Genomic DNA, 219,867 nt, shown 5'->3' with positions numbered 1-219,867 from the left:
TAGGATAGATCTTCCTGTGTCTCTCTCTCTTCTTTCTTTTTATTTTAGTGGACTACTTAGATATCACAAAATAAGCGTATATTGCATAGGCGATGTTTCCAGAATCACTAGTAGTAGTGGTTTAATTACAGTATATATCCTTCGATGGTCTATATTATTCTGTCATGTTTATGGTTGGGACATTAGGGTAGGCAGCTAAACAGGTGTCCACATATGTCGATATATGTGGGCTGTAGCATGTGTATTTATATATGCACACATATGTGCTATATACATGCATTTTTTATATACATTTTTTTATATATAGGTATATTATGTTTATTATTCATGTTTATTATTAAAAGATTCCATTAACTGATTTATATAAATTTTTTATATTTTTATATTCTTATTGAATGTATTGTGTTTAAGATTTTTCTTTTTATATTACAAGAAATAATAAGATCACATTGGTAAATGATACGGATACATTCCTGTTTGAATTGACTGCTAAGGGTTAAAGAGAGTTGGATAATGAGTGAAATAATTAAATAATTATTTAATTACCTAATGGTTTGCATCCTAACATACTATATATATCATCCAACTATGAAGGGGAGCATTACACCTTGAAAAAGGCTACAGTAGTAGCCGAAACGCGTTGCTGCTCTTCACACAAGCCACTGAAGCTATTCCCCATTTGGAACCAGATGCTGCTACATTGATAATCAGCCTGAAAGATATCCTGTGAGTTTTGGATCTATTGTCAAACCACCGCCCAATAGGTGGGTCCCCCAGGCGCAGTCTCCTCTGGCGTCCCATGCTGGATAGTGGTTGAGACTAAGACGGATTGTCCTGCCCGCAGCACCCTTCGGTGTTCACTCCAGACGCGGATTTGAGTCACGTGACTGCTGACGGAGGTCCCGGCGGCTGTCAGCACCAAGACGGGCACTGACTCCGACCACGAGAGGACAAGCGGGCTACAAACGTGTTGGACACCTGTGCTCAGCATCTCCTGCTGAACTATATCGAGCTAACTCCAGCTTCAATCCCCTTTGTGTAAAGGGACGGCATGATTTCTATCTACAGGTATTCATCGGCAGCTATAATTATCTAAGTACCCAGCAGAACTCTGCGTAACTGGTTAATGCACAATAGGGTACCTTTCTACCTGTTATATACAGACGTGTTTTTGGATCACACGGTCAGCCTAACTTTCCATATCTGAGAACGGCCATACCATCTGTGACTTTGATACTAAATAACTTTTTTTCAATGGGTTCCTATTTATACCATTATTGATACATTGTTGGGGATAGCTAGTCAGTGGCTATAGGCTGTGTCATTGCCTTTATCAATCCAATTCATTACAGCACATATAGTTCATATATACAGGTATATGGCTTAGCCATTATTATAGGAGAGTGTGTTTTTAGATTTTGGAGCCTGATCAACTCCCCAATCTGCATGCTTACTAATCACCTGCCTGATACATTTCCTATGAGCTAATTTAGCAGTGCTGATTACCTATTTATAATCACCATATTGTGTTTGTATTTGTGTCCTTTTGTTTTTTTTGTTGTTAATCTCATTTTTAAGTATTAAACTTTTTCACATATATTGATGCGTCATTCCCATGTCTCAACCTAAATATCAGAGCGCATTTTTTTTCTTCTCTTGTTTATGCTTGTGAGGTCTGCAATCACCTCTTTATTACTGCTGCACTGATATTTGAATTACTAGCTCATTAGCGCTGAGGTGTTTTCTGTGATTTGTTTAGTCAACAGTACAATTACCACTAGTACTACTACTAAGTAGTGTCAGTGTTACTTATTCTGGCTCGCATACAATGCAATTGCTTTCTACACTCGCTGCACCATTAGGCTTGCCTCCTACTTCTCGCCCGTGATGATGATGTCATGGCAAGTCTGCCCCTGCCAGCCTGATCCCCTGAGCCACGTTATTGTGTCATGAATTGTTTGTTACTGCACACCAGAATTGACGGACTCTGTACACACAGATAATTGAGTAAGCTCAGAGTCTGTCATCACTCAGTCACAAGTTGTAGATTAGGCATGCCTAAACCAACTTCCCTCTCACGTGTTTTAAAAGGACCTTAATTTTTTACATGGAGCCTGTTTCCATATGGATATTTCATGGTCATTTTATGTAGTCCCTGGTAGTCTAAACAGGGTCATAGATTTCCGGGGTTTTTTTAGAAACAAAAAGGAATCCAGCTCCAGCAGGAGACACTGATGGTTGAATGAAGCCTTTCTGACGATTTCCTTTTAATATATTATTTTGCAGAAATGTTTCTGCAGTAAAAAAAAGAACACAATCTTCCTTTGGGAAGTCATTAAGAAGCAATCAATTCAATTGCACAGTCATATGGTCTGGGGTGATGTAGAATTTCAGGGTACTGGTTACAAAAACATCTGAGTACTGTTAAAAATGAATAGGCAGTACAGAAAAACAGGTCATGGCAAGATGTACATGCTGAGAAAATCCAGTACGTCAAACATTTATTACTCCATATTAATATTTCCTCAGAGGTCCAATCAATAAGCTGGTTATGAATGCATAACCATGGATGGCCCAAGATTAATAAGATGGAAGGTGACTGAAAAAAAGTACATTTATTAATTAAAAATGTAGGGTACCAATCTGTAATGTTAAAGGAGGAGTTTAGAAACGTATCGGTTTCCAGGAACTGATGTACTGTATATTCAAAACTGTAGAGAATGGTCAGGATCATCAAAAGAATGATAGGCATCCGCAAGACTTGAGCTAATTCCAAATCAAAAACGTTTCCTGCGGCACCACTGTCTGAAAATACTAGTAGGTATATTGATGGGTTGGGTATGAGATGTCGGCGTTCAAGATCCCGGCGGTCAGAATCCCGACAGGGTTAGAATACCAACACTTTGCTGATCGGTATTCTAACCCTCCCCCTCTCCCTACCCTAACCTCCCCCCTCCCGCACCCTAAACCTAACCCTCCCCTTAGTGCCTAACACTAACCCTCTCCCCAACCCCGCTACTTACCTTTGGGATTCCGGGGGTTGAGATGCCGGTGCCAGGATTCTGACAGGATTCGGCATTCTGACCGCCAGAATCCCAGCAGTCAGGATATTGACCGCATCCCATATTGACTAAGCATTGGTTCTGGTCTTTCCATCATGTCACGACCCAGGTTTCGTGGTGTAGAGGTTTGCGGTCCTTACCTGTGCTGGCGCTGTGGCGTGGTCCTTCTGGCGGGGGAGCTGGTATGTGGAGATTGGCATTGCGTGTGCGCAGAGGTCTGCCAGCGTTGGGCCATCCTGACAGTTGTAAGACTAGTGGCGTCTCCAGGTCATGGCTGTCTGGTCGCCACTATGTTGTCTTTGGCCATATGACATAGCAGGCCAATCATCTGTGGGTCACCTGCTCTCTCTGGCCTATCACGTTCTGTTGCTGGGTACTTTAGGGTGTTTGGAGCGCCCTGCAGTTGCCACTGCAATGTGTTTCACAGCATCAGCTGTGAGAGAGTTCCTGCTCCCCTGAACCTGAGCCCTAGCTCCTTGTCTGCCTTCAGCTCCCTGCAGCCAGCACCGCTCAGCCTTGCCTTGCACTCTGGTGGAGATCGCCCTGCACCTTCCACCAGACCCACTCCTGCCTGAACCTGTCTCCGCAGTTAACTTATTCATGTACAGCCATCATCACAGCATTACCTTATTCTTTCAGCCATCATCAAAACAATACAGGATTTTCCCTTCAGCCACCATCACAGCATTGCCGGATTCTCCTTTCAACTATCATCACAGCATTTCCGGATATAACTCTCAGCCATTACTCTGCATACCCAGCTATCCATTTCACCTTTACAGTCTATCTGGATTCACCTTATTTATCTCTGTCACCGTGCTGGACATTTGTTTATTCCCACTCACTACAGTTTCTTCCTGCTACATTTATTAGTTTGTTATTACTGGACTTTAGTTTACCTTATTGTTCATGTCTACCAACATTCATATTAAACAACCTACTTTTCAGTTTAAAGCTGTTCTGGTGTTACTCCTGTTACCACCCCGACCCCAAAACAAACACAGACTCTAACACATCAGTTTTGCAGTCCGCTGATTTACTACAGCCCAAATTGACGTGAAATAGATGGTGTCACAAACGGAATGGGATTGAAGGAAATCCAAACAGCGGAGGTAAGTAATCTAACCCTCCCCTCTTCTCCCCCCCCTAACCTTAACCCTCCTTTAGGGGTGCTTAACACTAACCTCCCCCCGTTAGTACCTAAACCTAACCCCCCCTCCCCGCACCCTAAACCTAACCCTCCTGGGGGGATCCCTGACCTCCCCCCCTAGTGCCTAAACATAACTCCCCCTTTCCCTAGCCTAACCCTGCCTAGCCTAACCCACCCCGGCGTCCTATCGGGGTTCAGGCGTCGGAATTAACATAGGCGTCAGTATTTTGACACATATGTTAAATCCCCTGCCGGGAATGTAGTGTCGGGATTGAGACCGGCGGTCATGCGCCCGCCAGTCTCATAACTACATCCCTCACAAACAGCTGGACCTGTGATACCTCAATCTCAAACCGCTGGTCGTGGTTAATTGTCACATCAGCATTTACAGTGAATAACACCATTCATATTGCCACCATCCAGGGATTAGAAGATGTACTGTAGCCCTTAGATTATACTTTACACAATGATTACTTTTCAAACAATAAGGTCACACATGTATGTAGCATAGCCCTTAGCAGGTGTATTGGTACTTGGAAAGAGCAACAGAAAACACTTTAAGATTAAGAGTTTTATTCCGAGTTGGAAATTACTCCAATGCATCAAATACAAAAAAATATTACAGAAAGGACACAGATTAATATGCAAAATAATTTCAAGAAATGAAAGGGAATAACAAATTACTTATAAGAAATTAAAGATGAGCGGGTTCGGATTTCAGAGATCCGAACCCACCTGAAATTAGGGGAACCGAGAGGACTCAAATATTCCCGACTGACTCGGATCTGAAAACGAGGCAAAACGTCATCCCGCTGTCGGATTCTCACGGGTTTTGGATTCTATAAAGGTCCCGCGATCGCCACCATTTTTCATTCCGGCTGTGGAGAGTGAAGAGGGAAGGAGCTGGGAGATGTGCTGTGCATAGGGCTGGCTACAGTTGTGTTGCTTTTTTTTTTTTCAAAATCTCTTCATTGAGTATTTTCAAAAAAAGTAGTATACACTAGTTGTTACAAATACGTAAAGCATCTCTTCTTATTAAATAACTCTTGACAGAAATAACGAGAAGAGTAAGTTGGTTGCAAGAGTTTTGGCACCATGTGAATAATGAAACCTATATATAACTTAATATCCATATATATATATGAAAAATAGAGATAGTAACAATATGAATTGGTACATGTAATGTAAAAGAAAGATCTTATGGAAAAAGATCATTCTGTAATTATCCAAGAAAACAAGAAAAGAAAAGGAAAACGAAACACTAATAGGGGTTATTTAACAACAGACATTAGACAATTGACATTAGACATAGGGGAAACACATTAGGGGAGGAAGGGGAAGGAGGGATCAGAACACGTATATAGATATTCTGGAATGGAGGATGCATTTAGTGGACATCAACCAGCTTATTGATCTTATGAAAGTGAAGGCTCACAAAGTAAACTACCCATTTAGCAACATTTCAGGAAGTACAAAAATAAGATGAGACTGATAAAAGTACATACTTATTCAACTACGTACAAAACACAAATTATCATGATTAAACTCTGTTTCCTTTATGAAATCTTCTTAAGGAGAAACCAATCAGTTTGTTTAAATATTTGTGTTTGAGTATCAGCATCTAGAGACTCCACAAATCTCCCCCATTTACGGTAAAATTTTATCCCTCCCGATTCTATGTTTGGAAGAGTAGAATACCTGTCAAAATACATTAGTTTTAACAATAGATCTCTTACTTCTTGAATCGTGGGTTTAGAGTGAGTAGTCCAGTGATTTAAGATTACCTTCTTAGCCGCAGTAATGGTTACAGAGAGGAAAGGAATTAGTGATTGAATGTCAGGAGTGGTTTCCCAACCAGTAAAGTTAGCAAATAATAGGGCTAAGGGATCTAGAGTGAGATTGAGATGTAGTTTGTTGTTTAGCTCCGGTATTAGTTTATTCCAGAATTTCTTAATCACACCACAATCCCACATGCAGTGAACAAAGGTAGCATTTGAGTGTTTACATTTACCGCAAGCCCCTGTTTCAGCGACTACCATGTGTTTACGTTGGGAAGGAGCAATATAAGCTCTGTTTAAGGTTTTAAGATGTGCTTCTTATAATAGGGAGGAACTTAAGGTGCGCATAGTGGGTTCAAAATTATAGAGTAGGTCTTTCTCAGTAATTAGAGAGGAGAAGTCTGTTTGCCAGGATTTTAGGGTTTTTGACCAAAGTGATCTATCTGTTGGTGAGATTAATTCCTTGTACAGGAATTTTGTTTTATAGGAGAATTTTGAGACCCGGGACACTAGTAGCATCAGCGGATCCTGTGATTGATTCACCATCATAGGAGGCGGCAATGATTGTATGTAATGTCTTATTTGTAGATATAAATAAAAATAGGACTGGGGAAAATCGGATCTCTCCCTGAGCTCTGAAAAGGACATAAGGTTACCGCCCGGGTCAAATACATCTGCTGTAGACCGGATACCCTTGAATTGCAGTCTCTTAAAAATGGGATTTTCCATACCAGGGAGAAACTGAGGGTTACCCCAAAGTGGGATAAATTTGGAATGTTTAGGATTTCTCTTAAGGAGTTTGTTGATGGCCCACCATGCCAAATATGTGTCGCGAAATATTAAGTTATGTAGATGTTCTGGAGGAATTAGTGCTTTCGGAGTGTGAAGAAGAGCCCCTGGGGAGTAGGGCGCCAATAGTTCACAGTCCAACGGACATAAAGTATAATTGTTGCGTGATAGAAGCCAATCTAGTATGTATTGGAAATGTACTGTATATGTAAAGCTTAAAAGGTCTGGGAAGTTGACTCCTGCATTTTCTTTCGTAAGTTTCAATTTGGCTTGAGCTATTCTAGGTTTTTTGTTAGACCAAATGAACTTCACAAACAGTCTAGAAATACGGGCAATATCTGCGCGAGTTAAGGAGATGGGCAGCATTTGGATCATGTATGATAGTTTAGGAAAAAGAATGGTTTTAATTACTGCCAGTCTTCCAAGCAGTGATAGGGGTAGTAACATCCAACGATCTATCATCTTATATAACGTCTGATGCAAAGGTGAGAAGTTCAAAGAATATAGTTTAGATAATTGAGCAGGGATTTGTACGCCTAAGTATTTAATATGGGAGTCTAGAATCTTAAATTTATTCATGGAGGGGATTGTGAGATTGAGGCTACCAGAAACAACCAAGATTTCAGATTTCTCGATGTTAATTTTATAGCCCGAGAATTTCCCAAATTCTTCAATGATCTCCATGACCTGTGGGACAGTCCGAAGGGGACGACAAAAATAGCAACATATCGTCAGCGAAGAGTGCAACTCGTAAATCTACATTGCCAACTTTGATGCCTTGGTATATTGGGGATTGTCTTAATGCGATTGCCAGGGGTTCAAGCGCTATGGCAAATAATAAGGGGGATAGTGGGCATCCTTGGCGTGTGCCTCTTTGAATTAAAAACGGCGCAGAGATATATCTGTCACAGACTACTTGTGTAGAGGGATTTGTGTAAAGGGTTTTAAGAAAAAGTATAAATTATTTTTGGAAGCCAAACCTCTCTAAGGCAGAGTAAAGGTGTGGCCAGAGAACAATGTCAAATGCTTTTTCAGCATCAAGTGACATTATAATTTTATCATTGGGGTCAATATGCTTATTAGTAGCTATAATAGCTGATAAGACTCGTCTAATATTAACCACAGAGTGCCTACCAGTGATAACACCAGTTTGGTCCTCATGAATTATTGAAGGTAGGAGATGTTTCAGTCTTTCCGCCATTATTTTGGTTAATATTTTATAGTCTAGGTTGAGAAGTGATATGGGGCGATAGGAACTGGGGTTACTAAGATCTCGGCCTGGTTTGGGTAAGATTTTGAGGGTAGCCGAGTTGAAGTGCATTGGCATAGTGTTATATTGGATAATATGATTTAGTATGTTTGTAAGAATGGAACATATCTTTTTAGAAAGTGTGTGATAATATTCTGCGGATAGGCCATCAGGGCCTGGTGCTTTATAGTTTTTCATATTCTTTATTGCTTTGCTCACCTCGTCCTCAGATATCGGGGAAACCAAAGTATCATTAAATGGAGCGGGTACCTATGGCAATGGTAAAAATTCCCAAAACTTTTCTGATATACATTGAGAGGTAGAATTTTTTCCTTCTGAATATAATGTTTCGTAAAATGATCTCATTACCTCCATAACCTGAATTCCTGAGGTAGTAGTGGAACCATCGGGCATACGTAGGGGATGGACTACCGAGCGGGGATTACTACCACAAAGCAAATTAGTGAGTAACTTCCCAGATTTATTTCCGAATTTATGGAATCTATGGTCTTTTTTAAAGGTAAATTGACTTTCCATTTTGATGAAGAGACCATCAAAACAGGACTTGGCTTTTAAATAGGCGAGTCTGTTCCCATTACTATTACATGCGGAATAAGCTTGAAAGGCTAATGTAATGGATTGCTGGGCAGCCAAGTAATCTTTCGCTAGCTTTTTCCTATGTGCTGACAGGTAAGAAATAATCTCGCCCTTGATAACCGCCTTGGACGTTTGCCAAAATAATATCGGGTCAGTTTCTAAGTGGTCAAGGTTATTTTGCATATACTCTTCCCAAGCTTTCTCTAACTTACACCTGAATTTTAAGGATTGTACTAGGTATGAAGGAAACCGCCACATTCTATAATTGCCTTTGTCACAATTCACATGAAGCCCCAGTCTCAAAAGAGCGTGGTCCGAGAGGCCAATTGGTTCCATCTCAGCTTCTGTGATAAGCGGAAATAATGCAGTGGAAAAGAGCATATAATCGATTCTGGAGAGCGTGCCATGTGCCGCAGACAGGCACAAATATGACCTCTCCAAGGGGTGGAGTGTTCTCCAAACATCTAAAAGGTTTAAGCTGGCTGCAAAGGCTGGGACTCCCAATTTGGGAGGCTTCCGACACTGACTAGGAGTCTTTTGTCTATCTAGGTGTATTAAAGAAATCAGATTAATGTCTCCACAGATACATAAGGATTCAGCAGGGTATTGATTTAGAATGGCAATCAGTTGTTGGAAAAAAGGTTTTGAGTAGACATTCGGTGCATAAATGTTACATAATGTAAATTTTTTCCCCGCCAATAACACCTCACATATCAAATATCGGCCTTCGGGGTCTGCTTTCGTGGATATCAGCTCCACCTGTAAGTGATGTTTGATCAATATCACTACTCCTCTGGCTTTAGATGTGTATGGGGCAGATGCTAAGACTTTCCATTTAAGAGTATTCAATTTGGCAATCTCAGAGGGAATTAAATGAGTCTCTTGTAAGAGAGCAATGTCGATTTTAAGCTTATTTAGATAGAGAAGGACCTTTTTCCTCTTTTGAGGGGAATTAAATCCCCCCACATTCCATGAACCTATCGTAAATTCTGCCATTTAGCCTGAGTATCCAGGAAAGCATGAGGTTTAAACATATCTATAAAGGTCGGAGGGAGGGAGGACACAAGAGGGAAGTACAAAACAAAGACAGGGACATAATCATTTAAGCAAACATCTAAGAATTCAGATGTGGTTACTAGAGTCAGTGAAAACATATCGTCTCCACAGAGCTTCAGCAACAATTATACAATTAGTAATTGAACTATCCAGTGAACAAATATAATATACTTATTCCAAACAAGTGCAAAGAAAATAGCTCCTAACCAAACCGGCAGCATTTAGTAAATATATATAAAGCCACTATAATTAAGACTTCTGTAATATCGCTTTAGTCGATAAATGCCTAATATATAGACCATAATATAGAAATAGCAACTAAAACAATAAGGAACCTCACTAACACATGAGTAACATGTTAGATTACCTCTGATTGTATCCTGTTTTTTTTTTCTTTCCTTTTCCCCCCCTCTCTTCCCTCTCTCCTCTCAGTGAGACTAGCTAAACACATAACAGTTCAGTATAGGTCTCTTCCAATTCAAAGGAATCATACAACCTGAGGGTGGTTTCCAGTATCTCATGGTTTCCAGTATGAACTTTGAAAATACTCGGCAGAGGCGGTGATTGTGATGCTATTCGGTTGCATCCGGGTTGAGTCCCCTGGTTTCTTCATCTTGTTCTCGGAGAAATGCTTCTGCATCTGCGACGGATGTGAAGTCGACAAAGGAAGAACCATCATATAAGCGAAGCCGTGCAGGGTAAAGTAAGGCAAATTTTTACTGATCTCTAACCAGTCGGGAGCATATAGGGGAAAAGTCCTTTCGTGCTTTTGAGAGTTCTGCTGAGTAGTCTTGGAATATTAGTAGTTTACTTGATTCCCAGGTGATATCTCTTCGCTTTCTTGAGGCACTCCAGATAGCCTCCTTGTGAAGGTAGTTTAAACATTTAAAGAGAACAACACGGGGGCGTACGCCCTTATCAGATTTCTGCTGCCCTATTCTGTGAGCTCTCTCTACAACTAAGTCATGGCAAATGTCTTGTATGTGTAGCATAGTGGGGAGAGTGGTACGTATGAAGTCATAAAGCCCCGGGTCTCTGACTTCTTCGGGAAGTCCCACAATACGCAGGTTATTGCGGCGTGACCTGTTTTCTAGGTCGTCTAATTTGCACCAAATTTGGAATCTTGCTTTCTCCGTTTCCCCCACTGATTTTTTGAGATTGGCCACATCATGGAACATTTCCCCTAGTCTGTGTTCCGTAGTGAGAACTCTTTGAGATAATTGGGACAGTTAGGCTTTGATGTCTGCTGTCTGAGCTTGTAGCAGAGGGCCCATGGCTTCCCTAACAGCTTGCACCAATGAGCCATAAGTGACAGGTGTCTCATCCGTGTTGGCTGGAGAGGGAGAGGAGTCCAGTGAGTCCTCAGACTTATTACAATCATCTTGGGGTAAGCCTCTTGAGGATTGAGGGGAGTTTAGGTCCGGTAATGTTTGGCCCATAGTGTGTGACGCCATATTGGGATCTAGGGTGCGGCGCTCTGCACGCTGGCGTTGCTGTTTCCCAGGTGCTGGCGGCATAAGGACGGACTCACTGCATTGCCTGAGGGTTTCGGGGGTAGTGAGCGGTGAAGGTGGCTGTCGGGAGGCTGGATGTCAGCCGTGAAATAGCTGTGCTGCCGGGTGAGTAACGGAGCTCCTCCGTCTAGCAGCCGCTCATATCAGCGCCGGAACCAGAAGCCCAGTTGTGTTGCTTAATGTCAATAGGGGCTGGCTGTCGTCCATATGGGGACTGGCTAGCTGTTGTTGTGACTGAGGTTGTCCTGTCCATCCATAGGGGCTGACTGTCTGTTGTCCATATACTATATATATAGGGGCTGGCTGTTGTCCTGTCCATAGGGGTTGGCTGGCTGTAGTCCATAGGGGATGGCTGTTCTGCTGTGTTATCCAAGGGGTGCTCTGTCCATAAGGATGCTTCTGAGGAATTACACAAGGAGGATGAGGACGATATTTATGTAGTTGGCGATAACAGCAAGGATGATGAGGATGTTTGTGTAAAAACTAAATCAGGCAACAGTTGTTGCCCATGGTGGGAAAAATCCCATTGTTGCCATGCCTGGGCAAAGGACCAAAAAATCCATATCTCATGTGTGGAATCATTTCCTCCTAAATCTGGACAACTTTTGCCAAGCCATTTGTAGCCATTGCCATGTAACAGTGAGTAGAGGTAAGGACCTTAAGCATCTTGGAACCTCCTCCCTGTTACTTCACTTCCAGCGCATTCATCAAATTGGAAAGGGTATTCGCAGCCTTTGCTCAATACTTTGTTGATTCACCTTTGGCAGCAATTACAGCCTCAAGTTTTTTTGAATATGATGCCACAAGCTTGGCACACCTATCTTTGGGCAGTTTTGCCCATTGCTCTTTGCAGCACCTCTCAAGCTCCATCAGGGTGGATGGGAAGCGTTGGTGCCAAGCCATTTTCAGATCTCTCCAGAGATGTTCAATTGGATTCAAGTCTGGGCTCTGGCTGGGCCACTAAAGGACATTCACAGAGTTGTCCTGAAGCCACTCCTTTGATATCTTGGCTGTGTGCTTAGGGTCGTTGTCCTGCTGAAAGATGAACCGTCGCCCTAGTCTGAGGTCAAGAGCACTCTGGAGCAGGTTTTCATCCAGGATGTCTCTGTACGTTGCTGCATTCATCTCTCCCTCTACCCTGACTAGTCTCCCAGTTCCTGCCACTGAAAAATATCCCCACAGCATGATGCTGCCACCACCATGCTTCACTGTAGGGATGGTATTGGATGGTGTTGGGCGGTGCCTGGTTTCCTCCAAACATAACACCTGGCATTCATGCCAAAGAGTTCAATCTTTGTCTCATCAGCCCAGATAATTTTGTTTCTCATGGTCTGAGAGACCTTCAGGTGCATTTTGGCAAACTCAAGGTAGGCTGCCATATGCTTTTTACTAGAGTGGCTTCTGTCTGGCCACTCTACCATACAGGCCTGATTGGTGAATTGCTGCAGAGATGGTTGTCCTTCTAGAACGTTCTCTCTCTACAGAGGAATGCTGTACCTCTGACAGAGTGACCATCGGGTTCTTGGTCACCTCCCTGACTAGGGCCCTTCTCCCACGATAGCTCAGTTTAGACGGCCGGCCAACTCTAGGAAGAGTCCTGGTGGTTCCGAACTTCTTCCATTTATGGATGATGGAGGCCACCATGCTCATTAGGACCTTCAAAGCAGCAGATATTTTTCTGTACAATTCCCCAGATTTGTGCCTCAAGACAATCCTGTCTCAGAGGTCTACAGACAATTCCTTGGACTTCATGCTTGGTTTGTGCTCTGACATGCACTGTCAAGTGTGGGACCTTATATAGACAGGTGTATGCCTTTCAAAATCATATCCAAACAACTGAATTTACCACTGGTGGACTCCAATTAAGTTGTAGGAACATTTCAAGGATGATCAGTGGAAACAGGATGCACCTGAGCTCAATTTTGAGCTTCATGGCAAAGGCTGTGAATACTTATGTACATGTGATTTCTTAGTTTTTGGGGGGGTTTTTATTAAATTTGCAAAAATCTAAAAAAAAGCTTTTTACACGTGGTCATTATGGGGTATTGTGTGTAGAATGTTGAGGACAAAAATGAATTAATTCCATTTTGGAATAAGGCTGTAACATAACAAAATGTGGAAAAAGTAAAGCGCTGTGAATACTTTCCGGTTATACTGTATATCTTTCACCACTGAGTAATTTATCTCTGGAGGTTGCCAAGTAGGAGATACAGACCAAAAATTACCAGTGAGGGTTTATCAGACTGGCAAGAAAGTAGTTACAGGTCCAGACCTGTCAGCAGGCCATATCCTCATTTGTCAGCGAAGGAGTGCAGCCACAGAAGAACTAATTGTGCCTGTACTGTGCTAGGGCAGAGCACTTTCTCCTGCAATGCCCATTATGCAGGACAAAGCAATTTATAGAACTTGCCAGTCCCATTGGGGGACTTCTGCCTGCTAATCCTATTGGGGGACTCCTGTCTGACAGTCCAGAGACTGCTGCCCAGTTTCAAAGTCCAGAGACTGCTGCCTATCTTCAAATCCCAGTGACTGCTGCCCAGCTTCAAAGTCCATTGACTGCTGCACAGCTCAATGTCCAGTGACTTCTGTCCAGCAGCTGAGGTCCAAGAGGTGTCTGGCACCTTGCCAGAGGTCCGAGAGTTGCCTGCTGCCTTGCCAGGGATCAGAGAGGTGCCTGTTGCCTTGCCAGAGGTCTGAGAGCAGGAAATCTCCTGTGGTGAGATTCTGTCTGCCCATGCCTCATAACGTGAAATTCTGTCTTCCTACACGTCTGAGCACAAGGTTCTTTCTGCCCACACCTCCGGTCATGAAGTTCTGTCCGCCCATGCCATAGGGCATTAAGTCCTGTATACCTATGTCTCAGGGTGCAAGGTTGTGTCTGCCCACACTACAAGGTTCTATGCCCACGCCACTGGGAACAAGGTTCTTTCTGCCAATGCCTCCGAGCACGAGGTCCCACTGGCCAGTCCTGCTGAGTCTTCAGTGTTCACTGTGCTGACTGCTGAGTCTCCAGTGCCCACTGTGGCAACTGTCGAGTCTTCAGTGACAACTGCTAAGTCTCCAGTGCCTGATATTCTCACTTCCAAGTCTCCAGTGGCCGGTGCCATATGACAAGTTTTCAGTGCTTGCTGTGTGTCGACTGCTGAGTATCCAGTGCCCAATGTACCAACTGTCAGGTCTCCAGTGCCAACTGCTTTGTCTCCAGTGTCTGCTGTGGCAACTGCGGAGTATCTGAAGCCAACAACTGTCAACCTGTTTATTTAGACAGGGATATCACTTTCAATATACCTACTTATACTACCCACAGGACATAATAGCCATTGTGTTGACAGGGTTCAGAGGAGAAGCTCGGGAGTAGGCATGTGCTCTGACTAAAGCTGGCCACACTTCTAAAGATTATCTGTCCAATCAGCCAACTAGTTGATTGGTTGGAATGAAAATCTGGTAAGGTATACAATCAGCAATTTGCTCCCAGATGCTGGAAAATGGACCAAAACTGTTTGTTAAATGTTTGATCTAAACTATTTGTTCAAACTTGTCTGAACGACCATTTTCATCTGTTTTCTGGCATTTAGGAGCAAATTGCTGATCACCAGTTACTCCCATACGTTACCAGATTTTCATTCCAACCAATCAACAAGTTGGCTGGTTGGATGTAAGTTGGTCTAGTGCAAACACACACAACGATTTTGTTACCAACGATTTTATGAATGATTTTCTGTCAGATTTTTTAAAGTGTAATGAACAATTTTTTGAACTACAAACGATTTTTGTAACTTCCCTTAATGAAAATCGTTCAGTTGGTCAGTCAGAATGAACTACAAACTACAAATGGGAATGTGCATGAACGATAATCTTTCATCATTATAACTCAGAAACTGAACAATATTTTCAACGATTGAACGATAACGACGTTGTTATAATTAAATCGTTCAAAAATTCGTTACGTGTATGCACCTTTACTGCTTTCCAAAGGGCAGTAAACAGGTAGTTATTCCTACCCTCAAGTCTTGCAGCACCAGTTAAAATAAATTCAAAGAAATAACAAGAGAAGAGGAGAAGATCCATAAAAATATCTGGAATCTGCCTTCTGAAAAGATGCATTATGTTAGGACTTTATCTTGTACACCATGTATTGTGCAGTTCTGTGGTTCACCAACTGGGGCTGCTGTCCAAACATCACTGCCTGGAAATATTGGATTTACCTGTAAGGAGTTAATTCTGCCTGATTAACTGCACCTGTCATGTTAACTCCTTTCTCTGACTGTCAGGTTTTAAATTTGTCTTGGGCTTTGCCACGGGGCAGGTCTGCTAGAACTGGAGTAAGTAAAATTGGTGAAAGAGTGATGTTTTTCCACAATCAGTATCAACTTCTGCAGAGGTTCTCAAACTAGGTCCTCAGGACCACACACAGGTCACGTTTTCCAGGTCACCCAGCAGCTGCACAGGTGTTCTCATTACTCACTGACACATTTTAAAACATCCACAGGTGGAGCTAATTATTTCACTTGTGATTCTGTGAGGATATCTGCAAAACATGCACTGTTTGGGAACCCGTGACCTACTGGATATAGAACAGGAAGAGGAGCTTGTACGGTACCTGACTGGTAGCAATACTACTGAAGCCTAGGATACAGGGAGTACAAGAACAGGTGACATGTCAGCGACACAGTAGGATAGGATACAGTCAATGTATTACACACTAGATGTATGTGCAATCTGCAGTGATTGAGGACTACTGCTAGAGATAGGTACTGAACACAGGTAAATGTAGATGGTAGCAAGAATAGCACCCTGAAGTATGAGAGCAGTAATAGATATACAGGGTACTATGCAAACTGTGGAGCTAGCAGCACACAATGCATTACAGTTACCCGTAATGCAAGTGGTAAAGAGTAATGGACTGATAGCAGTGGTGACTGGGGATGAAGCACAATGCTTGTAAATGGAGTATCACTGAGTACAGGACTGATAGCAATGAGTGACTGGAGATAGAGCACACCACTAGTAACTGGAGTAATACTGAGCACAGGATAAATAGTGCATAATGGAAGGCAGACTAGTAGTGTTACATGTACTGCAGGCTGATAACGATGTCCACTAGGAAGACTGTAGATGAGACTGCAGACTGGTCATGATGTGCACCTGGTGGGCTGTAGAGGAAACTGCTTGCTAGTGATGACATGAACCTGGTAGTCTATAGCTGAGTGCAGAGAAATAGTAGATGCCCTATTGGTGTAGCATGGAAGCTCTGAGCTCAGTGAGAAATGCTGGAAGCCAGATGTGTCAGATACACTGATGTGCACAATGGAGTGTGCATAGGACAGACAGCCGTTAGTGGCTGGAGACTATGGCCTGAGCTGCTGAGACAAATCAGGAACAGGTTGAAACAACCCTCTGACTCAGGAACTTCATGAAGACAAGTTGAACTTACACTGAGCAAGGCAAGTAATAGGTTTATTAAGGGCACTCTGAATGTTCATAGGTTGACCAGCTTGTGTGCGCCCTACAGTTGCAGTCTTATTGGATGATGCTGGATCTCCTGATGAATCCAATATAGCCACGCCCATGTTACTGGACAACCTGTAGGAACAGAGACTCTGCAGGCGAGCAGGATAGGATCAAGCGAACGCAATATGTTAGTGGTGGTGGGGTATGTGAGGCTAAGAACCTCGATTTGTGACACTGACTCAGTTAGTTGCTGGTCATTAATGTTTCTGCGTCTGTTCCTGCTAGTCTTGAACCCTATGCATTTGGACTTGTACCAGTTGAGGATTGGTAATAGAAGGGGTCCCCACACTGCATGTCCCTCTGCCATAGTGTGAGCTGCCCTGGCTGGTTCAGCTTAGTGTTATTAAGTTATTTTTAACTTGTTATTAAGTTAAGTTACTTTTTCCTCTATTTTGCAATAGCAGCTGAGGCTCAGAGGCCCAGGACTGGTTATCAGTTGGGGAGGAGCAGTTGGGGAGGAGGGGGACCACACAACAAAAGAAAAAAAATTACAGTATTAAACACTTTTTACAAAAACAAAGCCTGAAGAAAAACCATATTCTCCTGTGCAGCAGGAAAATAAAGAAGAACTCTTTCTTGGGGTCACGCTTATTAAAGTTATAACAGATGAAATTATGAAATTAGTTTAAAACATAACTTTTACTAAATATACACTTAAAAGATACAGCTTCTAAACACTCAAAAACTCTCTATTCCACAAAGAAAAAATTGTACTGGTGGTTCAGAGAGACATGGGGCCATATTCAATTTGAAGCGAAATGTCGGAATCTGTGTTAATTTTTGGCCGATGACATCATTTTTGCCTGTTTTAATTAACCCTGTATTCAATTTCAAAGACTTTTCGCCGGTTCAAAAAGTCTTTGAAAAAAAAACGGGGATAAGTTTTCACCATGTTTTACATGGCAAAAAAAAGTGCAGAATTGGGGTTGAGGGGTGCAGGCTTAAAAAAAATAGCCTGCACTCCTGGGAATAGCCCCTAAAATTAACTGTGTCAAAAAAAGTAAAAAAAAAAAAATAGGGACACCCCAAAAAAATTATTTTAATTTTGGGGTTAAAAAAAAAAAATAGGGGGAACAAGTTTTTAAATAACGAAATTAATTCAGGGGGGGTTCCCAATTATGCGGCAGGTGTTTAAAAGAATGCGGGTGGTAGCGGCAGGTGCATTTTTGATGAATTTACAAAATGCACTTTAGGGGCTTAAAAAATGAGATACAAACGATTATTATTATTATTATTCGCTCCCATATTGAATATGGCCCATAGTAATAACCACAAAACAATAAACATATAATAAATATCTATAATAGAATAACTAGATACACATGATTGTGTTTCACAAACCCCCTTGAGTACTTCTTAGGGAGAGAAAAAGACAAATTTGTTTGATATGCTTATTACTGTTATAAGAAATAATAATCGTATGTATCTCATATAGATCATATAGTTAATGTCTAAATTGCTGTTATATAGTAACGCTTGCATTTTCAAAAACATTGACGCAATCAATATACTACGTTACAATTTCGAAATATTAGGTTAGATAGTCATATTAGAAAGATATATTGTATTGATTGACGAGCATCAAATAAGCATAATCACCTGATAGGGTGATATATGTCTCATATTCTGTATCTATAAGAGAGTACGAATACACGATCTGTTGAATACCCATTTCATAAATTTACATAGATACAATATTATGAGTAACCATATATTGATTTGACATGTCATATTATGGGAAAATCTAATCTAGGAAAAAGAGGAGATACTCGCTAAAGCTGGCCACACACATAGCGATATTTTACAGGATCTGGCCGATTCCGACACATTGGAACGACAGATCGTGTAAAATATGGCCAAATCCTCAGTAAATCGTGAGTTCCCACTCACGATCATGATGCGATGTGCGTCCCCGCTGGTCACACATCACATCTTTAGATCTGCCGTGCTGTAGGGCAGATCTGACAATCTAGGAAAGCAATGCACTGTGAAAGTTTGACTGCAGGAGAGATCGTTTGAAGAATGGACACCAAATTGTGTGGAGATCATGTGCAGAGCTGCCGTGGAGAGTTTCAAGGGAAATCGTACACATCGGCTGATCGTGTGCAGATCGCCATGTGTGTGGCCAGCTTAAAGGGTGTTACCTAGGCGACTGTGAGTGTGCAGAAATTAACAAATAGCTATGGATCTGAGAGAAATCTTATATTAATTCATCATATCATAATATAGGAAGGTATGATATCTTCTTGAAAGGACAGGTGGTCGATAATTTGTCGTTGCCTAGGAGACTGTAAATGTATCATAGGAAGCAAATCTCTGTGTGGGTGTGGGTGCAGAAGTATACTTCTCAAGCACCCCTTCTCAGATAGCTATGGATCTAAAAGTATTCTTATGTTAAATCAGGGCCATAACTAGGGTAGTGCTACCAGTGCCATGGCACAGGGCACCGCAGGGGACGCTGTTTGGGCCTGTCAATTTTCCTGTTTATTTTCATTTATTACTTGTAGCTTCCTCTTCTTTTATCCCCAGCATCTCCTGGCTGCCCCAGGAGAACCCATATCTCTTCCCTGGCCCTTCCCCATGAAGCCATAGCCCTTTTTCAGGTGCACTATCTAATGTCCCTATTTAAAAAATGGAGGGAGGGGGCGCCAATACTCTCTCTGGCACAGGGCACCAAAAAGTCAAGTTACGGTTCTGTGTTAAATCATCATATCATAGTATAATATTATATAGGAAGATATCATCTTGAGAGCCAGGTGACCGATTATATGTCGTTACCTAGGAGACTGTAAATGTACACATATTGGATTGGATTCTATCAGTTATGTACAGTGAGTTTTATAACTCATTAAAAGGTGATAGGATTATAGCGAATGTCAAAAACTAACCACTTGCAGGATTACATACACTTGTAATCCTAATTAGTCCCCTACTTCAATGACTCTTGTAATGGTGCCCTGCTATCTCCGTTCAGAGATTGAGACATGCGTGTTAATAGGTTAATTCTTTATATCCTGTGCAGAGTTTTCTTCTTTGTTCTTGTATAAAAACAAAGCCTGCACAGATCAGTATGACCTGTGCAGTGCTTTACATCAACTATTATTTGGGTGGGTTTATTTTTGGCTTTGCAGTGGGTTCTAATCCTGACACATAGTAAATCCAGGGTTTATATTCTTCTATTTAAAATTACATTGATGGTGAAACAATGTTCTATTGCTGTTTAAAGTCAGTGTTCCCCATCAGATTTGGCTTTAGTAAACCCGCCGGGAACCCACCCAAAAATTTTAATCCATAGTAAATATACCGCCATCAGTTTCATGATTTACAATGACAAGATTAAGTACATGAAAAATCACTACCAGAGATGCAATTCCTACCAACAATCTTCTTGAATTCTCTTTTTGAAAGGATAATCTAGAACACAGGTTCTCAAACTCTGTCCTCAGGACCCCAAGCAGTGCATGTTTTACAAGTCTCCTCAAAGAATCACAAGTTACATTATTCTCTCCACCTGGAGCTTTTAAAATGTCAGTAATGATTACACCTGTGCATCTTTGGGTGACTTGGAAAACTTGTCCTGTGTGGGTCCTGAGGACAGAGGTTGAAAACCACTGATACAGAAGATAAATCTTGAACAACTCGTGAGAGGCTCTTAATCTGTCTAGTCAGAAACTTGTCTTACCAGGACTACTAGGTTTAGTCTTCATGAAAGGCAGTAACCTTACGATATTTATTTTGGGCCAGTAATATTAGAACCACCTTTAACCACTGGCTATTTTATATAAATGTTTTTTTTTGTTTTTTTTTAAATGTCTGGGGTTGTTTTGCAACCCCTATGTTCATAGGTCCCCATTGTAACTGTACCTCTCACCACCAAGTGTCAATAGATTGCCCAGCAGCAATAGATCCCTAGTGGCATTATCCTACCACCCACCATCTCCATAGAGGTAATAGATCCCCAATGGCAAATCCCACCCACCACTGTCCATAGGTCCCCAATATGTTAAATACACCACTCCATATATGTCACGATCCGATGCAAGTGTTCCTCTGGAAGACAGTGAGCCAGGGGGTTAGGGTGACTAGGGAACAACTAGGTGAGTGACAGCTAGGTCTCCCTAGGCTTGGCTAGACCTGCCCAGAGGCGCGGAGTCTAACCCATTTGGTGGTCGTCACCAGTGACCCCTCCAGTCGGGATTTGGGTTTCGCTGCACCAAGTGGGCAGGTCGTGGCCCTCTGGACAGGTACCTGGGAGTGGCAGAAAGTCCAGAACTATATTAAATGAATTTGTATATAAACTAATACTTGACCACTGGAGATGAACTGAAAATTTGAATATTGGAGATGAACTAAATACTTAAACCCTGGAGATGGACTTGAGAATGTAAAAATCCTAGTCGCAGGCTTGCTTGGAAACACAGGGAAATGTACTGAGAACTGCAACAGATTCAGGAGCTGATTAGCACAGTGAGACATAGAGAGAAGTGGACACAGGCACATGTAGAAATCCTAATCACAGGCTTGCATGGGAATACTGAAAAATGTACTGAGGATCGCTGAAAAATCCAGGTGCTGATTGCACAGAGCAGAGTGGACATAGGCATATACTGGGAATACTAGAAATGCAGGTACTGATTTGCACAGACAAGACATAGAGCAGAGTGGACACAAGCATATACTGGGAGTACTAGATGTCCAGCTGGGAGCTAATTAGTGATCAGCAGGAAACCTGATACTTCAGTAACAGAGAAGCTGCAATAGAACTAGCAGCACATTACAAGACACACAGGAATAGAAACAAAAGACAGGAGTACTGGGAGAACTAAGGGCCTGATACAGAGCTGAACGCTCTGACCAGAGCACTCGCTCTGAATCAGGGCCCTCCTCCATGAAAATGGAGCGTCCTCCTGGACGCTCGCATTGCTGTGGGTGACCACCCACAGCATATGCAAGCATCCATTGATGACCATTGGGCTTGAGACGGAGACCCTGCGGTAGGGTCTCGCTTCCGCAAGCCCTGGAGTGATTTTGGCTCTATCAGAGCCAAAATCACTCCCACTGACATCACTAGTGATGTCAGCGGGGCCGGCATCAGACGGTAGGCGTTCCCATGGGAACGACTCCGTCTGGCAGGCACGCCCCCGGCACGCCCACCAAAGGGGGCGTGCTGTCAATCAACATCAACAGCATGCCCCCTTTGGTGCGAGACCCGGAGCGATGGAGAGCCCGTCGCGCGCTGGGTCTCGCGCATGCGCACGATGGAGCTCCCTCCATCGTGCGCCTGCGCAGTGGGGGAACATCGACCCGCTTGCGAGCGGGTCTGAATGACCCCCTAAGGTTCTTGTTCAGACCCGGTCGCAAGCGGGTCGATGTTTGCCCACTGGGCATGTGCACGTCGGAGCCGGCTCCGACGTGCGGATGCTTGAGACCGGGCTAGCAACGGTCGCTCCGGGTCTCGCACCAAAGGGGGTGAGCTGTTGATGTTGATTGACAGCTCGCCCCATTTGGAAGGCGGGCCGGAGGGGTGGCCAGCCAAATAGAGGCGTTCCCGATGGAACGCTTGCCGTTTGGGGTGGCCCCACTGACATCAGCAATGCGTCAGTGGAGAGCTTCCTGCTCGATCAGAGCAGGAAGCTCCCTGGGTCTTGCTAGTGCCAAGACCCAACCTTAGGGTCTCATCCCAAGCCCCGATGGTTGCGATGGTCCTGACCTTCGCGACCATCACCCTGGTCGGTCGCTAAGCTGTGGGTGGTAACCCACAGCTTAGCTAGCGACCAGGAGGCTACACTTCAAGATGCAAGCGGCCGCCCTCAATCAGAGCGACCGCTTGCATCTAACGACCAGGTCTGAATGAGACCCTAAGTCTCAGACTGAATATAGCATGGAAGCTAATTGCAGGAATTCTAGAGAATTGTAAGTGGGCTGAAGCAACACTCTGAAGGAAAAACTCAGAGCAACACTTGGGAGAATCACAAGTCACTGGAGCAGCAAAGTTGAACAGCAGTTTCCTGTTCCTGGAGTCAGACAAATACCCACAGGCAGCTGGGCACTGGATCCTGAGATCAACTGGGACACTAGCAGGATTGCCATTGGAGGAAACTGGTCAGGTGATATGAACCAACATGGCTGCGCCCATGCCTGCCAACACAGGAGCCAGGACGCACGCATGAAAGTCCTGCCAGGACCCGGGAAGAATCCTCAGCCATAACCCACCACTGCCACTGATGTCTGAACACCTCGGAGCCTAAAGACACCAGTCCAGCGGTGAGTAAAGGCTGATCCCAGGCCGGATCCTGACATATATATATAGATATATATATATATATAGATATATATATATATATATATAGATATATATATAAAATATATATCTGTGTATGGATGGATGTATGTATATATATATATATATATATATATATATATATACATACATACACCCAAAACCACCTGCCTAATATTGTGTAGGTCCCCCTCGTGCTGCTAAAAAAAAACAACTCTGACCTGTCGAGGCATAGAGTCAACAAGACCTTTGAAGGTTTCCTGTGCTATCTGGCACAAAAATGTTATCGGCAGTTCCTTTAAATCTTGTATATTGTGAGGTGGGGCCTCCATACCTTGGACTTGTTTTTCCAGCACATCCCACAGATGCTCAATCGGATTGAGATCTGGGGAATTTGGAGGCCAAGTCAACACTTTGATGTTCCTCATACCATTCCTGAACAATTTTTGCAGTGTGGCGGGATGCATTATCTTGCTGAAAGAGACAGACACCATCAGGGAATAGTGTTGCCATGAAGAGGTCTGCTTGGCCTGCAATAATGTTGAGGTAGCTGGTACATGTCAAAGTAACATCCACATGTATGCTAGCAGAACATTGCCCAGAGCATCACACTGCCTCTGCTGGCTTGCCTTCTTCACATAGTGAATCCTAGTGCCATCTCTTCACTAGGTAAATGATGCACACATGCCTGGCCATCCACATGATTTAAAAGAAAATGTGATTAACAGGCCAGGCCACCTTCTTCCATTGCTCCATGGTCCAGTTCTCATGCACACATTCCCACCGTAGGCACTTTGGGTGATGGACAAGGGTCAGCGTGGGCACTGACCAGTCTGCGGCTAAGCAGCCCTATACACAGCAAGCTGACTATTTGTTCTGACATCTGTCATAGCCAGCATTAACTTTTTCAGCATTTTTTGTTACAGTAGCTCTTCTGTGGGATCGAAATAGATGGACAAATCTGTCGCTGGTTCACCAGTTGCCCTTCCTTGGACAATTTTTGGTAGGTACTAACCGCTGCATACTTGGAACACACCACAAGACCTGCTGTTTTGCAGATGCTCTGACCCAGTCATGGAGTCATCACAATTTGGCCCTTGCATAGTCCCTCAGATCCTTACACTTGCCCATTTTCCTACTTCCAACACTTCAAAAACTGACTGTTCATTTGAATTTGATATATCCTACCCTTTGATAGATGTCATTGTAACAAGATAATCAATGTTATTCACTTCACCTGGTTTTAATGTTATGGCTGATAGTATACTGAATATTATTTCTGTCAGGGAATATTTTTGCCAACTTGTGTCTTAATATCTTGACTTTTACCTCCAGCTACTGGTTCAAATGACTAAAAGCTACATTTCTGAAACTACAGATTTTTTGTCATGTATTTCTAGCATAAAGGACATCCAAGCAGATACTTAGCTAGTAACCCTAGACATTTCTAACAAAGTACAAAGAAAAGGCAGTTAGCGCTCACAGTAGAAGGATAGATGTTACCACTAGCTGCTTTCTCGGAGATGTCCTAAACTCTCCCAATACCAAGAAATACAAAAAAAGGAGAAAAGCGCTCCGTGGTAAATGGGTATATAAGTGTCAAACTATGTGTGAGGATTTAAGGTCTAAATTTTCTGATCTTTTTAACTATGGTGTTTTGAATATATGACATCAGGTGGGCAATAACTTGAGGCTGGAGGTTGAACTTAAAATAAATGAGGAATTCGTCCAATGATGTATATCAGTGATTTCTTTAAAATTGAAATAGTCAGTCTCTCTGATTCTGACAGGTGGGCAACAACTGTAGGCTGGGTGTTGTAAATCAAATATGGTGTGCTCAGGGCTTTATATGGTGCCCAAAAAATTGGGACAATCCCTCCTTATGCAATTGATGTATAGTGCTATCAGTCTATCTGGCTGAACAGGTAGACAAAAACTGTAGGCTGGATGTTGCAGTGAAACACTTTTGTTATGACGAAAGCTGTATGCTTTGGGTGCCACCTCCTCTGTAATCAACGCCACCTCGGAAATAGGAAACGCAGTATCAGGATGCCTTATGACACTATAGTGCAGTATAAGGTAAGTGAGATCTACTTACCCAGGATGAATATCTGCTGGTCTGACTCCTCCTTGCGTCCAGGTGGGCTAAGTGCATGCAACTGAGGGACCCATAATTATGCAGCATGGAGATAAGCCAGTATTGAATAAAAATACTATTTTATTGGCAAATAAAATGACCATACAGTGTAGGTAGTATAGTCATATACAGTAACTATATATATATATATATATATATATATATAATGTTCCAACGCGTTTCATCCCTATTGTGGGACTTCTTCAAGGGCAAAAGTTCCTTAGTGTGACTCTGACGTCTATTTATAGATAGTTAATACTGAGAATTGCGCCAGAATGCGGTGGTAACTCGCACTTCCGGGTTCCGTATTGTGCGCATGCGCACATCGCGTGCCTGGACATGTAGATAGGAGTGAAGCTTCAATGGTAGGATTGTGTCTCCTCCTATGTGGGTATAGACATTTCTAGCCTGTACACCAATCTACCACATGATCTTGGAAAAGCAGCCTGTCATCAAGCCATTACTTCAAATCCCATCTACATGGACCCTCCCGAGTTCTTGATGCTATTAATACATGTAATTCTGCATAAGAATTATTACATAACAAAAAAGGGACTGCAATGTGCACAAATATGACAACAGCATATGCCAAATATTCATGGCTGAATATGAAAAAAATATATACATTTTTGACAATGCATGTTTTTCGTCAGACATCAGTTTATATAGATGTTTTTTTCTGTGGCATGGAGGTAAGAACAAGCTTTTGGGATTTATCAATTACTTGAATAAATTTACTTGAATAAATTACCCAGCACTATTTGATTCAGCCTGAACTATAGCAGTACCACCCTCAACTTTCTGGATGTCGCTGTGAACCTTAATGATACTAAACTCTCAACAGTTTGGTGATGAACAATGCCTTTTCCAGCATGATGGAGCACCTTGCCATAAGGCAAAAGTGATAACTAAGTGGCTCGGGGAACAAAACATCAAAATTTTGGGTCCATGGCCAGGAAACTCCCCAGACTTTAATCCCATTGAGAACTTGTGGTCAAGAGACGGGTGGACAAACAAAAACCCACAAATTCTGACAAACTCCAAGCATTGATTAGGCAAGAATGGGCGGCCATCAGTCAGTATGTGGCCCAGAATTTGATTGACAGCATGCCAGGGCGAATTGCAGAGGTCTTGAAATAGAAGGGTCAACACTGCAAATATTGACTCTTTGTATAAACTTAATGTTATTGTCAATAAAAGCCTTTGACACTTATGAAATGCTCAGTATACCATAGTAACATCTGATAAAAAGGTCTAAAAACACTGAAGCAGAAAACCAATACTTGTGTCATTCTCAAAACTTTTGGCCATGACTGTACAACAAAAGTGAAGTAAAGGATGCTTTGTTGAGAGCCAGACAATTCAGACAAAAGACTCCATTACAGTGGCATAAATTCAACCCAGACGCCCAGAGGCAAGTTATAATTTGGTGCTCCCCCCCCCTAAAACAGAGAGATGTGGGTGAGGTGGGCGCTGGACATGTCACACTGACAAAAGAAGCTGCTGAGGAGCAGCAATACCAATGAGTATGGACAGGGCTATAGATAGATGGAGGCAGCAGCTGATGGTCTGACACAGAGCTCTCCACTAGTGTATAGTGGCTTCTCAGGTGCCAGGAAGAGGTGCCATGTATTGGGCAGCTGTGATGGTATACTCTGGATACATAGTTACAGCTCTAAGTGGGGTGAATATATTGTGGGCAATGGATGAGGTGCCCCCTCAGTATTGGAGCCCGGCGGCAGGCGCCTCCATTGTCTCCCATAGTTCTGCCGGAATCGCATGACCGGCAGCTCGATTCCCGGCAGCGGCAGCCTGACAGATCAGCAGAGCCCGGCAGCGGAAGCCCGACAGCGCTGGAAATCCCGATCGTCCCTAAGGTAAGTATAAACTAACCTAACCCTCCTTAGGGGTGCCTAACCCTAACCTCCCCCCAAGTGCCTAACCCTAATCCCCCTTCTAAGTGCCTAACCCTAACCCCCCCTTCCCCGCTGCCTAAACCTAAGTCCCCCGGGGGGGTGCCTAACCCTCCCTTCCCCTAGCCTAACCCTAACCCTCCCAGGGGGTGCCTAACCGTAAGTCCCACCTGGGTGCCCTAAACCTAACCCTCCCCCTCGCGACGCCCGGCATCCCTTCGATCGGGATGCCGGTCTCCTGGCGCCGGGTAAATGACAGGTGTCTAGATATAGACGCCGGTCCTTTATCTCACGCCCGGATAAAGCAGCCGGGAGGCCGGCAGCCGGTATTAAGGCAGCCGGTTTCCCGACTGCATACCAGTTCTGCCCCTGCTCCGTTACATAAGAAATCTACTGAAACAGCCTCAACTTTTGAGAAGTTTAATTTCTGCAGTACTTTTACCACTGCATCTACCTTTATTAGAGACATTATTATTGAGAATTGGCATCTATTATCCACAGAACTATCCCTTTCTAAGGAAATTAGTAGCAAACCAGGATGATATGATACTGGTGTTATTACCTAGAGTCCAATGTGCCAGAGTAAAAATTCAAGTGGGTAGTGAGATGTAGCAGGGTTGTAACACAATGTCAGTTGTTCAGAAGTACAAGGTGATAGTAGCTGAGCAGGCAGCATACTCAAGCAAAGGTTCAAACAAGATGCCGCCTTTTGTAGGTAACATCGGTGATACACTCCATAAGAGATTAATATTTGTGTATCCTATTTTTTGCTACACAGAGTATAATATGGTGTACACATAAATGGGAACTTTTTTTCTGTCCCAGACATAGTTCATTCTATCTGAGCACAGATTAAGGAATCCTTTCCCAGTCAACTAAACGGGAGACAGTTTATTTTAACAAAGATACAATTGTTTCAAATATAACCAATTGTTACAACTACTGATATACTGTTTAAACCACCCCTGTAAGCAATGAAGGAACTCTCTAATCCTATATCACAATGTAATGATGTGTAAAAAAAATAAGGCAATAAGGCTGCTCATACATTATTTGTGTCACTACAATCCAAATTTGTAAATTTGGGAGACTGCATTGTACCAATGATCCATTAAATAGATTTGTGCAACTAAAGCTGAATACGCATAACATTTGGGGAATCACATTGTATGAATTATCCATCAGTTTTTTCTACAGCTAAGGCCAATGTAAAACTGAATATCTCAATAGATGTGGTATAATTAAAAAAGATGTATGAAAATATATTCAAACAATAGGGGAGAAATAGCCTACTGATGGGTCTTATCTCCATTACTTACCATTAATAAAGATTATCCACATATATCCACAGCTTGACTCTAGATCTGGTGAACAGATTGTAATAAATAAGGAAAATTATATCCAGCAAACAGCTACATATTGACAAACCAACCTATGAATAAGACACAGTAGACAGGCACTTATTTTATACACTATCTTTATTCTTCAAGCACAATTTATATGTTTATATCTTTGTTTTTTCTTCGATTTTAACCTTAATATTTCACTGTTGACTTTACCCTACCCAGCGGAAATGGGACAACAATTTTAAACATTCAATTAAAAGTGAAGTTTTACTCAATGTGGCTCTTGTGAGCCTAATATATACAACCACTCTCTTTTCTTCTACATTTAAAGTTGTTCAGAAATACAAGGTAACAGGAACAAGTAGTAGTAGCTGAGCAGGCAGAATTCTCAAGAAAAGGTTCAAACTAGAAGATGCCTTTTGTAGGCCCCAACAGGAAACAGGATCCAAGATGGATTTTTTTTTTAATGTAATACTGTCCATCTTGGAAGAGGGGGTGACAGAGACAATCTTTTATTGCACCAGCTGACTCAAAGGACACAGGAGCAAGAAACAGAACAGAGGAACCAGCAGGTATGGGTGCCTACGTAGGCCTAGGTTCTTCCGTGAGTGGTTGTACCTCAATGCAGTGTCTGATGACAATGTCATACAGATGCTCTGCCTCAACCGCAACAACTTAATGCATCTGTATGACCTTGTCAAAGCTCAGCTTGAGCCAGACACTGCATGGTCACAAGCCTCATCAGGTCTACGCAAACTGCTGGCTGTTCTGCACTTCTTTGTTACTGGGAGCTTTCAGTCAGTGACAGGGAGGGCGGTAAGCATATTGCTAGCTACCTTCTCCCGCTATCTGAGCCAAGTCCTTGCCGCACTCAAGACTCTCTCCAACACTTATATCTACTTCCCTAGCCTGGAGTCACAGTGGCATGATGTCAGGTTAGCTTTTTATAGGATCGCATACCCAATTTACTAGGTGCCATAGACTTCACACCCATTGAGCTGAGACCATCTAGGGTGCATGCCCATGTTTATTTAAACAAGCACCACAGCCATTCCACCAATGTCCAGGTGGTTTGTTATGCAAACCTAAGGATCCTGCGTGTTGTGGTCAGCTATCCTGGCTCATGACATGATTCCTTTATCCTCAGTCAGTCATCCTGTGTGCTAAGTTTGAGGTGGGCCAAATGCCGAAGAGATGGTTGATTGGTAAGTATACATTCCTCGGTTACTTACTCACGACACACCTATAAATGTTGGTATGTTAACCTTCAAATACCTTTATTTGCTTCACATGGGATTCTGGGTATGAATATTTCTCCTGGCTTCTGACTCCATTGTCTCGTCCTGATAGTCCTGCTGAGTGTAAGTATAATGAAGCACATACGTGCACTAGGATCAGCTCCTGCAGTGTGTCCTGTTGCCTGTTCTTAAAGAGTGTTTCACTTCTGTATTTGTAACCTTAGTAAAGTAAAAGTCAATAGAAATTCAGGTCAATTTCCCTTCATTAATAAAACATTACTAGTATCTGTCACTTTAAACTTCAATGAAACATCAGCATACAATGTATTTGATATAAAACATCTCTGAAAACCACACTGTGATATTGCCTCTGTTTCTGCAGCATATAATTGCCATGCTAATTAGTGACATTGTTTAAAATTACACTTTGCGGTGAAGTATGTGACTATATTTGGCACAACACTTTTTCAAGAAGATGTTAGTTTGTTTACACATTTTTTACATTATAATAGGTATTTATAGTCTCATAGAAAGCTGAAAAATAAAAATGAGCCAAAAAAGAGAATAATAAAAAGTGCTGCTGATTGGAGACCCTTTAGTTTAATAATAATAAATACAATTTAATGTCACATCAAATGGCCATATATAAGCACACAAAAATACAAGACAATTTACATAAATGACAGTACAGGTTGAGTCTCCCATATCCAAATATTCCGAAATACAGAATTTTTTTGGCATGATTGAGATAATGAAACCTTGGATTTTTGATGGTTCAATGTACACAAACTTTGTCTAAGGCACAAATTATTAAAAATATTGTATAAAATTACCTTCAGGCTGTGTGTATATGAAACTAACTAATATAATATATATATATATATATATATATATATAAATAATACACATAAAACAGCTCCACAGACCACCGTGATTAAAACATTGAAACGTTGACCTACAGAAGCGCTATCCAGTGATGGATTTATTGTTTGGAGTGCCACACCTGTGACTATTTTATATATATATATATCACACGCACATATTACATAGGGACATACATACACACCCACAACTCTTAGATAAGGGCATACGTACACACCTACACTTACATAGGAACATACATACACACCCACACTTACACAGGGACATACGTACACACCCACACTTACATAGGGACATACCTGCACACCCACACTTACATAGGGACATACCTGCACACCCATACTTACATGGGGACATACCTACACACCCACACTTACATAGGGACATACCTGCACACCCACACTTACATAGGGACATACCTGCACACCCACACTTACATAGGGACATATGTACACACCCACACTTACATAGGGACATACCTGCACACCCACACTTACATAGGGACATACTTACACACCCACACTTACATGGGGACATACCTGCACACCCACACTTACATGGGGACATACCTACACACCCACACTTACATGGGGACATACCTACACACCCATACTTACATGGGGACTTACCTGCACACCCACACTTACATGGGGACTTACCTGCACACCCACACTTACATAGGGACATATGTACACACCCACACTTACATAGGGACATACCTGCACACCCCACTTACATAGGGACATACATACATAGGGACATACATACACACCCACACATACATAGGGACATACATACATACACACTCACACATACATAGGGACATACATACATACATACACACACACCCACACTTAAATAGGGACATACATATAAACACACCCACACATACATAGGGACATACATACATACACACCCACACTTATATAAATTTAATCATAAGACACGCTTACTTTTGTATCCTATCCTGACATGCTGCAGCAGGTTGTTGATGGGGATGGAGCCGAGCAGTATCCATCATTAGGCTCTGCCCCCCGCGGCATAATCCCGCGATTCGCGGGTCTCTGCCAGCAGCAGCACTGAGGCCCCGGACACAGGAGCAGCAGAGTGGGAGGCTGGCCCATCAGCCAGCAGCAGCAGCACCTGACCCCGGACACAGAAGCAGGAGGGGAAGGTGCAGAGCGGGAGGCGGCCCATCAGCCAGCAACAGCACTAGTCCGCCGGAGCAGGAGGGGGAGCAGCAGCACTCAGGCCCTGGAAAGAGGAGCAGCAGAGTGGGAGGCGGGCCCATCAGCTGTAGCAGCAGCACTTATTAGTCCCTGTACACAGGAGGAGGGGGAGGAGCAGAGCGGGAGGCGGGCCCATCAGCCAGCAGCAGAGCAAGTCCCGGGAGCAGCGGAGCAGGAGGCGGGCCCATCACCAACCAGGCTGAAGATGCTGCTCAGTGTTACTGACTTCCGAGTCCCAGAGCAGAGAGGCAAAGACGCTAGGGGGGCGATCGAATCGCCCCCCTCTGGATCCGCCACTGAGTGGGATAGGGAGCCCTCCTGATAACCCTGATGGAGGGGAAAAGCACTTGATGTGGTGGCTTTGAGGACTGAGTTTAAATCAAAATACTTACAGAAATAGCAGCGCTAGAATCTGTAACCATCAAAAATATACATAGTGTGTAAATATGTCAAACAATTTATTTGAAAACATGATTGATCAATTGTACATAAAATATAAATATGATTAATAATAAAACAATAAAATGAGCATCAAATTGAATATATAGCCTCATCCAACAATGGTATAGGTAGATATGGCCTGTTCCTATATAAGCTTCCGGATTTGAAAATAGGTGATGTTAACAGTTTCAATGTAAGAACATATTGTGTCCAGTATATAATTACCAGATCCTAACACCAGGTAGAGGGATGGTCCTATTTGCATACAGTCCCGTACGCTGCACTCGGAGCCCTCAGATGTCCAAAGTGTACATAAGTTTTGTAATCCAGGTTATGGGCACAAGATAGTGCCAAACGACCCTGCCCAAAGGTGACTGGAAAGCTGGTCCAGGCTTGGTGTGATCTCCACTCAGAAGGCACACTTGTTGGGTAGAGGCAGGCACCTGACTCATTTCGCTGTGTATATAGTACAGCTTTTTCAAAGGTAAATTTGTAGTGTCCAAAAGGGTCTTTTTATACCCCACTAATTAATTGCTCATTTACACATGATTATAATTAATCGTCTAATAAGCTCATATATTTATAAAAACATTAATGTCATGATTCGGAGGCAGATCTATACAAATAATATATTCAATTTATGACAAAAACTTTTGTTTTGATAGTGCTCCACTGAGCTACTCTTACCTTTTTATTTTCTCTCTATGGAGCTGGCTCCGGGTCACGTGATGTAAATATAACATAGATAGATATATATATATATATATATATATATCTATCTATCTAAGGATTTGCTTTGAAATAGCACCATAGAGATTCTTCCCTCTTATTATCCTATTAGATAATAAGGACCCGTGTCCAATGACACGTACAATCACGTGACATGTGATGTTCGGTCAGTGTCTACATAATTCTCAGATGTCGTTATTCTGATCATGTGGTCACAGTCATGTGATCGTATTAAGCACTGGTCAGTAGATTTTGGAATCATGGGTAAAGTAGTTCAGGCCTTCAATCATTATTAAAATCAAATGTTTGATAAAGGCCCATTTTACTTTATATATTAGAGAAATAGTTGCATCATCCTTACCTTGGCATAGCCACACGTGAAACATCATTTCATCGGCTTTTGAATGCCGCTATTCTGATCGTGTGGTATTAGCCACACGATTACACTGGTGACTAATCAGTATAGCCAAGAATCATGGGAGTTGTATTTCAGAGCCGCCAGCTATTGTTGGGAAAAGTAAGTACATTGTGTAGATAAAAAAATATATAAAAAAAAATAAAAAGATAAGTAATGAGCAACTGATAAAAATTAATAAAAATTAGGAAAAAATTAAATATATACGGATTACCCAATGGCATAAAGCAGGGGATGGTAAAAAAACAAAGACACAGGACTTAACTAGACCTTCCTTCTAGTAACTTGGACATAAGATTTACATATAGTATATGGAGATTCACTCCTAATTATGAATTTAAAATTCCTAATATGATGTCATGTCAATCAAGGACAAGGTCAAACACAAACAAGGTGTTAAATTCATCCTAGCCATATATCAATAATAAATGTTCTCTGTCATCTGTTGCAGTCTTCTGTTTCTCATTTAAGAGTAAAAAATAATAAATATAAAAAATAAATGAATAATAAAAATCATAGGTCCAGACGAGTAGGATACTGAAAAATCTTGAGAATAATAGAAGTATTTTCTAAGGCTTAAGGAGTCAATAACTAGTGAGATAGTTTTATTCAGATTTAAAGAGTTAAATGTAGAAAAAAAATGACATGAGGTACCCCCCCAAAACAGAACCAGCCCCAGACTTTGCAAAGCCAGTCCTGGTTGACTAAGTACAGGGGAAAAAAATTGCATAGGGTTCCCCTGTACTTAGTACAACCAGCACTGGGCTCTGGGAACCAGTCCTGGTTCTGTAATTACATGGAAAAAATTGCGTAGGGTCTCCCTGTAATTCCCAGAACCTGCACTGGACCCTTTCTAGCGGGGGACTGATGCCACAGCCAGGGGAGTGTGTGTCTTGTGTTTTTTTCAACATTTCTTTACAGGTGAACTACAGATACCAGTGGGCCCTTAATGCCCCACATGCTGGTACTTGTGGTTCTCCAAGTACCAGCATGCAGGGGAGGCTTGCTGTGGCCTGCAGTTCTTATTTTTTATTCTCCTACTTTTACACTACATTTACACAATCAACCTGCCACCCACCGCCCAGGGGTGGCAGGGATAGCCCCGGCTAATAGCCTAGGCTAGGGTGCCCTGGAGAGGGGGACCCCTTTATTGGGGGGTCCCCAACTCCCCTGGGATCCCTGGCCCGGGCTGACTAGCGGTCAGGGCTGATGCTGCGGCTGGGGGGCCCGGTGATAGGGCTCCCGTGGCTGTGGCATCAGTATCCCGCTAGAATGGTCCAGTGCTGGTTCTGGGAATTACAGGGAGACCCTACGCAATTTTTTCCCTGTAATTCCAGAACCAGGACTGGTTTCCAGAGCCCAGTGCTAGTTGTACTAAGTACAGGGGAGCCCTACACTATTTTTTTCCCTGTACTTAGTCAACCAAGACTGGCTATGAAAAGTCCTGGGTGGTTCTGTTCACACGTCATTTTTTTATAACTTTAACTATTTCTAAGCTGTTTACAGTCAGATACATGCAGGCATCTCACTGATGTCTGCATGTATTTGTGCGAGAACAAACTGCTCATGCTGAAAGTGAAAGCATGTAGCCGTTCATGTTCAGACGGGGATTTGCAGTTCGGTTTGAAGTGTGATTTGCTGCACGATTTGTACATGAACATGTCAAATTGAACTGCAAATCACTGTTCCAAACCGAACCAAATCGAATTCGATTTGTGAAGTGCTTCTCAAATCGAATCTTCGTAAATGAGGGGATTTCAGAGGGATTTGAAATTACGATTTGAGGTGAGCTAAATCGAACTTCAAAATGAAAGTCAAATCGACCTTTGATAAATTTACCCCTCAGTGTCCAGAGCGCACAACCCAACGTCCTGTGTACACAATCCTGTGTACTGCCGCTAGTGTCTTCCCGGCGGCACTAAGCATACCTCAGCGTCCTGTGTACGCAATCCTGTGTACTGCCGCTAGTGTCATCCAGGCGGCACTTAGCGCACCTCAGCGTCCTGTGTACGCAATTTTGGGTACTACCGCTAGTGTCATCCCGAACGCACCAAGCGCATCTCAGCATAATTTTGCCAAGTCTTTCATCCCTCAAGGCTGCTACACAGCACAGAGGCTGCCACTCTGCCCAGAGACTGATATTCCGTCTCAAAGGCCACATCAAGCCCAGGTTATCCAGCCCTCAAGGCTGCTACTCAGCCCAAAGGCCACATCTCATCTTACTGGCCCACAGGCCACAGCCAGTCAGAGCTGCTACCGGCCCAAAGGTTGCATCTCATCTTACTGGCCCTCAGGCCACAGCCAGCCAAGGCTGCTACCGGTCCAAAGGCCGCATCTCATCTTACTGACCCACAGTACACAGCCAGCCAAGTCACTTCCAGCCCTCAAGGCTGCAGCACGGCCGCATCTATCCAAGGTATAACAGCCCTCAAGGCTGTTGCAGGACTAATTTCTTATTGTCATGCCCAAGCCTTAACAATATATCCATCACTGGTCCATACCTGCCGATCCATCCCGACTCTCTTCCCCTCATTCGGTAGTGTGTCCAGTGTCAATTATATACACATATATATATACAGTCAGGTGCATAAATATTGGGACATTGACAGAATTTTCATATTTTGGCCTCTATTCACCACCACAATGGCTTTGAAATGAAACAATCAAGATGTGCTTTAACTACAGACTTTCAGATTTAATTTGAGGGTAATTACATCCAAATCAGGTGAACGGTGTAGGAATTACAACGGTTTCTATATGTGCCTCCCAGAAGAGGTATAATGCCTCTGATAAATGTATGCATACAGTAATCATGTACAAACAGAAGCAATAATAGAATCATAGCTTATGTTAATTTAAAGCATATTAGGGATCTGTGATGCAACATATTAATTACAATGAAGCACGATGACTAAATGTCTAAACCCCTCTGCTAAACCTGCTGATGGCCAAAAGCAGTACTAGGGAACTAAGAAATCCACATTAGAAATTATCACAAAATGTAGAAAAAATATAAATTCAAAACCCAGTGCCATGTCTATTCCCGGGCAGACACCCGTGGGAGACTAATGACACCTGTTGAAAATATGACTTGTCACCTAAATGTCAGTTTACTATATGTACACCCAATATTACAGTAGACAAATATAAAATCCATAGGTGATCGCCACCCACAATATAGGGTCACTCTATCAAAATAGTAGCCGCAGCAATTTTATATGTAACATTGTATGATAGGCTTATAAAAAACAGTGTAAACCCAAATTGTCATTTAATCCCCTTGAATGTAGGGTACCCAGGTGAAATATCCAATGTGACTCGCATTGTAGTAACCTGCATGAGCGATCACCTCCTCTGCTAAGGGGTCGGAACATGGTCTATTAAAATATAACGAAGGGTGGAAATATTGTGGCCAGCCTGTGAGAAGTGCCTAGCCACAGGCTGGTCACTAGTCCCAGAACTAATAGCCGCCCGAATAGCAGAGCGGTGCAACGCCATGCAGTCCCTCAAAGTCCTATCTGTCTTCCCTACATAACCAAGGCCGCAGGGACAGATAATTAGATAGACCACATATTTTGTGGTGCAGCTCAATCTGTATCTTATACTGTAGCGTTTGCCACTTAGAGGGTTCACAAAAGAGTCACCCGTTATCAAATTCCTACAGGTTAAACAATTGAGGCATTTGAAACACCCGTTTTTTTGCCTTAAAAAATGTCTATCCTCATTTTTGTTTTTACCACTAACAATGTCGGTTTTCACAACCCAATCAAATATTCTTGCCACATGTATAGCATGACATAATCATCGTGTCTACAAGGTTCAAATCAGAATCATTTTGTAAAATGGGCCAGTATTTTTCGATATTGTACCAATCATTAGTATATATATGTGTGTGTGTGTGTGTCTTTTCAATATATTTATTTATTCAAAACATGCCTACTTCTGTGACATCACAAGTTGGGGAGAAGTTGGCTAGTCTGATGAAAAAGTTGGTTTGGTGTGTGGGGAAGCATTTTAGTTGGACAGTTGGTCAGTTGGATGGTTGAAGGAAAGTTGGTCTGATGTATGGTCAGTTTTAATTTATTTAGCTGGGTCAGTGATAATCCCTCCTGCTTCCACAGACAGAAAGCCCTCAAACCATGGCCTGTTGGAAAAACTTGAGGGCTGAGGTTGAGAACCACTGCACTAATGCATCATCTTTTATTATTCTTTAGGTGTTGGTGCAGGATAAGAAGGGTAAAGCCAACCTCATATATATCCCCACAACAGCACTTATTCTTTGTGGATAAGATTAAGGCCCTCATTCAGAGCCGTACGCTCTGAGCAGAGCGCACGCTCTGAATGAGGGCCGCCCTCCATAAAAATGGAGCGTCCTCCTGGACGCTCGTATAGCTGTGGGTCACCACCCACAGCCTATACGAGCGTGCAGGTTGATGGCCGCGATGGTCGTGACCATCGAAACTGCGAGCCGGAGCATGCGGTTGAGGTTTTCAACCGCAAGCTCCGGAGTGATTTTGGCTCTATCAGAGCCAAAATCACTCCCACTGACATCACTAGTGATGTCAGTGGGCCGGCTTCTGACGGGAGGCGTTCCCGTGGGAACGCCCCCGTCAGGGAGGCACGCCCCCGGCACGCCCACCAAAGGGGGCGTGCTGTCAATCAACATCGACAGCACGCCCCCTTTGATCAGACACAACGAGCGAAGGACTTTCCTTCGCTCGTCGCGTCTGGCGCATGCGCACGACGGAGCTCCCTCCGTCGTGCGCATGCTCAGTGCAGAACATCGACCCACTTGCGAGCGGACAGCCGCTCGCGAGTGGGTCTGAATCAGGGCCTAAGTTGTGGTCTCCTCCTAGCATTATGGTTTTAGAGAATTTCCACATTTTTGGAACACTTACCTTGCCAGCAAGTCTACTCAACATCCTGTATCAAAAGGTAGCGGTCAGTACTTAGAGTTAGAGTAGTTCCAGTTTTAGGGATAACTGGATCCAGGTATCTACAGTTCTCTTAAGGAAATATATAACAATAATAACAGTTTTACATATACAGTACATACTGGTGTCAGTTGCACTTGCATTCTTCATGACAAGAGATGTCCCCAGGCACCGTAACATTTATTAATATTACCTGGTTCCCTCCTGAGCATTCAACTGTCCAGAACTTCTAAACCTTCAATAAATTACTATAGTAAGCAAATTGCATACAAATGCTTATTTTGTTGGTACTAGGGGCCTGATTCAGAGCCGGACGCTATTTGCGCTCGCTCGTTCAGAAAAAAGGGCCGGCTATTTAAGTTGAGCGCTCGCTCTTTGCGGTCTGTTGACGCCTCTATGTCTGAGCGAGCGAACGAAACATGCGCTTGCTATTTTTTAAAGACGCCCCCTGGCCGCTCACATCCTTCGTCATCTCCGCTATTTATTTGATTAATCGAGTACATCGAAAGGCGTCTGAACTGCTCGCAGTGCTTGTGGTTGGATTTTCCTACCGCAATCATGCGAACAGTTCAGGCTAAGAAACAACCAAGTGACGTGGTCGATAACGCTGCTTTGTTAATTATGTACACCCTTAAAACGCCTGTTTTGACCGTTTGGCACGCCTGCGTTCGGATCTCCACTCCCCGTTTTCAAGCACCTTCCCCTGTTACCACCCACAAACACCTCATCCTGTCACTCAAATTAGCAGGCACTCGCTATTTTGCGAGCGCTCGATTTCCGACCGCAATGACTGGTTGGCGCATGCGCAGTTGTGCAAACATCGCTCGGAGCGAACGAGCGGCTCTGAATCAGGCCCTATATGCCAGTGAGATTGTACAACTTGTTCCCTGATGTCTCTGATTTCTGCTGGCAGGATTGTAAATATAAAGGTTCCTTCCACCAAATTTCGTGAAACTGACCAAAAATGCAAAAAGATTTTGATAGAAACGTTAGAAATTGAATTAAAAATTTAATTGCTGTTAATGTTTAATTTAGACCAAATTATATCGTATTCCCTCTCCCTAGTCAGGAGATTAAACTTAGCGAAATGTCATTAGATCTATGGGCCTGATTCAGACCCGCTCGCGAGCGCTGAGCACTCGCAAGTGGGTCGATGTTGGCCAAGTGCGCATGCGCATGACGGAGGCGGCTCCTCCATGCGCATGCGCGAGACCCGAATAACGACGGCCAAGACTTCGCTATGGGTCTCGCATCAAAGGGGGCGTGCTGTCGATGGTGATTGACAGCACGCCCCCTTTGGAGGCCGTGCCGGGGGCGTGGCTGCCAGACGGAGGCGTTCCCATGGGAACGCCTACCGTCTGGGGCCGGCCCCACTGACATCACTAGTGATGTCAGTGGGAGTGCTTTTGGCTCTGATAGAGCCAAAAGCACTCTTGGGCTTGCGGCAGATGAGACCCTACCACAAGGGTCTCGTCGCAAGCCTGATGGTCACGATGGTCTTGTCCATCATTTTGGCCGCTCGCTATAGCTGTGGGTGGTAACCCACAGCTATGCGAGCGGCCAGGAGGCCGCTCTTAAAAAAGATAAGGACGGCCCTGATTCAGAGTGAGCGCTCTGTCAGAGCGTCCGGCTCTGAATCAGGGCCTCTATTCAGTGCCGCATCCTTTTTTTGTGGCCATGAGCAGTACGTTTTATGTATTTTATGCTACATAAATGACTGTACATTACTCCTCATCAAACCCATTATTGTTGGTTAACTAGAAAATAGCAAAAATGCTAAAATGTGTCTGATCACAACGCTATGTAGGACTCTGGACTCTAAGGTGTTAAACAAATTATGTCCTTTTCATTGCATGAAAGAAATATTTCTATATTTAGACAACCTGATAAATAGATATCACAAAACAGCATCAGGCATGTGCTATTTATCTCAGCAGAGATAAATTAGGATCTGATTAACAAATCCCTAGGTGAAACCTAGCACAACAGCTGTAGGTAGCTGAAGAAAAGTAATCCTTCCTTTTGATGCTCATTTCAGTTTTTGATAGTCCCGTGTTCAAACTATTTGAAGTCAAATGTGTTTGACACTTACACCGGAGCAATGTCGGCACGATATGTAGTTTCTGGCCGAATCGGAACGACATGTCGGCCGCATCACTCAGGGTGCACGGCCAAGATGCTCGCTCACGCGGATGCTTGTGACAACGTGCTGCACGTCCAACCGGATGATATCGCAAGCGACCCCATTGCAGGTAATCAAGGACGGAACGAGGTACCGTTCAGTCGTTCATTACCTCGTTCTAATGTGTAACCATGATCCAATATGCCGGCCCATCGTGTTGACATATTGGCTGGGTACACATAGCTCAGTGTGTAGCCAGCTTAATACCCCTTTCCCACTACAAGCAATAACCCAGGTTATTGCACGTGAACGCCCAACAACCTGGGTTACTATGCAGTGCGAAAGGGCCAGGTTCAAATAAGCCGGGTCGAGTGATCCGGCATTTCAACCCTGGGCATGAGAAGGGTTGGACATGTGTTCAATCCGGTTCGTGGTGCAGTGTGAACGGGTAATTCAGGTCGTTCACTACATAGGAAGAGCTGGCGCTTGGAGATGATCTAATCTCCAAGCGCCTACTCAGTACGCGGTGCTGTAGACATCAACCCGGCATTAGTGCTGGGTCGGGCCGCCAGTGTGAAAGGGGTCACAGCCGGGTCGCACCCAGGATGAACCTGTGAACAAAATCCCGTGTGTAACCTGGCTCTCTGATGTTTTAGCATATAATGGGGCAGATACAGAGTTGGAAGTAAAATTAATGCAACTTGTGTTTGGAAAAAAACTAACGCGAATGTGGTGTATGCTTGCACATTTATAGAGTGGATCACATTTCTCGGTCAGTAAGTGCGACACATTTATGCCAACTGCAACAAATGTGTAAATACACTAAGACCAACGCACATACATGGAAAGCTGTATTGACTGCAGGTAAACCACTTATATAATTTGCCTCCATACCTGTAATTAGGTTTATTATACAGTAAATATCACTGTTTCATACAAATTAAATAATCTAAGATTTCTACATCATATTATTTTTTGTGTACTAACACATACCTAATAAGATATAAATATTAAAATACATTTAATGTTTTAAAACCAACATATATTAAATTATCCCTCATTAAACACTTATAATGGAGCCATCATTGTGGGTAAGCACCATTATGAAGCGGCCCCTAAAACCCTCCTCTACACCATTACCTACCTCCATTTGATACACCTGCCAGTCATTCCATCTGAACATATCTCACCAAGTCCCCTTGTCTCCCTCTGCGCCCTCCCTCTAGATGAGCCAGGCCCTCGAACACTTATATTTCACTTCTGTCCCCCCAAGTATACCCATTAGCACAATGTCCATCAGGGCCGTAACTAGGGTGGTGTGGTCAGTGTCATTGTGCAGAGCGCAGAATGCTCTGGGAGCAGAATGGGATTCCGCTGCAATTTCTATTTGCAGGGCGTTGCTGCGATGTATGTTGCTAGCAGTGTGCCTGGCTTACAGGCCATGTGGAGATGTTCCCTAGTGTGTATGAGGCGGCAGATCCCAGCGCTGGAAGTGCAGTGGTGTGAAGCAGAGATGTGTCCCCAGTGGCACACATCAGTGGCCGGCGCTTGGACAGTGTGTCTGCTCCCAGCGTCGATCAAGCAGCAGCGGTGGGCAGCTCCAGTTTGAATTTGGCACCGGCCGTGAGCCAATCATGCCTGCTTGCCAGATGCCTCAGAGTTGAGCTTTCAGTTCGGCAGTGGCGGTCAGGAAAAGAAGATATTGGTTGAAGTGCTCCAGTGGCCAGGAAAGAGGCCAGAAGATGGCATAGCCAAGAAAAAATATAGATGGTGTTGGCTGGATAAAGAAAAGAACAAGCAGCACCGCTGGCCAGGATGGGCCAGCGGCAGAAGAAAGAAGAGGAGAATCGGAAAGTGCTGCATGTGGTAGGAAGCAAAGAGCTAAACAAAGCTCCCCACTGCAGCCCATCCCAGCTTACCGGTAGGTGGCCTTGGTCACTGGTAATTTACCCTCCCCTTTCCAGATCACCAGGTGTCAGGCACAGGGGCGTAGGGAGGGCGGCTCCAGTGAGCGCAAGCTCCAGGTGCCGCAGCTGTCCGGAGGCGGTGCACGCTGCTGTGTACCCGGCAGCTGTCTTAGCTGACAGCCTGCCGGGTGCCAGCATTGAACTGTGAGCGCTGGGCTCTGAAGCGATTGGAGGCTAAGGAAGCCACCGATCGCTTCAGAGGCCAGCGTTCCCAGTGATGCACTGCGCGGGTGACGTCATGACATGACCCACGCGCTGAGGCGCCAGCGGCAATGACAGCACAGACGACAGCCGCGATGGATCAGGTAAGTGCTGTGGGGGGGGGAGGGACAGAACTACAGGGGGACTGCATATGGGCACCACAATAGGAGGCATTGCATATGGGCACCACTACAGGGAGGAACTGTATATGGGCACTACTACAGGGGGCACAGTATGGGGGGCAGAACTACAGGGGCACTACTTTAAGGGGCACAACATATGGGCACCTATACAGGGGGCACCACTACAGGGGGCAATGCATAGGGCACCACTACAGGGGGGAACTGCATATGGGCATTACTACAGGGGGCAGAACTACAGGGGCACAACTACTGGGGGCACTGCATATGGGCACCACAACAGGGGGGAACTGCATATGAGCACTACTACAGGGGGCACAGTATGGGGGGCAGAACTACAGGGGCACTACTTTAAGGGGCACCACTACAGGGGGAAACTGCATATGGACACTACTACAGGGGGCACTACTTTAATGGGCACAACTACAGGGGGCACTGCATATGGGCACCACAACAGGAGGCATTGCATATGGGCACTACTATATATGGGCACCACTACAGGGGGCTGCCCCTAATCTTTATTTTTATTTCTCTTTACTTTAATGATAATCCCATATGGACCCGCCTCCTCCCTGGAACACTTGAGGGATGCACCATAGCATGTACATGCTTCGGGCACCCTGGCTACACGCTACTCCTCTGGTCAGGCATGAAGTCCGTGGGTTCAATCAGGCCTGTGAGGCATTTTATGTGGGCCCTAATGTATGCAGGCAATAGCCTGAGCCCCTGGTGAGGTAAACTCCCTACTGAAGTGTTGAAGAAACAGAACATAGTAGTAACAGCATAATAGTAAAAGCAGGCATGATTATGTAGCAATAACACATCATTCGCACTACATACTGTATATCACTTGCCTCAATAAGGCTTCGCTGCTATTTTTTAGGCATTTTATGAGTCACTTACATTCTAAAAACAAAGACTTACTTCGGTAGAAACATAATATGATTCCGTGCAATCATTGGAAATGTAGTATGTGTGGGCCAACCACACTGAAAACTTTTGTTCATTTTACTTTTTCAATATAGAGAGAACGCTACAATAGTCTCGGTTTCATGTTGTCACAGAGCGCCGGACGCCGGCACACACTTACCGGGTCCGGCGGCACTGGTCTGTGAGGGGACAGCGGGCGGGGTGTTCCCGGCATCTGCCACTGGTCCCCGTCACTCATCTCTCCCCCTGATGCAGGCGGGCACGGCACCCTACGGGCGGGCGCCGACCTGTTAAAGATTTAAAGGGCCATACACGCCCCTTTAGTGATGTCACAGGAAGTGACTAGGATAGCTCTGAATATACAGTATAAGGGAGACTCTGTGAATACTCCAGTGCCAGAGTATAGGCTCCATTAAAATACTCCAGCGTTCCAGTGCATTTCCTGTTATCGTGATTCCGATCTCGTCTAACCCCTTGGGTCTGCATCTGATATCTGGTTCTGACCCCGGCTATTCCGTGTGACCTGTTTACGTCTACTCCCTGGTACCGTCTCGCCTGTTGGTATTGACCTGGCCTGTAGACTACATTTATTCTTCTGTTCTTCGTCCAGTGTTCACCAGCATCTGTATAGGGAAACCTAACCCGAGGGCAGCGACCTGTGTGTGTCGGACACAGCTAAGTCCATACCTACTTACGAGGGTCCCTGGTGAATACCACAAGCACATTAGACTCCGCGCCTCAGGAATAGGTCTAGCCAATTCCCTAAATACGTGTGACATCCATAATCCGTCCGAGAGTTTGTGACACATGGTAATAGCCAGAATTACCATAACAGAGCAAGTGGGTGCTACCATTCACATCTAAATTAGCCAGAAATGCAATCATAGAGGAAAGTGTTGTCTTATGGTGGGGGTACACATTAGAATGAGAGTATTCTGGTAATCACTCTTTAGGAGTGCTATTTGTATTACTACATCCAGTGGCCTAACTACCATAGGTGCAGGTGGTGTGGCTGTTGTAGGGCTCGGACAGAGCCGGGGCCCAGCCCACCCCCTTCACCTACAGTGCCAGGCCTCAGTCTGCAGCCCCTCCGCACACCCTTCTCCTTGACTTACCTGCTCCGTGGTCACGTCCTCCACGTCGGTTCCGCCTCCTGCTCTCCTTATTGACCGATACTGAATTGTACTGTCTTTAATAATGACACTCAGTGGAGTCAGTGTCATTATTAAAGTTCTTTAAGACTTACTTTAATAATGACACTTCACTGATATACTCTGTGCTGCAGTGAATATATAATAAAAATGTGCTTGCCTAGTTGGTTGAACTGTACACTTTGTTACTGTGGTGTTAAGCTTTAGCTCCAATAATGCGCTGGACTTTTTAAAGTTGTGCGGCCTATATATTTTATAGCTGAAGTAAGTTTAACAGTTGCATGCATAATTATTTATAGATGTATTATTTGGAATTTAAAACATTTGGTAGAATAAGCATTAATTGTAAAGCGCAACAGAATGTGCTAGCGCGATATACATAACTGTTAATAATAATGACTGGGAGTCCGTTGGCATCTGTCAGAGCAAGCAGAGCGAACCGCTGAGGAGCTATTAACATCACTGCAGCCCTGGTCTCACAAGACAGAGCTCCTCTTCAGTCCCCACCTACACAGTTGTTTTGGTGCCACCCATGTGAGGAGAGTGGGGATTTGGCATACACTGATACAAAGACTGACTGACTGTGGGGGGGATTTGGCATACACTGACTGTGTTTGCCATACATCGACTTACTGAGAGAGGATTGTTTGAGGAAGGATGATCCCAAATTAGTGTCTTACTCAGGGCCCCATGAGGTCTAAATCTGCCTCCGGGGAGGAGGTTTGAATCTAGGCCTTTACATTTTAAACAGAGTGACGTGTGCGTAGCTATGAGAGCCACAGCCGCCATGCTGAGAGCAGGGCCGCAGTAGCAACAGCAGAAGGAGGAAGGATATGCAGATTCCCCACAGCAGCCAGGGAGAGAGAATGCCAGCAGCGAGGAGGCACATCGTCAGGCTCCAGCGTGCTGTGAAAATATCTTAATACATGACCACTGTGTTAGAGGGGGGTTAGTGTGCAAAATAAGGAACATAAGGGAAAGGGGGTTAGGAACACAATAATGAACATACTTTAGCACAATGCAAAACATAGTGCTGACCACACCCCATTATTAATTTCAAACTTATTTAAGCCCTAACACCTTCCAAAACAATGATAGGTTAAATGTCTGCTGAATTTAGGCCCTCATTCAGAGCCGCACGCTCTGAATGAGGGCCGTCCTCCATAATTATGGAGCGTCCTCCTGGACGCTCGTATAGCTGTGGGTCACCACCCACAGCCTATACGAGCGTGCAGGTTGATGGTCGCGATGGTCTTGACCATCGACACTGCGAGCCGGAGCCTGCGGTTGAGTTTCTCAACTGCAAGGCCCGGAGTGATTTTGGCTCTATCAGAGCCAAAATCACTCCCACTGACATCACTAGTGATGTCAGTGGGACGGCTTCTGACGGTAGGCGTTCCCTTGGGAACGCCCCCGTCAGGGAGGCACGCCCCCGGCACGCCCACCAAAGGGGGCGTGCTGTCAATCAACATCGACAGCACGCCCCCTTTGATCAGACACAACGAGCGAAGGAAAGTCCTTCGCTCGTCGCGTCTGGCGCATGCGCACGACGGAGCTCCCACCGTCGTGCGCATGCGCAGTGCACACCATCGACCCACTTGCGAGCGGACAGCCGCTCGCGAGTGGGTCTGAATCAGGCCCTTAGTTTGTGTGTATTTGTCAGGGTCTGGTGCAAATAATTCAATATATTCTGTACAGCCATACGGTATGTAATATGGTGGCACTATATGAGCAAAGAACAATAATAATGCTGAGAATTGCTTTTTTACACATCTTTAAACTTGTAATTTTGTTATGAAGCCACTAGATGGCAACAGCTACTCTTAGCAAAACCATTACATTAAATTTCACCAGTGGAATGATGTATATAACTGTATAACGAAGGACTAATACTCATCAACAATTAAAACAAGGTTGTGAGATCACATTAGTCCTGCGGAACAAGTATAGAATAATATGGACAATACTTCAGGTCCTGGCTGGTAAACCCTAGCGTTGTTTAAGTTGTTAAGTGTTGAAATTCAGGGAGATCCCACTCTTTGTCCCCCCAATATTTACACATCTTATTAGTAGTTTCTATACTTTTAATAGGGGGGAGGGGAAAGAATTGAGATGCGATGGATGTTCTATATAGTTGTATATCTCTGCAATGTTTGTGGCAGTTTTGAGCTTAGTAAATTGGCGGGATACAAGAGTACAGCACGCAGGGAGGTGGGATCTTTGTCCACAGATTATTAGCTATGATCCAGCAGTCCAAAATGTGGAAAAAGGACTCTAGTGAGGTTATTGCTAAAATCACATCTATGGAAAGGGGTTTTGTTGTGTTCTTATTTCCCAATGGAGGCACATTAGGAGACCCAAGTACAAGTGCTCTGTGAATATAAGCCTGCTTTGATCTGAATTTTGGCCACAATCCCCCCTTTTCTCTCTTTATAACACAGGGTGGGACACACACACGATTCAAGTTACCTTGGATATGATTATGGAAAAGCAGTTGAGCAGACCTCCCCTTCTTGAAACCCCACCACATGATACTGTTTCACTACTGCACTTGTGCAATCGTCATCATAAATTTAAGACGGGCTAGAGATATAGAGGGGATGATGCAGAGTGAGTACTACATCAGTTAGTATAGCATGTCTTGTGTTCTAGCACTCTGAGCATGCTCAGAAATGGAACACACACATTGCAGACCTGCACACATCTGACACGACTGCTAAAACTGGAGTGGCGAATTAAGGTAGAGAAGTGGCTGTCTCATGTAGGCAGAATACAAAGGCATGTTTACGCAAATACAGCTCATGCAGACCTGCAGAAATGTCTAAATATGCCTGTTAGGAGGTATATCTCTTGCACCTTCTACAGGGTTGGGACACACTGATGATTATTCTATGCACAAAATGTTTGTAGCTCTGCAGATATCTTATTGGAGTACTTTAAGGCCATTTATGTACCTACTCTAATCAGTTGAGAACCTTTACAATACACAAGATGTATGTAGAATATACAACAGAAAAACTATTTTGTGATGTGTACTATCATCATTACTATTTTTATAATAAATTCAAATAAACAATGTCACTTTAAAAAAACAAAATGAGACACTTATTGGCTAAGAAGTTTAAAGCCTGTCTTAATGTCTTAGGCTGCATACACACGCAGCGATCAGACAACAATATCGTTGTCTGATCATCCTGCGCCCTCCCTGGGGTGCTGAATGATCATTATCGATCATCCAGCACACCACCAACAAGCCAACGACTATAACGATCCCTATAGTAAACTGGTTGATATCAACCAAGTTTACCCTGCATGCACGGGCGATGGACGATATCGCTATCGTCCATGCGTTCCCACACATCGCAGGTCGTTGGAAGGGGCCAAAAAATAAAGGATATGAACGATATCGTTATCGTTCAAATCGGCCAGTTTTATCATACCATTAAACTTGAACATTTTTATTCACTGGCAATGTTCACTCACTCTATATTGTATTCACTGTATATTGTATTTGTTATCAATATAACAGAGGTTGCTATATAAAACTATATATTGCTAAAACTTTTGTGTTTCTGCTACTACCAGGATCATTGCAGTATATGCTAACTCGGTCCAAAATGCAACATCCTAGCACTAGGATGTTTAGGTAAGCTGTAACAGGTTAGTGGACTCAGGCCCTGATTCAGAGGCGCTCGCTATTTGCGAGCGCTTGCTCTGAATCAGTGCGGGACGTTTTTTTTTTCACCGGCCTCCAGGCCGCTCGCTAAGCTGTGGGTGATTATCTCGACCATCGGGCTTGCGACAAGACCCTTGTGGTAGGGTCTCGTCCACCGCAAGCCCCAGTGAACTTCCTGCTCTCATAGAGCAGAAAGTTCACTTCTGACATCACTGGTGATGTCAGTATGGTCGCCCACAAACAGCAGGCATTCCTTCAGGAACGCCTCCGTTTGTCCAGCCAACCCCCCTGCACGCCTACAAAATGGGGCGAGCTGTCAATCACAAATCGACAGCCGCCCAGTCTTGTAGTGACTCCCACAGCGAGTGAAAATTCACTCGTTTTGGGGCTCGCGCATGCGCACTGCCCGGCCATCGACCCACTTACGAGCGCTCTGCGCTCGCGAGCAGGTCTGAATCAGGCCCTCAATTTCATGCAACTCGATTGTGAAAAAAGATTAATCAGATTTGAGAAAAAATTACACTTGAATGTTACAGAGGAAGGAAGGGATGGCAGGCCAGCTGTAAGGAGGTAGTTTATACTTATTGTGGCAAAAGGGCAGTGTGCTCTGTACTCTGTAAGGAGCCAGGTGTGTTTAGTTGTAAGTCCAGGAAAGTTATGCATTGGAAAGATAAAATGGGTGTTTTATCTGCATGTTGTAAATGCTGTCTCTCTCTCTGCAGGATGGAAGCCTCTCATTTAAAGACAAGGAGGGGTGTGGTTTGCCTGTCAATCTAGAAGGGGAGGCGGAATCTGGGGTCTTTAAGGCCTCTGCAGGCCATGTATCAGTATGACCGACGCCATTTAGTGGCCGGTGACAAGGTCTTTGTTAGTAATACCCCTTTCAGACTTCAGCCTAAAACCTGGGTTTTTGAACGTGAATGCGCATCAACCCAGGTCGGGCGTAATGCTGGCCATACACTAGTACGACCAGCATAAGATAAGATTCATCCCTGACAGGCCCTGCCATATGTTTTGGTGCTTATTTCACACGATTTACATATGATCTGTCATACGATCACTCTTCCCTATACGGCGGATCGTGATACGTTTGATCATATGCCTCACGTAAAAACATGCAATAGATTGGGCTTAAATTTAAATAGAGGGCTGGGCTTCACTGGGGGATATAAAAACCGCCTGTCATTTTAGCTCTGCGCACTTCTGTTTGTTCTGTGACTGGTGAGGATTAGTTTTTACCCTGCTCCACATTGCTAGCTACTGTGTATTGCCTGGCTTTACAAAGTGCTCTATCCTGCTTTTTGTGGTGATGGATCACTAACGTTATAGAGCTCTGCGGTCCCTTGCTGTGGTCAAGCTGAGTGAGGAGAGGGCCCAGCATAGGAGGAGGTCCTGCTGGACCAAGGATTGGCTGCTGGAGAGGGAGAGTCGATCCTACATGCCCCTGTTGACGGAGATGAGGGAGAACAATCCAGACTACCGCAACTTCCTGCGGATGGATGACACCACCTTCCAGGAATTGCTGCGTCTGGTGACCCCCTATATCCAGAAGCAGGACACCAAGTTTCGGATGGTCATCACGGCCGAGAGGCTCGTGGCTACGCTGAGGTACCTGGCTACGGGATGCTCCTTTGAGGATCTAAAGTTTGGGACCCGTATCTCGGCTCAAGCATTGGGACGCATTATCTCTGAGACGTGCATAGCTAACGGGAAGGTGCTGCAGTTCCGTATTGTAAGGTAAGATAAAACACACACCACACTTTTTGTATAGTCAAACCAGAGAAATGTTTTATTTAAACTTTCTATAGTGTATTAAATAGTAAACACTTAATTAAACTGTTTTTTGGGGGTGTTTTTGCACCCAACTTGTCCTATAAAATGTCTAAAACATACATACTTATTTTAAATATAATGACAGTATATATAGATTTTTAAAGTGCAAAAAGTTCAAGTTACCTAATCCCTGATAAGCGTGATGCAGTATGAGCTATGGTGTTTGCGGCCCAGATTTCAGGGGTGCAAATACATGCTGAAAGTGTAACTCAGTGGGCCCGGCCCCATTGATATGTACTTCCAGCATGTGTTCATTAGCCGCCTGAGAGTCTGTGTCACAAACACCATGCTGCATACAGGACCATACTTATCAGGGTGTGTGAAACTTCCTTATTACTGGTCCATAGTATGCCAACATGGTGCTTTTGGGGTACCAACAAGTGTATAAAATGGGTGGGGAACCACATCACAATTATGAAATAGCATCATTGTCCTCCTGAGCTTCGCGTAATATAGTGAAAAAATTGGGTGGTGAGGGTGGAGAACTGGGTTGGTAGGAGGAGGTGGATGGTGGAATATTTTGGAAGGAGGTGGTGCGTGGGGGAGCTGGATGGTAGGAGGTGGATGGGGGAGTTGTGTGGAAGAAGGAGCAGGTGGTAGGAGGTGGGTTGTGGAGGAAGTTGGTACGAGGAGTTGGATGGTGGAGATGGGTGGGGGAGCAGGAGGGTAGGGTGGGTAGTTGGCCATTGGTGGATGGTATGGTTGGGATGATTAGTAGGTGGGTGTTGACGTGGAGAGTGTAGGGGGGCCGGAACTACTGACGGGGTAATGGTGTCTGATGACAGTAGAGACTGACGTCCGAATTAATTTTTAAAGCAAGACAGTCTTTCAAAATGGCTTCTTTGGTCTTGGACCATTCCTCACAACGCTGCACTGACTTAATACTTCAGTAAAGCCTCTCTGGCCTGGGAAAGTAGTGGGTCTTTTTGCTGTTGTGTATTTTTGGTTTTCCACCTTTGTTTTTTGGCTATTGGGGGGGGTGGGGTTTGTAGTCATCACACTATCTTCCCCACTGTGGAAACAGTCCGGGGTGCTGGGGATGTCAGAAGTCTGTAAACAGAGAAAATTAAATAAAATGTCATTTTTATGTATATATTTTAATTGGTTTTCAATTTCTTTCACAGTTCCCTACAAGTACGGAAGAGTGGATAGCCATTGGGGTTGAGTTTGAAAGCCGTTGGCAGTTCCCTACCTGTGGAGCATCTATCGACGGCAAGCATATTAGGATTAACCCACTGGCCAACAGTGGGTCCTACTACTATTAGGGATACTTCAGCGTTGTTCTGATGGCCGTGGTGAACACAAACTACGAGTTCCTGTTTGTAGATATGGGGAAGAACGGCTGTTCTTCTGACAGTGGTTCTTTCAGAAGACTGAATTCTACCACCGGCTCACCACAAACAACATAGTCTTCCTGCAGGCTGCACTCTCAGCCATCACCTGCACAGAAGGTCTAACCAGATCCTGCTGCACCAGGAACATGAGGAGGTCATAATACCAGAGCGTGGGTTTAAAAATGCTGTCGGTCCCATGGGAACGCCTCCGTCTGGGCAGCCACGCCCACCCAAGGGGGTGTGCTGTCAATCACCATCGACAGCACGCCCCCTTTGGTGCGAGACCCATAACGACGGCTTGGCCGTCGTTATTCGGGTCTCGCGCATGCACACGACGGAGCCGCCTCAGTCATGCGCATACACACTTGGGCAACATCGACCCGCTTGCGAGTGGGTCTGAATTAGGCCCTTTGTTCCGGTTAACACAACATTAATAAATTATAGAATTTAATCAAGAAAGTTGAACAAAACCTTGTCCTTCTTGGGGATCAATAAAAGGAGAAGATACCCATGGACTGCTTCAGAAGACTGCAGCACTGACTCCAGCATCTCTCTTTTATACCACTTTCAGACATAAGCAAAAAAAACCAGGAATTTGCCAGGGCATGGAGAGTCAACCCAGGTCCTGCTTATGTCTGAAAGGGTCTGACTCCGATTGACAGTCCCGGGTCCACATCCCTGCAATTAACCAGGGTTATTCCCAGGACTTGCAACCTGTGTCAGTGCCCTGGCTTATGTCTGAAAGGCACAGTAGCGCTTGGAGAGAACATCATCTCCAACCGTCCACTGTTAGATGTTAGACCCAGGTCACTGGAAGACCCGGGACTGGTGTGAATGGTAACAACCCAGAGTATTGATGACGGTTTCAATACAGGATAGCAGTTAAACAGATTAGCTGTAACAGGGATTCAGTCAGTCATTTTATAGGAATAGTGCAACAGACAGGTCTATTGTTTGGGGTGGTGTGTGTTTCCCATGATTTTTTTGGTTGGTTGTAAAATCAATCTTTAGTAAGTCTGAAGATCCTATTCTAATCTATGTTAAAAATTAATTTGGTCGGATGTTCTAAAGTCAGGTTTTTGGTTGTTTATCAGTCAGTCTTGTCTAATCGGTTTGCAAAACAAACAAAACAAACCTGTAGTAAATAAACTCCTAATAAAACTATGGTAGGGACCCAAATGAGCAGAGTTGAAAGTTGCATTTTATCAATTTTTTACATCCTAGCTGATGCAAATCATCGTAGTTGTTCTTAGGACATGTCTTATTGTGAATCTGCGTTATGTTAGCCTGCAAAGTGTTAACTGCATTTGTATTTTGTGCAGCTATAACTACATGTTCCACAGTACGCTACAGTATGCATCAGATACAGCAATATGGCTGTATCTGATGAGGCAGGATTACATTTTCTGTAGGTTCTTTGGACACAGTACATAAGCCAGGTAGTCTGTCTGCACAGCTTTCTGTTCAAGGACCACAGCACTGTTACCATGCTACAAAATGAGGCCCTCCTGTTGTCATCCATTTCCTCCCAGTAGTTCCAGGCACGGAGTCATATTTTTACAAAGGAGGATTTTTTTTCAAAACATTTTTATTATAGAACTGCACATATTACATTTATACATTTACAGTACATACATATTTAAACTTTTTCACAAAACAAACATAGAAACATAGAATAGTAAAATAGACTATAATAACATATACTCCTGAAATAAAAGGCCCACCCACCAAATTACATTAACATAGAAGTAAATAGGAGGTGTTTAAATACAATAAGACTCCCATACTGTAAACCTATGTTATAGCAGCCAGCCAATGAGAGTCAGACAGACTGTCATTGGCTGCTGCGTCCACGGAGGGAGCCGGCTCCCCCCCACAGCAGGTGATGGGAGAGATGTCATGACGTCTCTCCCATCCCATAGTGCAGAGAGCGAGCCCGAAGGAATGGAGGAATGGACAGCGGCGGTCGTCGGGAGGAGCGGGGATCAAGTTGCTTTTTTTCTCTGGCACAGCACAGTGGGGAAGAGTGGCTACTAGGGGGCACTGTTTAGGGGGTGGTTGCTACTGGGGGCACTGTATTGTGGGGGCCGCTACTGGGGGCACTGCATAGGGTGGACTACTACTGGGGGCACTGCATAGGGTGGACTACTACTGGGGAGCACTGCATAGGGTGGACTACTACTGGGGAGCACTGCATAGGGTGGACTACTACTGGGGAGCACTGCATAGGGTGGACTACTACTGGGGAGCACTGCATAGGGTGGACTACTACTGGGGAGCACTGCATAGGGTGGACTACTACTGGGGAGCACTTCCTGAAATTATGGGGGGAGGTGGCGCCAGTCCATTACCTTGCCAGGGGCACTCGGATCCCTAGATACACCCCTGGCTTTGGACTCTAAATTGAACCATGAGGTTAATTGAACCGCAGAGCGAAGGGAGGCTTTCACAGAAGGGTCGAGGAAAGGTATATAGGAAAGCCAGATAATGAAAAAAAAAATTCTACCCTATTGTCTATCAATTGACATTTCTAACCAATCCATATGGAAGAAGTTTCATTCTAGGCCACACAGATTCTCAAACTCGGTCCTCAGACAGTGCATGTTTTCCAGGTCTCCTCACAGAATCACAAGTAAAATTAGCTCCACCTGTGGATCTTTAAAAATGTGTCAGTAAGTAATGAATACACCAGTGCACCTGCTAGGTGACCTGGAAAAGGTGAACTCTGTGGGGTCCTGAGGACCGATTTTGAGAATCACTGTTCTATGCAGTAGCAGTGCCAAAGAAAGAGTATCTGTGGAGGTCCACTGAGAAGTTTTTTGTACCAGCTGCTGCAATTCTAGCTAACAGCTTTTCTCCTTTAGAGAATTTGGACCTTAGCGATAATGAATATCTGTTCCATAGGCCCCACTCAGGAGTAACACTAAAGCTGCATAATTATATATATATATATATATATATATATATATACACACACACATATATACACACACACACACACACACGATTTAGTAAATGAACGATTTTCATTAATTTTTTCAAGGGAAAAAAATTAACAAAAAGTTTACTAAAATCGTTAATTTACTACATTGAGTATATGGGAAAGATCTCTCGCTCTCTCTCGATAGAGGTGCTACCTGATGAGACTGATTGCATTCACAAAAATAGACAAATCTCAGGTGCACAACTCCAAATTATAGATAATATATAAAAGCACTAATATTTTGCAATCAATAGAGGGTTTTAGCATAATCTTGGCCACGGTTATGGGCCTACCCACCATATCCAGGTAACCTCTTTAGGGTAGGTCCCTAACATACTAGGATTCAAATCCAGAGTGCAGGACACCCCCAAACCGGCCCAGCTAAGCCGCCCCAGGGCTCCGCCATAGTAAGAAAAGTGCAGTGTAAAAACAATAGTTAAGAGCAGCCACAACTGCATATAAAGAATGAAAATTAAAAAAGTGAAGTACATGTATAACAGTGAAGGGTTAAAATGTGTTATGAAAGAAAAATGTGTTATAATGTGGTGCCCTGAAGCAGATCAACCAAAGCAATCCAGGGGGACCCACGCCCCAAAAATGAACCAAAGTTGCACTCCAGTATATAACTTGTAGGACTTACCTAGAATTGTGCCTAATACCAGTGTCCATATACATTACAAGACTCCATGCACTCTGGATTTGAATCCTAGTATGTTAGGGACCTACCCTAAAGAGGTTACCTGGATATGGTGGGTAGGCCCATAACCTTGGCCAAGATTATGCTAAAAACATGCATTATCAATAATTTGGAGTTGTGCACCTGAGATTTGTCTATTTTTATGAATTAATTTACTAAATGTAATGAACGGTTTTTTAACTACGATTTTTGCATATTCCCTTACTGAAAATCTTTGAGTTGGTCAGTCTGACTGAACTACAAACGTGAACGCGCATGAACGATAATCGTTCGTTTTTTACTCAGAAAGTGAACAATTTTTTCAACGATTGAATGATAAATATCGTAAAAAAAAAATCAGATGATTCAAATGGTTTTAAATGTACAGCCATGGTCGAAAGTTTGAACGACACTGTCAGAATGCGGCCTGGGATCGGCAGCTACTCACCTTCGCTCTGGCGTCCTTGGGGTTAGGTGTTCAGTCACTGGGAGTGGAGGTGAGTGGTGACTGAGTATTCTCCCCGGGGTCTGCTAGGGCTTCCGTGCGTGCATCCTGGTTCCTGGCATGGGCGCAGCCATGTTGGTCCATATCACCTGACTAGTCTCTCCCAATGGTAGTCCTGTGGCCACTCAGCTGATCCTCTGATCCAATGACCAGCTACCCAGGGGTATTTAAGTCTGACTCCAGAAACAGGAAACTGCTGTTCAACTTCGCTGTTCCAGTGACTGATACTCACCAGTGTTTCTCTGTGTTAAGTCCTCAGTGTGTTGCTTCAGTCTTCTCACTGTCCACCAGTGTTATTTATATCAGCTCCCATGCTTACTTTCCAGTGTGTCATTTCAGTTCTCTCACGGAACTCCAGTTCTTTACTTTAGAGCTCGTGTTATTATTGTGCTGTTTGGTTCCCCAGCTGCCTGTGTTACTGTGGTGTCAGCTTACATGCTAGTTACTAGTTAGCTCTCAGCTGGATCTGTAGCAATTCCTAGTACATGCTGTGGTACATTTTCCTGTGTTCAAGTATTCAGTCCTAGCTGATCATTTGTGTTCTAGCTATTTAGTTTTCACGCTGGACTCTAGTGTTATTTCATTCCTAGGGTTCCCAGTGCTAATTAATTCAAATATAGTTCCAGTCTTCCTGCCACTTCCAGGTACCTGTCCAGAGGGCCGCGACCTGCTCTCTTGGTGCAGCGAAACCCATATCCCAACTGTAGGGGTCACTGGTGAAGACCAGCAAGTGAGCTAGACTCCGCACCTTTGGGCAGGTCTAACCAAACCTGGGTTTGGTCGCCATAGGGAGACCTAGTACTGTCACTCACCTGGTCATTCCTTAGCCGCCCTAACCCCCTGGCTTTTGTCTTCTCCCGAGGAACTTCCCATACGGTTCCTGACAGACACGTATTGGTTTTCACAAAGTCTGCCGCTTCAGTTTTTATGATTGCAATTTGCATATACTCCAGAATGTCATGAAGAGTGATCAGATGAATTGCAAAATCCCTCTGCCATGACAATATACTTAATCCCAGAAACAAAATTTCCACTGCACTTCAACCCTGCCATAAAAGGACCACATGTCAGTGATTCTCTTGTTAACAGAGGTGAGAGTGTTGATGAGAACAAGGCTGGAGATCACTGTCATGCTGATTGAGTTAGAACAACAGACTGGAAGCTTTAAATGGAGGGTGGAGCTTGATTGTTCTTCCTGTTAACCATGGTTACCTGCATGGACACACGTGCGCAGTCATCATTGCTTTGCACAAAAAAAGGGCTTCACAGGCAATGATACTGCACCTAAAAATCAACCATTTATCGGATTATCAAGAACTTCAAGGGAAGGAGGTTCAAAAGTTATGGAGAAGGCTTCAAGGCGCCTAAGAACGTTCAACAAGCGCCAGATGATTCAGCTGTAGGATCGGGGCACCACCAGTGCAGAGCTTGCTCAGCAATGGCAGCAGGCAGGTTTGAGTGCATCCTCAAACACCAGTGAGGCAAAGACTTTTGGAGGATGGCCTAGTGTCAAGAAGGGCAGCAAAGAAGTCACTTCTCTTCAGGAAAAACATCAGGGACAAACTGATATTCTGCAAAAGGTACAGGAATTGGACTGCTGAGAACTGGGGTAAAGTTATTTTCTCCAATGAATCCCTTTTCAGATTGTTTGGGGCATCAGGAAAAACACTTGTCCGGAGAAGGAAAGGTGAGCACTACCATCAGTCCTGTGTCATGCCAACAGTAAAGCATCCTGAGAAAATACATGTGTGGGGTTACTTCTCAGCCAAGGGAGTGGGATCACTCATAATTTTGCCTAAGAACACAGCAATGAATAAAGAATGGTACCAAAACATCCTCCAAGAGCAACTTCTCCCAACCAGCCAAGAACAGTTTGGTGATGAATAATGCCTTTTCCAGCATGATGGAGCACCTTGCCATAAGGCAAAAGTGATAAAGTGGCTCGGGGAAAACATCAAAATTTTGGGTCCATGGCCAGGAAACTCCCCAGACTTTAATCCCATTGAGAACTTGCAGTCAATCTTCAAGAGGCAGGTGGACAACCAAAACAACCCACAAATTCTGAAACTCCAAGCACTGGTTAGGCAAGAATGGATGGCCATCAGTCAGTATGTGGCCCAGAAGTTAATTGACAGTATGCCTAGGCAAATTGTAGGTCTTAAAATAGAAGGGTCAACACTAGAAATATTGATTCTTTGCATAAACTTAATGTAATTGTCAATTAAAGCCTTTGACACTTATGAAATGCTTGTAATTTTACTTCAGTATACCATAGTAACATCTGACAAAAAGGTCGAAAAACAGTAAAGCAGCACACTTTATGAAAACCAATACTTGTCGTTCTCAAAACTTTTTGCCATGGATGTATAAACAATCGCGAGCAGATTTGATGCACTATCAAATCTGCTCCCAATTGTGTACAGCACCTATCAAAAAACTTAATTTAGGCGTTATATATGAGCGATGTAGCAACTGATAGTGCATTTCTGCACATGTTGTGGATATAAGTTGTTTATTTAATCTCACGAAGCAGTCAAGAATGTCTTCTAACGATATATCAAGAAACTCCCCTTTCCATTTTGATAAGCCTGTATTAAGCTTCTCCAAAGTAATCTGATGTTTAATATAGGTATAAATATATGAGGTTTGAGGAAATCGTCACAATACCACATCAATCCTACATTATTTATCAACAGTTGATAACTTAGTGAAAACCTTGTTGATAAAACAACAAGAAGTAATAAATATATTAACTCTTGCACCAAACAGCTGGACAAATAAGCAGACTGCAGAAGAATTAAATGTCACAGAATACATGGTAAAACAATCAAGAAAACTTAAAGAAACCCATGGTATACTGGCAGAACCTGAAAAATATAAAAGGGAAAGCCCTTCCTATACACATCGTTCATTAGGTACAGCAGTTTTACAAAGATGATGAACATTCTCACATATGCCCTGGAAAGAAAGTTTGTTTCTGTAAAAGTTCCAGGAGGAAAAAGGAATCACAAACAGAATAGGCTACTCCTATTAAACTTGAAAAAAACTTTATCTTGCTTTCAAAGACCATTTTCCAGACATTCAAGTTGGATTGTCAAAGTTTTGTTCCTTACGACCTACGTGGTGTGTTAGTGTTGCGGCAAGAGAAATGCATTCTGTGTTTTCGAAAGTCACCAAAACTTAAAATTATTGGTTGCTGCTCTACCACTAAGGATGGACTACAAAGACCTAACTGAAATCCTTGTTTGTTCTTCAATCTCAAAAACTTGTATGCTTCATTCAGTGACAAATGCCCAGGTCTGGAAGTACTTCAGAAAATCGTTGAAAAACTTTTTCATGATAGTGACATGGGTGATGGAGGACACAATTGTTTATTCATTCATGTGTCAAGATTCAATTCAAGGATTCCACTGGGACACTTACTTCACAAGCAACACTCCACCCATTTGTTGTATATTTTAGGCAAGATGATTGAGAAAGAACTGAGATTTGTAACAGAAAAATGTATTTATTTATTACCAGTATTTATATAGCGCACTCATGTTCCACAGCGCTTTACAGAGAATATGTGGCCATTCACATCAGTCCCTGCCCCAGTGGAGCTTACAATCTATATTCCCTACCACATGCTCACACACTTGGGTTAATTTTGTAGGGACCCAATTAACCTACCAGTATATTTTTGGAGTGTGGGAGGAAACCGGAGCACCCGAAGGAAACCCAAGCAAGCACAGGGAGAATATACAAACTCCACACAGTTATGGCCATAGCGGGAATCGAACCCATGACCTCAGTGCTGTGAGGCAGTAATGCTAACTACAGGTTGAGTCTCCCATATCCAAATATTCCGAAATGCGGAATATTTTTAGCATGACAGATAGTGAAACCTTTGAATTTTGATGGTTTAATGTACACAAACTTTGTTTAAGGCACAAAATTATTAAAAATAAAGTATAAAATGACCTATAGGCTGTGTGTATAAGGTGTATAAGACAGATAAATTAATTTCATGTATTTACACAAACTTTGTTTGAGCTACAAAATTATTGAAAATATTGTCTAAAATTACCTTCAGGCTGTGTGTATAAGGTGTACATGAATCTTAAATGCATTCTGTGTTTAGATTTAGGCCCTATTCCTAAGAAATATAAATATCTTATGCAATTATTCCAAAATACGGAATATTCCGATATTCAAAATACCCTTGGTCCCAAGCATTTTGGATATGGGAGACTCAACCTGTATCACACCATCTGTGCTGCCCTAAAAATCTCAAAGCACACCTGGTGCTCCATAAATCACTATTGTAACATTACAGAAATAGCAAAAAATAAAATTAAGGTTTGGTAATTATATATTAATTGCAGTGGCAAATTCAAAAACCATTAACACTGTCAACAGCGCTGCAAACCTAATGTCAGTAACTAATCTGACATATACATCAGACATTACAAGAAAGAATAGGTTGCAATGCTGTTGCTAGGAAATAGGTATACTTAATTGATCCACATGACAAACTTCTCTGAATCACAAAACATTACACACATAAAATTGACATATTAACATACATAATATCTATATGAAGAATAAAATTCAACAAAAGTGATGCAATTCTTGCAACAGCTCTTTGTAACTGGAGTATCTGTATCTATAATTAGATACAATTGAACTCAATTGCTCACCGCTCGATGTATCAAATATGTTTGGTATTCAATAAGTTCATCTAATGGAGCGTACACACGGTCAGATTTGTCAGACTTGTCAGATTTGTCAGATGAACGATTGAACGATTAAACGATCTGAACGATTTGAACGATTTTACCAAAGTTTTGAACGATTTGAACGATTGAACGATTTTTGACTGCATTAAAATGAATGGAATCGTCCAAGTCTGACTGCAAACCCATCAGATGTCAGATATCGTTATCTGACAAACGGGAACGCGCATCGTTGATCGTCCATCGTTCAGGCATGTCAGATATGAACGATTTTCCTTCAGATATGAACGACTGAACGATTTTTAAATCGTTATCGTTCATATCTGAAGGAAAAATCTGATCGTGTGTATGCACCATAAGCATCAGCTTTTATGCTGGTACTTGCAATACAGCAAAGCTCCTTATGTTTAGGTAGAATACTTGTTGAATTGTGCCACCATAAATCCACCTGGACAACCCTTCCCACGGTGTGTCCCTGCGGATGGTGCAATTTCCGCCGTTCTCTCCCAGATCCTAATTACCAGCTAGTTGTGCTCTGAGTAAACAGACACCTCTCTGCGCATAAATTGGCACTGGCGCACCACAGATCCCAGCCAGACACATGTATATTTATTGGATACCCAATTGAAGGGGGACTGTTACTGTATATCATCACACCGTGGGAAGGGTTGTCCAGGTGGATTTATGGTGGCACAATTCAACAAGTTTTCTACCTAAACATAAGGAGCTTTGATATATTGCAAGTACCAGCATAAAGCTGATGCTTAGATGAACTTATTGGATACCAAACATATTTGATACATCGAGCGGTAAGCAATTGAATTCAATTGGATCTAATTATAGATACATACAGTACCTTGCAAAAGTATTCACCCCCCCTGGCTTTTTACCTTTTTTTGTTACATTACAACCTGGAATTTATTTTTTTTATCTGAATTTTATGGATCTGCACAAAATAGTCTATTTTGGTGAAGTGAAATTAGAAATTATATATATATATATATATATATATATATATATATATATATATATATACACACAATAATCTATATAAATAAAATTCTGAAAATGGGCATGTGCATATGTAATCAGCCCCTTTGCTATGAAGCCCCTCAAAAGTTCTGGTGCAACCAATTACCTTCAGAAGTCACAATTAGTGAAATGAAGTCCAGCTGTGTGAAATCCAAGTGTCACATGATCTGTCAGTATAAACACACCTTTTCTGAAAGGCCCCAGAGGCTGTAACACCACTAAGCAAGAGGCATCACACCATGAAGACCAATGAGCTCTCCAAACAAGTCAGGGACAAAGTTGTTGAGAAGTACAATTCTGGGTTGGGTTATAAACAAATATATTAAAATCTTTGATGATCCCCAGGAGCATCATCAAATGGAAAGAACATGGTACCACAATAAACTTTACCAAGAGAGGGCCGCCCACCAAAACTCACAGACCGGGCAAGGAGGGCATTAATCAGAGAGGCAGCACAGAGACCAAAAGGTAACCCTGAAGGAGCTGCAGAGTACCACAGCAGAGACTGGTGTATCTGTGCATGTGACCACAATAAGTCGTACACTCCATAGAGCCACTACTAAAGCTGGCCATACACGCTACAATTGTCGGGGCGATCCGCCCGATATCCGCGGATCACCCCGATAATTGTAGTGTTTGTGCGGCTGACTGAGGGTTAAATATTGCTTGGTCGGGCATGCTGGATTGTCCAGCATGCCCAGCCTATGCGATATTTAGCAGGTAACCTGTTGGCTGCATCTGGCAGTGTATGCCCAGCCACGGTCAACAGGGAAATGTCTCCTCCCCCGGGGGCGGAGCGCAGATGTCGGCTAAATACACTGAGATATCTCACAGTGTATAGCGCGGACATCTGCGGCTGGCAGGCTGCCAAATAAAATGTCTGTCGGTCTGACAGACATTTTATCTAGCCGTGTATGCCCAGCTTTAGTGATAAAAATAAGACGACACGATTTCAGTTTGCCAAAAGGCATGTGGGCGACTCCCCAAATGTATGGAGGAAGGTGCTCTGGTCATCACCCCAAGAACACCATCCCCATAGTGAAACATGGTGGTGGCAGCATCATGCTGTGAGGATGTTTTTCAGCAGCAGGGACTGGGAAACTAATTTGAGTTGAGGAAAAGATGGATGGTGCTAAACACATGGATATTCTTGAGCAAAACCTGTTTCACTCTGCCGTGATTTGAGACTGGGACGGAGGTTCACCTTCCAGCAGGACAATGACCCGAAGCATACTGCTAAAGCAACACTTGAGTGGTTTAAGGGGAAACATTTAAATGTGTTAGAATGGCCTAGTCAAAGGCCAGATCTCAATCCAATTGAGAATCTGTGGTCAGACGTGATGATTGCTGTTCACAAGCGGAAACCATCCAACATGAAGGAGCTGGAGCAGTTTTGCCTTGAGCAATGGGCAAAAATCCCAGGGGCAAGATGTGCAAGCTCATAGAGACTTATCCAAAACGACTTGCAGCTGTAATTGCCGCAAAATGTGGCTCGACAAAGCACTGACTTTAGGGGAGTGAATAGTTATGCACGCTGACATGTTATGTTGTCCTAAATGTTGTTTGATTCACAATATAAAAGAAAACACAACTTCACAGATTACTTTTATGCAGGAAACATCAGTGATCATTGATGTGATATCACGTTAAGGGCTTGGAGCAGTAAAAAAAACGACTCCAAGCCCTTAAATTTGCATTATTTTAGTAAGCAGATCGTATTTCACATACTTATAATGGTATATGCTATCTGTTTCAGAATTACTAAAGGAAATTGTGAAAAAATACAGGGAGGGAGCCCTGCAATAATGTTATCTGGAATTAGCATTATGCAGGTTTTTCCCTAGTCTAGCTCAGCCTTCCCTGTCTGCTGACAAGGAAAGCAGAGCCCAGAGTAGGCTTCTGTGAACAGCTTGTGTGTCTAACAGGGCAGAGGCTGATTACAAACTAAAACCATAACAAAAACACTTACCTGCACCAGGGGCTGGTGGTCAATGAGCTTCTTCATGACTCCAGTCAGCTGATCGCTGGGCTCCTGCTCAGTGACCCCGGTCAGCTTCTCAGAGATGCCAGTTCAAAGCACAGCGCAACTGACCTGGGTCAGGGCGCTGGATCCCGGCGTACAGCCAATTGGGTCACGGAGGTGATCACCATGCAGGCAAGTCTTAGCTAAGGAAAGGGGCTGGCAGGGAAGAGGGATGACTGCAAGGGGGAAGTAGCTGGCAGCACAGTTTCACGGTATTTGCTGTGAAAAATACCCTGAGAATTGCAGGGAGAGGATCCACAGGGACAGAGCTTTCTCGCAAGCTCTGTCCCTGCATGCGATACTTGAGCAATATCACATTCCACCCGCATCAAAGATGGAGATTGTGATAAGTATGCCCCTTAGTGGGGAATTAATTTGTGTTTTGCGCCTCCAAAAGTAATGGGCGCCCCACAGGGCTATTCAGTCATTATTCCGGCAGGTGAGTGTGCCATGAGTGCCCATAACTTCTTGCGCCAAAGTGCAAAGTGGCAAAATCCATCGAAACTATTGGGCGCGTTGCTGAAATAGCAATTTGGGCACTTAAACAGCTGACTTATTTTGCACATTTCTGCTCGCCACCTCAGGAGAGTGCAAGAGAGTAATAATGGGCGCCTGTGGCACTCGCACCTGATTGGAGCAGCTTGGTCGGGCACCCAAATAATAGAATCTCGCTCTAAGACCCCTATGTGTATCACTCGGATGTCCCAGACTGCTCTATTACAGAAAAGTGTTTACATACCCATAATGTTAGAGCGGATATAACCTGGTCTAGAAGAAAAAGGAAGATTTTAGCAAGGAAAGTTTAAAGGTGGAGGGTGACAAATTTTGTTTTTCAAATGTAGTTTAACAAATGGGTTTTTATTAGTCTAAAGAATATCTGGAAACATACATTCCCTTTGTACTACACATTATGTGGTAATCTGGGCATTGTCTACATTTGTATAGAGCAGCTCTGTGTAGTAAGCAATGTAATTTTATCCGATACTCAAGCATTTCTGAAAAGTACCAAAATAAGCCATACAGATAACAAGTTTGCTACATGTTGAGTGCATATAAAAGCCAATAAACTGTCATTGTGAAGGTAAGAAAAAAATAATTTAAATATACTGCATATTTTACTTTGAAAAACAACCACCAGGTGGTGCATGACCTGTACATATGGTAAATTTTGCAGCTGTCAATATGAGGTCTGCTTCCCCCAAAAAATAAAAATAGTATACTTACAAGACAGAGCAAAGTCAAATGTAGGTACCATGTTAAAATGTGACCTAAACATAAACTTAATACAAAAAAAAAATATATATATATATATATTTCATTAGACAACAAATGACCAGAATGCAAAAAACTAAATGAGGTTTCAAAAGCATCAATTTCCATACAAAAAGAAATGCAGTGGTTAATCCTGCATTTCCTGGAGCGGAGTTTAGGGCTGATCCACAGAGACCAATTTATTATGTGTGATAGGATGGGTTGCACAAGTAGTGCACAGAGTAAACGTTAGTGTAGTTTTCCCCATACACATCTGTACAGAGAGGGGGAATTCAATTCAGCGAAAGTTTGTTAAGCTCCCGAGATGAGTGCCCTGAGCTATTCAATTGCCCATGCTGTGTAAACCCACCTAAGTCAGGAAATGTAGTTTACCAGGACTTGGTTGGGCAGCACAGACAGTGTAATTGTTAGCATTACTCTGGTTTTGCCCATCAAAAGATGTGTACAAATAGAAGCACAACTCTGTCTATCACCCCATAACTGAACCTTAGGATGACAGATAAACACAATTTTCTTAATTTAATAATTTTTTCTAAATTTCTCATTAAGAATTTTTTTGCCTAGGGGTGCAGTGAAAAAAATGCTGATACTCTAGGGCAGTGTTGGCTAACCTTGACACTCCAGCTGTTATGGAACTACATAACCCAGCATGCACTGCTATAGTTTTGCTATTAGGGCATGCTAAAACTGTGGCAGGGCATGCTGGGATATATAGTTCCACAACAGCTGGAGTGTCAAGGTTAGCCAACACTGCTCTAGGGCACCGTGATTCAAGAAAGTTTGGGAACCACTGCCCTAGTGTGTATGTAACAAATATTCTCTGCACAGCGCTGTGCAATGTGTGTACGCTATACAAATAACTGGTAATAAAAAATTATAAATAACTAATGACCAGGTCTTAGTCGCGGTAGGTTGCATTTTCCAAGTTAAGTGCTGACATGGGGGGTCATTCACACCTACTCGCAAGCGGCAGTACGCTCGCAAGTGGGTCGATGTTCCACACTGCGCATGCGCACAACGGAGGGAGCTCCGTCGTGCGCATGCGCGAGACCCGGACTGCGACAGCCAAGGTGATGGTGACTGACAGCACGCCCCCTTTGGTGGGCGTGCCTGCCAGACGGAGGCGTTCCCATGGGAACGCCTACCGTCTGAGGCCGGCCCCACTAACATCACTAGTGATGTCAGTGGGAGTGATTTTGGCTCTGATAGAGCCAAAATCACTCCAGGACTTGTGGCTGGGAAACCCTACCGCAGGGTTTCCGTCGCAAGTCCGATGGTCGCGATGGTACCATCTTTTTGGACGCTCGTATATGCTGTGGGTGGTCACACACAGCTATACGAGCGTCCAGTAGGACGCTCCATTTTAATGGAGGAGGGCCCTGATTCAGAGCGTCCGGCTCTGAATCAGGCCCATGATGCGGTTACCATCTAGCTCCAAGGTACTATAGTTAGCACGGATATGCGCTTGCACCTCTTGAGGGTGTGAGCAGAAAACAGCTAGTCATGGGTTTACAGCGTGGGCAAATTAATATCTACCAGCACTCATCCCAATAGCTTAATAAAATGGCATTGAATTAGATTCCCTCCAAAGCATGCTACATGGGGAATTTCCATACTGAATCATTTCGTATTTGATCTATTACCGTATATACTCGAGTATAAGTCGACCCGAATATAAGCCGAGGTACCTAATTTTACCACGAAAAACTGGGAAAACTTATTGACTCGAGTATAAGCCTAGGGTGGGAAATGCAGCAGCTACTGGTAGTAATCCCCCCCTGGTACTGTCCCCAGTAGTAATCCCCCCCCTGGTAGTGCCCCCAGTAGTAATCCCCCCCCTGGTAGTGCCCCCAGTAGCAATATCCCCCCCTGGTAGTGCCCCCAGTATTAACCCCCCCTGGTAGTGCCCCCAGTAGCAACATCCCCCCCTGGTAGTGCTCCCAGTATTAATCCCCCCCCCTGGTAGTGCCCCCAGTAGCAATATCCCCCCCTGGTAGTGCCCCCAGTATTAACTCCCCCTGGTATTGCCCCCAGTAGCAACATCCCCCCTGGTAGTGCTCCCAGTATTAATCCCCCCCCCTGGTAGTGCCCCCAGTAGCAATATCCCCCCCTGGTAGTGCCCCCAGTATTAACCCCCCCCCTGGTAGTGCCCCCAGTAGCAACATCCCCCCTGGTAGTGCCCCCAGTATTCCCCCCCTCCCTGGTAGTGCCCCAGTAGCAACATCCCCCCCTGGTAGTTCCCCCATTATTAATCCCCCCCCTCTGGTAGTGCCCCCAGTAGCAGCCCCCCCAGTAGAAAGAAATGTAAAAAAAAAAAACACTTACCTGTAACCCCGCTCCTGGTCCCGACGCTGCTACAGGCTCCTCCGCCGCTTTGCATAATGGGAGAGACGTCGTCATGTCTCTCCCATTACCCACTGCGGGAGCCGGAAGATGGCTCCCGCAGTGGGAGCAGCAGTAGCCGCTGAGAGTCTGACAGACTCTCAGCGGCTGCCGATTATACCAAACACATAGCTGCCGGCTCCGGCGGTTGTGTGTTTAGCAGTGTGTAGCGCTGACCGAACTCCGTCCGGTCAGCGCTACACACGCGGTGCAGGCTGTGTCACAGTGACACAGTCTGCACCGCGGCCCGCATGGTACGCTACTCAGTAGCGTACCATGCGGGCATGACTCGAGTATAAGCCGAGGGGGTGCTTTTTCAGCACAAAAAATGTGCTGAAAAACTCGGCTTATACTCGAGTATATACGGTATGTGACCTACTGGGCCATAAGAAAGGTTGTGCGGCCGGTGCCATCGCACAGGAAGGGATGACCAGGGGGCGATAACGGCCAGTCACCTGCCTCTGCAACCCGTGCCATGCTCCATCTTCCCAGCTACCGCACTGTGTGGGGAGAGATGTCATGACGTCTCCCACAGTGCCATGAGATCTGTATAGCCGCTCAGTGGCAAACGGCCCACCCTCCACCTAGGGCACAGAGTTATGACGTTTATGGGTCTGCCATTTACATATATGTATACATACCTGCAAGTCCTAAAGATAAAATCCATTTTAAAACAATAAATGAGCATTTTCCAAAAATGGGCTGAAGCTTACAGCAGGAACCCATAATATTCATGGGTGAAAATTGGAGAGCGCAGGGATGCAGAAGTCAGTGATTAATATGTACTTTATCACACCTTTAGATATGAGAAGCCTGTCCCTCCCCGATCAGCCACACTCCCTTTTCAGAAGCACGCTCGCCTATGGCACAAGATGCCCTCCCCGCTTTCTAGCGAGAACATTATGTAGGTAAATGGGTACGTGTAAAAAAAGATGAATCAAGAAAAAAAAAAAAACCACTGTATTCATGACAAGGTAAACTTAATTTATATCAGGGTTTAGTCATATGCACAAGGCCCTTTTCTGTGTGCTGTCTGTGCTACATTTAAGCAAAGTGCTAGCTGGGAGAAGGGGGGGACACGACTCCTGTGGTAAACATTCAATACACCACAATATATTTTCACATGAATTGCAACCCAAAAATAAAATTGCTAGATATTGATTCAGTTAGGAGAAATTAAAAAAAAAAAAAAAGGAGCCATTTGTACCTCTGCAACATCATGCAGGTGGGGGAGATTTCAGATGCACTAAAGTTATGGTTGCCTCAATTTGCGGAAGCTGCTGGAGTTGGAGGTAACCAGCATCCTACTCAAATGGAGTTGTGTACATTGGGTTACCCTAAGGCACAGGTTCTCAAACTCGGACCTCAGGACCCCACACAGTGCATGTTTTCCAGGTCTCCTCACAATCATAAGTAAAATTAGCTTCATCTGTGGATCTTTCAAAATGTGTCAGTGAGTAATGAATACACCTGTGCACCTGCTGGGTGACCTGGAAAACGTGACCTGTGTGGGATCCTGAGGACCGAGTTTGAGAACCACTGCCCTAAGGTAACCCACTCAAATTGAGGTGTGTACAGTGGGTCATCCTAGCATAGGGTAACCGATTTATAAATCTATGCACATTTTAAATCTGTAGAGAGATTTAAAATGTGCATAGATTTATAGTTGGGAAAGGGTCTGCCCTAGCCAAATTCAAAATTTTAGGGTAAATCCGAAGATGCCCAGTATTTGAATGCTACATGCAAAAGCAGCCAGTATTTTCTCTGCATGCAAATATAAAATAAATGCATTGTAATATGGTATGTTCCTTGAGTAACTCTATTTTGCTTTTTATTTTCATGAAACTATTTTCTGCAAGATTTTTATGTTTGAAACACTACCTGGAGCATGTTTGCGTGCCAATCTACAGATGATACATTTACCAAAGGATTCAACGATCCATGTGTTTTTATCAGCTAACCATGGCGTAGGTACGACCCAAACCACCTATTAAAAATATGATTTTTTTTTCCAAAAAAAAAAAAAAAGGTTATAGTGCAGTGTTGGCTCATACCATGTCACAAGTAAATTGTAAAGCTGGCCACACATCTAAAGATTCTGTCCAACCAGCCAACTAGTTGATTGGTTGGAATGAAAATCTGGTAAAGTATGGGAGTAAATTATGATCAGCAATTTGCACCTAAATGGCAGAAAACAGATGAAAATGGTCGTTCAGACAAGTTTGTTAAATGTTTGATCTAAACAATTTGTTCAAACAACAGTTTTTGTCCATTTTCCGGCGTTTGGGTGTAGATTGCTGATTGTCATTTGCTGTCATACCTTACCAGATTTTCATTCCAACCAATCTAGTTGGCTGGTTGGACAGATAACCTTTAGATGTGTGGCCAACTTAAAGCTGGCCGCATACTAGACCAACTTACATCCAACTAGTTGATTGGTTGGAATGAAAATCTGGTAAGGGATGAAAGCAAATGACAATCAGCAATCTACACCCAAACGCCGGAAAATGGACAAAAACTGTTTGAACAAATTGTTTAGATCAAACATTTAACAAACTTGTCTGAACAACCATTTTCATCTGTTTTCTGCCATTTAGGAGCAAATTGCTGATCATCAGTTACTTCCATACGTTACCAGATTTTCATTGCAATCAACTAGTTGGATGAAAGTTGGTCTAGTGTGTGGCCAGCTTTAGTGTAAAATGCAGATTACAACTCAAAGCTACATTTATGAAACCAGTAAAGGCTTTGTTTTATATTTTTATTAACATTTATATGTTGTACAATCATACTGGTGTAGTATATACAGTAACTGAAATAGTAGTTATAGCTTAAACTGCTATATAATGAAGAAAAGGGACTGCCTCTACTTCATACAGTATAGAAGCTACATCATTCTGGGAGGGTTTGTTTGGGTAATGTTGTATTTGTGTTGGTTATAGAACATATTGATATATATATTTTCTAAATATTATAAACTTGAAATACTTTTCATATACTGTATTGCAGAAAGCAACAACAAAACTAGTTCAGTTTCATGGTTCTGAACATCCAGCACACATAAAATGCCAGGCTTCTTATCACTGGTCATTTTATAGCCCTTACATGTGCACACATCGGTTTGTATTTCATGTTTTCTCTGCTCTTGTTCATTGAAGGGAAATCAGATGTCTAAAGGCCCCATACACTATGCAATTCAAAGTTGGTAAGATGTGTTGTACGATTGCCCTTGAAATTCTTCCCTTTAAATTTTTCATAAGATGTGGTCAAATGGTGTACGATTGATCATTACGATCATAGGATAAGATACATAGAAGTGTGTCACATTGTACTCAAAAGATCGTAGATCTCTCTGCAAAACCATCTGTTCTGCAATCCAACTAGAGGTCAGCGGAGACGCAAATCGGTGTCGCAGAACACACAAAAAAACACCTATTTTCATACAATTGGTCTATATAACCTGTCCATATCGGGTAAAAAAAAAATATAGTACTGTGTATGGGCACCTTAAATATTTCCCTCATGCACACTCATAAGATCAAGAATGGGTGAAAGTATAACTTTATGCAAATATCTGTTTCTCCTTCATTCCTATCAGGACAGAAAAGTGGCATGGTGATTAGCAAGGACCTATGTAAGCTTCCCCCCCCCCACCAAACATCCCAAAAAACAAAACAAAAAACAAACATACTTGTAGGTCAAAGATTCCCAAACTGGGTGGGGCACTTGCCTGGGTACCATGGGTTGGTAGTCCAGGACCAAATCAAATTATTTATGGCCAATGTAAGAGGCAAATCCAATGATTGTGGCTGCCAATCATAAAACATGTGGACAAATGGAAGCACAACCCTGTTCACCACCGCATAACAGGTAAGCACAAATGACTTCTTATAGCTGAATTGCTCAATAAATTTAGAGGGAGGTGCCATAAAAAATGCTGATACTTGTGATTAAAGAAAGTTTGGGAACCAATGTTGTAGGTTAATTGGCTTCCAAATAGTGCGTTATTTGCACAGTGCTGGGTATTTAGGGGCATTTGTATCAAAGCTTGATGTGAGATAAAATTGTGATATATCACCAACCAATCAGCTCCAAACTATCATTTCTTAAACACAACCTGCAAAATGTAAGTTAGAAGCTGATAGATATCTCACATCAAGCTTTGTGAATTAATACTTAGAATAGCAACTGAACTCGTACCCAAGATGGCTGCCTCACCTTCTGCAAGTATGTAAAACACTATTGCCTATATTGGTAGATGGATATTGTACACAACATACATTTGTCACAATACATAAGCAGAAAATGGAATTACTATACAGTTATAAGTTTACAAAGTAGAATATACGCCATTAACTTATTCCCTGAGGCTGGTGCTTTCTCATAAGAGGACTGTACATGAAGCAGCGCATTACACAGCCCCGCATATCAGGAGTTAATAACATTCTCACAGCTTATGTACGAGCAAAGCAGCAGCGCTCACTAATCTGTAAAATGGTGAACTCTGTAGTCCAAAGTGACTACCCCCACCCCCAGTAGAAATAACTTCTTCCTCCCCCACATCCGTCTCTAACCACTTGGTTCCTGGCCAAGCCCTATATCACCAGGCAACACGGACACGTGACCAGCGCAGGACGTGCGGCCCCAGCACACAGCTCCCTGAGCACCATGTTGGTGTGACGCACTCACAATTCATTGTCCTGGCACATCAAGGGGCATTGGATGGACTAGACCAGAAATGCGCGGTTATTGTTCTCCTCCCTAGAAAAGAGGGCACAGATCAGTATGGGTCAGACACTATCGCGCAGCAATGCGGTAGTGATAGGTACTCAGGCTCGCTGGTTGTTGTTGTTACATAATGGCGCCGAGCTCTCCCTCTGCACCCGCATCCCCCAGCAGCTCTCTCCTGTCTCCTCCCACCTGCTGCAGCATGATGTCACGGTTAGCCAACTACAGGCTGTCGATACAACACCGCTAAAGCGCCTATTGGCTGCTCACAGCCAGCCTCGCCCCCCAACAAAGAACAAGCTACAGTAAAATGACAGCAAGCAACACGGCGCCATTGTGTAAGGCAGCACTGCAGCCGCTATACGGACAGCGTGATAAGAATGATCATAACACAGCGCTGCCACACCGACACAGTTTAATAACCACTCAACGAATACAATACGTGGGGCGGAAATGTCCATTCACCATCCGTTTCCTTAGTCACTTGGCAGACACGGATGGCTGTATGGAGGCGGTGGTGCGGCAGCAGTACCAGTCCTAGCAGCCGTGTCCCTCTCCTCCTTTCTGCATGGAGACAGAGCAGTAGTAGTCTCTGCGAGCTTCAATCATCACAACTCGAGTTTGCGCACTAGCGTCATCTCAGCGGCCCCTGCACCCGCAGCCCGGGAGACCCCGACAGCGTCTTTACCTCAGTGGAACACCATGGTGATAAACGCAGAGTTGGGCAGGAACCGCCTCTATCTTCCCCAAATGAGCCAGCACCTGGCTACCTAGAGTCCATGTACTTAGTTACAAGCAGTGTCCTATACGCCCACCTCCTGCCATGCTCCGACCACAGGGGTGCCGCATTCATGTTTACCCTACCACATTTGCCAGATCTATGTGATATCATACACAGCAGCCTGGAAAAGCCTTACGTTTCGGCTCTTGGCTGCTGGGTCTGCGTGATGTATATAATGCATATGTATCCTCTGATCACGCAGCATGCACTATGTAGATGCGTCCGATAATACCGGGTATATGTCCTGTAACACATTATTTATGCTCAGAACGATGTGCTGCTTAGTGCAGTACATGACAAACATGGCGGCTCGCTACAAATCTGCATAACTGAAACATGCTAATACTATGGACCTGGTACAAAAGCACACCTATTGCTCCACAAAATGTCTGCATCACCCTTCTCCTAATCCTACTCTAGCTGTAATGACATTTCTTTAAGGATTCTGCAGATATCCCTTCAGCAATACAAGACTGCTTCGCCATTAAGTACGTCGCCAAAGACGCACCACCTTCCATTAAAGTGGTTGTGAAGAAGACTGTCGAGAGAGAGCGAGGCCAAGGGGTGGTGCAGCTCTCATAGGTCATATACTTTTGCCCACAAGCAAAATGGCGTATTTTGTGTTACTGAAATCGGCATTTTACTTGTGGGCAAAGGATTCCGCTGTAGGTCCCCACACCCGCAGTAGTCTCAATGTTGAGCCCCTGGCAGCTGGGTGTGGAATCCCCGTACAAGCAGCCGACGCCATTTTCCAGAGAGAGGCAGTGACATAGAGCCAGCGTAGGCTGAGGTACGGGAGGAGCGGGGTTTGTACACATTGGGGCTGCAGTCACCACAAACGCTGCAAACAGCCTTTATATCACCGACTATCATTGATTGCTTTCCCAGCAAGGTCAGTGCCGGTGTGTCATGGTGTTGTTGTGTCAGCTCTGCAGATTTGCCTAACGGTCCCGGGCTGCCCCTGACGTCGCTGCTCCTGTCACCCCACAAGCCGCTGCCAGTGATCGGCTGCAGTTTTATGCATTATTCCCTAGCAGCCTGTCACACAATCTCCTTTTAGGGGTGTGTGTCTGAGTTCTGCTGTAACGGTGTCCTGTTTCCTGGCGTTTGCACATTGTAGGTAAGTGTCTATGCCATTTATTGTAGTCTGTGAGACTGTTCTCTTCGCATGGCACGTATATACAGTCACGGGTGTGTATTGCTGGTTATTTACTTTGCATTTGTTCTTGTTCTGAAAATGTCACTGCACATGTGTTCTGTAATATGTGTACATATATGTGCACAGACCTATGTGCTCTTACGTGAGGTGCTTCATACTCTCTGCTCCCAGAGAAGGGTCTGTATATACCATAAATATGGCGGGTTTCTGGTCATCGTAGATGTATCTGGCAGTGATGGAAAGGGGTGGGCAGCCACATTGCATTATTTCCCTGTGCTCAGATGTTCCTCTTTATTTTGCTTTTGCATGTAAACAGATAACCCGACGCTGTCCTTATAACTCAGTAGTCCTACATACACCCAGACTGCTACTTTCTTGATAATGTAATGAAGCATTTCTCTTTCAGGCCTCCTCTGTTAAAGGCTTTTACAACTTCTGTTCATTTTAATATTGGTAAATCCAATGGTTGCTGTGATGGTAATGCATGCCAGGTACAGTTCTCAGCTAACTGTTTAACTTCATACTATAAATACACAGATGTATTTGACTCTCCTCCCCTCCAAAAGATGTCTACAGACTTTAATAGGAAAGGCTTTTTCTGTGCTTTCCCCCATTAGGAAGATATGTTTGGGTAATGCTGGGGCTGGTTTATGCAGTATGTGTAAGAATCAGATTCTGTCTTGATACTATTTTGCTTTATTACAATAATTTATAAATACTTTACCAGTGTAGCCTATCTGTAATGTTAATGAATGTGGCTAATATTGTATTGTATAAACGCACACAAAAAAAAACATATTTCTTCTAATAGACGTCAGACGCGTTTATGGATTGTTTCTGTTGTGTATGTAAAAGGAAAACATGATTATTATGTTTGAGAGAGAGAGTGTGTGTGTGTGTGTGTGTGTGTGTACACACATCCTCTCACACACCCTCTGCAAAGCTGTAGGTCTTTCCAGGGCTTTCTGCTCTCAGGCTGCAGACATGGATGGGGGAGGAACAAGCAATCCTGTGTGTGTGAGCAGGCCAGCTCAGACACAACACTAGCACACAAAGAAAGGGAACACCATGCTTCCGTCAGCCCCCCTATTAAGTAAATAATCAGTCACCCCCCCTTCATTCTATAAATTGCTTTGATTGTGTACCCCTCCTTTTGTGTTCGAATACATTGTTCTACCCCATACCCTTTTTGTATGTGCAAAAATAGTGCAATGTTTAGTTGTTTCTTTGGACGGGTGAAATGACAATTCTAGTTTGATATTACTAGGTTCCCCCAGGCCATTGTTTTCTCTCAATTTTGTTTTTTAAAACATAGAGGGTTTTACTTGTTAATAATCTGCAATTGTTGCTTGTATTTCCCTTTTTTGTCCTTTGAAGAGGCTAAAAATGGCGGCCCCCGGCTGATGTTGTAATCTAATCAGCTCTGGTTCTCCACACCCCATGCAGTACATATGTCTGCAGCACACACATGCAGTACAAGGCAAAAAAGGTTTTCTTTAAATAATCATTTTAATATTTGCATTGCAACGGTTTGGACTAATAATCTCATTTTATTGGAATTTTTTATAACACTAAAATGTACAAATGTTTGTATTTTAAACACATCACCTTATATAACTTATTTTTCTAAACTGGTCAAACCTTGAACAAGCTATTTCAAGTTGCAATTGAAGGCAGAAAAGCAGAGCAGGATTTCTTGAGGTGCCTTTGGCTGAGGAGGCAGTAGGCGGTGAGAAGGGAGTGTATTCTTCTCTGTATATTGTCTTCCTGCTGTAGTTTAACCCATAATTAACCTGATGAAGCTGCATCACACTGCAGCATAATTTGCTTCATACCTATTGGGATGCTGTGTCCTAAACATTCAAATGCACTTATAACTGTTGTTTATAGCTTGCAATTTCTATTTTAAATAAGATTTTGTTTAATGCCAAGGTATGTCACGAACAGTCTTATATAAAAAAAAAAATGTGCTGTTGAAATTGACACTTTCAGTTCTGCTAGTTCCATAACAAGAGTGAGGTTTCTAATTTACTATTTTTGAATCTGCTGCTTATCAACAGTAAATGTATGATAAATTATTGCCAGATTTTCTTGTACTTTTTAACGCTACTTAATGTTTGAGGTTGCTTTTGAGACTGTTATAAAGTGACTTCCGACTTGTTTTAAAGACCCCTGCAACAGCTTACTTGCATACGGTCTAAAGGTGCCCTCCACTAGATGATTTAATTGAGCAATTTACCGATAATTATATCCTACAATCGTTTATAAGTCGTTTGCAAAAATGTCTAAACCGACCAGCGATGCGCACTCCCGCTGTTCGTTTAGATATTTATCATTGGGCAAACATGCTGGACAACGTGACGATAACGTCTGGTTCAGCATGTTTGCAGATGATTGATGTGCCTACACTGAACGAGTCAATTACAATGTCGTAATCGTGCAGTAGTTTTCATGTCTGCTAGTGGATGGGCACCTTTACACTGTGGACGCGATTCAATTCAGCAGGAGTTGAATAGCACCTGGAAGTTAGTCCCGGAGCTATTCATTCAGTGGGCTGTTAGGTTGACTAAATGAATTCTTCTCGCACCCACCAGAGGGTGTGAGAAGAAATCCGACTAAAGTGCCCGTCGAGGGGCTGTTTTCCGGCTTAGCGCGGTGCTAACAGCCTACGGGCTGGCACTTTAGTCGGAGAATGCTGGTTCTCGCGACTTAACCTGGGTGTTAAGTTGCAATAACCAGCATTCTCTGACTTGACTTGTAATAGCCGGTCTAAACAGCGCGCTGAATTGAATAGGTCATTGGCTAACTTCCTGTGGAGGTAGTTGGAGTAGTGGGGTCAGGCACTGGGGGGGAGGTTAGGTTTAGGTTGTGCGGTGGTGTCGGGTAAGGACACTTACTGATGTCTGTATCCTAATCCTAACCATGTTGGGACGCCAGCGTCGAGATTCTGACTGCCGGGTTCCCGAGAGCTGGCATCCCATACACAACCCCTTCCTTGCGCTATTCAACTCCTGCTGAATTGAATCATCCCCAAAATCTATCCTTTCTCTTGTCCCTCGAGTTGAGCATCAGCATCATTGTTCAGTTTGGCCAAATCAATGGTGGACATGCACTGCACGACCCAAAAGACTGGTTTGAACCATTATTGCTCAGTGTATGGTACTGAACGATGATCGTTCACAGCCTGAAAGTGGCTGAAAAAATGGTCTGGATCGCTTGGTTTGAAAACCAAACCAATTCACTCAACCCTTGTTCAGCCAACTTCATGCTGTGATTGGAGATCATCTCCATATATCTGGTAGTGTATGGAGGCACTCCATTTACTAGACAGTTGCTCCTGTCCTCTTCTAGTGCAGTACATGGCCAGTTTAAGTCTCATTGGACGTGTGACCTAATTACTTTAATCCTTATAACTGTTTCTTTGTGCAGTTGACCGATAACTGCACACACATCCAGAGCGGTCATTCCAATTAGCCTTGAAGGCGGCGAATTTCCGTTGCAACAGCTTAGTAATGCCGTCAAGACACAGAAACTTGTCCCCCTCACGGCCTATTCTCAATCTGGACTCGCGTATTTTTGTATTCAGCTTTACGGGGCTTCGAAGAAATATTCACGAGTCCAAAGGTACATAAAGTGAGGCATACAGCTGCACTTACTCACGCTGCGAGGGAATTCGCAACTAAGTGGATTGAGCCCACAGAGTGCTAATCTGACTGCATTTTCTGCTGAACCTGATAAATATACTATTGATTTTGATAGGATCATTATCTGACATTGCAGTAGTTTTGAGGCCTCCCATGCTGCAGTGTTGGGTCAATTAAAGATTTTTTCAAGCTGGTTGCGTATACATCAGCAAATATTTATTAATGTTATGTAATATTTAGTTGGGTCATAAAGTCCAGAGTAATACATTTAGCAATTGCAGATCTCCATTCTATGTTTTCTATATTTGAGCCTGTGTATGGACATTTTCCTTCTAAAAATATAAATCCTGCTTAAGAATGTTGTCATGTGCTACATGTTATCTATCGCTGGCTCAAATAGCTGGTGATTATTAAGAAATTCCCAAATAATTTTTGCAAAATATCGCATACAGTGGGCAGAATTCAATTGTTTTCGCGGCCCGCATCTCCCATCTAAAGTGACAGGAGTTCTCGGGCCGCTATGCAATTGTTCCAGATTTTCGTGCTGATCGCGCCCAAAGTGGTCGGGTTTAGCCGCGTAAAGTAGCTAAACTCGACCAAAGTGCTGGGCACGATCGCGAAAAGTGATGTTTGGGCGCCCAAACATGTCACTTTTCGCACATTTCAGCTCTCACCCCCCTGGGGCTGCGAGCTGAAATGTAGCGCTGGCAGCTGATCGTGCCCTACAGGAGCAAGAATTGAATAGCTCCGTCGGGCGCGATGGGGGCAGGAATCAATTGAATTCCGCCCAGTGACTATATTCTCTCTCTCTGTTAGTAAATAATCTTAATGGCATTAAATATATCTTCATGGTTTATGTGCATGCTGGTAATTCAAGTCCTCTATTTAAGATTATTTTACATATGGCATATCTCTTTCAAGTTTGTTTGATTTATTTTCTTAAATATGAGTTTTAATAATTTGGGCACTGTTTTCCATCACTATATTGTATAAATGTTAAATTAAGTTTCAATTTTATGTCCTCCTTGAAGGGCCCATACTTCTACGATTGCCACAATTCTCCGTTCTGCCAGGGTCATGGAATCGGGGATATTCAACATGTTGTACAGTCTCCATTATCAATGACTGCTGATCCGCGATCCGATTGGGGGGTCAGATTGGGGAATCTGGGTCCTAGTTGTATGGCCCACAGTAGTCTATTATTTCTAAATCAATAGTAAATTGATATAGGTAAGACGCCAATTACTGTGACACCACAATTTTTCTGGTTCTCCTCTATAGGGTGTGAAGCAAACCTTGCAATGCGGACACCCCCCGCAAGGTGTCTATACGAATTGGCACCCGACGGAGCAATTCAGTTGTTGCTCCGTTCGGACTCCTAAAGCTGCGGTGGGACACATTTCTTCTTCCGACCTCCTAAGGTGCATGAAGAAATGTGTAAAGTCCACTTCTTTAGACTGGTTTAGCTGCTTTCCACCAATAAACCCGGTGCATTAAGTCGAGGTAAATGCTATTGGGCGCCCTATTGAGATGCAGAAAAAATCTATTTTTATTTTCTCCAATAAGTCTCAAGTGAGTCTCGCATGAGAACATGCAGGATAATTATTGGCTGAGTGAATTAAGTTTAAGTCAGTGGTTCCCAAACTTTCATGAATCATGAGTATCAAAAAATTTTTCTTTCAGATCATGGGAGACCTTGGGGTATAGCTGGTGCTGGAGGAGTCTGGCCCTAGAATAACAGCATTGTTTTCACAGCACGCCTAAACCAAAAGTTTGTTGAAAAGTTCAGAAAAAATGTAGTAAAGTGAAGTAAATTGTGCTTACCTGTCATTCTTAGGCTCAGTTATGTGGTGGTGAACAGGTTTGCGCTTCGGTTTGTCCACCATAAATAATTTGATTTGGTGCTGGACAACCATCCTGAGGCACCCCAGAGTGCCACGGTGCACAGTTTGGTAAACACTGGATTACAGACAACTCTGGCTCCTCTCTCCCCAAGACCTGAGCAGGCAGTTTTTCTTTGTAGTGCCCTTAGGTGCCTAGCATTCTCTCGGCCAAGGTGTCCACATCTTCTGTGGTGGCTAGATGTGCTCTCTGGCGCCGTACTGGAAAAACCTATGCTGAATCCAAAAGATCCTTGGAAACACTGCATTTCACTGGTGAGGTGCATTTTGGCCCTGAATTGGACAAGTTTATAGCTTCGTCATCTGCATCCAAGTTTCTTTCCACTAGGCTGAAAGTTCCATTCTTTCTTTCCCTGGCAAAGCCATGCTTTCAACCATCCCTTCGTGGCCAGGGTTCATCCACCAGATGTGGTAAACGGAGAAGACACTCTTTGGTGGGCTGAACACAGTCTGCCAAGTCAACTGACAAACAGCCCAGTGCGGGCCCCCACACCTGGTGGTTTCCGGAGTGGGATGCCATCTAAGCTTATTCTGCGGGGAGTGGTGAAAGACAACATCCAACTCTTGTGTCTGACGAATTATACGGCAAGGTTACTCCCTGTCTTTCAAAGTCAGTCCTCCCAGTCGCCTTTTTTTTCACTGGTATGCCTCATGAACTCGCCAAGGCGCTGTGTCTGGTCCCTCCTAAATTCAAGGGTGTTTTCCCCTGTTCCCCTGTTTCAAAGAGGTTTGGGTTTCTATTTGAACCTGTTTCTTTTAGGGAAATAGACTCAACCTCAAATCTATGAATGTGTATCTTTGGGTTTCCTGTTCAAGATGGAATCCCTTCGGTCCATTGTTTAGGCTCTGAAACCGGGAGACTTCCTTGTGTTTCTAGACATCAGTGATGCTTACCTACACATACCTATTTGGTAGGATCACCAAAAGTTCCTTCGGTTTGCAATCCTGTCGGATCACTACCAGTTCCAGGCCTTATCCTTCAGGTGGTCCTCTGCTCCACTTTTATTCACCAAGATAATGGCAGTGATGGCTTACACCTTCAGGGGATCAGAATTATCCCGTACCTGGACGACCTTCTCTGCGGTTCAGTCAGAGGACATGCTGCAGGACCACATGTCCCTGGCAGACTAGGTTCTTCAGTCCCAAAGTTGGATTATCAACTGACGCAAGTCCAACCTGATGAAGTCTGTAGTTGGTACACCTTGGGGACCTCTTGGACTCTCTAGCCCAGAGGGTGTTTCTCCCCAGCAAAAAGATTGCTACCCTACAGGGGTTGATTCACTCTCTCCTCTGTCTCCGTAGTGTCAGTGTTTCTCTCCATGTGAGTCTTGGGGAAGACGGTGTCCACATTTGATAAGCTGGAGTTTGCCCAGTTCCATTCGAGAATTTTCCAAGCGGATGTTCTGTCCAAGTGAACAGGTCCCACCTTCATCTGAGGTCTCAAATGAACATCTTGTCCCATGAGGCTCGACACTCCCTCCTTTTGCCTACACAGGCCTTTTGCCGTCCTTTTGTAGCACCTCAGTGGACTACAAAACGACGTCGGCCTCTGACTGCGGGGCAGTCATCTTTCGGGGTCCTGGATGGTCCAGGAGTCTCCTCTCAAAATAAACAGCCTAGAACTTGAGGCCATATACAAAGCCTTATACAATCGAATATTACCCTGTATAGCAGGATAACTCCTTTTGTGGGGGCACTCTTATCAATGAAGTATAAATAAATAAATATAAAACATAGCTTTTATTAAATATGCACCTAAAAAGAAAAAGGGAAAAAAAATTTCACACATAAAACTCAGACAAAACAAATACTGTGGTACTATACATGTCACCACAGAAAAATAAAATATATTCTATGTAATTCAATGTTGTGTTAATTCACCTTATTGATGGAGAAGAGAGACGAGATATTAGATATGCTTGTCTAAACAATTATCAATTTACTGTTCTTTATGCAAAATGCTCTCTACATATATTGCAAGCCATATCAAAACCAGCGTCTGGAAGATTAACCCTTAGTCATATAATTATACACACTGATAACATTTATTTAGTAGTATTTAGGGATATGAACATCCATGAGGTACACAAAATCACATATTCTTTGTATGTAAGAATCCTCCAAATCTAGTGATATATTCTCTTCTACTCCTTACATGTTAACACAACAGCCTTACATGTCAAACTAGAGAACAGGTGATAATTAATATGCCAACAATGGGGGGAATTCAATTCAGTGCGATGTTTAATAGCGACGGGATGGAGCTCCCGCAGCTATTCAATTCAACGCGCTGTTTGGGCGGCCCAAGGATCTCTTCTCGCACCCTCTGGGGATGCAAGGAGAAATCTGACCAAAGTTCCGGGCGCGCAGCTGTTTTTCTGCTTAGTGTGGTGCTAACAGCCACGCGCCCGGCACTTTGGTCAGAGAATGCCGTTTACCGCGCAGTAACACACTTGTTAAGGCACGATAACCGGCATTCTCCGACCACACAGTGCACTGAATTGAATAGCTCCCGGAGCTATTCAATTCGCTTTGAATTGAATTCCTTCCCTCCCCCCCCAATGTGCCTTTCCATATTTTAATATAATCCAACATTACATGTACATGTATCCATAGGTGTTAGAATGCCTAAAAGCATTCAAAACACCAAAACCATCTCTTAATCACTGTTGGTGTAATGTGGGAAAAGAGAAGTTACGGTTATATAATACCCGTGCCGCATCTACCAATAAATATATACAGATTGAAGAAATGAGTGTGGATTCGTGGTATGTATACTACTGAAGGAAGAAACAAGGTGCTTCTGCCTCAGCCCAGGACAGTGCCCCGCCTGCTATTCTGCCAGATATTGCAGCAATGCCTGTGTGGTGCTGTGGGAGAGCGAGAAATTGAGAAAAGGTACCTGTATTTGGATGTGGTGTGTGTGGATAATATATCTTATATTCGGAGTTTCCAGACACTGGCCGGGAGATCAGCTGTGCACCGTTGATTCTCCCTTCTCCTGGACGCGCGTTTCGCCTATATGCTTTCTCAGCAGCCTTGTCGAGCGTCGTCCGTTTCGCTCTAACAATGACATTGCTTAAAGCCGGTACACACTAGACGAAGTGTTGCTGAATCGGGCGACACATCGCTTAGTGTGTACCCGGCATTACATAAATCAGGGCAGCACAAGAAGTCGCCAGGCGAATGCTTCAAAGCAGACAATTGCTAGATTGATTCGGGAGGTCATATGCCACGCAAACTCTGGCTCACCTCCCGGCGCCTCATTTAATCACCGCACATTCTATACGTTCGATCGGGCTTTCCTGGGCAACTTGGTGCGGAGCAACTTTGCAAAGCTGCCACCTGGTCCTCGGCGCACATTCATACAGTTCTACGGTTTTGTTTCCTTCGCCTCTAGGGATGCTGGTTTTATCAGAAAGGTTCTCAGTGTAGCTCAGGAGCGGTCCCTCCCTTAGTGACAGCTTTGGGACGTCCCCAAGGTCTCCTGTGTCCCCCATGAGCTGAAAGAGAAAATAAGACTTCGGTTCTAATCTGCTAAATCTGTTTCTTTAAAGCCATGGGGAATACTTGGTGCCCTCCCTTATGCTCCTGGCTACTACCTTGTGTTGGTTTTGCCTTTTAAATTATAGCCATATTATTTTAAAGCCGCAAACTCTCCATAGTTGCGCCTGCATCTCGCAGGCTATTACATATGGCTCCTAGCGGCTGTTCCCTTTATTAACTACACATCATTCTTACTGTTCCATCACTTTAAAACAAAAGTTAATACTATGATTATGGTAAGATTGTTTTTAATAAAGAAGGTGATATATAATTATATTTAACTGTTTACCTTTTTGTTTTGCTTGGAATACACATCGTGGTAAGTGATGTTGGTGCGCTGGTGTGTTATACTTGGTTTAGTAATGCAGAGTCTGTCATTTAGCATTGAATGAATACCAATTTCTATTGTGTAATATATTCTTTTCCGTACTGTGCACAATGCTTACAATCATATCCAGATTTTGGAGCTTCATTGGGGGAGACTGATTCACGCATTCTTTTAGCTCCTGGGTTAAGTGCCCAGAGCAATACAATTACCACCCATGGTAACATTATATAGATTAGCCCCGGAAGCACTAGTTAACACAAAAATCTGTGTTAGGTGCTAGTCGCAGGCTTACAGTGGGCAGTAATTTAATAGCTCCAGGCAGCTACGCAGGCGCAGCCATGAGCTAAAACCCCATGCTATATTTCAGGGCTATTTGAATCCCCCCCCATTGAGTTGTGTCCCCTTTTGCGTGGGCAGTTGGATCATGGGTGGGCAGGGCATAGGCTGCATAAATGTTTTCTACATAATTATGACCGTTGTGCACCCATCCCCCAGATACACAACTTATCTCTTACAGGTAATGTAGGTCTTATAATGGCAATCGGCAGCATTGTCTAGCCATTTCTGATTGGCTGCTTGTGTGTGGATCCATCTAGCACAACTTCATGCTTCAGCATTGTGCCCATCTGTTTTCTTTAAATTAATGGGCTGCACAGACAGTGTAATGGTTAGCATTACTGCCTCACAGCACTGAGGTCATAGGTTTGATTCAAACCATGGCTCTACCTGTGCAGAGTTTGTATCTTCTCCCTGTGCTTGCGTGGGTTTCCTCCTACACTCTAAAAATATACTGGTAGTTTAATTGACTACCCACAAACTTGACCATAGTGTGTATGTGTGTGAGGATGTGGTAGGGAATATAGATTGTTCGCTCCACTGGTTCAGGGACAGATGTGAATGGTAAGATATTCTCTGTAAAGCGCTGTGGAATATGTGTGCGCTATATAAATAGTCAGTTTTCATTTGAGCTACTGCAGGAAAGCAAATTCCCATTTGATTTTTAATAGAGAAAGATATTCAATTCCAAGCAATAACCTTTTTGGAAGGGCACATTGCATCCGCTGGAATTGCACATTTTCCCACGTACCCCATTTCTGCACTACCATAAATGGCCTAGTTGTGCGCAGCCAGGCATTATTGTGATGCCCGCCAGCACATTACTTTGAACTGAATTCTCCCCCACCCCCCTCTATGGAGGTGTTTGTATTTCACAAATGTGTCTTTATTAATTACATTAGCTATACAATATCCTATTTTCTACCTCAGGGTCCTTAGGGATCCACAGGGATACCAGTTTTCAGTAGGTGCCCGGCAGGGAAGCTGGGTCATCGCAGAGGGGGGCTGTGTAACAGCCCCTGAAGATCTTCAAGAGCGGTAGCATAGGACTGTTACACAGCCCCCCTCTGCGATGACCCAGCTTCCCGGCCGGGCACCTACTGAAAACTGGTATCCCTGTGGACCCTAAGGACTTCGTAGAAACGGAGATAACAAAGGTAAGTTCTTACCATATATCCTGTTTTTTGTGTTTTGACACTTCATTATATTATATTGTTTACAAATAGTCGTAAATGCTAAATACACATTACTATAATACTGTCAAGACACATCTGTAAACCATAAATATACTTGCTTGTACCCTTGGCACACATACTAAAATTTTTCAGTTGTCATTATGTGTCCTACTAAACAAATACACATGTACTTTTTTTTTTTTTTTTCATTTGCACTCGTCTTTTCATACATATATTTGGTGCACAAATGCACCCACTTCTAGATTAGCCACCAACGGGCTCGATTCAATTCAACGCGAAGTGAATAGCGCCGGGAATGAGTTCCCGGAGCTATTCAGTTAAGCGTGCTGTTAACCCTTACTAAAGATTTCTTCTTGCATCCCTCCTGGGGTGCAAGCAGAAATCCGACAAAAGTACAGGCGCGATGTTGTTTTTTGCACTTAGCGTGACAGAAACAGCATCGCGCCGGGCAGTTTAGTTGGAGAATGCCCGTTCTCGCGACTAAACACCCTGTTTAAGGCGCGAGGGGCGGGAGAATGGGCATCCCCCGACCTAACAGCACGCAGAATTAAATGGCCCCGGGAGCTCCCTCACGGCACTATTTAATTTGCGTTCAATTGAATCGGGCCCATAGTGTTTAATGGTATTTAAATTGTATATAGTTCACAAGGAAAATGAATTTATCTATAGACTTTGGTAAAATCTTAATAACCAGCAAGTTCTTATGTGATCCTTTCAGTGTTTAACGTTTGTTATAAGGATCCCCACTCTCTACTTTAAATTACTATAGACATAACAAGTTGTATCAGATTTTTATTCTGGTCATTCAGTTCCTCTAACTTTCATAATTAAATGTATAGCTTTTTTGGCAATGGATAATACAAGTCATCCCTGTGTACAGAATTATTTTATCTGGATTTTTTATTCTAGTAATCTGTTAAAGGGGAGTAGAACCACTATTATCCTAGCTACCCTCACTATGAACATTTATATAGCTCCAATATGTGTTGCTCTACCGTCAACATTGAAGCATTAACATCAGTCCTTCATCAGGATAAATTTCATTAAAGCCAAATAACCTTACTAGATATTTTTTGACTGTGGAAGAAAAACACCCAAGATGCCGCAGACATGGAGAAACCAAACCATGTCCAAACAGATAGGGCCTATTGTAATAATACCGATTTGGCACAGTGTAGTGAGGTAGTAAACCATTGTGGCACAGTGCTGGTCCTATTTAAACAAATCAAAACAACTATTTTTATTCATGTTTTGTAATTAGATGATGTTTGTTTGCAAAAAAAAAGTTGTTAGTGTTCTAATAAGTACAGCCATGGCCAAAAGTTTTGAGAATGACACACATTGGTTTTCACAAGGTCTGCTGCTTGTGTTTTTAGACCTTTTCGTCAGATGTTACTATGGTATACTGAAGTAAAATTACAGGCATTTCATTTCATTTTGTCAAAGGCGTTTATTGACAATTACATTAAGTTTCTGCAAAGAGTCAATATTTGCAGTGTTGACCCTTCTTTCAAGACATCTGCAATTCGCCCTGGCATGCTGTCAATCAATTTCTGGGCCACATAATGACTGATGGCCGCCCATTCTTGCCTTTAGCAATGCTTGGAGTTTGTCTAACCCTAAGTCCCCCCCGGGGCTGCTTAACCCTAAACCTCCCTTCCCCTAGCCTAACCCTTACCCTCCCGGGGGGGTGCCGGACCCTAAGTCTACCCCCCCCCCTCCCCGGGTGCGCTAAACCTAACCCTCACACAGACCCCCAACCCCCCGCCCCCAGTCCCGCAGCTGTCCACTCGTGGTGCCCGGCATTCCTTTGATCGGGATGCCGGGCGCCGGTCTCCCGGCGTGGTTGACATGAGCGGCGTGTACATCTAAACAAGTGTCAACAGGAAAGCATCCTGAGACCATTCATGTGTGGGGTTGCTTCTCAGCCAAGGGAGTGGGATCACTCACAATTTTGCCTAAAAACACAGCCATGAATAAAGAATGGTACCAATACATCCTCCAAGAGCAACTTCTCCCAACCATCCAAGAACAGTTTGGTGACGAACAATGCCTTTTCCAGCATGATGGAGCATCTTGCCATAAAGAAAAATGATATCTAAGTGGCTCGGGAACAAAACATCGAAATTTTGAGTCCATGGACAGGAAACTCCCCAGACCTTAATCCCATTGAGAACCTGTGGTCAATCCACAAGAGGCGGGTGAACAAACAAAAACCCGCAAATTCTGACAAACTCCAAGCATTTATTAAGCAAGAATGGGTGGCCGTCAGTCAATATGTGGTCCAGAAGTTGATTGACAGCATGCCAGGGCGAATTGCAGAGGTCTTGAAAAAGAAGGGTCAATACTGCAAATATTGACTCTTAGCATAAACTTAATGTAATTGTCAATAAAAGCCTTTGACACTTATGAAATGCTTGTAATTTTACTGCAGTATACCATAGTATCATCTGACAAAAAGGTCTAAAACACTGAAGCTGCAGACTTTTTGAAAACCAATACTTGTCATTCTCAAAACTTTTGACCATGGCTGTACATAAAACATCCTACTTGCATCAATTGAAGTGATATGAAAATCTAGATTTCCTCCAGGAATGCACCTGTAATGCCCCCTTATTCTGGAACTCACTCCCTCACCTGGTCAGACTTTTTAGGGTATATGTAATATAGTATTCATTCTAGCACCTTTCACAACCCACGCGGTTACTCTTTCCTGTCTGGGGTGTCGCTCTCTGCTCTGGTGCTTCTAGCACGCTCTGGCTGTATCTCAAAAGTTTAATAGAACAGCTGAGTGTGCTAGAAGCACCAGAGCAGAGAACGACACCCCAGACAGGAAAGTTGAACTGCACAGGTTGACAGGTGCTAGAATGAAAACTAAATTAGGCTGCAGACTTCAAGCTTCGGTGAGTCCCGTGCGTGACTGCCCAATGTTTTAAAGTAGCAGTCATCTAAAAAGGCTAAATCAACCTGGTTTCGCCTTTTAGGCAGGCTAATCCTATGACTTCTCGAGCAAAATAGTGTCTGTCGTGGGAATAATTGATTAGACCACGGGCATTTACACCGGGAGCTAAATTCTCGTGTAAGAATTCAGTCACCCCCTAGTACTTCTATTTATGCATCCATATGTTTATTCTTCATGTTTGAGTCCTGTGAACGTGGTTACGGTAAAGACTGATATAATTGCTACGTAAAACAGTTAATTATGCTTGGTATGCCAGAAAATCCAGTTGGCAGATGACCCCCACTATATACTTGTGTTTTTCAACTGCATTTAAAGGCTGCCAAATGATCTTGTCTCTTGACCCAAGTGAATGTCAAGACCTGATTAATTTGGCTACATGTGTGTATGTATATCTAGATTACAAAATTATCTTGGCACAATGGACGAGCATCGGGAGGTCCCAAAAATTCTAATTATTTATGGCTGCATATGTTTAAGTTATGCTTGAGCGAGTGTATTGCCTAAAAGGATGAAGGAGAGGCACAAGGCATGAAGCTTTGCAGGGTCAGGTTTTTTGTGATTGCAGGAATAGGTATTTGAGGCTATTGTTTTTCTTAAACTGTTAATTTTCAGTTATTCTCGTGGTTAAAAAACTTTGGTTTGGAGAGGTAGTTTTCCCCATTCGCTTTGTAATTCTAGGGAAATTCTGCAGGGACAAATGGAACATAGTTGGGAGCAGCTTGTGAATTAGGCATAGTGGTATTATTTTGTCTGTGAAGATGTAGCAACCTTTTATTATTTAATCTATTAGGTTACAGATTCTACAAGCTTCACTGATAGGCTAAAGGTGCCCATCAGTCGGCAGACGGATCATGCTGGCACCGCCGGCAATCATGCAGTCCCCGCAGACCGCGCAATATGCTGGCTCCCCCCTCCTCCATTTGAATGGGATCGTACATCTCAGATCAGATGGTTCTACAGGAAGCGCAGCACAATATCAGGTACGATATCGTGCCCATACACAGCACGATATAGCACCTATATCGTGCTGTGTATGGGGGCCTTAATTTTTCAGATCCTGTCACATAAAAATAAAGGATAGAATAGTGGGAAAGCAGAAGATTTATAGCCTTACTGCATTGTTGAGAATTGGATTGAAGTATTATAGTGAACATAAAGCACAGCTCCCCACGCTGAAGCAAAGTTAAAAAAAAAAGATAATTTTTTAGGTCTACATTTTAAAAATCCATGACATACAATAGGGCTATTCAATTCAGCGCGATGCTGAATAACCCCGGGAGGGAGCTCTGTTAGTGTGTAGCTATGCTGTTTGGTTTGACTAAAGGATTTCTTCTTGCAGCCTCCGATTTAACTGCTTCCCGACAAAGTAAACATAGGAGGCCAATGTGTGTGTATTTTTTTTTATGTGGGAGCCAATGTGTATGTTTTTTCATTGGTCATACACACCGTGTCGCCAGTTAGAGTGCCTTTAGCAGTGTAGTGTGCCTGGAGTTGAGAGGTTGAAATTCACTGCTCTAGAGAAAGGTAGAATACAATATTGTGCTCTAGCTCCTTGATTTGCTCTGTCAAGCATTGCTTACTTTTATAACCAATCAGTGAGTCCCTCATGTGACTGTGAGAACAGGACAGCATGTTTGTGAGTGCAGTGTCATGATGTGGTAAGGAAAATGGATGCAAACAAGAAGCCACAGATAGATAAAGGAATGACCAGAGTCCCCCAAAAGCACAATTTTTAGTGTTGCGAGTTTCCAATTTAAACTGTTGCAAGAAGATTGTAGTGTAAAATGCACCTCTGTGCAAAACATAGTCCCTACATCCAATTGTTATTTGAACAAGATCAACTGTAGCCTTTTATAGGAGGCGATTTCAATTCAGCGCAATGCTGAATAGCCCCAGGAAGGTGTTCCCGAAGCTATTCAATTCACCGTGCTGATAAGTCCAACTGAAGCCACTTAAGTTGGAGAATACCAGTTAGCACGACTAAAGCTGGGTGTTTAGTTGCGCTAACCAGCGTTCTCTTGACTAAAGATTCATCCGCGAGGCTGTTAGCGATGCACTAAGCTGAATAAGAGCACTGCAGCCGGCACTTTATTCAGATTTCTGTTCGCCCCCTCAGGAGGGAGCGTGCAGAAATCCTTTAGTCGGGTTAACAGCGCAGTGAATTGAATAGCTACGAGAGCTCCTTCCCTGTGTTGTTAGGCATCGCGCTGAATTGAATTGCTAAATTAGAGGCCTGCTTTCATGTTTTGTTTGGGATGGCCCTTTTCATATGATGCTTTGTTAATTATGTTAATGACGGCCTTTGTGTTACCAAAAAGTAGATTAGCATTAGATCACTGGAAAAGGCCAGGAACCTATTTAAAAATAATTTTCTCTAAATGCTGCTTTCCTAAAATGTCCTTCCAGACAGTGGTTGTAGGGGTGATATGCTGCATGAATTTGTTTTTCCTGTATAATGACCTGAAACACAGAGGGTAGTTAAGTAACAACTGGGTATACTATTAGTATAGGTCATGTGATCCATTAAGGTTGTACAGATTGTTTAGGTGAAAACGCAAAGGGTTAAAAGTACACTTGGGGCTCGATTCAATTCAACGCAAATTGAATTGTGTCAGGAATGACCTCCCAGAGCTATTCAATTCAGCGCGCTGTTATGCCTGACTAAGTATTTCTTCTTGCACCCCTCCTGGGGTGCGAGCAGAAATCTAACAAAACTACAGGTGCGATGCTGTTTTCTGCCCGTATCACTGCGGAAACAGCATTGTGCCGGGCAGTTTAGTCGGATAATGTCCGTTCTCGCGACTACACACCATGTTTAAGGTGCAAGAACCGGCATTCTCCGACATAACAGCTCGCTGAAATGAATAGCTCTGGGAGCTCCTTCCCGGCGCTATTCAATTTGGGTTGAATTGAATCATGCCCTCATTGTTCTGTGACATATTGATGCCACTTAAGTATAGTTGAAATGCAGTGGCAGCATAGGTTTTTCCCATAGTTTCCATGTCAAAAATGAACTATTTTAGATCTTTGCTACAGCTGGATGAAGTCTTTCTATTATGAGCAGTGGCAGCTTTCGTTGCAATAAAGATGTGCCTAGAGTGTATCAACTGTTTGTGAATCTGGAAAGGATAGAGATACAGTAGATCAGTGGTGTCAAACTTGCGGCCGTCCAGCAGCACAGGAACTACACATCCCACCATGCACTGTTACAGTTTTGCTATTAGGGCATGCTAAAACTGTAGCAGGGCATGCTGTGATATGTAGTCCCACAGCAACTGGATGGCAGTTTGACACCCCTGCAGTAGATCGACCTTCGGCGTGGGAGTCAAAAGTTAATGGCAAAGACTTTACTTGCCAAATTGAAAACTACATGCCACAGGGGTAGTTCAAAAAAACATACATAAGGCCAAATGTAATGGGGTGAGAGTTTAGAAAACTCGGCCAATGCGAACTCGAATGGGGCATAGAGGGGGAGGAGACAACTTCACTTCTGAAGAAATTTCAAGTGCCAGGCTCCACTCACGCTCGTGATAGCATAAATGCAATGAAATAGATGACAAAATTTTACTTGACTGGGTTACAATTTATGCAGTCTGTCAGGAGTTGGATAGATTGGGTGGTGATATAATCGTTTTATTGTGCCCCATCTCCTGGGGGAGGGGATATTCAATTCATTTTTGGGCACCTATACTTTTTCATGCATGTCATGCCAAAATAAAAAAGGAAAGTCGGCTAACCAGTCTACAGTCGTTAAGGCATCCAAACCACAGACTTTTTGCACATTTCTGTGTGTGTGTGTGTGTGTGTGTGAGCAGACAGGAGTGTGTGAGCAGAAATGCCAGCAGCTATTGCGCTCGAACAGAGCAACAATTAAATTACTCCATCCGGGGCCCCTTAGGTAGAGCCACCAGCGAAAATATTTGGATTCCCCCCCATTCATTCTATTTAGTAGCTTTACCTGCATCTGCAAATATAGAAGGCAATTAGACATTTAATGGGAAGTGCCCATATATTCCATTGTTTCATCAAAAATGTTCTGTTTGTCAACTGCTCTTTAGGAACTGTGGGTATAATAATTGCTGGTATTCAGTTGTTGGCACCTGCGGCTGCAGGTGCCGGGCGCCTGACAGAGCAATTAAATTATTGTTCGTTACTGGCGCGTACAGCTGCGGGAACATACATTTCAGCTCGCAGCCCCTGGGGCTGCGAGTAGAAATGTGCGATAAGTCGGCACGGGGATTTGGGCACCCAAAGCAGGACTTTAATCTGGTTTAGCTGCTTTGCGCGGCTAAACCCTGTCTGTTTGGGTGCAACATGTTCGATATGCATGGGCGCCCAAACACAATTGAATATCGCGCCCTGATAGGGTGCTATAAAACAATTGAATCATCCCCTTAATGTCCTTTGTAAATCTAATAAAAATGCAAGATTTGGTCTGTTTGGATATAAAGGGGTCGGTTCAATTCAATGCGAATTGAATAGCATCGGGAGGGAGCTCCGGGAGCTATTCAATGCAGTGCGCTGCTAAGGATTTCTCTTCACATCCCTCCTAGGGTGCGAGCAGAAATCCGACGAAACTCCAGATGCGATGCTGTTTTCTGCCCTTCGCGTCGCGGAAACAGCATTGCGCCGGGCAGTTTAGTTGGAAAATGCTGGTTCTCGCGACTAAACACCATGTACAAGGTGTGAAGACCGACATTCTCCGACAATACAGCGCACTGAATTGAATAGCTCCAAGAGCTCCTCAATTCGCGTTTGGGTGTAAGAGATTTTTCTGCATCTCTTCAGCTATAGTAGAGTAGGCTGACTCTGCAGTGAGTACAGTGCCTCCTGACCCAACTCAACTTTGAAGCCTAATTAACTAGTCATACTTGAGTGTTTGCTTACAGGATGCAAGAAGAATAATATAATGCCAGAGGATCGAGTGACAGATCTGTTTGAATTACAAAGAAAACTTAATTTCTGTTACCTAGTCAACTTGAACTTTCTCTCATTTTAAAGGTGTGTTGTTGTTTTTTTTTGGTTTTATCTTTCTCAAGGCTCTGAAAGTTTTTTACAGACTGTAGAAAGAAACAACCCAAAACACCCTTACAAATAGTCATAAGGAGCCATTAAATATTTTTATTGCGCCTGATCTCCAGTCTAAAGAAAAGGGAGATCAAGGTGCGATATTCAATTGTTTTTGAGCGCCCATGTTTCATCGCGCTCAGATAGGCCGGTTCTATCTCTGTAAAATGGCTAAATCTATCTAAAGTGCTGGTTAGTGCGCACCACTTATCACACATTTCTGCTTACTACCTCAGGAGGGTGCAAGCAGGAATTTATGCACCCATGGCTATTCGTGCCAAAACAGAGCAACAAATTAATAGCTCCGTTGGGCGCCCATCAGTCACAGCTGCTGCTGAAAATAATTGAATTGCCTCCATAGTGCAGAGGCAAAAATAATAATTTCTCCTTCATCCACTAGGGGACACTGGAGCTGAAGACACTGTGGTATAGACTGTGGTAGAGTAGAATAATTTAGAAGTGTGACTGGCTCCTCCCCCTCTATGCCCCATCAGCCCCAGTTTAGAAATTGTGCCCGTAAGAGCCAGTGCACAGTGGGGCTGTCTACAGCCTTTTTAAAAAGAAATTTTAAAATAAATAAAATACTAATAATTTTTCCAGTGAGGACAGGCAGACTGCTTACTCCGGCAGCTTGCCTGCTATGTGGGAGCCGCTTGGAAGGGACCGTCGGCCTGTGTCCGGTGCCCTGAGTGGGGGGCCCCTGCTTTGAGACACCTGTCTCTGTGAGGCCTGCCACAGCTGGAATGTGTCCTAGTTCCTTACTAGCCACCCTGAGCCCAGCATCCCGGCCGCAGCAGCATGTAAGTATAACACTGCTCCTGAGTAGGAGGAGCAGTGGAGAAAGCCTGGACTGCTTCACGCTGCTGTCACAGTCAGGGTGACCGCTGCTCGCTCCCTTCGTCCTTCCGATACCTAGTAGGTGGAGGAGAGTCGGTTATGACAACCGTGGTTGTCACAAGCTAAGACCATCTCCTATCTGCAAGGTCAGAAAGCACTCTCCTCTTATCTATGCGACACCTCCACGTACATGTCCTACATCAGTAGTTACCAAACTTTCTTGAATCACCGCACCCTAGAGTTATCGGCATTCTTTTCACGGGTACTGCTAGGTCATGTGGATTAGGAAAAGGTAGTGCTTCTGTTTGTACACACATTTTATGGTTGCCAATCAACAGTACTGGTTTTGCTTATCACTTTGACCATAAATAACTGTTATTTGTTCCTGGATCATCAACCCGTGGCACCCCCGCAAGAGTTTGGGAACCACTACTCTACATCATTTACACATTTATGAGCTTTTTAAGGAAAATTTTATTTGCCAAGTTATACTATTTAAACCCCTTCAAGTGACTGATTGTTCATTGGGAGGAGTGTGCCAGAGGTGTCCTGACATTTTCAACTTCAAATAAGGACTTTCACCACCTTTTCCTCTTCTCTGGGTGCAAGAAAAAAAACTACAATATTGCTCTGACAATTGTCTGTCAGTTTGAAAACGCTTGTCCGGAGAAGGAAAGGTGAGCGCTACCATCAGTCCTGTGTCATGCCAACAGTAAAGCATCCTGAGACCATTGATGTGTGGGGTTGCTTCTCAGCCAACGGAGTGAGCTCACTCCCAATTTTGACTAAGAACACAGCCATGAATAAAGAATGGTACCAAAACATTCTCCAAGAGCAACTTCTCCCAACCATCCAAGAACAGTTTGGTGACGAACAATCCATAAGGCAAAAGTGATAACTAAGTGGCTCGGGGAGCAAAACATGGAAATTTTGGGTCCATGGCCAGGAAACTCCCCAGACCTTAATCCCATTGAGAACTTGTGGTCTATCCTCAAGAGGCAGGTGGACAAAAAAAAACCTACATATTCTGACAAACTCCAAGCATTGATAAGGCAAGAATGGACGGCCATCAGTCAGTATGTGGCCCAGAAGTTGAGTGACAGAATGCCAGGGTGAATTGCAGATGTCTTGAAAGAGAAGGGTCAACACTGCAAATATTAACTCTTTGCATAAACTTAATGTAATTGTCAATAAAAGCCTTTGACACTTATGAAATGCTTGTAATTTTCCTTCAGTATACCATAGTATCATCTGACAAAAAGGTCTAAAAACACTGAAGCAGCAAACTTTGTGAAAATCAATACTTGTGTCATTTGAAAAGTAATTAGACTACCACTGTTTTTCTGTGCCATAGGTAGATGTGGCAATGCTATGCTGGTTATTGTGAAGCTCATATATTGATGTGTCTGAAACTGCATTTGGATTGCCGTAGTATTGATCTTCGTACGTTTCATCGTGGCGGATGAGCAAAAAGTGTCTGTCGGATTATGTCAGATGTGTTATTGAATTTTGTGTTAAACTTGAAAAAAGCTTAAATGTAACTCGTGTTACGGCAAGCATATGGTGGAGAAACAATTAGACGTGCTGCAGTATTTTGGTGGTGAAAGCACTTCAAAGAGTGTAATACGCGAGTGACTGAGTTCTGGGAGACTATCCACCTCGGTTATAAATGTCAACATTGCCAAAGCTGCGGAGATGTTGCAAAATGACAGAAGGTTAACTACGCAAATTTTTGGCATCTCATTCGAACGGGTTCAGCATATTGTGACAAAGGAACTGAAAATGCATCGCGTGTGTCTCAGGTGGGTAAATGGACTACTGCACATCTTTGAATTGTTGTTGAAAAGCTTCAAAAAATCTATTGAATGTGAAGGACGCTACTTTGAAAAAGAAAAATGTTCAGATCCTGCGGAGTCATCTGAATAAAAAGCAGTCTCATTACTTGTCAATCAGCCCTTGTATGTGTCCGTGTTACGATCCTCATGTTGGGAAATGAAATATAACTTTTAAAAAAGCAGTGCGGTTGCATGTCAGTGACCGTGACTATCCATAAAAGGATAATCCACCTGTTAGATAGTCATCATATAAAATAATCTCGGCTAAGTTATCCTTTGTGCTTATATTATATAAGTCAATAAATGTGAAGAAAACTAAATGAGTATGAGCTGTAGTTAACAGCATTCTTGCAGTATCTCCTGTAACAAAAACAAACAAAAAAAACTTTACACAAATAGCGTTCATTTTAATATATACGTATTGAAATACTACAAAATGGCTTTGAATGGGACCCATGCTCTAACAGCTGTTGGAGAGCTGCTCTGGGTTCTTTGAATCGGCGTCTACTTCCTGCAGGTAAACATGGGTGATGTCATTACAATCATCACCATTGTTTCAGATCGCTCTGTCTTTGTCCTCGTGAAGCGATCAGGTGTCCTAGAACCTGATAGCTCTTGGTATATGAGCTGTCTTCTTCCCAACTCACTAACATTATTAATCGCTCTGTTATTGTAGAGGGACACGCATGTAAATTTTAATATATTTGGGGCTAAAATATTATTTCCAGACAGACTAAAATATGTCTGTGTGTGTATGTATATATATATATATTTATATTTATCTCTATACACACTGTGTGTGTGTGTGTGTGTGTATATGTATGTATGTGTGTGTATATATATATATATATATATATATATATATATATATATATATATATATATATATATATATATATATATGTCTATTTCTGATATGTAAGGTGACCTCTTCCAGTAAGCCCACTGATTGTCACAGATAAGGCACTATAAACCACCTTTGGCAGAAAATGGGCACGAATCTACTCAACGTGAAGTGAATAGTGCTGGGAATCAGCTCCTGGAGCTATTCAATTCATTTGCGCTGCTAAGCCTGACTAAGGATTTCTGCTCGCATTCCTCTGGGGATGCGAGCAGAAATCCGACAAAAGTCAAGGCACGATGCTGTTTTCTGGCTTTTTATCGCCGTGAAGTTTAGTTGGAGAATGCCCGTTCTAAACACCCTGTTTAAGGTGCGAGAACCAGCCTTCCCCGACCTAACTTCGCGCAGCATTGAATAGCTCCGGGAGCTCATTCCTGGCGCTATTCACTTCGCGTTTAATTGAATCGTTCCCAATGTCTGAAGTCATTTACTTGCGTCCAGCTACACAGTAACTGTAAATAAAGGGTGCGATTCAATTGTTGGGTGTCCCAACTGGGCGTCTATATGATTGGGTGCCCGACCGAGCATTTCACTTGTTGCTCTGTTCGGATGCCTAAGGACGCGGGGGGACACATTTCTTCTCACCACCTCCTGAGGTGCGAGAAGAAATGTGGGCAAAGTCCGTTGTTTGGGCACCCTAACCACTTCTTTAGACAGGTTTAACCGCTTTGTGTGGCTAAACCTGGTGCTTTAGGCACATTAAATTCAAATGTGCGCCCGAACAGAGGAACAATTGAATTGCTCTGTCTGGCACCTATTCATATAGACACCCAGCAGGGGGAGCGCAAAACAATTGAATTACCCCCAAAATGTCTACATTCTGTCACGTTATGGAGACTGTCATATATTTAGCTGCTTGTTAATGTTTTATTGTAATCAGAAAACTCACAATTTAGGTTTTGTGTTTCATTTAAAGGAGCACTTATTTAATTAGTAAACCATAACTGAGCTGCTCCTTTATGTGGTGCACCACAAAAAAAGTGGATTTGTGAAATAAGTCTACCTTGAGATTGAATCAATTCCAGTCTACAAGTAACAAATTCCCTCAGACTAATTAATGGTATTTTTTATTTTTTTTTCTGTGAATTACAATGTGAAGTGTTCTGTAATAACACAAAAAGTATGGCCACTAAAAGGGTGTGTAAGTAGTGTAAACTGTGCTTGTGATTTGTTATTGCTCCTGGGCTGTATGAGCAGAATATAGAAGCCCCTTTTTGATATAGATATATATAGATATATATATATATATATATATATATATATAAACTTTATCTTTGAAAAATAAATAGTTACTAGTCACTGACCACACTATGATTAAGAGGTTTTGTTTTTTAGTTGTGTATAATATGTTTATTGTATGTATTCCTCTTATTAATGCTCAGGCTTTGATACATTTTATTTTCTGAAAGGGATTTTACTATAAGTTTAAAGCACCATATCACTTATGTTGCATATTTTTGGGTTTATACATGACCTATAACTTAATGGGGGGGATTAATTTGTTTACTCGCTCCTGCAACTCCCATCTACAGTGATGGACTATACTGTTGTGTTGCTGGGTGCGATGGCCGCGGTCGCCCCTTGATTTATTGCACCAAAATTCATCGGGATTAGCCACTTTTCGCAGCTAAACACGTGCAAACCACTAGGCTCGTAGGAGGGTGCCAGAAGAGATAATGGGCGCCCAGCAGCACAAACAATTGAATATTGCCTGTCACTTTTAGACAAGAGCTGAAGACGCGAGTAAACCATTAAATTATTCCCCCCCCCCCCCCCCCCCCAATGTATTTTTAAACCTTACATTATTTTTTTAGAAAGTTAATTTGTGTGTTGTAGATTCTGTTGGTGTTGTACTGATTGTAGTTAAACATGTTTAACGTTATTCTGTAACTTGTGTATAATAAGAAGGGATTTGATTTACTCCATTTCTGGGGAATTCTCATTGGTTCATACAAATATGAGCACATAATTCTGTTGTAAAATATTAGGTCATCTCTTTCCTCCTCTCCTAATTTAATTTGATTTAGAGTGAAACTTTCACAAATCCTCATCAGAACTGAGATTAGTTAAGGATCCGTACAAGGGGTAAGCAGTTTTCTTAAAGCGGCCGTGTCAAATGAACATAACTGACTATTAATTGATACAATGCTTTACCATATAACTTGCAGCACTGGGGCTATAGTTTCTATTCAAACCAGGACCTATACAGAGGTTGTAATGTTCTCATCCTGTAGGTTTCTATCATTTGCTTCAGTTGATTCTTTAGTGTCTGTGTGTTTAAGAACCTAGACTGTAATCTCCATTCAATGAGGAACTTGTTTAAATGATATTAAACATATATTTGAATAGACAAGATATTAAACTTATTTGATATTATGTGTATATCTTCTAAATTGACCTCTGTACATGTCTGCTTGACGTTAAGCTGGGTACACACTAGACGACCTGTGTACCCAGCTGACGCGCCGGACCGTAAAAAGGACACCGTCGCGTGTACCAAAGGCCTGCCCCCTTATAGTCACTCTTGGGGGGGGGCGCGTGCCCAGCACTTACAAACATGGTGGGCTGCCCCCAAGCTCTCCTCTCACTGTGGGTAAATACCGTGCGTATGCGCACAACATCTATTTACCGGCGGTGGCCGCTGCTCTGCAAATTCCTCTCCCCCCCGCAGGACACTGCGGCCAGGGGGTGGGGACGACGTCCGACAGGTTGTTTCAGCAGGGCGTCGGCAGGTGGGGCAGGGCACATGTTGCGATTTTTATAAACTGGCAGGGCGCGGCGCACTGCTAAAACAGCCTGGCGGGAAGATTATTTGTCGTCCATCCGCCGCATCCAAATGCATGGGATCGTCGGTCACATCTTCAGATTGAGCAGCAGGTATGACAGATCTGAAGATGCGACGGACAACCCTGCAATTTGACGTTCTGATCTGTCGGAAAAGGACAAATCGTTCAAAAAAAAATCTAGTGTGTACCCCGCTTTAGCTTCCTCTGTGCAGGAGAATGCTTCCTGTGCTACAGAGATACTTTCTGTGAGGTCAGCAAGCTGCTTTTCAGACCAGCATAAAAGGCGTTCATGTACTAGACAAAGAGTAGGGGGAGCCATTTAATCCCTTATTTTATCTTGAATGGTGTATGCGCTAATATCTGTTCATTGCAATTTCTTTATAATTCAGACTTTTTAAATAATGGTTTAGGATATTTCTAAACTGAATGACACTGTTCTGCCAACTAGTGGTACCTATACCACCTATTTCTGTGTCTTACTATGAGACTATGAAAAGATATGGTGAAGGCGGAAAAGTAATGTATTTCCAAAATATTTATAATATTTACAAATGTTGGCAGCTTATGTTATTACTGTTTTCTAGGTAAAGGAAGTCTTTCTCATTTTCTCTTTTTGCTTGCATAGGGTTTGTGGATGCACTTAGATGTTTGCAATGATCACTGTGGCTGGCATGCCCCAGTGTTTTGGATCTCGATGCAGAGGACTCCATAGTAATCGAATTTATCAGAAGCGAACGTCATGAGCATAGTGGTCCCTTTACGGGTTGAGACAGCAGAAACTCCGTATTCAGAAATGGCCGCAGGTTCAGAGTAAGTAAAACCTTTTTGTTCTTACAAACACCAACTTTTTGCATAACTTAATGTTAACAGCAGCTTGAACTGCACTCCTGCTACATTCATACATGATTACTCTGACTCATTGGGGGAAATCAATTGTTTGCGCTGGCTGTATTAACTACTGGATGCTCTACGGAGCAATTCAATTTTTGCTCTGTTCGTGCACGAGGTGTGCCGTCATTTCTGCTTACATCCTCCTAAGGTGGCGAGCAGAAATGTGTGATAAGTCCTGATTTTTGGTGCCCAAACAGTTGTTTGGCGCACTAACCAGGACTTTAGGCTAAACCCTGTTTCTTAGGGCGCGACATGCGTAATAAGGCATAGGCGCCCAAAAACAATTGAAAATCACACCCTGATCTCACATCACTTTAGACAGGAGATTGGGTGCGATAAAATAGTTGAATTCCCACCATAAAATCATAAGCGTTTTTTGTGGAATGTGAGCTTTGTGTTATTTAACCATCTCATGGACTCTCCCTCCATGTATTTAAGGAAACTGTCATTTTATTGTCTTAGTTGTAGTGTGGAAATGTGCGTTATGTATAAGTAAAGACCTACTTCTACGTTATCTCTCTGTACTTGTCTGCTGCTACTTTATCTACTTCTTGTCATATATTGGGTCCGACACATGCTAAATATGACCAGGTCCCAATTGATGTCACATTCCACCTTACACATTCCTTACTACAAGACCGTAACCCAAAGGGTTACACCTCGGTAACTGAAAGGAGAACTTTGGCAGATGATAGAAGGGGTTATGAGGAGAAAAAAATATATTTTTTCTTCAAGAAGACTTTCTACTCCCAGCTTATTAGCAAAATAAGGCCCTGATTCAGAGCCAGACGCTCTGACCAGAGCGCTCGCTCTGAATCAGGGCCCACCTCCATTAATATGGAGCGTCCTCCTGGACGCTTGTATAGCTGTGGGTCACCACCCACAGCATATATGAGCGTGCAGGATGATGGTCGCGATGGTCTTGACCATCGCGACCATCGAAACTGCGAGCAAAAGCCTGCGGTTGAGTTTTTCACCACCCACAGCATATACGAGCGTCCAAAAAGATGGTCGCGATGGTCTCGACCATCGGACTTGCGACGGAAACCCTGCGGTCGGGTTTCCCAGCCACAAGCCCTGGAGTGATTTTGGCTCTATCAGAGCCAAAATCACTCCCACTGACATCACTAGTGATGTCAGTGGGGCCGGCTTCAGACGGTAGGCGTTCCCTTGGGAACGCCTCCATCTGGCAGGCACGCCCCCGACACGCCCACCAAAGGGGGCGTGCTGTCAATCAACATCGACAGCACGCCCCCTATGATGAGACACTCCGAGCGAAGGAAAGTCCTTCGCTCGTCGGGTCTCGCGCATGTGCACGACGGAGCTCCCACCGTCGTGCGCATGCGCAGTGCGGACCATCGACCCACTTGCGAGCTGACAGCCGCTCGCGAGTGGGTCTGAATGAGGGCCTAAGTTCCATAAGTATATTTTTCATATTTATTGTAATTTTAGTTTTGAATACCCCACTGCTAATTGTCGGCGCTGACCAATTAAATTACACTTGCACATTAGAGTTATGGAACCAATTAACCTACCAGTATATTTTTTAGATTGTGAGCGGAAACCCACCATGCATGTGGTCAACATAAAAGCTCCGTACAATTATGGCTACGATGGGAATTGAACCCAAGACCTCAGTGCTTGTAAAGCAGTAATGCTAACCATTACAACAATCATACTGCCCCATATACATAATAAGTAGTGTTACACATTGGATTTTCTCTGAAAAAAATATTCTTTGCACTCTTATATAAAAGCACTACGTTTATACCCTAAAAAGCAATTCTCCTTCTTTTGATATAGACCAGAATCCGTAGAAGCAAGCCCTGTTGTAGTTGAAAAGTCAAACAGTTACCCACACCAGTTGTATACCAGCAGTTCTCATCACTCGCACAGTTATATTGGCTTGCCTTATGCGGTAAGTATTAGGTGTGGGTATTGATATTACATTTGCATACAGTTGTACAGATTTTATTTGTGTGGTATGGTTATGTTAGCAATAACATCATCAGTGTTTTGAGGTTTTCAACAATTATTTAAAATATTAGAACGAACATTCCAATCTGAATAAGGACAGTTAATTGTAGCAATGAACCATCATACACAGGCATTGACCTTACAGCCTTAGCACTGCTGTGCAAGTGCCATCACTGGTATATATATCCGAAAAGATCATTGGGGGGGATTCAATTGTTTTAGATGCCCCCCTGCTGGGCGTCTATATGAATAGCAATTCAATTATGGCTCCGTTCGAGAAGCCTAAAGCACGGGGGCACCCATTTCTTCTCACAGCCTCCCGAGGTGCAAAGTCCGTTTTTATTGGCGGGCCGTAACCACTTCTTTAGATGAGTTTGGCCGCTTTTCGTGGCTACACCCGGTGCTTTTAGCCAGTACTAAATGGCACCCGAGCAGAGAAACAATTGAATTGCTATGTCGGGCGCCGCCTTCGTCAGATGCCTAGCAAGGGCAAGAAAAAAAAAAAAACTTCGAATCGCAGCCTGGTTTGCTGGGAATTATGCTTTTATTTATTTACACCAATCTAACTGCCATGCATAGAGTGCAATAAATATATAATACAGCTAAACCCACCGATACATAGGAAGCTAATGTTAATATGCACATTTCATTCTGACCACTCTCACTTATTTAAAAAGTTTGAAGAAATAGCTTGTCCCCCTCTACATCATAATCCACAAAAGACACAACGTAACTTTGTGACTAAAAGAAGTGGTGTATTGTTTTTATTTCTTTGTAAACTTGTACTGATTTCACTGGACAGGAGGTTTTATGTAAATTCAGGTAAAGCTGGCTACACACTATAAGATATATCTTCTATCATTACAATCCACAACATATATCGTACGGATCATGCATTGGGTACGCCTGATTGCACGTTCACGCATGTCGTTCATTGCATCGTCCCCTCTGCAGTGCTGTACCAAAGAGGGGACAATGCAATGAAGGATGCCATGTTACATATAGCCTGGAACTATACATTGCGCTCTCATACACTGGATCCTGTAGTGTGTACGGCACTTTCGATGTATTGCTGCATTGCGTTGTTCCGTTGGCTGGGTACACACAACGTATAGTGTGTACCCTGCTTTAGTCTGTGTGTGTGATACAAACTAATCTAATAAGTTACAGCCTCATTGCTTGTTGGTGTACTAGTGCACTGTGCTTCATGTGCCCCAGTTTGTTGGCTGTTATGAGAAAAATGGCTACGTAAAAGCCTTCTGGGCTGGAGACAGGTTGAGGTGACTTTTTAATTTGTTAGAAGTTGCCCATATCAACCAGCCTCTAGCTAACATTTTATCAAATACATTCTATAAAATTATAGGTAAAAGCTGACTGGTTGCAACAGGCAGCATCTCGAATCTTTAGGAGGTTTGATGCATCTATCCATCTGTCTCTGTATACAGCTGTACATTTTGTTGATATAGCGATTTTTTTTTTTTTAAGATCAGGTGACGCCTGGTTTTAAAATTAATAATATATATATCCGACTATGTATAGCTCTGCAGAAAAGTATACAAAGAATAGCTAGATTATTTTAATTATCTAATTATCAGGGACATGTATCAAGCCTGCTAAAGAGTGAAATTGCCCATAGCAACCAATCAGTTTCTAGCTAACATTTTTCAAGTACATTAAATTGGAGTTGATTGGTTGCTATGAGCACCTTTTCCACTCTTTAGAGGACTTGATACATCTCCCCCTAGGTCCTCCATGCTCTATTTCCATGCCTGAAATAGGTTAACATGTTAGGAGTGGCTGACTGCTTGGCTGCCTTACTCCTCAAATATGCTCTGTGTATGCAATTCATACATATGTGCAAAGACAGTGATATAACAGCATCTCAGATGAGTGCAGTTAGCTTTTTGTATGCGATTCCATCCGGATACTGTCTAAAAGGTATGGAAGGAACTTCCGTTTCCTGTAAAGGAATAAGGAAAGTCATATTCATACACAACAATATACTTTGGATTGAAAACGGAACATGTTAATTTATGGGGGCGATTCAAATGTGTGAGTCGGCGGTTGTCATTGGCGAGCGCCTTACGAAGCAATTAAATTGTTGCTCCGTTCAGAAACCGGCATTTCTGAAGAGGCAAGCAGAAATGTGTGAAGTCCGTGGTTTTGTCTGCTATACACGGCTAAACTTTGTTTAATTGGGCCTGATAATTAATGGGTACCAAAAAAAAGGAATTGCTACATTGGGTGCCTATTACCACGGTGCCCAAAACACCTTTTTCCAAGGCACGTTTTCCACAATGTATTTTAAATTAAGTTGTCAATTTTAAGGGTAAATTATTTTTTTGCAAAGATAAATATGCAAGTTCCTATATAAGATTTGTACAGTAATTATTTGGCATTTAATTATTTTATTTTTTTTCAATATATTTTATCTTGAAACAAAGGATCACAACTATGGTGCTCGCCCCCCACCAACACCTCCGGCATCTCCGCCTCCTGTTCTTAAGAATGAAGTGAACATATTTACCACTCCTCATTTTGATGAGACTTCTAGTGCTACAACCATCAGCACTTCAGAAGATGGAAGCTATGGAACAGATGTCACTCGATGTATCTGCGGCTTTACCCATGATGATGGGTACATGATTTGTTGTGACAAATGCAGGTATGAGAGTAAGTTGCAGTAAATGTGTAATTTCTGCTTACAGGAAAAGCATTCCTTACTGTATTTTTTGAATACATTTAATTGCATGTAACATATAAATGGTTTCTGCCACTAAGACATAAATACAAAGGTCTGTGCATGACTTATGGTTAGTAGCTGATCTCTGCACAATTATACCAATTCTGTCTAGGCAACTGTTTATGTATTTTCTCTTTTCAGTGTATGGCAACATATAGATTGCATGGGTATCGACAGACAAAATATTCCAGATATCTATTTATGTGAGCGCTGTCAGCCTCGGTAAGCTATTAATTTTGCTTTTACATTTATATGTTGGATTTTCAAGAAAATAATGTTATTTTTGCCAGCTGCGTGTGTTTGAACAATCTTACTAACTCCACTGCTTGTCTAGTGGCCCTGCTTAATTTACCACCAAATTGGAGAAATGTATGTTTACAAAATGCTGTTTTGTAAGCGCTAAAATCTGCAAACCTCCGTAATGCTGCGGTAGGGATTCTATTCTTTATGTAACCTTCTTTTTTTTTTTCTTCTTTTTTTTTTCTTCAAAGCCTTCAACCTGTTTCTTCATGACGTTTTCCATTTCAATGTTGTATGACTGAACTCTTGTTTTTTTTCTAACAGGGTTCTGGACAGAGAGCGAGCAGTATTGCTTCAACAAAGAAAAAGAGAACATTTGTCAGGTAGATGAAACCTGTTTAGACTAGATTTTTGCACTTTAATTGTCAAATGTCCTAGTATCAATCTTCTTTAGCCCCCAGTTCCCTATAGAGATGATTGGCTTCTGGTTAATGGGAAAATGTCCAATATACATGGAATATTATGAAATATTTTTTCCCCGCCCCCACACTTGGACTTTCTATAGGATCTTAACTTACTCCCTATTGTATATTTAAGTCACCGTGGGCTTGCTGTAAACACCTACAATTATAAATGTACACACCTCTCTGTTTACCTTAGGTGTAAACTAGCTATTTTTTGGATTAAACTGTAGCAGCCAACAGATGCTGTCCCTAGATAGTTTCAAAATGTTTTCAATTGTGACATCACTTCTCAGTTTGGATGAAATATTAATGTTAACATCTCTAAATCCCTTTTTAATATATACTTAGACTATTGAGGTTTTTACTTTTGATTGAAATAACAGTTAATGCAGTTATAAGGCTATGACAATATCTTTGGTTGTTGATTGGAGTAAGTAATTTATACCTAAGGGATGTGTCAAACAGATTTTCAAAATGTCCCTTTTTTGGAACATAAGACCTTTTTAGTGATTTATCACTATTGTACTTTTACTTTATAGTAAATGTAGACTCGGGTTCCTCTCAGATGAACCTTCTACAGTGTACGAGATAGCACTAGAAATCTACATAGATCGTTGTAGTCAGGAAAGGAGACATAATTTGATTAGATGTGGACACATCCATAATGTAAGCTATGATTGGGTCAAAAAAATAAAATGTTTTAGCAAGAAATTTTTACTTTTTGTTACTTAAAATGTTTCACATTAATGTTTAATTAGCTAAAGTTAGATTATTTTTTTTATTCTATAGTCATGATCTTAAAACACTTCTGAAGTAGAAGTTCTGACATGTAGTTTCTTGTCAGTTGCAGGATTAGTATAGTATGTGGTTGTAATATTGTCCATTTCACTGAAACTTTGATAGGAATGTGTGTTAAAACCGTTATGGTATTTATACTATAAACACTCTTAGGTGAAACAGTGTATTAAACCTGAAGTTATGTATTTTAATTTTTTGCCATTAAAACAAAATCAAGTGTGTACATCACCTTACAGTAAACACTGCTCATCATGGCAAATGGACCTATAATCAAAGCCCAGTCATTGAAAGTAACATTATTCACCACTAATTTGTGCTTTTTACTTTTTTTTTCCGTTTTAATTATTGAGCATTACTATTTTAGATGCCGTTACATAGATCATCTTCATAGTTGGGACAATGGTGAAGCCTATTAAGGAGGCAATACTTTCTTTGCCATTAGGTGAACAGATAAATCTGGTCATGCTCAGAGGCAAAGAGTGTTAGTGCACTGATAATGTTATTTATTGAGTGCCACATACCTTTTGGGCTATAACTTTTGTGACTCTAATGCAGATGATCTTCAAACCTGCTACAATGGTAGAGGCAACAACGGAAGCCTTTTATCTGGTAGGTACCATTTCAAGTGTGACCTAACCCCCACTCCTTAATTACTTACAATTATTTTCAACAAACTGAGTTTGCTTACCTTCTAAATTTCTCAAGATTATTTTTTAATTGATTTTCCAAGGGTATAATGGTTTGCAGTGTGTGAATTTATTCTGTATGTTCCATCTGCCTTGCATGTAGAATGTGGGATATTGGTTTGTGCTTAAGTGATATTTAAGAATGCCCCTTCTTTTTTAATGTATTGTGCCGTTATGTATCTGAAACAACTTAATATGAAGCAAAAGAGTTGATATGTTTAACCTATTCACCAGTGACTGCTTTTCTCACTGTGCTGAACCTATTTTGTAATTTTTAAGGCTGGTAACACGCCAACATCAATTTCCATAATTTTGTTTGCAGAAGATTTAGAATTTTCAATAAAAATGTATTCTATAAGCAAACCATTAGTTTGCTTACTCCTTCCCACACTCCAAAGACTATGTACTCCTAAAGGCCAAAAAGTGTGTGTCTTGATTTATTATTCAAATTGCAAGAAATAAGCTTTTCTAATTTTTCTTATGATATGCGATTTAAAAACCACTAAGAAATACTTTTTGGAACTTCAGCATCCATCTTTTCAAAACCTCAAAAAGCATATTTCTTCTTCAGGGTCCATAGGGCTCCACAGGGAGATATTGGGGTGTAGGTGGGACCTGGTGGACCGGACAGCAAAGCTTTTCAATCCCAGGATGCCCCGGCCCTTCCCCCTATACCCCCGCCCACAGCCTGAGGGCACCACCATTTTAACAGAGGGCTGCAATAAGCAGGACATGCTTTTATTTTATAATTTCATTTACTTTTTTTTTTTTACCATATGGGAGAGCAGCACCAGACTGTCCTCCGGACATCTGTGCTGTTACCCCATCACTCCTACGTGGCGCTGTGACACCAAGGGCCGGATTCAATTAGAGGCGAAAAGTGCAGTTTGGAGAAACGTTTCTGCGGATTCTGACTTTCCGTCTGTTTTCAAAGTATTTCCATATTCAATTACAAAACGAGTCCGCATAAGCGAAAAGTCAATGCATTGTAATTTGCGGAAATGTATCTCCTATGAATAGCAGGAGAAAAAAAGTGCAAAATCGTTATTTTGGGGTGCAAACGTGGGGAAACTACTCAATCCTCGGGACAGCCCCCCAAAGGAGAAATCAACAAAAAAAAAAAAAAAATTTACCTCAGCACCACAAAAAATACTTTTTGTTTTGGGGGCAAAAAAGTAAAAAGTGGGGGACCTATAAAAACTATAGAAAGAGACTTCTTGGGGTGCTCTATGGAGGGGCCAAGTGTTTTTGGGATTGCAGCTGCATGTATGAGGGGGTTTTCTTTTTTTTTTTTTTTTTTTTAAAGTTCACTTTAGAGACATAAAATTAAGCTAGCACCCATTTTCAAGTACTCCAAATTTGACTGTACTATTTATTTTTACCAAAATATACTGCTAGGGGGACTAGTTAGCAGGCTTCCCGGACCTCAGACTGCAGCCCGGAACCCAGGGGTCTTGTAAGGCGGAATCCCGTTTGCGGGGACCCGCATCTTAGTGCAGTCTTGCCTCCAGTCTTGGGAGACAGACCGGGGGCGCTGATGTGGACACTGGCTTGCCCGCTACTCCACTAGACTACCGGGGCATAACGATACTGGCACAGAGGCATATTATAAAGGCATGGGGACCCGGTGGTTAACGTCAGTAAGGGGATAAGGCGCTCTCCCTGCAGCCCCTCCCCCAGCTCAGGGCGCCTTTTCACTGTGGTCTTGGTGTTCCCTGAGCTGCTCCTCCCTCACCCTCCGCCCTCTCAGAGAGGCGCAGAAGCCATTTTAGGCAAGCAGGTCTCTAGGAAACACTGGGTCCAGTCTCCCTGTATACTTCTCCCACGGGCCAGGTTATACAGCACTATATCCTACCAGCCACTGCGGTCTGCGTAGTTGATTTTAGCATCCATTGCAGATATGTAATGTGGTTTTTTTTGCATTTATATGTGACTTGTGCTAGTGCTAATCTCTCTTTTCTATACTGTCAGTTTCTACCTGTCCCCGTTTTTTTCTACTATACCCTGACCTACTAAGGTATTGGAGGTTCATTGTACCTCACATCTTCTATATAAGTGTGAGGACTAGCACATACTTTGTAGCGCAGTTTCACACTACAATGTGCCATATTACACATACTTCAGGGTGTTCACTGCACTGTATCATACTGTGTATTCTATTATTCTTGTGACTATGTCTGGCAGAGGAAAAAAAACAACAAGAAGCCTGATGCTGCTCCTCCTAGTCTGGTATCTTGTAAGTCCTGCTCAGCGGGCTTTGCCCCAGAGGACCTCATTCAGGATGGTCTGTATACTAATTGTTACACAGCCCCAGGTCCATTAGCCCTGGTGTCTCTTCCTCAGGACCCACCCTGGGCTGCTTTTTCAAAAATGCTGGCAAAACTTGCGGACCAAGTAGCAGTCCCCGTGCTAGCTCCCCCTATGGGATGGCCACAGCAGGTACTCCCTTCATATCCTTTGCCTCCCCCATGGATAGATGGTACTGTCTACCTCAGTACAAATCAAACAATACAATCAAATTATAGGTTTCTGTGCTCAGTAAAGTCCATCTCAATCTTATCACAAGAGTATATGAACATACTTAAATGTCCAAAATGGTATTAGATATGGTTTGGTCCAGTCTGTAACATTGAGTTGTCTTTCGTGATGTCCTCTGGTTGGTGGTTACAGTTGTCTCATATTGTAGATGTGAAAAGAAAACAAAAGGCACATCATGGTATAGTACGTCTATATCTGCTCGCAATGAGACACCACCTATGAGTGTTGGATTCAACTAATATATGTGACAAAAAACCACAACGTACCCAACTCACAGGAAAACATTGAAGATTCCACATATATAAAGGTTTCTTTACATAGGGTTTGGGACTTGATGATTCATCATACAGACATGGAGCGTAACATTCTCACTCTATACAGAGCTGTAATCCTCCTATCTGGGTTTCTTTGGGGAGTAGATTTTCAGACTCCTTGATGCTTAAATCCAGATAAGTAATATGGAGTATGAATGAAGCCAATCCCAAATAACAATAATGTAAAGACAGGCTTTTATTCTACTAAAAAAATAACCTAAAAATTGTATGGTGGCAGTTAGTTAAACAGACAAGGTACAAACAGGTAATTTAGAGAAAGCAGGGCATCGGCTGAAAAATACACCCATCAATCTATATATATAACACTAATGTCTATTCACTGCTTAAAAGAACCATACCAGCACTCTTCACCAACGCGTTTCTACCCTATAGCTAGTCTTTTTCAAGGAAACTTGGTGCTGGCATTAGCCCAATATTTAAAGGAAATCCACCGGAAGTCACCCCCGTATGTTTTTTGGGTGTCCTGCACCCGACCGAGCAGTTCAACTATTGCTCCTTTCGGTCACACATACTGCGGGTGCCAAATATATCTGCTCCGCTTCCTCCTGATGTGGCAAGCAGAAATGTACGAAAAGCCCAGCTTTTCACACATTTTCCAACGGACACCCAGAGCTGGAACAAGAATTGAATATCGCCCATCTAAAGTGGCCAGCAATTGAATTGCCCCCTCTAAGTAGTTAATAAACTATGGAGAGAAGCAGTATTGGCAGCATTATGTATGTGTGTACACATATAATTGTGTGAACGATCAAAACCTGCATATATAACAGTAGATATTGTCTCAAAACGGTGAGGCATCAGTGTAGCTAATCCACCACAATACTAGAAATGAATAGAAAAGATAGTTTTTACATTGACTCACTCATGTATGTAAATGTGTTGAGTGTGTAAAACCCAATGCACCTCAGATTTTAATAATAGTAAACAAGAAAAATTTTAACCAAGATAAAAAAAACAAAACTAATTTCTATAGAAAAGGTATGATTGCACTAATTAACAGCATAATTTCTCTCTAAGTACACATAATGAAATCGGGTATGGCTATGAACCTTACAGGTAGAACACATGTTAGAATATGTTTGGGGGATTACACAAACTACTTAAATTTCTCCAATATAGAATATAATGTGTAACTGCAGATATGTATATGCATCAAATTCATTGTTTTGTTATTGCACAAATAGGTTACAGTTTTTGCAGACAGTGTAGCAAGTCTTTGTTTGACTTTTAAATAGTTTTGTGGGATTTTATTAAAACTTCAATTAGATTTCAAAATAATACTGATGTAATTATTAAAATTAACATTAAAATACATAACATGAATACATACCTTTCTGCTGTTGTGAGAAAACTTCAAATAATATTTTATCCTTTGTGTTCTCAATACACTAGCGTTTAGGTGAGGAATTCCATTTAAAGTAGAACAGTATTTGTATTTTATTATATGTCACTAAAGTGTTCAGCAATGGTTTAAACTGCATTTTGCTAGGTTTCCTTTCATGCTGAAAGTTGCATGTGTTCAGAGAGGCATCCTTTTTTTGCTATTTTGTAAGTGCTTAAAGGCATTATGTAGTATTTTTTTTATTTTATATAGATAATAAGCAGGTTGCCATTTTTTCTTGTTTAATGTGTAACAATTAGCCAATTTATTTTTAACACCGGTTTTGGCGTCCCATTTTTGCAAATAGTGGTACAGTGATGCCACTCGCACTGTAGGGGACACAATTTTTTTTCCTCTTTAGTAGTGGTTGATTTGAGTTTTGCTGTTCTGTGCGATCCTGCGGATGCTGTGACATACGCAGTGCCTTCCCCAGTTCTGAGCAAGAGGGGGGTGAGGAGGTCACCATGATATGGAGGTTGTGCGCTTGTCCAGTAGAGGAAAAGTGGACCTCAATTTTTAATGTCTCCATTGAAGTGGATAGTTTTCTGTTCTTGCTTTCTAAACCAGTCTCTTGAATGATTCTGATTTCTGTTCAAATTTTACCCTTTTTAATATGGCCAGTCTCCAGATGATTTTTGAAACTTAACTTTATTCTTAATTTCAAAAATCGTTTGACAATTATAGGTTGTAAATGGTTTACCTAATAAGTTTAATTTAAAAAGCTTTATATTTGTCTATCTGATTTTAAAGATGGTGATACCAGTGCAACGGAGAGTTGTGATGAAGTTCCCATGGAGCTGTATACCGCTTTCCAGCACACTCCTACAACGCTTACTCTTACTGCCACCAGAGTAACAAAGGTGAATGACAAGAAGAGGAAGAAGAGTGGAGAAAAGGAACAAAATACGGCAAAATCTAAAAAGGCAAGGGAATCCAATATTTGATTGTGTTTTTAATCGTAATTAGAGTTTTTAAGGATTCAATAATAAATATGTTGTGAGGACCTCCTGAGCATCTTATCCCAACCATAATACATTGGTGGGTCTCTGTACTACAGTTTTCTCCCATTGACAGTTTGCTAGTATAGTTGAAAACGCCGGCTGTGACCAATATCATCAGAGCCAGCTTGCTTATTAGTTCCTGCTTTAGGTCCTCACCTCTGCAACTGATATGGTCTCCATACACCAGCGACGGATTGTCGAGATGCTGTGTTGCAGGCTCGGTAAAATCCAACATGTAGGATTTCACTGATTTGCCGATCACTATCAAAATATGATTGTGACTTGCAAATCCATGAAATTTAACATGTATAATTTTACTGATCCTCCGACGGATCATGGAACATTTATGGCCGCCGGTCTGCACTTCTGATCGCAGAATCTCCTAATTAACACCTGCAGACTACCCATATGTCATAGTTACTAAAGGGTACCCTCTTTCTAACTTCAGCTTGATACAAGCCAAAACTTGCGATATATTTATGGAGGTATATAGAAAATGTGATGCTAATACCTTTTTTTTTTTTTCCTTCTAATACACAGTCATCAAATTACCCTAGGTTTGGCCTGAGTTTGTGCTGGGATAAGAAAGGAAAGGTTAAATTTGTATTTATATTTTGAGCTCATTGTAAACTAAACTTTAAAAATGATATAATGGACAATAAACATTGCCTAAAATACAGTACTCTAGTTGCAAAAGTGTTGAGCTATCAGACCTTAAGCTTTAGAGCAGGGATGGGGAACCTCAGGCCCGAGGGCCGTATTGGGCCCACGGAATCATTTGGTCTGGCTAGCAGGGTACCTAGAATGGCACCCTGCGGCTAGAATCTATGCAGCAGTGCCGCCTGGAGCGTCCTTAGGACTCTTCAGACGGTTACATCGCTGCCCTTACAGTTCCCCGGACCATCCTCAGGATGCTCCAGGCATTGCTGTAATCACTGACGATTGTGGCCCCGTCCCCGTGTGACTTCACACGGAGGGGGCGCCGTCTGCACCGGGCCTGCAAATAAGGTTATATATATCAAAATGGCCCTCTGCAGAAAAAAGGTTCTCCACCCCATTTAGAGCATGTGCCTTTGAGAGTTAGTAAATACTTACCTTTGGAGCTGTCGGAATCTTCACTGCTGCCGTTCTTCCGGCGTCGGGATTTGCTATGTCCGGCGGTATTTCATACCGATCCCCATGTAAATATATGGTCTGTTATCTAATTTTCGGTTATTATGTAGGAAGAGTTTAGAATATATGACATGATGCTTTTGATTTAACTTATGATTTTGCTTTATTTACTTTCTAAATAGACAAGTTTTATGTGAAGGTGATATGCTATTAAATATATTGACAACTTTTGTTTACTCAGGCCTTCAGAGAAGGATCTAGAAAATCTTCCAGAGTTAAGGTAGTCTGTTTTTACTGTTGTAGCTGTATTACATGCAATTTTGGGCTGATGCAGAGTGAGACCTACGTCTGTTTGTTAATTGTACAATACATAAATTAGCGCTGCAAGTGACCTGACAACTGGTCACATGCTATGCAGCTGTGAAGATGTCTGCATTTCTGATATGACCACTTGTGACTGGACTGGGATAGGGGCGTTCTAATCTAGGCAGGGTACAATAAAGGCATCTTCATGTCACCATGAATAGATGTAGACCAGCACACAGATGCATATGTGTCTGACCAAGCCGTATCATTATCTAATGTCTAGGGACTGGTTTAAATACATGATGATTGCTAGCAATTTCAAATGCACTGCTAATGCTGATAGGTGGTTTCTTCACTTGATCCTGACATAACGTGTCACATACATTACTTGCACACATTTTACGATACTGGTTGAGTCTCCCATATCCAAATATTCAGAAATACAGAATTTTTGGAGCATGACTGAGATAGTGACACCTTTGCTTTTTGATGGTTCAATTTACACAAACTTTGTTTAAGGCACAACATTTTTTTAATTATTGTATAAAATTACCTTCAGGCTCTGTGTATAAGCTGTATATGAAAAATAAATACATTCTGTGTGTATATTGGGGTCCCATTTCCAAGATATTTCATTATGGTGTGCAAGTATTCCAAAATACGGAATATTCCGATATCCAAAATACCCCTAGTCCCAAACATTTTGGATATGGGAGACTCAACCTGTAGTTAAAACGTTTACCTATTTGTAGCTTTTTAAGTGAATGCATTTTACAAATACAAACAAGAGTAACTCCGCATCAGCACCTTTGTGCTTAAATTTAACATTTTTCTAAGTATTAAAACAAATGTTTTTGTGTTAGAATACCATTTATTGCTGTAAAAACAAACCATTAATAGCACCTAGTCACATTTCTTTCTTGAGTCAAAGAAAAACTTCTCTAGTAAATTTATTTTGTGTTATATAGCATAGTAATAGTGTGTGAACATGTTGTGTTTACTGTAATGAACAAATGGATTATCTAGATTGTATTACTTGGTCATCTAAGATTTTTTATTTATTTATTTTTTCTGAATCTTTCCATTAATTTTAGGGTACTGCTCCAGAAATTGATCCTTCTGACAATACCACATATGGATGGGAGAATAAGATCAAAGCTTGGATGGACCACTATGAAGAAGCAAGTAACAATCAGTACAGTGAAGGAGTTCAAAGAGAGGCCCAAAGGATTGCTCTAAGGATTGGTTATGACAGTGACAAAAACGAGCAGGTTGGAAAGTCCAATTTTGGTTCCAGCAGTCTCATGTTTAAGCCACCAGTAGAGGTAAGTCTATTTTCAGTGGATTTGCTTAGTGTTGCTAAGCTCTAGGAGTATACCTACAAAAATAACAAAAACTTTTAACATGTAAAATAAAAAACTGCTCTTTGCTGTGTATGTGTTAATCTAGCACAATTAAAATGTGAGGTTTTCGTAGGATAGTTAGCACACATTGTGCTTGTTTTGCAACCCACCAGCAAGTATTTTCATTCATTTATTTCAATATATGCAATTACTAATCATAGGATTGCAGATAAGGAAGTGAAATGACACCAAAAATTGTGTTTTTTTATTTTAATTTATTTGTTATATTTTAATATTTGTGTGCTTTTTTTTATTTTAATGTGTTTTTAATATTTGTATAATTGTTAACTACATGTAGTCAATAGGTGCAAGCAAGTTTATTATAAAGCATGAGGTTCCTATAGCTCTGTGTTTCAGTAGAATCACTATATGGGCCTGATTCAGAGCCGGACGCTCTGACCAGAGCGCTCGCTCTGAATCAGGGCCCTCCTCCATTAAAATGGAGCGTCCTCCTGGACGCTCGTATAGCTGTGGGTCACCACCCACAGCATATACGAGCGTCCAAAAAGATGGTCGCGATGGTCTCGACCATCGGATTTGCGACGGAAACCCTGCGGTCGGGTTTCCCAGCCACAAGCCCTGGAGTGATTTTGGCTCTATCAGAGCCAAAATCACTCCCACTGACATCACTAGTGATGTCAGTGGGGCCGGCTTCAGACGGTAGGCGTTCCCATGGGAACGCCTCTGTCTGGCAGGCACGCCCACCAAAGGGGGCGTGCTGTCAATCAACATCGACAGCACGCCCCCTTTGGTGTGAGACCCGGAACGATGGGAAGCTCGCCGGGTCTCGCGCATGCGCACGACGGAGCTCCCTCCGTCGTGCACATGCGCAGTGGGGAACATCGACCCACTTGCGAGCGTACTGCCGCTCGCGAGTGGGTCTGAATGACCCCCTATATTCGGCTGAAAGGGACAGCATTTTACCTGTCAGGTGTTTTCCCTGTTCCCAAAAGGCAGCTGTCCTTCTATTTTGCATGTGTCTTGGTGAAACTTTATTTTGAGACTTGCAATGCAAGATTGTTTGAGATTTAAAGGATGCTGGTCATAAGTATTTATAGCTTACATTTATTTTTCATCACACTCATACGCCAGCCTATATAGCTATTAAAACAGCTTGAAGCAAATTTTTGTGCTTATCAACTGCATATTTCAGTGTGGCAGCTGCTCAGATAAAAAAAACAATGCTGTTGTCCGTAATTGTCCTGAATGGTCTATATCTGTGTCTAGCACAATATCCTTCACTAGGTCAAAACATGGAAACCACATAAAACAGAAATTTCTGCTTCAGGGTACATAGGGCTCCACAGGGAGACCTTGGGGGTGTAGGTGGTGGTTGAGGACCGGGCACCACACAATTAAAGCTTTCAGCTCCCAGTATGCACTGGTCCAACCCCCTATACCCCGAGCCAGAGGCACCTCATATTCGTCTGTCCCCGGCTGGAGTCGGGTCACCATTATGCAGTGGGCTGCTTACGCAGCCCAAAAAGCTTTTATTTTATTTTTTTTCTGCTGAACACGTAGCAACAGACTGTCCACAGGACGTCTTCGCTGCCTCTCCATCACCCCTCTGGGCACCGCAACGCAAGCTTCGGCTGGGGATTTCGGCGGACATCCCCGGGTCCTCGCCTGCCGGCCCCATGGACAGACCCAGACTGCAGCCCGGATGCATGGGAACAGGTAAGGCGCTGACCCGTGGATGGCAGTCATATTTCCGGTCTCAGAGGACAGACCGGAGGAGCTGAGAACACAGGCTTTGTCCAAAGTGATCCACTAGATCACCAGGGTACAGATGGAGTGGGAATCCAGTGTCCCGGTGGTTAAAAATCAGCATGGGCAGGTCGGCTTTCCCCATTAAAGCGGCCCCTTCCCTCAGCTCAGGGCGCCATTCCTCTGAGGTCTCGCTTCCCTGAACTCTCGTCCGACCACGTCCCCGTCAGAGGTCTCTGGCGGCCATTTTCTCCAGGCTGAGCCACAGCTCTCAGGGAAACACAGGGTCCGGTCCCCCTACGTTACCTCTCCCTGGAGTCAAGTTATGTAGCGCTATAGCCTACCAGATGTTGAGTCGCCGGACCACAGAATCTGTGTAGTTGATTGCAGTGCCATTCTGCTGTTATATTGTATTTCTACATTGTATGTGACTTATGCTAGGGCTGCCTGTCTCTTTCTCTATACTGTCAGTATATATCTTTCCCTTTTTTTCTGACTTTTCCCGAACATACAGGTGTATTCAGGGTTTTACCCAATACCTCACATCTCTACAATAAATGTATCGGTGAGGGTTATCACATACAGTTGGCTACTGCACAGTGCCATATTTGTGCTGTGTGCTCCTGCAGCTTGCCCAAGCCTAAGACAGGATCAGTATATTGCATTCCTACTTGTATCCTACATACCCAGTGGTTGCATTATGCCCAGTGCCATATTATGTAGCAAGCAAGCATCTGCACCCATACTGCTATCATGCAAATTATGTGCTGCAGGCTTATGTGAGGAGGATTTGATGCAAGATACTTTGTCAGAGGTTCCCAAACGCAGTCCTCAAGGCTCCCCAACAGTTCAGGTTTTAGAAATCTCCATGGTTAAGCACAGGTCAGTGGTTAAATCAATTTGACTGAGGTACTAATTAATTCACCTGTGCTCAACCATGGATATCTCTAAAACCTGAACTGTTGGGGAGCCTTGAGGACCGTGATTGGGAACCTCTGCTTTGTGTTAAATGTTATACTACACCAGGCCCATCAGACCACCCAGCTCCTGCACAAGAGCACCCATGGACTTCCTTGTCTGAGGTGCTGGCTTCTTTTGGGGACCGCCTAGCGGTACAGACTGTAATTTCCCCTAAGGGGTTACCACAGCAGGCCGTAAATCCCCCTCTGGGGTTGCCCAGCAGGTTCAGGCAATACAGGCAACTCATGTACCCCCTCCATGGGTAGATATATTCTCTAGCTCGGTACAGTGTCTGGTGGGTACCTCCTATGGCCTTTCAAGCTATGTTACAAGACGAGAAGCCCCCACCCAGTAAGCCTTCTAAGCATCGTGTTATCTTCACAATCCACGCAGCTCTCAGATTCTGAAGTGTCATCTGAGGAGGCAGAAGATGCTGATCTCTCTAACATTGACTCCCCTCACGGGGAGGACGAAAGCCGGTCTAAAATTAATATTCCTGCCTTGGTGCGAGCTGTTAGATTCTTCTTACTAATAGAAGATGATGAGCCAGCCCCTAAATCAAAACACCCACTGTTTAAACAACAGAAAGTGGCTTCAGCAGAATTCTCTTTTTCTACTTCAGAGTCCATAGGGGGTCCACAGGGTTGACCTTGGGGTATAGCTGGATCTGGATCCATGGGCACCACGCAGTTAAAGCTTTAGCTGCTCCCAGGATGCACTTGGGTCCGTCCTCCTCTATACCCCGCCCCCGGCCACAGCACCTCAGTTTGAGTTGGTGCCCGGCCGGAGTAGGGTCACCTGCGCAGGGGGGCTGCAGGAGCAGCCCCCAAAAGCTTTCTATTTAAAAAAAAAAAAAAAACCTGTTAGATTTTTATTTTAAAACAGAGGCTCTAGTGTGGCAGCGACGGGCTGTCTATGCTGCCGCTCTCCTTCCCCGCTGGCGCCGCGACGCCAGTACTGCACTGGGGATCGCGGCGGGAGGCCAGAGTCCGTACTAGCCGGACTCTGGGTCCCTCCCTGGACTGCTGCCGGAGTCGCCGGGGACAAGGTAAGCCGCGAGTCGCCGATTAGCGGCGGCTCGCGGGTTTTGCCTGCACATGCAGTCCTTTGCCCCCGGTCCTAGGGGACAGACGGGGGGCCGCTAGCGGTGGCGGCGGGCTCCCCCTCTGAGGAGGAATAACCCGTGGGACCACTAGACCACCAGGGATATATGGCAAGCGGGATGCCGGCAAGCCCTGGGGTTAATATGCTAGCCAGGGGAGGAAGCCTTCCCTGTCAGCGGTTCCTCCCCTCAGCTCAGCGCGCCTTTCAGCACGGAGTCTGGCGTCGCTGAGCTGCAGCTACTCGGCCACTCCTCCTCTGAGGTCTCCAGCGGCCATTTTCTCACAGTGGCAGCGCAGATCTTCAGGGAGCACGCGGACCGGTCCCCCTGTGTACCTCTCCCCTGATTAAGGACAGCGTACACAGCACTATAGCCCTCCCAGACACTGAATCTGGGCAGGTTGATTGTAGTGGAAAGGTGCAGTGAGTATATCTTCCTGCATGGTATGTGACTTTTGCTAGTGCTGCCTGTCTGTGCTTATTTTCTACTTACTGTCAGCTTATACCTATCCCTTTACTTCTCCTACAAGCCCTACAGGTGTGTGGGGGAGGGGCGTTTCTACTGACCTCACTTATATAGATCACGTATTTGTGAGGTCCGTCACATACAGTTGTGTGCTACTCAGTGCCATATTGTGGGCTGTTGTTCAGCACACCGGTGAGTGCGTTTTACTTCTACCCTGGTGCCAGATATATAATATATTCTGTCATGTCAGACGAGGAGGTTGAGCGCTCAGTGGCTCCGGTGTTGGCCTCCTGCGGACGCTGTTCTGCAGGAGTAGATAGGGAGGATTTGTCACAGGATGGCCTGTGTAGTCGATGCCAGGTGGCTCCTGGCCCATCCAGACCTTCTCTGGCGCAGGAACCACCGTGGGCGATGTTTTCTCAAGTGCTGGTGTCTATTGCGGACCGTCTGTCGGTCCCGACTGCTCTCCCTACTAGATCGTTGTCCCAGCCGACAAACCCCCATTCCCCGGGTGTCCCGCAGTTATTGCGGAGTCCTCCTGGGTCTCAGTCGGTGGGTCCCTATGCGGGGTTGCCTATGTATATGCAGGCTTCCCCTGTGCCGCAGCAGCCTGTGGTACCTTTTCAGGCCCCTATGGTGACTCCTCCACCCTGGGTGGATGTGCTCTCCAACTCCGTGCAAAATTTGGCGGCCGCTTCCTCGGCTTTTCAGTCAATGTTGCAGACTGACATGCCTTCTAGGATTTCAAAACGCCCACTCATGACACGGGCTGCTCAGGTATCGGACTCAGAGGGTTCCTCAGATGATGGGGAGGTCCCTGATGACACTGACTCGGACGCCTCGGTCCAGGAAATGGATACCAAGTCGTCCATTAATGTGCGAGCACTAGTTAGGGCGGTGCGAGCTATTCTTCTTATAGAGGATGAGGCACCGGTTCCTAAGTCGAAGTTTCCTAGTTTCAAAAAAACTAAGGTGGCTTCTGCGGTGTTTCCCCTGTCTGATCAGTTGACGGATCATATGGCGGTAGCTTGGCAGGCGCCAAGTAAGAGATTCCTTCCTCAGAAGCGGTTGGCTTCTAATTACCCCTTCCCTGAGGCACATTGTAAAAAATGGGAAACTCCACCGGCGGTGGATTCCCATGTCACCCGTTTAACTCGGGGCGCCACCTTACCATTACCGTCGATATCCTCGTTGAAGGATCCCACGGACAGGAAAGTTGAGACTTGCTTAAAGTCTATTTACTCCCTCTCCGGGGCGGTGGCCCGACCGTCCATGGCCATCTCCTGGGTGGCCAAGGCCATTGAGGGGTGGGCCAATGCATTGGAAGATACCTTCCCGGACGACGCTCCGGATGTCCAGCGGGCGTTGTTGGGACAAATGAGGGACGCTGCTTCTTACATTGGAGAAGCTTCTTTAGACGCTAGTCTGCTGACCTCGCGGGTATCGGCTGCAGCGGTGTCTGCCCGCCGATCCTTATGGTTGCGGTCCTGGAGAGCGGACTCTGATTCAAAGAAAGGTCTGGAGGCCTTACCTTTCAATGGGGAATTACTATTTGGTCCGGACTTGGACAAAATAGTGGACACCCTGGCTAAATCCAAGTCGGCCTTCCTCCCTTCGGCGGCACTGCCTGCTAAGGTTCGGAGTTCGGCTTTTCGTTCCTTTCGGGTTCAGGGTAAGGCGAAAGGTCAGTCCTTCCCGAGACAGTCTGCGAGTAAGACGGCCTCTAAACCCAAGAAGCAAGCCTGGAGTGCTCGGCGCCCTTCTTCCAAGCAGGAAGATAAACCTGCGGCCTGATGGGACGGGCCTCCCTCTGGGGGACCTCAGAGTGGGAGGCCGACTTCTTCTATTTGCCCAGTGCTGGCACAATACCACCACGGATGCCTGGGTTCGAGAAGTGGTCTCCCAGGGGTACGCCCTGTCTTTTCGGCACAGACCACCCCACCAGTTTTTCTGCACAAGTCCTTCTCAGGACAAGACCAAGGCGTTACAGGTTCAGGAGGCTATAGAGTCCTTGCTGAAAGCAGGGGTCATTGTTCCCGTTCCTCTATCACAACGAGGGACGGGGTATTATTCGTCTCTGTTTCTGGTGCAGAAACCCAATGGTTCTCATCGCCCTATCCTCAACTTGAAGTCTCTGAACAAATTCCTCAGAGTTCCCAAGTTCAGGATGGAAACTTTACGTTCCATCATTCTGGCGATGGAACCGGGGGATTACATGGTGTCCCTGGACATCCAGGACGCCTACCTCCATGTTCCGATAGCATCTTCACACCAGCGGTATCTGAGGTTCGCTATCCTTCAACACCACTATCAGTTCCGGGCGCTACCCTTTGGTCTCTCCACGGCACCGAGGGTGTTCACGAAGATTATGGCGGTCATGGCCGCACATCTTCGGAACCAGAATGTACGGCTGCTGCCGTACCTGGACGACCTCCTGTTGCTGGCGAGCTCCCCGGAGGTACTGCTTCAACATCTCCACCTGACGATCGCTTGCCTGCAAGCACACGGGTGGTTGATAAATTGGAAAAAGTCCTCCCTGATTCCATCACAGCGGATGGTTCATTTGGGAGCCCTGCTGGATTCGCGTCAGCAAAGGATCTTCCTGACTCCGGAGAAGGTCGCCTCCCTACAGCTGCGGATACGCAGTTGCCTGAGCCGTTGCCGCCTGTCGGTCCATTCGGCTATGAGAGTTCTGGGGTCCATGGTGTCGACATTCGACATGGTGGAATTTGCCCAGTTCCATTCCCGGCCCCTGCAGGGGCTGATTCTATCAGAATGGAACGGGTTACCTCACCGGATCCGCTCTCAGGTGCTGGTGTTGTCTCCGGACGTTCGGCTATCTTTGGCTTGGTGGCTTCAGACAGCTCATCTGGTCGAGGGGCGCCCATTTTGGATCCCGGACTGGGTCCTGCTCACGACGGATGCCAGTCTCCGGGGTTGGGGGGCAGTGACCGGCTCTTTGTCGCTTCAGGGTCGTTGGTCCGCGGAAGAAGCACTTCTCCCCATCAACATCCTGGAACTGCGGGCTGTGTACAGGGCCCTGCAGTCGTCCGGCCCCGCTCTTCACGGAAGGGCGGTACAGGTGCAGTCCGACAACGCCACCACGGTGGCGTATATCAATCACCAAGGCGGAACTCGCAGTCAGGCAGCGATGTCGGAGGTGTCTCGTATCCTGACTTGGGCGGAGGGTCACATTCCAGCGATCTCGGCGGTCTTCATCCCCGGAGTCCTCAATTGGGAGGCGGACTTCCTCAGCCGTCACGACGTGCATCCCGGGGAATGGTCGCTTCACCCAGAGGTGTTTCAGCTACTCGTGGACAGGTGGGGACTGCCGGAGCTGGACTTGATGGCCTCCCGTCACAATCACAAGTTGCCCGTTTACGGGTCAAGGACAAGAGACGCAGGTGCAAGTCTGGTGGACGCGCTGTCGTGAAATGGACGTTTCACCTGGCGTATCTGTTTCCTCCGATATCCCTTCTTCCTCGGGTTCTGCGGAAATTCAAGCAGGACGGCGGCATGCTCGTGCTGGTAGCTCCGGCGTGGCCCAGACGTCCTTGGTACTCCGATCTCAGGAGCCTCTCCATCGACGCTCCGTACCTTCTTCCTCAGCGTCGGGACCTGTTGTCTCAGGGGCCCTGCCTTTACCCGGATCTGGGTCGGCTGTCTTTGACGGCGTGGCTCTTGAGACAGCCGTCTTGAGGTCTCTGGGCTTCTCCAGTTCGGTTATTGGTACCATGCTCAGGGCACGCAAGCCTGCTTCAGCACGGATTTATCACAGAGTGTGGCACACTTACTTTCAGTGGTGTGAGTCCAGACATTATGATCCTCAGGTGTTCCGAGTTTCTAGGATCTTGGAATTTCTTCAGTCAGGATTGGATCTCGGCTTACGCCTTGCATCTCTGAAGGTTCATGTGTCCGCCTTGTCCGTGTGGTTTCAACGGCGGATTGCAATACTACCAGACGTTCACACCTTTTTCCATGGTGTTCTCAGGATCCAGCCTCCCTTTGTACCTCCTGTGGCTCCTTGGGACTTGGCGGTGGTGCTACGGGTCCTGCAGGGTCCTCCGTTTGAGCCTCTTGAGGCGGTGGAGCTCAAGTGGCTGACATTTAAGACGGTTTTTCTCCTGGCAATTGCTTCGGCCAGGAGGGTGTCTGATTTGGGGGCGCTTTCCTGTCGCCCTCCTTTCCTGATTTTTCACCAGGACAGAGCGGTGCTCCGCACTCGTCCTGAGTTTTTGCCCAAAGTGGTCTCGAAGTTCCATATTAATCAGGAACTTGTTGTGCCAGCTTTTCAGTCCCCTGATCTTTCAGCTGGTGAGACTTCCTTAGATGTGGTCCGGGCGCTTAGAATTTATGTAGACCGGACGGCTTCGGTTAGGAAGTCTGATTCCTTGTTTATCCTCTTTGGTTTTCACAAGAGGGGTTGGCCTGCCAACAAACAAACGTTAGCCCGTTGGCTTTGTTCCGTTATTTGTGAGGCTTATGCACAGGAGGGCTTACCTGTGCCAGCCTCTGTTAAGGCTCATTCCACTCGTTCTGTGGGTCCCTCTTGGGCTGCTAGACGTGGCGCTTCTGCTGTTCAGCTGTGTAAGGCGGCCACTTGGTCTTCAATTCAAACGTTTTTGAGGTTCTATGCGTTTGACACCTTTGCCTCTCAGGATGCATCCTTTGGGCGCCGGGTACTCCTTTCAGCACAGGAGCGTCCCCGCCCTTAGTTGTACTGCTTTGGGACATCCCCAAGGTCAACCCTGTGGACCCCCTATGGACCCTGAAGTAGAAAACAAGAGATATGGTAAGAACTTACCTTTGTTATCTCTGTTTCTACGAAGTCCATAGGGTCCACAGGGCGCCCGCCCTGACGCACCTGGCTTCAAATGGGCTGTGTGGCTGGTCACCGGTTTTCCGTCTCCCATTTCTGTGAGTATGGTTTCTTGTGTGTTCCAGTCTTCCTTCTCTCTGTTTAGTCTCCTCCTCCGGCCTTGGCTGCTTACCAACTGAGGTGCTGTGGCCGGGGGCGGGGTATAGAGGAGGACGGACCCAAGTGCATCCTGGGAGCAGCTAAAGCTTTAACTGCGTGGTGCCCATGGATCCAGATCCAGCTATACCCCAAGGTCAACCCTGTGGACCCTATGGACTTCGTAGAAACAGAGATAACAAGAGATATGGTAAGAACTTACCTTTGTTATCTGATCAATTAGCTGAACACATGGCGGCAGCCTGGCAGTCGCCTGGTAAGAGGTTTCAGCCCCAAAACGTTTGACCTCCTGTTATCCACTTTGTGCGGCTCACTGTTCAAAATGGGAGACTTCCCCTGCGGTGGATTCACATTTTACACGTTTAATTAAAAGCGCTACGTTGCCTATTCCTACAGTATCCTCATTGAAGGACCCTACGGATGGAAAGGTTGAATCTTGCCTTAAATCTATATACTCTTTCAGAGGCTGTTGCCTGTCCGACCATGGCTATTGCATGGGTGGCTAAAGCTAATAGAGAGCTGGGCTGACGCACTTGAAGACACTTTTCCCTCAGAAGCTTCTTGGGATCAGATGTCTTTTGTTGCTCACATACGAGATGCAGCTTCTTATTGGAAAAGTGAAATTGGATGCCAGTCTCCTAACCTCCAGAGTCTCTGCCACGGCAGTATCTGCCTGCCGTACCATGTGGCTACGCTCTTGGACGGCAGACGCGGACTCTCAAGAAAGGCCTAGAAGTGTTACCCTACAATGGGGAGATCTTGTTTGGCCCAGATCTTGACAAGATTGTAACCACATAGGCAGCATCAAAAAACTGCATTTCTGCCTTCAGCAACTGCTACTGCAAAGCCTCGGACTACATCTTTTAGGTCCTTTCGTTCTCAAGGAAAACTTATAGGTCAGTCCTTTCCTAGGCAGTCGGCTTCCACTCTTGGTCCAAGCCAAGGACCAAGCAGGCCTGGACCACCAAACGCCCTGTTTCAAAATCCGAGGATAAGCACTCAGCCTGACGGGACGGGCCTCCCTCTGGGGGATCCCAGAGTGAGAGGCCGACTTCTTCAACTTGCCCAGTGCTGGTGTCAAACCACCACGGATGCTTAGGTAAGAGATGTGGTCTCTCACAGGTATGCTCTCTCATTTCTTTGATGGTCATCCCACCAGTTTTTCTACACAGGCCCTCTTTCAGACCCAAGCAAGGCCTTACAAATCCAGAAAGCCATACAGTCCTTGCTGCAAGCAGGGAAAATTTGTGCCAGTCCCGCTATCTCAGCGAGGGACCGGTTACTATTCTACTCTTTCTGGTTCAAAAGCCGAATGGGTCTCATCGGCGTAACCTCAAATCCCTGAACAAATTCCTCAGGGTACCCAGGTTCAAGATAGAAACTCCATGCTCTATCATCCTAGCTATGGAGCCTGGGGACTTTATGGTATCTCCGGATATTCAGGACGCGTACCTATAGCGCCCTTACATTAGCGATTATCTCCGGTTTGCTATACTACAGCAACTCTTCCAATTTCAGGCTCTGCCCTTTGGACTATCCACAGCCCCACGGTTGTTTACCAATATTATGGCCATCATGGCGGCCCACCTGTGTGGTCAGGGTGTCTGACTATTACCATATCTGGACAACCTCCTGCTCTTAGGATCCCCAGAAGTGCTTCACCACCATCTGAGGCTAACCATGCACAGATGGTTAATCAACTGGAAAAGTCCTCCCTGAATCCCTCAGAGCGACTCATCTGGGAGCCCTGCTGGATTCTCAGGATCAGAGAATCTTTGACATCAGACAAGATCTCCACACTTCAACTACGAGTGTGCAGATGTCTCCACTGTCGCCGGGTGTCGATCCACTCATCAATGCAGGTTCTGGGATCCATGGTATCCACCTTCGACATGGTGGAATATGCTCTGTTCCATTCCAGGCCTTGGCAAAGGCTGATCATCTACAGGTGGAACTGGTTACCCCATCGGATCAAAGCTTAGACAATGGTACTCTCTCTCGGAGGTGCGTCTGTCCCTCTCTTGGTGGCTACAGACATCTCATCTAACCAAGGGTTGCCCCTTTTAGATCCAGGACTGGGTACTCCTAACAACGGACGCCAGTCTCTGGGTCAGGGGAGCAGTGACCGGTCCACACTACTTTCAGGTTCACTGGACATCGGTCGAATCAACCATGCCAATCAACATATTGGAACTTCGAGCTGTCTACAGGGCCCTCATACTGGCCCAAAACATAATTTGCGGAAAACCTGTACAGGTACAGTCCGACAAAGCCACAAAGGTGGCTTACATCAACCATCGAGGAGGCACTCTAAGTCGGGCAGCAATGACGGAAGTCACGCATTCTGACATGGGCCGAGGGTCACCTCCCTGCCATCTCTGCGGTGTTCATTCTGGGAGTTCTCAATTGGGAAGCAGACTTCCTCAGCTGTCACAGCGTGCATCCCGTGGAATGGTCTTTTCACCAAGAGGTTTTTCAACTCCTAGTGAGCAGATGGGGCCTCCCAGACACAATCCCAATCTGCCAGTGTACAGGTCCAGAAGAGGAGATGCCGAGGCAACCTTTTGTAGGTGCATTATCCGTGAACTGGACCTTCCAGTTTGCGTACCTATTCCCTTCAGTCTCCTTCTTCCTCGAGTTCTTCGGATGTTCAAACAAGACGGAGGCACTGTCTTGCTGGTGGCTCCAGCTTGGCCTAGACGTCATTGGTACTCAGATTTTTGGCGGGAGCGGGCCCATGCTGCATTCAGCCGCATGGCATCGTTCATGATATCCCCAGATTGGGCAGCATTTGCAGCCGACTGGGGATATCGTAAACGACCAGCGGGAGTGTGCATCGTTGGTTGTTTACCGCATACACACTTTCTGATATTGTGAACGATATCATTCAAAATATCGACAAGTGTGTACACGGCTTTAGGCTAGACTACTCCATTGTATTTTTAGCTGGGTAAGTGTTGGTGATTATTCCCAGTAGGATGGATTGCATATTTCACAATCGTGAGAATCTGTATCTGAGGTCCCAAACCATGTGCTGGTCACCACCTTTCTTGTGTAACTGTTTGTTTATTTAAATATTAACTCCACTCGCTCAACATTCTGTAAACTGATTTTGTTATTTGGAAACCTTTGTCATATTTTATATTTGTTTTCTTCACTAGAGCTATCTGCAGAAGAACAAAAAAATATTAAAAGCAGCGAGAGATCTTCTTCCCGAAACTTTAATTATTGAATATAGAGGAAAATTCATGCTACGTGAGCAGTTTGAGGCTAATGGATATTTCTTTAAGAGGTATGTGTGCTTGCCGAAAGTATAATTACAAGTTTTCTATAGTCTTAAAATACATTTTGCCACCGATATTCAAAAATAATTACAAAGAATAATTTAATATTTGCTTATCTCTACTAAGCAACAGTACTAAATAAAACTAGGCATGTAAATGCAAATTATCTATATATGTGTAAATAGCCTATCAATATGTAGTTAGGAAGGATCCGTAGATAACAATTTGATGACTAAAGTAAATACATTTATTAATGAAAAGTATATATCAGTGTTATAAAATTAGCTTGATTTCTATGATTCTTCAGATTTTAAAAAAAAACCCATTTTAATCTATTATTATTTTTGTTTCTTTAGGCCATACCCTTTTGTTTTATTTTATTCTAAAATTCATGGTTTAGAAATGTGTGTCGATGCAAGGACATTTGGTAATGAAGCGAGATTCATCAGACGATCTTGCACTCCTAATGCTGAGGTATGTTTATACTAAAGCTGATTATGCAATATGTTTTTTTTTCAGCATGTTATTTAGTTACAATGACTATGATTTTGCAGTCACTTCACACAACTTTTTTACTGAAATTCTAACTTGGAAAATAGGGGATGTTGGGCACAGAGGCAAACACACTTCTTTATATGTTATTTTTTTTTTTTTTTCCTGATTTTGGAATTTTCTTTGCTTCTCATATTGCAGGTACGACACATAATCGAAGAAGGAACTATTCATCTTTACATTTATTCAATTTCAAACATTCCAAAAGGAGCAGAAGTTACTATTGCTTTTGATTTTGATTATGCAAATTGGTGAGTCAAATATAGTCATATGATGACCTTTGTACCACATCTAATTATGTATATTTGTCCAAAACCCATGTGACAGTTTAATATAATATAAAGCATGGTATATCGAAGTGACCTAATTTCTACTTCAGAGTCCATAGGGGTCCACAGGGTGACCTTGGGGTAGAGCTGGATCCTGGATCCTCGGGCACCACGGAGTTAAAGCTTTTAGCTGCTCCCAGGATGCACTTGGGTCCATCCTCCTCTATACCCTGCCCCCGAGCCATAGGCACCTCAGTTTAAGATGGTGCCCGGCCGGAGTCGGGTCACCCTACGGTGGGGGGGGCTGCAGGAGCAGCCCCCTAAAGCTTTTTATTTTTTAACTTTTGTTAAATTTATTTTTTTTATACTACAGTTTTTTTCTCCAGAGCGGCAGCGATGGGCTGTCTGTACAGACGCCCACGCTGCCGCTCCTTCTCCCTGCTGGCGCCGCGACGCCAGTACTGAACTGGGGATCGCGGCGGGGGAAGTCTGTACTAGCCGGACTCTGGTTTCCCCCGGGACTGCTGCAGGAGACGCCGGGGAGATCAAGGTAAGCTGCGCACCGTTGATTAGCGGCGGTGCGCGGGTTCCTTTTAAATGCAGTCCCATGCCCCCGGTCTAGGGGACAGACCGGGGGCGCTAGCGGTGGCGGCGGGCTCCCCCTCCTTTGGAGGCATACCCCGCCAGACCACTAGACCACCAGGGTGAATAACGCGGCAAGCGGGATGCCGGCAACCCGGGGCTTAATATTGCTAGCCAGGGGAGGAAGCCTTCCCTGTCTAGCGGCTCCTCAGCTCAGCGCGCCTTTGAGCTAGTAGTCTGGCGTCGCTGAGCTGCAGATACTCGGCCACTCCTCCTCTGAGGTCTCCAGCAGCCATTTTCTCCAGTGGCAGAGCAGATACACTCAGGGAGCACGCGGACCGGTCCCCCTGTGTACCTCTCCCCTGCAAAAGGACAGTGTACACAGCACTATAGCCCTCCCAGACACTGAATCTGGGCAGGTTGATTGTAGTGGAAAGGTGCAGTGAGTATTTCTTCCTGCATGGTATGTGACTTTTTTGCTAGTGCTGCCTGTCTGTGCTAATTTCTACTTACTGTCAGCCTATACCTATCCCTTTCCTTCTCCTACGAGCCCTACAGGTGTGCGGGGGAAGGGTGTTTCTACTGACCTCACTTATATAGATCACGTATTTGTGAGGTCCGTCACATACAGTTGTGTGCTACACAGGGCCATATTGTGGGCTGTTGTCCAGCACACTGGTGAGTGCGCACGTTTTCTTCCTATGTCATATAACTATATAGTCTGTCATGTCTGAGATTGAGCACGCCGTGGCTCCGGTATTGTTCGCCTGCAGGCGCTGTTCTGCAGGAGTGGATAGGGAGGATTTGTCACAGGACGCCTGTGCGGACGGTGCCAGGCGGTCCCTGGTACGTCTAAACCTCCTATGTCGCAGGAGCCACCATGGGCGATGTTTTCCCAGGTGCTGGTGTCCATCGCGGACCGTCTGTCGGCCCCGACTGCCGTCCCTACTAGGGCGTTGCCCCAGCCTACCATCCCCCATTCCCCGGGTGTCCCACAATTATTGCAGACTCCCCCGGGGTCTCAGCCTGTTGGTCCCTATGCGGGGTTGCCAATGTATATACAGTCCACCCCTGTGGCGCAGCAGGCTGTGGTGCCGTTTCAGGCTCCTGTGGCAGCTCCTCCACCCTGGGTGGATGCGCTATCCCACTCTGTCCAAGATCTGGCGGCAGCATCTTCGGCTTTTCAGTCGATGTTGCGCAGTGACGTGCCCTCCAGGGCGTCTAAACGCACAGTTATGGCGCAGGCTGCGCATTTTTCGGACTCTGAGGGGTCCTATGATGGTGAGGTGCAGGATGACTCAGCCTCAGATGCCTCAGTCCAGGAGGTAGACACTAAGTCTTCCATCAATGTGCGGGCTCTGGTTAGGGCGGTGCGGGCCATTCTTCTGATTGAGGATGAGACACCCCCGCTCCCAAGTCCAGGTATCCTAGTTTTAAAAAAGCTAAGGTTACTTCTGCAGCGTTCCCCTTGTCTGATCAGTTGACTGATCACATGGCGGTGACCTGGCAGACGCCCAGTAAGCGATTCCTGCCACAGAAGCGGTTGGCGTCCAATTATCCGTTTCCGGAGGCGCATTGTAAGAAATGGGAAACTCCGCCTGCGGTCGATTCCCATGTAACACGCCTCATCAGGAGTGCTACTTTGCCATTGCCGTCTATATCCTCGCTGAAGGATCCTCTGGATAGGAAGGTGGAGACTTGTCTAAAGTCTATTTACTCTCTCTCAGGGGCTGTACCCCGTCCGTCCATGGCCATCTCCTGGGTGGCCAAGGTCATTGAGGGTTGGGCCAACGCCTTGGAGCAGGGGTTCCCAACCACGGTCCTCAAGGCACACTAACAGTCCAGGTTTTAAGGATAGCCATACTTGAGCACAGGTGTCTCAATTAGTACCTGTTACTTTGATTGAACCATCTGTGCTTAAACATGGATATCACTAATACCAGGACTGTTGGTGTGCCTTGAGGACCGAGTTTGGGAATCACTGCCTTGGAGGATACGTTTACGGATGAAGTTCCGGATGTCCAGAGGGTGTTGTTAGGACAGATGAGATGCCGCTTCCTACATTGGAGAAGCATCTTTGGATGCTAGCCTGCTGACCTCTAGGGGTTCGGCGGCGGCAGTGTCTGCTCGCAGATCCTTGTGGTTGAGGTCTTGGAGAGCAGACGCTGATTCAAACAAAGGCTTGGAGGCCTTACCTTTTAATGGAGAGTTACTATTTGGTCCAGACCTGGACAAAATAGTAGATACCCTGGCAAAATCCAAGTCAGCCTTCCTCCCTTGAGCTACGACACCTGCTAAGGTCTGGAGTTTGGCCTTTCGCTCCTTTCGGGTTCAGGGCAAGGCAAAGGGTCAGTACTTCCCGAGGCAGTCCGCAACCAAGACCACCTCAAAGCCAAAGAAGCAAGCCTGGAGTGCTAGGTACCCTTCTTCCAAGCAAGAAGATAAGCCTTCTGCATGATGGGACGGGCCTCCCTCTGGGGGACCCCCAGAGTGGGAGGCCAACTTCTTCAATTCGCCCAGTGCTGGCACAATACCACCACGGATGCCTGGGTGTGACAAGTGGTCTCCCAGGGGTATGCCCTGTCTTTTCGGCACAAGCCGCCTTGCCAGTTTTTTTGCACGAGTCCTTCTCAGGATAAAACCAAGGCCTTGCAGGTTCAGGAAGCCATAGAGGCCTTGCTGACGGCGGGGGTCATTATACCCGTACCACAATCTCAACGTGGGATGGGGTATTACTCTACGCTGTTTCTGGTGCAGAAACCCAATGGCTCTCATCGCCCCATCCTCAATTTGAAGTCCCTGAACAGTTTTCTCAGGGTTCCCAAATTCAGGATGGATACTTTGCGTTCCATCATTCTGGCGATGGAACGGGGGATTATATGGTCTCCCTGGATATCCAGGACGCCTACCTCCATGTGCCTATAGCAACATCGCACCAACGGTTTCTGCGGTTTGCTATTCTCCACAACCACTACCAATTCAGGGCTCTACCCTTTGGCCTCTCCACGGCACCAAGGGTATTTACCAAGGTGATGGCGGTCATGGCGGCTCACCTTCGGAGCCAGGGGATACGGTTGCTACCGTATCTAGACGACCTCCTCTTGCTGGCAAGCTCCCCGGAGGTACTGATCCAGCATCTCCACCTGACGGTCGCTTGTCTACAGGCGCACGGGTGGTTGATCAACTGGAAGAAGTCCTCCCTCATCCCATCACAGCGGATGGTTCATTTGGGGGCCCTGCTGGACTCTCGTCAGCAACAGATTTTTCTGACTCCAGAGAGAGGATCTCCTCCTTACAGCTGCGGATTCACAGTTGTCTGAGCAGTGGCAGAGTGTCGGTGCACTCAGCAATGAGAGTTTTGGGGTCCATGGTGTCGGCATTCGACATGGTGGAGTTTGCCCAGTTCCATTCCAGGCCCCTGCAGAGGCTGATTCTTTCGGAATGGAACGAATTATCACACAGGATCCGCTCTCAGATGCTGGTGTTGTCCTCGAAGATGCGTCTGTCCCTGGCCTGGTGGCTACAGACTTCTCATCTCCTCGAAGGGTGCCACTTTTGGATCCCGGAATGGGTTCTGCTCACGACAGATGCCAGTCTCCGGGGTTGGGGGGCGGTGACAGGCTCCTGGTCACTTCAGGGTCGTTGGTCGGCAGAGGAAGCGATTCTTCCCATCAACATCCTGGAACTGCGGGCAGTATACAGAGCCCTGCTGTCGTCCGGCACCGCTCTTCACGGAAGGGCCGTTCAGGTGCTGTCAGACAACGCCACCACGGTGGTGTACATCAATCACCAGGGAGGGACTCGCAGTCGAGCTGCGATGTCGGAGGTGTCCCGCGTCCTGGCTTGGGCAGAGCGCTATCTTCAAGCTCTCTCGGCAGTCTTCATCCCGGGAGTCCTCAATTGGGTGGCAGACTTCCTCAGCCGTTACAACGTGCATCCCGGGGAATGGTCGCTTCATCCAGAGGTATTCCAACTACTCGTAGACAAGTGGGGGCTGCCAGAGCTGGACCTGATGGCGTCCTGTTACAATCACAAGCTGCCCGTGTACAGGTCAAGGACAAGGGACGCAGGCGCAAGTCTGATAGACGCGCTGTCGGTGAAATGGCTGTTTCACCTGGCTTACTTGTTCCCTCCGATATCTCTGCTGCCTCGGGTCCTGCGCAAGTTCAAGCTGGACGGAGGCACACTGATCCTGGTGGCCCAGAAGGCCGTGGTACTCCGATCTGCGCAGCCTGTCCATCGACGCTCCGTACCTCCTACCTCAACGGCGGGACCTGTTGTCTCAGGGGCCCTGTCTTCACCCGGATCTGGGTCGACTATCTTTGACGGCGTGGCTCTTGAGACAGCCGTCCTGAGGTCTCGGGGCTTTTCTAGCTCCGTTATTACCACCATGCTGAGGGCGCGCAAGCCTGCTTCCGCGAGGATCTACCACAGAGTGTGGCACACTTACTTTCAGTGGTGCGAGGCCAGAAAATATGATCCCCAGGTGTTCCGGGTTTCGCGTATTCTGGCTTTCCTTCAGTCTGGTTTGGATTTAGGATTACGTCTTTCCTCACTGAAGGTGCACGTGTCTGCTCTGTCGGTGTGGTTCCAGCGCAGGATTGCTGCTATGCCGGACGTACACACCTTTTTCCAGGGTGTTTTAAGAATCCAGCCTCCCTTTGTGCCACCTGTGGCCCGTGGGATTTGGCGGTGGTTCTTCGGGCCTTACAGGGTCCTCCTTTTGAGCCCTTGGAGTCAATGGAGCTCAAGTGACTAACTTTTAAGACAGTTTTCCTCTTGGCAATTGCTTCTGCCAGGAGGGTTTCAGATTTGGGGGCGCTTTCCTGTCGTCCCCCTTTTCTGGTTTTTCATCAGGACAGAGCGTTGCTTCGCACTCGTCCTGATTTCCTGCCTAAGGTGGTTTCCAGGTTCCACATTAATCAGGAAATTGTTGTACCAGCCTTTCAGTCGCCTGATCTTTCGGCTGGGGAGGCTTCCTTAGACGTTGTCCGTGCACTCCAGGTTTATGTGGACCGGACTAGTTCTGTGAGGAAGTCGGATTCTTTGTTTATCCTCTTTGGTTTTCACAAGAGGGGTTGGCCTGCCAACAAACAGACTCTAGCCCGTTGGCTTCGTTCTGTTATTATTGAGGCTTATATGCAGGAGGGTTTACCTGTTCCAGTCTCTGTTAATGCTCATTCCACTCGGTCTGTGGGCCCTTCTTGGGCTACTAGCCGTGGCGCCTCTGCTGTTCAGCTGTGTAAGGCGGCCACCTGGTCTTCCATTCAGACCTTTTTGAGGTTCTATGCGTTTGACACCTTTGCCTCTCAGGATGCATCCTTTGGGCGCTGGGTTCTCCCATCAGCACAGGAGCGTCCCCGCCCTTAGTTGGACTGCTTTGGGACATCCCCAAGGTCACCCTATGGACCCTGAAGTAGAAAACAAGAGATATGGTAAGAACTTACCTTTGTTATCTCTGTTTCTACGAAGTCCATAGGGTCCACAGGGCACCCGCCCTGACGCACCTGGCTTCATATGGGCTCTGTGACTGGTCACCGGTTTCCGGCTTCCATTTCTGTGAGTATGGTTCTTTTGTGTTCCAGTCTTCCTTCTCTCTCTGTTTCGTCTCCTCCTCCGGCCTTGGCTGCTTACCAACTGAGGTGCCTGTGGCTCGGGGGCGGGGTATAGAGGAGGATGGACCCAAGTGCATCCTGGGAGCAGCTAAAAGCTTTAACTCTGTGGTACCCGAGGATCCAGGATCCAGCTATACCCCAAGGTCACCCTGTGGACCCTATGGAGTTCGTAGAAACAGAGATAACAAAGGTAAGTTCTTCTTACCATATCTCTTGTTTTTGCCTCATGTTGGTATATTCTGCAGCAGTTAGTTTATCATCATTCTTGTTTATTGATTAGGCCCAACAAATCTTCAAAGCCCTGCATGTATGATTTGTTATATTGACTGTTCAGAGCTGAGGTCTGAGACAATTTTTGAACATGTGATTCCACCTCAAAACAAAAACTTATCAGTGATAGCATTAACTAGTGGCATAGTGAAGTTGTGTCTGCATGATAATTAATGTTGGTAGTGGTACTGTACATGCCAGTGATTGATGAGTAGTACTACATTCATGTTGGTACATCAGGGATGAAGATTTGCAGCATTGTGCATTAGTTACTAGAGTATACATTGCAGTGAAATCGCATACGCTATAGTAAATAAGCAACTACATGTTGGCAGAAGTGGTCACTCTATATGTATTAAAGTGATTAAATGAAGTTTAATTTTAATTATGCCAAGGCTCAAATTGTAGACTAGATGGAATGCATGTAAAATATACGTTTGCTATTTATGAAGGAGTCAGAATAGGTGTCAGACAGAAGTAAAATAAAGTAGTCGATGGTTTGGCGTACCAACTCTACAGCCCTGCATGCAGTACATGGAAAGAGAACAAGTTGTCAGAGAGTGCACACACAAAATAAGAGTTTCTAGCAAGATTAACAAACACTACATGGATATTGCACCATCAACTGGATATCATTGAAGAAGAAAACAAATGTTGCCAAATAACTTGGTGGACACATTAATTTGCTTTTTGTCTTAACATAATGGGGCATTTATAAAAAGGTGTGAGGCAGTGTTGGTCTTGGCAACCAGTTAATTTTTGTTTTTAAAAATTGTTTGTTAAGAAAACACCATTTATTAGACAGGTGCTGGCAATACAATCCAATAGATTCATTATCCAAATACTGTGACGGAAAATACTGTCCTCTGGTTTTTACTTCTCAACATAGATTTTTACCTGGTTAGCTGGACCAAGTGAACATTACGTTTAATGGCAGCACTTACTTTGCAGAACTGAATGAATGGTGAGGGTTTTCATACAAGTAAAATGGTTGTCTTGTCTTTCACTATCATTCCAGCAAATACAAAGTGGATTGTGCTTGCCTCAAAGAGAATCCAGACTGCCCAGTCTTACGGTGTAGTTCTGAACCAACAGAAAATTTGAACAGTGGTTATGATACTAGAAGAAAAAAAGGAAGGAAAGAAAAGGATATTTCTAAAGATAAAGAATCTCAAAATCAGAACCTCCTAGTAGACACTGATGGAGCAATCAACAAACTGAAATCGCCAGATAAACAACTGAAGCTGTCCCCTCTTAGACTCTCCATTTCAAATAACCAGGTAATCTATTGACTTTGTGGAGGAGCATAGCCACATGTATGATAACATTTACATGGTTTTAAATGCCAATTTCCGAATATATGCATTACAATTTCTAGATGGCTTGACTTGGCTACAACACACAAGTGAAGAGCAACAAATATGTATAACAATGATCATTTATACAATGATCATTTATATAATGATGATTCCAACTCCGTTTCTTTTTCTAGACCACATATGACTGTAAGCCTGGGAACAACTAAATTATCTTACTTTTTATTTACAACAATATTGGTCTTGCCAGAGTGGGCGAGTATTCCCATTGTGATTCATAATTTGTCTTTGTTTCATATGCAAAATTGCTATATAGAGATTGCGCCTGGCGAATGTGAAACTATTGCATTATTATAATGGTTTTCCATTTGAATCCGAATCGTCCAGTTTCAGAAAGTCAGTATGCTGGAAATGTGTGATTCAGGATGTAATACTATATATTTCTTTATTTAGCAATACAAGCTTTCTTTAAATTTGGAATTTCCCCAACATTTTTCCATGTACATTTAATATGCTTTACATACTGGATGAAATTATCTTCTGTGCCTATATGGGTGCTTGTTTGAGATATATTTATTTTTTTTATTACATTCATTCCTTCTATATAATTTTGCAGGTGATGCTTTTCTGCATTTATAATTGCCTACTTTGCAATTGGGAATCTGTATGAAATACCGACAGTCGGGATCCTTGCGGTCGGAATCCCGACATCATGATCCCGACAGGGTTAACATACAGACACTTGTTGGTCGGTATGCTAACCCTCTCCCTACTCTAACCCTCCCTATTTGGTGCCTATCCCTCCCCCCTAACACTTCCCCCTCAACCCCGTTACTTACCTTCGGCATCCCGACGTTCGGAATATCGGCGCCAGGATTCTGACCGGCCTCTGTATTCTGGCGCCAGTAATGTCAGCGTCGGCATCCCGACTGCCAGGATGCCAAACGCATACCATTAATTGGGCATAATGTATTTTTGTTGAGCAGAAGTAGCTTAAACGTAGGTTCAAGAATAGGACAACTTCGGAAGTATACCTCCTTTTTTTTTTTTTCTCCTCTTTTCTCAAGTATAAACCATTTTAAGTTGTCTGTCCTAATAAATATTCAACCAGTGTGCAAAATAGTCTGCATCTGAAATGTAGCTTCATTTGTGCATAACAAGGTTTCTCTATCTAAGTGGAGTAGTACCTCCAATCCCAACCAACATTGGAAGGCTACTAGAACATTGAGGTTAGTAACAGTCTACTTAGGTGGAGAAACTAAAATTTTAATAAGAGAAAGCAGCCTTCAGTACCCTCCCTAGGTCTAAATGGAAATCACCACATCCATAAAAGCATAAACAGTAGTCAAGGTGACATAAGCGATGCAAATAGGCACTATTAACAAGAATTATACTTCATTTGTGTGTGATGCACTAAAGCGTTCTTTATATCTTCATAAATTCCTTTTAGATGTAATTCTTCTTCAGGATACACCACCGCAATGTCTCTCCATATGATATATATGCAAAGGAAGATAAATGAGGTGTCACCATAGGATATTCGCAACACATGGAATAAAGCCAAATACTGTTCCACACCCTGGAAAAGTGTTTTGATGCACTAGAGAGAATGCGTACCCAACTCACATAAAGTGCAAATGGAAGCCTCCTATAACGGTATCTTTTAGACAGTCGTTCACACCCACAATGTGTCTGGTGAAAAGGTAAGGATATAGCATACCATTCATTCACATCAGAAAGGGTTTAGGAAATACACATAAAATAGGAGTTATGGTATGACATACCTTTAACTCCTTTTCTTCGAGGTCCATGGGGTCCACAGCCATCACATTGGGGTTTATGGATTCATCAGGCACCAAACAGTTAATCCAAGCTCTCAGCTCCCAGAATGCACTAGGTCCTCCCCCATATACTCCGCCCCTGGTCACAGGGCGTCAGTTTGTTACAAAGCCCACCAAGAGAAGGCAAAAAGAGGTAAGAAGGAAGGACATATGTTCTCTAGACATTCTCTCACAACGAGGGAAACACTTAAGAGATACAACAAAACTAACCATTAACACTAGGTGCGTTAGGGTGGGTGTCCTGTGGACCCCATGGACCTCGAAGAAAAGGAGTTAACAAAGGTATGTCATACCATAACTCCTATTTTCTTCTTCGGGGTCCATGGGGTCCACAGCCATCACATTGGGGATATACACAAGCAGTACCCCTAACGCTCCTGTGTCTCGGAAGAAAGGAGGGTCATGCGCCCAAAGGAGGCATCCTTTGAGGAAAAGGTGTCAAATGCATAATATTTTATAAAGGTGTGGACAGACGACCACGTGGCTGCCTTACACAATTGTTCCGTAGACTCACCCCAGCGGGCTGCCCATGAAGGACCCACAGACCGCGTAGAGTGTGCCCTGATCGAGTCTGGCACCCTACGACCCACCTGAGTATATGCCTGTGATATGGTCATACGAAGCCATCTTGCTAAAGTCTGCTTATTGGCTGGCCATCCCCGCTTATGGCAGCCATAAAGAACAAAAAGAGAATCCGACTTCCTCAACTTGCTGGTGCTCTCCACGTAAATACGTAAAGCACGCACAACATCCAGGGAAGCCTCACCTAAGGACAGCCCTGACACATGAAAAGCTGACACCACAATTTCTTCGTTTATATGAAATAGTGATACCACCTTTGGGAGATATCCTGCTCGGGTCCGCAGCACCACTCTATCCTGGTGGAAAACTAGAAAAGGAGAGCGAACTGACAAGGCTGCCAGGTCGGACACCCTACGAGCAGAAGCAATGGCCAAAAGAAAAATTGTTTTTGAGGTTAACCATTTGAGATCTACCGACTCCAATGGCTCAAAGGGGGGAAGCATGTAAAGCTTTAAGAACTAAAGACAGGTCCCATGGTGCTACCGGAGGAACAAACAGAGGCTGCACCCTCAAAACTCCCTGAAAAAAGGTTTTTACATCAGGCAACGAAGCAACCCTACGCTGGAACCAAACTCCAAGCGCAGAAGCCTGCACTCTTAGGGAGGCCAGGCGAAGACCCCGCTCTAACCCTGACTGGAAAAAAGCGAGTACTCGGGAGATCCTAAACACACTAGGATCATATTTTCTCAGTTTACACCACTGAAAAAAAGCATGCCAAACCCTATAGTAAACCTGGGCCGAAGAAGGCTTTTGTGCCCTCATCATGGTCTTTATTACTGGCTCTGACAACCCTTTGGCTCTTAATATAGAGGCCTCAAGAGCCATGCCGTCAAAGCTAACCGAGGGAGATCCGGATACCAGCAGGGACCCTGCAGCAGCAGATCTTGCCTGAGAGGAAGTGGCCAAGGCGTGTCCACTGAGAGGTTTTGTAGATCGGTAAACCAATGGCGCCTGGGCCAAGCAGGGGCTATCAATATCACCATGGTGTCATCTTGTTTGAGTTTTCTGACCACCCTGGGAAGAAGAGCTAGAGGCGGAAAAAGATACGCCAGCCCGAACTTCCACCTTACTGATAACGCATCCGTGAAGTCTGCCAGTGGGTCCCTGGTCCTGGACCCGTACCTGGGGACCTTGTGGTTGCGATTTGAGGCCATAAGGTCTATCTCTGGAAGACCCCATCTGTCCACCAAGCCCTGGAATACCTGCGGGTGGAGAGCCCACTCACCCGCGTCTATGTCCTGCCTGTGAGGTTCTGAATTTGTTGTGGACCCGGGGTGGTGATAGAAGCAGACACGGGAGCAGACTTAAATGAAAAAGTGGGGTTTTTAATAAGGGACTGAGAAGACATGGGAGTGGCAAACAAAAGTCCAGGTATAGCACTAAAGTGCACTTGATAACTGTTGTGAGGGTTAATGAAAAAATTTCCAGGTAGTGACAGGCAGAACAGTCCAGTATAGGAATGGTGAGCTAAAACAGAATGCAGGCTTGATGAGCTGTAAGTGAATGCAGGTTTGGTGAGCTGTAGCTGATGCAGACAGAGGTAGTAAAGTCCAGCTGGGAATTAAATGAAACAAGGTGCAGGGAAACAGCAGGTTCAGGTACTCAGGCAGGTAGAAAGGTATATGGAGGAGGTAGGGGAATCCAGCAGGGTTTGGAGCAGGTTAGGAAAAGCAGGCTTGGCAATAAATCCAATAGACAGGTTTAAGCACAGGAACACTCTCTCTCAGCTCTCGCAGAGAAACACGTTGCACTGGCAATGCAAGGGAGCTCTGAACTCCCTTAAATCCCCAGTGCTCAGCCGTGAATGGTCAGAGAGGAGCATGTGACACAACAGGATAGGGCAACTAGGTCACCTGACCAGAGACAAGATGGCGACGCCCTTGCCAGAACGGAACGGAAGCACCCCCAGGCCTAACCAGACCAGAGTGACAGTATGCCCCCACAGAACCACGCACAGCCAATGCTCTTCGCCAGGCACCACCGCCAGACGCCCCTCGCCATAGCGTCCTCACAGGTATTAACCGTCGACTACCATGCCGAGAGACCATGGTCGTGACACTGCCGACTTAGAAAGTCTGCCTCCACATTTTGTGCCCCTGGTACAAAAACTGCCGTTATCGCAGGAAGATGACGTTCTGCCCATACTAGGATCCTTGACACTTCTGCCATGGCTCCCTGACTTCGGTTGCCTCCCTGCCGATTTAGGTAAGCTACCGTGGTAACATTGTCAGACTGTACTTGCACCGGCTTGCTTTGCACAAGATCCTGGGCTTGTACCAATGCCCTGAAAACTGCCCTCAGTTCCAGTACATTTATGGGTAGACAACTTTCTGCCCTTGTCCATCTTCCCTGGAAGACATGCGGGCCTAACACTGCTCCCCAACCTCGAAGACTGGCATCGGTGCTGAAGATGGATACCATTGACCCCAGCACTCGCATGGCCGCATGCACTGATACTTGACTGTTGTGTAAAAGATTGCGTATGCGCCCCTTTAGGACCGCAATCTTCTCTTCCAGTAAATACAATCTCTGCTTTACCGAGTCCAGTTGTGCTCCTAAGTGCACCAACTGTTGTGCTGGTTGAAGGAAGGATTTCTTCCAGTTCACAATCCAACCGTGCCTCTGCAAACAAGAGCTTGTCATCTCGAGATGCTTCATCAACTCCTGCGGAGACTGCCCTAGCAGAAGGAGATCGTCTAAGTAAGGCAAAACTCTGGCGCCTGAGGGCTACCATTATCACCGCCATGACTTTGTTAAAACCCGGGGGGCTGTGGACAGGCCGAATGGTAATGCCTGAAACTGAAAATGGTCCTGCCCTACTGCAAACCGCAGAAACTGTTGATGGGATACCACAATGGGCACATGTAAATAAGCGTCTTGAATATCGAGGGATTCCATGAAGTCCTCTGGTTCCAAGGCTAATACTATTGACTTCAGGGTCTCCATATGAAACATGGGTACCCATATGAACGTATTGAGGTCCCTTAAATTTAAAATTGGTCGGAAAGACCAATTTGGCTTCCGAACCAGAAACAGGTTGGAATAAAACCCCTTTTGAACCTGTTCCCGTGGCACTCGGACAATCACCCCTGTCTTCAACAGGGAGTGAACAGCTTGCTGTATAGCCAACGCTTTCACCGACCCCACAGGCAGGGGTACGGGAAAAACCTTTGGGGTGGACTTCTCCAAAACGTTAGGGCATAACCCTGGGAAACTATTTCCCGAACCCAGGCATCTGTTGTTAGACACCAGGCGCTCGAAACCCGTAGAAGTCGGCCTCCTACCCTGGGATCCCCCAGGGGGAGGCCCGTCCCATCAGGCCACGGGTTTATCCTGTGGCTTGGAACCCGGGCGTTTGGTTTGCCAGGGCTTTTTATGTGATGGCTTTCTACCAACACCTGCTCTACCAAAAGGCTGCCCTCTGACCTTCCCCTGAGGCCGAAAGGTACGAAAGGAAGAAGACCTTTGTCTAGACCCTGATGCTGAGGGTAACCCTGCAGCCTTAGAGGCTGCCACCGAGGCTACAATTTTGTCCAATTCCGAACCGAAAAGGACTCCACCTGTGAAGGGTAGAGACTCCAAGGCCCTCTTGGACCCTGAATCAGCCTTCCAATCTCTTAACCATAATGCTCTACGAGCGACTCCTGAGGTTGCTGAAGCTCTGGCGGACAATATTCCTGCATCTAGAGCTGCCTCTCCAAGGTGAGAAGAAGCCTCCTTCACATAGGAAACTATATCCTGCTGTTCTTTGGACAACTCGGGCAAGGACTCGGCCAAAGCCTTCATCCATTCTTCTATGGCTCTAGCCACCCAGGCTGTAGCCATTGCCGGCCGGGTAGCTGCCCCTGTGATTGAAAAAATCGTCTTAAGGCAACCCTCCAGCCTCTTACCAGTAGGATGTTTAAGGGAACAGGCTGAAGGTACTGGTAAAGTGGAAGACTTCATTAAATGTACCACATGCGTATCCACTGATGGTGGAACCTCCCATTTAGAACACTGCTGAGAAGAAAACTGATATAAAGCAGAATTATTTTTAGCCACATGGAACCTCTTCTCCGGAGCCTTCCAAGCTTCGCATAAATGCTCCGACCCGGAAAACTCCGCTTTGACCACCCACTGGCGCTTAAACACCGGAGCCGCCTTATGTATAGGCTCTGCCTCCTCGATATTCAAAACCGATTTGACCACCCTAATTAAGAATGGGACATCAGCCACTGGGAAAAGATCCCACTCTTCTGTGGAGAGAAATCCCTGAGAGGATACTTCATCCTCCTCAGAAGGCAGATCACAATCTGTGTCCTGACTTGCCTGCATAGCCAAACGCCTTCTAGCTTTTGGCCGTACAGGTTTGGCTATCTGAGGCGGCTGCTGAAAAGTCAAAGACGACGAAGGGCCTGCTTGCCCATGCGCATACATATCTATCCAAGATGGCAACATAGGAGGCATAAATACAGCTGGCTGCAATTGCTGCTGAACTTTCTTCCCCGGAGCAGCTGGAACTGCCAGTCTTTCAGCCACCTGGGCCATGATCTGGGAAAAAGCAGCCCAGGGCGGTTCCTGACCCGATGGCGGCAAATTTGATTGCTGTGGAGACTCTCTAAAACAGCGAACACATAAGCCATTTTGCACAAAGTCCTGAGAGGACAAACCTGCCTTACAGGCTGCACATGATATCAAAAGAGGGGCCTCAGCCACCTGCCTTTCAGAATCTTTCGACATATTTTAAAGTCTAAATTCTATATGTGTGTGTGTGTGTGTGTGTGTGTGTATGTATATGTGTATATATATATATATATATATATGTGTGTGTGTGTATGTATGTATGTATATATGTATGTATATGTATATATATATATATATATATATATATATATATTTATTATTATAATGTGTGTGTGTGTGTGTATATGTGACCCCACACACCGGCTGCAGGGAAAGAAACAGTAATGAGATGTAAGCAATACATACACACAGTTTCACAGGTCACAAACAATGCATATATACTTAGCGGAGTCTATGCAATTTGTTTAGGCTCCCATGCACTATGATTAGCAAAGCCTAGTAGCATATATGGAGCTTCTGTATAAATGATCCCAAAGGAGAAGTATACAGGGAGACTGACCCAATGCTTCCTGAGCAACAGCCATAGAGAGCACTGAGTGTGGTCTGTAGCTGACTCAAATAGGAAGCTGGGTGGAGCAACCCAAAAGCGGGACCTCAGGAGGGCCCTAGTTCGGGTTGGGGGAGGGGCCGCCGGGGAAGCGTACCTCCCCTATGCTGCATGGACCACCCGGCAACTGACATGGCCGCTGCCATACTTCCCCCCCCCACCCCCCCGGCTGCCAGACTTTACATCCCGGTGGTCCTGTGAAAGCAGACCCAGGTAGACTGGCTGCCCACACAGCAGTCCCCCGGCCAGTCTCTATGCCGGAGGACGGACAGCTCGTGACCGTGGCGTCAGCGGCCGCCCACGGTCCTACTCACCTGCGTCCCGGTCGCGGTCCATAGTCTAAGCCCCTGCCGAAAGCATTAGCCGAGACTAGCGTTGCGGCGCAGGCGGGGGTAGATGAAGCAGGGACCCGTGCGTCTATTGACGCGTGGTTCCACCAGGGAACACGTGCTGCCTGCTTTAAAGTAAATAATAATAAAAAAAAAAAACTTGGTCTTCGGGACTGCTCCAGCAGTCCCACTGTTAGTTGTTCTGTTTGGTGCGTGAAGGCACCACACTGACGCCCTGTGACCAGTGGTGGGGTATATGGGGCAGGACCTAGTGCATCCTGGGAGCTGAGAGCTTGGATTAACTGTTTGGTGCCTGGATGAATCCATAAACCCCAATGTGATGGCTGTGAACCCCGAAGAAGAAAGGTTTCTTTTCAGATTGCCCAAGTCACTGCGTACCGAACTCACAGTTCATAAGGAGTTGGGACTGCACATCAAGGTATCTTTGTACTTCTTTTATCCTCAAAGTGAAGTGATTGTGACTTATGAATTATGGTCGATTCTTGGCAATCCAAAAATGTTTAATTCATACAAAAGATCCAAGTTTTAAAAATTCCAAAATTGCATGATGTACAATATATAAAAACATGCAATAAAAAAAATGAAGACATGAAAAAAATATATAAATAAAAAGCTTAAGATATCAAAACATTTCACCCGAGGTAGTCAAAAAAAGGAACGATTAACTGGAATTGATGATAGGTCCAGCGATGGAAAAAATAGAAAGCTTTGACATAACTCTGGGTTCAAATGGTCAACGCATTTCAGTTCTCTTTGGGAGCCTTTGTCAAGACATGTCTTGACAAAGGCTCCCAAAGAGAGCTGAAACGCGTTTACCATTTGAGAAGGTGTATTACCATTTGAACCCAGAGGTATGTCATAAAGTTTTCTATTTTTTCATTCGCTGGACCTATCATCAATTCCAGTTAGTAGTTCCTTTTTTTTGACTATCTCTGGTGAAGTGTTTTGATATCTTAAGCTTTTTATTTTTATATTTTTTTTAATTCTTTTTTTATTGCATGTTTTTATATATTGTACATCATGCAATCTTGGAATTTATAAAACTTGGATCTTTTGTATGAATTAAACATTTTTGGATTGTGACTTATGGATTATGGTCGATTCTTGGCAATCACTTCACTTTGAGGATAAAAGAAGTACAAAGATACCTTGATGTGCAGTCCCAACTCCTTATGAACTGTGAGTTTGGTACGCACTGCCTTGAGCAATCTGACAAGAAACCTTTGTGTATTTCCTAAACCCTTTCTGATGTGAGTGAATGGTATGCTATATCCTTACCTTTTCACCACACACATTATGGGTGTGAACGTCTCTGTCTAAAAGATAACCTTTATAGGAGGCTTCCATATGCACTTTATGTGAGTTGGGTACGCATTCTCTCAAGTGCACCAAAACACTTTTCCAGGGTGTGGAACAGTATTTGGCTTTATTCCATGTGTTGCGAATATCCTATGGTGACACCCTATTTATCTTCCTTTGCATATATATCATATGGAGAGACATTGCGGTGGTGTATCCTGAGGAGGAATTACATCTAAAAGGAATTTATGAAGATATAAAGAACGCTTTAGTGCATCACTCACAAATGAAGTATAATTCTTGTTAATAGCGCCTTTTTGCATCGCCTATGTCATCTTGACTAAAATTTTAATAAAAACCACAATAATTGAATTGACAATGAAATAATTATGCAAGAACTGCAAGCACCCATACTTTTCACACTTTGGTAAAAGACCAAATAATTTAGTTGTAGGTAGCGGTATTACTCTTTTTCTCTTAGATAAATAATGTCTTGCAGTACTATCCAGCACGGATTATAGAAATATACACGTCATTCCAAGCCAAACTGACTATCAGGCACATGGCTTCCTGATTGATGTAACTGTGAAATGCTAGTTCATATGAATTTGGCACTAAAGCAGTTTCAAAGTATTCCAGTGATTGACTTTAACAAAACCTACATAGCTATTGTAGTCTTCATATCCCTTGAGTAATTAGTGCAGTAGAGCTTCTATAAAGCAGTCATTTCCATCTTTCAGGAGCCAGATTTTATTGATGATATAGAAGAAAAAACTCCTATTAGCAATGAAGTAGAAATGGAATCTGACGAGCAGATTGCAGAAAGAAAAAGGAAGATGGTAAGTCAGGAAGATAGTGGCTAGTTCTCGTCACTTGGCTTGAGTGACAACTGCTCTTCCCATCCAGACTGTTGCTTCCTATTTAGGCTTTAGACCAAAATCATTGAATAAGTATTTCCTTTGTGCATTATTCTCTAATAAACAGCTTGCTTGGTGCATTCATTCTACTTTGCTCTTTAATTTCATTTTGTAAAATTGTTGGATTATTTAAAATATTCTTGCATATTTGTGTTGCTTTTATGGCTCCCTTCTGCTTTTCTGTATACCAATGCTATAAAATGGTGCTGATTTAGCTTTTATTCTGCTTCAAAAATCCTGCTTCATTTGTCAATAATTGCTAGCTATTAAAAGTAGAGATGAGCCGGTTAGTTTTGGCTGAGATCTTCCTGCCAAGTTCGGATGTCAGAACGAGGCAAAACGTTATCTTTCACAGACAAAGATGATGTTTTGCCTTACTCTGAGATCTGAACTTGGGAAGATCCAAGCCAAAACTGAATCGCTCCTCTCTAATTAAAAGACCTGATACCTACACATTTAAATGGATATATGTACAACAAGTACAGATACCTAGTAACATTTATAGTTTGTCAGTTTCTTTTGATCTGCGCTTTGTGTGTATAGGAACAATCTTTTTGTCAGTTATGAAATACTGTTAGCTAATACAGGGTGTTTCACTCGCTATTGGCCCCCAAAGTTTTCCTAACATTTTTAAAGCAATTGGCGTCATTTAGTGAAATTTTTTCACTAGATACTGAATGGCGAATTTTGCCTGTGTTGTAGAGGGGAGGAGCTACTCCCTTAAAGTTATACTAGTCTAAGTGCAAGCTCCTTCAGACCCTCAAGCAACCCCATGGTCCAGTGTCCCCCAGATGGATTCAGAGAAAAGGATTCAACGCAAGTATGAAAATCCAATTTTGGCATTCCTTTATCGACTCCAGTATGTCTGGACCATGAATACGCATTGTTCAGCTGTGTACTGGTTCATATCAGCACGTAACACACAGGCACGACACCACAGTACACAACACCACTGTCGGAAGTGGGAATACCTATTGACTAGCAATGGTGGCTCCAGAGGTGGGGCATCCTCACTAGCAGTTAATGTGGCTCCCCTATTTGAATTTCTTCTTCATCCAATAGGGCACACTGGAGCATAGACAATGGGGTATAGATGGTGGTAGAGTAGAGCCTTGCATTTTAAATAATTTTGAAGTGTGACTGGCTCCTCCCCCCTCTATGCCCCCATCAGCCCCAGTTTTTAGAAATGTGCCCGAGAGAGCCGGTAGCACATTAGGCTGTCTCCAGTCTTTAAATTTTTATTTTGTAACAAGACATTGAGGACTGGCAGACTGCGGGTTCCTCGCAACCCCCTCAGCCCAACATCCCGGACGCAGAACCCTGTAAGTATAACCACTGCTCCTGATTAGCAGGGCAGTGGATGTTATAGCTGGGTTCAGTGACATGCCGTGGCTGTCACTATTAGGAGAGACCCCGACACAGCCGCCCCAACCCCAATACCGCACCACTTTCTCCCCGCTGTGAACACAGTAAGCGGTGCTTATGGGGCAGTCTATCTCAGCTGGGGTTATTCACGGTTAGAGCATCGGAGATAGCGGAGGTGAAGCTAACTAACTTCGCTAACAGACAGCCCGGCACCGCCATTTACTGGAGGTGTCTCCCCTGCCCCCAGCCAGACCGCGGCCGCGCTCTGCAGCATGTAGCGCAGCTCTCATTATTTGCACTACCACGCCGAGTGCATACAGCCGCTACTGCTGCGCCGGTGTCTTCCCCCACTGCACCGCGCGCCCTCCTGCCTTCCCCGGCGGATAGCGCGCGCTGGAACCGCACTAAAAGGCGGGGGATCGCTTAATCACTGTATTAAACGGTTAGGTTTATGCACAGCCGGTGCTCATTCCTGGCTTAACTCAGAGGGCTGGTGCAGCGCTGACATCCTCTGTGGCGGTCGGCATTGAAACTATGCAGTGCCATTTCATAGTCCATAATCCTTTAATACTACTATACATAGCTCTTTTCTATGAGAGCCAGCGTTGCTGCTGTAGGGGTGGGGCCTTGTGATGCAGTCCTCCTGGATCAACCCTACTCTGGAACGGGAGCTCCCCGAATGTGCTGGCCATCCCTGTTGCCCAGAATTAGAGGCCGGGACGCCCACATCTCTAGCGCTGTGCTAACTGGACGGTAGAGCTTGTTTTTCTTTCGTGCTAAGGACCTGGAAGTTACGTGGAGTGAGGGTGGAAATGCGGTTCCATGCCCAAAAAGGCCACCAAACAAAGGAATTTGTCCCCTCGCGGGCTCGCTTTCACAGGTATATATTCTACCTCTATGTCCATGTGGATGGTAGGGAATGACGTTGGACAGTAACCAATGACGTCGGGGTCCTCTCTGTGAGGGGCATCTAGATATTTTCTGAAGGGACTGGGGACGTTTTTCCTTAGGCGTGTGCTCAAAACACACTCCCCCGAGCTAATTCATGCCTCAAGCTTTAGACTACATAGCTTTCTTTTAGGGGTCAGTACTTCTCCCATAAGTGTGTGGATTATTTACACATTTCTGCAACGTGTGTATATATAGGCTGGCAGGCGGAGTCTGGGCACCAAGCAGTTAGATTTCTTCAGAAAAGTGCAGCCCACGCTCCTCCTCCCCTACACCCCAGCCAGATAGGCTTGTCTAAGTTTGGTGCCACAGGAGCATGCACCTATAACAGTGGGGCTGCTGCTAAAGCAGCCTCTTATTCTTTTTTTATTTTATTTATTTTATATTTTTTTATTCACTACTTTGAGCAGGCAGAGCTGGGCATCTTATAGGACTACTGCGCTGCCGCTCCACCAACCCCCTGGTGGCCGCGGGGCGGCGAGTGGGTTGGCGATCTCTACCACGTCCTCACTGCTGAGGCCCGTAGCTGGACGCCGGGGGCAGTAATAAGGTAAGACACGGCTTCCTGCTACGGGGAGCTGCATCGGCGCAGCTGTCACGGAGATCACCGGCTTGGCTGACAAGCTGGGCAGCCAGGTCACCCGCACCCCCACTAGGCCACCAGGGCACTTAGGCAGCGGGGGGTCTGCAGCGCTGGCAGCATCACTGAAGTATAGTGGGAGACTGTAGGCGGCCATTGCCCGGGGGGGTCTCTGTCAGCAGGGGGAGGTAGGCTCTCCCCGTTAGCCCCTCCCCTGGCCCTTGGTGTGTTCCCTCACGGAGGCTTCCAGCCATGTGCTTACTCCTCCCTCCTCTCTCCTCCTTCAGGCAGACACTGAGCAGCCATTTTACACAGGTGCTGGCTACAGTTAGTCTCCAGAGAGGTTTGGTTCCTGTCTCCCTGTATACCTCCCCTGAGGTCAGGTTATACAGTCTAGCTCCTTTCAGCCGACTGGGGTTGGATTGTTGAACATTTTCTGCCTATTTATATTGCATTGTTCTCATATTTCACACTATTGTTTGTCTATTTTTCATTGCTATAGCTGTGAAAGGGGTTAACTCCCCCTCTGTGGCCCCACTCAATGTCAAATTTGTATGGCCCCTACATTCACTGTTCCCTATTGCGCACCCCGGTTATATAACTAGGTGTGTGGGACCTTTCTTGGAACACTGTACAAAGCACCCAAGGAGGTAGAGGCTCCTTTGCTGCGTCCATGTAGACACTGTTCTGCTGGTCTTTCCCCACTGGATGCGGTCCAGGATGGTCTCTGTATCTGGTGTTACTTAGACACACAGCGAGACATCCCTTCTACTGCTTCCAACCAGGACATGACATGGGCCGCCAACTTGTCGCAGGTAATATATCGACTTACAGCTCCCGCTCCTGTACTTCCTACTTAGGGGCGGCCTGGACCTCCAATCTTGCAGTCTCAGTTGCAGCTGCCTGCGCAAGAACACCCATGGATGAGCACTTTCTCATAATCAGTGCAGGTTTTAGCTCGGGTCTCTGCCTCCTTTCAGCAGATGCTGGATAGGGACCGTACTTCTGGATGCAGACCAGACCGTCAAGGCGTGAGAAATCTGTCTCCCAGACGGTTGACTTTTCTGATTCTGAGCTTTCCTCGGACCAGGAGGAGGATTTGTGCAATGCCTCTGAGAATGAGACCTTGTCTGTTCAGGAGGAGCCTCTCCCTCAAGTAGATGTTGTTGCCTTAGTTAGGGCAGGCAGATCGGTCCTTTCTATTGAGGACGAAGAACCGGCTCCTAGACCGAGGACTCCGGTTTTCAAGCGTCAGAAGATGATCTCCGTGGAGTTTCCTAAATCTGAACAACTTGAGAAAATACTAGCGGAGGCTTGGACAGCTCCTAACAGGCGGTTTGAGGTCTACAAGTGTATTGCATCATTTTGCACGTAGCCTGCCTGTTAGCGTGGCAAATAGGAGTCTCCTCTTCCTGTGGACGCGCACGTGGCTCGTCTTAATAAGAGTTCTACCCTTCCTATTTCCAATACGGCTTCCCTCAAGGATCCGACGGACAGGAAGCTGGAAAATCTCCTTAAGGGAATTTATTCTTATACAGGTGGTAATGCACGTCCGAACCATGGCGTCTGTGTGGGCGGCCAAGGCAATTGACGCTTGGGCGGATGCCCTGGAGAGAGGGCCTTACGTCAGGGACCCATGACTACCAGCTACTACCTCTGGTGGCACCTATCAAGCAAGCTGTTTCCTATCTAGATGAAGTGGCTATTGACAATTGCATATTAACTTCCAAGGTGTCAGCTTCTTCTGTGTCGGCCACAAGAGCCCTCTGGCTGCGCTTATGACGTGCTGACTCTAAGAAGGTCCTTCCTTATTCCTGTGACATTCTGTTTGGGCCAGAATTGGATACTCGGTGGCGGCTCCCAAGACTGCGTTTCTACCTTCAACAGCAGCACCTAGACCTCGTGCGTCCTCCTTTCGGCCATATGGAAAGGCCAAGGTTCCAGAATTCTTCTGCTAAGACCTCCAAGCCCAGAAGCAAGCAGTCCTGGCCTACCAGACGCCCGGCTGCCAAACCAGCCGACAAGCCTACCAATAGACAGGCCGGGCCTCTCCCTCACTGTCCCCAGTGTGGGAGGCAGTTTCTAAGTCGTCAGGAGGTCCACTCCGGGCGAGTGGGCCCTTCATCCGGACATCTTTCAGCTTCTATTTCATCGTTTGGGCCTGCCGGAAGCCGATCTGATGGCGTCTCGGTTCAACCACCAGGTACCAAAATACGGATCTCGTATCAGAGATCCGGGTGCTCCTCTGGTGGACGCTTTGGCGGCTCGGTGGGCTTTCGATCTCATATACATAATCCCTCCGATCTCACTTATGTTGAGGATTCTCCGTAAGTTCAAAGTGGAAGGCGGCACCGTGATTCTGGTAGCTCCCGGTTGGCCGCGGAGGGCTTTGTATGCAGATCCTCTCAGCATCTCCATCGACGCCCTGCTGCGTCTTCTACCACGGCCGGAACATCTGTCTCAAGGCCTCTGCTTCCACCCGGATCTGAATCTCCTCGCTTTGACGGGCTGGCTCTTGTGTCATCCGTCTTAGAAGCTAAAGGTTTTTCACGGTTAGTCATTCGCACCATGTTGAATGCGCGGAAACCTTCTCCCGCCAAAGTTTATCATCTGATTTGGCAAGCTTACTTCTCCTAGTGTTCTTCCAGAAGTTTTAACCCGAGATCATGTTCTGTCAATTCTCGTCTGCTGTTGTCCACTAGACAGCTGTTCTCCTGTTCCATTCGACTTGCACTGTATGTTGGTGTAATTATCTGTGGCTGTCCGGTGAGGAGTTCTGAGTGCTCTACGATGCTTGGTCTTTAGCTCTTGCTTTTCTTTTTTTTCGTAATTACTGGTAAATCCATTTCTCCGATCCCACAGGGGACACTGGACGCCCGCCCAGCGCTGCGTACTTACCTTTTGTTTGGTTCATTCTATTCTAGTTATATTGCAATTGTCTGCTTTATATGGTTGTGTGACTGCATGTGTTCCCTGCAGTGGGTTCCTCTGTTCTCATTCAGTCGGTCTTGTTCCATTCTGTGGACTTCTCCTTGTTTTCCTGTTGTCCTCATTCTCCTCTTTGGCTCAATTTTTAAACTGGGGCTGATGGGGCATAGAGGGTGAGGAGACAGTCACACTTCTAAATTCTTTAAAGTGCCAGGCTATACCGCCGTCTATATTCCATTATCTATGCTCCAGTGTCCCCTGTGGAATCAGAGAAATAGATTTGCCGGTAAGTACCAAAATCATGTTTTGGGACTGTGCTGCTGACTAAGGGTGGTGAACAGCTGGCCTTCACTTTGCGCGTTCGTGAACAACTGGCCTGGATTCTAATGGTGAACACTTGCTATAACTTACTCATGTTTTTCATAGACCAAGGTATATCTCGGTCAAATTTCACTAAATTACGTCAAGAACTTTAAAAGTTGTAAGAAAAACTGTGGGGCCAATAGCGAGTGAAACACCCTGTATAAACAGGTGCGAGCATCAATTGAGAAGGAGCTAAGACAAATGAACACGCTGTCATGAATATCCACATATGACCGGGTACTCGCTGTCTATTGAACATTGCACATTTGGCACTCTTTGTCAAACATGAACGTGTTTGACATGAAATGGTGAAGAACTACGCCTATTTGCGTCTGTGATTTTTGGTTGCTTGAATGCAAAAAATCAGGCGGCATCCAAAAAACAAATGTATACTACGCAATTGCAATGCCACAGAAACCATTTCGGACGAGATTGCATATTTTGATATTGGAAGCAGTACATTCCAGTGCCAACCCCATTTACGTTTTTTGTTGTACTGCCAATTTGTGTGAGGCCTAAGAATTAAATATCTATACTGCTAAATTATGTTCCAATGAAATACTGGTGTACACAAACCCCTATTTGCTTCTTTCGAATTTAGCTTATGGAATGGTGCTTGAAATTTTGTGAATCCTTTAGAATTTGTGCAAAAATGTGACTTTAAAATGTGTGTATATTTTTTTATAGGTGTCGAGCCCAATAATTCAAATAACACACACAATTATATACTTTTACTTTATTTACTGTTCAAAATAATCTAACATTTGGTTTGTTTTCGAATCTCTCTAAGATAAAAATTTCTGTTAACCACTTGCCTGGTGTGGTTACCAGGCAATTTTCCTGAAGCCCAAGCTAAGGGGATTCAGGGAAGCTACTTCTGCCTACACTTCTACACCAGCCGCATTCACTGCTCACATCCTCACCCAGGCTGTGATTGGCAATCCTCAAGAGCTACCAGTTACTGCTGCTGTGGTCTCTGTATCTATCTATATAGTTAACAAATTACAAACTTTTTTTCTTCATGATCCATAGGGCTCCACAGGGAGACATTGGGGTGTTATGTTGGACCTGGAGGACTGGACACCAACAGCAAAGCTTCTCAATCCCAGGATGCTCCGGTCCTTCCCCCTACACCCCGCTCACAGGCTGAGGGCACTTCAGTTTCGTTGGTGTCCGGCAGGTCCTGGACCACCATTATAATTAACAGAGGGCTGCATTAAGCAGCCCAAGTTTTTATTTTATGAGTTTATTTTATTTATTTATTTTTTACTATAATGAGCCAGCAGCACCAGACTGCTCTTCGGACCCCAGACTGCAGCCTGGAATTCAGGGGACAGGTAAGGCCGAACCCCGATGCGCAGTCCTGCCTCCGGTCTCAGGAGACCGACCGGAGGTGCTGATGTGGACATTGGTGCGCACACGACTAGACTAGACCACCATGGCATATAACATACTTGCGCAGGGCAGTAAAGAGGCCAGCTGGTGTCAGCAATGGGAGAAGGCGCTCTCCCTGCTGCCTCTCCCCCAGTCCAGGATGCCATTCCACTGCAGTCTTGGTGTTCCCTGAGCTGCTCCTCCCTCACCCTCCGCCCCCCAGAGACACGCATCAGCCATTTTCTACAAGCAGATCTCTGGGAATGCTGGGTCCAGTCTCTCCCTGTATACATCTCCCACGGGCCAGTTCACACAGCGCTATATCCTACCAGCCACTGTGGTCTGTATATTTGATTGTAGTGTCCATTGTAAACATGTAATGTTTTTCTGCGTTTGTGTGTGACTTTTGCTAGCGCTAATTTCTACTTTCTATACTGTACAGTTTATACCTTTCCCTTTATTCTACTATACCCTGACATACTAAGATATAAGGCGGTTCATTGTACCTCACATTTCCTAGATACTTGTGAGTGCTATCGCATACTTTATAATGCGGTTGCACGTTACACTGTGACATATTTTATCCAGGGTGTTCACTGCACTGTATCTTACTGGGTATTTTGTTATTCTTGTGGCTATGGCTGGCAGAGTAAAGAATAACAAGCAGCCTGATGCTGCTGCTCCTACTCTGGTGTCTTGTAAGTCCTGCTCTGCAGGCTTAGCCACAGAGAACCTCATTCAGGATGGTCTCTGTATTGTTACAGAGCCCCAGGCCCATCGGCCTCAGTGTCTCTCCCTCAGGACCCACCCTGGGCTGCCTTTTCACAAATGCTGGCAAAGCTTGTAGACCAAGTAGCAGTCCCCATGGTGCTCCCCCTATGGGATGGCTACAGCAGATATTCCCTGCTAATCCTTTGGTAGACATACTGTCTACCTTTGTACAGAGGCCCTGATTCAGAGCCAGACGCTCTGACCAGAGCGCTCGCTCTGAATCAGGGCCGTCCTATTTAAATGTGGAGCGGCCTTTTGGACGCTCGCATACCACAGCTTATGCGAGCGTCCATGATGATGGTCGTGATGGTCAAGACCATCGTGACCATCAGGCTTGCGACGAGACCCTGCGGTAGGGTCTCGTGGCCGCAAGCCCTGGAGTGATTTTGGCTCTATCAGAGCCAAAGTCACTCCCACTGACATCACTAGTGATGTCAGTGGGGCCGGACCCAGACGGTAAGCGTTCCCATGGGAACACCTCCATCTGGCAGCCACGCCCACCAAAGGGGGCGTGCTGTCAGTCACCATCGACAGCACGCCCCCTTTGCTGCGAGACCCGGAGCGACAGTTTGGCTGTCGCTGTCCGGATCTCGCGCATGCGCACGACGGAGCTCCCTCCGTCGGGCGCATGCGCATTGGGGTAACATCTACCCGCTTGCGAGCGTCCCTGAATGAGACCCAGAGTTTGGCTAATACCTCAATGGTTTTTCAGCAAATGCTGCAAAAAGAAAAGCCTTTGCCTACTAAATGTACTCTGATATCTTACCAATCTACACAGTTATCTGATTCTGATATATCATCTGGGGAGGCAGAAGATGCAGGCCTCTCTCACTCTGACTCCGTAAAATCTATTTTACAAATAGAAGAGGAAGAACCCGCTCCTAAGAAAAAACAAACATAATTTTTATCACTCTGACCAGCTATCTGATAACATGAGTGAAGCTTGAAATATGCCCAGTAAAAGGTTTCAAATTCCAAAACTGTTCAGTTCCTTTTACCCTCTTCCAGCTAATGATTGTACTAAATGGGAAGTTCCCCCAACAGTGGCTTCTCACGATATACGTCTGGTTAAAAATGCCACCTTACCCATTCATACGGCAACCTGCTTGAAGGAGACTACAGATAGACTAATAGAAGCTTGTCATAGATCTATATACTCTCTTACAGGAGCTAATACTCGTACTGCTAGGGCTACAGCCTGGGTAGCAAAAGCTATTGAGAGTAAGGCAGAGACCATAGAAGAGACTTTTCCCCCTGATGCTTCAAGGGAACAGCTATCCTACATATCTCACATTAGAGATGCAGCCTACTTGGGTGAAGCAGCTATGGATACGGTTCTCCTGGCCTCCAGGATATCTGCCACTTCGGTAGTGGCCCGCCTTATTCTTTGGCTACGTTCCTGGAAAGCAGATTCAGAATCAAAATGAGCTCTAGAGTCTCTGCCTTATGCAGGAGACGTCCTAATTGGTCCAAAATTGGATAAAATTGTGACTACTTTGGAGGCTAATGACTTCATTTCTGCCCTCTGCATATAATACAAAGCCCTCGGACGTCATCCTTTCGCCCTCAAAGAAAAGCCAAGGGTCAGTCTTTTTTCCACGACAGCAAACATCAGCCAAGGTTTCCAAGCCTAGGGCCAAACAGGCCTGGGCTACTAGACGTCCACCTGCCAAGTCTGAGGACAAGCCAGCTTCTTCAATTTGTTCAGGTTTGGCATCAAACCACGTCAGATGCCTGGGTAACAGAAGTGGTCTCCCACAGATACGCCCTCATATTCCTGAGGCGACCCCGAATTTACCCCCCCCCCCCCAGCAGTTCTTTTACACACAACCTCCGTCAGACCCAATCAAGGCCCTGCTGCTCCAAAAAGCCATTTAGTCTTTACTGAAATCAGGAGTAATTATTCCAGTCCCCTCCTCACAACAGGGCAAGTGCTATTATTCTACCCTATTCTTAGTTCAGAAGCCCAATGGGTCTCATCGGCCTATCCTCAACCTCAAATCTCAGAACAAGTTTACCCTCCATTCCATTATCCTAGCTATGGAGCCTGGATTTTATGGTATCTCTAGACATTCCGGACGCTTACCTACATGGTACCTATAGCGCCTTCTCATCAAGGTTTGCTATACTACAGCAACATTACCAATTTCAGGCTCTGCCGTTCGGCCCTTCAACACCCCCTCTCAGGTCTTTACCAAGATCATGGCAGTTATGGCTGCCCAGCCTCTCTTCGTCATCAATCGATCAGACTGCTCTCGTGCTTGGACGATCTCTTGCTGTTGGCCCGCTCCCCAGAGACTCATCGCCATCTACAGGTAACCATTGCCTTTTTTCAAATGCACGGTTGGCTGATCAACTGGAAAAAAATCTTCCGGAATGGTGCGTAAACAATAGGCGATATTACTGAGCGATTTGCACGATTCCGACATCGTAATCGTGCAATTGCTCAGTAATCGTGCTCAAATTGTTTACTATAATGACGAAAACGACCAGCGATGCGCACCCCCGCTGGTCGTTTCCAACATTGTCCATCACCTGAACACGCAGCACAATCTGTCGATAACGACAGAGAGTGCATGTTCGGTGATGAGGGAGGGAGCATACACTGAACGACTGATCGCTCAGTGTAGGCACTACAGAGGAACAGGAACGACACTACGATTATGATATTGTAATCGTACTGCCTTTTACTGATCGCCCAGTGTTTACGCACCTTAACACCCTCTCAAAGGATGGTACATTTTGGAGTCCTTCTGGACACTTGAGTTCAGAGAATCTTCTTAACAGCGGACAAGATTTCAGCAATCCAGCACAGACTACGTAGACTGCTCCACAATCGCCGAGTTTAAATTCATACTCAGTGCAGGCCTTGGGATCAATGGTGTCCACCTTCGACATGGTGGAGTTCGCCAAGTTTCACTCCAGGCCCCTACAATACCTGCTCCTTTCCAGGTGGAACGGGCTACCCCATCTGCTCAAATCCCAGACGATGAGCCTCCCCCAGTGGTTCACCTGTCCCTAGCCTGGTGGCTACAGACTTCCCATATGAACAAGGGTCGTCCCAGACTGGGCTGTCCTCACCACAGACACAAACCCCCGAGGGTGGGGCGCAGTAACCGGCAGCACTCCTTCCAGGGCCGATGGTCCCCAGTCGAGGCAGTATTGCCAATCAACATCCTGGAACTTCAAACCATCTACAGAGCTCTCACTCTGGCTCAGCATATTCTAAAAAACGTGCCAGTGTAAGTACAGTCCGACAACACCACGGCTGTTGCCTACCTTAAACACCAAGGGGGCACTCTAAGTCTGTCAGTAATGACAGAAGTGTCCCGCAAACTCCCTTGGGCCAAATGCAATCTCCCAGCCATCTCCACAGTGTTCATCCCGGGGATTCTCAGTTGGGAGGCGGATTTCCTCAGCCATCACGACGTGCATACAGAAGAATGGTCTCTACATCCAGAAGTCTTTCAGCTTCTAGTGGACAAATGGGGTCTTCCGGAAGTTGATCTCATGGCCTCAAGACACAACAACAAACTTCCAATTTATGGAGCCAGAACACAGGACCCTAACGCTGCCTTCATAGACGCATTGTCTGTGAAATTTGGCATATCTGTTCCCTCCAATATCCCTACTTCCTCGAGTGCTGAAAGTTCAGATAGGAGGGGGGCACAGTCCTGTTCATAGCTCCGGCTTGGCCCAGGCGTCATTGGTACTCCGGTCTTCAAAGGCTTTCCATAGACGTTCCTCTTCAACTTCCTCTACGAGTAGACCTGTTGTCTCTGGGTCCATGTCTATTTCCGGACCTAGCCTGTTTGTCTTTAACGGCTTGGCTCTTGAGACATCCCTCCTAACTGCTAAGGATTTCTCCAGCTCTGTGGTCCCAATCATGCTCAGAGCACGTAAACCGGCATCATCCAGGATTTACTACAGAATATGGCATACATATTTCCAATGGTGCGCTCCAAGAAACTATGACCCGCAAGTCTTTAAGGTTTCTCGAATTCTTGTCTGTCTTCAGGCTGGTCTGGATCTAGGCCTCTGCCTAGTATCTCTGAAAGTGCAGGTCTCTGCTTTGTCTGGTTTCAGCGCAGAATTGCTACTGTAAAATAGAAAGGAGGTGTCTGCGCTAGTATCAATACATAAATCACAAAGCTCTGAAATAATATAACCTATACATTTATTAAACATATAAACGAATGAACTGCAGTTCAATTATATTAAAACAATATATGTACAGTGCAAAAATGTGCCTGAATAAATGCAGTTGTTAAAGCTCAGACACAATGTATCACTAATGGCTCTTGATCAATGTTTCAACCAAATATAGATCATAAGTCCCAATGTCACAATATACATATGAAGATTGCAAACAAGGCAGTCTATTAAATATAGTCACCATACATAGCCCAAGGCCAGAAGCTGTTCCTCAACGGGTATACTATGTGGATTATTACCGCTAATTGCAGTGTATAGAACCGGAGGGTCTCCTGACCATGTCCACGCTCCCTTGTCTCCCTTGGGGAGTCCGTTGAACCACTGTCACCACCAGGACAAGGGAGAGTGGATCTGGTCAGGAGACCCTCTGGTTCTATACACCGTGCAATTAGCGGTAATAATTCACACAGTATACCCGCTGAGGAACCGCTCCTGGCCTTGGGCTATGTATGGTGACTATATTTAATAGAATTCCTTGTTTGCAATCTTCATATGTATATTGTGACATTGGGACTTATGATCTATATTTGGTTGCAACATTGATCAAGAGCCATTAGTGATACATTGTGTCTGAGTTTTAACAACTGCATTTATTCAGCCACATTTTTGCACTGTACACAGTCCAAAGTGTATCCCATGTGTGATGATATATTTGTTTTAATATAATTGAACTGCAGTTCATTCATTTATGTTTAAAAAATTTGTTATATTAATATTTCACAGCTTTGTGATTTATGTATTAATACTAGCACAGACCCCTCCTTTCTATTTTATATATGCTTTTGTGAGGGTATTCTGCAGGAATCCCTCTGGTGTCAGCTGCAAGTGTCTATACTAGACAGAACTTGAACAGAAAGCTCACCATTTTTTTCTTTATTCCAGAATTGCTACTGTACCTGATGTTCACACCTTTATGCAAGGTATTCTATGTATGCAACCACCCTTTGTCAGCCTTGTGGCTCCATGGGATTTGTCAGTGGTGCTCCAAGTACTTCAGGAACCTCCATTCAAACCCCTGGACTCTGTGAATGTCAAGTGGCTCACTGCGAAGACTGTTTCTTCTGGCTATAGTATCTGCCTGTAGGGTATTGAATTTAGGTGCGCTTTCATGTCGCTCCCTCTTTGTAATTTTTCATCAGGACAGGGCTGTCGCTTCCACCTGAATGAGGAAATTGTGGTTCGGGCATTTAATTCGCCAGACCTCTCGGCAGGTGGGGCCTCGTTGGATTTGGTCCATGTTTTGAAGATCTACGTGAACCGCACTACTTCCATCAGGAAATCGGACTACCTCTTTGTCCTATATGGATTCCATAAGAAGGGATGGCCAGCTAACAAACAGACTCTGGCCAGATGGATTCGCATGACTATCGCTTGCACGCAGACTGGCCTTCCTGTGCCGGCTTCGGTATCTGCTCATTCTACTCGCTCTGTGGGTCCCTCGTGGGCAGCCTGGCATGGCGCCTCAGCTGAACGGGGGGGGAAGGACAGGTGCATCCTGGGTTTGAGCAGCTTTGCTGTTGGTGTCCTGATTCAAAGTTAGACAGAAAAAAAAAAAAGGAGCAACAAATACTGGGCAGCTTTGTTTTTACACTGAAATTTTGAATTAAGCTTGTACACACCTTCCCCACTAATGTTCTCTGCATATTTTAAATGTGCCCCACCTGCTGGCAACGTGGTATTACGAAGATGCAAAAGCTTTTTTTTTTTTTTTATTACTGGCTTATTTATTTTTGCTCCCAACTATGTATCAAATGTAGAGCTTACAACACCATTGTTACTCTCCCCAGGAATGGTGATTCAACAAAAATCACTCCCAAGAGTAGCACACATTCCCGGGAGATCACGAAGGACTTTAGGGTAACTTATCTGTAGGCCTCTCTTGCATTAAAGTCTGTGTTCATGAATCGAGTTTGGTATGGGATACTGGCACTCGGGATTCTACCGGTCAGAATCCTGACGCCTGCATAACGACAGCAAAAGGATCATATCCTAACACTCCCCCTGTCCGTATCCCTAGCCTTTCCTCCCTGGTGACTAACTCTAACCTCCATCCCCTAGTACTTAAACCTAACCTCCACACCCTAAACCTAATCCCCCCCTTTTTAATTAATGCCAAACCCTCCTCCTAACCCCAGTACTTATCGTCGTGATGCTGGCGCTGGGATTCTGACAGTTGTTGGGATTCTGGCTCCGGCATCCCGACTGCCGGGATTTTGACCGGATCTCCCTGAATCCACCTTCAAGCAAACACTGAACAGAAATGGTGTGCATGGGAGGATAGCAAAGAGGTTTCCACTGTTTTCCAAGATCAACATTGCTGACCATTTAAAGTTTGCTGATGAGCACATATATGAGCCAGATAACTTCTATAAGAATTTTCCGTGGATAGCTATGTCTAAAACTGAACATTTTGCCAAAAATGGAACTATAAAATGGTATGTATCGGCAAATTCAACAGGGGGTCTGTAAGGATTATTTGTCCATGAACTAAAGCCAACAGAAGGTGGATCCTGTAGAAATATACACCCTAAACGTGATTCCTGATGCCAGTTGGTAATGCAGGAAAGTTCACCAACATCCATGAGTTGAAGCAGCTCTGTAAGAATAATGTGCCAAAATTCCTCCAAGCCAATGTGTGAGACTGACCAACAATTACGGTAAATGTTTGAATGTAGTCATTGCTGCTGATTGTGATCACAAGTTACTGAATCCTAGAAGACTACATCCTATTTTTTTTTTTTTTTCTGCAAATTTAACATTAAATCATTTTGATGAATAAATTGTAAAATATATACCTTTTGTGTAGTGGTTGATTTTATTGGGTTCTTTATATGATTTTAGATGTAGATCTCAACACATTTAAGGTTGCATCTATGCAAAACTTCAGAAAATTCTAAAGTGTTTCACCAACTTTCTTTATTGAGTAATCTTCAGTTGCGGTGTCTAGATGCCTGTTTCAAGAAAGCCAGGTCACACAACCTCCATCATTGCTGTATGTTAATAAATAAGAATTATTGCTGACTGTTTCTGTTGAATGCATTTGTGCAAAGTAGGCAAGTCATTTCTAGCTGTGAGAATTTGCTATTTTTTTTGTTTTGTGGATTTTTTTTTTTTTTAAACCTCATTTCTTTGTTCTGTACAAAATCACTTTCACCCAATTGTCTTATTTTTAGCCCTTTTAGACATAAATAATGCCAGTTTAAGCTTGTACTTTCTGGATAGAATGTTTTTTTTAGATTCACTCAATTTTTCTCTAACAGTATGAATACGGTTTGGTTATGTTTGACATAAATCAGGTTTCTATTCCTATTGACTGGATCTTGATTTCACTTTGAATGCTAGAATATTTCACAACTAAGGGACAGTTGAGCGCATTGCTCACAAACTCGCAGGAGAAATTTATTTTCTTTAAGCTGCAGTTGTATGCATATGTAAAGTGGCAACTATCCTAAAATGTATGCCAGTCGACAACCGATATTATATGGGCCTGGATTAATCCATTTTCTGCCATTCAAACATCGCAGGATGGATTGCATGCCATTTGCGCCTATGTTTTAACTTAATTGCAACAAAACCATACAGTATTAACTGTCAAAAGATTCCTAAAATCTCTCTAATGTAGCAGAAACAACTCCCTATTTAATGTATGAAATAACGTTTTGATTAAAAATACAAAGCATCAACATTGCCTAAGTTACGAAGATCACAATGTATGGAGACACCAGGCAACACCAAATTCACGCGTTCTCCAGAAGACAGTGGAAGTTACTTTGTACATTTAACATGTGCAACTTTTTACGTCTATGCATTTTCTTTTTTATCTTTTTGCATGTTAATCATAAACCTTATAATTTGTATTGCTATTCTATTCTGTTTTTTTTTTTGTTTGTTTTTTTTTAGGGGTCTCATAAGTGGCAAAGTGGTAGATCATGCGAGGGTAGAACATCAAACTGTGAAACGTATAGCTAGCTCCTATAGTTGGTGATGCCTTACTATCCATCATTTTTTCCTTTTTTTTTTCTTTTCTTTTCATACTGCAGTGCTGACTGGGTTTGAGAGACTGGCACACAGTAGTAGGGCACTAAAGTACAGAATTTCTTGCCTTTTAGCAGGTTTTTTTTTTTTTTTTACATGTATTTTAATTGTACTTTGTATGACCATATTAATACATTCCTCTTTTTTTTTTTTTTTTTTTGTTTATCTTAGACAAGAGAAGAAAGGAAAATGGAGGCTATTCTTCAAGCGTTTGCCAGGCTAGAGAAGCGAGAGAAAAGGAGAGAACAGGCTTTAGAAAGAATTGGCACATCTAAAACTGATGTCAAACCAGAAACCAAGGATCTTCAGGTCCTCGGTGAATGTGAACTTGCTCAGGTAATTTTGTTCTGAACCCATATCTGCTAATGTACTTTAATTGTTTTTCTAAGAAATGTTTGTAAATTAATTAAATTCTGGAGTTAAAAGCTGAAAATTTTAACATTTTATTGTTTTTTAAAACTCAAACAAAGTCATTTAAAAAAAAAAAAAAAAAAACATTTTTGGAGCCCTAACTTCTCCAGATTAGTGATTACACTTTTCAGTACACTTCATTGTTATATGATTAAACCAGTAACAACGACTAGAATTGAAAATTTTGTTCACCATTTAAAATGAAGTGCTGTGTGTTTGGAGACTTCTAACAACATTAACCTGTCTGCAGTGAATAATGTTACGCAATCGTGTTTGCACTTGCTGCCATGACAATTTATTGAGTTTTATGAGAAATAAGCTCATATGCTCAGAGTGCATAAACCGGCCTCTGCCAGGATTTATCACCGGGTTTGGCATACATATTTCCAGTGGTGTGTTACTAGAAACTATGACCCTCAGGTTTTGCCTTTCTTCAAGTTGGATTGGATCTCGGACTCTGCCTAGCCTCTGAAAGTGCATGTCTCTGCTCTGTCCATCTGGTTCCAGCGCAGAATTGCTCCTCTACCGGATGTTCACACATTTCTGCAATGTGATCTGGTATACAACCCCCCTTTGTCCCTCCTGTGACTCCGTAGGATTTGTCAGTGGTTCTCAACGCACTTCAGGAACCTCCATTCGAACCCCTGGATTCAGTAGATGTCAAATGACTCACTGCGAAGACTCTCTTGGCTATAGAATCTGCCCATAGGGTTAACTGATTTAGGGGCGCTTTCATGACGTTTCCCTTTTTTGATCTATCATCAGGACAGGGCTGTTCTTAGAACGTGCCCTGGCTTCCTTCCCAAGGTGGTCTCTTGTTTCCATCTTAATGAGGAAATTGTAGGTCTGGCCTTTCAATCATCAGACCTCTCTGCAGGTGAGGCCTCTTTAGATGTGGTCCGTGCTTTAAAGAGCTACGTGGACCGCACTAGTTCCATCAGGAAATCGGACTACCTCTTTGTCCTATATGGATTCCACAAGAAGGAATGGGCAGCTAACAAACAGACTCTGGTCAGATGGCTTTGCATGACTATCTCACAGGCTTACATGCAGACTGGCCTTCTTGTGCCGGCTACAGTATCTGCTCATTCTACTCGCTCTGTGGGTCCCTCGTGGGCAGCCCGCACGTCTGCCGAACAACTATGCAAGGCTGCCACATGGTCTTTTGGCCACATCTTTCTTAGTTTCTATGCCTTTGGTACATTTGCCTTTCGGGATGCTTCCTTCGGGCGCCAGGTTCTGTCAACTCGGGAGCATCTCCACCCTTGAACAACTGCTTTGGGATATCCCCATTGTCTCCCTTCGGAGCCCTATGGACCTTGAAGAAGAAAAGGAGAGTTATGGTAAAACTTACCCTTGTTAACGCTTTCTTCAATGTCCACAGGGCACCCGCCCTGATGCACCTGGCTTCTATGGGTTTCTTCTCTTGGTCACTTGTTTCCTACCCTGTGTGAGAGTGTGATTCTTCAGTGTACCAGCCTTCCTTCTCTCCTATCCTGCTCCTGCTTTGGGCTTGTTAACAAAACTGAGTTACCTTCAGGCTGTGGGCGGAGTATAGGGGGAAGGACCGGAGCATCCTGCGATACAAAAAAGCTTTGCTCCAAATATCACCTACACCCCATTGTCTCCCTGTGGACTCTATGGACTTTGACGAAAGAGAGTTAAAAAGGGTAAGTTTTACCATAACTTTCCTTTTTGCCTACACATATCCTCAATTGTTTATTTTGGTGTGTGGGGATTTCTGCGACTCTCAGGATGTCCAGAGATAAGACTACCAAGGAGGTAGGCGCTACAGTGTTGCACACATGTAAGAAGTGTGTTGAGATCATTTCTCCTCCAGATCCGGAGCAGGATGGCCTTTGTGTCAGTTGCTTTACGACCCTGCAACTGGCGACTTCGCCCGTTGAATCCAGTCAAGAACCGGCTTGGGCGTCCAGGTTAACGCAGGTAATGTTGCAGTTTGTAGATTGGATGGCAGTTCCAGTGCCGCAACTTCCCATGGCGGAGCCACTTTTGCACAATCAGTCCAGGGGTTAGCTCAGGTGTGCGCATCTTTGACCAGATGCTAGATAAGGATTGGGCTCCCAGACACAGGCCTGCTGCATGTGAAAGCTCTACTCCTATATCTAGGGGAGGTTCTGACTCAGAAGTGTCTTCAGATGGCGAAGCCACTGTTTCCATTACCTCTGACATTGAGGCGTCTTCCTTCCCAGAGGAGACTTGTCCCCAGTAGATGTAGAGGCTCTAATCAGAGCAGTAAAATCCATTCTCCTCGTGGAGCACTCAGGGCAGCCTCACATATCTAAGGCACCTGACCGTTCCGGAATTTCCGTCTTCAGTACAACTAGAAGACCAACTAGCAGAGGCGTGGGCTCACCCTAGTAAATCCACGCTTTCAAGTTTCCAAGCGCATTGCTACGTTTTACTCTCTCCCAGCAGCGAATAGGGCTAAGTGGGAGTCTCTTCCCCCCCCCAAATCCCCCCCCCCGTGGATGCCTCTATCACTCGGCTTATTAGGTTGTCCCTCCTTCTTATCCCGAACACTGCACCTCTTAGATCCTAAGTATTGGAAGCTAGAAAGCTTCTTCCAAGTCCATTTATGTTAATGCTCTAGCACGTCCTGCCCTTGCATCGTCTTGGTTGGCTTATGCTGTCGGCTGCTGAGCAGAAGCTTTAGATGATGGGCTCACCTCAGGCACGAACAGAGGTGACCTGGTGTCCTTCTTATCTCTCTGAAGCGGTCATATAGTCGGGGATTTTGACTTCTAAGGTATCTGCTTCTGCAATTGGAGCTAGAAGAGCTCTCTGTGCAACGCACCTAGAAGGCCAACATGGAATCCAAGAAGGCTTTGGAAGTCCTTCCCGATTCAGGAGACATTCTGTTCAGTCCGGAATTGGACAAGATAGTGGCCACTCTAGCAGCATCTACGTCCGCTTTCTTACAGTCAGTTGCCACTCCCACTCTCGTTCCTTTAGTCTGCAGGGCTAAGCCAGAGATCAACCATTTCCCAGAAGCCAGGGTTCGTAAAAGTCAGCTTTTATGCATAATATTCATCCTTTTGATTTTGCTTTGGGTATATTTAGATGGATTTCACTATAGCAGGTTTCTTCTAGGGGTACAGTTACTGATGTTACCAATAGCTGTGAGGCCAGCAGCCTTTGCCAACAATAAACTGCTTAGTCTTCCTTGCAGTTGCACCTGATATTGTTTTCACCTTGATGTGACCATCTCAGTGTACATACAGTATCTCTTTTTTTCAAAGCAGTGATGACGAGTGATTGATTAAATTCTGTGTAACGCACTATAGTAATGTTGCTGTATGTGAGTGTGTGTGCTTAGACCATGGCATACAAATGTATGGGCGCTCTAGTTCACTACTTTGTGTTCTGCACTGGCAGTAGACACATTTTAATGCAATATGTAAATAATATGTATTAAAAAAAAAAAAAAAAAAGTGGGTTTTTTTTGTGTTCTCATTTTATATGCTCTTTGTATTGTATTACGTAGATGTGCTAAAAAATGAAAATGCAATGTGTAAAAGCCCAAAAACAAATGGTACAGATAATCTTTTAAGTTTCATGCAACAAAAATATTTGTGTAATGTCCATACAGATGTGTAATCACTTACTGGTTGTCCGTGGTCCGAGACGCCCGGCGCTCTGAGAGGAATAGCGTACCATAATTTGCGTGTTAGGGCCAGGTTCAATTGCCTGCGAAAAGCCGTTATCGGTGAGACTTTCGCAGATTGTCATTTTCGCCAATCTGGACTTATCCCTGTATTCAATTCTTCCGACTTTTCACCGGTGCGTAAAGTCAATGGATAGAACCCTGTGAATATGAATAGGTGTCGAAAAAAGTGCAGAATTGGGGTTTTGGGGTACATCCACAAACCACCCAGCACCCCTTGGACTGTCCCCCAAAGGTAAACTGTCCAAAAAATTTTAAAAAGTTACCAGGACACCCCAAAAAAGTTCTTTCATTTTGAGTGTGAAAAAACCCAAAGTTGGGGGACAAACTTCTAAACTAACAAAATAGACTCGGGGGGGTTTATTGCAGGTGGTTGCGGCAGGTGGGCTTCACACTTTTTTAAAAGTTCACATTATCCACTTTAAAATAGGCTTGCACCCATTTTTATGTACCCCAAATTTGCTGGGACTACTCATTGAAAAAGTGATAAAGAATAGCATTTATCAAGTTGGTTTTTTTTTTTTAAAAGACACTAAACAGCACCTATTGAGACCATTTAAAGACCCAAAATACCTTCAGCAGGGCTATTCGAGGGTACCCATAGTGAACCCCCATGTCACAGCAACTTTAGGGGGTGTCAAATTGATTTCCCCTAAAATTACAGCACTTTTTGCTCACTTGCTCGACTGGTCCCATTTTCGACGATTTGGAATTGAATACGGGGATGAGTGCGATACTTTTTCGCACCCAAAACCTCCCATGTCGGCGTAAAGTCCAGCAACTGACTTTTCGTATCTAAGTGAATATGGCCCTTAGTCTCATCGCTGACACAGCAAAAGGTCACTTGTAGTGTACCAGAGACCCTAGGCTGCGACTTTCATAGCAAAGGAATTGGTTTTACAGACTTAAAAGTTGCACATGAAGCAGGACAAAACTCTGCATGTGGAAAATGCCGTGACCGCTCACATCTGAGTTCTCTTTACAGATACAGGCTCAGTCGCACACATATATATAGATATAGATATACAACTGTTGCTCATCAATTTGTTCAGCGCAAGCTAGCAGTGTAGTGTTGTCACTCCCAATTTTATTTGTGAGTAATAGGCACAATTTGTGTGAGAAAGATGCTTGTCGCGGCCGAGTCCCACAGGACCTGAAGCAACCATAAAAAAGGACACCTCTGTAAGCTTTTGTATTTTCCTTTTAAAGCTAGAAAACAAAACAATTTCTACAATGAATTAATACAAATTCTAAAGGTTTCTTCTTACATTTGTTAGGAGCCAGTAAAAGAGGAACCGGTCAGCAAGCCTACTCCTGCCAAAATTAATCGTACTAAGCAAAGAAAAAGTTTTACTAGAAGCAGAACTCACATTGGGCAACAGCGCCGCCGGCACAGAACTATAAGCACCTGCTCAGACATCCAGCCGTCCTCCCCAGATGTAGAGGTCGCCCCACAGCAAATGGAAACTGAGACTAATGCGCTTGTGGAAGAGGCTGTCAGTGAGAACGTTGCTGTTGACGTTGCCGCCGCCGAAGTTGCTGCTACAGCTGATACTGATGAGGTTACAGATACTGAATCATTTGCACAAAACAAATGTTCGGCAAAATACCCAAAAACTAAAAAGGTAGGTATGTTCACTTCTGGTAAGAAGTACATCTGGAAAGTGTTGGGTCAGTTATAGTTTTATATTTTTATAATTTGTAACATGGGTGTTAACTAAGGATCAAGCAGTTTCCCTATTAGTTTGAGAACTTAAAAAAAAAAAAAAAAAAGGCGGGGGTGGGTCTGGGGGGGAGAGCAAAGAGCCGTATTTGTATTAGGTTACCTAGTTTTTCCTGAAAAAATGTTATCTGGAAGAAAAGTTTTTATGTAGATACATATTTATAATGTTTGCAACAGCTATTGATGCATTCATCCACTTTATGCAAGTAAGCTTTACTTTAAAATATATGTTCTATAGCTTGCATAACTTTCTAATACATATTGTTTAGGGATGTGTTTATTTTATTTTTGTTTTTTGTTTCTTTTTAAAGACGAGGGTATTTTTTACTTTTTTGCACTGTAATGAACTGCAATCTGACCGCTGTTTTGATGAAATTGTTACTGATGGCATGCCTCTTACTACTTGTGTCACGTTGAAGCGTGTATCTAATGAATAATGCATACATTGCCATTCTGTTTGCAGTCTTGCGTAAGCACTTGTGTGGCACTTCAAAAATGGAAGGACACTCTTTTTACAGTATGTATCAAAGGCAGTTTTGTGAATTTTTCTCCACACAAGTATTTTAATCTGTGCCGTAAAATGTTTAGTACACCATAAAATGGCAAAATGATTTGAAGTGTAGAATAAATATTCTTTTACCTAATTACATATTCGTACAGATTGGCAGAATTTTTAACAATGTATTTTATTTCATTGCAAAGCAATTAAACTATTAAATGTTTTGATTTCTTCATTTTAAATATTAAATATCGGGTGTGTCCAGAAGCCCTCACCCCAAATCTATTTTCAGTCCCCGACTAGCACGGGATCTATTGCTGTACAGTGTTATTAAAATCTGGCCCCCAGTCATTTGAATATAAGTGCGCCCTACCCTCACATTGGAAATGTTTGACAATACTGCTAAAGAATAGTCCTTTTCATTTTTCTTAACCTGTTGGATTGACGTTAAATGACACCTGTTCAAATTTATAAAAGATTAGTTGTGATTGCAGCTATTTATTGAGATCTGTTCAGTAATGATAACTGCTTGGAATTAGTATATTCAATTCATAGAATATGTTCCGAAAAGACAATGATGTTATTTTGAATAGACGCCTATTTCTCTAAATGCATGGTCCTCACGCCATGTGTTTATACTAAAGAAGCAACACATCGTTACAGTAAAAAAAATATTGCTAGTTTGTGCATGTACTTTAATGAGCGAAGGTTATTGCCATAGGCATGCTGCGGAAGCATTGCGCAGCGCTACTACAGAACTCACAGTGAATTGAATCTGCCCATTGGTGTCTAATTTATAGAAACTTTTTTTTTTTTTTCTTTGTCCCAGAAATAAAACTACTTTCCATCTGAGATGGAATAGCAATGTTTTGTTCGTCTTTCAGAAATGCTTTGTCTGCATTCTTCTGAATGTCCCAAGTGCATTAAACTTTAGCTTATAGAAATATTCAGGTTATTAGTAAGCTCTACAATATTCTTTCCTGAGACTATACTAATTTGTGCTATTTTTGATCATTAGGCCTGATTCATTACAGATCGCTATTGCGATCGCAGCTGCAATTATGCACGCAGTCTCACTGCGAAGTATGCTAATGTTAGCAATCGCAATGCCGTCACAGCCTAACATAAGGATGCCCACATCTCTTCACATCGTAAGTCTGCAATAATCATTGGTAACATCGAGTAGCCTCACGCACACTTGCACAAGGTCTGGTTTTACTCAGAAATTGCTAACCTCATTGCCCGCAGTGAAAACCCAAGTTGCGTATGACATCGCAGTGGCTAATTTATGCACGCCCCTGCAACGGCGTTCAAACGCACTGGCAGCCTGCGTTACGCCGATCAGCCCCCGTCACCAACCCCAAAAGGTCACTTCCTGTCAATCACTCTGCAATGGGTCTGCGTAGTCACTGCGGTCCCAGTCGACACCTCACACGCACACTGCAATGCATGTGCAGAACGCAACAATCGCCCGTCTGCGTGCATAATCGCAATTGCGAACTGTAATGAATCAGGCCCATTGTAATGTGTTTTGAAACTATAGCTTTCAACCTTATTAATGGCCCGTTTTATGTAACACTTTGAGTCTTAGAAATATCACTTTGCAGCTATTTGTTAATAATGAATCAATTTGTTTTAAGTTATTGAGCAGTGCTGAATAGTATACTTGTTACTGTCCTGCAGTTGTGTTCTCAGTGTGGCTTATACAAGAGTACTAAAAACAACACAGTGAGACAAAATTGTATAAATAATTTAATCTGAGCAAGTTGCTCTTTTTCAAATGTAACCCATTGCATATGAGTGATGAAGAATGGGCTGCAAGTTAGTTACGTCTGTTGCATTTATATCACATTGCTGCACAGTGTGGCATGTCTAGTTTGAAAGCCATTTGAGAGCAAACTTTAGGAGATTACTGATACCTCTGTGTAGGGGGAACTAAAAAATGAGCTATATCTTTTTGTTATTCTAGCACTTGGTCAATGAATGGTTAAGCGAAAAGCATGAGAAGCCTAGTAAACATGGAGAGGCATTTTTGGAAAGACCTCTGCGGATAACCACGGATCCTGAAGTCCTCGCAACACAGTTGAATTCTCTGCCGGGTCTCATCTACAGTCCACACATGTATACCACTCCAAAGCATTATATTCGATTTACCTCGCCATTCCTTTCAGAGAAGAAGAAGAAAAAAGATGAGGAAAATGTGTCCAGCTGTTGCAAAAAGGTATTCTCAGCCAATAACTATTTTAAGTCTCATTCGCCCAGAAGTGAACACTGAGCATTTTGCTTGCATAAGTATATGTTTGTAGTTATATAATTTTATGACCGGTTTTATTTATTTATTAGAGATGTAACTGACTGATTTCATACTAGCACTTTTTATGTTCTCAGTCTACTGTGTGTAGACCATTACAAACACGGTTATAATGTAAATTTTAATAAATAGGTCCTGACATGCTAATCCACATACAATGAACTCGATTCAGTTCAACGCAAATTGAATAGCGCCGGGAGGGAGCTCCCGGAGCTATTCAATTCAGCTCGCTGTTTTGTCGAAGAATGCCGTTTCTCGCGCCCCTCGTGCCTTAAACATGGTGTTTAGTCACGACCGGCGCAATGCTGTTTACACGACGATAAGAGCAGAAAACAGCATAGAGACTGGAGTTTTGTTGGATTTCTGCTTGTACCCAAGGAGGGATGCAAGAAAAAATCCTTAGCAGCGCACTGAATGGAATAGCTCCGGGAGCTCCCTCCCGTCGCTATTCAATTTGCATCGAGCCCAAAGCGACCTAAACCAACTGCTCACAGAGGATGATAAATTTACATATTTATACAACTGGACACCGCGTTAAGATGTGGAAACCTTTGTGTAAAAGAAAATCCTATCCAGTGAAAGATGGATATGCTGCCAAATATTATGAAATTTGTCAGGGCAGCCGCTGTTTATAAGAAAGATTTGCATCCACGAACTATTTTTGTCATCTTGAAATAAAGATTGTACAGATGTGTCTGTCGTTGTTGTTGCAGTCACATTAAACAGCCCTTGTAGCCCCACGTAGTCCAGTGCAAGTGAGCGACTTTTCGTGCGTCTTTCGCCGTAACTGCATCTTATTTGCTATGAGAATAAGAAGCACAATTAGACTTTGATTACAATGATATGCGACGTGTGTATGTTCTGTGTGCTACTGCGGTGTATATGTATACGAAATGCTACATTACAGTGTAAGTGGCTGTTTTCCACACCATGTTCCGTTGTGATGATGATACAGACTCAGCCGCACACAGAACATACACATGCCACATATTTTAATCCACAACGTTTGCTTGTGCGTCTTATTCACATCGCATAGCAAATAAGATTTATTTGTGGGGAATGAGGTGCCAGCCGAGTCGCGCAATTCCAGCGGTTCATGCGCTCTGTGTAACGTGACTTATAGCGAAAGGAGGATAGACTAGGAAGGACATATCTGTTCTATCAGGAATAAGAGATGTCAATTATGAGATTGGGTAAATTTCCCCAAAGGCAGTGGGGAAGCCTAGTAGGAAATCATCTTCTAGTCAAAATTGTCAATTGGCCCCATATTTTCCCTATATGGGAGATCGAGTGTATTGCATATGGGAGGTTGCGTGCACCGTGCTGGAGAGGAGTAATAAGTTGCGTTGAATGAGCGTAATTAGATAGACTTACTATATTTACAGCTTCCATTAAATATGTATTTTACTTTTTAAATGTGTCCGTATATTTAGAGAACCTGTAGATTTGAGGAAAATGGAAAATGTCAGCTGGTAGTCAGTTCAATATTCTCAACACCACCAAGAAAAGGGTGTGTGGTTTTTTAACTTTATTAATTGGTTTTATTTTTTATGAGACCATTAGCTCTACAGGATGAGAGGCGCTCTAATTATGGGCTTTATGTTCTACAAAGTAGAAGGATCAGAGGAAAGCTAGGCTAGAGCTCACATGTGAGATTACTTGTGTTTGAATTGCAGTATTCATTTGACTTACCTACCCCCTCACAGTCTCTGTAGCACGGCCCATTGCAATACAGTCAACTGTCAGAACCCTGTTGAATAGAAAAAGCAGCTCTTCAGAAACCCAAAGAGCAGAGAGGTATGTTGAAGCAGTGATTTATAAAGCTTCAAATGTAAATGAGAGAAAAAAAAAAATGAGTCGCTTATACATTCTATGGACCTCTGGTTTGTATATGAAAACATTAAGTGCCCAACACAGTAGTACTATAACATTTTATATGCTGCCTGCTACATTCATAGAATTTTCAAGCACTACTATGCCAGGATCCTGACACATACACTGATTGCTATGTGCAGGAATATAGAGTTTAAACATCTTGTACTAAGGGACTGGAAAATAAGGTTTTACCGATAATCTAACTATGGACAATTTGTTTATTCATATATGTATGGGGAAATAAGGAAAATTGGTCAAATGTGTCCTGATAACTTTTTAAGCTACAACTATATATATATATATATGCAATTGCTTAGACTGTAACAAACCAATATTTTTATTCAAGTAATTAATCATGAGGGTTTTAAACTCTTACTAAAATTTGCACTGTATTTTTTTATTTTTTAATATATATTAGCGCTGGCTAAAACAAGCTTTGGAAGAGGAGCATTCGGCACCACTGAATCCTTTTGATTCTCCTGCGCAAGATCGATCTCAAAGTCCCATTACATTTGCAGAAAATAAGTGCCATTTAGTCATGAATGGCAGCTGTCCTTTGGCAGGTGAGATACGACCATCCTGTGGTGTTAGTATATGTGTAACATGAATGTCCTGTTATATAATCTGCTGCACTGAAGGAACTTGATTGTTTTAATTTTAACTGTAGGCTAAATACAGTTTAATTCAACAGTTATTAAAACTTGTCCAATGTTTTAAAGATAGGAAAAATATTTCACTGCACTGGAAATTTTATGAATCTATAATCCAAAGTCAGTCAGTATAACCCCTCCTAACACCTGATGTGTGATAATGATTCAAATATTTTTATCCAACTTTCATTAGGGGGTGCAACCACGGAAATATACGTCAAACACACAATTTCCAGAGAAGTTGGGAAAAAAAGTCAGTATTGGTGCACAAGTATACTGACTGAAATAAATTTAAAATATAACCTTTATTCAAATCTGTTAAAACCATTAAATGTTATGCTCTCAAGTAAGTGAAATAAAGTTACAAATCAAAAAAAGTGAAGAAAAACTTGTTTTGCTGCAACAGATATTTCTTCCTGTAGCAATTCTGTCTACAGATCACCTTGTAAACTGGGAGAAATGCATGTGTCTAATATCTTGAGATCTATACTTAGTCATCCATTATAACTAAAGCTGCATACACACACAACGATTTTGTTACCAACGATTTTCTGAACGATTTTCTGTCAGATTTTTTAAAGTGTAATGAACAATTTTTTTGCACTACAAACGATTTTTGCATATTCCCTTAATGAAAATCGTTGAGTTGACAAGTCTGACTAAACTACAAACGTGAACGCGCATGAACGATAATCGTTCATCGTTTGATTCAGAAAGTGAACGATTTTTCAAACGATTATCGTTAAACTAAATCATTTAACGATAATCATTAAAAAAATCGTTGTGTGTATGCAGCTTTAGACATACAGTATATCACTATTACTGATCAATAAAATTTGGAACTAATTAATTAGCACTTTTGTGATATAAGATTATGGATATGGATGAAATGCATTTTAGGTATATATAAACATGGCCATGTGAACCTGTATGAGAAGATGAGAATAACAATTGTTTTCAACTGAATAGGTACACATCTATTCTCTGCAAACTTTCTACCTATATATATATTTTTTGAAACTATGATTAGATCTCAAAATATTAGACACATGCATTTGTCCCAGTTTATTTGGTGAAATGTAAATAGAATTGCTACAGGAAAAAATAACACTTGCAGCAAAACAATATACTTGGCAACACGTTTTTAACTTTATTACATAGTTGCAATTGTCATTTCAACAGGGATTGCTGTTAAATATGCCAGCAACCTTTTTGCAGACTTGTTGGAAGACAAGTCTTGATAGTAAATAGAATAATGGCACAGGATTGGGATGACCAATAAGGTGGTGATTTAAGCAGCATTCTTTTATAACAATAATCATAAGAAAATAACAATAAATAATAAATTGACAAATAATTGAAGTGACTCCTTGGTTCTTATTGTAATTCACAATTTTCATTGAAAGTTTTTCTTCACTTTTTTTTTATTTTTAACTTTATTTCACTTAATTGAGCATATACACATTTATTTGTTTTAACAGATTTGAATAAAGGTTATATATTAAATTTATTTCAGTCGGTATGCTTGTGCACCAATACTGACTTCTTTTTTCCAACTTCTTTGGAAATGGTGTGCCAATCTTTTAAAGGAAATGACTAAAACAGTTTACACACAATATATGTACATGTGTTTTTTTTTTTTTTTAAATATTACATGCAAATAACCATGTTTAGTTACATGCAATGTTTAGCAGATTAACCAACAGTACTTGGTTATAATAATTCCTATTCTCCAGCAGATGGTACTGGATGCTCTGCTCAAAATGGCATCTAACTTAACAAGATAGTGGCCGATATCACTGACCATGTTGAGCTTTTGGTCAATTTAAAAGTTTTGTTTTTAAACATAGTTGTATGTTAAACTGTAAGTTTGTTTTCTATATTTGCCTATTCTATTTCTGTATGAAGTCCAGTAACAGTAAACATCCATTGCATTGGGAAACATGCTCTAAGTGCTCGTGAAATGTAGTTTTGGATGTCAAAATCATAGTATGTCTTGTCTTATGATATTGCTGTACTCCCTTTCTTTATCAGTCCTGTTGTGACACTAAAACCTCTGTTAGCAGTAATACTGTATAAGCTATAGGGCACTATTTATTATCCTAAAACAGCCATTTTTACTAGAGAGAGGGTATTTTATTAAAGGTTTCCACCGCTGGTATCACCAGCGATAGTCATTGCTGGGGCACTCTAACAATAGTCCTTGTGATAACTATGGGGAAGCATAATGAACAATGGTCACAATAGATTAGAGTCATTATATTAATAAGGAAAGTTTTCCTCTTTTAAAGCATTTTTCTTGAAAGCAAAAGAAGAGAAATAAATATTATTTTTCTTTTACTTTCTTTTGAAGTTTTCCACAATATAGCTTTCTAGTTCCCTTACATCACGCACATACGAAAAAGGCCTCTGACTTATCTTACTGCTGTATGCCAGTTTCGCCGGGGAGCTGCGCAGCTGCATTAACAGATCTTCCATCGCTGAGTTGAACTGCAATATAATTTTCTTTTCTTCGTCACTCCAAAGGGAACTCAGGCTTTAGACAGGAGGTGTAGGCTGTGAATAGGATTCCCGACACCAAACAGTTAACTTTTTTTTTCTCCCAGAAGCCCAGGCTCCTTCTCCCCTATGCCCTGGCAGGCCTGTTTTAGTTTGGTAGTTTGGTGCCTGCTGAAGCGGGCACTGTTTTAGGGGGCTGGTTTTAATCCGCTTCAACTTTTATTTCTTTTATTTACCTTTAGTTTCTATTTTAGGGTGGGCATCGCTAGGTGTCCTACAGGACGCTCGGGCTGCCGCTCCACCAGCGTCCGCTGTGCTGGTGTGCGGGTCAGTGTCTTCGGCCAGGGCCCCACATCAGAGGGGGGACCGGTAAGAGCGGCTCCCTGCTTGCAGGGAGCCGCTCTTACCGGTCCCTGCTTGCAGGAAACCACATTGTAGTGGCTGTTTCCGCCAGTGCAGAAGACCACGGCGATACTTGCAGCAGGAGCCCAGGTCGCTTGGTACCCCCGCTAGACCACCAGGGCAGCAGTCAATGGGGCACTTCTATAGAGGCGGCCATTTGCCCTGGTGGTCAATGTCAGAACGGGAAAGTAGGCTCTCCCCTTTAGCTCCTCCCCCACCCCTTGGCACGTCCCCTCACTGTAGGCGTCGCTCCTCCTCTTCCCTCACAGAGAGATGCTGAGTGGCCATTTTCCCCAGTGCCTGCTTTAGCTAGTCTTCGGAGCGTAGCACGGGCTCCTGGTCTCCCTGTATACTTTTTTTTTCTCATTGGTCAGGTTATACAGAAAGCTCCTTCCTGCCGAGTGGAGTTTGGATTCTTCAGTATTTACTGTCCGTTTTTGCCTGCATCGATTATTTCTGTGTGCATGTTAACTTGTTCAGGAGTGCTTTATGTTTCTCACTGTCTCCTGTTCTCTGATTTTGCAATGTCTGATGTTTCATTGTTCTGTCATTTTTATGTGCAGACAGAACAGAATAAGGTGAGATAGTTTGGAGTGCTCATTGTTGCTGGGTTCGGTTAATTCCCCCTTCTCCAAAGCTCCACTTATTGTGGTGGGGTCACATTCATTGCACTACCCCTTTATTGCACACTACTGTTTTCTTTGTGTGTGGGGACTGCCTTGGATTACTGTTCCATGCCAAGGGCAAGGCACCCTGGGATGGGGTGTGTTGCTTAACTGCAGGGCTGTACCACTGTACTTTCTCAGCAGGCTCCAGACCATGATGTTCTCTGTGTCCAGTGTCTCGCAACTACGCAGCAAGAGGGTCCATCAGCCACAACTTCCAGTCAGGAACCGACTTGGGCTATCTCTGACATGTATATCTCTCTCCAGCCCCCTTCCCTTCTTGGGCAGCTGGATGTGGCACCTCTGCGGAACAGCTTTGTGAGGTGCCTATGTAGTCCTCTGCCCATGCGTTTCTCATTCTTTATATTGGACACCTTCGCTTCAGCAGATGCGGCTTTTGCGTAAAGGGTTCTCAGCGCAGCTCAGGAGCGTTCCCTTCCTTAGCGGAATAACTTTGGAACGTCCCAAAAAACTAAAACCTGTGTCCTCTATGGAATGATGAATAAAAGGAGATTTATGTTATTACCTGGTTAAATCCTTTTCTTCTAAATCCATAGGGGACATAGGGCGCCCACCCTGAGAGTTTTGATCTGCTTCCAGTTCCCCTGTCCGCATCTTCTGGGTGTTTGGACCGGTGTGTGTGCGCCAGTCTTCCTTCTCCTTCTCGCTCCTGTCTTGAGCTTGCTAACTTAACTGGCCTAGCTGGGGGCAGGGTATAGGGTAGAAGGAGCATTGGCTGCTGGGAGGAATAAGTTAACGGTGTGGTGCCTATTCAGAGCCTGTACCCACTGTCTAAAACCTGTGTCCCCTATTGATTTCAAAGAAAAGGGTTTAACCAGGTAAGAACATATCTCCTTTTAGCACTTCTTTTTATAATTGAACCTTTTATATACAAGCAAATAAGAATATACATATGGTTAATTTTGTTCTTTCATGTTCTGCTGGGAAAATTAAAGTTACAGGTGCTCTTCAAAGATTACAGAATGGTGGTTGCTTCATCACAGATGCATGTAAGGGAGGGATTAATCTAGACCAGTGAAAACAGACCAAATTCCCCCAGCACACTGCAATGGGGCAGCAAAACAGACTTGCATCCTACATGATAATAGCAATTCAGAGATCTGCTACATACATTTGCAAACATATGGTAAGCCACCAGCCACAGCAAGACATCTCTTTTCTGGTGATCCTACACATGATACTGGTGGTCCTACATGATAATAGCACCAATTTGAGTCAAGCATTATGTATTTTTAAATTGAGAGCTAACTCATCTGAAGACCCCCGCCCCCGCAAGACCCCCCAATATGGAACCACAAGGATCATATCCCACCCTCCAGCTACTGACCCCATACATGTCAGAACAGTGATACACAAAATGGTGGTTGCTCAGAAAATGTATTGGCCCATCGCAGGTGCATAGAAGGGAAGTGCTGTTCAAAGTGAAATAGCTATTGCTAAAATAAAGACAAAGAAAAATGAGGGAACAGATTGGGAAAGGCTTATAATAAAAAGATAAACATTACCATAACCACATTGAGGAGCCAAGAATATACATAAAGGTACTGGCATACCATATATAGATGGTGTCCAGCCCTTATCAATCCAGATATGGTCATCTAAAGGGAACGGCCATCCAAGCCGTTGGGCCTAATAGTCTGCCCATAAGGTAGTTGGCGAGTCCTATTGCTTAATGGTAAGATCGTCTCATGTCTAGCACATCGGATGGGTATGAGGGAATATGTATACCTAAAGGGACACCTCCACTACGCGACCCAGGGAAGACAGTACGATTACGACATCGTAATCGTGCCGTCGTTACTCATCCCCTGCAGTGCCTACACTGAAGAATTAATTGTTCAGTGTAGGCACCCTCCATCATCCCCTAACATGGTCAATCTGTTGTTATTGGCAGATTGACCGGTATCTTCGGGCGATGATTGATGTCGAAACGACCAGCTGGAGTGCGCATCGCTGGTCGTTTCCGACATTTTAGTGCTCGATTAATGGGCGACTGAACGATAACTATTTCCTTATCGTTCAGTGGTTCATTAATATCTGCTAGTGGATGTGCGCCTTTAGTATGTCAATGAAGTGGTTTGACATAGTATATGTAGTCTGGATCATGTGTTTGGTTTCCTCTGTACTGCTTCCTTGTTCAAAAACAAGGGCTTCTCTTTTCCAGGTATTGAATTTATAATATAAAGCTACCTACTACCCACAAAGGACTTTTGGAAGTGAGGTCCCAGAGCTAGTTACAAATAAAAGAACATTATGTGTAAACAGGCATATTTTGTGGTGTGTATTTCTCACAAGAGTGTCCGTGGTAGAGTCATTGCCATAACAAACAGGGATAAATGGCAGCTTTGTCTTTAAAGTCTGCTAATTGTGTGAAGGAAGAGGCCTCTAAAGTGAATCCCAACAAGGACCAGATACAAATACTCCAAGTGAAGCTTGTCCGATGCATCCAGATAAAGCAGTAACAGAAATTTAGTGTATGACCTAGTTTGGATAGGATTGTAATGCTTCCTATTTCCCCTCTTTCGTTTTTACATCTAGATTTAACAACACCATTGAAAAAACGGAGATTGTATCAGTTATTGGACTATACTTATTCAGAGAACTCTACACCTACTGCATCTCCCTATGCTACCCCAACACATGCGGATATTCCATCCATAGATGGTTCGCTATTTACTACGCCTCCCAGGGTAAAGCTAGAGGATGAAACTTGTCGCAGTAATTATAAGCAGACCTATTCACCAGTTACTCCGATAACCCCTTGTATACGTGGAAATCACTTGCATTTTGAGGTGAGCAACTACTCTTAACTTCTTTTCTTCTCATGCCATTCTCAAAATGAACATATTACTTACACACTAATGTATGAGTGCACAGCTTTGCTAACGAAAGAATTAATAGAAAGCGGGAGAAGTTTAGTTATGCAACACCTATGTCTGTCTACAGTACTTCAAGCTCCTACTATTTTCAACATAAATGTATGGGAAAACTAATTATACCCCTTTTACACCGACTTAAAAATCCTGGGTTGATGCACGTGAACGCATATCTTCCCGGGATTTTTGTCAGTGTAAACGGATCCACCCCGGTCCAGAGACCTGGGGTTCCAACTCGAGTAGCTTGCAGGGTTGGCCACGGGTCGTTCCCGTGTCGCCCTGCAGTTTAAACGGCGTGATCCGGGTCACGGTGACCCAGATCGTGCTGCATTCTGCCAGATTGGCCGGCTTCAGTGGCGCATCATCTCCAAGTGTCCCCTGGAACCAGGGCCAGCTTGACCAGCACAGAGCAGCGCAGATTTTTCCAAGCCCTGCCTCTGGACCACTACAGAGTGAGGTGAGATGGAGGGAGGGCGATAGGAAGAAGTGCTGATTACCAGCGCCGGAAGAGCCGCGTCACTGCAGACCCGGCTTCGGTGTGAACAGTGCTGCGGTGTAAAAGGGGTCTGATCCGGGTTGGAAACATGTTCTAAATCCCAGGTCAGACCCAGGACCTTGGTGTAAAAGGGATATTAGTGTCTTGTGGGTTTTTCATATCGCACGTCCACATAACTAGTACGATTTCCTTTTTCTTTTTTTTTTTTCTTCGTTTTAATTCACATTATAACGACCTTTTCTTTCATTATTTTCAGAGCACATCGTCGCCAGAGAGTTCCCCAGAGCTGAGTAGAAGATCTTTTGACCAGGAAGTAAGTATTTGATCTACTGTAAAATACAGTCCAATGGCTACAACATGTAACATACAACACAAAATTTTGCTAAATGCTTACGGTATGCGTGAAAGTCCTTATTGGTTTCTGGGGCCATTCAAGAACAGTTGCATCACTGCTAACATGACATTCTGGACTGTTTCTGGATTATTTTATGGCGATACCAGATACTAACTGAACCTACCAGTACCCTTTGTAAAGAAAAACTACACCCCCCCCCCAGTACACACTTATGTCTATTTAGAGCCTGTTCGCAGGTATTCACTGAAACTGTGCTGGAAATTTTGCACAAGTTTAGAATGGGTGTTCTGAAAAAGCACTGTACTCATTCCCTTTTGTTTACTACCTGGTTCTCCTGACTAAAGCCCAGCACAGACCATATCTGCGCACAAAACGTACTTGTCTTTTATAGCAGCTGATTTTCACCTATGTCGACTATCTATGTGGAGAGTGCTTCAGTGTTGCAGGTTTCAGAACTGATTGTGTCTTCTGTGTGTAGTGTAATGTTTGACTGGTTAAATATAGTGATGTCAGACAATAATGTAGTTGAGAATAATTTCCACAGTTGTTTATACATGTTCATATGACCAATATGTTAATCAAACTTAATTTGACTAAAACTGGTTAATAGCACTGCTCTTTTTTTACAAAAATGTTCAGAATTCTTGGTTTGGCCAGTCACGTCTTCTGTCCTATCATTCAGGGCCCATTTGGACTTCTGTTAGATGGTTGTATTGAAGTTTGTTAAAATGACTGCTGGGTATGTGGGGGAAAAATAGGCATGTTTAATACCTGCATTCGCAGTGGTCAGTTTGGTGCCTTATATATGAAGTTTTTTTTATTTGCAAAGTAAAGTTCCTGATTCTAGGTATATTTCCACTCCTCCTTTTTGTTTTTTCTTTCATTTTCTAAAGTGGTAGTCAACTTTTCTTTCTATCACTAGTATTACTCATCCCTAGCGTCACTTATGTTCTAAACTGAACCTGTACATTTTGCCTGTTAATGTAATGCTCTGTTTGTTAGCAGGCTACTGAGCGAGCAGCAACATCTCTAGCAATGAATTCATTCAGAAATTGTAACCTGACAGAAATGGGAGTGCAAGAGATAAAACCTATTGGCTATTCAAGCCCACGGAGCAGGACTGACTTAAACAGACCATGCACATCGGAAAGTGAATCTGTGCCAGACCTTCATTTGGGACTTGAACTGAAGGTGCATACTGCACTGCAAAACAATATGGAGCCCTTGTCCCTAGATAGGACTGATTCAAACAGCCAGCAGGAAACTGCTCACTGTGGACAGGGTGCTGTGTATTCATCTTGGATCAAAAGCCCAGAGGGGACAGGGGTGAACTTCTCTGCCGTTAATTCTAATTTGAGAGACCTGACCCCTTCACACCAGTTGGAGGTTGGCGGTGGATTCAGAATGAATGACTCAAAGTGCCTGATTCAAGAGGATGCACGTAGCGTGTTCATGGATGGATCCATTTTTTGTTCTTCAGATGAAGGACTTGTTACTGGATTTGGAAGAGTACTTTGTAGTGATGCTGTTTTAGATGGAAATGGGACACAACTAAATCCTCCACAAAAGAAAAAGGTGTGCAGAAAGTTTGTAGTAGTTTAATTTGTTTTTATGTGTCTAATAATGTTATCAGATTTTTATGGGAATTTCAAGGGTTAAAAATAGTAGCATTCAATCATGTTTATCATTTGGCGCAATGAATAGGCGTTGCGGTCATCTCTTAATAAAATCTGATCAGTATCTAGTAAAAACAAACCATGTAGTAAAGTAACATGGTTTATCTTTGAGTTAACCTGATGAGTGGGCAGAATTAATGTGAAAGAGTAACTGTTACTATTAAGTATGTATTACCATATGCCCACTGTGTTTCTGCACATAAATCCTTCCTAATCCAGGAAAAATAGCTGGTACATTAAACACTGCCACCTATGTCAAACTCTGCTTTTGATTCACACCCTTAAGTACATTGCGATTCCATTAAAGTTCATTAAAAGTGTATTGTGCTTTAAGGTACATATAAGACATGTATGTAATTTGAAGGTACACTCAAGTAGTGTTATTGTGGCGGACAAAAAAGTTGTCCTTTCCATTGATAGGAAAGTATTCTGTTGTAAATGCAATGGCACCAAAGTATTTTTAAAACCTATTCTAAAAAGCTGCCCCCTTCAAATGTTTTTTTAATTATTTTATTTAGGTATCATTGCTGGAATACCGAAAAAGACAGCGTGAAGCCAGAAAGAGTGGCTCTAAGTCTGAAAGTTTATCTCTAGTCACACTTTCCCCACATCCTGACAATGGAAATCTAGTTGGGAACTGTGCTACTGAAAACTTTAGTAACAATGTGGACAATATGGAACCCAATGATTTTGTGGCTAGTCAGGCTGTACCGCTGCCAACTGAAGTCCAAAATGCTTCATCGGAGGAGACAGACCAAAATTCTCCAGTTATTGATGGCTCCTCAACTGAGAAAAATGACCCGGAGGTTCAATGGTAAATGATTAGTGTGTGTGTTTTTTATTTAGTCCACAAACCTTTTGCTTTTATCATTAGTACTTCAGTTGCATAAATATAAATTGATATTGCATAATATGATCTCGTTCTAAAAGTGGCTGGTATTATTATTATTATTATCCTTTATTTATATGGCGCCACAAAGGTTCCGCAGCGCCTTACACAGTACATAAATGAGCACACAAGAAAAACAGTTAATAGTAATACAAAACAATGCAGGACAAGGTTATAAGGTTATAGGTCAGCTGCAAAACACAAGCAGCAGGACATGAGCAACCAGGTGGTAGGTGCCATTGTAGGGAGTTAGGAGTAAATTATACTATAAGTAGGGGGAGGAGAAGCACGTGAGGATGAGGGCCCTGCTCGTGAGAGCTTACATTCTAAAGGGGAAGGGCAGACAGACAGGGGCGACACAGAGGGCACCACGCAGTTAAAGCTTTGCTGCTCCCAGGATGCACTTGGGTCCGTCCTCCTCTATACCCCACCCCGGCCACAGGCACCTCAGTTTTAGTTGGTGCCCGGCCGGAGTCGGGTCACCCTGTCGCAGTGGGGCTGCAGGAGCAGCCCCTAAGCTTTATTTTAAAAGAGAAATTTTTAAATTTTTTTCTACTTTTTTTACACTGTTAGAGCGGCAGCATCAGACTGTCCTTTAGGACGTCCACGCTGCCGCTCCTTCTCCCCGCTGGCGCCGCGACGCCAGTACAGCTCTGGGGATCGCGGCGGGACCCCAGAGCCTGTACTAGCCGGGCTCTGGGGACTCCCTTGACTGCTGCCGGACGCGACGGGGATCAGGTAAGCCGCGGGTCACCGCGTGCGGCGGCCCGCGGATACTTTACATGCAGTCAGAAGCCTCCGGTCTCTGGGGACAGACCGGAGGCGCTAGCGGCGGCGGGCTCCCCCTCAATTGAGGAATACCCCGCGTGTCCGCTAGACCACCAGGGTATCAGGCTGGTAGCGGGACCGGCAACCCGGGGGTTAATTGCTAGCCAGGGGAGGCAGCCTTCCCTGTCTAGCGGCTCCTCCCCTCAGCTCAGCGCGCCTTTCAACTAGGAGTCTGGCGTCGCTGAGCTGCTCTTATCTCTCGGCCACTCCTCCTCTGAGGTCTCCGGCGGCCATCTTTACTGGCACACCGCAGACTCCCAGGCGGTATCAAGTGGACCGGTCCCCCTGTGTACCTCTCCCCTGCTAAAGGACAGTGTACACAGCGCTATAGCCCTCCCAGACACTGAATCTGGGAGGTTGATTGTAGCGGAAGGTGCAGTGAGTACTAACTGTTCTGCATTGTATGTGACTATTGCTAGTGCTGCCTGTCTGTGACTTATTCTCCTTGCTGTCAGCTTATAACTATCCCTTTCCTTCTCCTACGGCCCGCAGGTGTGTGGGGGAAGGGCGTTTTTCTGAGACCCTCACTTATATAAAACACGTATTTGTGGGGTCAGTCACATACTGTTGTGTGCTACACAGTACCATATCTGGGCTGTTGTGTCGCATACTGGTGAGTGCGCGGGTGTTAAAACCGTAATTCCTCTGGTGATACCTATTTCTTGTGATTTACGGTATCATGTCTGATGAGGAGACTGAGCGCTCTGTGGCTCCTGTGCTATTTTCCTGCAGACGTTGTGCTGCTGGAGTTGATGGGGAGGACTTATCTCAGGATGGTCTGTGCGGGCGGTGCCAGCTGGTACCGGGCCCCTCCAACCCCCCTGTATCACAGGACCCTCCTTGGGCGATGTTTTCACAGGTGCTGGCGTCTATTGCGGACCGGTTATCGGTCCCATCAGCGGTCCCTTCTAGGGCGTTACCACAGCCCACCATCCCCCATTCCCCGGGGGTTCCACAAATGTTGCGGTCTTCCCCCGGGGCCCAGACTGTGGGTCCTTACTCGGGACTGCCTGTGTATGTGCAGTCTTCCCCAGGGACGCGTCAGTCTGTAGTGCCTTTGCAGAGTTTTGCTCCGACGGCTCCTCCGCCTTGGGTGGATGTTCTATCCAGCTCCGTACAGAGTCTGGCGGCTTCATCCTCGGCGTTTCAGTCCATGTTGCAAGGTGATGTGCCACCAAGGGCGTCTAAACGTCCGGTTGTGAGTTCACTAGCTGCGCAGTTGTCGGACTCGGAAGTGTCCTCAGATGATGGAGAAATCCATGAGGACTCTGACTCTGATGTCATGGGGCAGGAGGTGGAAGCTAAGTCCTCCATTAATGTTCCAGCCTTAGTTAGGGCGGTGCGGGCTATCCTACATGTTGAGGATGATGCGCCGGCTCCTAGGTCGAAGTTTCCTAATTTTAAAAAGGCCAAGGTGACTTCAACTGTGTTCCCCCTGTCTGATCAATTATCGGATCATATGGCGGCGGCCTGGCAATTACCTAGTAAGAGGTTCCATCCACAGAAGAGGTTGGCGGCGAACTATCTTTTTCCTGAAGCTCATTGCAGGAAATGGGAAACTCCGCCGGCGGTGGATTCCCACGTTACACGCTTGATCAAAAGCGCGACGCTGCCATTGTCGTCTGAAGGATCCCACGGACAGGAAGGTGGAGACTTGTTTAAAGTCCATTTATTCTCTTTCCGGGGCGGTGGCTCGTCCGTCCATGGCTATCTCCTGGGTGGCTAAAGCCATTGAGGCATGGGCCAATGCCTTGGAGGATACCTTTCCTGATGAGGCTCCGGATATCCAGAGAGCGTTAGTGGGACAGATGCGGGATGCAGCTTCCTATATTGGGGAAGCGTCTTTGGATGCCAGCCTGCTCACTTCTAGGGTGTCGGCTGCAGCGGTGTCTGCTCGGCGCTCCCTGTGGCTGAGGTCCTGGAGGGCTGATGCAGATTCAAAAAAGGGTCTGGAGGCCTTGCCTTTTAATGGTGATTTACTATTTGGTCCGGATTTGGACAGAATAGTGGATACTTTGGCTAAGTCCAAGTCGGCTTTTCTCCCTTCGGCCTCTGCGCCGGCTAAAGTGAGGAGCTCTGCCTTTCGGTCCATTCGGGTTCAGGGTAAGGCCAAGGGCCAGTCCTTCCCGAGACATTCGGCGACCAAGGCCGCACCCAAGCCCAAGAAGCAGGCATGGAGTGCTCGGCGCCCTTCTTCCAAGCAGGAGGATAAGCCTGCTGCCTGATGGGACGGGCCTCTCTCTGGGGGACCCCAGAGTGGGAGGCCGACTTCTCCAATTCGCCCAGTGTTGGCACAATACCACCACGGATGCCTGGGTTCGAGAAGTGGTCTCTCAGGGGTACGCCCTGTCTTTTCGGTTCAGGCCGCCCCACCAGTTTTTCTGTACGAGTCCTTCTCTGGACAAGACCAAAGCTGGTCAGATTCAGGTAGCTATAGAATCCTTGCTACAAGCAGGGGTCATTGTTCCCGTTCCGCAGTCTCAGCGCGGGACGGGGTACTATTCTACTCTGTTTCTGGTACAGAAACCCAATGGTTCTCATCGCCCTATCCTGAATTTGAAGTCTCTGAACAGATACCTCAGAGTTCCCAGGTTCAGGATGGAAACGTTACGTTCCATCATTCTGGCGATGGAACCCGGGGATTATATGGTCTCCCTCGATATCCAGGACGCCTATCTCCATGTGCCCATAGCACCGGCACATCAGCGGTATCTGAGGTTTGCTATCCTGAACCATCACTACCAATTTCGGGCGTTGCCTTTTGGCCTTTCCACGGCTCCGAGGGTGTTCACCAAGGTGATGGCGGTTATGGCTGCCCACCTTCGGGGTCAGGGTCTACGTCTGTTGCCGTACCTGGACGATCTTCTACTACTGGCGAGCTCCCCGGAGGTGCTTCTTCGACATCTCCACCTGACCATTGCTTGTCTTCAAGCACACGGGTGGTTGATAAACTGGAAGAAGTCCTCCCTGATTCCATCACAGCGGATGGTTCATTTGGGAGCCCTGCTGGATTCTCGTCAGCAGCGGATTTTCCTGACTCCAGAGAAGGTCTCCTCCCTGCAGCTGCGGATACACAGTTGCCTGAGCAGTTGCCGCCTGTCGGTCCATTCAGCTATGAGAGTTCTGGGGTCCATGGTGTCGACATTCGACATGGTGGAATTTGCCCAGTTCCATTCCCGGCCTCTGCAGGGGCTGATTCTATCGGAATGGAACGGGTTACCTCACCAGATCCGCTCTCAGATGCTGGTGTTGTCCCCGGAGGTTCGGCAGTCTTTGCCTTGGTGGCTTCAGACGGCGCATCTGGTCGAGGGGCGCCCCTTTTGGATCCCGGACTGGGTCCTGCTCACGACGGATGCCAGTCTTCGGGGTTGGGGGGCAGTGACCGGCTCATTATCGCTTCAGGGTCGTTGGTCCGCGGAAGAAGCACTTCTCCCCATCAACATCCTGGAACTGCGGGCTGTGTACAGGGCCCTGCAGTCGTCCGGCCCCGCTCTTCACGGAAGGGCGGTTCAGGTGCAGTCCGACAACGCCACCACGGTGGCGTACATCAACCACCAAGGGGGAACTCGCAGTCGGGCAGCAATGTCGGAGGTGTCTCGCATTCTTGCTTGGGCGGAGTGTCACGTTCCAGCGATCTCGGCAGTCTTCATTCCCGGAGTCCTCAATTGGGAGGCGGACTTCCTCAGCCGTCACGACGTGCATCCCGGGGAATGGTCGCTTCACCCAGAGGTGTTTCAGCTACTCGTGGACAGGTGGATGCTGGAGCTGGACTTGATGGCCTCCCATCACAATCACAAGTTGCCCGTTTACGGGTCAAGGACAAGAGACGCAGGCGCCTGTCTGGTAGACGCTCTGTCGGTGAAATGGACGTTTCACCTGGTGTATCTGTTTCCTCCGATATCCTTACTTCCTCGGGTTCTGCGGAAATTCAAGCAGGACGGCGGCACGCTCGTGCTGGTGGCTCTGGCGTGGCCCAGACGTCCTTGGTACTCCGATCTGAGGTGCCTCTCCATCGACGCTCCGTACCTTCTTCCTCAGCGTCGGGACCTGTTGTCTCAAGGGCCCTGCCTTTACCTGGATCTGGGTCGGCTGTCTTTGACGGCGTGGCTCTTGAGACAGCCGTCTTGAGGTCTAGGGGTTTCTCCAGTTCGGTGATTGGTACCATGCTTAGGGCACGCAAGCCTGCTTCCGCGCGGATTTACCACAGGGTGTGGCGCACTTATTTTCAGTGGTGTGAATCCAGAAACTATGATCCGCAGGTGTTTCGGGTTTCCAGAATCTTGGAATTTCTTCAATCGGGTTTGGACCTCGGCTTACGCCTGGCCTCTCTGAAGGTTCATGTGTCTGCTTTGTCCGTGTGGTTTCAGCGACGGATTGCTACACTGGCAGACGTTCACACCTTTTTCCAAGGTGTTCTCAGGATCCAGCCTCCCTTCGTGCCTCCGGTGGCTCCGTGGGACTTGGCGGTGGTGCTGCGGGTCTTGCAGGGTCCTCCTTTTGAGCCGCTTGAGTCGGTGGAGCTCAAGTGGCTGACGTTTAAGACCATTTTTCTCCTGGCAATTGCGTCTGCCAGGAGGGTTTCAGAATTGGGGGCGCTTTCCTGTCGCTCCCCTTTTCTGATTTTTCACCAGGACAGGGCGGTGCTCCGCACTCGTCCTGAGTTTTTGCCCAAAGTGGTCTCAAAGTTCCACATTAATCAGGAACTTGTTGTGCCAGCTTTTCAGTCGCCTGATCTTTCCGCTGGTGAGGCTTCCTTAGATTTAGTCCGGGCACTTAGAATCTACGTGGACCGGACTGCTTCGGTTAGGAAGTCGGATTCTTTGTTTGTTCTCTTCGGTTTTCACAAGAGGGGTTGGCCTGCCAACAAGCAAACGTTAGCCCGTTGGCTTCGTTCAGTTATTTGTGAGGCTTATGCACAGGAGGGTTTACCTGTGCCAGCCTCTGTTAAGGCTCATTCCACTCGTTCTGTGGGTCCCTCTTGGGCTGCTAGAGGTGGCGCCTCCGCTGTTCAGCTGTGTAAGGCGGCTACTTGGTCTTCAATTCAGACGTTTTTGAGGTTTTATGCGTTTGACACCTTCGCCTCTCAGGATGCATCCTTTGGGCGCCCGGTACTCCTTTCAGCACAGGAGCGTCCCCGCCCTTAGTTGAACTGCTTTGGGACATCCCCAAGGTCAACCCTGTGGACCCCCTATGGACCCTGAAGTAGAAAACAAGAGATATGGTAAGAACTTACCTTTGTTATCTCTGTTTCTACGAAGTCCATAGGGTCCACAGGGCGCCCGCCCTGACGCACCTGGCTTCAAATGGGCTGTGTGGCTGGTCACCGGTTTTCCGTCTCCCATTTCTGTGAGTATGGTTTCTTGTGTGTTCCAGTCTTCCTTCTCTCTGTTTAGTCTCCTCCGGCCTTAGCTGCTTACCAACTGAGGTGCCTGTGGCCGGGGCGGGGTATAGAGGAGGACGGACCCAAGTGCATCCTGGGAGCAGCAAAGCTTTAACTGCGTGGTGCCCGTGGATCCAGATCCAGCTATACCCCAAGGTCAACCCTGTGGACCCTATGGACTTCGTAGAAACAGAGATAACAAAGGTAAGTTCTTACCATATCTCTTGTTATCAAGAGACAGAAAAATTCCCTACATGAACATTCGCTTGATAAATGAATTATTTGGTTTTGTTTCATTGTAATTTTATTTATTATACTAGCTACAACAACATAGTGTTTAGGGCACTTTAACCTTTCTTTCTATGGTATTGTCAGTCACACTATCTAGAGCTGCGTTTTCCCACTTGTAATTAAATGCTAAATGCAGAAATACAAATGAATGTAAATATTCATAGCTACAATTGCTTGCCTTTTTGGAGAGAACTCAGAAAATAGTATTAATGTTAGAAGAAAAACGAATTCTTGGTTATTGTCTTGTAATAAGTGAAATTATGGAATATACACTGGTGAACTGACCCTACAGTGGTTCATATATAATTCCAATGCTTCAAGTGACATTAGAGAGAATGCAGCTGAAGCATAAATTGTAAAAGACAAGCGGGCTGTCAACCAACATGAAGAAATTGAACTTGTTGACAAAACTATATAGAAATATATAGTGTAACACCATTTAATACAAACTAAAACAAATACAAAATGATAGTGATGGTTAAAATAACAAACAGGAAAAACTTGTGGTATGCAACCACCCAGAGTTCTAATGAATAAAAGGCTATTACCAGCAGGGCTTTCAGAACTGGATGGTGTCACTTCTGTTAAGCGTATGATGGAAGAGATCCTCTAGGAGTCCTGGGAACACCCTTCTGGATATGCGCCGTCTCTGCTGGAGAAAATCCTTATGTCCATCGGGAGGGAGCACCACGTGTAAGCCGACGCATTTCGACCCCTCCTGGGGTCTGTATCAAGGCAAAGTCAGTGAATTACTGACCCCAGTAAGGGTCGACACGATGGACATAAGCATTTTCGCCAGCAGAGACAGCGCATATCCAGAAGGGTGTTCCCAGGACTCCTAGAGGATTTCTTCCATCATACCACAAGTTTTTCCTGTTTGTTATTTTAACCATCACTGTATGTATTTGTTTTATTTTGTATTAAATGGTGTTACACTATATATATCTTATGTGTTTCATCCTCCATATCATCCATTGTGAGAACATCTGTGATATTGGAACAGACACAGTAAAAAGGAGAATACACAAGGATACACCTTGACACACAGTGTGTGATGAACAGGATGGACTCTTGATACATTACTCCATAAGGAATGTGATTTTTTTCTTATGAACTCTAATTGATACAGGTCTTTGTTTGTGCTGGTGGATTGCCACACCTGTTTTTTTCCTCTGAGAACTTTGTTTGAGGGGCATTGCCATAAATCCCAGGTGGCCATTCCTCAGTAGTGTGGGCGCTTGCTCCGACTATTGGAATCATTTTGCATCTCTGCAAATAGCTGTATTGGAACTTGTTTATACAAATTTATACAGCACCTGATTGGGTTTGTCTGTGCTGTTTTTTTTTTTTTTCTGTTATAGTTGAGCGCTATATTGTTACTACCACTGTGTCGTGAACTACCTTGTTTAAGTTCATTGAGTACTGACCCGTTTTAATGGCTGCTTGGTTCAATAAAATAGTAGAGATGTGACCTAAGCAGAGTGATCGCACTGTAGCTTCTGTCCTGGGAGTCACCTTTGGTATTAAGAAGGGCTCTGGAAGCTTTGCCATTTGGTTCTGCTCTCCTAAGCCCAGAATTGATTTCCCCTTCATCCACTAGAGGACACTGGAGGCTTCATGACAGTGGGGTATAGACGTGTGCTAAGTCCGGAGCTGGCACTTTAAATTTTAGAATTGTGACAAGCTCCTCCCCCTCTATACCCCCCTACACGCCCAGTCTAATGGTGCCCACACACATACCGACTTGCTCCCAATCAGTCGATGTACACGATTTCCCCTGAACTCTCCCCAGGCAGTCGTGGTCACGATTTGGAGTTAAAAATGTCCAATCTGACTTAAGATCTATCTTGCAGCCAGTGCATTGTATCCCAGATTGGCTAATTTGCTCTACAGCACGACAGATCTGAAGATGCGAGGCACGACGAGCGGGGACGCGCATCGTGATCAAGAGTAGAAACTCACGATTTGGCCATTTTTTACATGATCGGTCGTCACGATTCGTCGAAATCTGCCAAATTGGATGAAAAGTCGGTATGTGTGTGGGCACCTTAGATTGTGCCTGAGAGGAGCTGGTAGTGTTACCTAATTCTCCTACAGGTTTCTATAGTTTTATAGTAGCGCTGCTGCTAATGAGGAATGATGGGCAGCATCTGCCCCTGCCTGTCTTCTCCGTTGGAAGCTGTCGAGAGACCCATTTGCAGCTGCTTGCAGTTCACCTGGGGTCCCTGACTACACGCGGCATACAGTAGCAGCTGTGTGGGGTCTCCCTCACACAGCGCGCTTACTACTTTGAAGTTGAGTGCCATAGCAGGGGGCAGAGCCTAACTACGGAGTCCTGCTTCTTTCCCCCCAGCGGTTCCAGTGCTCTGAAGTGTACTGGCGGCCATTACACGGAGGACACTGTATACTGCCGATGCTGAGACTGAGAGCCAGACCTGTCCTGTAAGTGCACAGTGGGGTTTAGGCTTGTTAGGAGAGCATTTAGGCAGACAGTAACTACTTTATTCTCCATTAGCTACTTGTTAGAGCCGGAGGCTTCTCAGAAAGAAGTTTCCGGGTCAGCTACTATAGAAGAACTGGCATGGGTGTGTCCCAGGGCAAAGAAGGATTAATTTCTGCAATACGACAAGTATTGCAGATAGAGGATGAGGAAAATGGTCCTGCACAACATTCTTTCTTTTTAATTAAGCAAAGGCAGGCTACTTTTCCTATTTCAGAAGAACTAGATTCTCTTCTGGTTTCAGCTTGGGAATATCCGGATAAAAAATTTCAGATGTCCCAGCAGTGGTTATCTTCCTATGCTTTTCCTGCAGATAGTAGAAAATCTTGTGAGACTCCTACGGTAGATCCTTCGGTCTCTGTCTAAAAAGACTATTCTTCCGGTCCCTGGTGCCACGTCTTTGAAAGAGACATCGGACAGAAGATACGAGAATTCTCTCAAGTCCATTTATACAGCTGTGGGTGTGACTTTGCTTTCTGCGATTGTAAGCTGCTGGACTAACCAAGCTATTGAGGTTTGGGCAAAATGGTTAGCTGATGGGATGAGAGACTAGCTCCCAGTGGAGGAACTTATTCCTTTAGCAGAACATATAGGAGAAGCTGCAGCCTACCTTGAAGATGCGTCCAAGGATGTTTGTAATCTCACCTCCAGAACTTCAGCTCTGGCGGTTTCAGCACGCAGGGCGCTTTGACTTAGTCAATGGCAGGCGGACACGGAAACTAAAAAAGCTGTGGAAGCTCTTCCCTTCACAGGAAGTGTCTTATTTGGGGCGGAACTTGATAAGTGGATTTCTCAGGCTACTAGGGGTAAATCCACTTATTTTCCGTAGGCTGCTCTTCCTCCTAGAAGGCCCTACTCGGGACCCTAATTTCGTTCCTTTCGTACCCCTGGACGTTTCCGTGGTCAATCCAGAGGAGGACCTACTACTTCCCCTGGTTCCTGGTTCCAGACGTCGTGGCAGATCTGCAACAACATCTGCTTAACAGGAGAGTAAGTCAACTACCAAACCCAGTGCATGACAGGCTTCCCTCTCACCTGGGAGACCCCAGGGAGGGAGCGAGTCTTCAGGACTTCAGAGAAGTATGGATGGAATCTTGTACAGACGCTTGGGTTCGGGACCCCCTCACCCAGGAATACAAGCTCGATTTTCAGTTTCAACCTCTCCATCGGTTTTTCACCGATGGAGGGTCATCTTACAAGAAGCGATTGACAAACTTCTATCCGCGCGGGTTTTGGTCCATGTTCCCAGGCATCAGACCGGACAGGGTTTCTACTCCAGTTTGTTCGTGGTTCCGAAGCCGGTCTGCTCGGTCAGACCTATTCTGAACTTGAAGGATCTCAATCCCTATCTGAAGATTTTCAAGATGGAGTCCCTTGATTCAGTTATTGCGGGGCTGAAGGAAGGCGAATTCATGGTATCTCTAGATATCAAGGAAGACTACCTTCACATTCACGACTTCCTTCGCATTTAAGATTCGCCATTCGGAACTCACATTTCCAGTTTCAGGCCTTACCTTTCGGCTTATCAGCCCCCAGGGTATTCACAACGGTCATGGCGGTGATGATGGGTTTCCTTTGGAAACAAGGGATCACAATTATCCCTTACCTGGACGATCTCCTTTTGAAGGCTCATTCTAGAGAGAAATTACTGTAGAACATCGCAGTGACTTACAAGCTCCTCATACGTCACGGGTGGATCCTGAACTTTCCCAAGTCTCATTTGCAACCGACACAGAGACTCCAGTTTCTAGGAATGATCCTGGACACACTATGTTAGCGGGTTTTCCTTCCTCTGGAAAAGGCAGCCTCTATTCAGGAGATGGTGAGCACGGTCCTTCAACATCGTCAAAAGGGAGAGGTCCAAAGTTCTCTTGGTGGCTCCGGATTAGCCTGGCAGAGCTTGATATTCCAACCTCCGCCTTCTGCTGATCGACGATCCATGCCCCCTACCTCTGAGAGAAGATCTCTTACAACAGGGTCCTTTAGTCTATCCAGACTTAAGGCAGCTACGTTTGGCTGTTGAAAGGGCCATATTACGACGAAAAGGAATCCTATCCAGGCTAATCCCTACTATGCTTCGAGCCCGGAAAGAAGTTACTTTGAAATATTACCACTGTATTTGGAAGGCTTATGATCATGCTGTGAACGGCGAGAGTCGCCTCCTACAGATTTTATATTAGCCAGACTAATTTTCTGCAAGCAGGCTTCTCGGCCGGACTACGTCTGGGTTCTCTGAAAGTTCAAATTTCACCACTGTGTGTATTTTTCCAGAGAAACTGGCCTTGTTTCCGGATGTTCAGACCTTTTTGCAAGGAGTTATACTGTTACAACCACCATTTGTGCCTCCTACGGCTCCAATGGATCGAGATCTGGTCCTTTCCTTCTTAGTCATCTCTGTTTGAACCTTTGGAGACTGTGGCGTTTAAATGCTTTCATTGAAGGTGGTACTTCTACTCGCACTGGCCTCAGCCAGACGGGTGTCGGAGCTTGGGGCTCTATCCTGTCGTTCTCCATACTTGATATATCATTCGGATAGGGCGGAACTCTGTACGAGAATGGAATTCCTTCCCAAAGTGGTTTCGGCTTTCCACACCAATCAACCTATTGTGGTATCAGTTCTTCCACGGGATTCACCAACTTCAAGATCCATGGATGTCGTCGGAGCTCTTCGGATCTATGTGAAAAGGACTGCAGCTATACGTAAAACAGACGCTGTGTTTGTCTTATGACGCTGCTCGTCCGGGTTGGCCAGCTTCCAAACAGATGTTTGCGCGCTGGATTCGTCTGACCATCAGTCAGGCATATGTGGCCTCCTCCAAGAAGTCTCCTTTTTCTATTACAGCACATTCCCCTCGCACATTTGGGGTCCTCGTGGGCGGCTGCTCGCTGGGTTTCTATGGAGTTGCTTTGCCGAGTGGCCATTTGGTCTGGCATACCTTTTATCCGTTATTTCAGATTTTACATGTTTGCTGCCTCTGCAGCGCAGTGTGGCCGTGCTGGTTTGCAGAGTTCTCAGCAATCTACTGTCCATGGTGGGAGCTCTGGGACGTCCCCACTGTCATGAATCCTCCATTGTCCCCTAGTGGATGAAGGAGAAAACAAGATTTTAGTACTTACCGGCAAATTTTTTTCTCCAATTCCATAGGGGACACTGGACGCCCACGCTGCGCTGTTCCTTCTTGCCATGGTTGTAGTCATTATAGGTTATGACTGTTTGTTTTGTTTGCGCTATTGTTATTTCAAACTTTCCTTGTTGTGTACTTGCTTCACCTCCTCTTCAGTTTGTTTTTTCCAGCTCTACTCGGCACAGTTTTCTAAGACTGTGCTTGTAGGGGGGTATAGAGGGGGAGGAGCTAGTCACACTTCTAAAATTTTAAATGCCCGCTCCCACTTAACCCACTGTCATGAAGTCTCCAGTGTCCCCTATGGAATCGGAGAAAGGGATTTATCGGTAAGTACCAAAATCCTGTTTGACATTTGGTGTTGAGGAGGAGACAAAGCAGAGTCTTTCTAACAGAAGAGAAGGTTTGAGCCATTCTTAAACAGATGAAAGCTTTGATATCCTGGAGACAGGCATCAGACCTATATTGCATGAAGCAAATGGAATTCTATTTCGAACCGGTGCTGTCTTTCACTTGCACTCTCAGACTTTCCAAATATTGACCAGGTGGTTATGGTCCAATCTTCTTGGTTTTTCAATTTGTCCCCATTGATGCATCAGTCTCTTATGTGGTGGCTGAAGAGCTGCAATAGGACAATTGTGATGCCAGGTACCAGTCTGAAGGGAATGGGGAGTGGTAGTGTTGATCCTTAGCCTGTAGTTCTTTGGTTCCTCGATGAGGCAAAGCTACCTATAAACAAGTTACAATATTGCACTAAATTATCTCAGGGTCAGGAAACCTGTCTTCATAAAAAGCTACCATAGGTTGTGGATACCTAATATACAATGTGTTTTCAGTAACACCAGACAGCCCCTTTTGGCTTGCCTGGCCCCGGGCGACTTGGCTGAGCCGAGAGTCTTTCTCGCTCAAATTGTGCGTCTTATTCTCCTAAATAAAACTGGAAGTGACCAAACTACTTTTGCTAAATTACACTGATCAATTTGATGTTTGACATTTGTACATCTGTGTGCAAATTTGTCTGAATCTGTACACAAAGTGCTATGATGAAGCAGCTGCGGCTTTTTCTCACGCCAAGTTCCGTTGAGCTTCATCTGCAACTTCAGTTTGAAAACTTATTTCTGTGAGATTAAAGTCGAAGCCCTGCATCTATAGTACAATTACAGTGTTTCGCTGTGTCTGCAGTGTGAATAAGACATAAAATGTAAAGAAAAAGTTAATACGCTACATTTCTCAGAGTTGCTCAGTTGCGCTAACCATCTCGCCATTAGAGAGGCTTGAATTTGACTAAAAGTACATAATCTGAAAGCTATTACCTTTTCATGAAGGGTGTCTGAATTGGTTGCCGTCTAATGCAGATCATCTTTTATAATTTTTCCTGAGGACAGAGCTGTCCTGTGCACCAAGCCTTTGTTTCAGCCAAAAGTGGTGTCAAAATTCCATCTGAACCTGGTTAATGTGCTCTATGCTCTGGAACATAGGAAGTGGAGAATCTCTCTACCTCTTGTATGTGGTTAGATCTTTCTTTATTTTACACAAGTAAGATGATTTACATAGATCCACAGTCTACTGGTCCTGTAGGAAACACACAACAGGATGGGTGACTGACAGTGGCAAGATGGATTACGGCTACAATCGGACAATCTGAAAAGCCTCAGAAGTTACTGATAGTTTTGTCTTGTAAAAGAAAGAAAGTGAGGATCGCACTGGACTGATAATTACCACTCTTAGGTCCACTGGGCCAGAGTAGGTTGTGTCTTGTCTCACTTTACCAGATCTGTGAGCATTTGTGGGCAATCCAGATTGGGGCCCAGTAGAACAGTTGTGCCAGGCAGCCACCTGCTCCTGAGTCCATAATTTAAACACATTTTACGGGTTTAGTGTTTTTTGTATCTAAATGTACCAGCTTTTAGTGGAAAGTATTTTTTCGTCTGAGTGTTGCCTCTGTCAACGGCAGCTATGGAAGATCCCCAAGGTTAGTAGTATCCCTGAAAATGTTAAATACACTGACCCTGCGTTCCAACCCCCTTTTTCACTCTGTTCTATTTAAAAGTGCTTTGTTAGTCTACAAACTGAGCTCCAATTTGGTGGGAGGAGGAAGAGATTGCAAACAAGTTCTTTGTTTTACAATAAGTACCTATTCTTAACAATAGTGCCTCTTACACCCCAAGGTTAGCAGTGTCCACCAAATAGAACAGTTACTCTGAATCCAACAGTAAAGAGGCCTATCCATTAGCAGATAAAATGAACGATATATCATTCAATCGTTCATTATATCTGCTAAAGGATAGGCCCTGAACGATGACAGATGTGCACTCCCGCGGCCGATAAATCGCATCTATCATCTCTCCAAAATGTTGGTCAATTATAGTATATTGCTGTACGATATTAGCAATATCGTGCAGTTTATATGCGGTGAACGACAAAAGATATTAGCAGCAGCTACAGAGAAAAAAAATCCACTCCCTGAATGATGTCATGCGATATTGTTCATCATTCGTCGTTTGCCAAAATCTGTCATGTACATGACAAATATCGTTCAGCACAGCCACCGGAATTTTCAAGGGATATCTTTTGTCTTTTCATTGCTCAGAAATACATATGCTAATGGTTTGGCCCCTTAAGTACTAAAAATCCTCTTTGCCTGGGTACAACAAATAACATTGGCAGCAATTATCCAATTCAGAGGAATTACTGCACATTATGTGGATGATCATCCTATTATATTACCATTTTATCTTAGATAGTCCTATATATATAGCACACCATTTTATTTTTCATGAGATTTACCAGAGATTACTATGTATTGCTTACATAAAGTAAAACTAGAGTTTTACTAAATGCTATTTTCACCAATGATTTTCTGTTGTATTTAGCAGACATCTCAAGAGTTAGTGATATACCTCATGAAATGGCTCTACATCTGCGTATTGTAAATGTCTTTGTTACATGTGCTGTGTAGACATGGCTTCCCAGTGTTACTTGCAAGACATTCTGCAGACTTCCAGATTGACATGTAGATATCTAGATATCTATTGTATTGATGGTGGCTCCCTTGTAATTGGGAACAAATCTCACATGAGCAGATGCCACTTCTTAGGTGTTTAGCATTTGGTGGGGGCTGTGTTTTAATCTTATCAAATCAATTTCTTGGATCCCCGTTATGTCATTGCTGTAAATCCCACTCTTTATTTTTTTTATACCTGGTCTGCTTATCTCTACCATTAAGTATATGTTTGCACGAGTTGCATTTTCATCTCAGAATCTCTCCTTTCTTACAATTGGAACCAAATAATGTAGCCAAGTTCAGTTCTCATGTTGTCCTGCATCCCAGTGGTGAAGGGAAATAAAATATCCATGTATTTCACAGCATCTATTTTAAATTACTTTTTTAAATAACGTGGCGTTTGATATTTATTGTAGGACTTCTTCAACCTCTGTGGAACAAGTCAGAGAGAGGAGCTATCACAGAGCCTTGCTACTAAGCGACCACAGGAAGGATAAAGAGGGTGGTGAGCGATTCTATATTGTCCTATTCAGAATACTTCACTCTGTAGCTCTTCAGCAAGCAGGTGATATCCTGTATTGCCCAGTATTGTTCTCTACACTCCTTCCCTGCAGGTTTAGTTTCTATAGTGAAATTCAATATTGCTAACACTAATTCATGTCATTGTCATTTGAAAACTGCTTTTCAAAATCATATCCTGTAATAGCTGATAATAAAGCATGTTTAAAAATCTATTGCAAAACTGCTCTGTTTAAGCAGATTAAAATGAAAGAAGAGTAATCGGGGCTAGTTCATGGTTCTATACTGACATGTACATTCAATGGCACTCACTGGAATAAACAACATAAGTGTGTGATTTTACTTTTTTTGTGTCATTTAGTAACATCATTCTTAGAGCACTGCCAATGAACAGAAATAGGGAATAAGCCTGATAAACCAAAGGTCCTTGACATACACCATATATCCTAGTAACAGAGTTGTCATACTTGCTAGTTGTGACTTCTGTTACTTAGGGAACAACTAGCTACATTTGCATGCCAGTTTGTCTGATTGATTGTATTCCCCCTCCTAGATGGAGAGCCAGAGAATGGAGAATGTGTTACTGTCAAAGAAAGCCAGTCTCCAGATACATGCCAGAAGAATTGTAGGAGTCCTTCCAAACAACAGAATGTGGTAAGCGCCCATCATTGGCACCACCATTATAGTGAGAGTCCTTTGCAAACGTGAAGTTCATACACAAGTGCTCGCCACTATTTCACCGAAGTGCATATCTCTAGTCGAGAATTTGCAGTCTGTGTTCATGCTAACAAAAGTAAAGACCTCAGCGTCATACCTTACATTGCTTTTATACCACACCACCTGTATTTTATCTTTTGTTTCTGTTAAACTTCTAGTTTATGATGCCCCATTTAAGTTCGAATTGGCCTTAAGTGAAAGGAGGCATAATAACTACCTTCATTCTTCTAATCTAATTTAATCTAATTTTTTATATTGATGATGTGTGAATCATTGTTTTCATTGAAAGTAATTGCTGATCGACAACCATCTCAGAGGATGTGCAAAAACAGGCTTTAGCAGCAGCAGTAAGCTTCTGCAAGTTGCATAATCCACATTTTGCAGTTCATTTCACAAGCAGAGAATTTAACTCCCTTTCCAGTTGTCACCATCTTGATGCCTTCACTAAAACATGGTGTAATCATTTCCTTTGGTCTGCATTTGTACATTCATCCAATAGGGGATACTGGAGTTACAACACTGGGTATAGACGTGGGTCGAGAAGAGCCTGGCACCTTAAAAAATTTTAAAGATGTGACTGACCCTTCCCACCTTCACATCAGACCCAGTTTTTAAAATGTTCCCAAGATAAGCCGGAGCACTGTGGGCTGTCTCCAGCCCTATTGAATTTTATTTTAACAAACCGCTCCTGATTAGCAGTAGCGGTGTTAAGTCTGGGCTCTCAGTGCGGAACTTTGTGCCTGCACTGATAGATAGCGACAGCTCTCCTCCCGATAAAAGGGAAGGAGAGCGGGCGGCTTTTGTACAGCGTGGTAATCCCGCGGCTTTGTCTATCTCCCTGCTTCTCCCCACGGTCCGGGATAGGATACTGGTGGGGAGACTTATAGGTCTGGTATAGTTCCCATCAGTTCCGGCCGGGGACTCGTCTCTAGGGCGGAGCTTATGTGGGCGGACATTATAGCAAAGTAGCTAACGCCGCCTTCTCCCTCGCTGTTGGAGCGCTCTGTACAAGAGCGACACAATTTTACATAGGAGGGACGCTGGTGCCACAGGCTCTGCTGTGTTGTCGCGGTCTCTGGAGAGCCAGTCCAAAATTAGGGGTTTGTAAGCCCCCATAAGGTGGGAGCTTGTCTGTGGCCTGCTCCTCTACTTCTATTCCTGTCTCCCTGTCTATTCTGTCCTGGTGTTTGTGCAGTGTGTGTCTGGCTGTATTCACAAAATGGCAGCTAAGGCAGCAGAGAAGACTTCACAAAAAGTATTTGCTTGCTCTAAATGCAAGGAAAAATTCACACATACATGCTCAGAGGGAAATATCCTATGTGAAGTGTGTGAAGCACAACCTTCTATTGTTCCGCAGGGTGTGAATATGCTTCCAGGATGCAATCTTTTACTGGTGGTATGGCGGATTTAACTTCCGAGTTAGCTGCCTCCAGAAGGGAAAGGGGAGCTGCTCGGGTAGGTACCAGTACTTCCCAACCCCCTATTGCAACCACTGAATGGGGGCACAGGGTTTATCCCTTTCGGTAGACCGTTTGGTACATATGATGAGTTCTTCTTCCAGACCACGTCGGCGTCCGTCTGCAGCCCAGAAAATGAACTTTGCCGGCGGTTCTCCAATCTGAGGAAGAATCGGATGGAAATGATTATTCACAGGAAGAGGAGGAAAGCGAGACACTGGAGGACTCTGGTACGGAAGTCTTCTCTAATGAACCAGAATCATCCTCGCAAGGGGTGGAGGCTTTGATCCTCGCAGTTCATGAGGTATTTCAGGTGTCAGATACAGAAGTTTGGGAATCAGTGGATGCAGACCTGTTCGGTAAGAAACCTAAATCCACTGTTACCTTTCCAGTTTCCCTTAAATTAGACGAACAGATGCGGCTGCCTGGGAACATCCAGATCAGAAGTTTCAACTTCCGCGCCGTTTTCTTTGTATCCCTTTTCTCTAGATAATCAGAGTAGATGTGAAACTCCTCCGCAGGTGGACTCTTCGGTCTTTCTAAGAAGACTATCCTTCCGGTACCAGGTGCTACGACCTTGAAGGATGGATCAGATCGCAAAATAGAAATCGCTCTCAAGACCATCTACGTAGCTGCAGGAGCTCTACTTAGACCGGCCCTTGTTGGTTCTTGGATCAACAAGGCGGTAGAAAAGTGGGCTGAGCAACTAGCGGAGGGTCTGCGATGTAATGCTCCTAGATCGGAGCTAATCACCCTAGCGGAACATATCCAGGAATCTGCTGTATACCTGGGAGAAGCTTCGCATGATATAGGCCAGGTAGGCTCTACGATTTCGGCCTCTGCTGTTGCTGCTCGTCGAGCCCTGTGGCTACATTCCTGGTAGGCGGATGCAGAATCCAAGCGTGCAGTTGAAGGGCTTTCGTTTACAAGTGACATCCTATTTGGTCCCGAACTAGGCAGATGGATCTCTCTAGCCGCTGGTGGAAAAATCACCTTTTTTTGCCTTCTTCAGCACTCTTTCCACGCTGGCCATTTAAAGGGCATTTCTTTCGCTCAAACGTAAAATACCAGGGCAGACCCAGGGGTGCTTCATCCACTCCCCGAGGAGGTCATGCTAGAGGACACCAAGCTGCCAGCTCTCGTCGTCCTGAGCCCAGGCCTACCGACAAGCCTGTTATATGACAGGCTCCTGTCCCACCTGGGGGATTCCAAGGTGAGTGCTCGCCTTCTGGGGTTTGCAGAGGTCTGGGCCAAGAGGTGTTCGGACTCCTGGGTTTGCAGTTTGGTCAGTCAAAGCTACAAGATCGACTTTGCCTTTCCTCCTCCAGTTTGGATTTTCACCACAGGTCTTCCTGTCGATCCGGAAAAACGTCTTGTCCTTCAGCAGGTAATCGACAGACTTTTGGCCTCAGAGGTCCTGACTCCAGTTCAGACTCTCCAAACGAACCAGGGTTTCTATTCAAATCTTTTCGTAGTCCCCAGGTGGTTCGATCTGACCCATCTTGAACCTAAAATCCTTAAACCTTTTTCTTTATTATCACAGATTGAAGATGGAATCCCTCCAATCAGTGATTTGTGGTGTTGAAAGAGGTGGAATATCTGGTCTCCTTAGACATCAAGGATGCGTATCTTAAATCATTATTTGGAAACCGAATCAAGCATTTCTTCGCTTTGCGATTCTGGATTCCCATTACCGGTTTCAGGCCCTGCCGTTTGGCCTATCGTCGGCTCCCAGGGTCTTCACCTGGGAGACAACATTGTCCCATACTTGGACGACCTTCTAATCAAAGCATTGTCGAGGGAAAATCTACTGGAACATGTAGCCGTGACACCAGTTTCTCGTTCAACACAGCTGGATCATCAATTTCCAGAAGTCCCAGTTGATACCATCTCAACGGCTTCAGTTTCTGGGGATGATTCTGGACACAGTGTTACTGCGAATTTTCCTTCATCTGGACAAGGCACTTAGTACGTCTAGTCCTCAAACCCAAATGTGTTTCTGTCCACCTTTGCATCAGACTCCTAGGGAAGATGGTGGCATCAAAGCCATCCAGTTTGGAAGGTTTCACTTCAGGACGTTCCAGTTGAATCTTTCGTCCCAATGGTCCGGATTTCATCTGCTGATGCATAATCTGGTAACCTTGTCTCTGCAATCTCTGATTTCCCTACTTTGGTGGCTTCAGACGGATCACCTACTGGCAGGACGTTGATTCAGCATTTTGGAACTGGGTTCTGCTGACCACGTACGCCAGTCTCCGTTGGTGGGGTCAGTGTCCTTGAACAACCAGTTTCAGGGACGCTGGACACGCCAGGAGTCTCTCTTGCCAATCAATGTCCTAGAACCGCGAGTCGTCTATTACGCTCTCATTGCAGCAGCTCCTCTGTTACGGGGGACACCGGTTCGTATCTAGTTGGCATACATCAATCGCCAAGGGGGGACTAGCAGCCGCATGGCAATGCGAGAGGCAAGACACTTTCTCAGATGGTCAGAAATAAACGTCCCGGCCCTCTCAGCCGTCTTCATTCCGGGAGTAGACAACTGGAAAGCGGACTACCTCAGTCAGCAGGATCATCCGGGGGAATGGGCTCTCCATCCCGTAGTCTTTCGGCACCTGGTGTTCCGTTGGGGCGTACCTCGGATAGATCTCATGGCCTCCATGAACATCACCAAGTACCTCCTGTATTGCTACAGGACAAGAAGGGATCCCAAGGCAGTAGGAGCGGACGCTCTGCCCTCTACTCTGGCCATACGATCTGGTGTACCTATTTCCTCCGTTCCCTCTAATTCCACGGGTGCTCAAGAGCAAATCGGCAGCCATTCTGGTGGCTCCAGATTGACCTCGCCGAGCTTGGTATTCTGATATTCTCTTCCTCCTGGAGGACGATCCTTGGCCTCTTCCGCTTCGATCAAACCTTCTACAGCAGGGCCCTTTTCGTTCACCCCGATTTACGTTGTCTACGTTTGACGGCGTGGCTGTTGAAACCTCCATTTTAATAAGTTGGGGAATTCTGAGGAAGGCGATTCAGACCGTGCTTCGGGCTCATAAGCCGGTCTCTTCGGCACGTTACCATAGAATTTGAAAATCTTGTGTCCTGGTGTGAGCTGTGTGGTTCCTCTACTTCTTTCCAGTTACTACGCCGCCGCCTTTTTCTACAAATAGGAATGGATGCTGGGCTTTAGTTGGGGTTCCCTTAAGGAGCAGGTTTTCTGCATCGTCTGGCGCTGCTTCCCGAGATTCAGACTTTTCTCCAAGGAGTTTGTCGTGTACAACCGCCCTTTGTTCTGCCTACATTGTCGTGTACAACCGCCCTTGTTCTTCAGTCCATGCTCTTTGAACCTTTGGCCGAAATGGACTTAAAATTCATTACCTGGAAACTGGTCTTGTTGCTGGCGCTTGCTTCCGCTAGAAGAGTTTCGGAATTGGGCGCCCTTTCTTGCAAGTCTCCTAACTTGGTTTTTCATGAGGGTCGAGCGGTACGGCGTTCCTGCCCGTCCTTCTTGCCTAAGGTGGTGTCGGCTTTCCACATTAATCAATCCATCAGTGGTGCCGGCACTGATGGATTCGTCAGGAACCCTTGGCACAGTCCCCCAAAGGACAAATCTGTCAAAAAAAAAGAACACCCCAAAAAATACGTTCATTTTTGGGGTGAAAAAGTGGAGGGAATAGCATAAAACTAGCAAACTAGACTTCTTGGTGGTCTGCAAGGATGGGTCAGGTGTCTTTGGGATTGCAGGTGCATGTAGCAGGTGTGTTTTTTTATATTTTTTTAAAGTTTACTTTAGAAACATTAAAATATGCTTGTACCCATTTTCAAGTACCCCAAATTTGACAGGACTACTTATTTTCACCAACAAATACTGCTTTAAGACATTCTTCACCACTTTTGCATAGACACTAATAAGAAGCTATTGAAACTACTTAAGTACCCAAAACACTTTTATTAGGGGTATTAGTACACATCTATATTGATTCCCTATGTTAGTGCATCTTTTTTGGGGGTACAGAATAGATTTCCCCACTTCTGACAGTACTTTCCGCCTGTTCTGCATTCGTCGCTTTCCGTTTTCGCGTATTTAGGAATTGACTAGGGCGAAAAGCGGGGACGCACACGAAAAGTTTTCGCCTCAAACAGGCGAAGGAGCCGGAAAGTCGGACAGGCGAAACCTTTCCGACTTTTCGCCTCTAATTGAATACGGGCCTTTGTATATATGTATGTATAGGTGTACTTGCCTATTTTCCTTATTGTTTTTTTGTATTGCACTGGAACAACTTCTAAAAATATACTTATTCCACACTGTAATAAATCACTTTTATTCTTCCTCATGTTTCTCTACAGGCCTGTTCTTCAGGACCTAGAACCTCCTTAACAGCAGATCCTGCCCAAGAATCCATCATAAATACGTCTGTGACAGAACCTGCAAGCCCCTATAAATCTGAGCTGCAACAGAAACCACTGTCACTTTCCAAAACTCATATTGCTCAACCTCATTCACAGAAGCTGCCTTCTACACCTTTAAAGTTGCATTGCCCTTCATCCCCTCATCTGGAACAACCTCCTAAATCCTCTACCCCACACACACCCATTCAGCATGGCTATCTTTCACCAAAGCCCCATTCACAACAGCTAGGCTCTCCATATAGACCTCATCATCCTCCACCACATCAGGTGGGGACACCGCAAAGAGAAAACCATGTAAACTTTTATCCTGTTTCTCAAAACCTTCAAACTGCTAATCCACAGCCAGCAGGGGGACAGCTGTTTTCCCAGGCACAGACAGGACAATGTTCAACAGTTTATAGTTCATTTAATCAACAGAATGTAAACGGTTCTGCTCCACCACCCCCACCTCCTCCGCCAACAGCAAACTTTTATCAAAACCAGCAACCATCTGCATCTTTTCAGAATTATAGTCAAATCAAAGGAAGTATACCCCAGCAAACTGTGTTTACATCATGTCCAAATCAGGGCCACCCAACAACCACCGGGCAACCAGCAATTCAAGGACATCACGTCAGTTCGGGACATTATTTGCCTTCTCAGAATGCTGCTGTCCACCTCCAGGGTACATCTTCAGGTGTGCCGCCGCCACCACCTCCACCACCCCCTGGATGTCATCAGTCACATGTGGCCGGTCCAGTTCATGCAGTCCCAGTTGCTAGTGGCACACTTATTCATTCGCAGACAACAGGACATCATTTACCACCTCCTCCCCCTCCACCGCCTGGCCCAGGTCCTCATCACTCACACATTCAACATGTTACAGCAGGACATCAAGGCCTGCAGGTTCAACACCAGCATGTTTTAAATACAGCTCCTCCGCCCCCTCCTCCTCCACCACCACCTCCCCCTCAGTCTACTAATGTTTTAGGTGGTTCTGGACATCACACAGCATCAGCACAAGGATTGCACTTGCAGACTCACCAAGGACCTGCAATTTTTCCTGCAGGGGCTCATCCAGGCGTAGCGTCATATTCAACCCAAGCTCCAGTTCATAACACAGTTGGACCTGTATCACAACAATCTGCACCAGGACCACACCACCCGCTTCCTAATCAGGGGCCTCATATTCAACCGCAAGGACCAAACAGTATTGCATCACCTGCAGGGTTCTGTCCACACCCTGGGTCTGTAAGTCTCCCCCATGGGGTGCAAGGACCACAGCAGGCTTCAACAGTGCCTGGCCAAATAAATATTCACAGACCGCAGGTGCCACCAACTTTCCAAAACAATTACCATGGCTCAGGCTGGCATTAGATTTGGTTTTGCTGTGCATAAACATTTTTAAAAGTGTAAAATAAACTGTATATTTTATATGTACCTTATAAAGGTACTTTTTAAAGCCTGTATATGAAAATTTGTAAAATTTCAATTGCTGTTGCGCTTTCATTTTATTTTATGTCTACTGAGCTTTTAAGCCAGTATGGAGTCTTTTAGTTTTAATAAACATTCCAGTTCTGTTTTTAATGCAGCATAGTTTAAACTGCATAACATGTAAGTCACTCGTCCAAGTTCAATATGTTTTATACATGTGATTTAAATGCACAGGTAAGAGCACTAACACATTTTAATTTTATTTCTGTGCAATGTGCACATATAGATAACACAAAGCCAGTTTTAATGTTACATTGCTCCTTCTTGCTTATTTACACAATTGTAATTTAATGTATAGTTCTGTTTAACAACTTCTTTAGAAGTTTTGTAAATACTGTATTTGCTTGTTTATTGCTTAAAGCTTCCACTTCATTTGATAAAACATGTACATAGTTTCTTTTTTTTTTTTTATTGTATGATCCTTGTTGAAGTAGTACAGTATATGACAGTTTATTTTTTGGTAATATACTGTCACATTGCAGCACTGGTTGGGCATTTTAATTCATGTTAATAAACCACAATTATGTCTGTTTATCAGGTTAGTCCTTTCATACATTTTACAAAAATTAAAGTTAATGCGTAATTAGAGCACTTAAACTGTACATTAAAATGCGTTGTCAGCACTTTTTCCTGACTATTCCAAAACCTGTTGTATTGTTGTTTTTAAATTAATCATAATTTTACTGTAGTTCAAGGATTTCGATTATCAAATCCACTTGTGTTGAGTTAAATCTTAAACTAATACTAAACTTGACCTAATAATATAACTTTTTTGTAAATTGGCCATTATGCTTTCTCTTTAAGTTTGGATTGTTCTATTAAAACTGGCTATTTACCAAGGATTACAAAAATATGGTATATATTTGGGCAGTTCTATTCTGCATGTGTTACACATGAAAACTGGTACTAATTTGAAAATGCAAACACAATTAGAAGCTTGTTATCGATTATATAATGAGCTAAGGCTGTCAATCTAGGATTGATTCAGTAGAGAGCTGCAGGGGTTGCATCGGTCCCTCCCTCCACGCAACTCTCACTGACTACTTGTCACCACTCCTAACCAGTAGACCCCACTACCAGTTCCCACTCATCCCCTGAAAACATCAAGTCCAGCTGTGACTCAGGACAGAATGATCCCCTCTTTGGCACACAGCCTGTAATATTGTGACGAACTTGGACTTATATATCGGGCTAAATTAGAAAACAGCAGGTACGTAAGGCATAGAAAGTGGGAGGGGGTACAGAAAAACGGAAAGAGAAAACGGCAACACCTGCCACACCACCTAGCAACCTGGTGGGTGACTGTCCTGTAATATTAGTATATAATCTATATTTGGCTTATCACTGAACCAATTCCATTAAATGACGTAACATGTTCACTCCTTGTGTAATAAGACATTAAGGGGCCTATGTATTAATTTCTGAACTGCCGCGATTATTAAGTATCCGTTTTGCGGCTGATCTTTTCACTTTTATTGAAAATATCCATGTTATGTACTAAGTGAAACTCGCAGGGACAGCGGTTGCGATAACAACTGTCCCTTCAGGTTACTTCCCTGGCATTTTGGAGGAGTCTTTCACGTTTGTTCCTGAGCACTGTGTCTGTTTGCGCCAGAGAGGGATAGGAAGAATATGCTTGATAAATAGGCCCCTAAGTGTATGTTTGGTGGTAATAACTGGCACACTTGGGACATTTCACCTGTTTCTTATGCACTAAATTACATGCATGTATTTTATGTTTTGGTAAAAAGGAGAGGAGCACCACCTGGTTTGGCTGTTATCTTAGAAGTGCAATGTCAGCAAACTAATTAGGGATCCTTTTAACTTTGATTCCAAAGTAACAGCAGTTGTAGAAATGATTGTCTTGGCACTGTTTAGCTTAATATTTATTTAACACTTATTGTGATTTCTGATACTTGATGTTATTAGAATAACTAAACTGTTTTGGGGTTGCAACCCCTTCATCAGGTGCACTCCACATAGATTGATGTACACCTGATAAAGGGGTTGCAACTCCAAAACTATGTATGTGACTTTATGCTAGCGCTGTCTGTCTGTATTTCTACTCATTCTGACAGACAATATAACTATACCTTTTCTTTTTCTGAGCCCTTACAATTACAGGTGTTGTCAGGGTGGTTATTTTACTTAACATTTAAATATCTACATTTATTGTGTGGTTTGTCACAAACAGTGTACACTTCTTTCATTGCTATGTCTGAAGGTGGGAATGATGTGCACGATCCCGCTCCAGTCCTGCTGTCATGCAAATCATGTGCTGCAGGACTAGGTGAGGGGGACAGGGTTATAGAGGGATTATGTGTGAGATGTTATCCTCCAGGTCCTTCTGTGGTCCCAATCACTTCGCAGGAGGCTCCATGGGTGTGCTTTGCTCAGACATTGACAACCATGGCGGGGCGGTGGGCTGCACCCCGTTTCCCCACATGGGGTTCACACAGTAGGTGATTATACACTCACAGGGCCTGCCTTTACAGATTTCACTTATGCAGGTTCAATCTGTGCTTCTTCCATGGGTAGATCGCTGTTACTACGATGCAGACCCTGGCAGATACCGCTGTTACCCTCCAGGCTATGCTGCAGGGGGGATAAACCCCTTAGAATGGCCAAAAGGTCTATGCCGTCATCCCAATCTACACAATATGATGAGGATGACACTGATACCGGGGAGATGGTAGAAGAAGATGACTGAGCCCTCTCAGCATGAGGAGTCCAAGTCAAAAATCAATATTCCAGCTCTGATACGTGCTGTCTGTTCAGCCCTAGTTATAGAGGAAGACGAACCGCCAGCTCCCCGGTCCAAACATGCGCTGTTCAAGGAAATAAGGACTACTTCTGCAGTATTTCCTTTATCTGATCAGCTGGTGGAGCACATGAAAGTGGCGTGGAAATCGCTTGGGAAGCGATTTCAGCCTCAAAGACTCCTAGCTTTATGCCTATCCTTTTCCTGAGGAACATTGCACTAAATGAGAATCTCCTCCTGCGGTGGACTCCCATGTGACGCGCTTTATCAAAAGTGCTACTCTACCATGTCATCCTTAAAGGATACCACGGATAGGAAGGTAGAGGTGGGTCATTGTATTCTCTTTCAGGGGCGGTCGCCAGGCCAGCTATGGATATCTCCTGGGTGGCCAAGGCTACAGAGTTCTGGGCAGACTCCCTAGAGGAATCTTTTCCGTCAGATGCTACCATAGATCAAGTGGCTCTGGTGGGTAGTTCCAGTGAAGGATTGCTCCTCTTCCTGATATCCGCACTTTCCTACAGGGTGGCCTTCGCATTCAGCCTCCCTTTGTCCTTCCTGTGGTGCCTTGGGATTTGGCTGTTGTCCTTAGTGCCCTCCATTTGAACCCCTGGACTCAATGGATTTCAAATGGCTTACAGCTGACTGTTACTCTTCTGGTGGAAGCAATAGTCAGAAGAAAATCTGACTTGGGGGCTCTCTTGCCGTTCCCCATTTGTAGTTTTTCACTGGGACAGAGCAGTGCTTCGGCCTCTCCCTGGGTTCCTTCCTAAGGTGGTTTCTAGTTTCCACATTACTGAGGAAATTATTGTACCGGCCTTTAATTCTCCAGACCTCTCGGCAGGTGTGGCCTTATTAGATGTGATACGTGCCCTCAGGACTTATGTGGACCATACCAGTTCCCTTTGGAAGTCAGACTCCTTGTTTGTCCTCTACGGATTTCACAAGATGGATGGCCAGCCACTAAACAAACTTTGACTAGGTGGATTTGCATGACAATCTCTGAGGCTTATGCTCATGAGGGCCTTCCAGTGACGCCCTTGGTCTTGCTCATTCTACTCGGTCTGTGGGTTCTTCGTGGGCAGCTCGCCATTGCGCCTCGGCTGTTCAGCTTTGTAAGGCGGCCACGTGGTCTGCTGTCCAGACCTTTCTGAGGTATTATGCATTTGATACCTTTGCCTCTCAGGATGCTTCCTTTGGGCGGCAGATCCTCCTCTCTGCACAGGAGCGTCCCCACCCTTAAAGGGACTGCTTTGGGACATCCCCAAGGTCTCCCTGTGGAGCCATGGACCCTGAAGTAGAAAATGAGAGAGAGATGGTAAGATCTTACCTTTGTTAGCTCTCTTTCTATGATGTCCATAGGGTCCACAGGGCACCCACCCTGGCGCACCTGTGCTTCAAATGGACTTCGCTCTGGTCATCTTTTATTCTCCTCTGGCCTTTGGCTTGCTATGAAACTGAGGTGCCTGTGGCCCGGGGGCGGGGTATACGAGGGAGATCCAGTGCATCTCACTGTGTGGTGCCTGGATGACTCCATCACCCCAAGTTCTCCCTGTGGTGGACCCTATTGACTTTGTAGAAAGAGATAACAAAGGTACCATCTCTCTCATTTTGCATAGTTAATTACCATGGAAGTCCGTCCTGTCATCCGTTTACACCACCTAGTTGTCGCTCAGGCATTTGAACACAGTGTATGGTCCAGACCAGGTAGACTTAGCTTGTGAGCATCGGAACAACCTTAAAAAGCTTGAGTGTGTGCATGCATGCTGTGATTATACAGAGTTTTCATTTACGAAGTGTCGGGATGTAGAAATAGACACTTATGTTCGTGTTTATGCCCGATATTTAAAAGGGCAGTGCTTTTAGTAGCTGTGTTTTACAACCCGATACTTCATAAATAAACCCCTTCTACTTAAGACAACAAATGGTAAATTTCACTCAGAACTGTATACTCGCTGTTTTCCAGTTGTGATATGCCAGGCCTAAATAAGGGCACCATTATAGCTCTGCTCCCAGTGGTACATTGCATTTAGCTCCACCCCTTATTCTCCTTAGCAGGTTTGTAGTTGTCCACTCAGCACCATTTTAGCAGATGAACAGATCAACTCTGTGGCAGAGGTCAGGCAATTTGTGGGATCAACAAGTGCACCTATGTTGTTGAACTGTATGTTCATCTGTGACATTGTGATGGCTAAAAGTTGTATTTTTCTCTAGCTTGTTAGAATGTAGATTTGAGAAAAAAAGAGAGAGTTTTCTTTTGCTCCTGCTCACTCTTGTGTGCAGGACTTTTATTATCTAACATTCATCCTGCACTAGTCCTCAAGTTAAGGTATTACACAGGCTGTTACTTAATCACAGATAACCTTCCTGCACTATTCCTAAAGTAGGGATTTAGGCAGGTGGTCAGTTGATTTTCTGTTTAATTCTGTGCTAAGATTAAATATGTCAGGGAAGCCAAAAATGGTTTCCAAAGTCAAGCCGGACGCTGCTGTGTATTCTGCATGTTGCGCTTGTGGAAAACATTGCCCAAAGGTTGCACATAACCAGATTCTCTCTGCGCAGCGTGACACCATGGCCATGGATCCGTAGCCTAGTGGCCCCACTGATGTGTCGGTACCCCGGATCGGGCTAGTTCCATGGCAGAGGCTATTGCAGAAGACCGTCTCAGGTGAGTGACTCTTCCTTGTCCACAGTCCGTTCCCCAGCCTCTATCTGATACTTCAGATGAGCCACCATGGGCCCATAATATGGGAAAGTGTCTGTCTTATGTGGGGCTGCATCTATTAATAGAATGGTGGAATCTACTAGGGCCATGGCTACCAAGAAGAAGCCATTAGAGCCCATAGGTAATTTTCCGGGGGATTCTGACACGGCAGGCTCCTCTACTGAGGAGGGCGAGATGGGCCCTGATTGGGAAAATACTCCAGGGTGGAAGGAAGATTCCCCTGCTGGTTCGGGTGCGCCCGTTTAATTGATGCAGTGCATCAGACCCTGCAGATACAACACGGAGACTAGCTATGGCCCGTATTTAATTTGAGGCAAAAAGCCGTTTTCACCTGTTTTGTTGGCGGAAACTTTTCGCCGATTACGTCATTTTTGCATGTTTTGACTTCACTCCGTATTCAATTTGGAAGACTTTCTGCCTTGGCCGAAAGTCAATGCAATGTAATAGGCGGAAAAGTTTTGCCTATGAATAGGAGGGGGAAAAAAGTGCAGATTTGGGGGGTTTTGTGGGTTTTCAACGTGCAGCCTTCAGACAGTCCCCCAACAGTAAACTTTCAAAAAAAACAACACCCCAAAAAATTACTTTGAATTTGAGGGTGTAATAAAAATATGTTGGGGGACAAAGTTAAAAACTAGCAAACTTTGACTCTGGGAGGATCCCCAAGTATGCCCCAAGTGTTTTTTTTTATTGCAGGTGCTTGCGGCAGGTAGATTTTTTTCAACTTAACTTTAGCAACTTTTAAATATGCTGGCCCTCATTTTCAAGTACCCCAAATTTGCTGGGATAAGTTATTTTAATAAAAAAACCCTCCTGAATACTATTCTGCACCAAATCTGACAGTACTTTCCGGCTGTTCAAGTTTCGCCGGGTCCCGTTTTCGTGTACTTTCAAATTGAATACGAGGTAAAGCGGGCACACACGCGATACTTTTCCGCCTACAAAACACGTGATGTAGGCGAAAAGTCTGGGAGGCGGAAAAGTATCGCCGGTCCGCTCTAATTGAATACGGCTCTATGTCTCCTTTAAACACAAGAAGAAACAGGAGTCAGTTTTTCCAGCTTTCTCACATTGTGGGGAACTGTTAAAGGAGGTCTGGCTCCAGCCAGACACTAAATGTCAGGCAAAGAATCGGATGGGGTACTCTTAGGCGCTAGTTATCCCACAGCAGCTAGTGCACTGCGTCAGGTCCCGTTCACCTCAGGACCGAAGATAAATATGCAAATAGTAGGAGTGAGGCAGATAGCTCTTAGCACTGGGATAATAGCCAGAGGGAAATCTATATTTATATAGACAAAAGTGATCATTTTAATGATATCCAAAATATAAAAAAAAAACAATAGACAATGTGCAATAAATGATTTTCCAACAATGATAAAAGCCAGATAAGATCCATAAAAGATCTAATGAAAGCATAAAAATAGCTCTACCCCATGAAAAAAGGGAGCACATAAAATGGATGATAAAAACGTACCCAAGAAGTGTGCAATGGGGTCCGTTATCGGTTCCCTTGAAATTCCGGATATTTCTAGGGGATCATACACACAGGGTCCCAAAACTTACAAACGTCCAGGGGAGTTTTCTTAAGTGGTCCACACACCTGCCACCAACTCATTTTGACCCACCAGTCTTTCTCAAGGCATGGCTGGTGTGTGGAAGAAATTACCTTAAATAGGGGAAGTAGCAAGTACTTCCTGTATGATGCCGGAAGTGGGGCATGTCTACCACTGAGGGGGGAAAAAAACGTTCTAATTGCCGGTCAGTTGAAGGAACTGTCCACTTTGTTACACCTAATAGGTTGGACTGTAATAAAGCTGACTGGTCTTACTATTACATATGTAACTTAAAAACGTGGATGATTTTGCCGCGACCGAAAGTGGTCGCGGACTTCACTTGCGGTTGTCGGCTGTGTTCCTGGTAATGGTATCCCCATCAGGGTCTTATATTCCCAGATGTTATGTAGCGGCCATTTTGATTATTAGCATGTTGCCCTGATGTGAATAAACTGGCTAGAATCAATCATCATATGACGTGCATTAGTGCACGTCACATGATGGGATATATTAAAGGAACCATTTTAATTCGAAGTCACTGTTTAGTCCCAAGGGGGAGAGAGTTTGTAATTTGTGAATCCATCTCATCTCCATCCTTGCAAGTAGGCTTTCTACATTTTTTTTTTTGTCTCCAGTTGCTTGGAGGTTTCGACTAGAAAATCATTTTGGCTTCGGTCTTGAAATGCTGACTCTGAAACGTACTTTGGAGGCCGATCCCTTTTGAGCGGACAGTTTCCTTTTGAGTCCGAATTTACTAAAATTATTTCTGAGGCACCTGGGGGTAGACCGGAAGGTAAGGCCTCTTTACCCTAAGACAAAATCTTCCAGGTTTCGACCTCAGGGCAGAGGAAACTTCCAGTCCTTTCAAGGTATGTTTGGGTACCGCCCACAGAGGAGTTTTCAGGGGCCATGATGCTACAGGAACCCACCAGCCAGTGCCCAAAACTATATACAAACTGCATGTTCTGGGGGCCCAGGATCACAATCAGGTGGTTGGGGTCTGCAGGACGTTTGGCTTCAGTCTTCTCCGGATCTTTAGATAAAGGGGCATTATGTCCAGGGAATACATTCTGGACCTGGAAGGTCTCATGCCAGAAAGAGATTTTGTAGCTCCTCTTCCTCAGGATCTGTCCAGAAGGAGGGATCTCCTGGAAGCGGTACATTCCCTTTTCAATTCTGAAGTGATTGTTCCGGCTCCTGTTCAACAGCAGAGGCTAGGGTTTTACTCAAGCTTTTTTTCTGGTGGACAAACCAGACAACTCCTTCTGGCTGATTCTGAATTTTGTTGAATCCTTAAATTTTTTAGGAAAAATTCAAAATGGAGTTGTTGCACTCTGTCATAAATGGCATGGAGGCCAAGGAGTTCTTGGCATCCATAGATATGAAAGATGCTTATCTCCATATTCCAATCTGGAAAGGTCATCATCTGCTTTGCGGTAGGGAATCTCAATTTTTAGTTTCAAGCCCTGCCTGTCATGACTCTGGGAGAACTGGCCTGTGAAGGAGCAGGCCCCACAGACTGAGTCCCTGACAATACTAGTCGTGGTGGTTAAAGATAGGTTATCCTCATGGGAGGATACTAAAGCACAAAGATGAACAGGAACTTGATAATTTATTAATGATGTCAAACAATAAACAAAAGCAAGCTTGATGCATAGAAAGTCTGGTAGTTCACTGGACTGAACTGGATAGTACAGTCAATGGATAACTAGAAGGGTTCAATTATGTATTCAATGATCTAGAAGTCCAGAGTACATTGAGAGTCACTTGACTATATAATTGGTGTAGCACTGGAATACATCCGATGTACTATATAGAACTTCACAGTAAAGTCTATGTAGAACTGGAATTGAATCCGATGCTTGTACTGAATTAGACTTGAGAATAATCAAAGCAATACTGGAATTTATCTGATGTTTGTACTGCACTGAACTTCACAGAGTTGATGCAGTACTGGGATGTATCCAATATTTGTACTGGGTTAAACTTGACAATAATCGATGCAGTACTGGAGTGTATCCGATGTTTGTACTGAGCTGAACTTGACAATCGATGCAGTACTGGAGTGTATCCGATGTTTGTACTGAGCTGAACTTGACAATAATCGATGCAGTACTGGATTGTATCCAATATTGGTACTGGGTTAAATTTGATAATAATCGATGCAGTACTGGAGTGTATCCGATGTTTGTACTGAGCTGAACTTGACAATCGATGCAGTACTGGATTGTATCCAATATTGGTACTGGGTTAAATTTGATAATAATCGATGCAGTACTGGAGTGTATCCGATGTTTGTACTGAGCTTGACAATAAATCGATGCAGTACTGGAGTGTATCTGATGTTTGTACTGAGCTGAACTTGACAATAATCGATGCAGTACTGGAGTGTATCCGATGTTTGTACTGGACTGAACTTGACAATAATCAATGGTGTACTGCTATCACTAAGGAATCCCTGGGTTGAGCCCAGAGGACAAATCATAAGAGAGCAAAGTCCAAAGCAGTACACAGGACTGGAATAATCCAAGAGATATGCTTCAGGACACGTTACTGGAACAGCAGGAAACAATGAATACGCACACAGGTTCTGGAACAACACAGAACATACAGGAGCCATGGGAACCTAAGGAAACATAGCACAGACACTGGCTGTGTGCACTGAAGATACTTAAATACCCCGCCCTGGTTGCTGGTTGGATGGCAACTCCCAGCTGACTCTGGAGACAGGACAGAATTGGAGTACACCACATCACATGATCCAAGGCAAGATGGCTGCGCCATGCTGACAGTGAGACAACAGACAAGGACACTGTCACGTCTGAGACTGGAGGAGAGGACGTGATGGGCCTAAGTTGGGGAAGGAAGCGGAGACGAGGGGCCTGGATATATGTTCTCCTCATCCACAGGTCTTGAGTGTTGGCGAGACCTGGGCAAAGGTGCGGAGTCTAACCCACAGGATGGTGTTCCGCAGTGACCCCCCCAATTGGGATTTGGGCTTAGCTGCACCCCGTGAGCAGGTCACGGTCCTTTGACCAGGTACCCAAGCCCTGCAGGGATAGAGACACTACACCCGTGGCCCAGAGAGGTTATGCCTGCTTAGGCACAAAGCAATTCCTTTAAAACACTGTACAGTAATACACCTTGACACGAGGATCAATAATAAGGATTACAAGTGGGGAGCGACTCACGGTTACTTGAGAATTCACCAGAGATAGAAGGCACACAGGTAGAGGTGGTATACGCTGTAGCACGGATGTTCACTGGAGACGTAAAGGCACACAGGTGGAGATAACACTGCTGCACGGGTATTCACCAGGGACGTAAAGGCACACTGGTGAATACCCGTGCAGCAGTGTTACCATTTCTACCTGAGACGTAAAGGCACACAGGTAAAGATGGTAACGCTGCTGCACGGGTATTCACCAGAGACGTTTAAGGCACACAGGTAAAGATGGTAACGCTGCTGCACGGGTATTCACCGGAGACGTTTAAGGCACAAAGGTAAAGATGGTAACGCTGCTGCACGGGTATTCACCGGAGACGTTTAAGGCACACAGGTAAAGATGGTAACGCTGCTGCACGGGTATTCACCGGAGACGTTTAAGGCACACAGGTAAAGATGGTAACGCTGCTGCACGGCCGTGCAGCAGCGTTACCATCTTTACCTGTGTGCCTTAAACATCTCAGGTGGAGATGATAACACTGCTGCACGGGTATTCACCAGTGTGCCTTTACCTCTCCAGTCAACATCCGTGCTACAGCGTATACCACCTCTACCTGTGTGCCTTCTATCTCTGGTGAATTCTCAAGTAACCGTGAGTCGCTCCCCACTTGTAATCCTTATTATTGATCCTCGTGTCAAGGTGTATTACTGTACAGTGTTTTAAAGGAATTGCTTTGTTTCTAAGCAGGCATAACCTCTCTGGGCCACGGGTGTAGTGTCTCTATCCCTGCAGGGCTTGGGTACCTGGTCAAAGGACCGCGACCTGCTCACGGGGTGCAGCTAAGCCCAAATCCCAATTGGGGGGTCACTGGCGAACACCATCCTGTGGGTTAGACTCCGCACCTTTGCCCAGGTCTCGCCAACACTCAAGACCTGTGGATGAGGAGAACATATATCCAGGCCCCTCGTCTCCGCTTCCTTCCCCAACTTAGGCCCATCACGTCCTCTCCTCCAGTCTCAGACGTGACAGTTTGTTCAGGCCATTTCCTATAACCTGTGGAAAAGTTTTATACCCAGGGGAACCCTTAGACAGGTGCACAGCATCAGCTGATCACGGACCTATCAAGGAGAAGGATACAGTCACATGGGCTGACTGTCATGGCGGCGCCCATGTCCGGACTTGCGACGCCGGACACCAGCCCACCAGGAAGCCACTGCTTGCGGGGAGAATACTCAGCTTCTCCCCCGCCGTCGCGCAAGCTGCCCGACCACCCAGGATGACAGGGGAAGCCGGCGGCGCGGTAAGCGGGAGCCGATCCCCGGCTGAGCCCTGACAGACACAAGCAGAGCACCGGAACCTGGCTAGGTAAGATGCAGCTGTCTGGGACCTTCGCTGTGGTCTTACAGCCAGGGTCCTGACATTGCCCTTCAGTCTATCCACAGCTCCCATGTTGTTAGCAAAGAAACAATATGGGCCATGATTTTTGTAAAGATGTCATAATTCCATATTTGGACAACCTATTACTCAAGGTTCCATGAGAGGTGGTCCTTTTGTTTCAACATCTGATAGAGGACACCCTACATATGCACAGCTGGATCATACATTTTCCCATGTCGAACCTCCTCCCGTCTCAGAGGATGGTGTCCTTGGGTCTTTAATTTCGACAACCTGTATCAACTGGTTTCTCCCCTTGCATCATGGACTGGAGGTCCCAAATCTTCTGTGATTTCTTCTGCAACTGCCTCAGGTGTTGGTTCTCCGGTGTATGCAACTGCTGGGGAAGATGGCAGCTGCCTTTGAGGCTTGTCTATTATACAGATTTCATGCCCAGACGCTCCAGCACAAAGTTCTACACACCATTGGTTGGGCTCCTATCTGGACAGTCAGTTTTTCCAGCTGTCTCTCCAGACACGTCAGTAACTCTTGTGGTGGCTCCATACCCCAAATCTGACCAGGGGGTGCCCTTTTTCGATTTGGAACTGGGTGCTTGCCTATCTGGTTGGGGAGCAGTCATTCTGGACCAGCA

At 44.4% G+C, this 219,867-nt stretch overlaps 2 protein-coding genes across 8 annotated transcripts; one reads left to right on the top strand and one right to left on the bottom strand.

The window, feature by feature from the left end:
- Nucleotides 1-73,427: 73,427 nt before the first annotated feature.
- On the top strand, nt 73,428-208,173 carry KMT2E (lysine methyltransferase 2E (inactive)). 7 transcript variants are annotated; one of them, XM_088480233.1, is made up of 27 exons: nt 73,428-73,824; nt 99,828-100,012; nt 101,897-102,011; nt 104,515-104,735; nt 104,955-105,035; nt 105,378-105,436; nt 106,871-106,924; nt 112,006-112,178; nt 113,611-113,649; nt 114,770-115,000; nt 127,449-127,579; nt 127,928-128,045; nt 128,265-128,374; nt 135,878-136,139; nt 146,158-146,256; nt 163,085-163,249; nt 168,290-168,637; nt 169,199-169,252; nt 171,204-171,455; nt 173,839-173,983; nt 180,196-180,449; nt 181,286-181,342; nt 182,390-182,959; nt 183,579-183,874; nt 199,491-199,579; nt 200,147-200,247; nt 206,106-208,173. In XM_088480233.1, exons 2-27 carry the CDS (start codon nt 99,942-99,944, stop codon nt 207,522-207,524), a joined length of 5,514 nt encoding a protein of 1,837 aa, XP_088336359.1. In that variant the 5' UTR covers nt 73,428-73,824; nt 99,828-99,941; the 3' UTR covers nt 207,525-208,173. The 7 variants fall into 7 exon arrangements, with proteins under 7 accessions (XP_088336359.1, XP_088336358.1, XP_088336360.1 ...); XM_088480232.1 differs by having other exon boundaries at nt 182,387-182,959; XM_088480234.1 differs by lacking the exon at nt 106,871-106,924 and having other exon boundaries at nt 182,387-182,959.
- On the bottom strand, nt 139,399-141,553 carry LOC148515292 (uncharacterized). The gene is made up of 4 exons (XM_088480247.1): nt 141,419-141,553; nt 141,056-141,220; nt 140,665-140,863; nt 139,399-139,850 (listed from the first exon to the last, which is right to left on the bottom strand). The coding sequence occupies exons 1-4, from the start codon at nt 141,551-141,553 to the stop codon at nt 139,399-139,401; spliced, it is 951 nt and encodes a 316-aa protein (XP_088336373.1).
- Nucleotides 208,174-219,867: the final 11,694 nt, after the last annotated feature.

This window comes from Taudactylus pleione, unplaced genomic scaffold (assembly GCF_031769625.1).
Source record: "Taudactylus pleione unplaced genomic scaffold, aTauple2 ptg000251l, whole genome shotgun sequence".
NCBI lineage: Eukaryota > Metazoa > Chordata > Amphibia > Anura > Myobatrachidae > Taudactylus > Taudactylus pleione.
Note: the sequence above shows the minus strand (reverse complement) of the source record. Positions and strands in the feature narration are given on the sequence as shown.

What these genes read in the sequence shown, in the direction of transcription:
- LOC148515292 (XM_088480247.1), bottom strand. Translation starts at nt 141,553, where the DNA reads ATGTTTCATATGGAGACCCTGAAGTCAATAGTATTAGCCTTGGAACCA. An exon ending in AACAGTTTCTGCGGTTTGCA is followed by an intron (nt 141,221 to 141,418) that starts GTAGGGCAGGAC and finishes TCTTGTTTGCAG; the next exon opens with AGGCACGGTTGGATTGTGAA. An exon ending in ATCTTTTACACAACAGTCAA is followed by an intron (nt 140,864 to 141,055) that starts GTATCAGTGCAT and finishes GTACAAGCCCAG; the next exon opens with GATCTTGTGCAAAGCAAGCC.
- KMT2E (XM_088480232.1), top strand. Translation starts at nt 99,942, where the DNA reads ATGAGCATAGTGGTCCCTTTACGGGTTGAGACAGCAGAAACTCCGTAT. An exon ending in ATCCTCCACAAAAGAAAAAG is followed by an intron (nt 182,960 to 183,578) that starts GTGTGCAGAAAG and finishes TATTTTATTTAG; the next exon opens with GTATCATTGCTGGAATACCG. An exon ending in CAGGAAGGATAAAGAGGGTG is followed by an intron (nt 199,580 to 200,146) that starts GTGAGCGATTCT and finishes TCCCCCTCCTAG; the next exon opens with ATGGAGAGCCAGAGAATGGA.